Source organism: Micropterus salmoides, unplaced genomic scaffold, assembly GCF_014851395.1.
Source record: "Micropterus salmoides isolate LMB-PRFRI ecotype aquatic unplaced genomic scaffold, ASM1485139v1 Ms_hic_scaffold_12, whole genome shotgun sequence".
NCBI lineage: Eukaryota > Metazoa > Chordata > Actinopteri > Centrarchiformes > Centrarchidae > Micropterus > Micropterus salmoides.
In genome coordinates this window covers 10,294,477-10,562,318 of record NW_024040263.1, presented here as the reverse complement: position 1 = coordinate 10,562,318, position 267,842 = coordinate 10,294,477, and the positions used below count along the sequence as shown (strand labels likewise).

Genomic DNA, 267,842 nt, shown 5'->3' with positions numbered 1-267,842 from the left:
ATCTTTTCAGCTGTGCTTGTATTTGCTGTTGGGCAGTTTAATTCATAACAAAGCATCATCTTTTATAAACTCTTAAATTACTTAATAAAATGATACTATATATATATATGACTTGAGTGAATGGGATTACTGTAAATTTGAGATTACTTTACATTACAATTTGGCAGACAATTTAGTTCTGAAACAAGTTACAATAAGTGCATTCTTGTTCATGCAAGTTCAGCACATGAGACGAGTAGTATTAAATATTGACTCTGACTGTAAATCTTTGGTAAATGTCAGAGCTGTTTCATTCCAAAGGGAGGGAACTATCATGCCCTGCATTAAAGCTGCCGGAAGCCTTGGATGTGTCTGACTGTGATACAGTTAATCCTTAATAGCGGCGCCATCAAAAACGAAGCTTACAGCTGCTGGATTTTATGTAACCATAAGCTCAAAACAGAGTGCAAAGGCCATGGTCTCTGATGCTATGACTTTCTCTGAATATTTCTCAGTGTAACTTTCAGGCAAAGAACATTTATTCAAAGACATCTCTTCATGTTCAGCCAATGTCATTAAATCCAAATTTAAAGGATGTGAGGTTGTATATAATCAATGCACAGTATTTTCATCCTCATATGACCAACTCTGTGATCATTTAACCTTCTCATAAATCATTAACATATGAATCTTTCCCATCTCTGCCATCCATCCACCATAACGTAAACGTGGCATTAAACACACAGTTTCTTGTCAGTTTGTTCATAGAATTAAACAAAGTAAAGAAGCTTTATACTACATGTGTCCTCTGCTCTGTGGTCAGCAACACTTGTTGAACATGAAATAGGCTTCATCTGATTGCAATTAAAATACTTCTGTCAAAAATCAACCACACAACAGAGAAGCTAATGGTGAGGTAATTCATGAGGTCAGTGAAGGCATCTGCCTCATAGAGAAAATAACCAATTAGTATATCTTCCTCCTGCTGGGTACTACTGCCACTTAGCAAAGTGTACCTGCTGTGATTGTTTTTAGGATGTACAATGTGTTGTTTCACGTTCATATTGTCAAGTCTGGCCTTTATAGTTTGGCATCATTCACAATAAAATATTTTCAGAGCACATGGAAGTAGACTGGTAGATTCTTTATGAGTTCATCGGTCAGTCTCTTTAGAGCACACAAACACATACAACACACTGGGAAAAGACCACAAGAAGGTCAGAAAGTATGTTTCCTCTCAGCAAGACCTCATTACCCAGAGACCACTCCATGCCTCAAATGCCACCGTTGTAACCACTTCTACACACACCCTGTCTCCCATACTAAAAAGGTCACAAGCTATGAAGTAACAGCTCATAATATCATTAGCTGCATCAAAATGATTTTTCCTTCTTCACATGCATAATTCAGGCATCATTTAATCACAAGGGAGGCAACAGCGGGGGAGATGAGTGTGTCTCTTGTCTGATCTGTGTGTAATAGGATAACATTTGATCTGTGTAAAGAAAAACAGTGAAACTGACTGACAAGAGAAGCTTATACAGTAGTGCAGTCCAGTCAACAGAGTCCCGTGGAGAAAGGTAAATGAGTAACAGTGTACTTAACATCACCAGTGGTGTAAAAACATAGATAGAAATTTGTTTGAAACTGGATGGCGTTCAGCTGAGCACATACACCTCCACACACGAGGCGGTTGTCACGCTCTGTTACGTACGTGTGACACATCAGAGGCGAAGCCACATTTTTCAAGGCTGTTCCTGAAATTACACACCAGATATGACTATTTAGATTCTGCCCATGTTTTGTGGCCCATCCGCATTACATATTAGTAGTTGTGTCTAAACCAGAAAGACAAAAAAGCACTCCAGGTAAAATCCAACGAAGGTTAAAATGAAGGGCAACTGGACTTGGTTGCTTCTTCAGTTCTGAAGAAGTCCTTTGGATAAGGGACGAAACGTCTTCCAGTAGCTTCAACCAAGTCCAGTTGCCCTTCATTTTAACCTTCGTTGGATAACTATGACCTGGATGACTGAGAATCTTCATAGACACTCCAGGTAAAAGTACAAAAGTATTATCAGCAAAATGCAGGCCACAAAATGTTAAAAGTGTAAAGAAAAAGTACATGTTCCACAGAACATTATTAGGTTTTTCAATTCAGATTCATCAATATCTAAGTAGTATGTCTCTGGTGGACCAGTGGATGCTGCTTTTTTGGGAGGAGTCAGGTCACACGTTAAAGAGTTTGATAATCATTGCTCAAATGTTGAGGTAGGCCTCTTGAACTGTTAGCAACAAAAAGAACATGACAAGACATGTTTTAACAAAACAAGCAACAAAACCTTGGTTGGTTGAATTTTTAGGATATGAGCGATAAATATATTGTGATCCATGAGATAAATTGATTTCAATTATACAGTTTGTAGTGCACAGTCAGTTATAATACCAGGAAATCAGGACTCAACTAACAAAACACATGATAGTTCAGATAGAGGCACAAGAAACATGGTGCATAAATATATATGAAGTCAGTTAAGGCCTCACAAAGTAAATTTTTGTCTCAAAAACTACTACATTTTTGCACCAAAAACAAGTGGAGCTCTGTGTTTTTCTATATGTGCCAGTTTATTTCTCCCTCTTATTCCTCAGAGGCAATCGAAGATGAATTATCTGGAGAATAAATGAGGGCAGAGCAATATGTAAAGGAAGTGTTGCATTACACTACAAATATATTGGCAAGTCTGTTTCTCCACTGTCAGCGCGATAATTCCTCCACTGGGGAAAACTGTGCATTTATTGTCGGGCTTGAGAGCTTTTCTGACATCTTCAGCAAACATAAGGACAAAATGTGTGTGCATACTTGTGTTAGCATTGTGACTATTGTGACAAATACATGTATATAAACACACCATGTGTATGCACAACTTAAAACTTTAAACCACACATTATTTATACCTTTAAATCAGAAGATCAGCGGGAACTGCTGAATGGTCCACAAAAAAAAAACACTGACACAAAACCTATTTTGCATTAAACTGTCAGTGCAAGTGTACAGCTTTGTTATACATTTAATTAAATGTCAACAGGTTAAAATTCAAAAGAGCTGAACAAAGACAGAAGCCTGTCTGTCAACATGAATAGTGCTCTTTCCATTCATTCACAATTCAATTCACTTTGGCAATATAGTTTTAAAGCTTGTTAGGTTGAAATGAACTGAAGGGAAGAGAAATGAAATCCACTGGATTTAATTGAACTGGCAGAGAGAACACGAGGATGATAGACAGAGAGGCAGAGTGAACGAGTGAGAGGAAGCAGCTTATGATCAAGTGACTGATCCGATTACATGTTTAAATGGAGCTTAGGACTTCTCTGGAGAGACAGAGAGAGTGAGAGAAATGGAAGAGGCCCGAAAGGTTATATGGAGGGGAAAGATATAAAAGATGTGAGGTAATCAACATTTTAATATTTAAGAGATTAGTGATACCCAACCTGAGGCTCAGTTTCCCTCTAAAGGGTCACAAGATGCATCCGAGGGGTCCCAAGATGATTAATGGGACAGGCAAGAAGAGGAAACTAAGTTGGTGTATACAAAGTTAAGTTCGTTTTTTCAAACCCGTCTTAAATCTTTATTTTTTATGTGAAAAATTGGATCATTTTGCTTCTGAAATTCTCAAACATTTATTAAAATGACCCAGTCTGAAATGTTTAGAGATCAAAACTTGACACCTGAGGCAAGGGCTCACATGTAGACACTGCTTTATTTTTAAAGGGTCGCAAAGCAAAAAAAGGTTGTGATGAACAGCATTGTATCGTGAAAGCCGAATAAAAGAGAGTAATGTAATGAGACAAGATGAACATGCGTTGATGCCTTTAGACTGTGTTGTGCCAGGTCTGCCTTACCTAGGACATATTTTAATCTAATAGGAATATTTTATGTATATTGTTGTTGTTGTTGTTTTTCCACCTCAAAGTTGCTCTGCAGCCCACAGAATACTTAGAATGACTCATGCTGGTTTGGTAGAAAATAAAAGAGACCGCAAGTTCCTGTTGCATCACAGACTGTCTGACTGCTTGAAATTTGAGCTGAAGAACATAAAGAGGAGGGTCACAGAAAAGAGCAAGAAACACTAGGAAGTAAACTGAAGGTCTGTCTGTGTGGGAACTTGTTTGTGCCTGACTTCATTCATGTCTGTGCAACGTGGCTGAGAAAGTAGCTTGCGTAGTGGCTGTATTGGTTTAACTTGCAGATTGTGTTGCTGTCATGATACGACTTCTCTCAAAGTTCAAAGGTTGCTGATGTTCAGTGAGTGTGGAGCAGGGCTGAGTTTTGACAGTAAGGTAAGACACGCAGTCCCAAACATTGTTTCTTGCATGTATTTTTATGCACATTTTGTTGGTGGAAATTATTTACATCTTAATGTTTTATTCTTTCTCCGCTTATCATGTAACTTCAAAGTGAAAAACAACATTCTGGATGCAGATCGTCAGCTTGTTGTGACTTGTTCATTACTTTATGGGTGTTATTAACTCTAAGGCTGCCTGCTGTTTCTGAGACAGACTTTGAAACTGTGTCCCAGACACATTTCTGAAAAATACTTATATGGATTCTTCCCAAATATGCCTGTTTTGCATGACTGTTTGATGAGAAGGCTTCCTTGTTCTGAATGTCCATAGTGTTTTCTGTTGCATAACTAAAAGAGTTGCGTAGACAAATGAAAGCATTGAACAGAAAGTAATTCCCACACATTGTCAGCACTGAGTTTATCATAAATGCAATGTTCTCAGTAAACATTGTCAAGCACCTATGTTACATTTTCAGTAACATTTTACTTTAAGTCCTTATTTAGCATTTATAAGCAGTATGTAAAAATGTAATTCATTATTTACACTATGATGTGCTTTCAATCAGATGTACTGTTATGTGCTTATTCATGTACAGTATTTGTTAACAATTATATATTTTATATTATTACAGCTGTGTTGTCATTCATAATATGCTTCCACTTGCCCACATGATGTTATATTAACTACATAAATATGTATATCTGCTGAATTCCAACAGAAACTCTCACAATACTAACATATTTTAGGCAATGTGGTATGTTTACCCAGTTAAGAACAAAACAGAATGTAGTAAATATTGAACCACCTTGTTCAACCTTGTTCGCAAGCTAAAACATCATTTGTTTTCCTAACTAAACTGGAACTAATGATAAATTCACAGCTGAATTATAATTTAAATGCAACCACATTTTTCGTAAATAATAAAGTTTGGGCACTAAAAGAAGATTTTTTCCCCCCACATGAATGTAGTCTAGTAACAGTTGGAGGAGTGGTATGTATTTATTTGTCTCATTTTATCAATTTGGAGGCTGAGATGACCAGAGGAATAAAAAAAGACATCATTAAGCAGCAGCTTTAAAAGCAGTTTTGGGGTTTCTTTTTGTTCTCATATTTGCTCACTCACAAATTAGGCTGCAGTAAATGTACAGCCACAAATTAAAGACCTGATAATGTTGTGAATGATAGAAATGTATGAAATATTTTAGGTTTATGGCTTCCACTGGCAAATAAACACTTAAAGTCAAGACAGTTGATGTCTGTGTCTCACCTTGAGTTGCACCACCTAAAAGTCAACAGTTTACAGGAGGTTCAGCAAATAGACACTACAGTTTGTTCAAACAGTGCCTAAATTCTAAGTTGTATTTACATCTCCATGTTTAATTTGAGGTTGACACATCTGGGCTCTCCTGTAACATGACTGGGTCAGTCACTCATTACATTTAATTACTCACTGACTGTCATTCAGCAATGGCTTTACACTTTTCACCCCATTTTCTGACCAAAGGCTAAACCTGATTTCACCATCCAGTCAGAGGTTAATCTCATCAGGCTGGTTGATGTATAAAATGTTCACATTTTAAACAGGTTTTGGAAAACTGAAGAGAAAGAAAGGTAAGACACGCAGCCCTTTCTTACGTTTCTTGCATATATTTTTATGCACATTTTATTGGTGGGAACTATTTACATGTTAATGCTTTATTTGTTCTGTGAATTGTGTATTTCTGTAACTTGAAAGTGAAGAACAACACTCTGGATGCTGCTTGTGATAAATAGGCAATTGTTTTATTACTTTATGGGTTTTATTAAGTCTAAGGCCGCCTGCTGTATCTGAGACAGACTTTGAAACTGTGTCCCAGACACATTCCTGAAAAATACTAATGTTTGTTCTCCCCAGAAGTGCCTGTTTTCATTTTGATGAGGATACACGAAAGTGTGACTGCTTCTGAATGTTTGTTTCACTGCTGACATTGAGTGTTGTCTAATGTATTACCAGAAGAAATGCCTAAAAAAATGAAAGCGTGCAACAAAAAGTAGTTCCTACACATTGCAAGCACACATGTTACATTTTTGGTAACATTTTACTTCAAGTCCCTATTTAGCATTTATAAGCAGTATGTAAAAATGTATAAATTGTTTATAACACACTATAACACATTTGCAATCAGACATACTGTTAAGTGCTTATTCATGTACAGAACTTGTCAACAATTATATGTTTTATAATATTACAACTGCGTTGTCATTCATTATCTGCCTCAGGTTGCCCACAGAAAGAGTTACAGTTGTTGACAACTACATTAATAAATACATATATTGCCCGAATTCCAAAAGAAACTCTCACAATACTAAAAGATTTCGGGCAATGTTTTATGTTTCCCCAGTCAGGAGTAAATATTAAAAATATTAAAATTTGCACTTTAAACCTTTATTTTCCTTTGTCCCCCAAAATCAAATGGTTGAGAATAATTTTGGTCAATTTGATACAAAAAATAGGAAATAAATTTAATATGAATTTAATCTCACTAATTTATGAGTCAATTAAAAATATCATTAGAAATGTCAAATGGGTTTTCCATTTACTGCTTCAATTTAAACACATTTCAATTCAAGAACTATACTGGTTTATTTAGAGGTTAACACATCTGCTGGGATCTCCTTTAATGTGATTAAGACTGGGTCAGTCACTCATTACTTTTAATTACTCACTGACTGTCATTCAGCAGTACTTCTACACTTTTCACAGAATTTTCTGACCAAAGGCTGAACCTGATTCCCCATCCAATCACAGGTTAATCTCGTCTGGCTGGTTTATGTATAACATGTGTGCATTTTTAAACAGGGAGACTTGGCAGACTTCATGAATGTATACCTTGCTGAGAGGTCAGACAGGAATAACTATGGGAAAACGTAAGAAAGGACAACACTACTAACAACCTCTTTTCTCCTAACAGATGGAGCGTGTCACTTTACCGCAAATGTCCCGCATTGCCATTTGTGGTGGCACCCACGGAAATGAGATGTCAGGGGTGTACTTGGTGAGAGAAATGCAGAAACTGAAGGTAGATCAGGCTGGATCTGTTTCTATAACCACAGTCCTATCAAATCCACTGGCTGTGGATGCTTGCAGAAGATACATAGAAACGGATCTCAATCGCTGTTTCACAAATGCTTTGCTGAGGTAAGGCGAAACAAAAGAGTTACTGACCAAAACCTTAACATAGATTGTTTAAAATGTTTATCTGTCATGTAATAGAAAAACAAAACTGCTAGACAAAAGTATGCATTTATGAGAAAACTCTCCATTACATCTTCTGGCTTCCAGTGCCCCCCTAACGGACTCGACACCCTATGAGCTGAGGCGAGCCCAAGAGCTGAACGCTCAGCTTGGGCCCAAAGGAAGCCAAGAGGCTGTGGATGTGCTCTGTGATCTCCACAACACCACTGCCAACATGGGGGTGTGCCTCATCTTTTACTCCTTAGACTGGATCACCCTGCACATTTACAAGTACATACAGGTGGGAGCTTCATGAAGTCATCCTGACAAATATTTTTAGGTGTAAAATTTGACTGTGTGACATGCAGCTTTCTGACTTTGATTGTAATAAAGCCCAAGATTTAATACAACAAATGTAGAGCATAAATGACTGCAACTACGGGTTTCATAATCTTCAACTTGAAATTTGTTTAATTTACATGTAACTTAAAGATTGTCCAAGTTAAAGTGTCTAAAGAATATCGGCTTTTATGTTCATGAAAACATGAGGAGAGACATTACACAGGGTGTACAGTAACTTTGGAGTAATAAATACCAAGGGAAGGTATAAAGGTTTAGGAACCACACTCTCACAAATATGATGAATAGTGTCTGAAATGAGTACCACAGTTTTTTAAAATGTAAGAATACAAGGATAATGAAATAAAGCCCGACCAATAATCGATATTTGAAATGTGATGAGTATATCTGCAGATATCCATTTTGTACATGAACACATAACATGAACAAACATTATTGATAAGGATCCATTAAACTTGTTTTTTAAAGGGATGTGACCAAGTTAAGGTGTTAGAAGGACATTTTGCAGTTAACAAGTCATGCAGCCATGCAAACAGCTCTGTGAAACTGCAGCATGTGGTGGCAGAAAATTGATCTATCCTATTATGTGCTTTCTCTGGCAGTTTACCGTCCACTAGGACATGCAAGGGTTTGTGTGTGTGTGTTTATGAAATGTCTGTCTGTAAAATTGTTATGTCTTATACTTCTCCGTTCCAATGGGAAGTGGAGTTTTCAAGGCCACTGTGTGAGGGAGCAGTCTCCCTGCTTTTAATGTTATGTTTGTCTTCTGCTCGAGGCCAGGTGTCTGAGACTGGTAGATCTCTGGACCAGCTGATTTTAGTTTCATGTACTTCTCTGTTTTTTCTCCTTTGTTTTAATGTCTTGTTGTAATTCATTTATTTGTTAAATTCTCCCCAAGGAAACAGCAGTGGTTTAAGCAAAATGCTGCTTACAATTACAATGCTAACATGCTGATGTTGAGCAGGTGCAATGCTTATCATTCTCATAGAGTTTAGCACTGTAGCATGCTGTCATCTGCTAATTTGCACAAAACAGAAGGTACAGAAGAGAATAGTTTCAGGTATTTATTCATAAATTAAAAGAAATTTAGAAGATTTGACCTGATGGTGACGCTAGATGAGAAGTCAGGGGATGACCGAAGTGATTAGGATTCATCCTCTAGGGACCACAAATGTTTGCACAAAATTCCATGGCAATCCATCCAGTGGCTGTTGAGATATTTTGTTTTGGATTAAACTGAACAAACTATGTTTCGCCTCTTTTCAAGTAATCTTTGTTTAGTGTTTTAAAATGTTCTTCCTGGTACCAGTATTTTATCATTACCTCATTGCATTATGCTGTTTGTACTCCTTGCTATGTAATTGTGGTCTCAGGTCAATAAAAATCTGAATTTATGGTCAAATCACAGGATAAACTGTATTAAAGCTGCAAATAGCTGACCTGTCTGTCTGGGTTTCAGAGCCAGATGACATCTGTGCCTGTGAGAGCAATCCAGATCGATGTACCCATGTCTGAGGCGTATTCCCTGGAGTCAGTGGGCAAACATGGCTTCGGTAAGTGTGTATCCCTCTGTCTGTTTTTGAGTTTTTTCTGAATAATTGAGTTGGTTAAAGTGTAAAATGTTGGAATTGTTTCTCTTCTTCTCTGCAGCGATAGAGATTGGTCCACAACCAACCGGTGTGGTCAGAGCTGATATCTTTAACATGGCGAAAGAGGCAGTGGATCTCACAGTAGAATGGATTCAGGGATTCAATTCTGGTAAGAAACAAACCCTAGTATTTAAAGCATCAGATCACCCAAAAAACAAAAAAAACAAAACATGTTTTCTCACTTAAAGTTTAAGACTTTTGCTGTTCTGGGTCCTAGATTATGGAACAACTAACTTTGCTGAGTGATGTTTCACTGCTCTGATTTGTTCTTATACTAATAGAATAGACACTTTCTTTGCACATTGTTACGCTGGTTTCAAAAGTTTTACTTAAATATAGTTTTACTTAGTTAATTACATATCTATTTCTAGTAATATGTAGCCATGGAGATAGTTGTGATTTTATTTGCCCAGGTTTTGAGATATATGCCCCTGAGTCAACCATCTGCATGGCAAAATATATGATAAAATGTTTTTATAATTTGGGATAGGGTTCAGCTGTCTCACTCACTCTTTAAAATGACTTTACTAACCATGAGCCTCTTTGAGAACACTTGCATTAAAACTCATTACTCACACTGTCATTTGCCAACAGGAAGTACTTTTGAAGGAGGTGAAGTGGAAGTATACACTGTGGCGAAGAGTTTAGACTACCCAAGGGATCCTGCAACCAATGAGATTACTGCTGCCATACACCCCCAGCTGCAGGTACAGGACTGGGACACATTAACCTTCACTTAAAATGGGTTGGGGTTAATAATTTATGTTTTTATTGTAACAATGTGTCAAATGACAATGTGAAAGGGGTTGCTCGTAGTGATTAACCTACAGACTCTTGGCTTTATGGAGCTTTATAATGAGTCTCAGCTCATTTTTTAGTCTTCAAGTCTACAACTTTACTGTCTTTCACCATCAACGCTTGCATAGTGTAATTTTTAGCCTAAGCAGGGAGCTGTTTTCAGCAAAAAAGCTCTAAAAATCCACCGTACCTAAGCGACTGGTGAACATAGTGGAGCATTTAGCAGCCCAAGAGCCAGATATTTCCCTCAGGAGTTGGTGGAGGCCAAAAACTGAGCTAAAAAAACAGTGAGCATTGAACTTGCATTTGCCAGGCCGACAGAAACACAACCCCAAATGAATGCTAAAGTTGCTCTGTAATTGCTGGATGCGTAAATAAGCAACTGTTTGCTTAACAGATTGCTAAAGTATTGCTTTAAACAAAACGCAGCATGCCACACATTTCACTTTACATGTTTGAATCCATAAAGCAAGGGCACTGATTTGGGAAACTATGAGGAACAGTAAATACCAAACTCTTTCATTCTCTGTCTTCCTCCAGGATAATGACTTCAAGCTTCTCAAACCAGGAGACCCCATATTCCTGTCATTTTCTGGGGAGACAGTGAAGCATGAGGGAGAAGAACTCTACCCTATATTTGTAAATGAATGTGCCTACTATGAGAAGAAGATTGCTTTTCATTTAGCCAGGAAGAACACTCTGACCTTCCCGTCCCTAAGTGTGAAGAAGGACTGACAGTACAGACAGAATGAGAGCAAGATATATTGCAAATATTTGAGATTCTAATTACGGGGGGGTGTACACTGCATGTATAATCATGTGGTTAAATCAACTCAAATGAGCAAATGCACAAACATATGCGATGATACATAAATAATAATATATAATAATACTACAGTACTTCTGCATCAGGACTACCTCTGTGAAGCTTAAGAGACTCAGGGATATAATCACAGAGTTGTTTTACTTGACTGAATGATGTTGCACAGGCACTGGAGGTCCAGCAGCCCTCTGTAATGCAAAACACAATGTTTGAATAAATGGAAACATTGATCACTTTGAGCTGTTAGCTGGTGTGTTTTGACTTGACTTGGATCTTTATAATGTCTTAAGATTTTAAAATAACGTAATTCCTGTGGATCTGTAGTTGTCAGTCAAATAAATGTTGTTAAGGCACCCTTTTTGGCAGAGCATGGTGAAAAGATATATTAACTTTTAGTTCGGCATACAGGTAGTTCAAAAATGCAATAGTTGCAACAAAATAGCTTCCTATTGACTTGCAGAGACAATTACAACTGATTCATTACACCTGGTACTCTATACAGACAATACCTTAAACCTTATAAAAAGAAAACTATTATATAAAATGTTTATATTAATTAATAATTACACAATTAGCAATGTAGTTTAAAAAAAGGGTTTACTGTTTTTTTCATTCAAAATAAATGTGGCTATGTTAGCCAGCTACTGGTGTCAGTGTGGTTTAACTGTGTGAATGTGACTTGACTATTCCTGAGCAATTCTACAGCATATAGCTGTATGATGGTTGCCTTTGGGGTGGGAGCAATCCCTAGTTGCTCCACAATGAAATGTAAGTCGCTTAAAAGCGTCAGCTAAATGTAATGGGCAGTGGACAGACACTTGCCTTTGGTGTCAGAGACCCGGGTTCAGTTCCCATCCCACTATGAGCAAGACACTTAACTCATAGTTATCTGCTTAATGAGTGAATGTAAATGTTGCATACTTGCACAGCAGTGCTTTGAGCTAAATGCTAACTTCAGCATGCTAATGTATACTCCCGATGACATATCAGGCAGCTTTAATGTTTAGCGTGCTAACATTTGCTACTTAGCTCTAAACAAAAATTACAACTGATGCTAATGGTAATGTCAGTTGCTTTGCAGGTATTTAGTCATAAACCCCTTGTTTTGCATGTAGCCATGTCCCTAAAAACAGCAACGCATCTTTAAATTCTAATGCAAAGGAACAAACAAAAACACAAAAACTGCTACAGAAGTAGGCAAATGTCAGGTGTATTAATACAGTAACAGGTACAGTGTGCATCAGAATACATAAACATTTCCAAAAGCCAGAGAGTATACACAGACGTGTAACAAAATATTGTGACACAAAAAACATCACAATCTGTATTCTGCTGGTAAGAAATTAATTTTGAAATTTGACACAAAAGGTAACAAAATTCATTCACTTTCCACACAAATTTAAGTGTAAAGATTTAGATCCATGAGAATTTTCACTTGCAAGTGAAGACTTTGCAAACTGAATTGTTATTATACAGTAACACCAGTCTCTTTGAGTCCAACGTATCGCCACAAACATTTCAAAAGGTTTTAATTGATACAAAACCTATTTGGCCGTCAGACCAGTCAGTTCAGTAACTAATGAAACTGAGCTGTAAAAGAACAGGTAACTGACTGCAACCAGGATTAGAAAAACATTTTGAGTTGTGTGAAACTTCACATAACAAATGTAAAATGGCTGTAGCATAATTTGGGTCACAGGTAGAGTGGCATCAAATCAATACAGTTTTTAACATTCAAATGAACTGCATTAATATATATTATACCTATAAACAGGGGTGACAATAGGAGATGAGTGGTTACATTTTTAGTGAGGGACAGTTTGTGACATTTAGTCAACACATAACACAGACTGAAATCAACAATTACCACAGATGATGGAAATGTAAGCTTAAAAAGGCATACACAGAAAGAAAACCAAGCAAAAAATACGCTTGTGTTGTATTCTTCATGCACTAATAGCTAGCTAACCAGGCTTAGATAACTGCAGGTCAGAAATGAGGGAATATATTACTGATTTAAGTGCAAAGTGGTGAGCAGCTTTAGAAGTGATGGCAACCAAAAAGAAGGCAATTTAAGTACAGCACACAAACACAGTTAACACCAGAAATAACAAATCATCCATAGTATCTGGGTGTTCAAATACATGCTTTGGGTGAGATACAGGCTAGAGATGCTAAAAAACAAAAGGTGAAATAACAACTTAAAACCCCTATTTATGAGCACTTATGATGATTAGCTGCAAACTGGTTAAGTTTATTCCTGCCTTCAGGTCTGTTGTTATTGTATTTTTTTCTATTTAAAGACTGTAACAGAGGAAGTGAGATGTTACAACCGATACAGTCACTTTATTCAATTTGCATCCTTTCTTAAAGGACCAGTGTGCAGGATTTAGGGGGCTCTACTGGCAGAAAATCAATATATTATTCATAATTTTTTCCATTTGTGTATAATGACCTCAATCATGTTTTTGGTACATTAGAATGAGCCCTTCGTATCTACAGATGGAGAGGGATCTCTTTGGCGGAGTACGCCATGTTTCTATAGTAGCCCAGAATGGCCTTTCACGTTTTTAACCTGAAGGCACCATAGGTTCTCCTACAGGCTTAGAAGGGGAGGTGTGAAGAGAAGGGTATTCAGCTGATTGATCAATCTAAAATCTCACCACTAAATCCTAGCCACCGGACCTTTTTTTTTTTTCTTTAAGAAAGTCTTCAGACAAGGAGGCCGTTTTAAGGTACGTTGTTGTAGTAATCTCTCTTTAGGCTACTCTGTAAGCTGTCATGCGGGTGTAGTTTTTGTGGTGACTCCTGGCCGCCCACAGGAACAAAGCAGCTGCCATCATCTGCAGAGGGAAGGAGATGAGGGCAAGGTAGAGGGACCAGCCCAGCGAGCCCTCCACCCCATCTGGCGGTGGGGAATACTTGTGGAGCAAATCCAACCCAGCCAGGAAACAGCAGACGGTGCCCAGAGAACACAGACCTGATGAGTACAGGAGAGACGTAAAAGACGGACAACACAAAACAGCAGATCTGAAGCACTGCATTGTGTTTGTGAAGGCAGCAGGATGAGAGAAGTGTGGAGCCAAGAAAATCTAAACTGCAGTTGTTCCACCAGTAGCTGGATGCCCTGACCCCTGATCCACACTGAGTCCAGCTGATTCCATTTTTGTTGAAGATAGATAGATATATACTTTAGCTATCCCGAGGGAAATTCAAGTATCCAGTAGCATATGAAACATACATACATTAAACCTATATTAAAATAACTTATAACACAGAAGCCACAGTAAAACAGTGCAAAAACAGTAAACAGTGCAAATGGAGTACAGATGGAAGTAAAGAGTACAGATTTGTCTATTGTCCTCCCTGCCATGACTAGGAGCTGTTGTACAGTCTGATGGCCAGGGGGGCGAAAGAGTTTTTAAGTCGGTTGGTGGAGCTGGACTGGGACAGCAGTCTGCCACTGAACACACTCCTCTGCCCGATGAAGGTGTTGTGCAGAGGGTGGTGGGCGTGGTCCAGTATGGACAGCAGTTTGTCCAGGGTCCTTCTGTCTGTCACTGTCACTAGAGAGTCCACCACTGAGCCAGCTCTCCTCACCGGTCTGCCCAGTCGACCGGCGTCTCTCTTCTTGCTGCTTCCTCCCCAGCAAACTAAGAGCATAAAAGAGGACACTGGCCACCACAGACTGGTAAAACATCGGCAGCAGTTTTTTGCAGATGTTGAAGGACCCCAGTCTTCTCAGGAAGTACAGACGGCTCTGCCCTTTCCTGTGGAGAGTGTCCATATTTTCTGTCCAGTCCAGCTTGTCATCCAGCTGCAGCCCCAGATATTTGTAAGTCCTGACCACCTCCACAGGTTGGAGATGTGGTTTCTTCCTTCTGAAGTCCACCACCATCTCCTTGGTCTTGGAGGTGTTCAGCTGCAGATGGTTGGTCCTGCACCACCTCACAAAGTCCTCTACCAGGCTCCTGTACCCCTCCACCTGTCCATCCTTGATGCAGCCAACTATCACAGTATCGTCTGAGTATTTCTGCATGTGGCAGAGCCCGGTGTTATACTGGAAGTCAGATGTGTACAAGGGGAAGAGGACGGGAGAGAGAACGGTGTGGTGCTCCGGTGCTGCTGACCACCGTGTCTGACATGTGGCATGGTGAACCTGGGGTCTGAGGACATGTAGCAGCAGCCGTTCAAAGGTCTTCATGATGTGTGATGTCAGTGCTACTGGTCTGCAGTCACCCGGCTCCCTGGGGTGTTTTTTCTTGGGAACCGGGATGAGACATGAAATCTTCCAGAGCACTGGGACCCTCCCCACCTGCAGGTTCAGGTTGAAGACATGCTGGAGTGGCTCCCGCAGTTCAGCAGAACAGGCTTTAAGCATCCTTGGACACACTCTGTCCGGGCCTGCTGCTTTCCTTAGACGGAGCCTCCTCAGCTCTCTGCTCACCTGATCCTTGGTGATGGTGGTGGGGAGGGGTGTTGAACTGTCCATGCGTGTGGAGGGTGGGGTTGGTCTGCAGTCTGAGGTGGTGATGGACATGGTGGTGGCATTGGGGGAGGTGATGGACATGGGGGTGTGAAGTGGGCCATCGCTGGTTGTGGGAGCTGGAGTATCAAACCTGTTAAAAAACAGGTTTAGCTGGTTTGCTCTCCCAGCATCCCCCTCTCCTGCAATACTTCCCTTCTTCTTGCTGCCTGTGATGGTTTTCATGCCATCCCAGACCTCCCTCGTGTTGTTTTGCTGCAGCTTCTGTTCTACCTTCCTTCTGTATTCCTCCTTCGCCTCTCTCAAGTGGACCTTGAGTTCCCCCTGTACGCGAATTCCGAGATTCTGTCCGACTTTTCTGCATCGCAGAATTCATAGGGCCCTATAGTAGGTTAGATAATTGCCAGCGAGACATGTCTTTTAATTTGCTTTTTCAATTGCTGTCATTTTAAAGCCGCTCTGGCTCCGTCTGCTCCTCCAGAACATACTGACGTGAGTCATCTCATAGCTTGTCAGTAACGCTCTCTATGTTTAAAAAAAAAACAAAAAAAACCCCAGATGTCTTTGTAGCCTTTACCAGAGTTTATGTTCATGTTTATACTGCAGTATCGTCAAGGTGTTTCCTATTTGTCCATTTTTTGGGTGTCACAAGTGCAAGTGTCATTAAATCATACAATAGATGAGTAGAAATAAAGAATATATACCTGTCAATATTAACAGCCCTAAATTCAATACTTGCATAGCCCATGGAGCACAAACTACCAAAAACTATCTTCGCGGAGGCGTTAAGAAACGAGGATCATCATCATCATTTTGACTATATGGGAGTGCTCAACATCTGATTTTACATGGAAGTACAGGTTTTCTCCCAATAAGTTAATCCACACACACACACACACACACACACACACACACACACTTCGAAGATCAGTTGACTATAGGCAAGACTTGACAATTCTGATTTGACTATGTAAATCGTTAGTCTGGGACAGCCCTAGTGAGCATTGAAAGCATTATATGTAACATTTGTGCATTAAAATATCTAACAACGACAGGACCTAAATACTTACATTATCCAAAATATTTCCAACAATATTCATATCCAGATAAATCATTATTTTATTTAAGATAATGGTACATTTCATTTGGTCGGTTGTCTATGGCATCATATTACATCTATCTATATATATCCTTCAACACATTACCTCGTCCGCGAACACGATTTCTGCTTCAGTCACATCAGAGATTGTCATCGCCAATGGTGGTTGTTTGACAATAACGACAAAAAACTCTGATGATCCTACACTAGTTCACGATGTCGTCAATGTCTACCTTCTGTTATTTTTTTAATTGGGTAAGATCATTTCCATACCATTTTTCTGTGTTCGGTGGCTGGAAAATGCGAAATATGCATGCATTTCTCTCACCTGCAAGTACATGGAGCACTCCCACAACCAAAGTGGGGGTGAAGCTGCGGCACAGGCAGGCGCAGACCCCAACAAGGCCGCTGAGGAAGACTAAAGCCAGAGACACCAACGGCAGGAGAAACTGGCACCTCCACAAGTCTGAAAAAAGTGAGAACATTACCAAAAAAATTTTTTTTTAAAAACTACGTACAAAAACATTATCTAATGTTCAAAGATGGCAGGTGCATGTTAAGACAGTAAAGGGAGGGGGACTTTTTTAAAAATTTAATTACAGGCCCATGTGATAAAGAAAAACAACTAATGAATCTCCAATTTTACACAATTCAAGTATATGTCCAGGTAATTTGAAGACAGAAAACGTACAGCAACCTACAGAGACAGGGTAGACTCACATGTTCTCAACAGATCTTCTTCACTGTTGTGGTTTCCAGGTGACCTGTATTTTGGAATAAACTGCTGAGGAAGAGTGAAGCTCACACACTGCGTCTCCATCTTTGGATCTAAAGTCAGAATCAGAGAAGCACAAACTCAACCAGTACACAGGATGTGATGCAGGTGTGGGCAGTGTGACGATAATATACAGTCCACCACGAGACGATAAAAATGCATCTGCCATCAGAGATTTTGATATATAATTTATACTGCGGTAGATATCAGTATACCTCATTATCAAGTCTGAATAACATGATATCTACCTGATGGTATGGGATTTAGGATGTGAAATTCATTCAGCATTTGATTAATGCCGCCTGCAGAGAGCTGTATTGTGACAGATGATGACATTTTCTGATCAGGAAGTCTCACCTGGCTCTTTGAACCAGTGCGACTGGCCTGGCACCTGGATGCACCTCCACCACAGTCCCAGGGTGCCGTTCAGGCGGAACATGGTGTCGCTGTAAGTCTTCTCATCAAACTCTCCATTGATGAACTCCTCTTTGAGCTCGGAGGCATTGCTCCCCTTCCCTGGTGTACAGCTGTACTGGTACCAGTGCTGAGTTCCCACAGCCACAGAGAGGTACACTGTGGCCAGCAGGCTCAGCACCGAGCCGATGACCAGAGCTGTGGCATATCGATTGTCTACCATGGTCTAGATTCAGACAGGTCGTTTTGAGCCCGTATTTATGAGGAGAAACTGCTCTTATATAGATAAAAAAAAATACAAATGCGGTTTCTCTGCGTTATGAAGCCTGTGTTGTATGGCTAAAAATGATATTTCCGCTTGGTGTTTAGGCACCACGGCATGTCTGTTAACTCTTGCCAGGTAGTATGACAGTGTCAGAGTAACACAACATTGTACTCTACTCAATCCTATTGCTGCTGTGCTGCATTTTGAGGAACGTCGTAAACACAGAGGCGTTCACAACCTGCCGAAGAATCAAAGATACACACAGGTTAGTGTTTAGCTTAGTCTTAAGTGCAGCATTACATCCTGTTGCTTAACCTAATAGTTAGTAAGCTACAGTAACAACCTCAGTTGTTAGCTAGTTAGGGATGTTGCGTGTAGCTCAACGTTAATTGTTTCAGCTAATAATAACAAAGGAAGCTTCCTGAAGTGAACATCTTATCAGCTAGCTAAAGCTAATCATAGTTAGCTACAGCTGGCTGCATAAGAATCGAAACATTTAAACAACTACTAAACGTTAAATATTTAATTCACGTTTTTATTTACCTCTGCGCAGAACAAAACCTCTAAAAAATTGCGTTATTTCTTTTACCTGTTAAATTTCATGCAGGCCTCCGCGCTCTTCTTCTACGTTTCTAAGAGTTTTCTTCTTCTTTTTAAATTTAACGTCATTTGTCAACCAGCGTGTTAGGCGCACTACCGCCACCTTGTGCTTCAGAGTGTGAACTACTATGTCTATCTAACCTATTGAAGATGGACGGATAAGTTATATAAACATATCAGTATCAGCATGTGTGTCAGCTGATAAGTAATATAATATTGCAGTAGAGACATTTTAAAAACGTTAAACGTTGAAAACACCTGGTTTATGTTTGATGAAAACATAAAAGCTCATAGTCTCATATCTACTGACATGGACAAAGAAGAAAATCCTTAATGTGCCGCATCTTCTTTGTTTTCTATTAATATTTAGCAGATAACTTTATGCCCACTCTGCAAACCAATATCCCTCTAAGATAAAGTTTACGTCAAGAACAATTCATGAAATGCTTGATTTCCAATAAAGGTACTAATAGAGAGCATCTGGACACTGCAGTACACATACCGCTGATTTATTCAAGAAAAATATTGTTAAAAAGAGTTTAGTTCATAGCCATTATTGTAATCTTACCCCCCATTATTCCCATTCATTTTATTTCCAAAGCTGCCACCAAGACACAGTTTAGGCAGAGATTCACATACATTCTCCATCTTTACTACAACAAATTAAATATAGCTTTAATCAGGACAAATCATTTAATCTATGGACATATCAGAAGTCCCACAGTGCACCTGTAGTTGTATGATAATACATATAGTATTTCCCTGATGAGTCTGTGACATAAAAAAATAACACATTCTCTGAAATACAGGCTGCTGTGATGATTTGACAGTGCTTCACTTGGCAATATCCAATTTTTGTGAAGAAAAAAAAAGGTTTTCAATAAAAATGTCATACAGGATCAGCGAGGTAGAGCTGATGTGATGGTTTAATAAAACATAAGGCAAAAAATGTATTTGTACACTTTTCATAAAGACACGTTCAATCATTGATGTCCCAGATTTACCTTCTTTCACACATTACAGCTTTTTAAAATAAAAAAAAAACAACACATCAAGCTCACACAGCATGTGCTCATTTGGGATTTGTTCATCAGCGAGAAGTGCAAATTGATTCCTTTTGCGCAGCAGCGAGTTCCCTTCTTATCACAACAAATCGTCTTTATTGAAGAGTCTCCTGTGCTGTTTGTAGTCAGACAGGACTGTTGCATTCAGGATGTGGGTTGTAGTAAACTCCACACTGCATGGCCCTGAGCTGCAGGGGGCCTCTTCCAGCTCCAGGACAGTCACATTGTTGGGTGCAGCTGTGCTGAGGATGTTGGCCGGGACAAAAAGAGTCAACTGAGGACCTCGGCTCGGCCAGTAACGTCCCAAGTTGAAACCATTAATCCAAACTTGCCCCTGAAAAAAAACAAACATTTAAATTAGTCTACTGTATTTGCATTTCATTTTACAAAAGACATTTAGAAAAACTGGTGTAAACGGGCTAATATTTTCAATTATGACTGGTTGAGTTTTTCATCTGGTCAAACTCCTCAATATCTATATACCTGTAATTTATGCAAACCAAAAAAAAAGGAATTAGGCCTTTAAAAAAAACTCGACACATGACACATTACTTTTTGGGCTGCGACCAACGGTTATTTTCCTTATTTTGTTTATCATATTTTGAAATAGTTGATCAATCATTTAGTCTTTAAAATGTCGGGAAATACTCTAGTGAAAAATGCCCATTACAGGTACTCCTAAATCCATGATGTAGAATACAAATTGCTTGTTTTTATTACCAACCCTCCAAAAAAAAAAGATATATTCAATTTACAAGACTCTACAGCAGAAGACAGCAGAAAATATGTTGACATCTGAGAAGCTGGAACCAGTACCACTGAAATCAGTAAAGATTTCTTTTAGGACAAAATTGCTTCAATTCTAACTACATGTCGTGTCCTGTATGGATGACATGCCTTTCTCCATTTGGGCAGTTTGAGGTAGGTGTCCTGGGGCAGGTCTGGGATACCGTCAGGAATGATGAAACTTCCCTCGTAGAAGGCTGGAAGGGAAAGAGCAGCAGGCTGAGGTGGGTCTGTTGGTTTGGTTTCACTGAGAAGGCCGCGACTGACTGCTTCATCGACACTGAGACTGTACATGGTCCAGCCAAGGAGCGTATCTGTCCCCAGGGTCAAGTTGGACACCAGGCCCTGTGCAGCAAGGACCCCAGACAGGAAGAGCAGAGGGGGAGCATCATGTTGGTAAGTCACCAATCATTTCACACAGGTTGAAATTCCTACCGACATATCTGCTTGATGGAAACTCTAAAGAAGTTAAACTCTAAAGAAGTTAAACTTGTGCATCTGAAATACAGTAAAGCCCCACGATAGTTAGGCAGACATCTACATGTCACAGCACACAAAGTCACTTTAAAATGTAGCTGAAAAAAAACCCCCAACAACCTTAAAGTCATTGATGTCTCTTCCGTAGTTGATTCGGCCCATGCTCTCCACCAGTATGTCCACCTGACTGCCAGCTGTCCCTGTCACGTTGATAGTTAGGGCTTTGTTCCTTTCGAGAATCCCCACAGCCACCTTCAGAAGAAATCAGCATGGCTTTTATGTTGGCAGACTTCCGATTCATATCAGAAATAATCAGAGTTTGCAACATTTTTAACTCAGAATCATTTGTAACATTTCTATATGGATCTATGGATCCATATAGAAATGTTACAGTCAAAATACCAAAACAATACTGTTTTCTACACCTAACTATAAAAACATGCAACTGTAAAAAATACTGCTGCTAATCTAAAAGCTACAGACATATTTGATGGTATCAAATAAATATTTTGAAAGTTTGATGGCAGCTGCACATTTAACTGATCCAGTGGTGAGCAATGATGTTAAACTCTGTGAAATGAGCGTGGAGCATGTGCGTGAATCTGCGTATAATATCTAATAAGAAACAATCAGACTCACCCCGTTCACTGACACATACGCTCTATCATGAACGCCGTTCAGCGGGGACGACAGTGGAGTTGGTGTGCTGCAGTTAACAGGCAGAGTCGTCCTGTAGAGCACAAAACCAAAGGCCTACAGGACCAACAGGGAAGAGATAAATCAACAACTGAAGAAAAGTTAAAAAGCATCATCAATCATATGACAAAATATTGCTGGTGAACTTGTGTGGAGGGGGCAACAATACGTTTTTTACTACATGAAACAGCAAAACATTAAAGGGTACCTGGTTCAGTTCAACGAAAGTCTGAGGATTCAAGCTTTTGATGGGCCCGGAGAAAGACAGTATTTCTAAAGCGTCTAGTACCGTCTGGAGCTGAGGTGACAGAGGGTTACTTTTTTAGTATTTATTCTTCATGTTTTAAATCAGGTGACAAAAAAGTGAGATCTCAAAAAGTAAAGGCTTTAATAACTTAATACAGATATGAATTCATAGAAACACAGTGTCAACATAGTACCTACCTTTTTCATAACAACAGTCCCATAGGAATACTTTGGAGTTGTTGGTGGTATTGGTCCCTCTGGTATCTTATGGTACTGTTGTGAAAAGATACACTAGTTCTTCACTACAGTACACTGTACTGTACATAAGTAAAAAAACAACAACTAATAACACCCCTTACGTTTGCACAGAATACAGCTGAAGTGATTTTTAAAAGCAAAACTAGAGGGCTGCACTGGTGTTCTTACCATTTTGATCACCTCTCGTATAGCAAAGTACTTCTCTGTGAGGTCTCCTGCTTCTGTGAGCGGGGCATCGTAGTCGTAGCTTGTGGGCTGCGGCAAGTATGGTGCATTGGCACCTGAGGTAACAAGAAGAAATTATCGTTGTGCCGATAATTTCGGCCAATATGAGCTAATTGCAGATTTATCTATATTGGTGTTTTTAACAGCCGACAAATGACAATTAAAATAAAGAAACAGAGAGACAGATCCCGGATCCTTCAATCATGTTGTGTTGCATTGTTGGTCCACCAGAAGGCACTCTAAACATAGCAATCATATGACATAATTAACTGTACTTTTGTTCAAAGTACTTTTTATCACAGTAACAATAAAAAAAAAGTTTTATTTTAAGCTGACTTTTGTCATGTTATCTTGGTGAGGTCTCATAACTGCACATAAGAAATGTTAGGGATAATCTTATATGTTGCGTGTTTCTGAAAAGAAGGAAAGAAAAAAAAAAAAAATCGGCCAATATGTTGGAATATTAATTAATTTATTAATAATATATACTCGGTAATCGGTATTGGTCTTAAAAATTCCATTTGGGTCAGGCTCTACTTAAAACGATTATGCCATCTCATTAATCCAGTCTGTCGAAGTGCACTCACCATTCCAGTATCCAAAGTTAGTTCCTCCTATGAACATATACCTGTAAGGAGACAAATGTTGACATAGGCTAAATAAAGCACAAATAATAACTGTAAACTGCATTTATTCTTTCTCTTCAAGAGCATGTATTTGCAGATGTACATTATGTAATTATTAACCCTCAAGCATCTCATTTTTAAGGGGTTCCAAAAACACAAATACATACTACAAAGACAAAACATAACTAGTACACAACGAATACACAGAACAAGTACACAAAAACAGTTGGCTCACTCAGCTACTTCCACCCACACCCCATACCAACAACAATTAGATCACATTCCTGACATTAGCTGATGATGCCGCATCAGTGTGTCTTAACTTGCCCCAGAAATCTGTAGACTCACAGGTTGACATTTGCTCCAGCGGCCAGGATCTCGTTGAGGGACTTGGCCACTCTGGCAGACGACACGACGGAGTGAGGTGACCCCCAGTTGTCCAGCCAGCCAGTGTAAAATTCAGAGTTCACCTGTTAACAGAGGAGGAAAACCCTCTGAGCATCTGAGGGAAAATGTAGTGTGGTTTTAAAATACAAACCGTATCGAGGGAAATACTTGCCAAAGGTCCACTAGGTTCAGCGTGTCTCTGTGCCTCGAAGGCAGCAGTTACATTTCCGCCTAACAGAATTAACAACACAAACATAAGCTCACATGTATTTGTGCGATTTCCTTGTTACTTCTGACTCATCAAAAATGCGTCATTAAAGGCAGAATGAGTAGGATTTTCCTAAAAACAATGTATAGACTCATGCAAAAATAATGCCTTTTAATCATCACCACGCATGGCAGTGTCTGTATCTGCAGACACCCTGCCCTCTGCCTGTATTTTTTTTATTTAGCTGTGTTTGGGATGTTTCTGCATCAAACCCTTTGGGCAGTGTGTGTAGCCCCAGCCAATAACAGCTACAAACACTGAGGTTAACATAGTTAGATTGCTATAAAAAAAAAATCTACTTTTCCATTACAACAAATGTAATGTTCCAATAATAGTGTCTAGCAGCGTACGTCCACACTAAGTCATACTATCAACCAATGCAAATAACTATATGTTTTGAGAAAACCTACAGACCCTCCATGTTGTAGTGCTGAGTTTGAGCCTTTTTATATACAGTCTGTGGTTTGAGCTTAGAATCATTTTCTGTCGAAAACACAAGCCATGGCGGTAGTAAGTTGACTCACTGCTCAACTGCTATTGTCTGTAATGAGCTGGTATACAGTATATCTGACGGTAGCTAACATTACTGTTAACAATGTATTTTTAACGTTCAAGAACTTATACAGCAGTATATACAGCATTGGGCATACGTTTCTGGTGTTGTTGAGCCAGGGAGGAGAGGCCAACTATGAATGTTTTGTTTACAAACTGCAACCAACAAATCCGACTCATTCTGCCTTTAAGTCAATGTGAAGGGAAAAAAACAACCTATCACTTAAATCACAAAATATTAAAGTAAGGTACCTCATATGTAAAGTATCTTAGCAAATGGCTTTTGCAATACAACCGTAACTTCACATAGCAACACATAACTGAACCTTTAGACCCACTATCAATATTTGCTGTAAATTGCAGAACACTGTCTAGCCACCTGACACCTACCTGGCCCAAAGTCAACAGTGGCGTAGAGACCTTGTATTGTGCCACACTTGAGGTAGCCGATCCCAGCTCCATCTGTGGTGAAGAGCACCACCTCCTCTCCCAGGTGAGAGCGGAACAGCGTGGACAGGTGACGCATGTAGTTGTAGTCGCAGGCGAAGTAACTGCCATACTCATTCTCCACCTACCAAACAGAGGCACAACCAGAGATGTTACTTCCTTCGTGAATTAAGTGCTGTAATGACACGTAATACACAGCAACAGAATCAACCACCTGCACAGTGATGATAGGACCTCCATTCTGGTAGAGAAATGGCTTTATCATTGGCAGTAGCTTCCCCATCCACTTATCTACTGCTGCAATGTAATCTGAAATACACAAATTATATTGTTACAACCGTGCCTATATTCAATCATTCATGCTATTTACCTTTGATTCTCACCTGGATCTGAGGACCGCAGCACAATGTCTTTCTTGTTGAGAAGCCAGGCAGGCAGCCCACCCTGGTGGACAGAATAACGCAAACAATGGTTGGTGCAACTTAAATGGCATACTATAAAGAAATGACCACAAGTTTAACTGAATATAAAGTATTTAAAAAGTAGCTGCAAGTTTCTCATCGTCCTTCATGAAGAACAATGATTGCGGTCCACTTTCACTTATCAGTTCTAAAACATTCCAGTAGTGACTAGTTCTCATACTGCAGAACAAATACCAAAACACCCATAGATACAAAACCACTCCTGCAACATAATGTACTCTCATTTCCCCCGAAATATAGCCAAATACATTTCTACCAACCTAAAAGCAGTGTATTTCACCTTATTTTGTCTCAAAACTAATTATTTCTGCATATGAATGAACAACTGAGAGGTAGACTATGCTTAAGTTATGGTTTTAATAATTCTTTCCAATGTGAAAAGTGTCAAGATTTGACTCCACTTTGACTGATGTTAATTAAAGCTGATTTCAGCTGCAGTTCTTTGTGAAGGAGTGAACTACATACTTGTACAGCAATCATCAATTAAACCATGAATCCTTCCAAGTTCACTGAACAGTAAACCTACGACTAATAGTTTGTTCTAGTCTGTAAATAAATTGATCAGATGTTTTCTGTGTATAGTCTTGATCTTCAAAGTAAGTACTACCTATAGCTATCAAATAAATGTAGTAGTTTAAAAGGTACAATATTTCCCTCTTAAATGTGTTTAAGTAGAAGTGATCATCAGCAGGGATCTAAATGCCTTCTCATTATGAGGTCTCTTCATTGTTCTGTAAGGGTAAGTCTGTTTCTGATATGTACTGTAAGCTGACAGTTAAATATTTAAGTAATATTAAGTATTTCCTAATTATCTCTGAATACCCTCAAACTCAAGATGTGTACATCTGCTGACGAACGCACTCACCATGTCCCACTCTGCACATATGTAGGGACCAGGCCGAAGGATGACCAGTAAGCCGATGTCTTGGGCCAGCTTAAGGAAATATTCCACATCCCTTTCTCCGCTAAAATTGTAGAGGCCCGGAGACTCCTCGTGATAGTTCCAGGGGATGTACCTTCAACAAGAATGAAGTGTTAGTTTAATCCAAACACACGACTCAAGTTATTTATGGAAGTTGAATGTTGTGGCTGGCTCATATACACAAGAGACCAGGATAATTCACTCTGTATCGATACTGTTTTACAGGGAGTCCTGGGTGCATAAACAAAAAATAAGACAATTAAAACATCAGACAGTAGCAACAGTTGGTACAATGTGTCCATCAAGTGCACAGTTACTTGAACTATCTCCACTACGCTGTTAGTACCAGAAATTTGAGGAGGTTTGTCACATTATGTGGTCTAATGGCCTGTCTTTAGATGTCCAGCTCTGTTGATCACTTGTTGAACACCGTCTATATGAAACAAGGCTTTTCTTAATCCACTATGAGTAAATGGAGCACAAACATGCAAACGTTTGGAACAGAAATGTGAAGTCAGTTACTTTTTGTTTTGGAGCCAGTGGAGACATGGCAGCCTGTGACCCGAAACAACAAATCAAAGTCAGAGCAAAGCGTGCAGAGAGCGAGACACGAGTCAAACCTACGTCTGGATGGCATTCAGTCCTGCCATGTACATCTTAAGCAGTCGATCCTTCCAGTAGACTCTGGGGACCCTGTTGTAATGGATGCTTCCTGCTATGTAACGAAACTCTTCCCCATCCTTCCGAAAGCAGTCATTCTTGTAATCCACGCTGAATGACGGAGGCGCCCCGAGCTGCAGGTCAACACATCATAATTTGAATCAGAGCTGACTTTATAGGCATCACAGTGATCACCACTTGTAGACAGTTTATACTGCGTTTCAATGTGTGGTTAAAGTTTCATGTTTTCATGGGGCTGGGCTGACATCTCAACTGAGTTTAGACCGTGTCATCCAGAGAGTGCAACCTTGACTTTCTACAAATTGAAGTTTGGCTTCTAGATTAAAACACAAGAATGTATTTGTTTTACTGAACTGAGACAAAAACTGAAATTATGAGCCAAAAGTACCCGATGTATGGCAAATCTGCACATTTACTTAATATACCTTCAAGACTATCAAAAGGTATTAATAACTGCCATTTAGATGTGTGTAAGGTCTATGTACTCAGATATGTGCTAATCAATCTCACAGCAAGTTACAGTCCTTTATGTAGAATTTTGGTGGCAGGGTTTTTCATAAAAGTAGACATATATTGTGTTTCTATCAGCTTAATGTTATTGCAGTAAAGCTGCGGGTACAACTGCTTTAATGTCGAGAATAGAGTATAAAAACGTTTTTAAAATCAAAGGTACTCACTGAATATCCAAACAGCAGCAGCAGTATGCTTCCCACTGCGAGCAGAGACATGATGAGTCCTCACACGAGGCCTGCTGTCCGGTTTTAAGTGCAGAGTCAAATTAATGTACATTTACATCAAGTATTTTCTTGACCAGTCAGCTGCTGTACTTCCTCGAGTCCACCGATATTTTGAACGGGCGGCGTCATGAGTTGAGGAAGTAAAGTCATGTGATGCTGAATTGTTGTGGTGTGAAAACGCTCTTTAACCAGTAGATGGCAGTGGTGCGCGTTTTATTTCAGTGAAATTATGCGCATGGGCATCTAGTTTTAGTAGCGTTTATGAGGGAACCAACGATGCAAACGCAGTGTTACCAAGGATACAAATAAAAATCTGGTCTGAAAAATACAACATAAGAATATATTTACATTTCTTTAAATTAAGAAAAGGAAAAATTATTTCATTTCATCTACTCACTAGCTTGTTTTATTAGGGGAAACACGCAGATGAAATATGTGAAGGACATGAAGTTAATGAATAGATAGTATTTGAAGTGCACTGATGAAAGTGAAAATCCACATTACATTTTAGAGACATTGGATTATTTATCAACTACAAAGCATGAAAGTTATTAGGCATTCCATAGACCATATCAATAATGAACACATTTAATTTTTTGCATGACTACATAATAGGTTACATTGGATCATTAAACAAACAGGAATAGTTTTTCTTCTTTCCTTCTTTTTTTTTTAAAAGTTTATTAAGACATCTGTACAATAATGTATGCTTGTGTGTTTCATAAAAGAAAAATAATACACCTTTTTCACCAATTTGAGTATGAGATTATTTTATTTCAGGTAAAATACTTCTTATTAAAGTGGAGATTGTTCAAATGTTCTTCTTTAATTCAACATATATCATACTCTAAGCCTCATAAACAGAATATATTTTATATATATATATATATATATGGCATATATATATATATATATATATATATATATATATATATATATATATATATATGGCATATATATATATATGGCATATATATATATATATATATATATATATATATGGCGTATATGGCATATATATATATAAAACATGGTAGGCCTAGTAGAACCATATTTTTACATTACGGCCAGATCAATCAAAACTTTTATTACAAACTTAATGTCCAAATCTTACCCACAACAATATAACGCCACTAATCTTAGTTAGTTACTTGTGTTTAATATGGTCTCTTCTATGTGTATTTTCTGCTGTACTGGGCCCCGCTTCAGAAAGTGGGATTAGTGAAAACTCTTAAGTATGTTGGGAAACTCTGGGTTTTCTGTTTCAGAGACTGACATCAAATAACCCCGCCAACTTATGCTGTGAACCTAACCTTCTCGGGAGGAGGGTTACTTCAACGAACTCTTTCCAGTTTCCAGTCTCAGGCTCAGGGTTTGTTAAGCCTGCTTTCTGAAACAGAGCCCTGACCATTGTCGTCACATACTTGGCGTTGAGTTAACTTGAGTTCTCCCTCCAGACCAGCAGGTGGCGGTAATGCGCTCCTCCTTGTTTACCATCCGCCACAGAAGCGGAAATAAAGCAACGTACACATCGCTGGCGGTGATCACACGTGGGTTCACAAGTTTGTAAGAGTAATGTGGTGAAGTCATTTTAATTAGAAATCATGTCGAAGAGGCAGACAGCTATGTCCGAAGAAAAGCCCGGTTCTGAAGTGGGGCACGGGGAGAAGGAGGAGGTCCAGGTTCCGCCGCCGGAGACTAGACGAACCCGTAGCGGCCGCAAAGTGCGCACTCCTGCAGCACTGCTAGACTCTGAAGCCCCGGTGAGGACTCCCAGCCGGAGGACTAGGAGGTCTGTCCTCCAGGAGCTGCCGGCGGTGGAAGCGAAAAACACGGAGGAGGTAACGCGGAGACCCGAAAGTCTGCCCGAGGAGAAGGTCAGTATGTCCGCTGAACCGGAGCCCTGTACCGTTTCAGAGACTGCTGCAGACACAGACGGATCCGACCTTAACGGGAGTGGTGACATTCACCTGTCCGGGCCTGCACCAGTAGAAAGGGGACCCACGAGTACAGAGACCGCCCCAAAGAAGAAGCCTCGTTTGGTTTCGAGTGGAAAACAAAACCCGGTCATACCGCTGGGAAAACCTAAATCTGGGAGAGTGTGGAAGGACCGCAACAAGCAGAGGTGAGGATATCACTGTGGCAGCATGCAGTTTACGAACCTATCTATAATGTAGGCCAAACGTTACTTAAGTACAGTTTTGAGCTGATGTCCTTTTCTTGAATATTCTTTTATTATCTATCACTGTATTGCATTTCAGGGGGACATTTTGTACGTTACCAGTTACCTTTAAGCAGGGGCGTAGGAGCGACTAAACCTGGGCGGGGACGCTGAAATGCTAGGGGGGTTCAGGGGCATGCCCCCCTGATTTTTTATTTTTATTTATTTAAATAAAGCACTTAAATGCTCATTTCTAATTGCTTTTGAAAACAGAATGTACTTATTAGTGTGGCTGAAAGAGGGTATTTGTAGTGACAGAAGATGGAGAAAAACTCGGATAGAGGTCAGAGAGACGGAGTATAATATAACTAGAACAAAACCGACTACATACCATTAAAACCATGGAACAGCTACTAGTTTATTTAGCTAGCCGCAGTACAAATGTATTTAGTTATCCCAATGTTACACTTGTGAGCTGTCTGTGATATTCCCTTTGTCTCACTTGGGCCTGACTCTTCCTGCAACAAATATTTGTGAACACAGAGCTGTCTTCAAAGCAAACTTTTATGACATGCTTTTGGTCTAACAAAGTTTTTTACTATGTGAGTTATAGAATTTACTACGTCTAGTAGCTATCCATACGACTTACAAGCTCGTCCTCCTCAGTTTGTTCTACTACTTCTCCTGTGACCTCTGTCCTCTTCCTCTTTAAATACTGTAGGATGCTCATCTCTGTGTGAACATTTTGACTACTTTTCAATTGTTTATGGACACGTAGCAGTGACACACACCTCAGGACACAAGTTTTTAAAAAAGTGGCCCAGGAGTTTTTCCCTGGTCGGCCCACTCTCCAGACAAAGCATTTGTTGGAGCCTCTGGGTCTTCAGAGACATTTATTCCTGCGTTCCTGAGAATTTTATGCAAGTAGAGTCCATAACTAAATGAGCCTTTAAAATACATTTTCAAAACTAGAAACCCCTCTCTAACTCTCCTAAAGCAATCACTTCAGCTGAGCCCTTGAGTAGATAACTAGGCCTAAACAAGTCATATCATCATCAGTCTTACCATAAACTGGTGCTTTGGACTGTGCTGGCTTTGACTCTGTTCTGCTCTTGTCAGCGCTAGTACTGGTGCAGTAGTGGGTAGAGTACTCAAAATCTTTACTCAAGAAAATGTACAATTACTCCCATAAAAAGTTAGAGCAAAAAATTACAAACCTACTCAAGTAAAACTATAATAATATTATATATACATTATATATATTATATTCATCTGCTGTTCATCAGGTTAGAAACAGCTGCAACATAGTTATTTCTTGGGAATGCAATTTGCTTTGCTGGTTGATTATATATATTTCTGTTTAAAACAATTCATTTCTTTTTTTAAAATCTCCATGAAGATGTTGATAAGATCACTTTAAAATATCACGCTTGCTGCCCAGCCACTATTGTTGGCTGTATCTTTTATTATGGACATGTAGCCAACCAAACCACTTACTTTGCGGTAGCACAGGCAGCCAATACAATCTGATTATTCCTAAAGCATCTAACGATCTAACGCAACACGGAGCAGCGCGTTGTTGAAGCAGGTAAACCTGCATACAAAGTCGTCCTCCTCATGTTACATTATATTAAAATGATTAAAGTGAGCTCAGTGCAGTGAGGTCAACAGATTTCTTCTCAGGGTTGGAATTGAAAAGACTGAATCGGTGCATCCCTAATTTACATGGCACACTTTATAAATGAGAGACACTATTAGAATTAGTCTTGTATTTTGTATTTTAGTCTTGTAGTATTCTATTAACCTGGTATGTGGGATTATGTCTTTTAGGTTCTCAGCAGTGGTGAGAGATAAACAGTTGTGCACTTCTTGGGAAAAGAAGATGGAGGCCAAGCGAGAGAAGGACCTGGTGAAACAGTTTACTTTGCAGCTTAAAGAGGAGAAAGCCAAACAGAAAGAGGTAAGCTAAAATTGTCGATTAATTAAACCTTTAACCTTTAATTTTTTTGCACCTTTTCATTTATTCTGTATTTCTTGGCTTCTTAGGAAAAGAGGAAAAGGAGAGAAGACAACTTGAAACGCCGCGCAGAGAACGAACGCAAATCAGAGATTGTGCAAGTGGTATGTCAACCGTTAAACTGACACCCTAACACCACGCAAACACGCCACTTCCAATTTTGTACAAGTAGTCTACAGAATATGCGAGAATGAATTGTATTACAAGCAGTTCATATTACACTGTGTCTGCAACATAATAACCCAAACCATGAAGGTGTTAACACGAGCTGTAACCCACAGACCTTATTGTACAAAAGTGAAGGTGTAATGCTTTGCAGTTTTTGATACACAATGAGGTCAGAGTGGATCAAAGAAGAACGTTAACAACTGAAAAGCCGTACTGCAGAGCTGATAACTCTTTATTAGGGGTGGGAATCTCTGGGCACAATTCGATCAGAGTGCTGCGATGCGATAATAAAACAATTATTGATGCATCATTGTTTTTCTATACAAGATCTCTGGATAATTACTAAGCATTTGATTTGTGCATTAAAATCCAAAAGAAACATCTCCTAATTAGCTTAAAAGGACTAGCATGCAACCCTAATTTACTTCCTTAACCTCAACTCCATGGTTCTTTATTTCTTTAACAACCAGTTGTTAGACTCCTCTGAACACTGAAATATAATTATCAGGATGTACAGTATTTATACTGGTACATTAATTTTACTTTGTTAAAAGTGACAAATTTAGCAAATGTTACATAATAGCCGAAAAATGTGCTGTACAGGGGAGATGTTAGCTAGCACTAACTGCCATCACTTTTCCAGCAGTTGGGGAAACCAGCAGTTGGGGAAACTACAGACTTTTATTAACTGACACACTGACCAGTGTTTTGTTTGTTTTTTAAAAATAACAATTATTTTAAGTTAGTTTTATAGTGTAAAGACTTTTGTCTGTCGTAATGCCTTAGTGGAACACAGATAATTATATTGAACAGTTTATTTATTGTACGTGTGATTTAAATGTACATACACATGTATTAAATTCCACATATACATAGGGCCTATGTGGAACTTATTTTTCAATAATACGATAATAATAATAATAACAAGATAATTGTTACGTTAAATATCTTCTCTAACACACATTAGATTTGCATTACAGATATGGAGAAAGTTCTGCTTCAGAATTAGATTGCTATTAAAAACAGAGGTAATGAAGTGAAAGGCAGGTGTTAATTAGCAACACAAGCACACAGAATCTTTGTGTTGGTGATTTTACTTTCTGTTCTTAATATTCTCTTGTCTAATTTGTATCACAGATCAGGAACACAGCAAAGATCAAGAGGATGAAGAAAAAACAACTCAGGAAAATTGAGAAGAGAGACACGCTGGCTCTGCTGCAGAAGTCACAGAAGCAGAATGTAAAGGCCAAAGGGCAAAAAAGTAATAAGGTTGACCCAGATTTGACCTAAGACTCAAATAATAAAAAGGCATCAGTTCACTGCTTTGCTTACATGTCTTATGTTTGAGTGTCTGAAATATTACATGTACTTTGGGAGGACTTACATGTGAACCCAATAAAAGCTTTTGAAATAGATGTATTAAGTTATAAATAAATTTACATATAGCCTCTCGTCAGGTCGGCACTGAAGTGATCATCAACAAACGGTTAAGATTCCTTTTTCTTTCTCAAGTAGATCTAAATTGGAACTGGTTACAACCAGTATCTGATGATTTTAAAGCTTACTGTGACTCGCGAAATCTCTTCCAGCTTGTCGATAGTCCAACTAGACCTAATCTGAAATGTCCAGATAAATCATCTCTAATTGATCTTAATCTCATCCTAACCAATGTTCCTTACTCAGCAGCTTCTGTATTTGCAAATGACATTAGTGACCACTGTGTTGCCGTACAAATACAAAAATTCCCTAAACCAAGCCACACATCATTTAGCGTGACAGGAAGCATTTTACAGAACAAGGGTTTATATATATATATGGTATTTTGATTGGGATAAAATCTTATTGCTGATGTTGAAAATGCTTGGAAATTTTTTTTTATTGTTTTAAAGAAATTGTTAACAAGCATGCTCCCCTCAGAAAGTATAGAGTAAAAGGTCGAAACAATGCATGGTTCACTTCAGAGTTAGCCAGTTCTCTTCGTGAGTGCAATAAGGCCTGGGAAAAAGCCAGGAAAACAGGCCTGGATTCTGACTGGCTGCTCTTCAGGAGACTGCAATTCGTGCACAATCGCTATTAGAAAAGCCAAAGCAGACAACTTTCTTATAGAAACGACAAACAATCTAAACAGCCCCTTCAAATTTTGGAAGACGATTAAATCCTTGGCTGGAAATAAAGCTGGCATCGAGCTGCCACCATTCATTCTTAAGGACTCACATAAAATATCTGATAATGCTGAAATGCTTGGCCGTTTTAATGAGCATTTTATTCCCTCTGCTTCCTTGTTTGAATCCCTCAACATTTCACATCAGAATCACCCTAAAGGTCATACTCACGGTCATATTAGAGTGAGTAATTCTTTTAGTTTTAATCCACTTATAGTCACAGGTGCATAAAGCCCTCAAACCTTTAGACATTAGAAAATCATCTGGTCCTGATACCTTGGAGCCTTATTTTCTTGCTCTGCAGAGACACTTTTAATGCGTCGTTAATGGAACGTGAAAGTATTTATTTGCCGGCTTGTTAAAGAGCGACGCAGGCTGCTTTCCAACACGGCTAGCAGTGCCATGGTGTGCGCTTACTGGATTTAAGTTATATTATAAGAACAATAAAGGCTTAAACTGAAAAAGGTGTTTTTCCTGATTTTCTAAATGTTTGCACCCAGCTCACCCAGTGACAATTCTGATTTTATTGCACCACCTTTGACATACAGTATCTTTTTAATCTATCACTGGACACGAATGAAATTCCACTTATATGGAAATTTGCATTTGTTCTTCCTCTGTTAAAAGGGGGAGATTTAAACAATTACAGACCCATCTCGAAATTGTCCGTCCTGGCTAAGGTTATGGATACTCTGGTGAATGAACAATTGAAAGAGTTTCTAACTACTAACAATATATTGTCTCGTTCTCAATCAGGCTTTTGTAAAAAAAACAGCACAACTACAGCAGCCCTGAAAGTAGTAAATGATTTCATTGACTCTTTAGATAAAAAAAAAAACAACATTGTGCAGTTCCCTTCATTGATCTATCTAAGGCTTTTGATACTGTGGATCACGCAATATTTAAACAAAAACATTTCAGTGTCTGATTGTCAGAACAAACAGTCTGCTGGTTTGGAAACTATCTGTCAGGTAGGCGTGCAGGTAGATGGTCTCACTTCCAGCCCTCTTAGTGTATCCAAGGGTGTGCCCCAACATTCTTGATCAAAATGTCTCCAACGCAAATTTTCATTTGATTTTCATTGATGACACTGTGATATACTGCTCTGCATCTACACCAAACCAGGCTCTTTGTCAGCTACAACTTGTTTTTGATACTGTACAACGTACCTTGTTTGATTTAAAACTTGTTTTGAATGATGACAAAACTAAACTTATGTTGTTTTCCAGTGCAAAATCAAAGTCACAGACACTTCTACCCATCACTACTTCTCAGGCCTCCGAGATTGAGTCTGTATCTCAATACAAGTATATCGGTATCCTAATTGATGATTTTCTCTCTTTTAAACCTCACATTCACCAGTTGGTGAAAAAACAGATTTTTAATCTCAATGAGTTTTCTTTCTGGTTAAATAAAGATAAAAAAAAAAAGGTATGCTATAATTGATTAGCCTTTTGCCTGGTAACATTTTCTTATGAGCCTGAATGCCTGAAAAACAGATAAAACCAACTTTTCTTCTCTTACATGATTTTAAATTGAATAAAATTTTACTTTTTAAAGTTCATGAAATTGTCACACTAATTGATGGTTGGGAAAGCAGAACAGATATTAAAAAAATACAATGAAGGTTATTTTATAAATGTAACATAAGCACACCAGAACCTAAGTGCTTTTACATCTTAACAAGAGGTACTGTAAGTATAGTGTCATTTAAATACACTGAAAGGGGTACTTTGCGATTTTAATCCAATACACTTTTTGTTAAATTCAGCGAATATTTCCTCATGGGTAGGTAGCTCTCTGTTTTTCGTGTGCTCTGAAAAATAAATCTGGTTTTCCTACCATGGCAGTGTCCGTTCATGAGTTTGTTGATAAACAGTCTGTTGATAAACAAACTCATGAACACGCATTGTTTATCAATAAACTCTGCAGAATCTAATAGTATCCCTAAATGGGATATCATATAACAAGTAAAACTACCCTTCACTATGTCATCTACACAAAAAACAATTGTAATCACCTCAGTACACTCGCTGCTACAGCTTTACTTGGTCTGCTATGACCAGTGGCTTATGGTTGTGTGAGGGTACGGTGAGCAGGTTGGTGGACCCAAATGCAGGACGCAGAGCGGAGCAGGTACAGTTTAGAAGGAAAACACACACACACACACACACACAGTTAACGAGCTGGGTGGGGATACACAGGTGAGAGACATGAGCATAACTTGAAATTTAGCAAACAGACAGAACCCAAGCATGAGAGACAGGAACAGAACTGAGCAAGTATTAAGTCAGAAACCGAGATAACAGGAACGATCAGACCAGAACCACCACTCAGAACAAGAAGAAGACAGAACCTCATAGACCAACTGCACAAGACACACACACACACGACAAAAAATAAAAACAGTCCAAGACTGAACCAGGGTGGGCAGAGGGAGGACAGGAGAAGGGCCAAAACAAACAAAAACCAGACAGACCAGGGAGCAGACAGGGGGGCCAGACAGGGAATTCCCAGGCGGGCGGCCCGAGGGCAGAGCAGTCTGGTGCTAGCTGGCAGCCTGTTAGCTGGCACCGAGCTACCAGGAGACAGGCCAGTACATCAGGAGATGTGGAGGAGGCCGTAGGAGGGCAACAACCCAGCAGCAGGACCGCTACCTCCACCTTTGTGCAAGGAGGAGCAGGAGGAGCACTGCCAGAGCCCTGCAAAATGACCTCCAGCAGGCCACAAATGTGCATGTGTCTGCTCAAACGGTCAGAAACAGACTCCATGAGGGTGGTATGAGCCCGACGTCCACAGGTGGGGGTTTTCCTTACAGCCCAACACCGTGCAGGACACCAAGATTGGCAAATTTGCCACTGGCACCCTGTGCTCTTCACAGATGAAAGCAGGTTCACACTGAGCATGTGACAGACGTGACAGAGTTTGACATGACCGGTTTGGCGGTGGGTCAGTAATGGTGTGGGGTGGCATTTCTTTCGGGGGCCGCACAGCCCTCCATGTGCTCGCCAGAGGTAGCCTGACTGCCATTAGGTACCGAGATGAGATCCTCAGACCCCTTGTGGGACCATATGCTGGTGCGGTTGGCCCTGGGTTCCTCCTAATGCAAGACAATGCTAGACCTCATGTGGCTGGAGTGTGTCAGCAGTTCCTGCAAGAGGAAGACATTGATGCTATGGACTGGCCCGCCCGTTCCCCAGACCTGAATCCAATTGAGCACATCTGGGACATCATGTCTCGCTCCATCCACCAATGCCACGTTGCACCACAGACTGTCCAGGAGTTGGCGGATGCTTTTAAAAAAATGATTTTTCTATATTTAATAAAAGTTTGTTAATCTGAAACCACTTTACAGTATATAGTAGAACATCATTAGCTTCTCTCATCAAGGAATTGAAGTTTGCATGTGATGTGACATTAGTATCATCTGCGAATAGAATGCAATGCAGATTCAGACATCCAAGCAAGGTCATTTCTATAGATGAGAAACAGAAGTGGCCCGAGAATAGATCCCAGAGGTACACCACAACATAACTTCATTCCCTTGGAATACTGCCATTTATAGATACATATTGCTCTCTATTATTCAAGTAGTCACTAAGCTGATTGATAACAACATCCTGACAACCATAGCGGTAAAGTTTGGAAGTCCGAATTTCATGATCAACTGTATCGAAAGCCTTTGATAAGTCTAAAAATATACCAATTGCAAACATATTGTTGTCCAATGCTGCGTAAATTTTGTCTATAAGTTGTAACAAAGCTATATATGTTGAGTGTTGTCGAAATCCATGTTGATGTTTATACAGGATATTGTTGTCATTCAGGTGTTTTAATATTCTTATATAGCCAATGCTTGAAGTGGGCCGGTATGCACCGGTACGCAAAATGGGTGACCTATCAGATTCTGTGACCCAAATGGGAAGTTAAGCGCCAGAGGCTTTGTTGACAATGTGAAGTGGTTGTAGCTTGGTTGGGTTTAAGCACCAAAAGTACTTGGTTATGGTTAGGAAAACATCGTCATTTGGGTGTAGTCACAGAATCTGATAGGTCACAGATATTGGTGTTACACCGGTATTCTCCTCTGCCCTCTCCATATCAGGTTCTCTGGACGCTACAGGACGGTCACCTGCTCCCATTCTCGTCTGCCTGCTAAACTCTGTCGGCAGAGAGAGACGAGGGACACGAGAGAAGACCAGCTTGGGTGCCTTTCAGCAGCCATGTGCTGAATGTAGCTCGTCAATCTCACTTTTCGTGAAGCGACCAATCACATCCTGGATGGGGCGGGACATTTAAAAATATTGACAGATAGGTTTCATTTACAGTGGGGGTCAGAATCAGAATGTCTCCATCTCTTTTTGAAAGCTTTTGTTAAAAATGAGAAATGCTAAATAACAAATGAAACAACGCACAATAAGAAAACATGTAATGCAATTGAAATATAGAAGAAACATGCATTGTCCAAAAGCTGATTACTGCGTTATATTCCATATCATTTTTTATATTTAGAATTTTCACCTGCCACCTATCGGTCGATAATTATTGAAAAGGCTAGGATCCCCTACCTTAAATAACGGTATAACCTTTCCAATCTTCAGATCTTTTGGGACTACCCTGCTTTTTAAAGAGAGCGAGAGGAGCTATATCGCCCCCAGTCCCTTTACAGCTGCTTTTATCTGGATCAAACAAACGTAATGTGCAAATAAACATCACTTTATGCCTGTGGTAATAGCAAAGGTATGTCTTTGTGATACTTTAACATTTCTTTTAACAGAATAAACACAATTGTGGCCAAATATGTGTTTGTAGTTTATAGCGTAACCAGGCCTGACATTTACATGATAGCCAATCATAGAAGCCTGTTGTTGCAGATGGAATATGTGTTTGGTAGGCGTATGTCCTTGTTTATATTTGGAAAACGGAATGTAGCCTATGATGACTCATGGCTGAGTTATACATAAGGACATGATCTCTTTAGCAAATATTCTTATGACTACATTATTTAAGTTGCTGTGCACCAACCAATCCAGTCCTTTTTACATGTTAAAATAATGGCCAATACAACCCATGTAATGCTTTCCACTTGCCAGAAAGTGATTGCAGCCTCTACTTATTAACTGAAAGGTTATTTCTGCCCTGAAATGACTTCATTATATTCATGAGGGTTATATTTGACAGATTATAATTCACCTAGTACTGTTTACCTCTTAAAATACCTTTAAATGGTCAAAACAACACATAAAATGCAGTATTCTGCTTGCCAGAAAGTGATTGCAGAATCTACTTACTGACTGAAAGGTAGTTTCTGCATCAAAATGACTTGATTTCATTCAGAAGAGTTATATTTGACAGATGACGAAACCGTCCCCCATTTTTATTTCATCTTTAACAACATTATGTTTTTTAATGATAATACTGACCCCCAAACCAAAAATGTCCCCATTTTTCATTTCAGAAATCTGGTCACCTTATTTTTTATTGTTAGTTTCTTTATTCTACAGGAGTTATGGAAACTGGCATTAGTTACTGTTCTTCAATGACCGTGAAGTCACATTACCCTCACCATTAACTGAAATCCTTTTGAAACATAGATGGTTGACTATCACATGACGACATGAATGTACCAGAATCACTGGAGCAGTTGAACTGAATAAAAATGTATTACTGGTGCCGTCACTGGGAGTTTTGTTCTGATCTCCTATACAATACTCATACTGATTGTGACGCATAACTTTATAATGCAGCCCAAATGAATGCAACACGAGACAGGGTTTCAATCAAAAACATTGTACTGTTTGCTCACCCAAAATAGCAGAGTCGATTGGGAGAGTAGATTGTGCACAAACACACCTTGCTTTTTCTTTACCTTTATTTTTTTATTCTATAAACTTTACACAAAACATTCCTTGTTAAGGTAAGGTACTGCCTAAGCAGCCAGTACACAAATAATTCATGATTGTCATGTTCACACTGCTGTCTTTGTGTCACACTGCAAGACAGCTCCTTAACTTCATCCAGAACATGTTTGCTTTAAGTTGCAGCTGAATAATCCAACATCTACAGTTAAACAAAGCAATTTGTTACCCTAAGGTGACCAATGTGGAAGGAATGATGATCCCTCAAACATGTTTAAAGCTGGGTCTCTTTCGCATCATTTTTCATGGCTGTCATTCACCATATAAAGACAGCAACAATCTTAGAGGTTGAGTTCCCCAAAGACAGACAAGAGAAAGCACCATTGACATCACAGCTCAAGGCAGCTACCTATATAAAGAAAACCCGGAGAAGTTTTGTAAGTACAATCTTTTTCTTGTCTTTTAGTGTGTAGAAAAAAGTGCACATGTTTAGTATGTAGTGTATTTTGTGTTTCTGTTTCTTTTTTTTGAAATCTCAAATAGACTTGGTAAATCTTTAAATTGCATGCTAAGTGGAAGGTAGCATTTGTTTGATCAAGTAAAACATAATTTTCATTTTCTTCTTTTAGATGTAAGAGAGATTTAAAATGCTTGTGACAATTCTGATCCAACTCCTGATCGTCGGTGAGTAAAATGTGTTTTTCGTGTGACATTGCTATGAATTTTTAAAAAAATGAAACAGTCCTCTCTTATATTGATGTTTTATTTGTTGATTACTAGCATCAGTAAATGGTGAGGCAGACACAACTGGAGCAGCAATAAACACCACAGCCACGAACACCACAGCCACGAACACCACAGCCACGAACACCACAGCCACGAACACCACAGCCACGACCGTTGCTGCGACCAACACGACAGCGGCGGCAACAAACTTGATAAACACAAACACCACTGCCACTAACACTGCTGCTGCTGCTGAACATCCTGCGATCATGTACACATGCAGTCTGGTTGTGTGTCACTTCAGTGTTGTTCTCTACAAGTTCCTCTTAACAGTCTAACTTGTGATGACTTTATCTATTTTATACAATACAGTGTCATTTATGTTCAACTATATAAATTGATCATCGTTCGTGTTGATAGGTTTAGAAAATCTATGATCCAGTGTGTTAAAATGGTATAATAAAAGTTTGGTGGAATATCTCAGTTTGTGTCTTTTCATTGTTCATTCATCGTTTATTGTCATGAGACATTTTTTTTAAACTTCTCGTGCCCCAGCATATTCTTCATTAAAAGATTTTTCACAAACTTTAACTAAGCTAAACTTGTACCAGTGGGATATTTAGGTTTACAATTTCACTGTTTCTCAAACTAATTTGTATAAAGAAAACAGTCTTAAAAGAAAATATGTTATTTGTCTAATCTATGAAGTAAATAATCTACCTTAATGTGAAGGTCATGGTTTTAAGAAGACAGTAACCGGTGATCAAAGAACTCAACAAAGAGATCAATATTTGTTTGTATTTCAGTCTAAATACAAGAAGCAAAAAAAAAAAAGGATTCTTGAAACAAACCTTAAAAAACACATTTTGGACTTTTTAATATACTGCAAAGTCTCAGTTTTAAATATTTATCTGTCTACAAAACTTATCATCTGAATACTGATATTACACTCCCGCTCAGAAACAAAATTTTCAAATTATGTTTCCTTGTAATGTGTGTTTTGTTAATCAGGCTGTGAGAAATGGCTCAGATTAATGACCTTAAATGTATCCCAGGCGTGTCAACATACATCAGAATTACTTGTTGAGTCTGAACTGCGACTGTTGAGACTTTAAATGCGGCCTCACCCATATTTTAAAAAATGACTTACCACAATGGTTTACAGTTGTTTCTTAATGTGGACAGATGATGACACACATTCTTGATTCAATCAGTCATATGAATTTGTTCTGTACGTGCAAGTTGCTGTTTCCTCAAACACACGCACACACACACACACAGATGAACCGTGTCTACAATACAAATTGGGAACAGTGTGTAATGCCCTTTAGTGGTGTGTGTCACCTTAGTGTTAAGGTGGTTAGGATTTCTTAATGAAAGCTAGTATTTTTAGATGTTGTAATCACTGTGGTGTAAGAATTAGAATATGCAAAGCAGATGAATCACAGTTTATTCAACTACAGAGAATGTGAAGGTACTTCACGCAGTGTTGCATGCTGGGACAGGGGCGCCATGTTTGCAGGTACAAGCTCTGTTTGGCTATTTGCCTGCCAGTTGCGACAATATTTACTTTTCAGGGTGTTTTGGCTAAAATGTTTTTTAAGAGATATGATCTGAAGGACAAGGGAAGAAATGGAGAAGGGAAAAGAAAAAGAGAAAGGACCATTAACAGGAGAAATTGAATGCCACTGCCAAGAAACGAAATTTGGACTAACTAATAACGATAAGCACCTCTGTTTGGAGACTCAGAATCTTTAATGGTCCCTCTTTACTAAAGACAGTTTTGTTTTTGAATGTCCCTACCAGTAAATAATAACACTAATAATAAGAGATGATGTAGGTAGGTAATTATGATTATAATGATCTCGCAGGTGCTCATCATTATGTTGACCTTAATGACTCAGTAGTTACTGAAAATGAACTACAACACACACAAAGTTTTAAATGCAGACATTCACACTTTAACACTACAACATAGCGTAAGATAAGGAAAAGTTTCTATGATATGAAGAATGTGTTGAATATAGGGACAAATAATGAAGATGTTTAATTTAAATATCCAAAATCAAATTTTTTTTTGTGTGATTATTAAATGACAACTCAACCACATTCGTTTTATATACACATGCATCATGTTTATTTTCTTTTCTAAGAAACAATGCAACCTTATATTTTGCATTTTACATTTGTAATTGTGAGGAAAACTCATCTTTTTTGGAGAGGATAGACATCCAACACTGATGTTATGAATCTGTTCTTCATTACATGCAGCAAGAACAGGGCTGCAATATTTATTTCTCTGGTGACAGGAACCTTCTTTCTTCTACAGAATTAAACATAGTATGCCCTAGGTGATCCATACTTGTTTTCACATGAGATGAAACACTCAGAGGTTTTGTATTCCTTTCAGCCTATTTTCTAACATACAGACACATTACACATAGTAAATTTAGCCAAACATAGGTCCCTACACTTATTTATGCTTCATTATGTCAAGGCACAATTTACTTCTAAAGTGTTACAATCATTATACAAAATAATATTTTTCCTACAGTGATTTCATTTGATTAGATGCAATGTGTATACAGTGACAAGCTAAGAAGATTTAAGATGTGGATTACCATTTAGAACAGTACATTTTGACCAAGTTGGCTGTATAACAATCACAGATCAGTCACATGCAGTAGTTTCTTTACACTATAGTATCAGTCAGTATCAGAACAGGCAGTTCCTACCTTTCTCACTTTTGTTCCTATGAAACTGAACAGCTCATACTCAAATGGCCACACTATTTTCTAACTCCATTGGATCCAGGTATGTGTACGGGACGTCCAGACTCTGGTTTCTGACTTTGATGGCTACACTTAACACTTCAAGCTCTTCTTGAAAATCCATTATCAGCTGGCAGGGAATTTTCTCACTGAAATGATCCTCTGGGTAGTGGCCAAGCGGGACCTGATAAGATCAATGAAACATTTAAAAAAAAGATTTAGAAACATCAAACTATTGGCAACATAATGTACACCTGTAGGAAGTGAGCAGGACTTTTTTTTTGTCTCAAGTGGGTATTTTGGCTCATATTGACCTCCCTTACACAACTTGAACTGAAATGTTAGTTTCTGTAGTTTTTTATGAAGTATTTGGCACTTACGAAGTCAGAGGAGTCCTTGCTGAGTAGCCACAAGGTGGCCATTCCCTGAACTGTTGTGTTGATGTCAGGGAATGTCTGCAGCATCGTGGCCTCGCTTGTCGTCCCCTTTGTGGTTGGTGGAGGAAGTTGCAGGGAGATGGGAGTGTTGGGCATCCAGCCACCGTAGTCATACTGCAATTGATGAATGATTGACAGATGAGTGATTAATACTTTTTTAAACCATGCCATGTCAATCTGTTGGTCAGTCGGTCCACTACTTTGGTCAACACTAAAATAGTTCAACATCTATTGGATGTATTTCCATGAAATGTGGATTGGAATAAAAGACATGGCATTGGTCCCCAGATGATCAATCCTAAAGACTTAAGTGACCCCCTGATTTTTCCTCTAGTGCAACCATGTGACTGACATTTGTAGTTCTGAGAGAAATGTCTCAAACTTTCTGCTGGATTGCCCTCACTTTGGTTCAGAAATTCATGTTTGCTGCAGGACGAACTGTAATAACTTTGGGGATCCTCTGACCTTTCATCTAGTGCCATCATCAGATCAAAATGTTTATTTGTAGCAGCATAGCTTTACTGTATGTACTGCTATGCTAATTACCAAATGTTTGCATGCTAACATGGTAAACTAAGATTGTGATCTTAGTAAACATTATACCTGCTAAAAGTCAGTATGTTAGTATCATCATCATGTGTTAGCATTTGTTCCATTTAGCTCAAAGCACCACTGTGCCAAAGTACAGCCTCACAGACCCGCTATCATGGCTGTAGACTAGTACATATTAAGGGGTAAAGGCTTGTTTACAGTACACAAAGTCAGGTGTCACTGGTGTCTCTCCAGTTTGAAGTAAACTGCAAAAATAGCTTTAAAAGTATTCACCTGTCCAGAATTCACAGCAGAGTGCTGTGCTGAGCCAGTGAAGATCACCATGGTGACAAACTTGACCAACTCTGCCACGGAGGTAAATTTCTGTGGAATCCCTGAGAATTAGAGAGAATAAACTGCATTACTTAAAGATATCTAGACATCTTAAAGTTTGACATATGTTTGCATTATGATAATATAATGGCACGTTTATAATCATGAAGATTGAGCTTTTATTTAAAGCTCACCTGTGCATGCTTGGGAAAGGAATCCATATTTAAAAATGTCCAGAATCCACTTCTGCAGTTCGGAGTCTTGCTGGACCTCGGCGTCATTCTTGTAGTAGAAGCTGAGCACTCCCTCCACGAACCTTTGAGAAATTAGGAAAAATTCTATAAAACACACTACAGCAGAAAGACACTCTTTTCTAAGACAATTTAAAGGTCATCTCTTTAGAATGATCAGATCTGTTGTTTCTAAGATTTTGATGCAATATTAGACATAATGGATCATACAAATTTATTAGGATATTATTTTCGGAAGCATGCCTATTTTCTTTCTTGCAGAGCGTGAGATGAGAAGATCACTACAACTCTCATATCTGTGCACTACATATGGAGCTACAGCTGTGTGGCAATTAGCTTAGCTTAGACTGAAAGCAGGGGGAAACTGCAAGCCTGGCTCGCTTCAAAGTTCAAATGTCATCTCTGAATTTTATCAGTACGCATTGTACCTCCTTTGTTTAAGTCATACACAAACAAAAATGTAAAATTGACAAGTTGTGTTTTTTTTAGGCAAACAGTGACTTTCACCCGGTGTCTCATATTTCCCTGGCAACCACATAGTAAATAAATATATTTCTTTCATATTTTGTTTTAAAGTCTTTGTTTTATTTAAGCCCTAAATATTCTCTCAGTCTAATACTGTCCCCTGTGCAATAATACAAAGGATTATATTCGGACATCACCTGTAAAGCTGCAGGACTCAACTACATTGATGATTGCTTTTTGGTAAAACCGACACTTTTAGTGCTGTAGAGTAGTTATGCCCATCCTCTCATTTCACCTAGGTTCTCTATCAAAGTAGTTCAGGCAGGAACATTTAGAACATTTTTATAGCCCACTGCCAGACCATAGTCAATCAAGAACCAGTAGCTAAGGTTTAGATCACCCATTTATCAGTCATCTCTTTAAGGTATTGTTAATCGAACACCTGGGCCACTCGACATTTAAAGAGCAACTCAACAATAAATCAAAGCAGCTAAATTGCAGCAGCACTGCTCTTATCTTTTCTAATAGGGATCAGACCTGCAATGTTATTTGGAAGACAACATTCAGAAGCATGAGTACTTAAAACCTGGCCTTCATTGTGTTAAACAGAGAAGTGTTTCTAATATTTTGTCCACGTCATTTACATCAGTGAGGGTGGACCATTGTTAATAAAATCTCTCAGTTTAACACAATACAACAGGACTACAAATTGCAGCTTCCAAAAATTATTATGGATGCCTCTTCTCAGTTTCAACAAAAACTGAACATTAGGGAGGATTTATTTCAGGGCTTTGACTATGTTAGTTTTAGCTACCTAACCTAAAGTAAGTGATTCTATAGAAATCCAACACCATGATAAATACCATGATACCATGAGAGCAACACAGCAAAAAATGTAACTAACATTAGTTAGGTTGTGGGTTAGCACTGTAATTATAGTTGCTGCTGCCAAGCTAACATGCAGAGAGGACGAGACGGTTACGCAGTCTGCCGGACCATAAGGAGATATTGACAGAATTTGAGCACAATCCGGAGATGGAATAAAATGTACTCTCTAATCCTACATTTATATAATCAAGTTGCTTCCCTATGTAAATGCAATAGACTGGGGGTGCTGTTTCACTCATTGCATTTGTCCACTTTAGAGCAGAGTAAGTCTTTGAAAATGAAATGTCAAATGCTGTTCTCATTTTCATTTTCACATAGTTAGAAAATGGCATTTTAAGTTTAATTTTGACCTAAAAAGACAATGAGAACATAAACATGTAAATACAAAAGACTGGGGGAGCTGTTTTGCTAACTGCATTTAAATAAATTCTACTTTGAAAGCCTTTGAAAATGAAATGTCAAATGCTGTTTCCATTTTCATTTTAATATGGTCCTAGAATGCCCACACAAGTATGTGATAATGAAAATGAACATTCAAAATAACTTTAATTTTTACCTAAATAGTACATACATATGTGGAAAATGAAAATGTCATTGTGGGATTACATTTTCATTTTCAAGTTTGCATGATAATTTGAAATTAGTCCCCTACATGATTCCATACTTCCCTGTGAGGATTGGTGCTCCCTGCTGGAGTAATCTCATTAACACAGATGTGCAGCATTTGTACTCACCAGCTGATCTTCCCTGTAATCTTTACCATCACTTCAGTTGAGGAAATGAGCATGAGCATGTGATTCAGTTCTTTGCTTGGTTTCTAGCATAAAACTACACTAGTTATATTTAATGACTTTTTTCCCTGGATTCTCTGATGTCAGGCCTAACCCTCATCTTAGACACACACTGTGCAAAGCATGTTTATTTCACTTTAGTGTGCTTCATGGCATCTAAATGTCTTCTAACTAAGCCCAACACAGTGTAAGCCTTCATATTGTGCAGCATGGCTACTTCACGTCACTAAAACATCTATGATTTTGCACCAATATAAATATTGTAAAAAAAAATATATATATAAACATAATGCAAAATGGACACTGCGTATAATACCTGTGGATAATATCCCAAAGCTTGAGTCCATCATCCCTGTAATAGAAGTTGGGCACAGCCTCCAGCCCACGCTCAGCAATGTCGTCTGGTATACAGAGGGAGCTGTAGGTCACTGAGGACAGTGATCTCTTCAGGATTGTCATCATACCCTCTCCACCAGAAGCTGCAAACTGGGGAACAGTCAAATATGTAAGTATTATATTACGAGAAAAAAAAACTTTAATTAGGTAATGATCTACTGAGTGTCTTGGTCTATTCGTACCTGTGTAAAAACTCCAGTCTTAGATATTAGAAGAAGTCGAGCCAAGTTGTTGATCTGCAGAGTGTAGCGAGTGTGAGGTATGAGAAGCTGAAGGAAAGAGAGAAATATGTTAGTAACACTATTACTTGTTAACAAAGTCAGAAGTCTAGATGCTTATATATCATTTAGCAGTAGGAAATACTTGCAAATCTATACATATTAAAATATTATGGTTCATAAATTTTGGAAGATTAAAAAAAGTTGTTAAAAGTATCTGGATAATATTGGCAGCTACAGGGCTCATCAGAGAGCCCTGAGTCACCAGGTGGAGTTCTTCTTTATTATGTTATAAGCTGGTAACATAACATAACTGGCATTACGAGCAACTATATACAATATAATCCACACAGTCTACTTAATGTGAGGAATTCCCGACAATGAAAATATGTTTAGTATCCCTCACAGTTACCTTGTACAGTGGATGCACCATGGGCACATTCCGCAGCAGTGACACGGCAAAAACTTCAGCCAGCAGATGAGTGCACAGCAGGTGAACGTTGAGTTGATGCTCACTGAAATCTGCACTTCTCACAAAAATCTTGGCCATCAACCAGTCGTACTCAGAATCAGTAGGAAAAAAGATGGGATTGTCCACTGCTGGAGTCTGCTTCAGCTGCAGGAGAACAAAGGGGGATGTGGTTCATTCAATCCATTCCATTACTAGTCTTACTTGGTCAATAATGTTAAAGAACTTTCTGTAATTGTTGTAAGTTTGCCTATTTACTGCAGGTTTGTTCTGCTTGGCAGGTTTGTCTTTGAAGTTTAATACTCTGTTGGTCCCTGAATGGGGAAATTCCTATTTTCATCAATGCTTGTGTGTCATGTAAATAAGTTAAATAAGTTTGTGTCACACTCAACAGTCAGTCAACTTGGATATGGCTCGGGCGCAGGCAGGAGAGGTATCTACATTATGGTTTGAATGATATGCATCTTAATCAATACTCTAACTTCCAGCTTTACTATTAGCTATATTTGAGTGCTAATCTTACCTGAATAGCAATGGGCATCAGTTTATCATCAGGTGTCTTGTGGAAAAGGACGAGCGGAGCCATCAAGTACTGCTTCTTCCCATTGATGGTGTTTGCTGTCAACCCATCCAAACGCTTGTAGTCACTCAGGAAAATGTTGCCTTTCTGTTTGGAATTTTAGTGAGGATGAGAAATGATTTGCTTTAATTGAGTACAGTATGGTCAACAATATTTTAGATTGGGAGGGACAATACAAGTGCTAGATTGGAACAGTTCGCAAATCGTGGACTCATCTTCAAAATAATGTATTTCGGGAAGAAATTAGTCCCTTCCAAATTTTTGCATTGACCCTTTTTAAGATACCAGGGGCCTAATTTCAGTTAAAAGATCAAACCTTAGACTGTGGTTAGCGCTGCTCTGCAGTCTGTTTCATGTATCAGGTTTCAGCCTACTTCTGGGAACATAAAACGTCCTTAAACTTCAATCACAACGCAAACCAGGCCCAGTTTCAGCTAGGTTGTTCCAATATTACTTTTCTCTGTTTGTGCAGGCAATGTAACAGATGTGTGGGGGGTGGTGTGGGAAGCGACAGATAGATGTAACTGTGCGAACAGTTTTAACTGAGTAAGATAAAAGGTACCGGTTAAAAGAATTTTGGGAAAATCATTACTTTAACTGCATTACATTTGGATACATTCATCACGCTGTTTTTAGTTAGGCTAGCTATTATTTTCTACACATGCCTATACTGTAAGAGGCTGGTGTGCTGATCCCAAATCTGATGTCATTCTGGAAGAAGCGTAGGAATGCCCCGGTGTTCACACCATAATGACAGAGGTGGGACATTTTCATGTCATGATTATTGAAAGCATTTTGAGAATCACATCATATAAGCGTTCTTTGTTAAAATATTTCATTAAGCTTTCAATCTCCTCTTGCACCAAATTTGTGCAAGGACACTGCTAAGAGTAGTACACTAAAGAAACAGGAAATGACATTTAACTGTCGCCAGTGACTTGGGTTCTGTCCAATCACAAACAAGAAGTGTTGCACCACCTTTTCTGTAATCTGAAATGTTTTATGTGAAAGGCCACTGTAATACAGTGCGGATATTCAGTGGACATATAAGTTCAACATGCAATTCTACAGTAAATGTGTCGTGGAACAAAATCAAGACAATTACCTTCATTTCATCTTTCAAGCTACACTGACCACTGGGGAAGACCATGCCATCAGTGACCGGAAAATGATCAGGCAGAGATGTACAACGTCGGATCAGCATGGGGTTGACACCATTCAGATACTGGTAGCCGAAAAAATCATCCTCCTTCCAATGTTCCTTGACATAGTCTGGAAAAAGAAGGAGTTTGAGTTTAGTGATTTTGGACTATGAAAATCTTGCTAGACGGTATTTGCAGTTGGGACATCTCTTGCTGGAGACGCCACTTTTATATTTACAATCAATAAAGAAGTTCAATAAATCAATCAATCAATCTACTGTATACTAGTTGTCTTACCTGCACACTGCTTGTCAAACAGGAAAATGGGAAACAATGCATTTCACAGAATCCAGAGTCACAGACATGAATAGACAATGTTCCTAGTCAAATTCTATTGCCTCTCTAGAGTCTTGAATATATGCAACTAAAATGTTTTCTCAAGAGCAAAGCCTAAAATTAGGAAACTTCTACCTGTTTAGATATGTACACAAAGGACCTTCTGTTCTTTCTGTCCTTTCTCTCGTTTAATGAGCAAAATAGAGGCCAATAGATTTCAGCTTACTTTAGGAAAACAACAGTTTTAATATTGTTATATTGAAATACAGTTGATTATCTGAATGGCCACAGTTGAATGTATATGTACTATCATGCTTATGGTATCAAGTATTCCATAAAACTACCATGATATACAGTACCTGATATGTCAGTCCGTTTGTAGCAGAACACCTGACTGATATCTTGAATATTAGTCCAGTTCTTCTTGCAATTAGCCAGTCCCTTCAGTTGCAGCTCAGTCAGGCTAAAAAAATATATTATCCCTTTAATGGTTTGATAGACAGGTAGGTAAGCAGGTACACAGTTACAAAGATAGATAGACATGTGACAGAATTTGAGGACTTCACCTTGTGAATGCGGTGTAGCGAAATTCTGTAGTCTTGGTGAAGGAGAAGCGGACCTCACAGGGCAGAGAAAGAGGGTTTTCTGCCTTTATGCAGTGAGGTATTCCCTCTACATACACATCCCAGCTAGGAAAAACAGAGAAGACCATTCATGTAATGTACTGCAATTTTATAGTATAATACATTTTAATAAACTCTGGTGGTGGTAAATGTATTATTACATATCTTGAATATATTCAACCAAACATGGAAGAGGTTTGGATGCTGTTAGTTCCTGTCTATAAGCTCTGAACTCTTACCGATAGTCTTGCTCTCGCTGCTTCAGCTCCTGCTGCCGACTGTACCTGCCAAGATGATGGTTGTCTTCAAAGACTGTCAGAGCTTAAAGAAAAAAACACATTAATGTTTAAAATTATTGATATGGTATGCTGGCATGAATTTACTCTTTATAAGCCCTTTTTATAATCTAGCTTTCAGAAGTCTTTTCTGTCTTCTGTGGTCGGTGAACAGCACAAACCTGTTCCCTCTCTGAAACGGTGCACCTTGCTGTCAGAGATCCAGTGGTAGATGGGAAAGTTGTAGGTGTCTCCCTCAGGGGATTTCACTTCCACCTTGGCAGGAAACCATACGTCTTCTGGGAACAACGGGAGAGGCTGTTTGTCTAGCTCTATCAGGACCAGCTTTCCAATGGAGACTGGGCAGGACACTGTAGAACACACCTGGAGTAATGACAGAAATTATTTGAAAACAGTTATACATGATGTGAAGAGAAAGTGTGTTTAATAACCAAGAACTGAGCTGTAGCATCCCAATAACTAGCATACAATTACTCAGGGGCAGCCTTAAGCATCTAGGGGCCTGTTTCAAGAGCTCATGTGCCCCCTCCCCAAAAAGAAAAACATAAAAGAGAAAAGAAATTAGACTATAATTCAGTTTGCATTAATAATGATATATATTCGGACTTCAACTTAAATGCATTATCTGCACATTTTTGCCTAACAAAGGAAACATTTTTGTCGTTACATTTCTGTTTTCTAGACCTTTAAAGGACCAGAAAATAATTGTCACACAAATGCACAACATGACTCTAATCACAAATAACCAGATGTTGGAAAACATTTGTGTACATAAACTTACATAATGTTTATATTTCTTTATAGATGATACCTTTATTCATTTGCTGTATGTTAGAGTATTCTAACATAAAAACGGCTGAGACTGAAAAGTGTGCCAACAGCGCCCTCATGAAAATAACCCATAGTATTACTATTGTATACCATGTTTGTCCTATGGTATGTTTGTAATGTTAGTATTTTTCACCAGTTTTTTCTGTATTGTTATTTTATCATCTATAGTAGCACTATAATATTTCAATACATCTCTAAAGTAGTCTTAAATTATTTTGAATTGGATTGTATTTTATAGTGTTTCTGTAGTTGTTTTTTGAACACACAATAAAACCTACAATGTTATAGTAAATGTATAGTAAAGTAACTTTCTAGAGTGCATCCAAAAACATGTAGAAAACAATAGGCAATGGTTTATGAACACTATAGTATAATAATGCCTTCACGATAAGATCACCATAGCAAACTCAATAGTAGGCCTATTGCTAGTGTCAAAAAACAGAGAATTACTAAAGTAATAGCCTACTGATATCACCATTTTATTGTTATTATTGTTTTTTTTTGTGTTATCTCTATAACAATAGACGCCGGTCTATATATAATGACGTCATACTAGCCTAAATGGTGCGGGATATTCAAATTCATTTGAATTGCCAGAATAACTTATCTAATAGTTATTAACAACAAATTACAACGATTTGATCATGTTTTACACCTCAGCAGACAGCAAACACCAACAAAGGCTAGTGTATGTCCAAGCAGCAGCTACACAGTCAACAAGAGGAACTAATGAGAACTGAAGGAGATGAAGAGGGAGAGAAAGCGCCTGGAAGAGCGAGAGATGTGACCCACGATCAGCTCATCATAGTTTATCACAATGCAGCCGTTTCATAGAGACGAGCATAGGCTATAACGCGGGTCTGTCTGTCGCTTTTCCCGAGACTCCATCCTGCCACACTTCACTGGACTGAAGAGTAGGCTACCATTAGGCATCACGGTCAAAGAGGGATGAGGGAGTTGCTGCACCCCATCTTCCCGTGTCTATGTCGCTTCCTTTTTATATAGGCCTATAGTCTATGGTCACTAGGCCTACACATAGACTGAAATAAATGTTTTATTTCAAAAGTGGGTAAATTATTCAATTCAGTCGGGCCCTTTGGAGTGCGGGGCCTGCTTCAATTGAAACGGTTGAAACAGCCGAGGCTGCCTCTCTAATTAGGCTTAATGCAGAAGGGTGCACAAAATAAAACTGCATGCAATAGCCTACAAATTTTATGAAGCTCATAGGTTGACAGCTCCTATCTTGTTGCTGCACAGTTGGCAAGTGTTCACATCAGCTTATCTAAATTGTTATTCATTGTGTCTATAATCATATAGGCCTATAGGCAAAGTTGAAAAAACATTTAGAAAAGGTTAGACTTACTGCTCCTCCGCCGAAAGATAAATTGTGGTCCATGAGGCACGTGCGTTCGCTCTCCCCATTTTCGCCCACCAGTTTAATAAAGACACTGTTAAAAGTTCTGGCACCGAGGAGATTACCAGTGGATACTGTTACTTCATAATCCACCATTTTTACTCTGGAGAGCAGAAGAATCCTGGTGGGGAGAGTGAAGAACAAATAACCAATTTCAGCATACATTGGGTTTACTGTCACTATATGATGCATTGGCAAAAGGTATAACAACTAATAGCCTAACCTATTAAATTAGCCGTTCTCTGATGAGTCTAACTGAAAGCATTTCATAAAGCATGTCTCTTACCTGTTCACGAGACCAAGAAGTTCCTGTGATGAACTCAGGGTGCGAGCTAGGCAATAATGGCTTTCGTGGGAGCTCACCTTTTTATTTGGAGGTCGGGGAAGGCCGAAACTCGCCAATCCGGCCCTTCCCCCACCATACCCGGATTTGGATCGCAGACTGAGTGGGATTTAGAAAGTTTCTGTTCTTTGAGTTTAAGTGAGTGAAGTTTATGATATTGCTCTGCCATGCTTTTGGTGATGGCAAGAAAACCATTCATGCTGGTATCTTTATTAAAGTCAATTCATTGGGAATAATCCTCATGAATCATAGGCTACATTAATTATAGCCAATTTTATAGCCTATTTTAGGGATGATCCATGAAATCAAGGGCCTATGGCTGAAGGGGCACCCATGAGATTTTAAGTGTCACACTTCATTTGCTGCATTCTGGTGACTTTTTATGCACCAATTTGTACTTCAAGTACTCTGCTACTCTCAACATGAATTTATGGGGAAAAAAGAGTAAATAAGAGTAAAGCACAATTGCATGAATTATATTAAGGATCTAAACATCAGATAATAGACATGGGCAAAGTGTTTGGTCTGTCAAAATAAACTATTTGGTAGGCTGTATTTGGAAGACAGAACCAAAAACCCATTGATAAACTATAGCAAATGAGCTATAGACCACAGAGATCACTATGGTGGATGCATTACTTGTAAAACACAAATAAATGTGTGACCGGTTGGGTTGACAAAAGGGGGTGCATAAACCAAACTCAGGGTTGGCAGCCAACTGCCTCTTCCGGTTGGGTTGGTGGCGGGGGGAACATGGTCAGCAGCTTACTGCCTTGACCGGTTAGGTTGAGAGAGGGTGGGACTTTCTTACTTTCTCTCACAAATTAGTGATTATGTAGCCTAAGGCTTTGAAAACAGAACTTTTACTTAAGCAAATGATCTATAGGCCTACTTTTTCCACCACTGTATGTTATGTATTTCGATTTGGAACACTGAACCATTATTTGAAAGTTTTGGTTGCACATTAGTAGCCCGCAGTTAATTTGAGGGGCTTTGGCAGTGCTCCTCCTGTTCCTCCTTGCACAAAGGAGCAGATACCAGTTCTTCTGCTGGGTTGATGCCCATCTATTCACTATCCAGCTCTCTTCGTGCAAAAGCCTGTCTCTTGATATCTACTCTATGCTCTTGAGACTATGCTGGGAGACACAGCAAACCTTTTTGCATGTATGGATGTGCCCTCCTGGTGGAGCTGGACAACCTGTGCAACCTGAATGGGCTGCAGGTACTGCATCAAGGTAGAGAACAATCAGTATCAGACAAGATAAGGAGAGAGCAATTGTCTGTGGCCACCGCCTGAAAAACCATTCCCTTTTAGGGGGGTTGTCTTGCTGTTGCATCTGCAGTACAGCTGTTGTCCATTTGTTATGCTATAGATGGTAAATGCATGTATTGTATATCATTCAGATATTAATTAATTCACTATTTATTTACATACATCCTCTATGGTGTAGTTGTAGGAGATGGGCTTGGGGAGGGAGGTCTGAGTTGCTGCAGCTGGTTGGGACGTAGTGATGTGCGGATCGATACTAAAGTATTGATATTTCTCATACCAACATTTCCTGCTGTAGGACTGATACTCATAAAAGGATCGATATCTAAACACAGTAATTTGGAGTAAGTGTGTGTTTTATCATAAGTAATTAGACCAGGATGGTCTAATTATAGCTACTCGGTTGATTGGAACTACTTCTCCTTCCTCCTGTCAAAGTCATGCTTGCGCTACAACTCTGTGACAGAGCTTCTTTGAAGTGAGCCTCTGCAGCCCTTTACATTTCCCGTGACTGACTTTGGCTGACTGTACAAGCAGACATGTCTGGCTGTATTTTAGCTGTGAAGGTAATAATAACGCTGTGTGTGATGTGTGTGCAAAGACAGTGAACAACTTTGCTTGCTGGACCCCCTGTGGTTTGCCTACAGGGCTAACAGGTCAGTGGATGATGCAGTGAACTTGGGACTGCATTACATCCTACAACACCTCGACTCTCCAGGGACATATGCTAGGATCCTGTTCGTGGACTTTAGCTCGGCGTTCAACACCATCATCCCGGACATCCTCAGCACCAAACTCACCCAGCTCACTGTGCCAGCCTCCACTTGTCAGTGGATCACAGACTTCCTGACTGACAGGAGTCAGCAGGTGAGACTGGGAAACATCACATCCAGCACCCGGACTATTAGCACCGGCGCCCCCCAGGGGTGTGTGCTTTCCCCCCTGCCCCCCATCACCATACTCAACAGCCCTGTGTCTGCTGTGGAATCCTTCAGGTTTCTGGGATCCACTATTTCCCAGGACCTAAAGTGGGAGCTCAACACTGACACCATCATCAAGAAGGCCCAGCAGAGGATGTACTTCCTGCACCAGCTGAGGAAGCTCAACCTGCATAAGGAGCTGCTGATCGACTTCTACACAGCCAGTCTGTTCTCTGAACATCCATCACTGTCTGGTTTGGATCTGCCACTAAAAAGGACAGGAGAAGACTACAACAGACAATAAGGACTGCAGAAAAGATCATCTTAAGATCTCTCAAGACTTATACTTTTCCAGAGTTAGGCAACGGGCAGGAAACATCACTGCAGATCCATCTCACCCTGGACACAACCTGTTCCAGCTTCTCCACTCTGGTTGGTGCTACAGAGCACTGTACGCCAAAACTAACAGACTTAGGAGCAGTTTCTTCTCACAAGCCATCACTCTGATGAACAGCCTGTTTACTGGCTACCACTTACCATTTATTTATTTATTCATCATTCTCCATTTCAGAGCTGTTCATATTGTTCATATTGTATATTGTATACTAAATCCACCTACCTCAAGCACATAACACCTGCACATAATACTTATTTATCCCAGAATTCTTTGCACTCATCACACTGTGTACATGTATGCTTGTGTATGTGCACCTGTGTATCACATCCACCTCCGACGTGTACATAATAACATTAATGGTATTAATACTTTTCTCCTGCATTCTTTGCACTATTGCCTCAATCTGTCTGTCTGTTTTTGTTTATAGTATGTATATGTGTGTTCTCTATACTGTAGCCTATGTTTGATTTTATTACTGTATTATTGTGTTATTGTATAAGTAAGCACATCGTGAGCATTGTACAATCCAGAGTCAAATTCCTCGTATGTGTACACATACCTGGCAATAAAGCTTATTCTGATTCTAATTTGGCAACACTGCAAACTTCGCTAAACATCTGAGATTAAATCACAATAATATGATGATGTTATAAAGCAGTGGTTCTGAGCAGGAGATTTTTTATTATAATTAAAGAATTAGACAGTACTTTGATGTCTTGTCATTATGCAGCTATTATTTGGAATTGGTAAGCCCTCATAAATACAGAAATGGCAGGGGGGAGGTTACATTAAACTAGAAATAAAATATGTAAAATTATTGGTATCAGTATGGTATCGGCAATTCCAGCCTGGGTATTACTTGGTATTGGATCGTATAGGACTAAAGTGGTATCGCACATGTACCCATGGTAATGCAGCTCATTTGAACCAAAACTGTCCAACCACAAGGTGGTGGTATTACATAATATTTAAAGATGTTTCTGGTTAACTTCACAACTTCCAAACTCTTTAAATTAGGTAAAGGATATTCATAAAACTTCTGAGCACACTTGTGTTCAGTCCATAAGTGAATCTGTACTACAAATAATTTCTGTAACTTGTAGGCTATCTAAAAAAAATATGATTTTGCCTCAAATGTTGTATACATTAAGCATTACATAAGACATTGAATGCGTATGCAAGGAAAAACTCAAATCTTTCCAAAACTTGGAAATTTTATTTACAGTTCAAGTCAGTCACATGCAACATTTTCTTAAAATGAATAAACATGAAATTAGCAAAAACAAGAAAAGGAAAAAAATGCATATTATTTTCTCCCAAAGAGCAATATACAAAAATAGAGCTTACAAATACTGTACAGCAATTGTCTCCAAAAATATTCTGCTGCAGAATTCTTAGTTTTACAAACAATGTCTGTGAGAGTCCACAAACATAATCAGTGTTAACAAAAGTGTGTGTGTGGGAGGGGGGTGCTCTGGTATGCTGGTATAGTTGGGAGGGTTTGTTTGGACAAAGAGGGTTTTTTGTGAGTTGAAAGGGCACTATGAGAGCTACAGAAGAATAAATAACACACAATACAAACAAGAGAGTTCACTTCAGGGAGGCAGTGATAGATTAAACGTCCTAAAATCACCATCTATAGAGAACGTGTGTGTAGGCCTATTTTTGTGTTTTTTAATAAAACTGTAGTTTTGACATTCTGCCAGAACACTGTCTGCCATCAAACATCATGAACTGAAAGGACAATCTGATGGCTTTCTGATGCCATCGTTCAGACTAGGGATGCACCGAATGTTCAGTCACTGAAATTAATCCGTTGAAAATAGCAAAAAAAATAGCAGTTTCAGTGTTTGCCGAAAACGTCAAAAGCCCGAATAAAGTGTCTGAGAAAGACACCAAAATCGCCATTTGCAGACACTGTTCTGCTGAATTGTCTCCTAGCACAATCACTTCATCTGTGGCTGACTTCTTAGAAAAGGCCACAAACGGTCTGACCCGCTTTGAGTGTTTCTGTCACTTGTTTCTGAGAAGGCGATTAAGCTAGGCGCACCTACATTTAGAGTGCACACGTATTACAGCCATTATGGTAAATCCACTGAAACCGGCCAGCGCGAGGTGACCGGCAGGTTAGCGACTTTGTCCTGTCAGTTTCTCTCTTTACAAAGACAAGTGTTGCAGTATGAGAGTCCTACCTGAAGAGAGGCTATGAAGTATTAATGTTGCGCGATACGAGAACCACATACAACATTATTTATCAAATTGGATCGGACTTGCACGAGGATACACACGTGATAACGTCCGTTTTAAAAAAAATAAGGTGTCTATACAGTATGGAAATAAGATTATTTGTATAATATTCACAGAAAATATAAAACATATTGCACGTGTACATTAAACGTAAATGGATACATGTAATTTACTTTACCAGACCCTCTTGGGCCATAGTCTCTCCAAATCCTGTGGGAAACACTGAGTAAAAAGCACATTTTGACTATTTAATTTATGCAATGGTAAAAAAAAAAAAAATAATAATAATAATAAGGGAAAATAAATGGAAACATTGTGAATGTACTTGTTCGGTATCTGGTATTCAGCAATTATTTTCATAATTTTCTGCTTAGGCCAAGAATTTTCATTTCGGTGCATCCCCAATTCAGACACTTTCTACTTCTACTATGTTTGATGCAAAGCGGTGCTCCTGACTGTCATATTCCATCTGATTGTGTCTTGTCTATTAATGGAGATAACTCACAAGCAGCATTGACGTCAATAGTGATTTCAGTGCAGACAAGCAATTAATTACTATATTCATGAGTTCAGTTTCCATTCTTTTTTTGGCCACAATCTGAGAAAGACTCTCACATATCTCTCTGTCTCTCTCTTTTTTTGGTTGGGACTGGATTCATAACAGTTGGCACTTCAGTGGGATTAGGACGGCACACAGGGAGGAAATGGGGAAGTTCAGGTGGAAAGGCTAAAAGTGTTTACAATCAAACACAACACTTAAGATAGCCAAATGGCAGGAAGTGTTTCTATGAAGGAGCATTTTTGGTGCACCCTCTGTTTAAATATACCTCTACTGATACTACTGTCTACATACATTTAACAATGGTGAAATCAGTGGAAACTTGACCATGCAAAATAGCATGCTTTCATATTAAAACTCCTCATATTCTTTGCCATCTCTCGTGAACCTGACATTCCAAGAAAATGCCATTAGCAGGAACAAAGCTTTAAGACTTGTTATTAGCGTTGCACTACAAAATCTGTTGTCTTTTAGGGACTGTAGGAGAAATACTCGCCAATGTATAGTTTACATAGTAAAGTTCTGGGGATAATGGTGTGACGGACAGTGTCCTCTAAACAAAGACTGAGAAGCAAAAAGGTAACAAATACTGTACACCACACAATATACTGAGGAAGGCCCTTATGTTGCTTATTTTCTTTAACATAAAGCCACAAGCTCTTCACTAACAGGCCAGGCAATTAAAATAGTTTGTAAATGAATATACTGTAGAATGAAGACCTTGTGATATTGGCAATTGACACAGCCCTGTTTTGTTGTGTGTAATTGTGGCAGTTTTTGTTCAAATAAGGCTAATGTGGACAATATGTTGATTTTGAGTTTGAGTTGCATTAACATGTTAATAGTTTCTCATCGGTGGTGGCATAGTGGTGCATTGATGCCAGAGGACTGGATCTTGTTAAGGGTAAGGAACAACCAACTAATGTGTTTCGCACAGGAGAGATAAATCCTGCTTATACTCTCATCTAACAGTTGACATTTTCACCTTTCTGCTTTCTCTGACCCAACCACAAAAGGTCATCACTGCAGGGTGTGGGCAGACAATCCACAGGGATGAAACAGTCAAACCACAGAGGTCGGAGTAACAATGCTTTCATGCCATAGGTGGTGAAAAGCATTGTCGTTTTATAAAACCACCCACATGTTGGGAACCTGTGCAACCCCCGTGCAGTGTTTGGTGTTAGAGAATACAGTCTAATTGGGAAAAATGTGTTGTTAAAGGTACAATCAACAGTCTGTCTTGCTATTTTTAAGTATATTCACAAACACATTTGTGAATATACATTTGACATGTTTCTAACCCAATCGGAATTCACAAAATAAGCCTGCTGAGTTGTTTATTTTTCCTTCAGTAATGTTTGTAAACATTAAAGAACATGTAAACAAGTCTTTTACAGCAGCAGAACACATTTCTGATTTTAATGTTGGATTTAATTGTGTCAGTCCTGACAGGTTCCATTTTATAGTTGTTTTTTTTAACAGTGGTACAACTCCTTTGTTGACACTGGGATCATGGATTGTGCCTTTAACAATAGATATCTGAAGAATATGAATTGTCATTTGACAATTCATATCACATGTAAAAGGCAATCTCCAACTTTTCTTAAGGTTATTACTCTGAAGCGCAACTTTTTTGCCACCATTTTAGATCAGCACATTTACACAACAACACATTCACCAAATGCAGCTAAAAGAGGGGTGAGGACAAAAAAAATGTCCACAAAAGCCAGCAGGGCTCAGAGTTACTGTATGTGTGGCACAAAACAAAAAGCACCCTGTACCGTACAGAAAGAGGGAGAGAGGCGAAAGCACCAGAATACTGCAGCCAAAAAGCACAACTACCCTGTATATGTATGTGTGTGTGTGTGTGTGTGTGTATGAATGAAAATGCTGCTTCATTACAACCTGCTGACAACTGGCTCGCTGGCAGTTCGAGCCCCCTCCCTGTGTGTGCATGTGTGTTTTACAAAGCAGTGTGTATCTTGACCAAAAGATATGCTGATGATATGCTGAGGGCAGTAATTCTGATGCAGGTGTCAAATCCGCTAACTCATTCACTCTATGCAGCTGTACCAAGGAATTATAATAAATATAAAAAAATAAATACAGATTATCTATCGGGGTAGAAGCAAAACTAACTGCAACTGCGTTTGCAGCACATTTTAAGTAGGAGCTGAACAGGACAGAAGGCAAAAGCCTGCTTCATCCTGGTCTCTTCCCACATTGAATAATCAACCATTTCTAGCAGGATATGTGATACCAGTAATATATATCAACATGGCTCTTCAACATTTGCTGTTTTGTTTTGTGAAGCAAGCCACTGGAACATTCACACAGCTCAGCTTCAACAAAATGAAATGATGCAGCAGCAGCAGCAGCAGCAGCAGCAGCAGCAGCAGAGCAAAGTAAAACTGGAACATTTTATAGATTTTTGTATAATATTGCCTCATTACTGGTGTTTGTTCTGAAAAAACTGCTCTATAGATAAAGCACCAGGTTATACACACTAATACTGGTTTAGATAGTCACAGTAGTTACTTTGACACTAAAATTTTCTGTTGGAGAGGCCCTGAATTTTTTCTGATAAAGGAAAAAACGGAGTAATGCCGGGGGTGACAGTATATATACCCATGCATGCCTAACAGCACTTGTGTATATAAAGGATGTTACCCGATAAATTCCTTTAATGAATATATAATTTGTTCACTTCATCAGCTTCCTGTATTGAATTGTATATAAAAAAAGATAATAACAACAGTCATATTGTAATGAATGACAAACGTGGGAACAAATTCTATAGGCTTAGTGTGAAAAATCCAGCGTTTTAACACATTCAAACCTTTCACATTTAGTTAGACATGGAGTCTCGAGGTTGCTTTGAGCTTAATTTCTTATGTGTGTGTGTGTGTGTGTGTGCAATTAGAACACAAAGCATTGTCCAAGTTTCCTGACATCTACCAACATAGGTGCTGTTGTCCCTTTGAGATATTTCCTTTTGTCTAAAAATCAAAATTTACTAATTAAAAAAAAAAAAAACATGTGGCCTGGTACTGTACATAGAAATAATAGTTAATGTTAAAATATAAAACATGACCTTGCTACTACGATCACAAGCAATTAAGGTTTGAATTCTTGTAAAGTGCTCGTTAAAAAAAAACAAATTATATTTTAGTGTATTGTAGTTCTTGGCTTTTGTGTTTTTTTTCTCCTCCTGGTCTTTAGCTGGTGTACCCAGAAAAGTGCTTTGGTTGTGAAAAAGTTATCGACCATGTCTTGGCCAAGAAGGAAACTTCTTCTACATTAACTCTTCTTCATCGTCCGCAAAAAGAAAAACATGAGAACAGTTGATCATCAGTCAGAACTGATATCAGGAAATCCTTTTGTGAACTAATGCAAGGATAGGAGACGTGCAGATTCACAGTTTTTTTGTGTGTATCTGCGCAGTAACTCCAGTTTCTCCGGTCTGTCCACAGACTCATACCAAAGTGTACCTGTACAGGTGAGAGTATGAGTGATGGGATGTGTGACTGTGTGTTTCTGTAGTGTACTGTAAGCGAGGCTATGAGTCCGCTACACCAGGTTCTCAATCCCAGGCAGAGGCTGCTGTATTGGCACAGGGGGATCCATGCTGCCAGCCTGCTGGGCGAGCTGCAGGACGGGCATGTTGCACAGCGGGCACACTTTCCTCACCTCCAACCACTTGATGAGGCACCTGAAAGACAGAAAGATCAGTGGGCATATGGGTAAGGAAAGGACAACAGAGATTAGTGAAGGGGTGGAAGAGACATAAAACTCAGGGGCACTTCAATGGCGCAACTTGCCCAGAGGAGTACTTAATCATGGGGTTAGGGGTAGGACTGAACAATTTTGAAAAAATATCTAATTTAAATAATTATTGGTGGGAATAATAATTTTTACATAATTATTCAAATTTTCTTTGAAAAACATATTTATATGATTATGGTGTGATTAGGGTCTATACCAAAACAAATTTTTTTATTCTCTAGAATATGATGTGTAGGCCAGGACATCTCTGCAGCACGACAATATTTAATTTAAAATAATATTTTGACACATATTTTGCCATTAACAAATATTGCACCCCCCAGCGATTTGAAAATTGCAGTAGGCTAATATTGCGATTTCGATTAAATGTTCAGCCCTAGTTAGGAGTAGGCAGCTATTCAGGGTCAGTATGTGGTGGTCATGCACATACCGGTATCACAGCTAAATATGCTCAACTCATACATATTTTTCTTTTTAAAAAAGTGTGACAATCACATTCTACAACCGCACTAATTAAGAGCACAAGGTCAAAAAATTAGGTTATGTAAAACATCATCATCACTGTGAGATTGTTCTCCAGCTTGTGGTGCCAGCACCATCAATCACTGACAAAGAAGCAGAGGCTGTGCAGTTTTATTAAATTCTCTAATACTCCATATTATAGCTGCACCCAACAGTTCACTGATCTAGGAGCAACTTTAACGTAGAGCTGAAACAACCTGTCAATTACACACCCAGCAGGTTAGCTTATTATTTTTTGCAGTGGAAAACGTGTATATAGGTTAAAGTTTTAGACGTCTATTTTACATTAATAAAATCTTCATTTCATATTTTATTAATGCTGTCAAAACCCATTCAGACTATAAGCAGCTAATAATGAACAAGTCACTTTTAAACCTTATTTAGGCCTGTTTGTTTCAGCTGCACCACAGTCATCCTCACTCAGAAATAGTCATATTATCTCCAGTTGATAACGACAATAGGAATGTTCCAATCAGTGCGACTAGCCTACAATATGAAAGATTACTGTTCATTGATCAGTTTTATAGGTTACATATTAAACAGTGATTACTGCAGTAATGTAGCTCACAGTAAGTGTTTTCAGTGCAACTGTCCACAGAGTCGCAGCGTTATACCTAAAGACGGACATAGATTTTATTCTGTGCTGAGGTTAAATCCACGATGTGCGAAGATCTGTCCATACATCGATGACAGATTGATCATAAAGCGGTCATGTTCAAGATCATGTTTGGGTAAAAAACTAATAGCCTATCTAACCGGGATTTTAAAGTTTTTAAAGATGTAAATGCGTTCAGATATGTGCTTTGATGTCAACAGAATGAATGAGGAAATGAAACGGTGTGTCAGACAGCCACCTCAGGCTCCGTGGGAGGGGATGAGTTAGAGAGAAACTGACGGTTTTCCAACTTATCCTGTGAAGGTTCACAGCATCAGTTGCTGGAGTTACTCAGAATTTTCACTAATCACGCTTTCTGAAGCAGGGCCCAGGTTTGGTTCCAGCTTTGACAATGTGAGGATTTGCTGCTTTAGTCTGTTTTATATCATTAACTGAATATCTTTGGGTTTTGGACTGTTGACCAGAAAAAAAGAACTTTGAAGACATCATCTTGTGCCTCTGGGATAATTTCATGGGTGTTTTTCATTATTTTATGATGTTTATAGACTAACTGTAATGCAAAAAACGTAATTAAACACAAGACAGCCAACTTGAGTAGTGGCTTCCAAAAGTGAATTAAATGTACAGGCAAACATCATACATTATCCATGTATTTAACGTTTCTTCCTTTTTTTTTTTGTCAGTTTATTGACCTTTAATTTCCCTGTTTTTGTGTATGAGAAGATTGCATGCTCTTCACTGCTGAATGCTTTTGGTAACCATCAGCTTGGAATGTCTGTTTTCTCTGTAAAACAGCATGTCTTTACTTGCACACACACACTGAACGGAGTGTTTATACAGCGGATTCAGTGACTGCTGCAATTGGAGGGCAAAAAACTAGGTCACGGGAGGTGTCTTGGTGATATAAACAACTCAGTTGAAATGGCCAGGGCGTGGGGGGAGGTGTGGGATAAAGTTGGCTCAAGCGATCCATCATTAGTTCCTCATGTCATAGACACTTGACTTGAGTTTTATGTACAAAAATATATAACTACAAACTTTTTGTCACAAATATGCATTCCATCCATGCAATGACTTTACAATCACTTCCCTTTAGTCTCTTAAAAATTGTGGATCTCTCTGTAAATGTTCTTTAAATTGTATTTGTGAAAATGTATACTTTGTAAGGAAATCTGTATTGATCTGTGTGTCCATGACTGCGTGTGTGTGTGTGTGTGTGTATATCTCAACAAAAACGTTTACTTACTTTCTATGAAAGGCATGTTTGCACGGACAAATCCCCAGCTCATCTTTCTGTTTGAACTCCTCCAAGCACACCGCACATATCTGAAAGGGAGCGGGGGGAATTACTAATCTTTTCTGAGGAAGGCAATTGCAACAATTTGTTAACAAGTTTGTTGGTTGTTCTCTGTTTGGTTCTTTCCTTCTTAATCTGATCTTTGCATTGGTGGTTTGGAGGTCAAGAACTCATGGAAAAAGAAGACTGTGGGTAACATCTGCAAACAACAGAGCTGTAACTGACCAATTATGTTCTGTTATATAACTGTGACTTAACTCACACTGGGGACTTCAGTTCAGTTCACTTGGTGGCCAGAGGACACCTTTTAGCAGCAATGTTTTTTTTCTTTCAACAAAAAAAATGATCATGATGGATGATGGAAATGAAGAACCATCTTTTTTTCAGCTTTTCTTTCTAAAGTAAGAGACTTATAAAGACAGCCACAGCCATATAAGTGGACCCACACCACCGCACCATAGCAAACAAGACAATTGGTGCATTCTGCCTGACTCTGAGTTTCAGTGAGCTCTCAGTCCTGTAACTTTCTGTCAAAATAGATAAAACAGGTTGATACGCAGTGATAACCGTATTATTATTTCCCTAGCTGGTGTCCTTTAAATGGTCACTGAGGCAATCCTGATGGAGTTGTTTGTCTTTTTGTATGTTTGTTATACACACAAGCGCGTGCATGTTCAACAGACATGCCACCAAGAGGTCATGACCTGCCAGCTATATAGAAATTCATAGTGTGTCATACAGCAAACATCAGATCAACAACATCAACAGACCAACAACCAGACAACTGCTTTACCAATACACACCTACATCACCTGAGTGCTATACAAGTTATACTAAGGTGCAGCTCGCCGACACCCAGTTAACTCATGACTGTGACGTTACAACCCAAACTCACGGCCCATCCAGGAGAACCACAAACGCACGTGTATTTACAGCTGAGGACTGCGGCTTACTTTGGCTAGCCTTCTACTCAACAATCAATCATGATTTCAGTTAATTGATAAAGTTGCTGTTACTATTACCTTGTCTGGGTTACCGGGTGCTTTCTGATCAGATGCTGTTGCGGTAACGCGACACAAGTTTCGTTTTACAGTGGACGGACATTAACATTACAAGTGTATCCAGCTGCAGCCCGCAGACCTGACGGAAGTTGAACTTCCAAATATGGTATGTCCCAGAAGACACCGCGCACAAAACGTGATGACCTTAATCTCGGCACACGTACAGTATAGATCCTAATGCAAAGCAACATGACAAAAATTTATGTTCAGAGTATTATGTGGTAAATTTGCTTATTATTTTAACAAAATTTTATTTGCACAAGTCAGCTGGAGCTTGCTGCTAACATTAAGCACTATGTTCACTCAATATCTGACTAAGAGTTAGCTTGCTAGCTCCGGTTATCTCCCCCAGGCCCAGGCACTAGTGATGGTAAAAGTCACTATTTTGAAAGACTCGAGTCACCAAATCACGTTCATTAAAATTAACAAATCTTTTTTTGTGTCATTTCGTTCATTTTAACTAGGCTGGTTATTGCAGCGCTGCAGCCCCCTAGTGGGCGATTTAAAATAAACGGTGCAGTTCTCAAACACAGAAGGCTGCTTTGCTTGCTGTAATTGACAAAGTATAATGCACAAATTCAGCTCTTGATCTTTCTCTATCATGGTTCTATAAAGCCACAACCAAATTCAAACCATGTAAAAACCACAGAAATATGTTGTCAATATTCGATTAAGCCACTACTCCAGCTAAATCCGTCCATTTTCACAATCTTTCCTGAGTATACTACCAGACCAGTCATATATATATAATTATAATTACTATCACTATATCTCTAAAGTGCTCATTCATACAGCAGCCTAACGCCTATCCATGAGTAAAATCTATATGTTAACATCAGATTTACAGGGAATATATTTAAGTAATAAGTTTGACACACTAGATGAATAAAACATACTCTTATTAAAATTTTACAAATTTAATAATAATCTCAAACACTGTTCACCAGTGAGGAGCGGTGAAACAACAGCACGGCTCTCGATAAATAAAAAGTAAAAGTTAAGTTGTGTTCTCTGGTGGACCCGGATCAGCTGTTAACTGTTAACAAACCACAGGGTTAACGCTAACGCTGCGAAGTGGCTGTGTTTTAATGTTTTAATGAGCCGGTCCGTTTGTTTTGGAGAGGAGACGACCTCTGTGGTAATTCAGCTCCCGGTATAACTCTGTCAGGGCTCTGAAGTGGACCCAGAACAACTCTCATCAGCTGTTAGCTGTAAACACTAGCAGGACTAAAGTTACGGTGCGGCTGTGTTAAAACTATAACTTGGCACAACAAACTGCGCTGTAATAATGTTATGCTTCATTAAATGTCACAAAATTATCAAAATAGATATTAGATATATGTCAGTCCAGTGACTGTTACCTGACAACAGACTCTCATTCTCCGGTGCTGGCAGTAAGTCAGCCTGCTGAGTGAAGACAGACTCCGAGGACCCATGTGAGCGGTGAACAATTAGTTAATTCCTGCTCCACAATAGCCGAGATGTCACGTGAAAAATAAACGACTCAAACCCAGAGAACCACAGTTGAAAGTCGTGAACTAATCAAGTCTGTTTCCTGTGCTGATGGAGCCCAGGCAGCTGCTACGAGTGATCGTAAGAGTCCAAGACTATTCACGCATGCGTGAAAATGAACGCATTACTCACTGAGACAACCCGTTCCTCCTGAGTCACATACAAGATTAGGTCAAATGAACGATACGTTTACTGAAAGACACAACACTACCAGTCACACAGACCACTGCAGCCAACATAGCAGATGTGTCCAGCAACAGCTGAACGATACTGTTCGTACCACTGTTATTCTACCCATAAATTCTCAGTAATGTTGTAAAGTTTTAACCTAACTCAAGATACATCTGGCTGGTGATGTAATGTTACAGAATATTCTTGGTTCGTGAAACTTAAAATCACCTTGGAACAAATAAAATATACAACAACAACAGTGGTATGAATTGAAACATTGCCTTATTATTATCATTAGGCTATTATAAATAAATATTTACAGGAATTATAGTATTAATATACTATAATAATAATAATAATAATAATAATAATAATATAGAATTATAGTATAGTAAATATTAATGCATAATGTACACTGATTACTACGTTGACACTTGAGACCTCTTTTTTAACAGCCCTATGCGTGGGCCGAGCAGCCGACATAAACGTCATCACGTTTTGTGCGCAGTAGCTTCTGGGACGAACCATATATGGAACTTCCGTCACGTTTGTCTGCAGGCTACAGCTGGATCCTTCTCTGTAACATTACACCATCGTGCTGTTGTGGTGGGGTAGACCACATAAGTTTCGTTTTACGGCGGACGGACTGTAACATTACAGAGTTGTTGTTTTCTTTTATCTTGAAATAATCCCATACTTTGGACAGTTTCTTCTTTGTCCCTCGCTATTTTCTCTCTCTTCCTCCACGTAGCAAACAGCGCCATAATAATCTGTCCCAGTCATGTTCACACAGGTAAGCGCGATGTGCGACAGCAATAAATATCCGTGCAGCAAAACAGTGTGCTATATAGTTATATGGATTAAACAATGCCTCAATGCAAAGAATTTGCGTCAATGCATTTTAGTAATTGAATTAATCAATTTAATCGATGAATCGTTTTAGCCCTAGATCATTGGTGACCGCTGGCATAAATGGTAAATCAGAACACCAGTTGGTCTGGTATTTACATTCACATCACTGGAGATGCTGCACTTGATCTTCCTGTCACACTTGCACTCCACCTTCCCTATCCTTCACTTTCCAAAAGACAGGCTTTGTAACCATTGAACATTTGCCAGGGCACTCACCTTTATTAGCCTGCTGCCTGACTGGCAACCCAGAGACCATTATGCCTCTCCTTGCAGTGGCTAGGTATTAGTACATTAAGTATACCTAAGCACCTATGTGCTATGAATGCAATGTATATTTTAGGTAATGCAAGGTTGTACCAGATATTTACATAGCTGTTGCCATCAAGACAAGCTGATTCTGTTCAAAACCTAACAATCAGTTCACTGTACAACTCTGTAGTGTGAACCTGTCAGTGAAAAACACTGCTGGATAGTGAAACCACATATAATGAAGGTAGCAGATGGCTGACTACACCCTCTCCAGATTAACATTAGAGTTGCAATGACAACAGTAATGTGAAAAACAGTTTCTCCCCAGGGACTAGAAAGCCTTAGGGAAGTGGACGTTTCAAATTGTGAGAAAATGTACAAAAATCTGTAACAATGATTCAGCATTCCCATCACAAAAAAGAATTCCCATCATCCAACCAGTGGGTAACAATTTCACTTTCATCAAAGAGGGTTTTAATTTGGCACACTGTTTTCTGGCTGTCCTTTAGCCACACAGATTCTCAGGATGGACAAGGAAAGATGAAAAGAACAGCACGGGGGCTCTTAGCTTTCTCTCCTGAGGATTTTTGGACACAGAACAATCATCTGTTAAGATGTCTGCTTTGCTCTCTTTATTTGTGAATAGATCAATGTTTTTATTCTTTTCAGTGGCTTGTCTATGGTGTCACACTCACAGTTGGGATCTGGTACCATTCGCCAACTTCTGACAGAACCTCTTTCTCCCTATTAAGTGAATTAATCTTGTAAGCTTTAGTTACAAATTCCATGCAAAACACTTGGACTTAATTATGTGGAATAACATTACTAGACCACGGATTTTATCAGAGAAAAAAACATTAACCTATGCCTGTCAAAAATGTTACGTAATATCAAATGTTGAGTTGCTCAGAAGACTATAAAAGGTTCAGCGACAGAACAATAACAGATTACTCAGGTAATTACAAATCAACTTAATGCTAGGGCTTTGTAACAAGCTGTGTTTAAAGAAGAATAGGTCTTTTATGTTTTATATACATTATGTAGACATTATGTCAAGTTTAGATTGTGCCATAAGACTCCCTTAGTTCTACAAGAGACAAATTAATGTATGGCACAAAATAAAAATTTGCCAAGATATCCTCTTGTTGTGACATTTACTTAGTCAAAAGAACATGCTCAAAAGCTATTTGTGGCCAGAATATGCACTAGTTAAGCCCTACGTGGGTATTCAGACCAACAATACCTCTTCACTCACTCTGGATCTCGAGTGACGAGGACATGCTGCCTGTTTTCTTTTCATTTTCACCCACTTTCTTGATATGTTTGGCTGCATAAATAAGAAGTAAATCAGTACCAAGTGCTTCTAATTTTCTTGATCTCCATCAGTGAGCATTTTAGCTCCGCACCAGCACCTGTAACAACAATATGCTAACCCACAACTTCGCTAATGTTAGTTACTTTACTTGCTGTGTCATTGTTCGCTCTAAATCGTGGGATTTGTCGTGTTGTTGGATTTCTCCAGAATCGCTTACTCCACCTTTAGGATTAAGGTACAACGTATGAAATCATTACCTTTAGCCTATATAAATTGAAAAATAAAACAACAGAATACAATCCCACCCCTTATTCTTGCGAAACCTAACCTGAAAGTTGGCAGTTAATCTAAAATTCTTTAATGTAATTACTCACTGTGTTGTGAAGTCGCAGCCAGTTTGTTTTCTAATGTAATCACTTCATTACTGAGTATTTCTACTTCGACCACATTTTGATTATTTTCTGAGCTTCCAGATTTGAAACAAATCCCACTGCTAAACTTGCATGTCAGCTCACCTTCAGTCTCTTTCTACTACAGGAAGTTAGTCCTCGTAGCCGATAACAAAATTATTGGCTACCTTAGTAAAACAGACACTAATTACACAGTGTGAGTGCAAATTGAATGAAAGGCACACTAAAATCTCACCCACAGAACCTCACAATCAGTACAGCACTCCAGCCATCCTATAAAACAGTAGGTTTAAATGGGTTATTAGAGTGTCGGGGGAGGTTGTTTGAGCACCCAAAGCACATGCTGACTGTTAACACACATATATGTATGTTGTGTGTAACTGTGGCATACAGCAGCATTACTTTCACACCATATATGACATGAATGCTGTCGATTTATGCTATCAATGTTATTTTTCAAAAACAATGTCAATTCATATTACAAAAAGGATAACTGGAAAGGTTACACATCCAACAGACTAAAAGATGACCAGTACACTGATCCAATATTAGCACTCCTATACTAGATAAAATGCTGAGATTGAATTCATGCAGCTCTGTCTATACTCATGTCTCCAGGGTGATCCTTTGGCGTGGGAGCCTAAAACTGGGTCATCCACCCAGGCTAGTGCATGCGTCTGTGTGTTTGTGTGCGTGTGTGTTTTCTTATTGTCCTTAAACAAATACAGCGTGGTTATTCTGTCAGTCTTCACACACATGACACCTTTTGAAGCTTTCTCTTTTCTAATAACATAAACAATGAAATCCTGAGGCCTGATGAAACAGTGGGAAATTCCAACACTGATGACAAGCAACTGTGTTTAGCCCCGTGTCAAAGCACATGTGAAGATGCTATTGTTAGCATTTCATTTGCACTACAATGTTAAAGGGATAGTGTTCCTGGCTTGGGACTACCAGGCTGCTTTACACACTGACTGCTGCTTGTAATTTTCCAACCAAGCTGAGCGGTCATGCAGCTTTTTGTAATTACGGTAGTGGGAACACTCATGACTTAACCACAAGATGCTAGTTTTCACATGACACTGTGTCAAGACAGATGTCCTGAAAGTCAATTAACAAACATTTTATATGTCATTGTTGTTGCCAAACTAGACCAAACCCAGAAAACTCTCAAAATAAAGAAGCGCACAGGTGTACAGTTGTGCGCAGATAGTCCAAACATTACCACGTGTCCTGATATGTGCAGACATATGCCATATGTTTGCTTCTGATGCACATTACCTAACAGGAGTTTGTACCATTTGGAACCTTTTATTGTCCATCTGGAAGCTGATGTTTATGTTCAAAATGATGGCATGAGCTGCCCTTTCAGCAAGCCCCAAACCATAGCCATTTATCATGGGTTTCCATGTAACTGCACAACCAAGAGGACAGAAGTACAAAAAGGATGACCGATGGAGGACATTGTTGCTCAGGCATTGTTAAAATGAAGTAGCACATAGACTGGTTAGTCCAAATCAGCTGATATAACAGTACAGTGTGTACATTACAGACTGTTCTACACACTAGATAGTCATCGTTTAAGAGAGCAATGTTTGGTGTTAACGTATCATCAACTGCTAACTGAACAAAGATGATCAGTGCTTACCTCATGCAAATTTAGCTCTTTGACTTTTTCCTTCTGAATGACCTGAGAGGCATAGTAAGAGATAAGGATAGATTAGTCACTGTAATACGGTAACAGAAACCAGTTCCTGTGAAAATACAGTTAAAGACTTAACAGCTAATAATGAGTGTGTGATGTAAAATCTACCAAGCAGGCTATAGATGATGTACTATAATATATGGATTACTGGATTCCAGTAAATGCATTTAGCATGTGTGTGTGGGTTTGTGTATGAGTCTACTCTATGAGCTTGGTGGTGTTAAATAGCCCCCAGAAAAGCTGGACGCATGAATGTTTTTAGCCAGCAGGTTGTAAGACACGTAGGGTAGACAAAATCTGCTGTGCCAGTGTGTGTGTGTGTGTGTGTGTGTGTGTGTGTGCATATGCTTAACTTTGACATGTTGGGTGCTTTTGCATGTTGATATTACATAACTGAAAGACATAGGAGTCATGCTTATGCCCTTCATCACTCCCTCTTACTAGCTTTGCAGGCTAAACTCTGCTGACACACTCAGCTAACTGTGAATCTGACTTTTCCAGCTGAGCCACTTTAGGTTGAGTGCAATTCAGAATTTGAGTACACTTGTGCATACCAAAAAAACAGAGGAGTCAGCCAGACATTTAGGGACCAGAGGGGTTCTTCATGATTTTCTCTGAACAAGAACACATCTTCAGACACTTCATTTGTGCTTGACAAAAGGTCCTGTATGATTTTTGACCGCAGGGTGTGTGTGTGTGTGTGTGTGTGTGTGTGTGTGTGAGTGTGTGTCATTGGAGCGCTTACTTGTTTGTATGCATATAGTTCTTTGTGCGCCTGGTGCCGTAACCTGGGGAGACGTAAAGACAAAACATCTTTTTGATTAGTAGGTGACCATCTCCACCTGGCTACGTTAAATAAAGAGACAAAGTATTCATACATCCTGGAAAAAGAGAGAAAAATGACAAACATGGATGTAATATCCTTATTAAATACTTGCCTTCTGACACCAGTCTATTCTAGTGGATCGTTGTGGTACCAAATGGGTGTTAGAATTAAAAAGCAATTCTCAATCCATACAGAATATAATAATAATCTCTCTCTAGATTTTTACAAATGATATATCTCAAAAAGAGACAAAAAAAGGCAGAGCAGTGCAGAGATGATTCTGCCTATGCATTTGTCATGTGAAACAATCATGAGTCTGCTGACTAAACAAATATTAATTGGATTAACCAATTACAGAAAGAAGTGAATATATAAAAATACCTTCCAAAACTCTGTCAAATATTTGTTTTGCTTAGTAACACAATAGTAGTTAAATATTGATAGATATCATTCTGAAAAGGCTTAGGCCTTAGTTTCTTGTTAATGAAAGTAGAATATCAACTCACAATATCACCTAAAATACATTGGATCAGACATTAAAAGCATTACTGTATGTTGATGAGGCGCTCTAAAAGGTCTTGCAAAACTCCAGGTAAAAAGAAGAGCATCCACAGATAGAACCAATGTTTAAGGTTTATATCAAACTCTTGGTTAACTCTTAATAAACATTGCTCTTGTAAATGAGCCAAAACAAACAACTCAGTGAACAAACAGGGAACAGAAAGAGCACTGGATAAGAAGAGAATCTAGGTACTGAGAATGACAATAAAACATGTAGAATAAAAGGGAGGAAAACAAGAGCAAGAGAGATAGGAGAAATTCATAGGTTTGTAAGATTTACCTCCATTACAAGTAACCTTAACCTCTCGCAGCAGAGTGAGAGGGATCTGTAAAACAAGCAGCACAGTCTAGGAGAGAAACTGACATTTTGAAAGAGGTCAGCAGGAAAAGGTGCAGAGACTCCCAAGGGTAGGGGACAACTGATTATGGGTGAGGGGGTTGACTGATGGGGGGTGGCTCAATGGCCCTTAAGTACAATGTCAAAGTGGGCAAGAAGAATAATCGGCTGAAAAAGGAGAATCAGGTGTCCAAATTTCTCTTCTTCTCAAAATTATCATAATTTGACTGCAGTCAATGGGCAACTCAAAATGTGAAATATATGTCTCAGCCATTATTATAGTCAGGAATGTCCAAACGGTTTAATCACTTTACTGAACATTCATGAGCACTACATGTTACAAACCGCAGTGATAACTAACTTGTAGATTGATCTAGGTTTCTTAACATTGCACATTCATAAAACTTATTGCCATGCTTATGAATTTGGCATTGAAGGCCTCCTGTCCTTTACACCCCATGCTTAAGAAATTCCTTTAAGTTTTTGTAATGTGTACTGCATCATATATTTTTCACGTATGTGTGTGTGACTCACTGACAGAGGTGTTTCAGTATTTCCGTGAGAGTCTGTCTTGCATCAAACTCGTGTGAATGTTATTTTGTTATTCTAACATTAATTCCTTTGTCTCTTCATTCACCTGTTAATGTAAAACAAGTGCAATGATGCTTACTGCACAGAAACCACAGGATACCTGCTTAATGCTGAACTATGAGGTTTAACAAAGCAGTGGCCATAACAAATTTGTAAAAGAGGATTTTGTATATTCATCATGCCTTATGGTACATATAATTTAAGTCATTATGGGCCAATCCTTTGGGAGACTGCATCTTTAGACGCCTTTTATGGAGCAAAATCGCTCATTTTGTCTTTAGTGACTAAAGCTGGCAATCTTGATTTTCAGTAGTGAATCATGGTACTGCATCAAAGTCATAAAGTCTCGTTACAGTTAGATGAGGAATTGTAGGAACACAGTTGTAGTTTACCTACTTACCGTTTGCCCTGCAAGATAGGATATGAGAAGGTGGCGAGGTGTGAATTTTGTTGGGAACTGCTGCTTCTCACTGTCTTAGATAAAAAATGTTGGACATTATTTCTGTTCTGTTTGTCGCTGCCAGGAGAAAACCAGCAGCCAGGACAATTTGATCAGACCAGTGGAGTTAAAAAGAGGGTCAATGACTAGTAACCACCTCCACTTTTCCTTTATAGGTAATAATTACTGGATTGGTCTAAATGCTTAATACTAAAGGACCTTTAATAAAATTAATTTTAATGGTTACAAACATGAGATTTTAACATCCAAATGCAAGTTTAATGAAAAGATGTATGACTATAGTGACAACATAAAGGAGGTTTAGTGGCTCTTTGAAGAAAAGGGTCCTAACTAGTGTCTTTGACGCCAAGTGCCATGATCATAATAATAGACAAGCAGCTTTGGATCTCAGCATAATATTACTGTTTTTTCCTGTCAATTCAGATTATAAAGTCACCAATTGTGGTATCATAGCTACCTTCTCCAAACTGTGCTGTTGAAACATATTGACCTTATATGAAATAACTATCAGCAAGACAAATACTAACTCACACATTTCTGAAAAAAAAAAAGAGATATGCTTTTAATACAGCCTCATCAAAAAACCATTGTGACAAGTGCCATACAGTTTGTTGGATAGAAACTACATCATTATTAGATATTTTAAGAAATTGTTTAGAATAGATTACCAGAACCTAACAAATTCAGGGAGCAGACATGTTTAGCACTGACCTTTACTTTTTTCCTACTGGATATAAAGTACCAATTAGTATTAAGACAGTTTGCTAGTCAAAAGAGGTACACATCACGGTCTTGTAAATCAGGCTGCACAGCGCCTTTTCTGAACATTGTAAATTGACTTGTAAATTTTAAATCTGTTTACAAAGTTGAGTGTACAAGAATGGAAAGGAGCAATTTGTTTATCAATTTGAATGTGTAAATGAATTTGTAGCCAGTGTGCCTCAAAACATTTTTCATTACAGAGATAAATTCATATTCGTCCATCCTGGATTTTTTGGAAAGTGCATGAGCAGGGTAATACAGTTAAAATTTTTACCAGATAAATGATTTGTTGCACCCGCTAAATAGAAGATGTTTGCCTAGCCAAAGAAACCCCTGTATGACACTTAATGCCACATACTCGCACAGCAGAGCAACTTCAAACACAATAAAAATTCTAAGAAAAGCCAAATCATAGCAAAAGGGTATATGGATCTTACCTTATTAAGTAGCAACAGAAGAGTAGGCTGAGGATGAAGACAAAGATGGCTGTCCCAAACACCACAATGTAGATATTGAGGGGAAGGTTCTGGAACCCTATATTTGGCATCCTGAAACTGTAGTGCGGGAAATCGGAGCTCATGGATATTCTGTCATGATGAAAGACAAATGACGTACAACACATGAGTAGTTCCCATACATTTCAACACACTCTGTGGACCAATAATGACACAGCAAAACAAAAATTAAAACTGGAAGTGAACTTTCCCTTTGGTGGTCGGGTTTGGATACCAGATCTCTGTTGGCATTATTCTGCTTTTTGGTCTTGACATACTAAACCATGACTTACTTTGTTCCCATTGTTGTGGATTTTAAAGTCTAAAAAAGATCAATGGACATTAGTAACTGTAGGCACAGACAAATAGGCAATTTCCTAGTGGCATTTGAAGAAGAAGTCAAGTCAGTGTGTGTGTGTGTGTGTGTGTGTGTGTGTGTGCAACAGAATGACAGAAAATGTGCTAGGGATATAGATAAATACAGAAACATTATTTGGATCTGAACTGATAATCCTTTCCCCCCCAAAATTACATCCCTGTTCATCCTTTGCTCACAGTGCCTCTAGACTCTAAATCATTTGAATTATTCCATAATGCTCATAAACTCTATTTGGAATATATTTGGGTGGAGGCTTAGTTCCCTCCTGCTGTGGCAGCTGGTGCACCCGTTCTCATATTGGTTAACTGTTTCAAAACAGGTAAAAAGAGTGCTTTGGTCCCCAGAAACACACATTATGAGTAATTCAGTAAAAAATATGCACTTCACCTCACCTACTCCTAACTAATGAGCTATAGGCCATTTTTTACATTTATGACTCAGAGCAAAACCTCAATTTAAATTGAAGTTAAATTTATTTAACCCTAGGGTGTAGGTCAGATGCTCCAACCTCAAAATCTACACTGAAAGCCAACAGCAGGGCAATGGCACAATAATAAATAAAAGGCAACTCCAAAAACATACATTACATTCTCATGTATGTCCTTTTCGGGTAACAGACAGCTAGAGCTTACTACAGTTATTACAGTATCCTAGCACTCTGTTTATATTCCACAATAACAGAGTGGGTTCTTTGTTTTGTTTTTATTAGTTAAAAAATACTTTTATAATACATACTGGTACACAGCCACATGCAGGGGAAAAGGGTTTATAAAGTATATATATTAACATTTATTTGCTCAGATTTTGTGAGAATACCTAAAAAAGTTTCTTTGTAAGAGCCAAGGCACACCAGCAAGGATCCATTGGTCAAGTGGTGTTACTCAAATATACCAAAGGGACATGACCAGACATGTCTATGCCTACTCAGAGAAAAGAAGGAGGGGAGGACAGGAATAACTTTTGCTCATTCTGAAACCCTGTCTTGTGCCCCTCCCCTTCACTCAATAACAAGAGCTTCATTCCTCTGTACTCATGTGGATAGTGGAAAGTTTTTGTAGGTTTGGCTGAGGCCATTAACAAACGTTTCCTGCTTATGATTACACCATATGTGGCTCACAGTGACCCAAAACACCCCCTCAGCATTATACTCAGAAGCATCTATGTGACATTATTCTACCAGTCTTGCTGACAGTGTTCGTTGTAAGACACCTGGCTCATGAGATCAGGGAACAGCGTTGACAGGGTTAGTGACGTTCTTTCCAACATATTTTTGAAAGTCGAAACATTGTGCAAATTGAGAACAGTGTGCTTTAAATGAAAGTAAATCTCTCTGGCATGTTTTGCTGATGCGTGGGCCAAACAACCTTGTCTTAAAAGACAGCATCATCATGTCCATGAGGTTCAAAACGCTGTCTGGGAGAATGCATCCAGCTCTTTAGATAAATCTTTTGATGGGACAAACAGATTAGACAAGGGATGGAACTAGTGAGGGCACTAAAGCTACAAGATAATAGGGCTCCCATGAAAACTTTATTCAACAGCTCCCATGAGGACAGAGAATTGCTGACAGAAGCCACAGGAATGAAATAGTTGTGATTTTAGAGGACACTCGTTTATCACCCACCTCTTGCCCTCAGGACACTGTGGATGTCTAAACCGTGGAGTTGAAATGATAGGAACGCTGAACTCTAATCAAATTAAATGCTCATAAGCTGAGGCATTCTGGATGAAGATGAAATATCACCCCTCAGGCCTGGCAAACTAGGTCCAGGTGCAGTCGTAGTTGGGAATGGTGCATATATCTAAGGCTGAATGATTCATCATTTATTTTGTCCAAACAGTTCGAGCCATTCCAGCTGTTGATTTTGCCAGCTATCTATCTACCTAACTGTTGCAGGCAATTTAATCAGCTGTAGATAAATGATGCAATGACATAATTTCTGTGTGCTGCTTCTCTTGCCCTCTTTCCGTCCAAACACAACCCAGACAGCCTCCCCACTTGCTTCTCTACACACACAAACATGCTGCAGAGCTACAAGCCATTCACACAAACTAACAAGCACCCCTGGAGATAAAATCAAACCAACACACTGGCATTCCATTCTTCACAGTAGGTAATCAACTAATATATTTTGCCATATAAGTCATAAAGTGACTAAATAGAGTGAATACTAAATATTTTAAGCGCCAATAAAATAAAATAATTAATTATTACTAGCCAACTACTTGTTAACATATTGCTAGATTTACTTTAATGCCGACTTTTCTCCAGCTGGTTTAAAAAAGAAGGACCGGGGTTGACTGGTGGTGAACATACACATACCCGAGCGGTGCCTTCATGCTGAATAGCAGAAAAGTCTGTACAGATCTATATCACAAGCCCTTGAGAAGTGACATGGCTTGTCCTTGAGAGCAGTGGGTTGCCTGCTGTTGACTTGCTTGGATCATAGCCCTTCTTTGCCCCGTTCATAAAGGCTCCGTGCCAAACTCCCTGCCCTGCTTCGCTCTCTGACTCCTTTTGGTGTCTCCGTCTAAACCTCTCCCTGCTTATCTGAGCACACAAACATTCTGCGGAGCAAAATGCTTCCCACACACACAAATACCAACAGAGAAATCTGAGACAAACACACTGACAAACCATCCTACATAGTAGATAATTATGTAAGAACAGGGGCCTTTAAGGAGTAGGTGGGAAAGAACTTCTGTCACTTCTGATTTTGAATAGTTATTTGTTAACCCACAGTTTTTAACCTTACAAAATACTGTTTAAAGCCAGCTACGTGGTTTTAAGAAGTCTCAATAAATGTCTTTTTAAACTTTATTCAAATATATACATTTGTATATTTTACTCATTTAGCTGACGCTTTTATCCAAAGCAACTTACATTTGCTATATATATCAGAGGTCGGACGCCTCTGGAGCAACTAGGGGTTAAGTGTCTTGCTCAGGGACACATTGGTGGATGGGTCGCACACACCAAAGGCATGTGTCTTAGCCACTGTACTATCACCACCCCTATTTTCAGGGTCAGTTCCTGTAGCCACCAAGGTTAGCAATTGCTAATTCTTGTGTGTAAAAGCACTGAGATGTGGACATTTTTGTTATCAGATCAATTTTAAACAGTGGGTTATGGCCTTTTTATATACAGTCTATGGTTGTGGCCCCATCAGAGCTGAGAGTTTTCTTCTAGATGTTTACGGTGGTGGTAGACATTATTGATAACAAAGGCAACAGTAAGGAACGTCACAAAAGGCTGAGTAATCCCTTTTTTTCCGTAAAACCAGACATATTTTGTAATCTTGCAAAGCCATTTCCGCTCTAATCCTTCTTGCGATAGAAGAATGCACACACGAATACTGACATTTATTCTTCATGGAAATAGTTTAGATTTCAAAAGCTAGACAATGCTAGCCTAGTTCAGGGCCTCTGAATCCCTGCTCACAACTCCAACTGGTGTTAAGTCAATATAAAGAAAAAACAACTCTTAATTTATTTAATTCTTAGACAGTTGTGAAAAATGTTAAGTAACCTACCTAAAAATGACAAGAGCATAGCAGATATGTTATTGCAATATGCTACTGATTGGTTTGGGGGTTTAGGAAGTGACAGTATATTCAGTGCAGGTTAGTCTTTATGACATATTTAAAAAAAGTCCCTCTTCAAATAAGTCTGCTCTTAGGCTGTCCCCTTCATTCTGTGCAACAGCCCTACAGTATCAAGATTCGCTGACCTACAGGATCTTGGGTTCATCAAGAGATCTAGAAATCCAACCCCTTTGCAGTAAACAACCGCTTGGTTATATAGCGCTCTCCACCACCATCATCATCAAAGACCTTTAGGAAGAGTTCATCAGGTCCACTGAAGCTCACTGACAGACAGTAGTGGCCTTCCAGCTTACTAAGACAATTAGTAGTGGGCTTCAATTTCATTTGTCTCTCATCTGTGTTCCCATGAATTTTGACAAATCTTACAGTCAAATGAAAAAATAAAAACTTACATAGTCTAGGCTTAGCACTTGCCTCCATGATGCTTCCAGCTGCTAAATGGCTTCCTATGCACCAAAAAATATGTTGTTGCCCCTCTCCTGCTGTGAAACCGAAGGGCTAGTGATTTGCATCCACTCTCTCATCCCACCAATTCTGCCACCATCTGCCTCTCTCATTAAGACACTTTCATATAGCCCCACCCGGTTACATAACCAGCAACAAGATCATGCACAGCACATCACATTCATAGGAAACGAACAAATCACTCTCCACATTCATTGTGCACCGTTTCCTGTGGTATGATGGAAGAAATAAGCATTTATACTGTATATAGGAAGGGAAATGAACAACCAATGAGAAACCTAAGAAAGTTAACAGTTAAGCCTTAAAACCCAAATTATGAAAAAAGGTAAAAACATAAATACTTGGGCTGTGACGAGATCTCACGCCATGAGATCTTGCAAGATTAAATTGTGATGAGAATTCTTGTCAGGTAAAAAAAGCTGTCTCACGAGACTCACACAAATTACATATTTCACACGCTGTCAAGCTACACATTTATTTTCTCACGCAGTGAAATGTATAACTGAAAAGATAGACCCGCGGAGCTAATCAACTCCGCCCAGCTGATTGACACAGGCGTAGGTGTACGCTGTGATAGTACAGCTGAAACTGCTCGCGCAGTGAGTCCAGACCTTTTCATATACATTTTGCAACATAAACATCTAAAAACTGAAGCGCTGCCTGCTCTGTTTGGGACAGTGAGCTGCACTGGAAGTTAACGTGTGTGGATTAGTGGTGACATTTCTGCCTGATCAAAAGTGTTTCATTTACTTTCGGTTTCATATGCAACATGCAGTCCCAAACTGCGTCGGTCAAACGGTCTGAAGGGGCTAACGTTACTACCAGTGGATCAAGAACGTAATGCACAGTAGAGCAAAGGGCAGATAGACTTCTCATTAAATGATGACGTTGTTCTGGTAATATTCTGCCTTTTCTCTGGACATGTCAGAGAACACAGATAGCCTATGCGGGAGAGATTCTGAATGTGCAGAATCTTTTGACCATGAGCAGAAAAGCTGCTGAAACACAGGAGTTATTAAAGTCCAGGAGTTTATAACTAAATTAAAATTAAATAATTTATTGTTATGGTGAAAGGTGCCACAGTCACATTTAAAGAGGTTTCTTCCCCAAACAAAGACACAAAGAGGAGGGAAGACTAAATCATGATCAGCAGGGATGATTTTAACACTAGAACCGCCAAGGGGTCAAATTTACCCGCAGCTGTTTTTGTCATTATACATTTTTCCATTGGGTAAAAATCTACTATGAATTTTGGAATTGTTAATAATCATTTTTTGGAATAAATAGCCTACTTTTATTTGGACTTTCAAACTTTTGTAGCTATGTGTTACTCTCTGGATGCCCCATGGAGTCCGAAAAAACAGAACAGCAGAACAGTAAGAACTAGCCAACATTATGAGGCTATTATTACTGCCTATAAAACACTACAACAGTCAGTCTTTGTTTTTAAATTATATGCTGCATTTAAATTCAAGCTGTGTTTAGAATATAACTAGGCTATACCATCTGTAACAGCGGCGAGTGGATGACATCAAAAGAGCCGCCGCGTGTGAACGTGCCCTTCACAGATGCGCAGCGCAAGCGAACTACCTGCACAGTGAAGACAATGAATAAAATTGAATAAACATTCTTTAAATGCCTGAAATGTGGGGATGGTATTTATAGGAAATGCACAGCCAATGTGCTAAATATTTCCCAAAGTTTGTTGGAGCAACATGTAGCAGAAATAACCACAAAATCACGGCCTTTTTATAGCGGATTATAGGTATACAACGAACCTTTCTAGTGTTAAATAAGTTGATCTACAGGAGAAATAGATCTGAAAGCAGCACAGAATGACTGAGAGCTGCACTATAATCTGTTACAGTTAGGTTATAGATTTTGAATTGTCACCTGCCACCGGAATTTTGTGTTTCTCTTTATGTAAATAAAAAAATCACCATAAATTGCTGCAGAAAAATTAATCAGAATGTAGTATATAAAGTGTTTAATGCTCAAAATTTTCATACAATTCAGCTTTAAAGATTTCTTAAAAATAGTGTTAAACTCTCGTCTCGTCTCGATCTCATGAACCCAATCTCGAATCTCGTCTCGTGGTAGGGCTGTTGCGGTGAAGTAATTTCCACCGCGGCAATATGTTTGCAAAGTATGATCGCATTTTTCATCAATGAAGTAATTTGGTGCCATACAGCAGAGTAAGAGTGTCTTTATCTGTCACCTCAATGCACCGCGAGCCACTAACAGCAGCTTTATGGTCTGATTAAGCTAGCTGCTGCGTGCTAGTCAACAACATTGCCAAGCAAACTCCTTTTTGTAGTTTGACCGTGTCTTTTTCAGACGTAGCTATATCATTACCTTCAGGGCATGTCTATCAAGTCAATTTACATACCGCGGTGCACGCCAGTGTTGAGTAGAATGGCTGTCACAACTAACCACTGCGCTGTAGTAATGTTATAACTAAATAATATATATATATTCTATATAGTGCTTACATATCGGCAAGAAAGGTAGCCACACTCACATGAACGCACACAGGGGCATCTTTTAGGCATCACTAAGAACCCTACAAATAATTATCCAGATAATGCACTAATCAGCAGGAAAAAACGATTAAGTCAGTGTGCTTGGGCACGCATCACACATGAAAATCACTCATCCCTTTGAATACACTCTGCTCCTTTGTATTGTGGGTTCACTTAGTGAACTTCGTATAAGCCATTACATGAAACTGAAACTAACATACAAGCTAGATTCTGTTTAGGTCAGGAAGAGTGTCAACTAACAGTATGCTTTTTATTTATATTAACACTAACAAGCATCAAAGTTGCATGTTGTTGAGCATTAGAATGAGAATTACAGAGTCACACTGATCCCTGATCTAACCCTCCAATATAAATATAGTAGTTTCACTATTGCTAATTCCAGACTACAACTGCACTTTTTGAAGGACCATTTCCACTAGGCAAATGAGTCATTACTTATTCTAGTAACAAAGTGTTTTCATTTTGACTTATGCCACGTCAAACAAGTACACAAACAATTATAAAATGCAGAGACGTTACCATTTACTTTTATATGTGATACCGGTTTTGCTGATCAAAAACTGATTCCGGACATAACTTATGAGTAGTTGTGAGTAGTTGGAATAGGTATTTGTAGACCATAGAGAAACAATATGTTGTTTTTGTAACTATTTCACTACTACTGGTTAGCTGGTAACAAGCCAGACTAGAAGAAAAATTCAACCAACCAACCAGCCTTACATAAGGATGGTTTTAACAAAACTGTAACAAACTTGAATGTTATCAGACAACCCAACATCATTCTTAAACATCTGACCAAAGAACCCTTCCTTTCCCGTTCTCTGCCATTACACAACTCATTCATCACACGATGTGATGACTGTAGAGCTTAATCAAACATACAGTAAGCTCTACACCCACTCTCCGCCCAGCAACCTCCCCACTCTTCTCCTATATCCTACTCATAAATCAATAGTGGCTGAACCATTAGCAGACACATCACACGGACAAATCATGACCTTTGGACACACGATATTTCATATATTTGTCATGTCAAAGTCTCAGGCAGCTGCTGAGCAATACTGCCATTAGATTTTTTTTCCAAGGAGAAAGTAGGCAAATGCTTAACCGAAATTTTTAAATTAAATGTACACTTGTCCTTTGTTATTTTCAAAATACATTCTACAAAATAGTGTACTGTATGTTTATTTAATGCAATGAATGGAATGTCTTTTTGTTTTTTAATCTCATCATTATTTACTATAATGTCTAATTTACTATAATCCCCTTTAAAAACAACCTAAACCCTAAAAGCTCCGTTTAGGAGTTTCTTGTGATTAATATCACATTTCCAAATCACTGTCCAAATGAAAGGTGGAAATTTCCACTAGCAGCCACGGCCGGGCCTGTGATTTGCACATCTGAAACTTAATATGCCAAAGGGCAGCAACAAACCCAGGGCCTCAGAGGCAGAGCAAGAGACTCTTCAAAAACTGCTGGCTGTGGTAAGCGAAATGTTCACATTCATATGATACTGGACCTTCACCAGATTTCAGCAGTTTGGATGGGGGAGGTTGTGGGCCACTGGGCATTCACATATCTGGCTGTCCATCCATTCCTAGATAAAATGTTTTATGACAAGAGTGGCTAGTTAAATCGTCCTTTTAGCCAGAGAGAAGACAAAACAGATCAGTTACAAAGCCTCTAAATGCAGGCCTCGGATAAAGCTTTCAGGGAGGGTTTTAGAAAGCTCCTTTCTCTGTTTAAACTGTTAGTTTGATTATGTTACTTCCTGAAAGGAATGAAGATTATGATATTGATGATCACGCACCCCATTTCTTATGAAAGTAGCCAACAGTGTTTCTATTTCAGGCCCAGAAATATGCATTACAGAAAGCTTGTTTTTCCAAAGTTGGGCCAAGTTCTACAGTAAGTAGGTCGCTGTAACTATGACTCCAGTTATGAAGACTTGGGAGGCACAGGACTAGAGTGGAGCTGACAAGGTCAACCTAATGTCGGCTGCTGATGGAATTCCAATTTCTGGATTTACATCTAATGCCCCTCCATTAACTGTACAACGCATGCAGTGTATTCCCAAACCTGCCCCAACATGCATGGTAAATACAGTCAAAACCACATTATGGAGACCAACTTAGTAGTTATCTATGCTAAGCTAATACCGGTATCTGACCAGAAACTAACCCTTGAGACAATATGTACCTACTTCATAAAAATGTTTACTATCCATTAATGTATTGAAATAATTCATATTAATAATAATTAATTCATTATCTATAAATTATATCAAAAGTATTTGCTAAAGCCCATCACAATTTAACTTCAGCCTCACTAACCAAAATATTCAATTTAAAATATTTACTTCATTTGTGAGGCTGTTACGAGACATAGATTTGTATGATTAATCAATTAATTTGACATTTATGATATTATTAATTCATGACATGCATGTGTACTGCCAACAGCTAACTAAATGATGATATAAATAAGGCAAACAGGAAAGTAACAAACATCTTAAAGAGCAACTTCTTGTGTCTATGTGATTAATTGGTACAACATCTTTTGAAATTGGTCAAGTATTGAGCAAGCGAGCTGCAGTTGGAACAGGGCTGCTCCGTAACCCTAGCAGGCAATTGACCTCATCAAAGTACGTCCACTAAAGTGCTTGTTTTTGCCATTGACAGGCTCAGATTATTATTATAGGAGTCTGACAACATTATGGAAAGGATCCCTACAGAGATACCCTTTTGTAAATAGTAAGATCCTTTTTGTTTAACCAGAAACAAAGTCCCTATATCGCTCTCGTCAAAGCCACCAGAGCCCCTTGAGAAAAATTAACTAACTGAAGCAGCAGTGGAACAGCAACTCCCATTTTCTACTAGGTAAAATTACTGTTTGTATCAATGGAGTCTTATGGCTTTGCCCGCATGGCTTAGGTGCAAGCCCTGTTTTTCTGCTGCCGACTGCAGCGCGCTCTCTCAATACTGGACCAATTTCAAAAAATATTGCGCCCACATGGACACATAAACAGGTTGGTAATACCGAAGTAAGCCTTTAACAAACTTTTTATGATTTGACTGGGAAAGAAGAGGGTCACTCATCATCTAAAATCATCCTAATGGAACGAAAATGAAAAAGTTTGTTATGACCTTTTCTATATTTGCTCTTTAAGCTCTCTCTCCTTCCCCTTAAATCCTTCTAGTCCTCAGGGGGCTCTGATAGTAACACAAGCTGACACAAACATGAGGAACTGACACACACAGCTGTCTCATAGCACTCTTGTCTCCCTGTATCCAGTGCCACTTTTTTTCTGAAGGTTGTTGTTTTTTTTTCCTTTCAGAGCTCCACGACACCTCACTAAACTGTCGTCATTTGACTGCCTTAGTTTAACTTTCTCTTCTACCCCATTTGAATGTATTTTTGTGGACTGCTGGTTTATAAGAGTGGTGAGTTTTTTTCATTAAAAAAACCAACCTTTTTTTCAAAACAGTATCACTGAACAAGATGATGTTCAGATCGTAACAAGCCTAATCCTAAGATGCGTCTTTTCACAGCTGCCTACTTCAGAGAAACGGGACCCTTGGTCTGCAAAGTGAAGGGTCACAGACACTATAAATAAAACTTGTAGTCATGTGAGGGTGAGTAAGTCAAGCTGAAACAAAAAAAACATGCTGAACCCAATACAAGTCATGTGAGTTCTTGGGGTTATCGGCTACTGACCTGCAGCAAATCAACAGAAATAAACAGTGTAACAGAGACAAAACAGAACACAGGTGTCAAGTTCACAAACGATAACTAAATATTCTATTGTTTATTTTGTAATGGACACCAACTTTGTATGCCTACTCAATAAACCTATTCAGCTTCAGAGATGCATTACTTTGTACAAGCTAGATGCTATTTGAGATATGTGTTTGGGTTGGCCAAGTGCCTTGTGCTTGAGGCCAAAAGCAGCAACAATTATGAAAATGATTAGTGGATGAAACTAAAGAGTAACACAACAAATTGGAACCTAATATCATAACTACTGATAGACCAATAAATTGGGCAGATATCTGGCATTTTGAGATAATCGGCTTCAGCTGTTATCTGCTCTCATGAGGCTATATGATAGATCATCCTTAATGACAGCAAATCTAATCTAAAATCATTACTGGCTAGCGTTAAATATATATTGTTATACTGTAGAGAGAAATCCAGTTGAATGACATCACTTCTGACAAACTGTACCCCACTCTCCCTTAAACACCAGTCACGTTCTGAAATCTACAGCATAACCCAGTGTATTTTTGTGTTGTTTTGTGTGTGTTTCTGCTTAAAAAATCTAAAACAACACGTTACTGGCTAAAATATTAGACTATAATCTGCATGGAATAATGGAATTACACATGACTTTTCTTTGTTTTGAAATCGGTAACAGCCAACGGCTGCCCTGCTTTCTCAAAATCGGTATCGGCCACTGAAAAACCCATATCGGTTGACCACTAATCAAAACGTTAGCCACTGAAGGCCCATTTATACTCCTGCGTAGGGTCTACGCGCGTACCTACGCCGTAGGCTACGCACGTAGCCATGCATTTATACTTGTGCGTAGGTGTGTCCGTCATTCTGCAATTACACCCCCAAACACTAGTCGGCAGTAGCGCTACAGCATCCACTGTGTTGACTTCTGCCGGCCGAGCAGGCTAACTTCTGGTTTAGCGCTCCGCTAACGTAACGTGCGGCTGGTGTAACCTTTTCAAATGTTACCGACTGAATGGATCACATTCTGATAGTGAAATGAGTCATTTTGCTCGGTCAAATATATTGATTCACTGTGTTACAGCTGCCGTTTTGGCCGCCAGTAAATGTTACACTCTGGTCGGCTCGGAGGCATTGCGAGGCTACCCAGCTGACCAACCACAGAGCTTACGGTCCACGTCGACTCGACGTGCAGTTACATTTTTGAGGAGGTGCGCGTCAGGCGACGGTGTAGCCTATGCATAGTCCCGTAGCCTACGCCATCGATTTGACGCAGAAGTATAAATTGCCCTTAATTGCTCTGCATCAAGATAACAATGAAGGGGGCCACGTTTTGTTCCAACATACTGACTGAAACAGATATTCCAACCTTTGCAATGGACCTGCTGTGTTCTCTGATTATGCAATATAAATACAAATTCAATATACTACCTTTTCCCCGGGCAATCTACTTTTAGTGTTATGCCACTGGGGATAGGGTTGGGCAATCTTCTCAATTTTTATATTGTCTGATCATAGCTACTTGAGATCACCAATTGGCAATCTGATCGCCAGCGGCGGTGTTACATTTCAGCAAGTCACTGAAATGCCAGCATGGCAGAAACAGGCTTATTAGCTTTAAGAGAAACAGGGTTTTTCCTGCATAGAGAAATTTTTGGCGCCCCCTAAAGAGGTTTTAGTGAGCGCCAAAGAAAAATCACCAGTGCCAAAATGATCAGAATGGAAAAAAACACAACCGTTCAAATCCTCTCCGTGTTAGGATTGGTTGTGTGTTCATGTTTTTCCTGTTTAGTCTGTTTTCATAGGTTTGGTTTTGTGTTCTGTAAGCTTTATTTGATCTCGTCATGTTTGGGGTTTTGTAGCTTAATCTAGTCTTTTGTTCATTTGCATGTTTAAGTTTCTTAGTATCTGTCTTGTCGTTTATCATAGTTCTTAGTCCTGCGTTTTAGTTCTTAGTCTTGTGCTTTAGTTCATGTTTAGTGTTTTTCCTGGTCTGTGTACTTCTGTTTTATTATTTGGTCTGTGTCTTATGTCTTAGTCTTATGTCTCCATGTTTTAGTGTAGTCCTGTCTCCTGTTTGGTCCGGTCTCTGTCCATGCCCTGATTTTGCAGTCTTTCTAAGTTTTACTTTGATAGATTTGTCCTCGTGTGTTCCCGAGTACTTTACTTCCTGTTTTATTTTGTAATTTTCTGTGCCTGGTGTTCTTTTGGTCTGGTCTGGTCTAGCTTTGTTCCTGTTGTTGATTACCTGATGTGTTTCAGTTGTGCTTCCCTCCCTGCTTGTTTGCCTGTGTATACATTGTCCTCAGTTGTGTTCAGTGTTTGTGATGTCTTCGTCTGTGTGGAGTGTTCCATCCTGTACCTGCACTTGTGGATTTTTCCATGGTTTGTACCTTTTTCCTTTGTTTTGGATTTTTCCCTGTGGATTATGTTTTTGTTTGGAGTAACTTTTGTTTGGACAGTTGCCACTGAGCTCCCAGTGTAAGCCTACTTTACTCGTTTAATAAATCTTTGTTGGACTGCAATTCCCCCGCCTCTGTCTGCATTTGGGTCCACTCCTTGACAAGTTAATTTGCATAAACAAATTAGTGACTGACCACCATGTAGAGCATTTTCAATAATTTAATGACTGAAAACAACCCACAAAAATTAAACTATTTTCTCCAACTGGAATTACTATTATAGGCTACTAGTGTTAAGCTATAGTAGCCTGTACTATGATCTGAAATTATAATGAATACACAAAAATTAGCACTAATCAAACCTTAACCAGTGGTGTAGGTTAATATCAGAAAATGGTTTTATTTGTGAAACAGGTGAATCTCAACTAATAAACTATCTGTAGGCAGATTATCCAAATAAAGTGTACCCTGTAAATATATCATTATACTAACATTATACTTTCTATTTATATAATGTTATATATTTATTAATACAATAATTTATACTTTTGCACGTCACGCCCCAAACGCATGCGGTGGGGAGGAAGGAGTGCAATCAAGAGCAGCTATTTACAACATGCTAACCTCGACAACCCAGCTGTATTCTAACGTTAACATATCCTTATTAGCTAGGCTCTTTACACATGCTTGCTTATAACTTATTTGAAAGTTGGTCTCGGACAACATTGTGTTAAGAAAATAGATCTTCTCAGAGTTAACTTGAATGCATTAGGTTTTCTACATACAGGTGGCTCCACTTCAATGTGTGTGAGAGAGAGAGAGAGGGAGCGAGCAAGCGGAGGTGCTGAGTCATCTTCTGACAGTGAGTTAGTTATAATCGCCTTAATATCAGCGCATGAAAAACCAATCACTGATCATCCCTTCAATTGTCGATAAGCGATCCAATCACCAATCGGAACAAGCCTAACTGGGAATGAGGCTATATAATACAAATATCAAATGTAGCAAAAATCGCCAAACCAGATTAAGAGTCAAATGTTATAGGGCTGGGCAGTATATTGGTATAGTGAGGTATACCGATTTAATTTCAAAATAGATATGAAATTAGACAATACTGTTTATACCGACTAGCGCTACCAGGGAAAAAATTATCTACTGCGCATGTGTGGAACGTGTCCGCCAAGGTGACTGCTGAAGGTAGTATCAACAGAAGTAGTCCACGTCCGCATCTGTCTGTGTCCGCGTGCGCTCCCGAGTATAATCAAGGCTTCAAATGTTATTCGTTGGCTAACACGTTGGTTTTGTTTTGATAGGCTACGTCGTCAACACCCCTCCTCAACATGCAGCTCAGCTGCTGCTGTGAACGGAGTCGCAGGTACCACTGCCCGGTACCAGCTCGACTCACCTCGACTCACCTTTTTTTGGTTTTCCATTGTGTAAAAGTTATACTTGTACCTGCTACGAGGTACTTTTTTTCGTATCACCTCCGCCTTATGTAAAGACATTCTGAGTAATGTTGAAACGTTTTAACTTAAATCAAGAGACAGCTGTTTGTGGGTCGCTGGTGTGTGTGTGTCTCATTGAACATTACGTTGTGGCATCTGTGTGTGGCGTCGCTATGACCACCAACTACACTGAGGGGTTCCATCTCTGGGTACTATGTGCAATGGAAAACAGAGGATAGCCAAACAGAGTCGAGTTGGGTGGAGGTGAGTTGAGCTGGTACTGGTAATGGAAAAACGGCATAAGAAGCGGGGAACGCTGACGTGTTTGCAGCAGAAGTACGTTAGGTTTGTGAGTGTGAAGAGAACTGAAGGAAGCAAATTCAATAAGTGAGTGATACTTAAGATGTAGAATGAAGTATAATTAAAACGGTGAAATAAGAAACAAGCCAAGTTACTAAAAATAGTAAACCCCCCCAGCCCGCTTAGCAGAAAATATATATACGATATATATTTTATACCGGAATTCTGCCTAACAGTACCGGGATATGACTTTTTGGCCATATCGCCCCCAGCCCTAAATTGTTAACAGGTTTAGCAATATCGGGTGAGGTAGACCATCCTGTCAGCAATTAGGTGCAACTTTCTCTCTTTGATTTGCTTATTTACGGATCTTCAAAAAAACAAAAACTCGCATGCATGTATTCATTACATCACAATCACACACACAATTTACCAATACATTTAGGGATTTCGATTATAATATTTTTACATTAGGTATGTCAAATAACAGGTAACAAAAACCATCTGTTGTTATCTATACTTTGTAATTACTTGTTATTGTGGAAATAAACCTGGGCCACAGCATCATTTTTTACCTTTAAGTTCAGCTGATTATTAGGGGTGGGGGGAAAAAATCGATACAGCATAGTATCACGCTATTTTCCGTGGCAATATCGCATCGTAACACGGACGTCAAGTTTACTTTTTGGTACTATAATAAAAAAATCAAAGTTTTCCTTTGGGGACACAATTTGAAGGTGATAATATTGTATCGTGGGGCCTCTGGTGATTCCCACCCCTACTGATTATGTGCTCTGCTATGGTTAACCTCTGAAAGTTAGGGTTAGTCTGGCCAACTAACTAACTACACAAAAGGTATTTTAGATTATTATTTTATGACTGATTAATTCTGTGTTACCTAAAACAGAATTATCTTAGGTTCTTTCTCCCTCTGACTAATTCTGCATATTTCACCTTCATTTTATGTGAGCACTGCAGGTACTGAAGGAGAATTCTTGATCACCTACGTCTCAAATGCCGCGACAGTCAAGCGTGTATTTTTTAGGCTTAGAAACATGCATTTAGAATGTGTTGGTATGACTCTACATGTTGAAGGAGACATTAGTCTGCCACAAATCTGGTTTGTAATGTGGTATTTCAGTACAGTATTTAACCTCTGTCATCAATGGGTCAATCATTCCTTCCTACATTCAATGAATGTATCAGTTATGCTCATTCCCTCTTCGCTGGAAAATTACACTACTAGGATTACCACATAGACAGTATGACATTATACTGCCACGGACTCGAAGGCTTTGCATGGGGGTGTTCACAAGGTGTTCACCGTCAAAGTCATCTTAGTATAAGATTTCCTTTTAATCACAGGAGTGTGTTTTTTTATATTTGGTAATATTTGCTGTCAACACACACAGCTGAACCCAATTTTCTCAGACCCTTTACATAAGTAATTTAAATACCAAAGCCTTACTGGTACAGAAGCCCAGTGCTGCACCTACATGATCCCTCAACATGTTCTAATGGTATGCTAATGATGATACTCATTAGTGATACTAATGATGTCATTTCAGTTTACTTTGACAAATGTAAATGTAATCAGCCCTAACCTCTAGAGAAGTCACATTATCGATATGCAAATGCTAAATGATTTACTCATATTGCTAGATAGATGGTCCATGCAATACTAGGCAGATCAACAGCTGTGAAAACAGATCCATGATGCTTCTTTGGCAGCACAAAGTAATAAAAGTGTTCTGAATTACTGTGTATACATGTGTTCCCATATTTATTTCTCCAAAGCACTTCAACTGTGAAGTAATATCACTTAATATGTTTGCAGCCTGCTTTGACAAATTTTTGACTGATGTTTTATTTTATTTTAGGTAGGTGGGTGGAGTGTGGACATGAAGTCCAGCCATATGTATGGGGCAGTCAGTGGTATCACTCTCAGTCAGTGCACAGAAAGTTGAGCTTGAACTTTTGGTGCAAGCCACCACCACATACTAAAGTGCAAGACAACAAACCTCCTTTCAACAAGATCACAGATCATAGATTCACCTCAGAGAGCTTTGCACTCTGTACAAATTGATCCTCAGACCACTACAGGTGCTATTAGCGTGACTGGTTTTGGAAAGGACACTGTACATAGTCTCTGGTTACTTGACAGCTGCTTCCACAGCAAGCAGTCACTGTATGAAAATGATTTCTGCCACCATCAGGACTGCATGGCTTAGAAACAACATTCCTTGCATCTCATGCAGCATATTGGAGATCACAAGCACCTATTTTCTACTCCATATGCCAATTTCTTTACAATCAGTGGATGGTGTAACTCATATATAACTTAAACACAGTCATACTTGCACTGCTGCCATCCATACCCGCTCAGGATTAGCGTGTTTTAACTCAGGCATGTTACAGCCCACACAATGGGACCAGTGTTGACGGAAACACAGAGAAAGCCCTACTCTTTCCCTTCCATGCTTTTTCACAAGGATCATCGATGTCTGGCTAATAGTGCTGCTGTGGGTTCAGGTTTAAATCACGGTGGCTGCTGGATCAGTCACTGTTATTAAAAGCACGGACATGATTATGATGAGCGAGATTATAACGGTGATGGGTCTTTATTGAGCCAGTTGACTTTTTGCTAGTCTATGCGCGGTATGAGAGCTAACTTTAATGATTTGACATAACGTTATCTACATCAAGGTAAGCTGGCATCGGAATGGCTTGTCTAAGCTTAATCAATTCTTGGTGTGGTTATTGCTTAACGTTATCTCGCAGGACGGCAGATAACTGGGCGTGGGCTCGCTAGCTAGCAGCTTTTACGGCTAACCTTAGCTCCTGTGACATAGCGTTACTTAACGTTATCCCAGGGCAGTCTACCGTCTAAATTAACTAAAAAACTGTAAAACAGTGTTAAGTCAGTTAAGAAACATTCGCCCAGCCATTAGAAAACCCCGTGTGACATTATATAATGACTCACAGGCTAAAATAGTTTTAAAAAAAAACATACATCTGACTGGTAACGTTACTGAACTCCAAATATGACTGCATCAATGCAAGTTCTGCCTATTTAACGTAACACTTAGTTAACGGCTACCAGCTAAAGATAAGGGTTTTAAAAAGAAAAGCATCCACTCACCCGCAGTTCCCTCAGCCCGAGGAGCAGCGCTAGCTTTGTTCTTCAGTTATGTTATTTCTTCACACACTCGGGGTGCTTGCAGGTTTTTGAAAAGGCGAGCAGACTGAAAGCGAAGACTGTCCTGGCGACCAAAAAGAAACCCAATACCTTATCTTAACACCAACAAAACTCTGCTGCAGCTGCACGGCGACCGCATCACACAGCCTCCACCCGACTGTGATGTTAACGGTTGTGATGACCGGGAGCCTCGCTGGGTGTGTGAGTTGAGGACAGAGGGCAAAAAAACGGCGAGAAATAAAGAAGGTAGCTAACAGTGGTAGATGAAGGTTTGGATAGGGAGGGGGTGCCTCGAGGGGCTTTCGCGTTGTGATTTCCCCCTCCCAAAAAACGTCGTTGGCAACAGGATTCGTGGTTGGCAATCTGCACGTTTCGCACGTAAACGTTTCCTAGACCACTACCACCAGTAAGTTAGCTAGATCCCACCTCCTCCTTGTCGGCTCAGCACACACGGACCGATGCGGGTAACGCCGCTGGAGGTTTTGAGGACAGTGTGTACGAGAGGGGAGTGATGCTGGCCAGAGAGAGAGAGAGAGAGAGAGAGAGAGAGAGAGGAGGGGGGGGATGCTGGAAATAGTCACGTAGCTGATCGCAAGTGATCCTTAAAAATAATGGTTCCATTTAGAACCATTATTGGTTCTTTAATGGAGATGTTTTATTCCCATTCAACAAAAAAACTGCAAAGGACCATAATTACACTTATGTAGCTAGAGGGTGTTTTGCCGTTTTATTATTCCTGAATATACCCTATGTCTTATTTGGAATAGTAACCTAGTAGTAGAAGGTATTATCTACAACATGTAGGCTACCTAAAGTATTAGGAGCACTCATACAGAGTGGTCTCTTTCAGAGTGGTATATTATTTTATAATTCATGTGTATGCATAATGTTATTGTTGTATCTGGTTGAGGTGGAGCTTTTAACTGTTTTATATGCTGTTGTCTAGGCTAACCGATATCATATTGTATTGAACATGGGTTTTGCTTGTAACAATATGCAAAGTAACTATAGCTGTCATAAATAAATGCAGGCACTGAAATGTTGTGGATGAAAGTAGCATAAAATGGAAGCGCTCAATTAAAGTACCTCAGACTTTAGTACAGTATTGAGTAAATGTACTCACTGTTACTTTCCATTTGCTGAAAAAGAAGGGTTAGCACTTTCAAATGCAACACACTTTAATGATATATATGTGGTAACAAATTATCTAATTAATAGTAAATAAATACTTTTCCAATGCTTTATAGGTCATTGAGTCAATAATAAACACAACTGTTGGGTTGCCAGGTTGTGAATGATTTGTGGCTGGTGTCCATCCTTCTCCAGCATGATGCTTTGTCTTTTTAAATAGCATTTGAATTCACTAGGCTTCTGCAGTGGACAGTGGGAAACTTCTATTTATTAACAACTTACCTACATTTACAATCTTGCAGGCTTGATTGATATTTGCTTCTTAGAAAGCGAGAAGCTAGTAACTCTTTGTAATGAGTTGACATCTGACTTAGGAGAGAGTTATAAACTATTATGAGAAAGGATTGACATGAGAAAGTAGCAATATCTATAAAGCATATGAAAGCAAATGATTATAAACCATTAATAAATCCATTACTTACAAAGCATAAACCCTTTAAAGGGTGCCTTACTAGAAAGTGAAAGTGGTATCAAAAAGGGTTGTGATGATATAGAAAATCCATCCAAGTTTAAAACACCTACACATGGTTTTAAGCTCACAATCACACAAATCACAAGGTCGTTTAAGCTCCAAACACAAAAGGATATAGGTTAATTTCTTTACCACAAGGAACCACAACTGGCTCTAAATTGAACCTTTATTTTTAAGGGTAGCTGGTGCAGAAGCAGCAAACAGTGTTTATTCGTGTCTGCGGCTTATGCTGTTGGTCTTTCTCAATGAAGAGGATGATGGTCATCCTTACCTCTTTTAGTAAGGGGTGGAGAAAGCTGTGAAAGAGAGTCACACATTGTGGTAATAACACAAAATTGCCTCATTAAATGTTTTTGGACGTCAGAGCTATTTTTAGGGCTATTTTTAACATGGATTTTGTCAGTTACTGTAGAGGCAGTGTCAGTTTGTTCTGAAACATGTCATATGTGGGGATGGAACAAAGAAAGCCTATATTACAAAGATAAACAACATATGGTCTAATGTAAAAATTATCTGATCTGAGTTTCAGGTGTTTTTTGGTAGGCAGTTCATTTGTGATTTCCCCACTAAGGAACCAGGGCAGACAGTTTGAAGCTGGACATCGTCCTGAATGAGGGAAGTACAATAACTTTAGAAACTGGGGAGAAATATTGATCTTGTCCCAATATCTTCAAGGTCAGATGACTTAATGACTAAATATCAAAATATTCAGAATGTGTAAATTGCAACAACAAAAAAAAGATATTAGCGTTTTCTAAAATCATAATTCCAAACAAAACCTACTACTTCAACAGTACTTCAGGCACCCATTTTTACTTGTTCATTTATTATCTGTTGTACATTACAGTGTCATGCAGCCTATTTTTTTATAAATATCTCTAATAAAAGTTTTTCAGTTTTATAAGTAGCTAATTGTCACATAGAATGAAGTCTTTTGGAGCAGATGCACTATATTGTGGAATTTTCTCACATTACTCTCAGCTACGAGACTACAATCAGCTCTCAATACTATGCAAAGACGCATATATCAGCCAAGATTTTGCCCCTTTTTGCTGGTGAGGTATGAAAAAGTACCCAATTTGTTGCTAGATTGGACTTGTCCAGTGAGTCCAAACATAAATACTGTGGAATAATCTAAATTGCCCATGTAGACTCTTACATGTGCAGTATCACAGATAACCACTAACAGACTGAGAGATGCAAGCTCACCTTTTTCAACAGAGAACAGCACTTATCTGGACCCACACATCACTCTCTAGAAGCAGAATTCCAGCAAAACTGTGCTCGTCTAACAGACATATCTTATCAATAATTCTTAAAGATTTTAACATGAGAGAAGCCTAACTAGACCTAATTACTCTGAATTATATTAGCACTGTATTAGCACTGTTGGAGGAACCCTTGTTATCTGGAGTGGCCATTCATGGGAAATTTTGATAAATTTCTGTAGCATGATAATCAGACTGAATTACGGAAGTGTGGAACCAGGCTAGAATTTCTATACTTCCTTCCCGATCAATTTCACTTGTCTTTTACACCCTCACTGTATCTCTCACATGAAATGCTGGGGTTACAACACATTACTGGTAACCTAACACTTGCTAAAGCTCACTGCCAATCCCCAACATACACACACACACGTTTCAGCACTTCCTCCTAAGAAATATGAATACCGTATCCAGGAAGCCACACTTTGGCCACCCAGCCCGGCACTTCATTTCCTTTGAGACTAGTGGAGGAACATGACCCTTCCCCGATGCACATCGCTATGAGCGCATGTCAATGAGGTGCAAATGACAGGGCTGCATTGTGAGATGGGCACAGAGTGGGAGTGCCATGTGACACTCCTGAATGGGCTGCCGGGGGTTGTCCGGGGGGAAGGATGGCATCATCCACAAAGGCCTATTGAAGGATTGCAGACTAGGTACAAGACTGGCACTGGTCCTCCTTCCCTTCTATGGGATGGCAGGAGGAGGCTGCTGCTTGGTACCAACTGAATAAATGGATTATTCCACAAGAATTGGAGAAAGGAGGTGTATTACCACCATGTTACACTTCCTTCAGTCTGTCGATGACCATTATGTCCACTTCTTCACATACTATACTGTCTTTTGTGATTTACCACTCTGTCTTGTTCGTACAGCCGTAGCTGTTGTGTTTTCAGCTTAATCAAAACATAATAAAATGGCACAAAATGAGACTTGTGGAAACATGATTACATCATTTTTTACCCTGCCATGGGTCAAAGAAACAACTGTTCTTTCTCGGACAAAAACTGTAATTTAATTCAGTTACAAAAAGTAATGGATAGTTGCTTAATCAGAAGAACTGATGGCTAAATAACTAACAACTTACAATAGTTTTCCCTCACTGGGACCAAACATATTCCATAAAGTATAAAGAATAGTTTTGTTAACAGTCACAGTTCTTTGAAGAACAATATTAGATTACCAAAAACATGTGCTATCAGTTCAAAATAATGAATTGCATGACTATGAATGGTGCCAGACCCATGCTGGCTATTAAGTCCAGTTGGGTCCAGAATTTTAAACAAAATGTTGTTACTTACAAAGTTGTGTGGACGGAAATGTCTTGTTGATGTCAGAGGTCAGAGGAGAATGGGCCAACTGGTTCAAGATGACAGAGAGGCAACAGCAACTAAAAAAAACCCGTTGTTACAACAAAGGTATGCAGAATACCATCTCTCAACGCACAACATGTTGAACCTTGAAGCAGATGGGCTACAGCAGCAGAAGACCACACTGGAAACAGGAAACTGAAGCTACAGTTTGCACAGGTTCACCAAAATTGGACAATATATACAGTAATTGGAAAAATGTTGCCTGGTGTGATGAGTCTCAATTTTAGCTGAGACATTCAGAGGGTAGGGTCAGAATTTCACTTACAACTTGAAAGCATAGATCCATCCTGCCTTGTATCAATGGTTCAGGCTGGGGGTGGTGGTTTTAATGGTGTGGGGGATAGTTTCTTGTCACACTTTGGGCCACTTGTACCAGTTGAGCATCATTTAAATGCAACAGCCATGTCAGATAGCTCAAATAATCTCAAACTGGTTTCTTGAACATGACAGTGAGTTCACTGTACTCCAATGGCCTCCAATGGTCACCAAATCTCGGAACAGGAGATTTGCATCGTGGATGTGCAGCCGACAAATCTGCAGCAACCGCGTGATGCTATCATGTCAATATGGACCAAAGTCCCTGAGGAATGTTTCCAACACCTTGTTGAAAGTATGCCACAAAGAATTAAGGCAGTTCTGAAGGCAAAAGGGGGTCCAATCCGGTATTAGCAAGGTGTACCTAATAAAGAGGGCTGTGAGTGTATATAGACACACATGTATAGATACAGACACATAATATAAACATATTCAGTGACATCCTCTTGTTTTTCAGGTGTAAATATGCTGGAGGCCTACAGTATGTTTGTATTAACTAAGCTGTTGGCTTCACAGAACAAACTGTCAAACTTAAAATTGTTCACTTTGTTTCAATTCAGATGTTAAGAATATTTCACAGACCTACTGTGCTGTTTGTCCACAGCGTGTGTGGGGTGTTCAGGAGACAGACACATTAAGTGAAAATGTGAAATGTTTGGCAGGTGCATTTGTGCAAAGACACATCATTGCACTAAAATCAATATGCTACCCTCTGGTGGTGATCATAGAGCATTACATGTTCAGATAATTTGCTTTAAGTCTATGTATAAAATATACACACAATATAGTCAGTTGATATGATACAGGTAAGGCCTGATTAATAGGCAGGAATGACATAAGGCCTAATTAGGTGACTCTGTCTCAGTTGTGTGCAGGGAGGACTGTGATATTTTAAAAAGTTTTATTTTTTGTGGTATATTTCCCACCATATGTGACTTAAAGAGCTGAAAAAAGCTATCAAAATGTAATGCATAAAATATTTCTATAAAAGCACTTATATATACATATACTATACTCCTGGCTGTTTCTATGAATGTCATGGTTGATAGAGGAAATTAGAACAATTATCTGATTTCTTTGCGACTGAATTTGTTGGTTAATGTCCATAATGATCTAATGGTATATGCTGTTTTTGTGTCTGCTTTTATATATGCACACTGCTTTGTTTGCCTTGTGTCACTTTTGTGACTGTGATGGTGCCTCCCCTTCCTTGTACAAACAATAAGTTATTGTACACTTTGTACACCTTTTTATACTGTTTGTATGTTTGTTATGTATTTGTATAATTGTCTATTTAATAAAAGTAGACTGTAGAAGAAAATTTGTGTGGATCAAGTCTTGTGAGCTAAGATGCATGATATTAAGCTACATTACACTGCAGGCCTTAATGCTCAGTTCTGATTTATTGATTTTTTTTTTTGATTGACTGTTCAATTTAAATGTGGCCCATATCAGAGCCCTTTAAAGGGTTCTGGCCCATATTAGACATCAGAAGTGAATAATACCACGTCACACGCAGAACGTTGTCCTACGGAAGTAAACATGGAGGCCAGCGAGGCCAGCGAGGCCAGTGTCTACGGTTTTATTTTAAGTTGATTTCAGGTGGAAGAGAGGGAATTCATGAGCAAATGATAATGAGGAAGAGGAGAAAGAGAGTATTTTTTGGGAAGCAAGTCATTTTCTTCTATTTCCGAATTATGATGACAGTATGTCCAGATTTTAAATTAACCGTCCTGTACCTGATTTGGACCACATATGTAAGTGGCCCAAATCTGAACTGGAAAAGATCAGATTCCACGTAACTTGGGCTGTTCACACTGTCTATTAGATCTGAGTCACATAGGAGCAAAAAATTTAGGTAACTTTTGCCTGCAATCTGAACTTTTTGTCCTGCTTTGGCTGAGGAGTCACGGTGGCCTGTAGAGGGCAGAGTGGTGCTTTTTTTAGGCTACTGTGGAGTCTTTGGAAAAAGTGAGATCTACTCTAGAGAATTTACTGTATTACAGATGTCGTGATTATGTCCCAGCAAGTTAATAGTTGTTTGACACTAAAATGATATGTCAATTTTATTGAGTATGTAGCAATTAAATAACATACAGGTTTAATTTCTATAAAATATAATTTCCTTTTCAGGTGAAAATTTCCTTTACATTACCCTGCAGATATAGTGATGAATTGAGGTTGAATTTCCTTTCATACATTGTGTATCACTGAAACGCCTGTGTTGTGATAACAGAGCATTACTCTAGTTCAGGCAGTACTGCAGTCATGTTTACATCACCTGATCGGTTATCAGCTTTTTCATTCCTGCTTTACTATTAGTGACATCTAGTGGAAACAAATTAATTCTCTTGAGCCAACAGCTATTTCTGACTATCTTAGCAAGAATAACTGAACAGAGGGCAGTGAATAACTCTGGTAGAATCAGAAGAGTGAGTTTATTGAGCGTTTTTCCAGATGTATTACAGTGACATTAATGTACATACAACACGTCATCAACTGCTTTAGCTGTATTTTCTTATTTTATCTGAGTTTTTAAAGATATGTTAAGCCACTGTTTCTAATCATTTTAACAACGATGTTGTATTTATTAATGAACTTTAACAAAGAGTCAACATTCTTTCCACTACAGTTCAACTCCTGCAGCTGTAGTTACAGATCAGCCACAGTTTGTTCAATGTTTACAAACCTGCCAGCTTGGACTGGAAATTAAAGGAACATCTTCCATGCATGTGAGAGAGTCAGCATCTCCTGCAGTCTGTCTGACATTTAGAATCAGCAAGGTTGTGCGGCTGCTGTGTATGTTTTGTAACAGGAGAGAACCACGGTCACATAACTCCTCCAGCTCTCCCACTGAGACACACATAACATTCCCCTGGGATGAGGCGGCGTATCCAGTGACAAACACAGGCGAGATGGAAGAAGAGTGTGTTTGCTGACCTCACATGGAGCAAAGCATGGAGGAGTGTTGCCACAAGCAATGCACTGCAGTAACTAACTAACTATAGTTTGCCAAAAGGATAATTCTTTGCAAAACAATGCTACATTTATTTTAGGAGCCACACTCCTGTCTTTGCAATTTGCTGATTTGTAAAGGACAGTTTATTAAAATTCCTAATTCTGCGCAATGGGATTCCTCTAGAAACATTTTTCATTTGTAATCTTCTGAAACAATATTAGTTTTTAAATGGTCACCTCAGACTTAAAGCCTGAATCAATATTTTTATATTAAAATTAGATCCGATGACCATGTGTAATATAAGGGACTGATTGATGAACCCAAAGAGAATTATCACTTGACTCCAGTTCCCATCTGCCCTTCAGAGCATTTTAGCACACGCCTATTGTTTTGGTTTTGCTTTACTGTTTTGGTTTGCTCTCATCAGCAAAGTTTTTTGTCGGAGCAGGCAGCTGTTTTCAACAACAAAAAAACACTCTGGTAAACCCCACTGCACACAACCTGCCCAGCAGCAAACGCCCCCCAAACAGAGCTAAAATAGTTATTAATGCACCTTTTAAGTTGGTTTGCCAACCGCCAGCTAAACTCTAAAAGAAGAAGAAGAAGAATAGTTATTAAAACATTAATAAATATTGGACTTACATTCATGACTCCAAACAAATCTGAATGAATGTATCTGCTGGATGAGTAAATAAGCTACTGTTAACTAACATGTTTGCCATATCAACTTTGTAAGGTAATAGTAAATATGTGTTTGGCTGGCAGCTTGTTCTGCTACCCCCAAGAAGGCAAAAATGGGATCATAAGTACGTTTTACTGGCCTCTGCTCTGAAACATCCTGCTTCACCAAATCTTTTGTCTGTGTAAATACAGAGAATTTACTGTATTACACATGTCATGATTATGGGGCAGGGGTTGCAAATTAGTTATGGCTAGAAACCTGTATGCATGGCATCTACTATGTATTCTTTATAAAGCAATGTTCTATGCATTTGTCCCTGTCAAATAAACATTAAATAAATAATGTTACAGCAAATTTATAGTTGATGGTTCTAAAATGATATTTTAATTTTACTGGGTAAGTAGCAAATAAATAAAGTATAGGTTTAATTTCTTAAATTATTTCCTTTTCAGGTAAAATTTTCCTTTACCTTACCCTACAGATAGAGTGATGAACTGAGGTTGAATTTCCTGTCATACATTGTGTCATACATCCTGTTTCACCAAATCTCTTGTCTGTGTAAATACTGTTACTAAAAGTTCAGAGGTGTTGTCTCTCATCCCTTTCCTGGACTTCTAAAATTACCTCCACATGTGCACTGGTCCGGTCAGTGGGTTATCTCTCACCTCCCTCTCACCTTCCTGTCCTCACTGTCGGACCACCGGATGAGACACAGCAAAGACAGTCTGAACAATAACATAATTACCATACGTCATGTTTTTGTTCTTCAGGCCAAAGATAAGGCAGGGAGCTATATATATTAACCTGCCCCTCCCTCTTCAATTCCATCTTTGTCTGCTTCCGCCCTCCTAAAATCTCGACATTCATCTTACTGCCTCTTTTTCCTTTGCTGTATCTATTTGAAGTCCTAACTCGTCACACTTTCCTCAGTTAGTTGAGGAAATGAATTAGTGGATGAGACTGAAAGGAAGATATGGAAGAGTTTGTGGCCACATGCTCCCAAGCAGACTTAAATCACAGCAATCATCAGACATTTAAGAGACTACAGTTACAGTTAAATTTCTGTATATGAAACCAAGGAGAAGTCACATTTCTCACATTGCTGGGTTTTTTGTTTTTTTTTTGATATCTTGTATTTGAAAATCAATTACATGATTTTTTTTTTTTTTCAAATGGATTACGACCTTACTCCCTTTAAGACTCCTTTGTGGAGTCATGCTGTTACCATGATGTTGCTGGTCATCGTGTGGAGACTCCAGGAAGTCAATGCACCCAGCCAAGAAATAGTCTGGCACATAACCCGTCCATGTCATTTTGACACTTTGATTTTTGTATGGATCAAACAAACACAATATAATGTGTTAATTAGGGAGCAGAATCAGGCTTACCAGTGTTTGTGCTAAGCTAAGCTAAGCTAACTGACCACTGTGTTTACTGTACAGAGATGATGACTGCGGTATCAATCTTCTGATCTAACTCTCAACAATAAAGTGAAGGAGCAACTTCCTTTAAAGAGGTGGTATTATGCTTTTTGGCTTTTTCCCTCTCGTTTATTGAGTAATATATCTTTTTGTGCATGTAAAAGGTTTGCAAAGTGAAAAAGCCCAAAGTCCAGCCCAAAGGGAGTTCCCATCTCCCACAGAAAGCACTGCTCTGAACTGCTTGAAAACAGCTTGTGTGTAGTCCAGCCCTTCACTTCCTTTACTTGTGATGTCACAATGAAAACGCGTCATAAAGCTTGCCAAGCGGCTAGCGGGGGTCAGACACGCCCTCAAACCAAGCTAGTCTGAGCAGAGGCCCTTTGGCTCGCCTTTGTTTGGTTTTTCCATTGTAGAAATATTGCACCTGTTCTTTTTTTCATATCACCTCCATCAAGGTTCCAAGCGAGCTGAGGGATATTAAAATGTAACGTGAAAACACGACAGACTGCTGATTGGTCAGAGAGAATATTCATTATTCACTGCATCATCATTGCGTGAGCCAGACAGAGGCCAGAAAGTTTTATATTTTACAGTTTTTGTATGGAATTTCATCACTAAATCCACTTCTGGCAAGTTTTGACATGAAATCAGCTCTGTAGATTTCGAATATTGACAGTTTTATGAGAAGTGATGGTGGAATGAAAATGTGCGTGAATATTTCCGGAGTTGAGGAGCTCTGCAAGTGGCTGCGGGGGAAGCCTGAGCCGCAACAACGGCAGAGGAAAACACAGCTGGAAGGTTTTCATACCGCTTATCTGCCTTTACATTCTGAGTAATATTGAAACGTTTTAACCGTAGACTGTATATATTTTAAAAGCTGTGTGGATCGCTGGTGTGTGTGTCGCATTGAACATTACGTCGCAGCAGTTGTGTGTGGCGTTGCTGTGACTACAAGCTACATACTATCTCTGGGTACTATCTGCAATGGAATACGGAGCAGGGCCGAGTAGAGTCGAGTCTATCGATTTGCGCTTTGGTAGCATTTTCGGAAAGGCAGCAGAGATCGTCAGAACACCGGCAACAGTTCAACGTTCCTAGTCCTAATGGTAAAATGTGGAACAACGATGTCCTGTGGTTGTGGAGTAACTTACACCATCTGCTAGGTTACGGTAGCAGTCTGAAGTGGCTTTGATTTGGATCACAATACCTTCTTTTTCTTAGGACCCGCCCTTCTCTGCTTCTGATTGGCTAGTAGTCCTTACCTGGGAACTGCGCATGTGCAACTCCCAACAAGTAAGATGCATCCCTCTGTAGCTCAAGAGCGGAGCGTACAACACATAGGGCGAAAAGAGGAGCTGCAGCAATGTGCAGTATGAGAAAAATATGGTGTTTTTTGAAAATTAAACCATGTAAACCTGTTCTGGTATAAGCCCTAATTAAGATTTTGAACCTGAAAATGAGCATTATACCACCTCTTTAAAGCTTGGCCTTATTTTTTCTCTAATTTGTGAATACATGTGTTTTTCTTTCACTTGAAGAAAAAACAAAAATTTAAGCCTGTAACAGTTTCAAGGTAGTCAGGAGCTCTTTGTTAATTTGGTAAGTTAATTTGGTCGCATGAAACGTTTATGTAGAAGAGGAAGTGCAGAAAGCACACCTCGAGCAATGCCATACATACATATACATGAAACAACAAACATTATGCTCATTGCTGTAAGTTAACATTTTGTTGACTTGGATAAAAATCCAAAAATAATTGGAATGGACCACAGAATTAATTATGCTGAGCAAAACAAACATCCAGACAAACAGATAGCCTAACCACTTTTACACAGACAATGTGAGCAACTTTGAGTCATGGCAATGTATTGGATTGTAAAAATACAAAATAGCATGACAAGTGCAAAAAAGTATCACAGAGAGGTCAGAAAGTTGCTGATACTTGTAAGTTTAATGTTAAATTATGATAAACCATAGTTAAACAAGGTTACATTGAGCTTCATAGTTTACTGCTGCTGCAATGACTTCACAATTATGTCATCAATACATTTCTATGTTTTCTTTTTTAGTTCTGTTTTCATCTACATAGAAAACAGGACAAAGGAACTTGAGAAATTTCTTCTATGTTTATACACTACTCTACTCATTTACTCATCCTTAAAGCAACATTATGCAATAATTGGTATATTTTGCGATTTGATGCCCACAGTTTAAAGGTTCAGTGTGTAAGTTTTAGTGACATCTAGTGGTGAGGGTTGCAAATTGTAACCATCAGCTCTTGGTGTATTCATGTGCTACTTGTATGGTCCCATTCCCGAAGTTGTGAAGTCGTTCTTCGGACTTCAGTGTGTGTTCATGTGCTTAGGTTGGAATGTGGAATCAAAATGGACGCTACTACAAAAATGTGTTGATTAGCATTGTAAGAGCATAAAAACAACACACAGACATTTAGTTCACTCTACAAACCTTTATAACTAACCGTTATAACCATATTACAAATTATGTTTGCAATATATGTATATTAGGGTGCCACTCAATGTAATTGCCAATTCTTTTTTTCAACATTTTCCAGGCACCACCCCCTCATTCTGTTCCTTTTATGATGCATAGTAACTGTGAGAAGTTTCATTCAGATATATTAATATTTACTGGTAGCTCAATGGGCTCAATGTTTTTATATTTACTTTCATTGCGATAAAATGTTATTTAATTCAAAATTTCTCTACCAAAGTAAATTAATCCTTGAGTAAGTATTGTTATAATTTTTTATATCATTTAACTGTTCTTTTCATATTCTGATTTGTGTTATTATTTGGTTTAAATACGATGTAATCAGAATAATATTTTTGGGTTTGCACTATTGCAGCCGTAGTCAGTAGTATCGTTAACTCTGTGCAGGGTTGCGAAAGGGCTGGAGCCAATCCCAGCTGTCATTGGTGAACCCTGGACAGGTTGCCCGTTCATCACAGGGCTAACTCATAGAGACAAACAAGTCATACACACGTTTGCACCTAAGGGCAAAGAGTCACCAATTAACCTATGCATGTCTTTGGACAGTGGGAGGAAGCAGGAGAACATGAAGAGAACCCACACAGACACTGGGAGAACATGCAAACTCCACAAAGAAAGGTCTGGGCCTCGATCCACAGAACCTCTTGCTGTGAGGTGACAGTGCTAACCACTGCACCAGCATGTTGCATCTGTGTGTCATGTTAATCTTAATTATTCTCATTTTTAGCACCACCTACCAGTTATTTTCTGATAGAGTAAAGAAGTACACTTCAAGAGAGGTCACTTAACAAGAGCTTCTTCTGCAGCTGTTGCTTCTATTTGTTGGAGCGCAGTGTGGATGTACACATTTAGTCTCTCAGAGCTTTCCACCGGGCTCAGTGATCTACAGTCTGAACATTTTCCGGTTTCGCCAACCAATTCTGAATGAACTGTCACATATGGTAAATGGGCTGTATTTTGTATAGCACCTTTCTAGTCTTTTCGACCACTCAAAGTGCTTTACACTACATCACATTCACCCACCTATGAGCAGAGACCCAACTGCTCATCAGAAACAGAACTCATTCACACACTGATGGCACAGCCACCAGGAGCAATTTCGGGTTCCCAACCTTCCTTTAAGGGGACGACCAATCTACCCTGAGTCAAAGCCGCCCACTTATGCCACTTCAACACTTCCATAATTAAGGTCTATCTGAAAGTCTATCTGGTTTACATGTGCATGTGTTTCGTCGACTTCATAGAAATCTGCAGCTACTCTGTGAGCTGGAGAGCTAGCCTACAACAAAACACATGTAGCTGTTTTTTAAGCTGCAATACAGTCATTCTCTGGAATATTTAAGTGTTTATTATTAACTTATGAAGTAACTGTTAGCAGCTATGTGTCTTCTTTTTGAGGAGTTTTACATTATTCTAACTTGTGATATTAAAGTTAATATTACATGATAAAATCCGAAAATGTTGAATATTGTAAAACTTTGTGAGTGTTGAGGTACCAGTAAAAATTATTAGAAAACATTCAAATTTTGTCAACTCAGTTTTTGTCACATTATTAACACATTTGGGGGATGGGAAGATGAAAATTAGAAACTTTAATTTTGAGTGGCACCCTAATGTATATGCAATACAGGTGCTGGTCATATAATTAGAATATCATCAAAAATTTGATTTATTTCAGTAATTCCATTCAAAAAGTGAAACTTGGATATTATATTCATTCATTACACACAGACTGATATATTTCAATTGTTTATTTCATTTAATTGTGATGATTAAAACTGACAACTAATGAAAATCCCAAATTCAGTATCTCCGAAAATTTGAATATTACTTAAGACCAATACAAAAAAAGGATTTTTAGGAATGTTGGCCAACTGAAAAGTATGAACATGAAAAGTATGAGCATATACAGCACTCAATACTTAGTTTGGGCTCTTTTTGCCTGAATTACTGCAGCAATGCGGCGTGGCATGGAGTCGATCAGTCTGTGGCACTGCTCAGGTGTTATGAGAGCCCAGGTTGCTCTGATAGTGGCCTTCAGCTCTTCTACATTGTTGGGTCTGGCGTATCGCATCTTCCTCTTCACAATAACCCATAGATTTTCTATAGGGTTAAGGTCAGGCGAGTTTGCTGGCCAATTAAGAATAGGGATACCATGGTCATTAAACCAGGTACTGGTAGCTTTGGCACTGTGTGCAGGTGCCAAGTCCTGTTGGAAAATGAAATCTGCATCTCCATAAAGTTGGTCAGCAGCAGGAAGCATGAAGTGCTCTAAAACTTCCTGGTAGACGGCTGCGTTGACCTTGGACCTCAGAAAACACAGTGGACCAACACCAGCAGATGACATGGCACCCAAACCATCACTGACTGTGGAAACTTTATACTGGACTTCAAGCAACGTGGATTCTGTGCCTCTCCTCTCTTCCTCCAGACTCGAGGACCTTGATTTCCAAAGGAAATGCAAAATTTACTGTCATCAGAGAACATAACTTTGGACCACTCAGCAGCAGTCCAGTCCTTTTTGTCTTTAGCCCAGGCGAGACGGTTCTGACGCTGTCTTGTTCAAGAGTGGCTTGACACAAGGAATGCGACAGCTGAAACCCATGTCTTGCATACGTCTGTGTGTGGTGGTTCTTGGAGCACTGACTCCAGCTGCAGTCCACTCTTTGTGAATCTCCCCCACATTTTTGAATGGGTTTTGTTTCACAATCCTCTCCAGGGTGCGGTTATCCTTATTGCTTGTACACTTTTTTCTACCACATCTTTTCCTTCCCTTCGCCTCTCTATTAATGTGCTTGGACACAGAGCTCTGTGAACAGCCAGCCTCTTTAGCAATGACCTTTTGTGTCTTGCACTCCTTGTGCAAGCTGTCAATGGACAGCTGTCAAGTCAGCAGTCTTCCCCATGATTGTGTAGCCTACAGAACTAGAATAAGAGACCATTTCGCAGGTGTTTTGAGTTAATTAGCTGATTAGAGTGTGGCACCAGGTGTCTTCAATATTGAACCTTTTCACAATATTCTAATTTTCTGAGATACTGATTTTGGGGTTTTCATTAGTTGTCAGTTATAATCATCAAAATTAAAAAGAATGAACACTTGAAATATATCAGTCTGTGTGGAATGAATGTATACATTATACAAGTTTCACTTTTTTAATGGAATTACTGAAATAAATCAACTTTTTGATGATATTCTAATTATATGACCAGCACCTGTATGTGATTTGCACAAATCAACATTCTGTATCCTTCTTTATGTCCCATGTAAATTTTATTGCTCTTCTTGAAATAAAGGTTTAAGGAGTAAAAAAAGATTCTGATTATTCCGACACCACATGAGTGCATCACTCACCCCTCCCTTTCCAAGCGCAGGAGAAGCTATGATGGCCAACACACTAAATAATCTATGTGGGCCTCCACTTGTCCAAATTTCTCTTCTTTTGACTACGACTACTACTACTAACGTTACTTCTTCTTCGTACATATTCAACATAGTGACAAAAAGGTGCTCTGTACAGTAGTTTGTCCATTTTTGCTACTGAAGAAACATCATGACGCCGCAACATGGCGACGTCCATGTAAGGGGACCCGCAGTGTATGTAGATAGAAATGGCTCATTCTAAAGTAATAAAAACATAACGGTTATGTATGGTCTTTATACAAAACTGAAAACTTTGCTAAAACAGCCCAACATTAAGCAACTGCAACACATGACACAGCAAGCCAGCTAATAAGTTTATCCATTCAGCGCTTTTAGCTCACTTCAATGAGTAAAAGCCAGTCCGATATTTACTCTTGTCCAGTCTCTTGCTTGGTCATGCTCTCTTTTTTTCTTCTTTGCTTCCTCAACAACATCTTCTTAGGTCTCTTTGCAGCCTCTGCCATGATATCCATACTGAGAATACAGAGTTAGCTAGCTTGCTGAAGAGTCTTGTTGGTATGTGATATGGTGCCATAGGAATTCCAGTGCTACATAATGTAAAACCAGGTGCTCCAGGCCCTGCGTGGCAACTACAGAGACACCCTATTACAAGTCAGAGTACCATCTAAATGATTACATAATTATTATATAATTTCATGCCGAATTAAAGGTTGATAAATTAACACTCTCAGTTTAATTAGAGAGAGAGAGGAGCACTGGGACATCCTGTTTTTTTCTTTGGAAATGAAAACCTGAAATTGTAATTACTCATTTCTTTTCTACACTGCTCAGCCACGCCTCTACAAGTATCACTGTGTTACTCACGCCAGCTCCTTTCACTAAAACCACAGAGGAGATTTATGTGGGTGCTGTGTGTACGTTTATAATCCCCTAGATTGTAAGCCTTGTTAAATACTTTGAGAAGGTGCAGTAATGTCTCTAAAACCTTAGTAGTACTGCAATGCTGTATTTTAGAATTTTATTTTTATTTCTGATTATTTCTGATAATATGAGGATTTTGCACTGCTTGTTTTTGTCTTACTGTACATTGATTTTGGGAAAGCAGAGGTCTGTAAATCAAATTTTGTAAGAACATCAAGGTGTGGCCAAAATATTTCTTCATACAGGTAATATTGTTCCAGTCAATGTTTGAATTAGCTAAGTGGTATAGTGGGAAAGTCTTATCGGAGAACTAAACAATCTCCTGCACTTGTCTTCTGCTTTTCTCCCCGACATTTTCAATAACTCTATGTTTATTAATTAAAAAACACAGCTTCAATAATTTTAATGTTGCACAGTAGCAGCACAATTAATTCAATTGTGTACTACTAACCACAAGTCGTTTGATCTTCATATGAACATGTTTTTGCCTTATTTACAAAAAAAACAGCATATAAATTTGGAGGAGAATGTTTTATATTACTGTATACACATCGTTACCACTGCACAGCCTTGCGTACGGAAAGCTGCTTTGTCCTTTGGGTAATTCTGTAAGAAAGGCAGCCTACTTGTTAAAATGTGAGATCGAGAGAGACTTTAGACTGGAGGGAGTGCAGGAGGAGGAGGGCAGCATCAGTTTCAGTGAGGAGGGAAGGATTCTGCCAAAACACTTTGTGACAGGGCTCCTTGTTACACTATAACAACAGAAAACTGAGACCTCTGGCCAAGACCTGTTGCGCAACCGGTGGTGTGATAGTGTACACAAAAGGGAGGGAAATAGAGTAAGGGGCAGTAGAGATTAAGGAGAGACGAAAATTATGTACAAAGAGCATATAATTAATTAGCAGCTACATTTTTATGATGACAATGTATGTGTAATGTGAAAACAGTGTGACAGTGTAAAAGGGGTTGCTCGGGGTGATGACCCTTCAGAGAATTATCCCCTTGAATCTGATTTACGAGAGCTTCGAATTTCAGTTCATTGTTTAGCAGTCTGGCCCACAACTTTACTGTTTTGGTTCCCTCTCACAGCTCTTATAACATTGTTTTCTGACACATCAGGCAGCTGTTTTCATCTCTAATAACCCCATTACCTGCTCAGCACCAAACGGTAGACAGACACAGTTAGCAACTAGCTAGTGAACATAGTGGCAGCTAAACAGCCAGATATTCCCCCCAGGAGCTGGTAGAGACCAAAACAAAGCTAAAATGTAGTGATTACTGGCCTGATAATTTATTAATAGGTTCAAACTGCTAGATGTATAAATAAGCAACTGTTTGCTTACAAGTTTGTCTTTATCATCAATTTAAAAGGTGAAATGTCAATGTAGTGTTCACACTTTGTTTTCGCTGCCCAATAGAGGCAAAAAAAATCAGTTTTTGCAGGTTTAACTGTATTTTTTCTGGGGTTACAGTTTACGATAAAAAAGCCCTGTTCACAACCAGCACATCCTCTGTGTAGGCCTACAATATCCCCACTGTGTGGAAGCTGGTCCTGGATGCTATCAGGATTTAGGCAAACGTTATCAGCTATGTCGCTGTGTCCTGTTCTTCATTGGATTTTGGGAATTTGAGCAACCCTAGCGAACATTAACCGTGATATTGTTATGTTTAATGAACACATCATATAGTCCATCCAAATACAAGTTAACTGGGAAAATAAAAAATGTAGCTGGAGACTGAACCAACTCATGACATTAATATTAGCCTACTTAGCTAGCTAGCTACAGCTGATATGGGGCAGGACTGAGCAACGCAATTAGACTTACATTAACGACCTCAAGATTTCTAAAATCCTGCAGCTGAATCCGTGAAGCTCTGTAGTGGATGTTCTTTCCCTCTCTCAGAGGACTTTGAAGTCTGACCAAAGTAGGCCTATGTTACGCTATAACATAAAAACCTGCCATTAATGAGTGCACTGGTTCTTGGTTCTTTGCACCCCCCTCACTGCTTCATGGTGGTGTTGGAGGTAATGAGTCACTCCGTAGTGTTCATGCAGGTTGCTGGTTGCTGGGGAATGGCTCAGGATCATGAAAGGCAGTTGTAGCTAGCTGACTGACTCCCCTCTTCTCTGAGTTCCTGTGCATGCTTCAACTGTCGCATCAATGAAAAGCCACTTTCTTTCCGCCTTTCTGGTGCGTGGCTGTGCAGGAGAGCGAAAGGGAGGTGGGAAAACCATGGACAATACAGTAACCCAGCGCTGGCCAGACTCACAATGTGAGGTCTCTGTGCTCTGGTGGACCAACAAACAGAGAGGCCTTTCTCATGATCCAACTGCTTCACCAATCCCATGCCAGCATTCCTCTGCACTTTAATTATGCAGAAAACACATGCATATTCACGTGCTAATCACATCATCTCGCCTGGGACACCGTGTAAAGTAATTTTGAAATTGAAGGGAACATGTGACCTAAGTGGACCAATACATAGAAAATATGCAAAAAGACTCTTTTGATTGCATAATCCTGTCAATAAAAGACTAAGGCTGTTTATTAAACCAGTGTTAACCTATCTTGTGGGGAACCGCAGGGTGTCCTGCTGTGTCCTTACAATTTTAGCTTCAATAAGCACAGTATGTCTCCATCCCATGTCAAAACATACATCCATCATCAGCCACTTATCCTGTGTACAGTCTGTCTTTTCCATCTTGTCTCAAGGTCTTTTTATGTCATATGTAAAGCACTTTAAATTGCTTCGTTGCTGAAAGGTACTATACAAATAAACTTGCCTTGGCTTGACTGACAAAGCTACAGCATACCAATGAATGTATAATGTGTATAATAATAAAAACTACACCATGAAATACTTTATTGATATAAGTGTTTTTAAGTACAGAGTGTTCTTCCACATAGTTGTGCACAGATTAATGAGGTATTTGTACAAGATACTATAATTTCAGTATAATTACGTTTCTCCATGAAGATAAACCTACTCAGAAGCCTCCAAACTATTTCTTCACTGACAAAGCAAATCTAAACACTAACATGGCCCAAACTATATTTGAATTCCGCTGTGGAAAATAAATATTGTTTAAAAATGAGTCAAACTTTGGATTACACATCTGGAGTTTGAGTGCTAATATGAAAAGACGCCTACTTGAGAAGGTAAAATACATTAAACTGCGATCAATGAAGGTGGTGGAAAAGTCACAAGTGAGGATCTTCTATTTACAAGTTGGCAACTTGCACAAAATCAATAATGTACTGATCAAAAATAATTATCGCTCTGTCCGTCAGAAGCCTCCTGTCCCTTCTGGCTGAAAAATAGTTCATTTTCTAGCAGGCCAATGATGTAATGATGAAATAGGTTGCGTATTCAATTTATGCTGAGTCATTTGCTACTGCATCTTGCAGAGCTTGACTTATATGTAATTCTGGTGGGAAATACATCATCACTGTATTTTATTTTCATTTATCTCAAACTTTTGCTTAAAACAGTTGCTTATATACACATCCAGCAGTTATGAAGCAACATTTTCATTTATTTAGAATTGGATCTCTGGTCACCTGATAAATGTAAGTCCAATATTCACTCTCCTGTTCACTCTGTTTTTGTTCTCTACTCTCTCCCGAGGTAAATATCTGGATTTATAGCTGCTAAATGCTCCACCATGTTCACCAGCTATTGGCCAAATGTGTCTATCTGCGTTTTGGTGCAAGGCAGATAGGTTCAGTGGGTGTTTAGTGCATTTTCTCTGACAACAGCCACCTGCTGTGGCTAAAACAACTGTGAAGGAGGAGGAAACGGTGTGAGAGTTGTGGGCCAAACAGCTAAAACAATGAGCCAAAAGTCCCACTAAAGCTCTATAAAAGCTGTTGGGAGCTGCAGAGTCAGGTGATCATTCTCTGTAGGTTCCTCTTTCACATCGTCACATTGTCATTTGACACATTGTTGTGACAAAAATAGAAATTATAGCCACTTTAACTTTTTGCCTAAAACAGTCAAATTTAAAGATATTGAATATTGAGAAACAAACCCGGGGACAAGCACTCATTGTCCTCAGTGGCTTTACTTGATGGCCAGTGCTATTCTACCTTAATATGGTGTAAAAGCAGTAAGAATATGACATCTCCAAACAAACAGATTTGGTCATAAAGCTACATCACTGGTGTAAAACAGAAATTTATTTTCATATTGCAACACTGTTATTGTGTATTATGGTTTGTGTACATATCTTTAGTTTTCCATAGAAGTGTGTGTTATTTTCTGCTGATTATTCAAATGATTGTCTGACTAACTTCCTTCTTTTAACAAAGGACAGACAGGAAGGAAGGCAACCTGCAAGACGAACTTTAGTAATCATTGGCCTGTTCACACACAAATGCTGATGACATCTGAGAGGTGCACCGCTCCACTGAATCATCTATATGACTTTCTGTTAGTTTACGAGTTTGGACCTTTTTATACAGTCTATGGTTTGGACCAGTAGTCAAAATAGCTGGGGATGGCCTTTTGGAGAAGTTAAAGGATCAACCCACCAAAACAAACAGTGCCTGCTTCCCGGGGATTTCCTGCTGAAATCCACCATCATCAATTTAGAACACTGTCTTGTCATTGAGAAGATACTATACACCTTATTTTTCGTCCAAACACTATCTGAACAATTCTGACTGTGTTGCTAATTGACATAGTTTATTTTAATAGTTTGTTTTTGTGTGGTAGCAGGATGGAGGTGGGGTTGAGGTCGGGTGTGCTCATTTCCTTGTTCCTTATTATTTTGGCAACTTAGTTGATGATGCATTTTATGGCGTAAATATTGTACATTTGCCTCTAACTTTTACTTGAGAACACGAACTTGAGAAAAAATTAAAGACTATTCATTTACACCCTAAATAAATTCTCTTTTTTGCTGCATGAATAATGGGAATGAACAAAAAATCTCTCACTTGACTTTGTTTCATGTGTCTCTTAAGTATATTATCCTATTGATATGTTGTTTACCTTTAGTGACAGCCTTCAGTGCCGCCCCTGGCTTTGACTGCGCCCCTGGTGGTCCCCATGGAGCATCAGAATCGCAAGGACACACACACACACACACACACACACACATACACACACAGGGTGTAGATCAATATCTTATAGCATAATAACAGCTGATCATTTATTTGCTATTATGTGTTATGAATGACAGTATGCAAAGTACAAAGTTAAATATTTTTAAGATTATATGGATTTATATGACAATGACGCTGTTAAAAAACAGTGTGTTTAAATTATAAAATACATAATGTTTTGTCATTTTTTTTAGGTACAGTGTGTGTGTGTGTGTGTGTGTGTGTGTGTGTGTGTGTTACGTAGCTCTATGACAGCAGGCTTACTCAGTGGAGGGCTGGGCTTTGTCGTCAGCACAGCTCATATTTAATTAATGAGGAGGCAGCGGCCACGGAAAAAACTGGCTGCTTCTGGTTTCCAGGCATAAATACAAAGCGGAGCCGGTCTGAGGGAAAAACGGCACAAAGGAAAGCAGAGCACTCTGAGGTTTTAAAGCTGAAGACCAAGAGAGTCAGGTAACCTGCTGCCCTACTAAAACCATATGTTTCAGAATGACTAGCCTATTTCATAGCGGGACGGCGATGGTGAGTGCGGTGATTTAAATGTTAACCAGAAGAACGGGCTGTATCAGATATTACTGCGTGCGAACAGCTTATTTACTGGAGTTGTCAGCCGTGTGAACGACCGTGATACGCTATACTAAATGTCAGTGTTGATAAGACAGACAAACGCTGCACAAAAACAACCCGTGTAACCACACCGCCGGCAGATCAGATATTAGTTACATTGATGGATATTAACGTTATAGGTCACTGTGTGTGTGCCTGCGTGTGTCTAACGGGACGAGCTGCTCTGGATGAAACAAGGTGGATTTATGGTTTTTCGCTTCATGTGTCTGCTTTAAAATGTGTTATAGGTTTTGTCGTGTCTCCACCACATGTTGTCTTTCACAGACTATTAGTCAGAGTAACTCGTTGAAGTTGTTTGCTTTGTTTCAAACTGCTGCCACTTCAGCATCCCAGCTTATACGTGGCAGGAAAGGCTTTTCCTATACAGCTTAGGTTTCCAGCAAGGCAGCATATAGGATGACACAGAGCCGACCACACACTTTGATTTCTCTGTCTTCAGTTAGATTTTTCATACAAAAGTTTTCATTCAGTTTAATTATTTGCATTTTTGTACCACTTTCATATAAGCCACACCTTGTAAAGACGCTGTAACAAATGGATGCATCAATGGTTAATACATAATTTACTAATGCTTTATGGATCAGAGAGAATCTATTAATAAAACATCGAAAAAAGGTTTGGTTAGGTCAAGACAAATTCTTTTAGCTGGTGTTTACCCTTGCTGTTTCACAGGTTTCTCACTTTCTAATAAGCCTGCACATATAAATATTAATAAGTCATTAATGGAGGGGTTTAAATCCATCAAGTCTGTAGATATAAATGTTAACAAGTTGTTAATAAAATAATAGATTTTGGTCCAAGTAAAGATTTTGGTCCAAGTAAAGTGGTCAAAGTGTCCAACCAGGTTTCCAGATCCATAAAGCATTAGTAAATTATTTATTAACTCTTAACTCTTGGTACCCACATTTTGAATTTAAAGGGTTTCAGTTATGTTTTTTATTACAGAAATATATATTTAAAAGTTAAGCCTGCCTGCCGTCATTGAACTGACTTGCGTATATCTTTGGGACTACGACAATCATCTCAGGGCACTCTTTATCTGCACCAGCAGGAACATCCAGCGTGGTGTACAGTAGCACAGCTGTGGAGTGTGTGTGACGCTGTGTATGTGTGTGTTGCCTCAACTCCATCATTCCAGCTTGGGAAAATCAGAGCTGAGAGAGAAGTGTGGAATGTCTGGCCTTTGGCACGAGGCAACCAGACTACGCTGCATCTTTCTTTTTTTTTTGGTTTGTTTTATGTAGGATATAGAAACGTTACCATGTTAATCCTCACATGGGACTGATAAAGGAAATGCAGATTTGAGTGTGGACACAGCTGGAAAGAGTAATGTCCACAATGGAGGGAAAGAGGAAAACAGTAAAGATGAGGGACGGTGGCTCAGACATAGTAATTGAAGATATTCCTGTGCTTTTTAAAGGCCAACGGCAGACGCACTGTACTGTGGACTGCCATTTCTAGGTCAATGGTAGCCCCCCTTCCTCCCTCCCTTCCTCCCTCCCTCTCACTCCACCCCACCCAGAGCTGTCTGTCTACCCAAGGCCACACATTAATCTGCGGCGGTGGTGTAAAGTGTGCATGTGGCGAGTGTATTAACCAGCCGTGCAATTATAAGCAACCACAGGGAGGGATGCGCAATCTGTCAGAGTGGCCAGTGTGTGAAGTGCTCAAATGCTGTCTACAAATTAAATCTGTCATTCATTTAAAATCTGTGTTGCTTACCCATTTAGCTGAGTAAACACTGATGTGAACATCTTTAAAGCTAGACAGTTATCTGACACAAGTCTTCTAACCTCATTTGACTTTTTTTTTATGTACAGTAAAAAGCCTAAACCTGCTCGGTCAGGTCATCCTGTTTCTGGAAGTAGAGCAAGGATTTCTGTTCCAAACTCACCAACTTCCATGGTGAATAGAGAAGGGATATACTACTACTACTTTTAACAAATTAAAAACACATTACAGTGGAGTTTTGATCCCTTTTAAACATCCCGTTTCTCTAAGATTTCTTGTCTGCACGTGTCTTCTGACAATAAATTTCTCCCGCAAAACAGCACAACATTAACAATATAAAAATACTTGCTAATGTGCCACTGATTCAAGTAGTTCCAAATAATGGCTAAAAGGGTTTTATGAGGAAAAGTGTGTGTCAAAAACAGTTGCCCCCTACGAAACATTTTTTACACCTTATGTATTTGCACTTTGTACCTTTATAGTATTTATATACTGGTTTTCTCCATTAGTCACAGGACATTTTCTGACATTTGATCAGAAGTGATTTGCTTGACTGCAGGTTATAAAATCATACTAATAGATGTAAAACCTGCTGCCAGTGTAAATATGTTAATTATATATTTATATTAAGATTCACACATACTGTATGTACTCAAACAAAGACATGCAATAAACCTAAAATCATATGCTCACGGTCCAGGTCGTGGACAGTGACTGGGAAAATGAGCCGTTGTGTTTTGCAAAAGGCAAACAAATTCAACAACAAATACAACATTTTACAGCAAACATAACAACCCCATCTACCTCTGCATCCTCCCTTTGTCACATACTACATGTGTTGTTTGCCACAAAACAGCGTCCCCCTGTGACCCTCATCTCTACCAGCTGCGGAATATGAGGCAGCAGCCAGAGTACTGAAAGTACTGAAAATACCTACTAAAAAGAAATCACAGTTTATAAACCATCTGTTCAACTAATTGCACAACTAGCAGCACAGGAAAGAAAACCTGTAAGCCTACAGATTCAGTTAACATGTATCACCCATCATTCACAGACATCACAGCCTTTTGTTGGAGGTTTGTTTGTGCGACATTGTAAATAATCCCAATTTAACGACCTGTATCATTTTAGGTGATTCTGCTATAAATATTTAATTGTTACAAAAATAAAAAGTTGAACCAACATCACACTTTTTTTTTCTTTGAAGCCCAAGAATGAGTCTATTCATGTTGTTACAGTTCAGGCCAGATTCTGGGAATCCAACTGATGATTAACATCGTAGTTAAACTGTGTTTTTCCTTGTGCAGAGATTTAATGCAAGGCATTCATGGCTGAGATTAGTTTTCGGAGAGAGAGAACTGGAACTGAATCTTGGCTTTTGTTTGGTATTTACAAAGACGTAATTCAGTGTAATTCTGTAGTTTAGCAGCAATGTCTTAGGAACTACAACTGTAGACTTTCCTAGGATTGTGGGATGGATAAATCAATTCACAAACTTTAAAGGGACGAAATAATTAGAATAAAATAATTAGAAAGGAAAGTCTTTAGTTCAGTGAATTAGATACCTGCCAAATCAATAAACCTCATTATATTAATGTACAAATCATAATCATAAATTATAAATATCTAATATTGCCACAAAGCAGTCAGGCTCATTGATTGGCAACACTGCCCACAATGGCCTAATGCACCCATTATATTACGCTGATAGCTAACACAATATTAACAGTATGGCAAAATCTCAGACAGCAGCCTATATATTGTCATATTGCCACTTCTCAAGATCAAAGCCCGTTCAGCAAATCTGTACCATGTCCAACCCACAATCAGGACGAGGGTTATGAAGTCAGATCAGATGTTGTGTGTTGACCCGTGCAGATTATCAGGTTTAACCCACATCTGTGTTGGAGGTCAGCGTTCAAGACAAGACTCTGGTAGACTTTGAAACAGACAGTTATAAAGATTTACAGAAATCCCTGAATGTGTCCTCTTGAGTTTGACACACGTTACCCGCACACATGTTTTCTTGCAGAGCTGGCTGGTCGTTTCCTATCTGACTCTCTCTGTCAGCGCTTGTTGAGCATGTGACCCCTCCAGCTGAGTTGACAAGACTGACAACTTGCTTACAACACAGTTTCTTAAACATCAAAGTTGAAAGTTGAAGATGGCCACCATCCTCTGCGACAGTAATCTGTATTTGGAGTGTACATGTACTTGTCGAGTTCTGGCCAATCAGGGGAAGATTAAAGGATTCATATAATTTAAGATAAACAGACATGGATGATGGTGATGCCATTAAGCAAATCTCATCAGCTATAAAAGAGATCTGTGTAGTCAGCGCTTGATTACTAACGCAAGACAACACAGCTCTAGAATCCAAATTATCTGTGCCTAAATTGTAGGTGTTTCATGTTTGGTCAGTTCAGTCAAATTATTTTTACTTGTCTCTTGTGGTATCTAGTCGTCCCAAGTTTTGAGATATCTTTGAGATTTCTGTCTCCCCCCCAGTACAATGGAGTAATAAGATTGTGGGGTTCACATCTCTGAAATATTGCGTTTAACAATTTTTTAATTTTGTCTTTCCACAAACAGTGCCTGTGTTACTGTGTTAATCCACATACCTCACTGCAACAGTTTTCATAGTTTCAGTAAAAACTGTTTATAGCATTTTCTGTGGATTGTCCAATATGTAAGACAAGTAAGATTGAAACTGTTTCTTAAAGAGCCACCAAAGTCCTGAAATGTATTTTGTTCAATACAGGATAATAACTTGCACAACGTATTACCTTTGATCTGAAACTTGTTCTCACAAGGAGCTTTATATTGACATTATTAATTATCTGTAAAATCATGACAACATATGGCAAACACAGATAAACTGCATCAACAGAAGCAGTGACCAGTAGCTGAAATTATTATGATGACTGGTGATATAGGAGTGCATAGGAAGTAAGTAAGTGTCATATTAGTGTGCACCCTAACCCTAACTGGCATGCAATTATAAATATAAAATATGACACACCCATCTATAAGTGTTTGCAGTCATGCATTAGTAAGTATATTATTTTTCAAAGTTTGTTATGTGTCATTTATAGAACATATAAACTCAAAAAGAGTTTTCTTTCTTACACCCAATCTTATTTCCTGCTGTGTGAGTGTCTGTAGCTTGCTGACGCAGTGTTAAAATGCCATTTTTAACTTGGGCCCTTGTCTCTACTTTGTCCTCAGACTCAATCGAAGAGGAGCTTGGACGGCATGCAAAGTTGTGAAATTTCCTCAGACAGCACTGATGATCCTCTTAGTAGCGGCTTACGCACTCATCGGCAGCCTCGAATAGTAGTGATTGGTGCTGGCTTGGCCGGCCTTGCTGCAACTAAGGTCCTACTGAAAAACGGCTTCACGGATGTCACTGTCCTAGAGGCTTCAGACCACATCGGCGGGAGAGTTCACAGTGTTCAGCACGGTGAGAGGATGCGTTTCTGTTTACCTCAGATTTTGTGTTAAACTTATATATAAATAACACCTAAACTGCATTTCTTTAGCTCTGTACCCATACCATAATCTAATGTAATCTAAACACTGAAACTGTGCCCTTTTTAGCAGCATCACTGAAACCAAATAATAACATGTAATCACACGCTAACTGTGTAAAATCTACAGTATATACCCTAAGTGCAACATGTACAGGTACAATACAACTGTCTGTGCATGCATTGCTCATTTTGCTGAATTTACATGCATTTAAGTTAAAGCATGAAGTGCTGAAACCCATTCCCAGTAGACCTAGTGCACTGAAAATAATGTTTCCTCTGCCTTTTGATTTTTTTCTAAAAATACAGCAATTTCATGGATTATTATATTATAGATTTGCCTCTTTTACCACTCCACATCAAAATGTCTAAATTCTATTTCATAGCTATGAGCATTACTTATGTAGTGGTAGATAGACCAGAGACTTCACATGAACAAGTACCAATTCATTTGTACTTTAACATGAACAAGTAACATAATTTACCAGTTAATGTAACACAAAACAACTGGTTGAAATATTTTTTCAAATTCATAAATTTACATTGCACTGAGCAATTGAGCAATTCTTCCCAGTAACAAGTTCACGTTTTGCTCAGCTAGGTCCATACAAAGCACCGCTGATATATGATAAATATGATATATAATAACAAATTATTTCCCAATACAAGTTGGGGTAACATTACATTTAAGAGCCGTGCTGCAGAACCAGTATTATAATCTACATATTTTATAATCTTACATATCAAAGTACAGTTTTTACACTTGTCTAAGGTCACATTAACTTTGATTAGTAAGCACTGTTCATATTTGCTTGGAAAACACTCCAGTTTGCCAGCCATACATTAACACAATCAACATTGTTTCCCTGAATAACCTGTATGAATCCACTTATCGGATGCGTGTCTAGTTCCAAGAGAAATATCTCACTTGATCTGCTTGAGTGAGGTGTGTTTCCCCAACAAATTCCACTGAACTGCAGGAAGTTGCCTCTTTCAACTGGCAAGAACAAACAAGTAGGGAGCAGCATTTGCTTGTGGCGTTGATATTGTACGCACATAAAAGAGGTCACGTGTGGTATGTCAGGCACACGCATAATTGTATCTGTTATGTAAATACCTATTTATGCTTGGACGTTATGTAATGATAAAAGCATTTAGTCAATGCTGCATTAGCCTGCCTTTATTACATAAATTAATATAAAACATGGACAGTGTCAGATGCCATCATCCTCAGGAAAAATGTTAAATTAATGGAACTCCGATGGGCTTCTGCAATTGCAGTATGTTAATTGAATTGACCTCCTTCTTGAACTGCCCAATTATTAAGTGTGATTGTGGCTTAAGAAAGCAGACTTATATACAGTTTCATTCAAAGCCATGAAGGAGATGTTATGTTCAAAGATATTATTTTTTCTTCAACTCACAATGATCTGTGTTGCTTATTATTTTGTAGGAAAAGCAACTTTGGAGCTTGGAGCCACCTGGATCCATGGTGCCAATGGGAACCCAGTGTACCACCTGGCAGAGGACAACGGGCTGCTGGAGCACACCACGGATGGGGAAAGGAGCGTGGGACGCATCAGCCTGTACACCAAAAACGGTGTGGCTCATTACCAGACCAACATCGGGAAGAGGATCCCCAAGGACCTGGTGGAGGAGTTCAGTGACCTGTACAATGAGGTGGGGGGACACATGCACATAGATACACACATGAATTCACACTTAAATGCACAAATGGATGAAATTTTCCAAATCAAAATATGTATTTAAACCATAGTGCTGACCCCTTAACAAATTAATGCTCTGCAGCCAAACATCATTCAAACCAATAAAACTTTATTTCAAATTCCAGTGGAGATCCCAAATTTTCCACTTTTTGTTGGGTTAATGTGTATAAAATTATGCACAAAGACATGTTTCCGATTGACGCAGCTATAAAGACATGGAGACTTGACTGTGAATATTACACACTGTGAACATCACTCAGCTTTAATAAAGAATTGGAACAGCCTGATTGAGGATATATAAGATACTGTCAGACAGTGTAGATTCAAATGATTTTAAGAACCTCAAAGCTACTGAAGGGTAAATAAAAGGGGAGACAGATGTGACATTCCCTCTGTTCCATACACCATACCACAGTATTACATATAACTTCAGCCATCTTTAGGTGAACCAGTAAAATGCCCACCAAAGCTTTAAATTTAACAAACAATGGCCATTTTTGTTAGTCCAGTTCTCTGCTCTCTGCGCTGTAGCAGCCTCTTAGGCTGTTAGAGCTTGATTATTATACTGTAAGTAGGTCACGTCTGGAAAAGCAGTTACAGAGGGAAGGTATAGAACACACAGAAGACATTTTGTTTTCATTAACCCTTGGACATCTGTGTTTTCTGCATAACCGCCTTGGGTCCACATGTTGTCTCCTTTGGATAAAGTTTCTTAATGGAATTTCATAACCCAAACCATAACACTTTTAGACACTGTGCCGGTTTAAGCATCCTAGAATTGACATATTCTTGCTCGTGCTACATTTAGCAGCCCTGTATAGCCACCCCAGCCACCTTGCCCACCTGCCTCTAGTTTTCTTTCATCCAGTTTTCTTTCTTCATCATGCTTTGCTTTGATTGTTGTATAGACTGTGAAGCTCTCTGAGACAAATTTGCTACTTTGGAAATAAGATTGACTTGACTAGACATGTAAAGCCTCCAAGCTGGCGTCGACAGGGAGTGTTTTTTATGAAGATGACTCAGTATGCTCTGGGTTCTATTCTTTATGGTCTTAAAGGAGTATGTCAGCACTTGAAAGATGGCATTTTCATAAAACTGGGCTGTCTATACAGTAGAAAGATGCAAATATTTTTGAAATCTGTCAAAAGAAAGCCTACAACTACCAGAATGCACTCCCAAACTTCCCCAACTCCTATAAACAGCTGGTCAGAGCTACAAACATTAGTCTATGTTTTCACACTGTAAAGTTACCGTGCTAGTAACAAAACACTGTCACACTTACTAGATGCTCAAAGACGTGTGTTTCACTCCGCTGGCTTTGGTTGTTGTTTTTTTCCAATTTATTTTCGGTATCCTGAAATATGTTTCAAGCTCTCCCCTGTCCATATGTGGCCCAAAGCTTTGGTGTAATTATGTTTCCATTGGTGCAAATTCACCTGCACATGTAAATACTGTTTCATCTCGTGTCGTGCACAGACCTGGCACGTCGCACATATTTGTTGTTGATTGTTGATCTTTGTTGTTGTATATTTTTATGTTGTCAGTTTATATATTTATATGTACACAATATTCTCTTCCGTTGCGTTACTTCTGCACGGCACAGACCCATAATAATGCACATGTATCTGTAACATTGTTCTTCCATTCCATATTTATATATTTCTACATTTATTTATGTTGACTGTATGTTTGTCTACGTGTAGCACCTTAACACCAAAGCAAATTCCTCGTATGTGTAAAACACTACTTGGCAATAAAGCTCCTTCTGATCTGATTCTGATTCTGAATCATAGCAGCACCACCAGTTGTCGTTGGCACAGGGCAGCTCTGTGACGTTATCCTCACTGGCTGTGGTGGCCTCCTCCTCCCCCATACGCCGCAATTCCTCCGGACTGTATTCTGTCTCAAGAAGCTCTGAAAGTCTGATTCCAGCATTACACTATTAAAATCGTTTTCTTCCATATCTACTGGAACATTTTGCCAGTGGTTGTTCTTGCCAGTTGATTTTGAACAGTAAGTTTTGATTTTGGAGCAGCGAGGAGCTGCCCTTCTTCTGACTGTCTGTAGAGGCGGGCAAACAAAAAAGGCAGAAGTACAATTTGAAATTCAAACAAAGTCTGCCAGATGACGGCAAATGAGTGGGGTGCTCTGGGTGCAGGCAACATGGAGGGAAGTTAACCATTGTTCATTTACATATACTGCCTACATTGTAACGATACAAAGCTGGTTGAAAAACACCAAAGTTTCCCTTTAATCTTCTTGTTGAGGGAGGTGAGGGCAGAAGCACACTGCAACTGTTATTATGTGTACACATAACAATTATTAAAATTTTCTATTAATCTTTACATCATCTGATTTTTAGATACATCTTTAGGTCTATAAAATGTCAGAGAATAAAATACCTGTCAGAATTTCCCAAAACCGAAGTTAACAAATTCAGATTGCGACTTTTGTCCGACCAACAGCCCAAAACCAAAACATATACAGTTCTTTATTAGAGAAGACCAAGAAAACCAGAAAATATTCACGATTCTGACAATCATCTATTGTCAATGTTTCAGTACTACAGCAACAAGATACAATCTCCAACACAAAGTCAACATAAAGGTTGTTTTATTATCAAGGGTTATAATGTCTAAACATAAACATGTGTTGCTCCACTTTGCCAAAAATGGCGCTCAAACTGAAAACATTCAGAACTTGTTCTGCATTACATTTACATTAAGCTGACTCTTTTATCCAAAGCGACTTACAATTGCTATGTATATCAGAGGTCGCCCGCCTCTGGAGGAACTAGGGGTTAAGTGTCTTGCTCAGGGACACAATGGTAGACAATGTGTCACAGTGGGGAGTCTCCCACACCAAAGGCATGCATCTTATCCACTGCCCTATCACCACCACCCCATGTGTTGCAAGTCATGGACTTAATTAAAGTAATCACAGTCCAGATTCACACAGTTAAGGTTTATACATGTTCCTACATCCCTGCTGTTGTTTTGACCTGGCACTTTGTAGGAAATTATCACCTTTTAATGTCATGAAAAGACAACGTTACATAAACATAACACAGCATTTCTTCTTAGTCTCTTTTCCTACTGTTGTCTTTCTGTTTTCTTTTCTTTAACAATGTGCTGCTCTTGTAGCGGCTGGCAGCATTTCTTTTTAATGTTCTGTGACTTGTGCCTCCTGTAGGGTTTCTCCATTATGCCGCAGTTTCCATTTGAAACAATCAAGTACTGATCTGATTTGCCTTAAACTGAACTGAACTGGTTTCTTTTCCTTCCCTCTTCACCCCCCTCCTCTCTTTTCTTGACATCCTTCCTCATTCTCCTTCCTCTTGATTGCCTTCTGTCTTTCGCCTTTCGCTCTCCTTTAGGTGTACGAGCTGACTCAGGAGTTCTTCCAGAATGGGAAACCAGTTTGTGCTGAGAGCCAGAACAGCGTTGGCGTCTTTACACGGGATGTGGTGCGCAAGAAGATCATGTTGGATCCTGAAGATTCTGAGAGCACCAAGAAGCTCAAACTGTCCATGCTTCAACAATACCTCAAGGTGGGTGTCCATGTCCACCTGTGAGTGACACTGTGGCAACATATCAGTTCCCTTTTCATTTTCCCTCTAAAATTACACAATTACTTTGTGAATTTGGAGGCGCTTTATAACCATACTGTTAGGACTGATTCACTGCTGGTGTTGTGCTGAGGCCCTGAGCTCATACAGACTGATAATCAGTGAAATGCATTCATGAATCATCAAGTCAGAAATGTGAAAACGTAGTTTTTAAACCTACAAATGGAATGAGATAGCAGATATTGGCCTAATCTGTCTGCCTGCTGGCACTGATAGCTAAGGGTTAATTAGACACTAATTAGCTTTTAATTACAAAAGGATTGCTTTGATAATTAGATAGTAATTATGAGGTTTTATTTACTTCCTCCTTTAATCCATGTAGCTTGCCAATGACAAATAATTAGCCTGGGGCTTTTGTTATTTCAAGCAGTGTTGTTTTTTAATGTTTATTCACTAAAGCACAGTTGAGAGTTGTGGTTTACTCAGATCTCTTTCCTGTTTTAACAGCAATACTTTTACTCTGAGAGCCTGAATACAATATGAAATAATCTTGTTTATATTATGAGCAATGATAGAAAAACATGCAGGCTTTATTCAGATTAGGAAGGAAACATCTTGACTCTGTTTACTATTTTCTTAATGAATGCTTTAGTCTATAAAATGTATTCAGATCACTTGTTTTGTCCAACCATCCATAATGAAATCATATTAACATTATAATGTTTGGCTTGTTTGCTTGATAAACAATTAATATGAACAGTGGAAAATTTTGGGGAAATCCGCTTTTTTTAGATGAGAATATTGATACCACTGTCATGTGTAAATAATATTAAGCTAGAGCCTGCAGTCTATTAGCTTAGCACAAAGACTGGAAACAGGGGGAAACAGCTAGCCTGGCTCTGTCTGACGGTAACAAAATTGGCCTACCAGCACCTCTAAAGCTCACTGATTAGCACGTTATGTCTGTTCTATTTAATCCGTACAAATACTGAAGTGCAAAAACAACCATGTGCCGTTATGTTCTGGACTATTACTTGGCTGATAGCAGTAATTTCCTGGAATCTGGCAAATGCTCAGAGCCAGAAAGTGAATAATCATATTTCCCAAAATGTCAAAGTATTGCTTTAATGATTAATCTGTAATGTTGATATCAATTAATTTTCTTTTGATCCGGCTAATTAATTGTGAGAGGGTATAAACACAATGTACAGAGTTTGACCTTTAACATCGGAGGCTATGTTTTTTTTCTCGTCTTTTGTCTATTTGTCTGTAGATAGAGCTAAAACTGCTGCTCCTCATGATTATTAGGCTTGAAAACACCTTATTTGAATCTTTGGCTCGCAGGCATTTATCACTAGCCATTTAATACAGTATATTCATGTGAGTTTGATATTAGTGTATATTTATTTGAGCTCTCCTCCATACGCTCTCGCCCACACACATAGACACAGGAAACAGAACATGTTGTGAAATGCAGTAGTGATAAGTCACCTTAACTACCACGGAACCTTTACCAGCATGGTGGTCACTATTTAAGGCAGAAACAGTAACGTATTTTTGCTTTGCAATAACACACTACCAGTAGTTGTTCTCTAAATAAACACATGTTCCTACAGTGTGACTTCAGTAGGTGTAGGGAGTTTTAAAATGCCCGTTGGCAAAAGTGATCCAAAAAAAATCGACTTTGGGTCTAATTTAAGATGTGTGCTCTCGTTAATAAGGCAGCAGGTAATGTGGCTGCAGGTATTGCAGTGGAAATGTAACTGACTGTTCTCCTGTTTCAGGTGGAGAGTTGTGAAAGCAGCTCTCCCAGTATGGATGAGGTGTCTCTGAGTGAGTTTGGCGAGTGGACGGAGATCCCTGGTGCACATTATGTCATTCCTGAAGGTTTCATGAAGATCATCGAGGTCCTGGCCCAGGACATCCCCTCCCACACCATCTGCCTTAGCAAACCGGTCCGCTGCATCCACTGGAACTACTCAGCCCAGCATCGGGAGGTGATCGCCAAGAGCAGCGACAACAACCATAATGAAAACAACCACAGCTGCCAACCTCACGAGGGTCACCCCATTTACATGGAGTGTGAGGACGAGGAGTGGATCACAGCAGACCACGTGATCGTGACAGCTTCTCTAGGCGTCCTCAAGCACAACCATGAGGCCATGTTCTCCCCCTCTCTGCCAGAGGACAAAGTGCTCGCCATCGAGAAGCTGGGCATCAGCACCACTGATAAGATATTCTTAGAGTTTGAGGAGCCCTTCTGGAGCCCGGAGTGCAACAGCATTCAGTTTGTGTGGGAGGACGAGGCCCAGCTAGAGCAGCTGGTCTACCCTGAGGAGCTGTGGTACAAGAAGATCTGCAGCTTTGACGTCCTCTACCCGCCCGAGCGCTATGGCTACATGCTGAGTGGCTGGATCTGTGGGCAGGAGGCGCTGTACATGGAGCGCTGCGATGACGAAACAGTGGCTGAGACTTGCACTGAGTTGCTGAGACGTTTTACAGGTCAGGACAAGCACACACAAGGATATCTGAGCATTGCGGGCAAATGCTACCAACCATACATCCTGTTTACACCATAGAGGCTTGTGTGGGTTATCTAAGTTGATTTCTCCACAGGGTACCATTATTTTGTGTCTCATTTATTCCCACTTTCAGATATTTCACTTCTCTGACTGTTGTATTGAATCATTTATCCAACCAAAAAGATCTCTTAATGAATATTAATTATAAAAGACACTGCTTTAAATAATTCTGATGTCTGTTGATTTTTATGACAAAAGACAAGATAAAAGACAAGATCCACTTGTGTCTTCCTACTCTATTCTTGTTAAGCTTTCACTAAGAATCAATAATCTAAATCTAACACTATAGCCTTGGAAGGCCAAGACAGAGCCTTCCAGCTCAATGACTCATAAAAACCATAACTGGGATCATTGCGTCTCAAATAAAGGAAACGGCATTAGACTCAGCGGTGACGTCAGTAGCTTTTTGCATGACAAAATGGTTTACAGACAAAACAGCTGAATGACTCAGGTGTGTGTTTTTGTGTCCTAGAAAGCAGGAGCTACCACGGTGCTGCTCCTCACCTCCACAAAAGAACAACACACTGAGCAGAGGGATTGATCAAAGATTACTTACTCTAACTGACATTTAACACCCCCCCCCCCTTTCTTGTGACACACAGATGACATGGGTGCTATATTTTCTCTGAGGCTAATTCACTTCTTGTGCAACAGGGAAGTTTTCCCTGGAACTAAAGAAGACATAGATGTTTCAAGGTGATTGCAACATGATATGTAAAAGGGTTTCATCACATCACTGTAGGTTGACTCATTGTTTGTGGTTTGGCAACAGATTAGGAGTGTGACTCAGACTATTACCCGGTAAAGTGATTGCCTCTGTGAGTGCAGAATCTTTGACTTCACGATGAGGTCAGTGGACTTCCTTGCTAGATAAAGACTGTACATCACACAGAGAAACTACACACACACACACACACACACACACACTTTGCTCATTTAGGTCAGTGTGGTTTAATCTCCTCGGCTGTTGCTTAATTACATATAGACTCACTGGTGCCTCTCTGCTAACAGAGGAGCACGAGTTGATTAGTGTGGGCAGATTGGACATCCCAGTAAAAAGCCTCAATTCACAGCCGCCGCATTCTTAGTTTGAACTGGTTTGACTCGGGGTCGCTGTTAAGTTTCTCCCTCTACTGTCTGTGCTGAGTCCCTCTCTGTCTGCCTGTCCACAGGGAACCCTGACATTCCAAAGCCCTGGCGTGTCCTGCGCTCCTCGTGGGGCAGTAACCCCTTCATGCGAGGCTCCTACTCCTTCACCAGGGTGGGCTCCAGCGGTGGGGACTGTGAGAGGCTGGCCATGCCGCTGCCTTACGCCAACAGCACTAAGGCTCCGGTAAGGCAACCACAAGACAACACGGGGTGGACACAATAATAAAAACACCTCTACCATATAATCCAATTCAATAGCCCTGACAATAATTACTTTAGAGTGTTAAGACTGTGTCAAAAAGGTATCACCTCACCTCACCTATATAGTGATTGCTAGGCCAAAGTTAGTAGTGTTGGTACCACATTATTTAGTTGCCTGTTTTTGCTATATTGTCCACCACACTGTAAGGTGTATAGCATAGTTAATATGCGAACACTGTGAGCTGTTAGTATCAGATAGTAGAAATAAATTGTATTGTAACTGAAAGTCAGTCACCAAAAAGGTTGTGTAACGCAAAATTTTGCACAGCTGTAATTTCTTAGGAGGTTTTCTGGAAAGAAAATGCAATATGGTGCAAATTTTAGGGAAAATTAAGGCAAAGTTCTGGGACAGTAATTTGACAGTTGAGTGGGGAGCTTATAACTAGTTCATCTAGTTCAGTATTGATTCATTATTAATTTATTACTAGAAACTTTAGTGCCAGTACATGTTGAATTGTATGATTGCCTGTAGACAAAATTCACATTGTTGCATGTTCAGCTGATCTGTGTAGTGGTAGTGACTAAAAGTTTAAGTTAAGGTAGCAGTTAATTGAAAGCTCTTTTATAAAGACAGGAATCTCAAGTGTCTCTCTGTCTGTTTGTATTTCGAGAATGTCAGGAACCGTTGATCCAATCTACTTCAAAACGTGGCGGGTGTGTTGCTGCGGATCCAAGGAAGTGCAGTGTCGCGTTTGAACCAAACTTCTATAAATATAGTCAAGTGCACAGCGGAGCAACTGTGGGGAATGCTCACTCGGGTGGGGATTATGCTGCTCCAATGTGGTAGTGAATTGTTGAAACGGAGTTATTGTCATTGTGTTGTAAGAGTTTTATGTTAAGTTCTAAGAAGGCTATCTAGCAGAATAATATATAGAATATCTAGAGTAATTGTTGCTGTCTTGACTGAGATTATTTCAGCACCAGCTGCTATTAAGTATGTTTTATTTATTTATGTGGGCCGCCTATTGCCGACCACTGCTGTAGGTGAAACCAATGTGAGATGCACATTTTGAGCAAAAAGCACAGGGAGGCGTCACATCGGCCCCTGAGGGTACTGCACTAGTTAAATAATTAGAGGTTTACCGATACTGTCTCCATATCCTCCATAATTAGTACCAAATTACACAGTTCTTTCTAGAAACCTTACTATTAATTCACAGTAATGCATCGATTCCTTTGTAGGAAATTAAAGTATACTAAGGGCCCCTTTCATTCATTGAACTCTGAATGTTGAAGAACAATTTACATGCAGATCAAATACATGTGGTATCAGGGGGGTTATGAGGCCTGATTGCTGGCCAGCAGTCTAGACCATGAAACCTGATGCTTTCTGGGTGAAGGGGGGGGGGGGGGGGGGGTTGTGTGCTTACTTGACACTGCTGAAGGAACAGCATGACCCCTCCGCTGAAGTCCTTCAACACTGTCAAACTGAAATGTTAAGCCCTCAGGAAAGTTACAGTAGCCTCCTACATGAAGAGCCCCTAGTGGGTGCGGGATTATATCTATGTTCCCAGGGTCCTGTGTTCCCAGGGCCCTAACCCCCTGACCCCCTAAACCTAACCCTACAACTGGGGAACATAGGACCCTGGGAACATAGAATAAGCCTGTAGGGGCCGCACGTGTGGCGACCGGCAGCACAGTAGATGATGCTGAATAAAGTCCTATTGAATCACTCTTTCCACTATGTCCTGTTTTTTGCTGTTGTCCATCAGGTGTTTTGTTTGTTTTTGTATGACCCTGGCTGCAAACCAGTTTCTCTGTAAGGTACAATAAAGAAGCTTTGAACTAACTAGGGAATCAGTGATGGAAACATAAAGCAGTGTTGCTTCCAAAAGTATGTCAAGATGACATTGGCGGATCTTGTTTTGAATCTGGTTTTCTCCTCTAAAATCTTTTCTCCTTTCCTCTCTACTCATTTTCCCCTTGCTCCCACCCTCCCTCCACCATTCTCAGCCTCTACAGGTCCTTTTTGCGGGAGAGGCCACCCACAGAAAATACTATTCCACTACCCATGGTGCTTTGCTGTCAGGACAGAGAGAGGCCACTCGCCTAATAGAGATGTACCAGGACTTGCACAGAGCTGAAACCACAAAGCCTAATATGTAAAAAAAAAACACACACACACACACACACACAAAAAACGAACCTCCAACTAGTGAAAAAAATACAAAACTGATGAGTTTTAAGATTTTTATCTTGATGATTAATTTATACTTAAAAGCATAGCTTGGGCATTATTACATTGATAACAAATGAGTATTGTTTCTATTGTACTGTAGATTTGAATCATGCTAAATTTTATTTGAGATGTACTGTTCAGAAGTTGCCAATGGTGCTGTCATTTCTTGTCTTTATCATTCTGTCATTCTGTTTTTGTTTTTCTAATCAGTAATTTAATGTTTATAATAACAGCATCTGTAATTTAATTTGTTTTTGTAAGTGCCTTCTGTACGTACGTTTATGTTATTTCAAAAATAATGGAAGTACTAAATAAAATTTGAGAAGGTTTTAACAAAATAAAAGTTCTATCATCATCCAACACAACCAGTTTTGTCTTTTAATTCATTAGAATATTAAAACACACTAGTGATATCTCCTCTTAATCATCTTCTGTCCTAATGAATATTTTAATGTACAACCACAGGCAAGGGCTGTTTCCATACTATCAACATTTTGGTATCCTTTTGAATTTATGAGAGAAAAGCAGAAAGTGAGTGCACATGGAAAGAAAAGAAAAGGCTCTAAAAGCCATGTGCCAAAGTGACAGATGGTGTTAGAACAGGCCTCAACCCAATCCTCGCTTCTGTTGGACAGCAGTGTTAATCCGCTTCTATAGTGGCAAACACGATCAGAGGCTGAAAAGAACTGGGATGATGCTGTATTTTTTATGTTCATACTAGTTTCCTCATATAAGGGGCGATAAAGTAGGACATTAATACGTTTTTTGTTTGTTTTGTTTTTTACATGTTCTTAGTGCAGAAGCCAAAACAAGTTCATGCCCCCCACCACAGCAAAAGTAGATTTAATTTTTATCTGTCATTAACAATACAGGTGAAATAAACAAGATTCAGGTTAGCAAAATAGTCTTGCTTGCATCAGTGCACTTTCGTTTGTTTTTGCCACTGTGAATCATATTCATGCAACTTTAGGTCCTCTCAACATCCACGACCCCCCCGAAGTGGCTTCATGCCCCCCAGGTTGGGAGCCACTGTCTTGGTGACTAGACTATATTTGTCATGTGCCGGTGGCAAAATAATAATAATAATAATAATAATAACTTTGATTTTTATAGCGCCTTTCACAATGAAAAACAAAATTTTCTTCAAATCTCCTACATTTTCCTACATTTACCATTTAAAATTAGAATATTTTGGTTTCTCTGTAGAGTCCCTCTCACTTGACTAGTCAAACAAAAAAAGGGATACTTATTATTAAGTCGTGCAACAGACAGCTCTTTGAAAAAGATTTTAAACATTTTTTAAGTATCAGTAAATGAATGCAGAAGAAGCTGAGATATCCTGGGTTCTAGCCCCCAATAGGTCTGGTAAATGCCCATGTCTTTCAAACTCCACACCCATGTCTGTACAGTTAAATGCATTAGTCTCAATAAAAGTATTTCTTTATTATTTAAAAGATCTTTTTCAGTCCACATCTACACTAATTCTACAAGTATATCAAGCACAATAAATAGACCATAAAGATGTGACTTTTTCATGTGCAAGACATTTACAGCAACAACAACTCGTTCCAACGTGTGTCTGTTGGAGCTGCACAAAGGCTTTTAATTTTGTCTGCTTGATAGTCTACATTGAGGTCCATAAGTGTTGGCCCTGAGAGCTCAACACACTGCAACTTAAATTCATAAAACATCATCACCTATTGGACAACCCGCGCAGCATTTACAAAAAATGCAGAAGCACTGCAAGTAGCGCAGACGACTATGGATACTTTTTCTAAAGGAAAGGTGATGAACACACTTGCTGTTGTGGTTTGTGACTCATCAGGCCATGGCTCATAAAGTTATTGATGTCACCTATCCATCAGTGGTGTTGGATAATGAACTAAATTGTAGGGATTTTTTGTGAGACAACAAGCTCCCAGTCGTCCCAGGCTATTTCAACTATGTTTTTTAATAAAATAACATAAGTTGGAAAAAAACTCTACCAGTCTAGTTAGATTTTTTCAACCTGTTTCTAACAGGAATCACCAAGTGAAGACTTGAAATTCAAAGAAGCAGAAGATGAATTTAAAAAAAAATTAACAATACAGTTATTAAAATATTTGAGCAAAGGATTCCTCTTTTACGTCTGTTAAGATTTAGGTGCTCTCTGGAGCCTTGATGTGGCAAAACTTTGGTTATCCACAGTAAGATGTAACTGGAGCTTCATCTGCATCTGACACCTCACAGTGTGAAGGGCACAGAAACAGCCGAGCCTGCCAACAATCTTCATCCCATAGCCAATCAGAGCTCGAGTTACATTTCATGGCAGATTTGCCACAACATGGTTTAGCGCTTTACTCCCTGAGCTCTGAGAGAAGACATGTACACAGCTGTGTCTCATTAAGACAGGACAGAATTAATAATTAATAGCTTAATTTGTCACTGTAGCTACTAGAGAAAAACACAGTGCTGATATATCACCGCCCTATAATTATTATGGGTAACATATTAGACATAGATTAAAATTCCAGCAGACACACAGCATTAGCATCCATTTCAGGTCAAGTTTTACTTCTACTTATTAAGGACATGTTTGTATTCTTTACCAGGTAGAACTTCTTTTGCTAAGAACATCTGCCTGAAGCTGCTGCAGAAAATGAGGTTGTAAAGTATTTGTGAGGCATAAAACCAAAACAATGAGCAGCAAGAGGGATTATTGTGGATTGTGATTGTGTGTATAAGGCTTTACAACTGAAACCCTGTTTTCTGTGGGCAGTGTACTCACCCTCCTCCTTCATTCAGACAGTTGGAAAGCAGAGAGGGAAACACAGGGACAGCGTTCTGGCAGGAGGCCTGGTCCAGCAGGGGAACACGAGAGGCTGCAGAGGATTTAACCCTTCAACTATAGCTATCACCAGAAGATAAAGTCATCTTTTGTTTGCCCGTTATGGTGAAACAGAGAGATCATTACATAGTGAAATGTTTTACTAGATGTATTTTCAAAAAGGTAATGCTGCTTTCAGGTGTTTTCTTGTCAATTTATGAAGTTACAGATGAGTTTACCAAGACATTGCACTCAAACAACTCATAACCAGTGGTAAACTTGTACAAATTCCATTATACAGTTTACAAGCCACATTTGATAACATATGCTTATTTTGTTTTTATGTAAAGCGCTTTGAACTGCTATTGTATGAGATAGTGCTATACAAATATTTATTGAATTATATGCCTTTTATGATAAACTAATCCTTAATAATTCTTTGTTTACACATGATCATGAATTGTATTAATTAATTTTAAAAACATTAGAAGTAGTTATTGTGCCATTTGTAAATAATTTATTATTAGACATTGACATATCATTTAAAATTACTTACTCATTACTTTTGCTACTGTTTGTAGATTATTATTTAATTGCAATTTTTTGGTTCCCCCAAATTAAGCAAATATACTAAGAAACAAAACTACTTTCACTTACCTGTAGTGTAATCTCTTTTAAGGACTATGTTTTTGATATAAAGTAGTTCCAATAATAACAATAATGTGATGGTTGAAGAAGGTCATAAGGTAAGGGCGTATCGGACTTTGTGGGGCTTGTGGCTTGTAAATACAACTCAAGTTCCTTGTTATTTCCAGAAGACATGAAGCCATGCACATTACCCCGAACATGTTTCCCACAACAAACCACCCACACCTACATGTCCCACAGAAAACAGGTCAAGGCTGTGTCACCTTGCCTGCTTGTTGGTTTTGCATCACCGTATTATGTCAGCGCTGCATCCGCCATTACTGTACTGTTCTTCCCTCTCAGGTGAGGATGAACACTCAATGCTGCCCTCGCAGACAAATATCAACAAACAGGATGCTGAGAAATGACCAATGTACTCAGGGTGTGACGCTGACTAACAGAGAAGTTAGGATTTCAGTAACTTTGGAATATAGGTTCACACTATTTCTGCTTGGTATGTATTTAAGTGTGCATACCAATTATATATATAAAAATATTAAACCATTATTTATAGATTTATTTCAACAGTATACAACATGCTGTTAAAGCGGCATTAATATTTCTTTGGCCACTATGGGGCAGAGCAACTTCAAAACAAGATACAGGTCCACAGGGCCTTTCTCATTTCCTAAATTTGTGTCTCCTCGCCTCCTCGCTCCTCCAGGTGCATTTCAGGAATTGACATGTCCTTCAAGATGGTGCGTTGAGATCGATTTCCAGGTCACAGCCTCGAGGATCTAGGCGGCGAGGAGGCACATATTTGGGAAATGAGAAAGGCCCAGACATACAGTGTGTGTTATTATGGCAACAAATCTGCCATATTAGTGTTTCTAGTCACCTGATCAATGCATTTCCTGCTTTCCTTTTACTTCTCCAGCTCCTACAAAGAAAACCTCAGTCTTTAATTGCTACAGCATATTTTTTGAGCTTGTTCACGAGCTTCTGTAGTTGCTTTGATGTTAGCCGTTTTGTGCTAAGCAGCTACCATACAGTGAGTTACCGCAGACCTTTTTCATGGCAGCCATCTTGCCATCATAGCAGGGAAAGGACCTGTGCTCAAGTCAAAATGGCAAGACAGGTCAAAATGTCTGATGGGAGCAAAAAGAGACTAAAGGTTGTTGGTTCTGCTGCAGAGTTGGGTAATAATTTGTTGCTCCAGGTGACACAGTCTGTGCTTCAATATACCTGTATACAGTCTATAGTTCCAACTGCAGGATACAGGCTTAATCAAAGGCATGCCAAAATTACAAAGAGATGTTTTCTCATGTAACTACAGTATAATGGTATCTGTCATACTGTATGTGGTATATAGTATCGGTCTTATTTGCCAAGGTTTCGAGACATCAGATTTCGGCTGAATTAATTTTCATTTGTGGTGCTTACAGCATTCAAAGCTTTATTTCATTCAACTTCATGTCATAAGCTTTAATGTGTAATGCTTTCTTTCTTGATTGCCTATGTGATTTTGTTTTGGCCTTCTTGCACCTTAGCATTGTGTTGTGAGTGCAGAGGTTTTCTCAGAAGGAGCTACATTGAAAAACTATATTTAAAGAAATTCATCATCACTACTTTCAGGACACCATGTCATAGCTCTGGATAGGAGTTCTTGAAACGAAGAATAAATTCATTTGACCCTTTAATCGCAATCTACAATTTCCTTTCAAATCCTTTTAAAAAGCAGGGGAAAGTATGAGCAAATACAATTTAAAGCAGTTTTATTGATGACAACAAATGAGTGAAAATGAGTAAAACATTTCCATCTATTGCAGTCATCGCAGAAGGCTGATCGTCTTTTGGAAACGTTTTTTTTTTCCAGCAACAGAATCCTTTTTGTCGTTTAGCAACATAGATGAAGTTCATGAATAAATTGACATACCTGTCGATGGCATTCAAAGATTAAGTAGTACAAAGACAAACTGCACACTTAACTGCCCAGGTAAGTGTTGAGGTAATGTGTAAAATACTATTCAGATGAATGGGCAGAGTACAATCAGAGTACATGAACACTCACTGTTTTTCAATTGCACAGTATGATACATGGGTGTAACTGCAATAGAGGAGGAGTAAGACTCGATTCTGAATATTAAATAATGAAATTAACATATGAATGAAGAAGCACCTTGGTTTATAAGTGATGCTTCAGTAATAATCAATTCAATAAATCTTCAATAAATAAATTAGATATGATTCTGTTTTATATGTGGAGGCCTAAAGTTATTCTGGCCCCTCTAATCTGCCGTTTCAGAGCGTACAGCCTCTGCAACATCTTCAGCAGGTCCATTTTTCACAATAAAGCAAATGTACTGTTGCTATGAGCATGAAATCTATAGTATAACGCAAAGTTAAAACAAAGACAGTAACACATACAAAGGTGAGCGTAAGGTCATATTGGCAATGAACCGAAAAAGCACTTAACTGTTGGTGAATCGGTATCAATCTTTAGCTTCCCAACCAATGAAATATGAGCTACGGTGTAAGAGAAAAGACGCTGCTCAGTCATAGAAGTTCATATGTAATTGCTGTGTTTCCAAAATCTTCTTTCCATGAAACCGAACATGTAAGAAACAGTTGGCTTCTTACCACAGAAACAGAAAACGCCGCCAGGCATCCTGCCGACAGAAACCAGTGTCGTTTCTGACTAAACTGACCGACGACGGACCAATAAAAGTGTTCAGGAGAAAAAGTGCATCACATTTTGTCAAATACTGAGAAATAGCTGAACATTAGAAACAACACTCTTATAATAAACATCTGAAATATCTTCTTTTTTTTTTCTCACTAGTGCAACAACAGACTGGATCAAATAAAATGAAACGTTATTAACCTGCAGGCAATCAAAGCTCTTAAAACATCTAATAGATTTCACAGTAGCAGAACAGTTAAGAAGGCAACTTAATGATTGATGCTTGAACACAAACATGCCAACATTATACACATCGCTCTTTTTTTTATAGAAATAAATAGCTGAATTATCATCTTTATCCTCTTCTTAAATAATTTCCATCTCTATATGACTCTGATGCACATTTAATATAAAGTATCTAATACACAACTGCAATTTCAACACTACTGTTATACATAATATAATTCTCTATCTTTCATTCAACTTTGGAGAGAAAAGGCTTACAGAATGTAACCTGTAAACTTTCACTTTTTCCACTCATAAGTATAACCTTAATATTATAACATCAAATGTTGGTCCTTTTTTTTTTTTCTTGTTTTTGATTTTTTTTTTATACAAACATTATGTACAGAGTAGCTGATAGTGAAGGCAGGATTGTCTAAAACTCAAAATCATTAAGTGCTGTTGTGTTTTCTCTATTGTGTCAGCAAAGTTATACATCTTTCCCACAAACATCGTTCCCTCAATGAAACCGAGTGGACAATCAGTACCAGTGTATGCAGTACTGGAAGAACATGAAGAAATGCCACACCCACAGCTGTTCTCACATATTGACCTGGAACATCATCACTACAATATGCAGCTACACAAGTCCTCATAAACATTTTTGACTATGAATCAGAGACCGAAAATAACAGCTCACAGCTTTCCTCGTCAGTTTTTTTCCCCCACATGCCACACACGTCTGCTTGGCATTCCAGGGACCCTTCACCTTGCTCTGTTGCACACTCCGCCCATGGATGTGATGGTGTGTTGTGACAGGGCTAGTTGCCTTGTGCTGAATGAGGTGTGCCAGGTAAAATGAACAGGCGTGTCTTAAGGGAAGGGACAGGACGTTCTGCCTGATGTGTGAATCATTTCTCAACCTGTTTCGAAAGGGTGTGCGCAAAGTCAAAGTGATTGTAAGCGTCTTAGGCAAGCTCTGTTTAAAAGGGTACTCCAGCGGTGATTGTGTATTGCACTTTCAAAATGTTTGGGGACTCGCAAGAGACTGATGCAGCAAATCCTGACTTTTGGTCCCTAGTTTGGGTCAAGCTCCTATCCTTCTCATTTCTATAGACCCTCTTTGCATTGTAAATGCATCTTTCCACACATTTTTATCTACATGCCCTCCGATTTGAATGAAGGTTTCTGTATTCCGAGATAAGCATTATGAGGGCTACTTACTCAGACATGCCAAAGCTCCTCCAGAGCCGCAGCAGACAGTATACAGCCGTTTTCACAGGCTGGGCTGAGTAGTACTCCTCATGAAATATAAACTGATCTTGATGTGTAAAACTGTTGGAACCCCCTTTACGTGCAACACAGGGGAGTGCACGCTAAGTGTCCCCACAGTAAGTATCGCTACTCATACTGCTTGAAAATGTCTGCAACATAGCCATGCATTGCAACAAATCAAATTTGTAAATTTGTAAGTGATACCAATGACCAAAACGGCAAAGGTGACACATGTTCTGCCCTGCAAAGAGTACAAAGTGGATTATCACACCAGCTGTCCGTTGGCTGTGTAGGTGCTTGGAAAAACCAGCAGAGGGAGCCAGAGGCTGCCAGCTGAAAAATATAAATAAGGATTGTTCAGGGCCTCAGCCATGACAAGCACTATTAATAGGAATGGCACTATTTAGTATGAGAAAGTATGAAACTCACATGATATATAAACACTAACATCTATCGTATATACCTGGAGACCATGTTTGATATGACACACAACACCCTTATGTTCAGTAAGAACTGTTTACACTCAATGAAACGTAAGCTAGTTTTGAGTAAACATCTTCCTTACATGGTCCCTCTTCCCTCATTAATGGCACATTGGAGAAAAATGCTCACTGGAATGAGGACAAACACTGTTACAAATGGCACTAGGTTTTGAGAGAAATGCATTATGAATCATCTTCCAGCCTTGTGAGTGAGTAGAATCAGATACTGCATCCTGTTCTCGCTTATGAACAGGTCTAGAGATACTATAACCATCACAACACTGAGTCCAGGTTTGGGACATGATGCTGTTCATGTGAGGAAGCAGAGGATGGTAGAGGAGGCTAAATGCATCTCTGCCATGCAGCCAGAAGACTGTCAAGGTCTGTGTGTTACAGGGAGTGCTGTCCTTGTGCTCTCTCTGTTGTGCCTGGAGCTGGTGCAGCATGTTTCTGTTGTGGGTGGAAGCAGTAAGTGTTGAAGGTTGTCTGTTGTCCAGTTTAAACACACATTAGTGCAGGGCAGGCAGGATGAAAGCCATTTAATTCATTCCTGGACTGTATGCATTCGCACATCCGCTCACACGCAAACAAAAAAGCTGCTGTCGCAAGACTTTTAACCTTGTACGTCTGTAGAAAGTATGAATGCTTGAAAATGTGCTCCTGCCCACGAGCTGTTGGTACTGAAGGTAGTCTCAAGTATATGTCAAGCATTGTGTGGATGCAGACAGTTAAATACAGCGCTGTCACCTGGCTCCAGGCGTTTCAAGAAAGGGATCTGGCTCTGTGCAGTGACACGATCCATTTTTATGGTGAAAGCAAAACACGACTGAGAAAGAGGAATCTGACAGTTTTGTTGGGTTATTTGAGCCTGTAAAGTTTAAGACAGGACCTTAGTTTGATATATAGTGCCATTGTTAGTCCAAATATGCCTCCTGACTGGGTTTCAGTCATAACCGGCATGAAGGAGATTTTGATGGACCCTTACTGAATAGTGAATGAGTTTTTCTGTTTGATTTTTGTACTGGTGGAGGATGCACATTGAGCCTCGGCCCTGGTTCATCCAGGTTCATGGCGTTCTTCTGTTGTTTCTGTCGGTGCTGCAGACGTATTAAACCCCATGGAGTGGGCTCAAAACAGCTGGGTCTTTTTGATTGACTGGAGCCAAGTTTGCGCTTCTTCAAGACTCGAAGCATCTGCACAAAAGACGTTAGCAGAGGCTGTCTGCTTTCACATGGAGGATTTTGGAGAAGCCAGGTCTCTTCTTCAGAGCCTGAAAGAAAAAAGGGAGGAAGGGCCATCAGAATAATTTTCTCAAAGGTGTCCTCTGGATGACTTTTTTCTAAATATCTGATGCTTTCATGCCTTTATGTTTTCTGACATTAGCAGTGTGTACAATAACTGATGTCTGATAAAAAGCTATAAAAAAAACTGTAAAGCACTGAAGTACAGCAGGTTAAGGATGACGGTCTTGCTTCAGAAGCGCCACCTCTACTCACTTCAAAAAAACGGATGATTAAACACGAGAGGATCACTTAAACAGGGAGGGACAAAAATAAATCATTGCTGTTTGCAGCTTTTGGAGAGGTTACCTAACTGCTGTGAGCAACCCCACCATCTTGAGTGTAATATCAAAGAAGAACACACTGCAAACTGACTCATAAAAACAAAACATAAATAAAGACCTGGGATTTCGCAGCTTTTACATCTCTGTTTGTGTGTGGTCAGCTATAAGAATGACCCGAGCCTCTCACAATAAGCCTCTGAGTGAGTTAACACCAGCGCATCCACAACCAAACCATCACTGGGACTTCAAGGGTTGAGTCATGGTTTAAATGTTGTGTAGCTGTGACAAAAATAGATACATCTGATCCTCTGTACAACAACTGGCAAAGCAGTTAGTCATGAGCATACAATGGTGCAAAACGCCAAGGACATGTTGGCTGAAAAAGAAACTAACACAAGAGAGTGCAGACCTACATTAACAAAGCTAATCTCCCCTTTAGCCATTACATTCACAAAGTCAGCACTGCACTATGGCAGTAGTTACAGTAATACTACTAATATAATACAGGGCATATGTTCCCTGTCTTCATTATTTCTGTGAGTTGTAATGTATGGTTCATCAGCTGACATGTATGTTAAACTGAAACAGTGGTGTGCTGCAGGTGCTGTATTTTTGATATGAGACACAGAGGTGCTTTTACCTGCAGCTTGTTAACCATCTCATCAAACAATTTTCTAGCTTCAGGGCTGTTGGGGTCCTCAAAGTAGTCTTCTATGCCAATCTGAACCACAATGGACTTCAGGTTGCGGCAAACGCCTACACGAGTGGAAGGAGGATTTAGGCGGCATTAATTATCATATGTATTTTTGTTTTTTTGCATTCTCATAATAAATTTGTACTTACAGCTATGAAAAGTAAATGCACTGTAGTTTTCCATGATATTCTTGAAATAGGAAAGAGGAGGCAGACCACAAGGGACTGTGACAGCAAAATAGTGCAAAGAAATCTTGTGCTGCTGATTTAGCATTCAGCATTTTTCTTACAGTTATAGGTGCCTAAATGTAATCCTAACTTGCATTGTTTTAGAAGCCGACCCAACACCATAACCTAAAACACTATGCAAAATATTTGTATTACCTGATTTTACTAATAACCATAACAAAGAAACCTGTAGGATGAATCAAGGCGTAGCTCTCATTAGGCTATCACACAAATAACACATGAGATTAGACTGTACAGTGCATTTTATATTAAGTTAGAGGGACACTATTACAGTTAACTGTTATATGTGCATTCACAAAAGGTTTTTGGGCAGAAGGCCTACAGTAGTTAGTACAGCAGTATCCAAACTCACTGTTGAAGTGGAGCAAGGCTTTGGGGGTGACTGGCGTGGAGCTGAGCACCAGCATCTCCAGACCTTTCAAGCCCTCTCTGCAAACCTCTGCTGCCACCTCCTGGTTGATCTCGCTCACATGATCCAACTCCAGCACCTGCAGGCGCATGCAGTTCCTCGCTGGTGGTCGTGGGGTTGTGAATGGATGTAAGGAAATACAGAGGTGGGGAAGATAAGTGGGGGGAGTGTCAAGAGAATAACAGCAAAGGTTACAGTAGCACATAAAGTAAAGCCTCGTTTAAGGTCTCAATCAATATTGCTTAAAATGCACACTGTTAGAAAGACAATGTCAATAGATTGAGCAGATACTGGTTAAATATATTATCTGTGCATTCCTAGTCTTCTCACATGACAATAATATTGTTTAAACCTCTTACCATAATTGTTACATCTGTCCCCTTAGTCATGATTTAAAAAGTACGGTGATTATATTTGAATACTGAAACATAAACATCATGAATAATGTATTTCTGTGCTGTAGATTTAACCACTGAAAGGAAATAAATTAAACATAGAATAGTTGTTTTACAGGCAATGTTTACCTAGAGAGGCCAGCCCCTGAATGCCACATCCAGCTCCGCCTACACCAAGAGCACGGAGGTGTGGCCAACATCTTCCAATCGTCTGCAGGCATCGGTTACTGAAACGAGCAGGTTGTTGACTAAAAGAGACAAAATATGATTCCATGATCATTTATTTAATAATCCAAAAACCTTGCTATCATGACAGAAAGCATATTTCGTATTTATCAAAAGTTACAAAGGTACAGTATATTTCTGTCTATTACCATGGGTGTAGTGGCGCCACCTGTAGGGAGATGATGTCTCTACAGCCTGCTCCGAGGGCCCAGATCACCTCCTGGCCAACTGGATCTGTTGCGCTTCTAGAACACAAGTATTGAAAATTTTCTTTATATTACACAGCATAAAACTGAATGCTGTCTTATGGGCTTATTAAAGCAAAGTCAGTGGGGGTAAAACTGAAATATTTTTGCATGATGCAGGGGACAGGGTGCATATTTACAAGAGAGACAGGAACTGGGTGTACTTGGCTACCTGTAGGTTACAGCCTGCAGAGCTCGGCAGTAGCAGCTTGCCAGCCAGAGGGAGCGATCGGTCAGCAGGTTGGGGCAGTGTGAAATCTTCAGTATCAGCAGGTTACTTCCTGTGGCCTTTAACAACGCCTCCAGACCTTCCTCCAGACAGCCACTTAGATGGAAACGTAAGGGAAGGTCAACAAAAAAAGATTGACAGAGACAGAGCAGAGGAGGTGATTTTCCTGGCCTTCACAGCAGCACTTCTACCATTTATAGCACCTACCAAATGTTCCTGCAATGTTTGCAGCAATTTATTCATGAAACAGCAATTTAAGAGCAGCTTTAGGCTGTAATGTGCTCTGTCTCATTTATCTAAGCAACTTTACTTTTTCAACTCATATCAAAACATCTGCATTCAATCACTTATGTTCCCTTTGCTGGCTTCCTCTCATCAATCACTGTTTGACGAGTCATTCAGGATTTCACTCAGTTCAACAGTCTTCAAAGCAATGTGCTTAGAGAAGCCAACATAATACACAATGTAGTAATAATAACCCCAGTGGAAAAAAGTGACTTTTTTAGAAATTGTGTGCAGCTGTAACTTCCTCCGCATACCTGTGTGTCTGTTTCTGCTCAGTGTGTGTCTCACCGTGTGCTTTTAAGGTAGTCCTCCTTGGTTTCCTTCTTGCCCCGCTGTCTTGGTTTGAGGTTTTGCAGGATGAGGGAGTGTGTCTGAGTGCACCACTGAGACAATATGCTCAGGAACTTAGAGAGAAGCATAGAGAAGAACATGGGAGTGAAAATCTTCATAATAAACAGCAAAGAAGACACAGCCAAATGCACCACATGCTACTGCTTTGATAATGCCACTGACTATTGACTGCATACAGTATCTAAATGGTCACTATGCACCTTGGAAGAAATGCGGGCGTTCTCCAGCAGCACTCTGGTCCACACAGCTGGGTGACGAGCCACAAACTTCCAGTCACGGCAGACCTCAGCAGCTCTCAGCAGCGTTTTTGTATCCAGGTAGGTGAAGATGCAGAAGAGAGCAGCACGCATCTTCAGGATCTCTGGACTGATCACCTCGTTGGATTTGGACGGGCTCTTTTCATGGCGGCATGGCTTGTTGTAGACCCCATCAGACCGACCTATGGGAAGAAAAACACAATGTGAGTTGATCTAAGTTAAAACAAAGGATCCCAGCATTTAATTTGGACTTTCAGGTTTCAAGGATTTATTACAGGATATATTCTCTGCTGTACCATGAGTGCAAGTTCTTTCTTAAAATCATCAAAATGGCAGATAAGACAAGAATCCAATATTGAACACATTCAAATCCATGTAACTTTTCCTACCACTAGCAGTGCTCCTGTATAGTTTTATTGTCCCACACGCAGAACAGAGACTGGTAAAAGGTTAACACAATGAAAAATTAAAGGCTGGACACATGAATATTATAAAGTTTAAATCCTTATTTCTGGCTTCAACCAGACAGACAAATTCAGTCTTCACTTGGTCCAATATGTAAACATGTTACTTCTGTGAGAAACCCAAGTGTCATTCCAGCCTCAATTATGAATTTCATTTCAATGTCATCCAATCTTGCTTCTACCATCTCTGGAAATTTGTTGCATTTCATTCAGTTTTGAGTTTTAACCCCTTGCCACCTGAATTTATTTACAATTATATAAGAAATGTATTATTTTTGTTTTCATTTGCTTTCAAGCTGATGCTAAATTAAGTGGAGTTTGTTCATTTGTTTATAGAACACAGAAAAGAATTCAGGTATGATGCAAATTAGCAACAACAGGCACCAACGAGAAACCAGTGCTTGCAAAAGGTTCCTCGGTACATATCGAATATGCACAAACAGGCATTGAGGGAATCCATATTTTACGTCGACTCATTACTTTTAGCGCTTCTTGAGTCAGAAATATGTTGCAGTTTCCGGAGCTAGGTGTAAGACTAAAGGGGGTGAGATCTGTGTATATTTATATTGTTTATATTTGGTATTTTACCAGTCCTTTTTCCTAATTTTGTTCTTGCTATTTCCCTGTTTGCTCTATTGTTCTTATTATTTTTTTCTATCGTTTTATGTTGCTTTTAGTAAAACACTTGATTTGAAAACACACCATTATCATTATCCATCCATCCATCCATCCATCTATCATCAACCGCTTATCCTGCGTACAGGGTCGCGGGGGGCTGGAGCCAGTCCATCGCAGGGCCATTATCATTATATAAGTAGTAAACATACATTTAAAACAAGACCAAATTAATTTAACTTCAAGCTTTATTTTACTTCTGTATCTGTGGACAAAACCGTTTAAAAGCGGTAGAAATGTATTCTGTCACATGGTGGCGCTAACCTTCAACAAGACACTAAATGAGATTACATAATTTTTTTTTCTTCTTTTCATCTTTTCATGCTCTCTGTTGCTATCTATTGGCTGATACCATGTGTCCAATCCAAGCCCGTCTAATTCCTCCCAGCAAGATTGCTCCTAGATGACTCATTTCATCTTTGGCCTTGGAAGGCGTCTGCTTGAAACCATCAGGGCTATGAACCATTACTTACACTCTCACTCTCTCTCTTCCTCGGTCTCTCTCTCTCTTACACACACGCGCACACACACACACACACACACGCCGCCTACGCTCAAGACTGCCAAATGAACTAAAAAAGCCAAGCTGTGTGTTACATACTGAGAAAAAACTGTGTGCATAGAGATGCATACCATCTGATAAAACCTGGCAGACTCTCCCAATAAGAAGAACTACGTCAGAGCAGAGGAATGCCAGTAACGTGGTGAGTGTTACGTGAGAAAAACCTTTGAGTTAATGGGACAGTCATAGCAGTTCATGCGAATTTGTCATAGGGCTCTGGCCCAGTTTTGCTCCTTCCCAGACTGCCTCAGTCCACCTGGTATTTAGAAGAAACCCGACAGCAGGTGGAGAAAAATGGAGGGCAGCAGCAGTGAGTTTAAGGATCTTGGCAGGGTAGGAAGTTAACAGAGAGATGTACAATCTGTGGTGGATCTGAAGAAATGTGCAGGCATGACTGGCGGTCTGATTTGGCTCACTCGAACCAGAGCTTAGTATGAGACAAGGAACTGAGATGATACAACAGGCAAACAGCGCTCTCGCAAATACAGACATGCTGAATGTCTACCAAAGACACAGACGCACAAAGAGAAGTGTATAGCAACTACAGCAATGTATGACTTGGTTACTCATCATCTATAACAGACATTCTGGTGGTAAACAAAATTGTATAAACCCCTCATGTCAGTAGACTTTAATACAAATTTTATTCTCCTTTTTTGTGTAAAAATATGGTTCTAATGTATTTCTTTGCCTGACAGAAATCACTTTAAATTACCTCTTAGTTTGAAATATGCTACACATACTTTTTGTCAATGCAGTGCTTGACATATAAAATATTTTTTCAGTTTTTTGATTGATGCACCTGCAATTTGGCCACATACAGTATAATTTTGGCGTCTTTGGAGCCCTGTTATTTGTCTCACGCTGCTTTAAAAATAACATATCAGAGTGCTTTTGTATAGCTCACAATGCAACTAATTGGCATTTTAACTAGACAAGTTAAGTCAAGTCAAGTTCATTTATAAAAGCCAAAATGACAAGTTTGTCTCTATCCTTAGACCCATGCTGTGGATAAGACAAACTTCCAAAGAACATTTGTGGCAGTACTTCAGAGTTGAAGTAATTTTTCATAAAGTGTTCACACTGTTGTGTCTACACACAGCAGCAGATATGAGGCATCATTTCTCCATGTTTACCATATATGCTCATGGCTGATCCACATTCACTTTGTAGAATGAGCTTTGGTCACTGATACAGCTCCAGCAACATTACAGCGGCTGCTACTCAGCCTGACCTAGATCCACATCAGTGACTGCTCTCACGGGAGTCATTTTAAGGCCTTTTATTCTGTGAATCCTGGTTCCCATGTGTCTGAGCCTCTGGCTGAAATGTTAGATTGGAGAGAGTTTGTGACAGTGTGTACATTTCTAACGGGTCTGAACAGTTTCCCAGAGAGCCGTTACCTGTGTTAGGGCGATATCCTGCCCTGCCGTGGTGAGGATAAGGAGCGGCAGATTGCTGGACTTCAGCCACAGCTCTCCTCTCTTGTTCCCACATCTCCATCTCAGACTCGGTGGTCCGGGAGCCTACGTCTGACACGTCCCCTTCCTCACCTTCAGTGCTGTTCCTGTAAGGCCGCCGCTGCCAGTTCTGGATAGCCTGTTTACGAAGACCCCAGTTCCTTGATCCGCCAACGCCACATCCAGGGGACCGCTCGTAACCCCCCTCACCCATTCGACACTGCATGTGATAGTACTGAGCCTCGGGACACTCCTCCATGGGATGCATCTCAACGCTGTCACTGTCGTAACCTCCAGAGCCCTGTGAGACAGACTTGATCCGTCCTGATGCTCTGCAGGAAAACAGAAGGAAGTGTACTATAAATGATGAGGAGAGATGCAGAGAGTTAGATAAGAAGATATATACAACTCTCATGTCTGTTTGTTAAATATGAAACTAGAGCTGTTTAGCTTAGCACAAAGACCAGAAACAGGGGGGAAACGCCGAACCTGGCTCTGTCCAAAGGTAACAAAATTTGTCATTTAAAATGACAGATTGTGGTTTTACCAGGGGTTATGTAATGGCCAAGCAACCAGCAACCAGCAAACAAAATATAACATGTTAATTAGTATGCTGTAAAGGCAAGGAAAATGTATTAGTAAAGCACCTTTCAAAAACAAGGTAATTCAACGTGTCTTACATAAAACATAAAAGGCATTAAGACAAGATATAAAAGAAACACAAGCCAATATAAAAATGGAATATGGAATGGAAATGAAATAAAACAGAAGATAAAAATGAGCTAAAATAGAATAAAACAGATTTTACAGGAGAATAAAAGTTACAGTGCAGTGGAATATATGAATGGTGGAATATATCAGTGACAAACAGAAAAGTCATGAGCCCTGTTTTGAAAGAACTTAGAGTTAGAGCAGACTTCACGTTTTCTGGGAGTTTTTTCCAGATATATGGTGAATAAATACTAATGCTGGTAGGTACTATACGACTGAAGTAACAGCTGTATTTCAGAGGATTTGTAGTAGATAAGGGCAGCTTTGTACTTATGTACTGCTACAGTACTTAAAATAACCTCCCAACTAATACATATAATGAGCAGTTACAGATATCAGCCTCTGAAAAAGTAGGCCATATTTCTTTCTTTTCTCCATTACATCTTCAGCACTCCCTCCTCTGTCCTTCAGCACAATATTAAGAGTGGAAACATCTGCATATATCATTTTAGGAGTAAAAATGAAATACGATACTGCAGGTATCGCTTAACAGTACTTGCAGTACCAGAAACAGCTTACCGCTTATCTGTACTTGCAAGAGAAAAGGATGCACAGAAGATGAGATGTGTGTAATGCAACATACTGTATGAATTGAGATTATGTAAAACCAAAACAGTGCTATGTATTTTTTATTTCAACAGTCTAAACTGGGTCAGTGAAAAACTGGGGTTCATTACAGCCTAATTAGCTGGCTGTAAATCAGTAACCTGATAAAAACTGCTATAATGTTTTGTCAACAATAAATCAACAGCAAGACATAATCTGCAAAACGTAATGATATGAGGTGATCACAATCATGCAAAGCAGTTGCTTATTAATGAGTTCAGCATGTGTATCCAGAATGCAAAGCAGCACCAGAGAATAAATATCTCTGTATATATAAAACTCAATAACCAGTAGAAGAAACACAGTCCCTCCTGTGTCATGTCACTGCGTGACACCAATATGAGGAGGTGGCTTTACACTTTAAAGAAGTTAAATTTGAACTATGAAAGAATCAGTGATAAATTAAATTTACATTAGAATATTTCTATGTTGTTTTGAATTGAATCAGAGCACAGGAGCCCAAACAAAACTGATTTAGCAACTTTAAGAGGACACCTCTGAAATATTTCCATGCAAAAACTGTTTCCATTACTATATATAAAACATATAATATATATAATTAAAGAAATAGAAAATTTAAAAAAGAGCAAACTACCAGAGGCATTTTGGTATAAAATTGACACACGTAGACTGTTACATAAATATCTGGTGAGGTCCAAAACAATAAATCCCCAAGCTCTTGCACATGTCATATTATTAACTTTTACTATATCTAGTGGCAAAACCATCTTGATCCCTGATAGAGAGCTATTAAAAACCAGAAGACAGAAGGCTTAGAGGCTTGTCGTTGGGCTACTATGTGTATTTGTGTGTCGTGCCATCAATGATTCAATGGGGAAGGCCTGACAAGTTCTGCGTGACATCACGTCAGGCAACACATTCACATACCAACTGGGGATGACAGTTGTGTTAGTCAGTTAGTATTATGGCACAGCCATTGTGTCTGAAATCTCCAGCAGAGACCTAGAAATACTTCAGTCACACCTCATGCAGAGAGACGTCCAGCCTGCTCTGTGCTGCTTCTTACTGAATCAGAGTCTGACTGAAAATGGGATCTACTCCATCCAGTACTACATATTATATATGAATATCGTAATGTGGCTGCCTCAGTGTGAAACAACATGGAAGAGGAGGAGACACTCTATTCTCCATATTATACAAACTAAATGCAGTAAATATCTCCTAGTGTCAGTGCTGTAGGGCTGCAACTAATGTTATTTTTATTTTTTTTTTTACATATGTTCAGACTAAAAATATCATAAAATAGTGAAAAATGACCATCACAAGTCCTCTGAGCCCATGGTAACATCTTCAAGTTGATTGTTTTGTCTATCCAACAGTTAATAAGAAAAATATATTCAATTTACAAGGATATCAAACTGAGAAAAGTAGCAAATCCTCAGATTTTAGTGCCTGCAAATCTTTGGCACTTTTGTTTAATAAAAAACTTTAGAAATAATTAATTATCGATTATGAAAATAGTTGATAGTGATTATTAAAAAAATCAACCAATCAGTAGATTTATCTAGTAATAATTGTTTTAGCATAACGTATTGTATAATTTCTGTAGAGATCTCTGGATCTGTAACTTAAACAAATGAGGGAAAGACAAAATAAAACAAAGCGCCACAACTCAAACGGGTTGTAACCATGTGACTTCCACTGTTTTCACTGGGTTTTTTGGAGCTACTGTAACCAAAGGCCCAAAGGCCAGGGGCAGTGAGCGCAGTAGATGGTGGTTAAAAGCTCTGAGACTAAAGGCTCTGTTGTTTTTCCACATAACTGACAAATTATGTTTCACTACACCAGCTCTCACAAGGTAAGAAAAATGAGGTGTATGAAATGAATTTGACAACAAAGAGCCACACAATCTCCAGCTGGACCAGAAAACCTTCTTTCTTTCCAAATAAATAAACAGACCGACACATAGACAGACAGAAGTCTTCCTGAAAAAGTTAAATAATTCCTATTGAACCACATGTAATATGGTAATTATGTGCTCATATAATCCTCTCTTTACTTCTGGATGAAGTGTACCAGTAAGTGAGAGTCCACACTTGTGGTACTGTGGTGGTGTACGTTACATTTCAGAGGTGTGAAATCTGAAATTCTGTAAATGTGGAACAGGACAGCATGCTGACTTACCCTGTGCTGGGCGAGGAACGTCTTTCTGACACTTGGTACATGCCTCTTGTGCTCCCAGAGAGGCTGGAGTTTCTCTGGAAAGACACAAACATGTAGACTGAAGCGTTGTTTGCAAAATTACTCTGTACCCTGAAGCTTCCCTTAGCTGCCCTTAGCTCAGATGTTATGTGGTTATGTGTGAGTTCAGTATTCCTACGTGAGCTCCTGAAGAGTGGATGACAGGCTTGATACTCTACTGTACTATAAGTTTGTTCAACAAATTGTCCATGTATTGTCCATAAAGACAATACACTCAGAACTACAGCAAGAGATATGCAGTATTTCATTTAAAAGCAGTTGTAACACTAAGTTAGTACTGCTATAAAAATGAAATGGGTACAGGAGGCTGCTTAACAAATCCCCACTGAAATGACAATAAAATCAAATAGCAAATCAAAAAGCCGCCTATTTTTCTGTTATCATGAGAAGCTTCTTTATGTGTTTTTCAAATAAACAGTCACAGCTCAGATGTTTAACAAAAACTAAAACTGAAATGAACAACACAAGTGATCTTCAAATGAAAGATATTTTCTGGATGGTTTGGTAATACAGTTTGATCTCTCATCAGCTTACAGACTTGAGCATGTACATTATGACGGGTGACAGTATCGGACATAAATCAAGGACATCATGGACAAATATTTACCTAGCACAAGAATAAATGATGATCAGTCATAGATATCAAATAGGCAAGAAGAAGCCTGTTAAGATTATTTTGCCCAGAGGAACAAGAAAAGCTCAAGAAGTGAACGTAAAATGGAAAGGGTTCAGTCTCTAGGGAGCATTTATGTAACAAGTAAATTTCATGTTTATTTAATTGTGATATTTTTTTTTTTTTAGGGACTAAAGCGTTGTTTAACAATGACAGTTTTGACCTGGTGTTGAACTGTTGGCCTTATAAATCATCATCTGTGACCATAAATAACCACAACCAATTTCATAGAAATCCTGTCATTACACATCACTATCTTGTGTCCAACGTTGTCCAAAACGTGGCGGTACAGGAAGAGCCTGGAGTCAAATGGAAAGGGTTCACCCAGTATGGAGCAGGAATATGTTAAATAAAACTAATGCCAAACTCACATTGAGTTTTTATATGTATTTTAATATGTGGAAAAAACTTCCCGGCAATCTGGCCAGTACCTGACCGAATAACATTTCTATCCCTAAGCCCTCACTCTAACAACACAAACGCCTTTAGCATCTTCACTACTACCTAAAATATTTGGTTGTGCCTCTGATAGCAGGTGAGGAGTGTAAAGTGTATTTCGTTGTGGGTATGCAGCCTGACTCCCACTCACTCTATTTGCCTGAGAGCAAAATCCTCCTAGTCACTCTTTCATACACCGCTTAAAGCTGCCTGTGCATTGAAGTATGCCGTGTGTAGCGTTTATATGTGTGTGTATGTCCGTGTGTGTGTGTGTGTGTGTGCGAAGTAGTGCCAGGTGGAACTTTGTGTACCAGACAGTCGACGTGCTACAGAGGGAAAATGTGCACCAACACAGACACTGTCACTCCCTTTCTCTCTCTCGCTCCCTCTTTCTTTCTTTTTTTTCTCTACTTCTACTCACACAGCTTGTTTCTGGCTTAGTGCCGGTGAAAATGGACCATGGAGAAAACAGGTTCTCATTCCTGGCAAGCATGCAGCAAATGCAGAACAGTGACAGACTCTCAGAAATGGACGGATAAAAAGGTAACATGGTGACCTAAGTTTGGCCTTCAGCTCGGGTTTTTCTTTATTTCTAACGTTTGTCGTCTCTCCCTTAAAAAGGCCAAACGTTTATGAAACGCTTGAATTAAAGCTATCTTCCCCTTGCGCTTCCTGTGAAGAATTGCATTTGATTCAGCTTGAATTGACAGAGAGAACAGGAAACAAGTCACCCATCCCCTCTCTCACTGTCAGTCCTAAAATACCTCTGTGGCTCTAAAAGCTGTCTCCTAGGAGATAAGGGCGACCTCGCTGATCCAGCGACAGAGAGATTGAGAGAGAGATTGTGAGATCTCAGGGCTTCCCTTGACAGTGTCACAAGGTGCCAACCAGTCTGTGACTCCACACTTGTACTTGTCATGATGATTATGCACAGTCCTACAACAGTGTAAGAGCACACAGACATGAAACTGGCAGATGTTTAAATCCAAAGAGAGGGCGTCTAAATTTAGGCAGCATGTTTCAGGACAATCACAGGTCAAACGGCTCTCTAATATAGCTCAAGAAAGAGGAACAAGTACATCTATGATTTTTTGTCAACACTTAATGTAATTCTCTGCACTGTATGACTATTCAAGGTGAGTGAGCCAAGGATGCTGACAACATCTTTGCGCTCAGTGATCCGAAGAGAAGACATTTACTGAGAATCTCTCAAACAACAAGCACGAACGAAACTAGCTAGTTTCTCACAGGCGGATCTGTGCCACGTTACATCTGATTCAAAATCATGTTGGATCCTTCAGCAAGAGCAGGAACTGGTTTCCATGGCAGCACACACATCTGTGCAATGAAATAGGGTCGCCTCTCTTTCAGGTGTTGGATAATAATTTGAATAAGTGACATTTTTAAGAACAGAGAGTGTCTGCTTTTACATTTTTGTCATTGTTGTAATAAGGCAAAGCAGAGAGGGTGGGAGGACAATTGAAGCTACAGAGAGCCTGGGGACAAAGAGCTGATCTCCAGTTTCCGGAGCATGAGGCAGCTTTGTTATGCGAGTACACTCTCTGGTCGACTGCTGCAGAGCTTTCCGCTGTTTTGATGCTGAATGCAAATCAGACAGGGATCAAGCCTCCAGTTTCACTTTCAAAGTCCTAACTTTATGATCTACGGTGGGTGAGCATCACTTTATTATAAACCAAAATGCTGTAGAGATATATCCACAACATGGCCAAAAGTATGTAAACACCCCAGTCCACATCTGTTTATGTACTTTTGGTCAGGGGCTGTTTTTAGGGGTTGGGCTAGGCTCCTTAGTTCCAATTAAGGGAAATGTTTAACCCTACTTTGATATCTTACTTAGACAACAGTGTGCTTTTAACTTTGTAGCCAACAGTTTGGTGAAGGCCCCTCCCTGTTTAAACATGACAGCGTTTTTGTGCACAAAGCCAGGTCCATGAAAAATTTGAAGTTGACTGGCTTGCAAAGAGCACTGACCTCAACCCCATCAGCACCTTTGGGATGCAACTGAAACTGCAAGCCATCTAAGCAAACACCATCAACGCACCAATCTCACTCAAGCTCTCATGGCAGAATAGGAGCAGATTCCTGCCGCCAAATTCCAAAATCTATTTTAAAAGCCTCGCCAGATGAGCTAAAGCTGTTATAGCAGCCATGTTTTTGCATAGAGATGTTTAACATCACATACTTTTTTTTTTCAGCCTGCAGGTCTAACAACACAGTTATAAACAAACAGGATATAAACAAAACCTAAATGCTTTAGAGAAAATAAACCCACGTACAATCATTTAAGCAGGCATGTCATGTCCACACCTTGTAATGGGTCTTTGTTTAATTTCAGATTATAAAAGAACATTTCTGCAAGATTTAATTAAAGTCTTGCTAATACAGTAAACTAATGACTGATTCCTGAAACAGGAGGCACAACAAATGAGCTAAATGACTTCGAGCACACGTTCAATACATTTGCATGCTCTCTCTCTCTCTCTCTCTCTCTCTCTCTCGTGATCTTCTGTTCTACTAACAAACCCCGAGCTTGTAGGTTTAAATTAAAATCTCAGCTCAAATGAAACAAACGCCAAAAATCCCATTTAATTTTTCTTCTCCAATCATCCAGAATCCTCTCGTCTTGCATGAGTTCAGATTTAATTTCACCTGCTGATGTACAATATGACAGGGGAAATGGGAAAAGGCCTGGACAGTTATTGCAGTTAAGCTCCGGAAAGAAGAGTAGATTTGTTGTCTCGGGCATCTTAAAGTCTATTATAGGTTTATGGTGCTTTACAGGGACATTACTCAGTATAATCAATGCACATGCACTATTCAACAGCAAAAAAAAAAAAACACTCATCAATCAAGGACAATCAGAAAGATGGAAATAGCACTCTTGAATTGTGTTCTTGGGTGGTAAAACTAACAACTCTAAATATTTATAAAAGAATCACTGTTATGAAGTAATATTGAGTTATTGTGATAAACTACACCTTGTAGTATTTTTTTATGACAATTAAAATGTGCCACAAAATAATATCTGAAACAGCTCATATGATTCGAAAAGCTTTTCATATAACGCTTTCTGTGTTATCATGCAGTTCAACACAATCAGGATCACTTCAGCTTTTTAAAACTATTTGTATGTTAGCAGCTGTCATTATGTACGGCTGAAAAATTCCTAGATTATGTTTCATTGCCCTGACAGTCTGAAAACAAGAAATGTCTTGCATATGATCAATACAGTCAAGTCAAATCAGACAAGATACACAACATTTGCAGTGTGCTCTGATGCAACAGGAGATACAAGTGACGTGTGTATTCTCACCTGGCGTCCATTGCCCTTTGAGGCCTGGAGGCTGCAGCGTCCCAGGCTGCCGTTCGGTGTGGTGCCACAGCTGCTGATGATTTGCAGCTGTTTTTCAGCGCGGTCAGCCCGGTCCAGCAGCTCCTCAATGAACTGCTGCAGCCGAACCTTGGCGTTGGCTTCACGTGCCGCCGTCTCCTGAAGGAACTGGTCAATCTGGGCGACTTCCCTGAAGGCAACGTAAATATTAATGGGACATTCTTTAAACTCTGCGGTATACTTATTTGTGAACCTGCCTCATCAGGCGCCAAACTACAGATTTGTTGAACCTTGCTTATGTCAAAAACTTACATGTGCAGCTTAGACTGTTTTATATTAAAAAAACATTCATTTTGTGACTGCAGGACACTTTTTTCCTCCCATTTAAAATAAAAAAAAAACCTCTCTCACTCCAGCTGCCATCCTGCCCTTTTTGCATGAATAGTACGCACACCGAGGGTTGGTGACAGAGATAAATACACTACACAGACACAAGGGGAGGGAGAGAGAGGGAGAGAAGAGGAATCGAGGGTCAGAGAGCCGCAGGATATTTATACAACCGCAGGCACAGCGGGGCCAAGTTCCCATCATTTTAGGGGACAGTGTGTTACTCAGATACAGACAAACAAACCAGGAATTCAGACAGTGTTAGTAGTCTGCAGCCTGCTTGGCACACTGTATATTTCTAGCGTGCAGTGATTTTGTTCTGTGTCATCTCATCTGAAATGGTCTGGTGATAACAAATTCCTAAACGTTCAGATATGATTAGTCACATCATATTAACTCAATAGGTTTAAGCCTGGATTATGAATTATATAAACAGCCCCATAATGTCCAGTACAACTGTGCGGTCTCTGCGTTGACGTGAACTGGCCTTGACTTGGTATATGTCCAAATCAGCGACAAGGAACAACTTAAACCAAAAAATAATGTGAATGGAAAATGTTATTGTTTACCTTAGTGACAGCTGCCACAATGAAAAAACACAAAAATCCGCAGACATGCAGATAAACTTCACCTGACTAAAGCCACCTCTGTCCTTAAAAGATTTTTTGGCCACTTGGGGGGAAGCAGAAACAAGTTGTGAACACAACAGTGGCATACATTATCATCACCTTTTGATAGGGTGAACTTGTTACCAAACACATTTTTATCCACCTATTTACACATTCATCAGTTACAGAGGAACATGAGTTGTATTTCTGGCTATCTGGCAAATGTAAGTCCAATATTTACCCTTTTTTAGCTCTGTTTTGGGTCTCTACCAACCCTTGAGGGAAATTTCTGGCCTTTTAGCCACTGAAAGCTCGTTTTTGTCCACCAGCTCATCACTAACTTTGTCTGTCCGCTGGGTAGTGTACAGTGGGGTTTTACAGCGTCTTTGCTGAAAACAGCTGCCTGCGGCGGCTGAAAACAATGCTATGAGAACGGTAAGAGTGATGCTGGTTGTGTCTTTGATTAATCCATGAATCATTTAGTCAGTCAGAAAATAGTGCCCATCATTTTCTCAGAGCCCCAGATGATGTCTTCAGTACCTTGTTTGGTCCTTGACAAAGCCTAAGGAATCGTTAAAAGGTTCAGACTGTCACACAGATTTTATGTCCCCATTCCCTAATGGGGACATAAAATCTGTGTACCTCCAGTTTAAATAGGTTTGAAAGTCATGAAAGAAACCAAGCTGCTCATCCGGGTGGATACTTTTACTTCCAAATAATGTCAAACATCCACTACTACTAACCATAATACAATACAGAATCCATCCAAAAAACAGTAACAGCCCTCACAGTGAATTTTCTTGAAATGGGGCCATTCTGAGATAAAAATAGTTTGGCGCCTGGCACAGTTACCTTTTTTTATCCTCAGACAAAGACTACAAAAATATGGCTCCAACAATAGTCTAGGTGTTTGACCGTAGGGGAAAATGAAAACACATGTGAGTCAGTAAATGATACCAAAATTAAGTGGCCATAACTTCTCTTCCTCTCATCTGTGATCAATCCGGTTTAGAGTTTGTCTCTTGGTAATTGCTCATCATGTGAGATAACATGGTTTTTATCTACTTTGGGTCACATACAGCCTAACTGGATGTTAAGTGATTGAAAGCGGCCTATTAATGTACACTGTCTCCACTACTGGAGATGACACACTTGCTGTGGGAATTTACAGAGAACACACAAAGAATGTGTGTGTTTGTGTATGAGACATAAACTGTCGCAGCTCCAAGCTCTTTCATCCATCAAACTATAAATTCTCCTCTCTACTTCTGGAAAAAAGGAAACGGGAATTTCAAAATCCAGCCAACACATCAGAAAGATTGTAACAGGGATTTCTCAAGGACAAACTGAAGATACAGACAGGAGGCAGGGTCTGGTTTCAACCACATGAAGGGACATGGTGGGCTTTATCAATTAAGGGTATTAAAGCCAAAACAAACTTGCGTCCTCATTAACTACCGACAAAAATATTTCACTCTTTAGCAGCTTAATGCTCCACTATGTTTACCAGCTAGTAGCTATGCTGTTCTGGGTAGGAAATTTTCAGAGCTTTATCGCTGAAAGCAGATGCCTGTTTCTGTAAAGTTGTACATTAAAGTTGCGTGTTAGCAGGGCCTGCAACTTACTTTACTGTATGATGCTAACATGCTTGTCACACTATAGATTTCTTACTTTATTGATGCTTTAATCGATGCTTGTATGTTCCTCAAATGTAGGTCGATTTGGCTAAAAGTGTCTGCCAAATGAGTAAATGTAATGTAAATGTAAACTGCAGATTTGAGTGATGATTGTGGGTTCTTCACTTTCACATAATACACATTCATTTGATACATTGTTGACATAAAACATATTTATCAGCGCAGCTTTAATAACTCATCATTATCTACTTTACACTTAACATCTTTACCTCTTATCACAATCTCGTCATTTAAAAAAAGTCCTTTGAAATATGTTCTGTCCTTTCAATTTGTGTTTCAATGTTTCTATGCCATATTTCCTGTTTATTCTAATTCAATATGTATGTAAAGCACTTTGAATTCCCCTGGTGAGTGAAATGTGCTACACAAATAAACTTTCCTTGCCTAAAGGAAGGGGAAGAATGAAAAATGTAGGACTACACACTGATAAAAATATTACAAGCTTTGCGCAATATAAACACAAGATTAGCTTTCACAAATCTACATGGAGAATTCAAGTCAGTATCAAAACTGACACAGGACTGCAGGGATTCTTCACACTATCCAATCACAGGCACTTTTTGGTGAACTGCTGTAGTGATGAGGCTTGTGTGATCAAGCAAGGCAAAATAACATGCAATAGCAAACTGCCTCAGCAGATTATAATATTTATTCATCCTACTGTGTATCATGCCTCTTAGTACATCCCGTCTCATTTTGATTTAAATTGATTGGAGCTGTACCTAATGTGAAGTATGATTAAGCAGCCTGAAGGGAAGGTTTTGCTCTCATTATTCAACTTATATAATATACGGAGAACAATGACTGAGCAATGTTTTTAGTTCAGCCTCCAGTATAACAACATACAACCGTCTCACAACTGTACTGAGTAGCTGAGCTAGTTTTGTATGTATCGTGCATTAGGTCATTTGTGTTTTGGCATCCAAATTGTAATTTGTCTTATTAATTATTCAACTGCATTAGATATTTGTTGTTACAGGAGACAGATCCACCAATCCCATAAGGAGGAAACAGTTGGAAGCAACACAGGAAAGCCTTTCCCTCTCTTTCTTAGTGTAAGGAAGACATGCACAGATGCACCACACCACCTGAGAGCCTAACCACTCATCCTTATGGAGAAGGAAGAGAATCAGCAATTTAATTGAAAGACCGACATAGATGTTGGAGAGTGGTGATGGTGTTTTGGGGGAAGGGGGAGAGATTCACCAGATCCCAGGAGACGTGGAAGGAGAAGCCAGAAACGAACAGGACTGAAGCTGATAAAACCCCACGAAGAGGAGGGAATGGGCACAAAGACTGTGAGGAAAAAACACTGCAGAGGCTAAAGCAAACGACGGCAAACAGAAATCTGCAGTCATGTGGAAGCCGAATGCACAGGAGGTTTGACAGAGGAGAGGAGAGAGAAATGAGATGTGGCTGCTTCCTGCTGTCAATCTTAATTTCAACACACACACACACACAGATGTACACACACCTCTCACAGCGTGACTCACTCTAACACCTCAGAAATAAAGCCTCAAGGTGACAAATATGCCCCCGTGTTTATCCGGACGCTGGGGGAGCTAGAAAGGGCAGACCGCCATCTTTTCTGCGTGATGAACATGCAGTTTGTTAGTCTGGGGCATGATTCAGAGAAAATGACTTAGCGGTGGTTCCACGCTGGTTCGACACTGTCCGCATAACGCCATGGCATGTTCGTGGGTGAAGGGATAGCACATATTTGTGACCTTCGTGCTCACAGCTTGCTGACGGTGCCACAGAGTTTTGCCTCCTCTCTATCTTAGTTTCCATCTCACACCCACACCCACACACTGAACACCCAGGGACAGACTTTATAATACACACATACACTAGGAAATGGACCAGCATAAAACAGTATAAAACTTAAAATCATAGTTTCGTCATTTTGGGGAATATGTTTCTTTGCTCTTTTGCAGAGAGTTAGATAAGAAGATTGATACCACCCTCATATCTGTACGGTAAATGTGAAGCTGAAGCAAGTAGCCAGGTTAGCTTAACCTGGCTCTGTCCAAAGGTAACAAAAATACACACACCAACACCTATAAAGCGCACCAATTAACACATATCTTGTTTGTTTAATACATACAACTTGGTGGACTTTATAAATAAACCACAGCAGATGCAGTGTTTAGCCATTAATTCATTGCAGGTATGAAATGTTTATTATATAACTCAACAGCTCACAAGTAAGCAGCCAATTAATAACCATTACTTTGCACTTTGTCATCTTAGACTCACAAGGTTTTTGCAGGTTATTAAAGATTCTATTTATATTTAATGATCATAATTGCACCACTGATCTTACAACATACCATGTATATCTTACCACACTGTATTAAGGTCAAGGGGTCAAATACATTTAATTGTGTTGAGTAACCTCATAATGTCCGAACTGTTCATTGTGATTAAATTTTCTTAAAACTGTACAGGCAATTTTTCATGAACAATTACATAAATGACAAAAACTATTAACTCAATATCAACTTGTATTGGAAAAAATCTTAATGAATATGTCATTATCAGATTTTAAAGTCTCAAATATCAATCCCACAATGTCAGTCTCTAGAGAGACCGGTAGAGACCAAAAACACAGCTAAAAGAGAGTGAACATTGGACATTCATCAGACAACCAGAATCATGACTCCAAATGATAACTGATGGATGTTTAAATAAGAATAGTGGGCAACAAATATGTGTTTTGCAGGTTGACATATTGCAATTATGTCAATCTATCCTAAAGACCTACTACTGCACAACCCACCACCTCCCGTTAATCACCATTACCTCCAGGATGTTCAGGAGTTTCCATCATCCACCTGCTGGCGTCACTTTGGGATCCTGTCTTTTCTCTTCTCTTCATATTGTTACACATTTCCAAATGATCTGTCTTTATTTAATTAAATATTTCATACAAGAGTAAAGCACTGACTCAAACAATGTACCAGACTAAATCCTAAAATGAACACGCTACAGTTGAGACACAATCAATACCACTCATTTAAAAGAATATGGTTACAGTGCCTTCATGCTAGTTTTACCACATATTGAAACCGTCAAACAACAAACACTGGTCCTGCTATCTCTTCCTTTCACCCATGAGAGAGGAAGAAAAGGGCTTGTTAGCCTGATACGCATTTAAAATCCGATGCCTTCTTGTCCCTTTAAGCTCTTGGAAATAAAAAAAGCAGAAATTATTCTTACTTAGTCCAGTCTTCAAAATTTCGGCCTTGAGAGCTAAAGATAAAAAAATGTATCAAACGAATGAAAATGGGCTTTGAAGACCTCAATAAATGTCTACTGCTACGGCATGCACTCAAAAGAAATACTGAATAGCAAAGCCAACCACGTTTAATTTCCCTACCACTTAACAGCCATAACAAATAGTCTATAGCAAAGACATCCAGCTGTTACAGACATGATTAATACGGAACGATCTTCAGAGGGATTCTGTCTAAATGTTAATTACAATCACTGGTCAGCCTCTTTTCACAGTTGTCATCATCTCTGTGCCATTAATTCAAAATTGTGCCTCATTAATATTTAAGAGCAGAGATGATTGACTGAAAGGCCTGCATGAGGAAGACGAGGCTGTCGTATGAATACGGTCTTTCTCTCCTGTAACAAAGGACAGCTGCGCATGTGTCGTTCTCTTTTGACGGCTGGATCAAATAGGTTGTTTTTATTTAGACAGATTCAGTAGGCTACATTGTGTTATTATGTCATAATGTCACACATTTGTATGCATTACACACAAACACACAAAGAGAAAGGCAGCATGAGGAGCTGTGTAAAGAGTATGGCTACATGAGAGTGGATGTGACACGGACAAGGATGAAAGGGTGAGAGAAAAGGAATGATGAAAGAGACGCAAGAGGACGTGCTGTTTTCAAAGCCTCTCAGACAAAAAAAAAGCATGACTGGTTTCCCGAGAAATCACTAATCCAGGTCTTGGCTCTGATCAATCAGGGGAAAGTAAATACTTTATTGTGGCTCGACCAGTACTCCCAAAATCTTAACTCCTGTTGAAAATGGCAGATGGCTGAGTCACCCAGAGACACAAAAGCAAGGTGATGATGTAGAACAGTGGTCGGCATTAGGTGGCCCGCGGGCCAAAGCTGGCCAGCAATAATATCTGGCCTTTGGCCAGATTACTTTTATAGTGGCAAAAAGAAAATATTATAGTGGCTGGTGCTGAAACGATGATCTCAGTCATGACAGCAAAAGTTACTCATAATCACTTCCTCTTAAGTGACTGTGCCAAGAAAATAAAAGCGCGAGAGTGTCTTAGCAGCAGTACTTTATGTTGTGTTTAATTGAGAGCTTTTACTTTGAAAAGTTCTGAAGGAAATTTAAAGAGTCTCTAGCTTGATTGACACACCTCTGAAAAAGCCAACAGAAAACATGAGATCAGATTACCCTGAATGAGAAACTCCTCTGCCTTGAGAACAAGTGGGGACTGAACACAGAACCCTTAAAACAGGAGTACTGTGTGCTACTGACTGAGCTAAACAGGCACACAATAAATGGCAGATTATAAATAAAAACTGACTATGTTCTGGCCCGCCATCTAATGACTTAAAAAAAATGCCAGTCTTATTTGCCAACCCCTGATGTAGAGCATTTCACTGTGTACAACAGAAGTTGAGTCATTATGGAAGAATAGGCCTGCTGAAAAACAGCTGCCAGATTTCAAAAGCAGAGAATGAATCTGTCCTCAAATGCTTGTTTGCAATGATGAGGGCCATGCTTTGTACTTGTGGATGCAATAATTTTCTGAAAAATAGAAAAGCAACAGGAACAAAACTGGAACAAAAATACCAAATATATGTATGGAAATTCTTATTTGTCCGACCAATATGGTATATTCAGTTTACAGTGATATAAAACTGAAAAAAGCAGTAGATCTTCACATTTTAGAATCTGGAACCAGAGAATTTGGGTCAATTTAGTTTAATTACTCATCAATCGATATCAAAATTGTTGCTGATTAATTGTCTGAACATCAAATAATAGATGAACCGACATTTCAATCAAACAATTAAACATTTCATCTCTAGTGTAGGACCGGCGACCTGTCCAGGGTGTACCCCACCTTTCGCCCGATGTCAGCTCGCCCCCCGCGACCCTGTACGCAGGATAAGCGGTTGAAGATGGATGAATCTCTAGTGTAGGTTTTTGCAAGGGATACAGGCATTTTAACATATACACACCAGCAGCACTCATTCAGCTCTATGACAGCTTGACAGCTCAAACAAGAGGGAGGAGAATCATGACAGCATTGTCTCAATATCAGGTTTTCACACACATACTGACACTAAACCCCAGTACATCCTCCAAGCGTCTTACACTCCTATAATCAGAGTCCATCTGCTAACAGTGTAACACACAGAGTGGTTACTTCAACCTTTTGCATCAGTCTTAACAAAATGAGAAAGAACAGACTGGATGCAACATACTTCCTGTTTCCTTTTTGTTCAAAGCGCCTCATCCAGCCTAAAGGACACACATCAGATTCTTCTATCTAATGATAGACATGAACAGCCCTCTGCTCATAAATCCTGCTCTAACTCTGCTGGATCATCCATACAATATAGGTTATCTCATATCATGCGGAACCCTTTCTTGTTATAAGCCACTTCATATCGCTGCTGGAAATCTGAATGCAGCGTCTACGTGCGCACGTTTGGTATACATAGAGCATAATTCTCTCTGAGCTGGCCTTATTTGCCAAAATAGAACTAAATGCAGACATTCAGTCCTAGCAAACAAAAACATAGTACATGTCAAGTAATTAATTGTGTAAAATCTGTAAAATGCATTCTGTGCATGCATTTGTCAAGTGTGTGGTGTCTGCGTTGCAATGTTTTTCTGTCATCTAAATAATTCAGTGGCTTACATGACATCGGTTCCTCCAGAGTTTGGACAAATATTACTATATTGTCTGGTGCTTTGACACATTTTGAGATACACTGCCTTTTAACATTTATATTAAAACACAGACCCTTGTTTACATCCTTCCTTGTATGTAGTATTAGCATGCAAGTCTTGGCATGCTAATACTACATGTCCCTCTCTCTGGGACACGGTTATTAATGAGGCGAGTTCTCTTCCTGCTCTGACAGCTTCACTTTTGCATTCAAGATTGCTGATCAGTGGAAAAACAAGGTTGATTTTTTTTAGAAAGAGAGACCAAGTGATAGCAAATAGACTCCTCCACTTTCTGCAGTGCTTTTAGAGTTCTCAGCTATCTTATTCTGCACAGGGAACTTTTACCTTATCATAGCTGGTTATAGGAATAAATCAGGCCTTAGGGTTGAGGACTACTGCAGCAACTGAGAGTGTGTGCGTGTGTGTGTGTGTGTGTGTGTGTGTGTGTGTGTGTGTCTGTGTGTGTGTGATGAATATGATATGAAAACCTGACAGTTGTCTCTGTACTGCTCTCCTCCCTCTTCTATACAGAGATCTTAAATCTAGTACAAACTGCAACACTGCAACGTTTAGTACTTCCGTAGTTTGCAGCACTAATTTCAATACAAGACAATCTGACACGACGATGCCAAAACGTACAGCTACAGTAATTACCATAATAATCACCTTTCTAACACAATCTCAACAAAAATGCACCACCATAAGCGTGACAAAGGAGGTATTTGCTGTAGGGCGGCGCTTACAATTATTTAAATTATCTATTACTTTGCCGACTAATTTCTCAGTCAATTGTTTGGGCTATAAAATGTTAGAAAATAGAGAAAAATATCCATTCCATTTTGACAGACATTTTGCCTTTAACAAATATTACACCTCCTGCGATTTGAAACTTGCAGTAGGCCTAATTGTGATTTCGATAAGAGTTTGATTAATTGTTCAGCCTTATCCTAAACTGAAAGGTGATGTCTTCAAAAATGTGCAAAAGAGGAGTACAGCATGTGGTGTTTTGATTTAGTAAAACAAAAAAAACGACCAGTTTTGACCTTGGCAAGTCTTCTTCAGAGTTTCAAATCAATACACAATGCCTGGCCAATACAGACCCTTTTCTACATTCATTCTGGGGTATGTCATAATTGAGTAATCGGGACACCAGGTGGGAGATAATGAGAGTCATTTAGAGATAACCAGAGATATTGTCCATTTCATTGCTCGGACAAATCAATGATTAAATGTGCCAACATTATCTCCAGTTAACCAAAGATAAAACTGAAATGACTGTCTTTGGACCCAAAGAAGGATCAAAAGTCAGTTCTCAGCTTCAATTACTAACCTTAAAGACCACAAACCAGGCCAGAAATTAAGTCATGGACCCAGAACAAAATTTTAACATCCACATTAAAGCTGGGGTAAGCAATTTATATCAGAAGCATTTTTTGTTATATTTGTTGAAATTCTCTTTACACCATGACAGCAATCAATAAATCAAATGCTCTGGCGTGAAAATGAAAAACATGCAGTATCTGTGGTCTGTGAGGATCAATAAGGACTGTAATAAGCACTGCCAATTCATTCGGTCTGAATGAAATGGTGGGGTGGGATTTTTCTGTTGGATACTTTCAAAATCTAACTGTCTCTCGCTAGTTTCTCCAACGTTACCCACCCTAGCTTCAAGAAAATTTTGAAATCTGCTTACTACCACCTTAAGAATTAAGGGTCTTATGTCTCAGTAGTATTTGAAAAAAAAAACTGTACATTCGTTTATCTTCAGCGGGCTTGACTACTGTAATGCTGTCTTTACACGTCTCTCCAAAAAGTCGGTAAGTCAGCTGCAGCTGATTGAGAAATGCAGCTGCTAGAGCTCCCACTAAGAACAGGAGAGAGCATAACATCACTGCAGTTCTCAGATCTCTTCACTGGCTTTCTGTTTGACAAAGAACTGATCAGAATAAGAAATACTTTACAATATACAGTCCCATCCGAAAGTATTGGAACGGTAAGGCAAATTCCTTTGTTTTTGTTGTTCAGTGAAGACATTCAGGTTTAAGATCAAAAGATGAGTTTGAGACAAGAGTTCAGAATTTCAGCTTTTATTTCCTGGTATTCACATCTAGATGTGTTAAACAACTCAGGGCATATCACCATTTGTATTAGACCACAGTATTCTTAGGTGAGAAAAAGTAATGGAACAAATAATCTTAAAGTAAATAACATTTAATATTTGGTGGCATAACCCTTGCTTTCAATAACTGCTTCAAGCCTTTGACCCATCAACATCACCAAACTGCTGCATTCCTCATTTGTGATGCTATTCCAGGCTTTTACCGCAGCTTCTTTCAGTTCATGTTTGTTTCGGGGTGTTTCTCCCTTCAGTCTCCTCTTAAGGAGGTGAAATGCAGCTCTATTGGGTTAAGGTCAGCTGATTGACTTGGCCAGACTAAAACCTTCCACTTTTCCCCCTGATGAAGTCCTTTGTTTTGTTGGCAGTGTGCTTTGGGTCATTGTCCTGCTGCATGATAAACTTCCTCCTGATTAGTTTCAATGCATTTCACAGTAAATTGGCAGACAAAATGTTTCTGTACACTTCTGAATTCATTCTGCTGCTACCATCATCAGTTACATCATCAATAAATATTAATGAGTCTGTTCCAGAAGCAGCCATGCACGCCCAACCCATGACATTACCTCCACCATGCTTCACAGATGAGCTTGTATGCTTCGGATCATAAACAGTTCCTTTCTTTCTCCACACTTTGGCCTTTACATCACTTTGCTAGAGATTAATCTTGGTCTCAAGATTGTGTTCCAGAACTTTTGCGGCTCATCTCTGTACTACTTTGTAAATTTCAATCTGGCCTTGCGATTCTTCCTGCTGATGAGTGGTTTGCATCTTGTGGTGTGGCCTCTATGTTTCTGCTCTCTGAGTCTTCTTCCAACAGTGGATTGTGATACCTTCACCCCTGCACTGTGGAGGTCGTTGGTGATGTTACTTACTGATTTTCTTCACATCTCTAACGATATTTCTGTCATCAACTACTGTTGTTTTCCTTGGCCGACCTGTTCGACGTCTATTGCTCAGTACACCAGTAGTTTCTTTCTTTTTCAGGACCAAAAAAAATTCCAAATTGTTGTGCTTGCTATGCCCAATGTTTGTCCAATGGCTCTGATCGATTTTCCTTCTTTTCTCAGCTTGACAATGGCTTGCTTTTCTCCCATACAGCTCTCTGGTCTTCATGTTGGTTCATCCTCTTTAACAGGAAATGCCGTCTTTATAGGTTTGAACCAAGGATGAAAACTTAGACTAGTCATGCAGAGCTATTTAATGTTTGGACAATCAACCTAAAAGGCAACACCTGAGCAACAAGAAACATCTGTCAGTCACGTGTTCCAATAGTTTTGCTCACTTGAAAAATGGGTGGGTTCAAACAAAGGGTGGTATGTCCTGAGTTGTTTAACACATCTAGATGTGAATACCAGGAAATGAGAGCTGAAATTCTGAACGCTTGTCTCATACTCTTCTTTTGATCTTGAACCCAAATGTCTTCAGTGAACAACAAAAACAAAGGAATTTGCCTTAACGTTCCAATACTTTTGGAGGGGACTGTATATTGTAAAATACTAATGGTCGGTTGGTTTATAAAGCCCTGAATAGTACATGGCTAAAATACATCATTGATCTACTGCTCCGTTATGAAACATCCAGACCTCTCAGGTCTGCTTTCTGTCCCCAGAGTTAAAACTAAACATGGAGAAGCAGCATTCAGTTTTTATGCACCACATATCCGGAACAAAGTGTCCTCCAACTTCCAGTTCTTTTAAATCAAGATACATCTGTTTGCCACTGCATTTATTAAGTTAAATATGGAACTATTTACATCTTGCACTGTAATTTTTATACTGTTTAATCTTTCTTATGTTGTTGAATGGTGCTATATATATAAATGTGCCTAGCCTTCTGTGTGCGTTGCATGTATAAACAGTACCTGAAAATGTAGTATAATGGTGTCCTGTATGATGTTTATTAATGTTCCCTTCTCTTCTTATCATTGCTCTGTATGCTTAGAAAATCCCAAAAACTTTGTAATTTTAATCTTTCTGTCTAGGGACTACAGATGAAAACAGCCGCTTGGCTAACTTTATTAAAGTACACTGCTACTGTTAAACAAACCAGTCAATAAATCAAGTCTTAAACAATCATTGCTGCTGTGTGCCTCCTTAATGATGTCTTCAAATGACCTGACTGACAGTCCGAAAACAAAAGATATTTTTCCCACAAAATCACACAAAACAAAGAAAGGCGGTTTCCTATTTTTGCTTAAAAATGTCTGACTAATTAATAATTAAAACAGTTACCAAATAATATATTTTTATTTTTTATATATTATATTTTTTAGCAGTAACTTATTTCAGGGCTTGGGTATTGGACAATTGCTGCTGGACTGCAAATACTACACAGGTCTAAATGATACAGTATCAACCCTCTCATCGCATGCAGTACATCTCATCCAGACTGTTCCCACGAGAAGAGAAACAATTGAGTATTAAAGGAACAGCGGCTTATAATCTGGCTGCCACTGGAGCGTACAGCATTATGCCCTCCTGCAGGAGCACTCAGCGAGGCCAGCCATCCTTTCCATGCATGAAACGGATCACAAACTGAACTGCAATAATAAATGATACGGACATGATGAAAGTTAATTAGAATTAGCTATTTAAAATTATCTAGTGGAACAATAATAATACAGTTGGCATATTAGTGATTGTAATAATTTAACAGCAACTAAATAAACCTTGCCGTATGTCATTAAACAGTCATTAATGGCTGGAAAGATTATGACAGTATTCGACATATTTCTGTAGCAGACACAAAATGAGGCTGTTCTTCACGCTAAAATGATGGAGATAACCATCCCACCATTTTTCATTTCTCCTCAGGCTCCAGTTTCTGCTGATTACAGCTGCTCTCATTTATTCCAGATGCTATTAAACCACTTAACAGCCAAGCTTGAGGGACTGTTATTCATTCAGTTTTGACTGCAACAGTGTGGTGTGATGTTAATCATTACATAATTTCAGTGACTGATCCAGAGCATGCAGTGTGTTTTTGTTTGTATTGTTGTTTGTGAATGAGATTATGATGAATACTAAGCTGAAGTGTACCTGAGGCGCTCAGTATGCTGTTGTACAATTATTTACAGTGTAGTGCACTGCTAACAGCAGACGACAGTTCGTAGGAGTTCCATCTGTCTGCATAGCAACTTGAGGTGACTTTGCATTTGACACCACTGATACAACAACATTTCTCCTTGAAGGACTTTCACAGACTCTCCAAAGTCACTCATGAGTATAAATGGGGATTTTTTTTTCAATCAGCTGAGTGTATAAGGTTCTTAGGCAGCCATGTTTGAGCCAATAAGCTGCTCCGTGTCTGTTAACTACTGCTTAGTCATCAACCCTGCTGAACATTCACCGACTGTGATGCTCTTTTTCCACCTCAGACCTACTCTATGTTTTAGAGACTGAATGAGCTTACTGTTTGACTGCCAGCTTCTCCTCAGAGAGACAGAAAAGGTGTGTGTGTGTGTGTGTGTGTGTGTGGATCTGCATTACTATATTTGTGAGGTCCAAAAAACTGGAATTCCACTATACATGAGGGGTCCGACTGCTTTGTGGGGACCAAAATGCTGTTTTTAAAGTTTAAAGGGCTACAGTAAAGTTAGATATAGAATTACGTTAGTGTGTGTGTGTGTGTGTGTGTGAGAGAGAGAGAGAGAGAGAGAGAGAGAGAGAGAGAGAGAGAGAGAGAGAGAGAGAGAGAATGAGACTAGGCTTCTGGCATAACAAGGAAGCGGTCACACAGTCCAGGCAGGGACTATGACCTTCCAAGTCTGATGCTGCCAGATTTGGGAAACATTACCACAGCTACTGTAACCTTTAAAACAGAGGGGCGGGACGACATAGAAGAAAAGCACACTTGTCTTCTGCCCATCCAACCGAATGAAACACTGTTTTGTATCATGGTATCACAAGATCAGCAAAGTCAACTTTTTCAACAAAACTGTCTTTGTCATAAAAAATTTAATAATTTCTAATGTTATAGACACAGGTATTAATGACCCAGATGTCTGTTTATTGTAATTTACAGCAGCACTGCACATCATCTCATGTGCACTGAAACACAATAGACAATTGTAGTGCTAACACAACTAAATAGATCAACTAATCGATTAGACAACAATTTTGACAAAAGATTACTCTTTTAAGCCTTGTATCTTAACATGTCTGCTTGATAAAATCTGATGCCTTTTTTCTGTTTTAAAAGATTGGAAATAGAAAATCTTGAGGTTTTAGAGTGCTGGTCAGACAAAACAAGGCCTTTACTGTGAGGAACACTACATTGGTGAAGCGGCAAGGACCCTGGCCAGGAGACTGAAGGCTGGAAACATGAAGTTTCTGTGAAAACTAGACCAGAACCAAACATCGACTGGGGGTCACAGCTATAGACCAGGCGTCAGGCGTCAGTCGTCGGTGGACAACCAGAGAAAGATCAGAAGGACATTCACATCCACTGCTAAAGACATTCTTGAACAGAGACAGGGGTTAGAATCTTTCGCTATACACGGAATGACCACCTGTTTGAAGTTTCATATTTAGATCACAAACCATCTGCAACCAACTGAGCAACTTCATCAACAGGTGAAGGCCATGAGATGTCGATTAAGGTAATGATTGTTATTTGCAGCCATACATTAATTAATGGCAGAAGGGCACATTTACATAAACACACGCACACATACAGTGCAGTGATATGTGCAGTCTGTGTTTGTGATGAGATTAGAGGCCTTGGAAAGCGCCTTTCTGTCTCTGACCTACTGTCACTTGACATGCGGGCCTGATAAAGAAACTGAAGAGACATGATAAAAACCAAGAGGAAGATAGAAAGACGAGGCTGGCTGTCCTTTCAGAACAAGACACAGTACAGATACCAGATGACTTTAATGTGAGCCGTGAATGACACTGTAACAAAGAAAAAGGCTGCAAACAAAGGAAAAAGCTTGTTTTTGTGATTGCAGAGGCAATGAAAGGACTACACCTCAATCTATGCAAGTGGATACAAACAACTTTAAAAAAAAAACTATTCTAAAATCTCCGCTTGACATGTTTACTGGGCTTTCTGAGAACAAAGTCAGATGCTTCAACTAACTATGATCTTGTACTGAACACAAAATAACCACTCTTTCGCATTCTTCTGTTTCCAGAGACCCATTAGATTGTTATTGTGCCTCATTATTCTCTTTTGTAAACACGACTCTTTGACATTGGTAGAACCTTTTTATGGAAATTCAATGTCATGCATCTTTAAAAACCACCATCAGTGAAAGAGGAAAAAGGCAAACTGTTTTGTAAAATCTTCATAAAATCATCAGTAAAAGAAAATTATGCATTGCTTCTAGCCAGTCAAACTGAAAATAGCAGTGATGTTTGGAGCACACAATAAATTATTCCAGGATTAATTTCAATAAAAGCTTTGAACATCAGAAAAATAAAGCCTGACCACTCTTTGTGCCATGCTGTGGGAGAGCTCTATATCATCCTCCTCAGATTCAGAGCCAGCAATACCTTGAATCACCACACTGTGATTTATATCCAAAACACCTCCTATTTACAGCAGCCGTGCTTTTAACTAGTTCATGAAGCAGCTCCTTTACGGAGGGACTGGCCTGAGAGAAAGGCAGGCGGTGTGGTGGGGGGGGGCACATTGGGGATTGGGACGTGATAGCAACTACACATCTCTGTTGCTGCTGGAGAACAGATGCTGACCACATCTGGAGGGTGGATGCAACTGAGAATTAAACCATCACAGAGTGGCAGAGGTAAAGGAGAGGAGGACAGTGTGTGAGTGTTTGCATACATGACAATGTGTTTTATAAGAGGAAGAGAAAGGCATACTGACAAGCAATCTGTATTGAGGTCAAGGGGGGAGAAATTGGTATTCTTGGTATAAAAAAAGAGAGATGGACAGACCGATCCACCAACAAACGGACATCACCGTCAACAGAAGTGAGATAGTATGTGAGTTTTCATTTTTATTTTTTGGATGCACAAAATTTGGGCCACAACTAAGGAGTGTTTTCGTTATCGAAATCCCAAAGGTATTTACTGTCATAGAACACAAAAAAACCCTGCAGATATTGGCATTTTTGCTTGATAATTGACCTAAACCAGTAATCTTTTATGAAAATTGTCTTAATTTCCTCAGGTAAGCACACCAACAGGCCTGCCACTGTTCAAAGCCCACACTAATATAAGATGACAAGATACAATATATCACTTACTGTTGTTTGTGATTGAGCTCCTCCTCCTTGTTCACCAGGTCCTGTTTGAGGTTAGCTAGCATTTCCACAGAGACGTCCACCTGCCGGGAGAGCTCGGAGGCCTTATCCTCCAGGTCTTGTTTCTCCTGACTCAGCCGCTCACTCTCCTGCTTGGCCCGGTCCAGCTCAGAGCTCTTCCTCTCCAGCTCTGCCTGTAGACGACCTACGCGGGCCGCTATTTTCTGCTCCACCTACAAGACAAGAGGCACTTGAGCTACCTAATGTCCCACCATAATCGTCACATTGTATGAAACATAACTAATTATGCAATTATGGTAATTAAATCTGCAAGTGAATTCAGCTAAATCAGAGGATGCTAAAATGGCAGGGACAATATATAGTCCCTGTACTAAAAGTGCTCAAATTATAAAACAGATTGTTTTTTGTCCAAAAATGTTACGTCTTAGTATGAAAGTCATGTCTCGTCTAACCTAGAAACACTGAAAAGATTTCAATCAACTGAACACAGTTATTAAAGTCTTAATTTCTTCATTCCTGGGATAATGTTATTCACTATACTCATTCTGGTCAGCAAAGAACTTCCTGATCACAATTAAGCGGCTGCTAAGCTGCTTTTTTTCCCATTTTAGCTACTCTCCATTGGTTACTGATCAAATCTAGGACTGATTTTTAAGTGCAACAGACTTGGTGCATGACAAACTCATTCATTTTCTCTCTGTTGCTCAGGAAGAGTGCTGCTGGTAGCATAACATCCAACCTACAGACAAAGGGCGATGAGTATTTCCCTTCAGGGCCACTGGACAGCGCAATAACCGACCTGCGGAAATCAAACTGGCAACAAGGAGCAGGATACATAGTGTTACGATCTTGGAGTGCTACCTAAGCCGGACACCCATTTGACGTTGGTGGACCGAAGCTATATTGCAACAGTTTTTCCTTCTCCATAATATTTTGTTGCATTACAACTTCCAGGCATTTGTGGCAGGACTGACCACACTGCTGCTTAATAGTGCTCCAATCACTCTGTATTTTTTGCATTGATTTTAAAGGTAATCACCAGTACTTCATTTGGCGTTGAGCACGCAGCCTTTAATTTACAGCTGCATGACCTGAACTATTTCTCCTACACCACAGCGAAGTTATCTCTCAGGTGAGAAACTATGTTCTATATTCTTCTCTTGAAGAAACTGTAACAGTAGTTTGTGTCCTCTTGCCTGTACATATTAGCTATATGTTAATAAATTTGCTTATGTCTGTTTAGCTTGTTATCTTTATTTAGCTGCATGTCTGCATAATGATCCTATTTACCTCTTCAGACAGCTTCTCCAGCCTTTCATCCAACTCCAGCCGTTCAAACGCCCGCGCCTTCAGCCTGGCCAGGCCTTCCTCATAGGCTGCCTCCACTGCACTGGCCGCTACATTAGCTGCCACTGCTACAGCTGTGCTGGGGTTTCCATGGGGACCCGGGTCTGCGGATGTCATCGCTTTCTTCATGAAAATCTCCCCCAGGGGAAATTCCACATTGGGAATATACCTGGCGGCAGTGTTGGAGTTAGCAGGGGTCAAACTAAGGTCGTCCGCACAAGGAAGCTCACGGCAAGGGAATCGCCGCTCCTTTAAAGCTGAAGGCCGCAGGGGCTCGAAGGGGTCGTTATTGTTGGCAGGTGTGAGAAGAGCTCCCTCAGCCACTAGGGGCAGCAGAGCAGCGGCGTCACATACACTGTTGGATTTGGAGAGTACGTAGAGGGTCTCGTACGTGTGATTGTACTCCAGGTGGGCACGTAAGGATGACAGGCTTCGAAAGCGCTTGTGCTCCCCGCAGCGAGGACAGCGGTATGGCAGGTCCAGAGAGGCCATTCCGTGCAGTAACTGCCGGAGGAGAGGGGGCGCTCACGCAGCACAACGGAGGCGCCAGTATGGGGGCACAGAGGTCACGCACCTGACAGATCCTCTCATGGTGAAAACAGGGTGGCTACAGCAAATCAGGGGGAGGAAGAGAGATCCCATGTGCAATGGTGGCGCCCAGCTCAGTCACACAACCACACATAGTGGCAACATTCAACTGGTCTTTTCACTTCATCTTCCAGGGTTCCCCTGTCAGAGGTTCTGGAAACAGAGCAAGAAAATACAATAATTTTGTAATAACATCAGATAAGAATCAAATTAATAAAAAAAAATCAACCATAAGAAAATTGGCGACAGAAAGTTGATGACAAAGGCTAATGCCAGTGCAACTGCAAAACAAAATACTGGGGAAGATTTCTGTGCTTCATAGCCCTTTTGTACAAATATATCAGCACTGTCTTGCAACAAGGCACAGAAAATCTTCTCCTACAATTGCTGATTGAATTGTAATAAAAAGTTGTTAAAAAAAAAACTAAAAAGTGATATTAAGTAAATTCAAAATCACAAAATCAATCAATGACAAACGTGTATATACAACTCGGGGCTGGTTACATTTGCACATGTCATCCAACAATTAAGAAAAATCTTTCATAAAGGTCATTAACTGCATGATATTAGCATTTTGACGCATTTTTGTAAAATGTGATTATTGGCAGCCCATCCATCTCTCAGTATTTTCTACTCCAGCTGTCTGGACACAGTAGACACGCCGCCTTAGTAATATTGATCTGGAAGTTTAGCGGTCAAGAAACATGAAACCTGTATTTCACTATGGGTTGAAAAGCAAACTCCTGCACTCGTACCCTGAAATACTCAGAGGGATACTGGGGAAAGAGTCGGGGAATAGGAAATGGCTCCATTATTGAAAGTGCTTGTTAGCGCCAACATCCTCATCTGGTCTGAAGTCTACGAGGTCAGCTGGACAAAACTCTTTAGTCTTTTATGAGAAGATCTAGTAACTCATACAAGAAACTCCACTATCTTTTATGAGATGTGTGCTCTTTATCTTTATCCTTTATCCATTTGTCTCTGCAGTTTCTTGTAAGCTTTTAATGCTGCCATATATTTTTAATAGTACCACAGAAAGAAAAGATGAGTCAATTATATTCATACCAAAAATTAAATAAAGACAAACAAAGCATGAGATTCAACTATTTCCCTTGGACACATTTCTGATAATAATGAAGCTTTTCAATAATTTAATTTGTCATTTCCATCTGCTACTTAGATGGCGACCAGAGTCGAGCATCTGCAAGAACACTGCATCTCTCTGTTAATTCCCCCTGCATCAGGTCCTCTAATTATAGTTCATTTCTCTTCACTGATTTTGATGAACACAGAGGCTTTTAGAGATACTTTTGTAACAATTTAAAGTTTTTCAACAATTCTGAATCTTAGGTCTTCTGTGAGCTCTTTTGTTCGAGGCATGGTTCACATCAACCAACGCTTCATAAAAATAGCTAAATTAATATTGGTGTGTGTGTTTTTTATATGGCAGGGCAGCTCTACCCAACACCTCTGAATTCGTCTTATTGATTGGACTCCAGGTTGGCTGTATTTTTGAACATTGAACATACCTCATCCAACAAATGACAACATAACTGTAATTTCCCTTATTTTTTTAAAGATCAGCAACTCAATGGGTGTATTAAAGCCTTGAACTTGGATTGGTGTACAGCACCACATGGTCTTTATATCAAGTGTACCCCATGTAGTAGAGTGGGACCATTTGGACTCACCAATCCAAGACAGAAGAACAGACTCTCTCTCAGAACTTTCTACAGCAGCTAATGAGAGAAGCAGTGGGCAAAGACATTGGCAGTGTAATTACAAATGAGAGATGCAGGCTGTTCTTCACAGAGGGCTTATACACTGGAAATCCCCAGAAATCACCAAGACCGTTATTAGAAGTCTGGTGAGGCTGGAACGGGGAGTGTACTGGCAAGCCGTGCCCACTTATTAAGGAAGGAGGATCTCACAGACACAGTCAATACACTGCAGGCAGCAGGCATTCCCATCTGCTTAAAATTACAAAGTGAGGTTTTCAACCAGGCAGGAAATGGAAGGAAGTGAGGCTGTTTGGTAGCCACATGTCACATCCTGCCAATGGAGCTGAGCTGAGACATCACGGAGGACTGCCTTTAATGTTTTATTATGATTAGTAGTGGATAGTGGATATGTGTTTAACACATAAGATACACAGGTAGCCATAGCCTCCAGCTTCCCCCACTTCTACAAGCACCAAAGAAAGCCAGGAGATTTCATCTTAGTCAGGCACAAACACACTGAAAGTACAGCATCCTACATCTGCTGCATCTAAAGCATTTAGGGCTCATCGTTTTGGAGTTTACATCTTCTGTATTTATTTTTAAATATTGTACGATCACATTACAAAAATACCAGACCGAAGCAGCTCTCATGTTTATTTCTCATATTGTCAGTTTACTTTCAGTTATAGGCAACATATTCTGAGTGGTCATCACCATAAGAGGAACCTGTAAACTGCAGTGAACAATTCTTTGATCCATTGGAGCATTCACACCAAAAAAGATGAATATCTGCACACTGTCAGCACTTAGTTTATTGGAAATATACTGATTCAGTCATGGACCTTCGTCAGGTATCAGATTCACACGAAGAACTACAGCTGCAACTAACAATTATTTCCATTATTGATCAATCTGGTGATTATTTTTTGATTAATCGATTATTTGTTTGCTCTATGACTACAAAAAAGCCAATAAGCACAGCTTTGCAGAGTCCAAGGTGACATCTTCAAATGTCTTGTTCTGTCTGACCGAAAGTCCAAAATATAAATCAAATATTAAAATAGTTTTCAATTTATTGATTGTAATACAATACACTCACAGTTTGCTTGTTCTCCGTTTTGTGTGTGCTCTAATTCCTACACTGCCCTGGCTCTGTAAATGGAAAACAAAGAAAGTGGTGCGTGTGTGTGTGTGTGTGTGTGTGTGTGTGTGTGTGTGTGGACCTTACATTGTTCCAGCCAATCAGCAACACGTGGCGTTAGTGCTCGTGCACAGAGGGCAGTGGGAGAGAGAGTTCTATACATTGGAACATTCGAACATGTTGGACTCCAGGCACTGTGAAGAAGGAGAGATGGCCAAGAAAAAGCCAAAGAGGAAAAGGTCTTAAGAGTATAAACAGAGGCAAGGGTGAAAACTTTTCAACATTGAAGGAACCTCAGAGATTTGAAATTTTGGGGTGCAGAGCTTCTGAGGGAGCACTGAAAGGAGGGGTGTATTTGTTTGGCAGTTGAGTTCAAATATCAACAATCCTGCAGAATGACTTACTCTCCCTTTAATTGATTTATCACTTCAGGTCTACTATGAACCAACAACATCTTTATACTTGGGCGATTGGCTGCAACAACCAATCAAAAGGGGAGGCAATTCACAAACATCTGAGATAATTACAGAATCAACAATAAAAACATCCATAAAATGAGACATAATATTATATGATGCTAATAGGGTTTTTTTAATATGAGATGGGAACTGCAAAATGTTTGCACAGGGGTCAGAGGGTGGGAGATCAGTCCTATTCTCATATACAACATTAGACAACACTTATGTGGTTCGATATGTGGGGACAAAAATGTGACTGACACTTGACTTGAAACCAGTCTATTCTTTTTCTGTAAATCATCAGTAACAACCAAAAGGTAAAGGTGCTTTATTTGTCACATACACAAAAACTATCAGTCTTACTAATGCCAGCTGCCCCCCCCCCCCCCCCCGCATCCATGATACAGTGGGCTGTGTAACTCATAACACTGAACAGACATACAAGAGGTCCTTTAAGTAAAGGCAGTTTACTCATTCACTGATCAGAAGCACATCTGCCACAATCCCAAGGCCACATTTTGTGTTGTGGCACTATTTTAAGATACATGCACAGAGTGGCTGCGTAATAATGATTCTACAGAGCAGCCATCTGGTGCTATGGCATAATATCACAGAGGCTGGTATTGTATTTAGCATTTAATTACAGTATTTAAACACATTTACTTTAAATGTGTATAAGTATTGATGCTAAACACTAGGTTAACCTTTTTAAAGCACTTTTAATGGATGGTATATTCACTGTGCTTAGTTGCCTCTAACTTAAGACCAGGACTGATGGGAATACACAGTCATTAGTAAAGATCCAAATACTGTTACTGCTATATACATACCTTGACTGACATGACAGGTCATTAAAATATCTCCCTAATTGGATGTCTTATTTCTGTCTCTTGAGTAACCCTAATGCACAGACTCTTAATGGAAAGCTACTTTTTGAAGGGTCTTTGCTGGGAAACCGTAATAATCTCATTTTCATCATCTGTCAATCCCATGATGGTCAAACAAGGCATTAAAGTCCGTCCAACATGAAGCAGAACATGGGCTCCAATTAGACCACGGTTCTTAACAATAAGGTCAAGACTGAGAATGAAGGATATTGCTGTTTACATCAGGGCAGTGACCTGAAGTTGAGGGGCTGATCTACAGAGCTTGCCAAGTCCCACCGGCCATTTCTATTGCACAGAAAAAAGGTTTGTGAACCTAAAGTCAAGAGGGAACAGGTGAATATCCTCAAATAGAGAGAATATAAAAGTGATGATAAAGTGAAAGTGAGTGGAGAGGCAGACAGGCAGGGGAGCAGAGATTTAGGTGTGAGGAAGAGTTTTACAAAGTGTAAAGAAGTAATCGATAGCCAAGAGAGCATAGCCACTGTAAAATAAGTTTAAATTATGTGAGCTAACAGGCAGCAGTGCTCCCCAAACTACTAATTAGGAGATAGGTTGTATTTTGCAGTTCAAGAGTAGGACAGGAAAATAATACAATGTTATTGTTTATTAAAGGCACCCTGTGGGGTTTTTGACCACTAGAAGCGGTGTGATGATCTTCAGTTAGTTGCAGTAACACGCCAAGAAGTGTATAAGCAGACATGAATGTAAACAATAAATGTTTCTTTTTTTTTTCACCTCCAGAAATGTTTATGAGGAAGGAAATGCATTCAACAGCTTTATTAGGCCCCAAGGAAACACACAATGCGTTTTAGTGAGTAACACTGAACGTACACCTTGAACTTTCAGTGCAATTGTATTGTGATGGCATGCTCATATCATGCTACAATTTTACAAACTCTTAAAGTCTAAATAAACAATTCCAAGTAAATTGTCACTTGAAGGTAATAAAATGAGCTACAGAGGTCAATCAGTTTCATTGTTTTGATTCTTTAGATGTGATTTTTCATTATATTTTAACATTGAAAATGAGAAATATATATTGTAAAGAGCTGCAGAATAATAAGCATGATATAAATGCAGTCCATTTACCATTTGATTACATCCATCGCCCAGCCATAATCAAGAAAGCACTAAATAATAGGTGTATATACCGTCCATATACCTTATATTATTACTATGATGTTTGTGTTTAGGTCCTGCAACAGCGTTCAGAGAAGTGTACAGACACACATTGTACTAAGTCTAACCGTGTCCCCATATCTTTTCATTTTAAGCACTACAGGTATGGGGTCACTAGCTAACAGTGTGCGTACACAGCAGTATTTAAGCAGTTTTAATTAGGAGTTATGGGATGCTGCATTGCAGCTCTGCATGCAAACCCCCTGATTGTATTGCTTTGCTGTGTCCAGCACAGCAACATTTTATTTACTGAAGAGCAGAAAACACCAGTAACATCTGTTTCAAACCACAAACTTTGCAGATCCATGCTGCTAGACATTATAATCTACATTCAATGCAAGCTTAGCCACCCTAGCGGGTGATCCCTCTCTGACTACCTACCCAAGGTCATTCTCTTTTTAAGTCTCTTTATACTCAGTAGAGTCTTCTTCTTAAAGATTTTTTTCTCACACCATACATGGTCAAAAAGTAAAGTGCAGCTCCCTGTGTTCTATGTAATATTAATTCCTGATTTACTAGATCAAAGTAGGCTTTTCATTCTCTGTAATATCCTTTGATACGTACTTGTCCAAAAAGGTAGATTAAGTAGATTAACTTGGACGCCAATGCTCTGCACAGCTGTTAACACTATAAACAAGATAGAAAATTAAAAACCTCTTTGGTTTGTGTTATACATCTGTTTGTTCCTCAAGTGACTGTAAATACAGATGGTTTCACCTTGTTTTCACAGACCACAGGTTAATGAATGGAAGGAGATGATTGCTGAAAATATTCAAGATGAGTTTGGCATTACTTGAACCAGCCCATCACCGTCACAGATGTAAGAGACCCAATGTGACTGTTGTCTAAATAAGACCAGTGTCAGCTCCAGCCCAGAACTTGAGTTGCACTTGAATTAGCTGATTAGCTGCTACATTCATGCTTCACAATGAGTCAATGGCTTATTCACAGCTGACAGCAAACACTCAGTCATATCCATGTAGGTATCAGAATCAGAATCAGGAGCTTTCTTGCCAAGAAGTGTTTTACACATACGAGGAATTTGCTTTGGTGATAAGGTGCTACACGCAGACAAACATACAGTTGACATAAATAAATGTAGAAAAATATAAATATCTATCTATCTAACTATTTGCAGAGAAAGAACAATTTGACACATATTTACATGTGCAGCACTCTGGTTTGTGTTGTACAGACGTATTGCAACCGATATACAAGTATATGTAAATGCTCCGTATTTGTCTAGCACCTTTCTAGTCTTTTCGACCACTCAAAGCGCTTTTACACTACATTGCATTCACCATTCACACACATTCATACACTGAGCCTAAGTGCTCAAACAGAAACTAACATTCACACACATTCATACACTGAGCCTAAGTGCTCAAACAGAAACTAACATCCACACACATTCATACACTGGTGGAACAGCCCAAGGACACGTCGACATGCAGCCTGGAGGAGCTGGGGATTGAACTGCTGACCTTCCGATTAACGGGCTACCTCCTGAGCCACAGCCGCCCCTATATATACACGAGTATACAGGTATACAAGTATGCAGGCGACACTTAAGCTAATACTAACTACATACTCAATTTTCCAGTTTTTGCCCTTATTCCAAAAAGACAATATTCTTAGCTAAGTAACTAACTAAGCTGTTCACATGGTTAATGAAAATGAATATTCCACTAATATTTCCATTCACATGCAAACATGCATACTCTTAGTGTAATGACGTACGTCCTACAGCTACAACCTATGGAGGAATTTCCCTCCTTCCAGTCTGTTAATCAGGTTGTTCGTCTTTCAAAATGTTTAAAAGCAGGTATGTTTCCCCATTCAGTAAGACACCAGCTTTGTCTCTCTACCTCAGCCTTGCAAACTGTGGGCTAGCTGATTTGTTTACAACGCACAGAGCTGACTGTAAACATGCAAGAGGCCATGTGTTGCAAACTGCAGTAAAACCCAAAGTTATACACATATTCCGAATTTCCTGTATAAATGCTAAAAGAATGTTGCTAAAATGCGAATAATATCGGCATATCCCAAATGTCTAAATCAGCAAAGGCTATATTCGGAATTAGGGCTAACTTGGAATTTCCACATTGAATATGCTGTATACATAGCGCATCAAATTCTGAATATTATGGTATTCAGAATAATCTTGGAAAACTAGTGTGTATGTAAACTTAGTCACTGTTTGCTGCCACCGCTCCCTCCACAGTCCCAGCTTCCTCCTTATGTGCTATATTTTTGGTATTTAATGTCCATTTATGAGATTAATTCTCCCAGCAGAATCCTCTTGCTTATCGGATTCTTTTCCGCCAAATCTAACTGTATAACCACTTTTTGTAAACATTTTGTAAAAATCAACGAGTTCCTTGACATTGATTTCTGACTTTAACGTCACCAGGATCAGCTGACATTACCAGAGGCATAAAGCCACAATAACCCACTTATAATAATAACTAATTCAAACTCCTTAAATTATCTGTGTGAAGATACTGTGGCCCATGCTGCAGTCATTGCTACAGAATTCTTAAACTCTGCACCATGTGCATAAAACATCAGCTGGCCCTCAGGCTACACTAATGACGTGACTATAAAAAGTTCAGCTCATAAGGATGAACACCAACTGATCAAATTGGTATGAATTAATTCATAAATAATAAAAGTCACCACCTACAAGCGCAAAATGTCACTCAGCTTTCCACAATTCACCACACCGGCTCTGGAGCTCTACGTCATAGCTAGGTGAGATTTAATTCCTGTGTGCCTGTCCTCTCTGATAAAGATTTGTTTTGCTAGGAGATGTAAGGAGCAGAGTGAGTCAAGGTGTATCACAGCAACCATGCCAGTGCTGCGGCATAGCAGTTAGCAGTATGATACTGTACATAATACTGGAGGTGCCTGTATGAGAGGATCAGCCTACACCTCAACAATGGAGCTGTTTTCACTGCTGGTATTTTTCATGTGTAAGATGTGCTCCTCCCACTCTCACAGTAAATGCCATAAAAGAGTGTGCTCTGCATTCACACAATATGATAGCAGCAATGTAAAATGTGCGCTAAACTCTGCAAGCGATGATAACGCTTTTGACGTGTTCCCCTGGACAGGCCAGATTACAATATATATAGACTCCTTTTTAAACTGAACGATAGGCTTAAAAAAAGCTCCTAATGCCTTCTTGGCTCCTATATGAGCATGTCGAATTGTGTTAGTCCTGAGTAAGCCATGGGACTCCTGTGACAGGACAATCTCACAACCTGGGGCTCTTTACCTCACAGCAAAGGGCAAACCTAAAAACTAACATTAAAAAAGATTCAGCACACTTCAGTTGTTATAAAGAGAGACATACTTCTGAAGAGGGCCAGTTTAAAACATTTCATCATTCATGTGACAGTATTACCAGAATACTACGACATCTGCATTTAGATATAGCTATTAGATGTAGAAGAAAAATAATCAACAACTATATCATTTTACCATCTAAGAATCAGAATTCTGTAGCAGATTTTGCTTTGTTGTCATTTACAAAGCTTTGACCTGATATCAAGACTTTGGGAAGAGCCTTTTGTTTACATTAGCATTAGCTTTGTACTCTAAGTTTATCGTGATATATTTGCCAAACTCATCAGTTTGTCCTCATGCTTTATATCTTTTCCGCTGAACATGTTGTTAGAAAAGCGTTCTGACCATGGACCACAGAATGCATCTAAAGCAGGGGAGTGGCATAATTTCAAGGCATGTGGATATGTCAGAGGGAGTGGGTGACATGACCAGTATCGTTTGGATCATTTAAAGTACAAGTTCTGAGAAAGAATACAGATACAATTCCGGCTTTTATTCATAAAAATATTCTATCAGAGTCCAAAGTTTACCCAGGCTGCAGCCACTCCGGCCTACCCCCTTCCAGAGTCTGTGGTTCTGATAAAGCGTCCAAAAAATTCACCTGTGTTTGGCATTCTTTCATTATATTTATTATCTTCATAACTCCTCTCTCACTCCTGTCAAGCTCAAGAGGTTCTTTGACTATTCTCAGTCTTGTAGGCTTGCCATCTTTTAACAAAAGATTCTGTGACACTGGTGTTCCTGGCAGCCTAGCAGCACTGTAACTTAGCTTAACATTATTTGGAGACACTTTCCCCTCATTTCCACTCTTTAGGACTTCACATGAGCTAAAATGTAATGTAATCTATTGCACTTTTTTTTTTGTTGCATGCCTAACCTTAGCAGACACAATGTGGACACTTGCTTGCAAACCCACTGTACACTACCTGCTCTGCACCAAATGGCAAGACAGACAAAGTTAGCAATTAGCTCGTGAACATAGCTAAAGAGCCAGATATTTTCCTCAGTAGTTGGTAGAGACCAAAAACAGAGCTAAAAGAAAGTCACAATTGGACTAACATTCACCAGGTGGCCGGAAACACTTCCAAATGAATGATAATGTGGCTCTGTAACTTCTGGATGTGTAAAAGCAACTGTTTGCTAACAAGTTCACCATATTAACTTAGACGCTGATAATATGTCAATGTTGTGTTCACAACTTGTATTCACTGCCCCCAAGTGGCCAAAAAAGAATGTGTTATTGCAGGTTTAAGTAAAATCAGTATCAGTAAAACTGATCTTATGATTATTGTCACAAGTATGGCACAGTAGTTTCCAGAAAATCATTGGATTGAGTATGGTAACTGTTAAAAATTGTTGATGAATAATTGTTGATAACTATCTGTCATTTAGCCATTAATACCCGGACGAAGGAAGACATCACGTAAATGCTTGTTCATATTTTATGACACAGCAACACTGAAGCAACATTAACATTCAGTTGCCACTGTGAGACTGAACACAAAAACAAAGCTAAAGCAGCACAGCTCTCACTGCAGTGACACAGAATGAGCATCATTATAGGAGCTCAGGTTGGGATGAGGCTGGTATAGTGAATGAGATAGACTATCACACGTGTAGGCTGATGGACAGACTCATTTCCCGGCTCACCACTGTCTACTATTGATCCAAACAGCTGTTAGCTATAGTTAATAGTTGTCCTCCAGTATACATAAATCCATAATACAGCTTCCTGCTGTTATCACCACGTATGTTGGCAAGCACATACACTTCATGTCCTTACGTTACACATGTGTGACCTCCATCAAGAAGTGCTACAGTTTCTTATTCATTCAGAGCCGGATAGATGCTGTACTATCTTAGTATCTCATATAATCTTACACGAGTAAGATTTGTATATATGTATATTAAGCCCCCTGTGCCAGCCAAAACAAGACAGGGGACGTATCTTCTATAGAGGACGTCTGTGGGAGGTGATGCATAAAATGGCCTCTGTGATTTGTGGCCGCATTTCAACTGTCTCTGAGGTCCTCTTATACTCATTAATCCTGAGCCTGTGTTGGTATGATATTCAAGTTGCTGGTAGAGGAGTGAGAAAGTCAGTGCAGATTAAATATTTCCTATTTCAACTGGGCTGATTTATGGTGCTCTGACAAGTATGGGTGACTTCAAATGAGAGAGGATTTAATAAAGTTTGATAGCGAATCAATCATAAGGCATACGCCTTTATTTGATGGTTTGAAAACCTTACAATACCAAACAATAAAGACAAATTAGTAAATACTGCACGAGTGCAATTTATCCATTAGTGTCAGTATTTTTCCACATTCAGTCTTAGGCTGTCATGAGCTGTCAAGGCCAGAATCATGTGCCTGATCCTTGATCTGTAAGCGACGGTTGGATGAGCACCATTTTACAGGCAGCTACAACAATAACAAACCGGGCCGGAGATGCCTGAGCCAGCTGTTCATGGGCATAAACACAGTCTGATTATAACAGAAGATAATACCATGACGGAGTCGTAAATTAATGACTAGCTAAAGGAAAAACGCTCTGATCACAAGAGAATGGACACTTACGGCTTGAAACTAGATACTGACGAAATAACAAGTTTCAAATTAGGCACAAAACTGAAAACAAAGAAAAACTCCAAACATTCTCTGGTTTCACCTTCTCCAGTGTGAGGATTTGCTGCTTCTCTCAGTTTTATATCTAAATAGCTTTGAAGTTTGGACTGTTGGTCAGACAAAACAAGACATTAAATACAGAATGATGAGCAAGAAAATAACCAGCAGATTAATCGGTAAAGAAAATAATTGTCAGTTGCAGCCTTATATTCTTTTTGTCAACAAATCCAATAAAAATACCAAAATTGCTTATTCTCCTAATAATACCACATTGTATCCAAAGCTTCCATCCATCCCATCCATCGTCAACCGCTTATCCTGTGTACAGGGTCACGTGGGGCTGGAGCCAATCCCAGCTGACATTGGCGAAAGATGGGGTACACCCTGGACAGGTCGCCAGTCCATCGCAGGGCTGTATCCAAAACTTGATTAAGTTTTTTCCTCTGTGCCAAAGACTAGCTATTTTTGAAAATTACTGAGCCTTTTTTATGAAACTTTACATTCGTGACACTTTGTCTTAAAGACAATTTTCAGCAGGAGTGAATGAGTTTGGCGAGAGACAGGATGGGTAAGTCGGATGTGTGAATTTTAGTGTGTTAGCTTGTACACATGAACTGACAGGTAGATCTAGATCTGCATCTCTGTCTGATCTGTGAACCTCACATCCGGAGAGGTAAATGTCAACCAGTCAGTTGATGGATGGAGGGATGGATAGATGGATGGATAAAAGGTGAGTGTAAGAAAGTAGCAGAAAAAATACACTACGTGCCAACCATACACTGTATAAAAGGTGCCAACAGACACTTTGGAATCAACAGAAATGTAAAGAAAACTTCCCTTACTGTCCAAAAATGGAACAAATACAATATTGTAAACACAGATTAATATGTTTTCTAACAACGGAGGATTTCTATCTACTGTGGGATCATGGGTAATGATTATGGGATTCAATGTAACAGTTCTAAGAGCTGCGCACACACCAACTGAATGAAAACACACTTACACAAAGAACATAACCACACACACACACACACACACACACACACACACACACACAATCGAGTAAAATATTCTGCATCAGTGAGACTGCTGAACACTGCAGGTTTACCATCACGTCTTGAAACTGTGAATGACAAAGCCATGGGGGTCTACACACAGGCACTTAGCATGTATATGCATGTTGTATGCCTAAACTGCGGCAGTGCAGATCCAGAACACGACTCTGTCTTGAATAAGAGAGCAGCCAATCATTTATTAGCTGAGTTATCTTATGACAGATTAATCTAATCTACAAAAAAAACACCAAGCATGTTTATTTTCTGCTTCTACTCTTGTAGCTATTCCTCCTCTTTTCAGCATGACTGCTCCAACTTTTGTCACATCTGATTTCTACAAACACTAAGTTAAAGCCAACTGACTTTCAGATTTCTCATGCACTGTAGTCACATGACAGTTTCCCAAACTCCAGCAGCCCTGGCTGTTTGTCACTTCAGCAGTGCGTGCTGCCTGAAGAGCAGGGGCACACACTGAGTCTGAGGCTTCCCATGGGAATATTATTATTAGAGTGTGAATATTACAGTCATGATTTCCTTAGACACTTTCCTCTTGAATCCAAGTGTGCTCAGAGGACTATTAAAGACCTCAAATGTGCATGAACACAACACCGTCTGTGAACACAACTGCAAGAAGAATAAACTCATATTTATTATACTAAAATTCATATTCATACACCACAACGACCAGGTTACAGCTGTGTGTCTATATAAGCTGACACATTTAACTTGTAACAGAGCCCATTTCAATAGCGTATCTCTAAATACAGCAATTCCAGGTACAATTCTCACACATCCAGGCCAAACAGGCCGGTTAAAGTCTCCAGTCTGAAAAGCTGATTCAAGCTCTCGATTGACAACCAGTTTAAGAGTAGCCTAAACATTGGCAGATTTGGCGCTAAAAAAAAAAACATTGATCCTCATATCTGCACTGCACATGGATCAATCGCAAGCAGCACATCATGTGGGTGTGGACGAGCGGCATCACCAAATGTCATCACGAGCAATGAACGCCGCCGTAATGACTTAAATGCACTAACAAGCCTGGAGTCAGGTTAATTCACACCGATGCTGATAGCAGCAGTTGTGCCCTCTCGGAGGAAAGGGCGACAGCCTTGCATGCACACGATTTTCTCCTGTTTCCACAGCAGCGCTGGCTCATCGCTGGGCTGGTCTCCCGACGTTGCGTAAATTTGTTGCACATGAGCAGCGGCGTCAATAAAGCGATTATTGTAAACACACACACACACACACACACACACACACACACCGACACAAATGTGATCGGGAGAGGTGGTTAATATGAAAGAAATGTACATTTCACTCACCTCGCAATCTTCTCCCCATTTTTTTCCGCTCCAGCCTTTCACTGACGTCACGCAGCCCCTCTCTGCAGCAGAGAGCAGCAGGCCTGCAGAGGACGACCAGGGAGGAGAGAGAGAGAGAGAGAGAGAGAGAGAGAGAGAGAGAACGCTTGAACAGATGCAGAAACATGAATGCAAAAACTCAGTCCTTCCCATCTTCTGATTAAGGAGAAGATACCTGAGAGTGAGGCTGTGGGTGTGGAGATACGTGACAGACAGTAGATAGGATAGGATAGGACAGGCAGAGAGCATATCCCATTCATCCAGCTCAGCATTACAAGCTGTTAAGACAATTTGGTCCTGCCAGTTGCTGCTTTGCTTTGTGAATCAATTGACATCAAGTAAATTGGAGGATTGTGAGACATCATCCATGTGCCATAGATTTTACTATTTAGCATCATGTCAGTCATTCAACCAATATGTTCCCCAGCCAGTATTGATACAAAAGGAGACATGAGGACTCATGCAATTCATGGACCCCCAGCTGGTTTTGTTCCTCAGCACCTCAGAAAAATACAAGGTAGTTCGAAGATAAATTTTGCTCTAAGAGTTTTTTGATCCACTTAAAATTTGTTTAGACGGATCAGACACATCACAACAAGACTGCCTATAGCTAAAACGTAGTGTAGCCCAATACTAGCACATGCAAAGAAGGGTTTTCAAGTCAGCAAACTAAATCAGTTGCTATCTATCTATAGTTTTCCAAACAGTAGTTACCATAAGCTCCTGGTCATACCAGAACAAGATGGATGTAGCAGCAAAATTCCTGACTGTAGTGAATTTAGCAAGCATATTTTATTTCTCTTGAAATAAACTTCAATTTGTAAGAATTTCTTTTTATAATGTTGTCTTTCAAAAGTTACATAGTCTCACTTTAACATGAGCTGTAAAAAATATAATATTGTCCAATACAATAGACCTGTAATAGATTGGTTGGTCACTGAGCTCTGTAAAACTGGGATGTCTGTCACTATTTTCCTACCATGTAATAGATCAAATAATAAATGGCTTAATCAAGAAAATAATGGACAGTCGACAATGAACATAATTGTTAGTTTTAGCCTTAGTTGTCAGAGAGGTTTTGCACAAGTACTCTGTATTGATTTTTTATTGTATTTGCTAATTCTGGGGTTTGCATCCTGCAGCTCTAATTAAAGGCTGATTTATTTTGAGTAAATGTTTGCATTTGACTGATTAGACCAAAAACACTGATTTGGAATTGCATATTTCTCCAAAGGAAATGTATCTCTTAGTTATTGGAGAAGGCTTAGAAACAGGATTTAGTAATAGTAGATATACTCTGTTGTACAATCTAGAAGTACTAGTTGTAGTAGGGGAGACCGGGTATGGTTGTAACACTTTTTGTTTCAGTAACTATAACTCACTGAATTTATTAGCTAGAGTTCTCAAATTTTTATACAAAGTACCCACATTTGTTCACTACAAATGGCACCAATTCACTCCTCTACAAGAATATCACAGACCTCGTGAGTTGATGTCAAATGCATTGTGTTCCCTTGTTGGGGTAAGTTGCTGGGGTAAGTTGCAACAATCACACAAAAGAATCAAAAATACATGCCACAATATATGATAAGCTTTCAAAACAGGTCTTGTCTGATGACTCACATGCATGAACAGTATGTAAATTTATCTATAGAACAAACTTACTTAAAAGTATACTTATATATACTAAATCCTACTAAAATGTTCCTAATTAAAGAACATATCTGTACATCCTTAGGTCTAACTAAAAATAGGTGTGTGTGTGTTTGTGTGTGTGTGTAAATTCTTATTCAGAGTCACAGTCAGTGCTTGAAGTGGGCCAGTATTCATCGGTACGTATACCAGCACTTCTATATTTTACTCTTTGGCGTACCGGGACTTTTTATTGCGCACAGGCACTTCTCACAAGCTGCCCATACACTTTTCTACCCTCTCCACCGGCGGAGACCGAGTATGGAAAAGGCTGCGTGACGATACACATGCCAACATGTGTTCAACATGTGAATGGGGAGTACTGGTGACAGTGCTGACAAATTAATGCTGGTAACCCTGGTTGCCGGTTTGCTGGGCCCAGACTGCATAGGGCACTCTGTAAAATATTAAAATCAAAGAAAGTCCCTAGTTTTATGTATAGAGGATGGTTGCAACACTTTTTTAAGAAGTGTTACAACCCACCCCACCCCTGTCAGCCTTTAGCTAGCTGTATTACCATAGTGGCTTGAAATTAGAAAGGAAAAAATGCATCACATGTTGCCTGAGAAACTATATTTCAATCTAATATAAGTCAAACAATTCTATCTGCAATAGTATAGATACTAAACAAAAAATAGTCTTGGTCAAAAAAATTTACTTTCTTATCTCAAAATCAGTTTTTTCTCTATATATTCTGAATGCACCTCTTTCCAGACTTGATAACCACCACACTTGATCTGGGAGGAAGTAGGTAAATACTGAAATGATCACCTAACTCCTATCTTATCTCTATTTGGTGGAATTGGTGTTGTTACAACTCTCTCCATGTTACAACCATACCCGGTCTCCCCTAATGGAAATTGCAAAACACTTGTCAGATATGGTGTCAGCATTGTGCTGTTTTTTTCTTTGTGGGTCCTTGACACCACAAGGTTTGAGAACAATGTGGATTGTACACTAATCACGTGTTAAGTTACCCTATGGTGACGGAAAAAAGAAGAAAATAGAAACAAGACTACACAACTATAAATCTGCTCCGAAAAAAATTTCTTCATTCTCCAACTTATGCTTTGGTCCCATTCGTCACAGCATTTTCTGTACCAGTGATTATAAATAGCTGTGTATTTACAGCAACTAGTATTTGTCTTTATCATCTACTTTATAGCATTTATCACTGTAAATTGCATTCCTGTGCTACAACTGTATGATGGGAGGTTTATCCTTGATTTTGACCAAAAGGTTCTCCTACAATTCAATTCAATTCGATTTTGTTTATATAACGCCAATACTTAACAAAAGGTATCTCACTGCACTTTTCATATAGAGCGGATCTATACCATACTCGTTGTAATATTCTTAACAATTCCCATCATGACCAAGTGCTTGTCAACACAGGCAAGGAAAAACTCAGTTTTAAGGAGGAAGAAACCTTTAACAGAACCGTGAGTCAGAATGGACGGCTGGTTAGGGTCCACACAGAAATACAAAAACAGGAAAAGCGGTAGTGGTACAGACAGAAAATGAATGATGGTACTAACAATGGTAATAATAATAATGATAATAATAATTGGATTAATAAGAATAAATGTAGCAGCGGGAGGCGAGCAGGAACATGGGGGCAGCAGGAAGCCTGCAACCACAGATCCAGACTCCGCAGCTCCAGAGTCAGAAACACCTGCAGAAAGCGATAGAAGGAGAGAGGAGAGGGACGAAAAAGCACAAAACTATAAGAAAGGGAAGAAATCTAGTTAGTAATGTGCATTAATGGGATATGATTGCATACAGATGGAGAGGAGGAGGAGAGAAGAGCTCAGTGCATCATGCGACGTACCCCGGAAGTCTAGGCCTATAGCAGCACACTTAAGGGATGGTTCAGGGCTCACTTGAGTCAGCCATAAATATGAGCTTTATCAAAGAGGAAAGTCTTATTCCTTACTCTTAAATGTGGAGATGGTGTCTGTCTCCAAAATCCAAACTGGGACCTGATTCCAGAGGCCTGGATGTCGCTGAAGTGATGCCACATTTAAAATAGGAACACAGTCAAAGCAATTATTTTTAAGGTTGTGAATTCCTAAATCTCATCAATCTGTGTTTCCTTTGTCAGATTGGGCTCCCGTTTTTAAACACATCATCAGAAAAGGATAAACATTGGTCCACTCAGATAACATACGGTATTTGAATGAGCATGTAAGGTGCAGGAGTTTGAAGATTTGCAACACCTACACTTTTGGATTATGGCTAAAGGAAGTCATTACACCTCAACTTCTGCATGTTTATATGTTGTATTGATGTTTGTTAAAATCATTTGAGATGGAAGATGCTAAATGCCTCTAGATGGCAAAATGTTCAGCTGTAACACGATCCAGCTGGAGACAGCAAAGTGAATGTACAGTATAAGGTTTGATTTTATAATGAATTGATTTTATTTGAATTTCCAAAGAAAGTTTGTGCGTGTGTGTGTGTGTATGTGTGTGTGTGTGTGTGTGTGTGTCTGTGTGTGTGTGTGTGTGTGTGTGTGTGTGTGTGTGTGTGTGTGTGTGTGTGTGTGTGTGTGTGTGTGTGTGTGTGTGTGTGTGTGTGTGTGTGTGTATGTGTGTGTTTGAGAGAGAAGGAGAGAGAGAGAGAGATGGAGGAGTTGCAGGATCCCCACAAATCCCATTTAGGAGCTCAAGCACCACTTACTGGTCAAAGATTAGAAGTACACCACATACAGACAGCCATTTGAACCCAATTTAGCAACTGAAATATATTAGTTGACACTTGCCATATGATATGATATGTATGACTCAGAGATGATTGAACTGGGTATTTCAGCTCTCTGTAAAGTCTTTTGTGCATGTAATGAACTGAAATGATATAAAATACAGTATATGTCACACAACTCCCCATTATATTATCATAAATTAGAATGACCTAAAAAAAACCTCTTTGCATCATTACCACTGCAACACCTCACATAATTACAGATTTTAACATAAATCATATCATCAATACAAATACACATGAAGTACAGGTTGCCACCTGTAACAACACACACTAACACGTTGATATTATGGTGTTCTACATCAGGATTACAAATGAACTGATAAAATCCATTTGTCAGTTTTTTGGATGTAGTCTAAAAATGTTATTCCACAGTCTAAAAGTGACTTAATAGCTTAATTTTGAAATTGCAATTAAAAAGTCTAACCCTTTTTGTCTGAGGGTTTCTGAGAACTAATGTAGTCCACTCAACTGTAGATTATTCTGAGCAAGTACACAGAACATTAAGGTGTCAAATGGGCCATAATTCATCACACTGCTGTGACTGTCAAATTATTCATGCCAAATGTCAACATTTTCCTCACTCATTCTCTCAGTAGAACTTAGTAGGAGATCTATGATACAGCTCTTTATGGCCAATGAGTTTTCATTTTAAAGCTTTTTTTATTGTGGTAAATACAATTCTATGGTCATGTAGTTAATAGCAAGCTGGTGTTCATCAGAGGGAATGTTTTTCGGTAAAATTACACAGGAAACACATCCACAGATCTGACACTGTTCTAGCTGCTCATTCCCTCCTTACCTGAACTGTTCACTTGAAGATTATAAAAAGCCTGAAAGACTGATTATAAAAAGCCTGAAAGATACTATATATATATATATATAGTACTATATATATATATATATATATATATATATATATATATATATATATATAGTAGATGTATTTGTCAGTCTTTCAGGCTTTTTATAATCTTCAAGTGAGCAGTTCAGGTAAGGAGGGAATGAGCAGCTGCTGGTCAACACAGCTGACGTGTTTGCATAAGTTTTGAATACCTCAATAACCTTTGTTTAGCAAACATGCAAGGCGAATACAGCACATACTAACAATAATTTTAATATAATTTAATTAACAATGATTAAGCGGACATGGTTTATTAAATATTTATGTGCTTTGTCTTTATAGTACACCAGTTGTCACCAAATCAATACCTGACAACAGCAGGCACAAGACAATAAGACAATCACAGATGCATCTTTCTAATTTATACAGCTTTACTGTCTGCAATATCCTTGAGATTGTCATGCTGACACCTTCAGGCTGTTTCTAAAAAATATATAACCCCTTTCATAATTAAAAAAAAGTAAAAACCCAAACCTGTTACATCAATCTCTACCCCTCTACGCCCTCTACATGCTGCACTCATCCAGTCATGACAGGGAAAGACTGACACACAAAAGCTTAAAAACTCTCTCCCTCAGGAGATTTTGATAGGATGAATATGATGCTGGGCCGTTTTCTCATTCTCACGTCAAAAACCGTGGCAAATTTAGACCGAACACCTTTATCCATCCCTTCTTATTCATATTTATGAGGAGAGACTGACAAACTCATTGTGTGGTAATTACAGTGTGGTGAACCTTCATTGTCTTTAGACTGGTAGAGACTGAGACATGCTGTGCTTTGGCTTGCTGCACTAATGCAAACCTCTTCCATGTAGATATTATTAGTCACTGTTTGCTTAGCAACCACAACACATGTCTGACATTTTTGTACAATGAAAATGTTTTGCCCAGAGTTTATTTTATTTTGGCTGCAAGGATTTTAAAAAATGGCAAAAAGGAGAAGAACATTGAAACAACAATGTCTGTTTTTATTGGCCTTTATAATCAAAATGTATGACGTTCAACATTACGTACGTTAGAGTTATTTAACAGTTATATTCTTAAATGATGTCAACGTCATATGTGAAATCAATGGAAGAAACAGATATCTATAAACAACTCTGGTGATCACATGTTTAATTCATCAAAAGGAATTAACTATAATTTTGTTTATTGGGACAATAGTTCCCCCCGAAGATAGTTATTATTATATTCTCAAAGTAAATGAGCCCGTCTATCTAAACTTGAGATCAGTTTAATTCAATAGGTCATGTTAGACTAAATAGCCCACTCTTAAACACATCAATGAGCCTTGGCTGTAGGATGTAGCAGCAACAATATGTCAAGGAAAAAGAGAGAGAAAGCAGTTAACGATTTGAACAGCAGAGGGCACCAGTAATATGCAAGGACTGACTGATGCACATTATGACAGTTACAGAGAGAAATATTATAGTTCTTTTTAGTCATTAGAACAAGATCAAATGAAATATCAGAAATGTATATAACTGTTTGTGCAGACATTGTCTTTATGGATGATTGTTGCCTTAGTGTCAGCCTGTTGTCTGTATTTTTCTCATTTCCAAAACCACACATGGATAATGCTCAAAAACGATTAGCTGTACAGTGCAATATGTATATAGGTGTTGACTGCCATCAAATCTTTTGTAAACATTGTAGAGTAATTTCGCAAAGCCATATGCTCACTGATAAGGGACCACACACAGTGCAAAATGATCCTTTGCAAAATCCTCAGAAGGATGAGGAATTCTTGCTAGTAAGTCAAATGGGCTTTGGCCGTCTGTTAACACAACAGAACAACATACAAGCCTGTGGGAGCTCAGCCAACATCAATATAAGTGTCAATTTTACTCATTAACGGGACAAAATGAGATGAAACTCAGGGCTAACCGCTTGAAAATCATTATCACATTCACTGCACAACAATACAACTCAGCTGTAAGTGTACAGTTATTATCAAGCAGTCCAGCTATGAAAATCAGTGTGTGCACAGACACTCTGGGGCGAGAGGCCAAATAACGTGTAAATATAAAACATTTGGAAATCACTTGAAAATGTATTCAAGTAATTTTGGCAAAAAGTGCTACTATTATTTACAGTTGGCGCTTAACACAATTATCAGTATTCTGGAGAAATGTTATATTGACAAAGCAAGAATTATTATCTAATTTCTCCACTTATACAAATGTATGTTTGAATTTTCTTTTCAATGGTGTGGTTTGGTCCAAGAGCTGTTAAATGTTTTCTAAGTGTTGCAGACACTGCCAGCTTTCATTTTCACTAAAATCTGAAAACTGGAAATAGATGTATTGTTGGCAGACTGTTCAAATCTATTTGTCAGATAAAAATGCAATACACAACCAAACACGAGAAAATCAAAAAAGTTTACAATGTGTAGTTCTGTGATTTGTTCATTAAATAGCCAGAAAATGCATACTGATACACCTACAAAACTACCCCTTTTAATAGACATATAAAAATGCATGCAATGAATGCGGTACTCAACATTTTAGACATCTTACATTCAACCTACTAATATCATTTCTGCAGGATATCCAACAATTGTTGCATAGTTTTTTATGGAAACCTTTATTTATTTATTATAAATAAAGATGAAAAATTAAAACTCGGGCCATAAAGAAAGGTGTAAAAGAACCAAAACCAGACAAAGTGTTTATCACCTTTCCAGGACTTTAACATTAGCAGAGAATAAAAGAATCAAGCTGTTTAAAATCCATTTCACATTACAGTGTTTTGTCAGAAAAACAGGATAAATTAAAAATGATTTTTCACTTGTGTGAACTGCCACAATATTGTCATTTTAATTAGTGCAATGTACAACTCTGTACAGGAAGGAGTAGGCTATATCGATATTAATCCTGAAAACTGAGATATAATAATGGGCAGAGGCTTTTATGTTGCAGACAGCTCAGTTTATGTATAGTTATTGTTGAAAGGATTTCTCAATGGAAACTGATCTTGCTGACTGCAAACACATTAATGTCCCAATATAGTAATACATGGGTCTTATAGCAAAACCCCATGTATCACAATGACAATGATTATCCAGATCTCTGCATTCTTAGCTTGAGCCATGGATGTTGCCATAGTAACACGAGTATGTCTTATCAAGTACGGCCCTTGTGATTTTTCACAGCAACTTATTTAGGCTGTTCACTGTAGGTATGACAACAGGCTATTGAGATGTTGCATTCATTTCCATGTTAATGGAGTTAACAGCCATTGTATGTTAGCTTAACCTTTGATCTTGCCTTGTCAAATTGTTGTCAGCTAATATTAAATTAGGCTAGTAATAGAGGCTTTTTATGTAAATGGTGCAAAATGCTTCAAAACTATAAATAGGTATTATTCAGCTGAGAACTAATATGATGATCTCTGCAATATCAAAACATGTTTGGTGCACTTTAATTATCAGATTGTGAAAAGCCATTTATGACACAGGTATGTAGGATACAGTAATGTTAATTTTATTCATCCTAATCACAGTATATTTTGGATTTAATTCTATGATGGCGCAGCATGCATAAAGTACATTTCTGCTGCTTTGACACTGAAGAAGCTGAAACATTAGAGGTCATGATTCCACATAATTTTCACCAAATCCTATGTAAATATGAGTGAAACCAGTCTGGAGAAACACTTTAATCTCTGCAGCATTTTGCTTGCATAGCATAACCACAAAGTGCAGATTTTATTTGAACTTTGTAGTCACTTTGTAGCTCCAACTCGTCACACACTTGCGCTTCCTCCCTCGATGAAAATAATGAGGCTGTTTGATGTGAGACCACTATGGTCCGTAATGAGAGGAGTAGACTGTTCAGGACACATGAAAGCTCTTCAGTCCATTTGGACCATGAGCGGCCATTACAGCGCGGGACCGAGACACCATGGAGGTCTGCTGACTTTATGAAGGGGTACAGGATTTAATGATGGATGCAACAGCTAAATCGGTCACCCTTTTAACTTCTCGTGGAAGGAGGGAGAAAATATTTCAGAGGTGTTAAACACAGGGAGACCTTCAACATTCAAGGGCATAGTGAATGGGCCATATGAATAGAAACATGGTCACATTAAAAATGACTGTGTACCACACAGGTGCTGTAGGAGATCACAAATGAAGAGAATCTGCTACATAAATTAAAGTCCTTGATTGTAACAGCTCTACGACTGTTTAAGTGATTGTTCAACTTCAATCATACTTCTGTATTCGTTCATAATGATAATTTCTTTGAGGGTTGTTCTTTGTCAGAAAAAAATACTGCTTTCGCAACCCGCAAAGTGATGAGTCCATAAATTATCTTTTTCTCGTCCAGAGGCAGGAAGCAGCACATCTAGGCTGCCTCTCATCATATCAATCTATCTTCCTCCTTCACAAGACGCCACTGTCAGTGGTGCCAGAAGAGACACAAACACCGAGAGTGGATGAGTAGGAGGAAGGAGAAGCTGATGGTGATGGAAGGATCAGCATCTCTTCACTTATCTGCAGGACGATAGAGGAAGAGCCCCCAGCTGAGGTGGGGTTAATATTTCTCCAGCCCAAAGTTCTGGGGAGCATTGTGATTTGTCACCTCAGTGGTGCCAAGAATCTAGTTAATGGTTAGACAAAGCATCCTGCCACTGGACACCATTTTGGGTCCATAACAAAGGAAAGCCTGCCTCAGCCACAGAGCACTGTGGATGACCGGGGGCCCTGTCACTATCTGTCTCCCCAAAGATGGCAGTTCCTGATTAGTTAATAGTTAACGGACATGTGGATGCATCAATCCTGAGGAGTGACAAGGAGTATAAATGCACAAATACACAGACGGTGGGAGCCCAATGCTGATGCTGTAAACATATCTTGTTAACAGGAAGCGGACCCTATGCCGCCACAGCATTGAGTGACAGGATCACAGATGACTAACAACAACAGAGCAGACTCTTTTCCCTCTTCTGTTTCCTCACTAAGCATTTGTGCTGCAAATTTTTCAAAGCTGAATGTAACATTATTCTCTTTATTCATTCTGTGCAGGAAACTTGATTTAGAAAAATGGAAATTAAATGATTTGTACCTTTGACAGAAAGTATCAATTTATGCCGTAATGCCTGGATTGCAGGATTTTGACTTTATTTATAAATAACTTTATGTGTTGTATTTTATACATTTTTGCAGTGTTTTATATGCTCATCTACTGTGCTACAGCATAAATCACACATTTAAGGCGCTCAATTTCTTCATTTTCAGCCATAACGTTCTTTCCAAGGCTACAAAAGCAATTAAAATAACTACAACCTAAATCACATTGTTAATTCACATGCTGATTGCTTACAACACAAGACAAGAGACTTTGGGCCTGCAGTGAGAGAAAGCATTTTGATTTTTAAATGTGTACTGCTGATGTGACTCATACATATGAAAGGCCCCATTTAAAGCGCCAAGAATCACAGGAGGGGGACAAAACATGTCTCTTTAGGTTTCCAACACTCTACAGGTTTGAGATCAGAGACAGCTTCTGTCTGATATATGGCTGGGGCTTTTAGACTTGGGCTTTTAGGCTTGGGAAACATACTGTACTGTATACACCCCTGTGTGACCCCAGCATGGCTCCTATACACTCAGACAGGGGGAGACGTCACTCTCTATGCTCTCCCCCTCCTGTGAAAGTGACGTCCATCACCAGCTAAAAGCCACTGGGAGGGCAGATCTGGCCATTATGCACTACTGAGAGGGAACAGTGAAGAATAAGGAGGGGACTGTGTGATGCTACAGCTTGGCTATGCTGCTAACCAGAGGGGGATGAAAGCAGAGAGTACAAGCAGGCAGTGGCGGAAGAACTATTAAAGTCCTGTAGTACAAAAGTAACATCAGCAAAATACACTTCAAGTATCAAAAGGAAAAGGCCCCTGTCAGACTATTGTAATTATATATTAAATGATTATTATTTCAGATGCATAAACACATATGTTTTAATGCTGTAGCAGTAAATGGAAATACTCAATGAATTACATGTATCTCAAAATACTATTGTACTTGAGTAAATGAGGGAAATATTGTGCTCTTTACTCCACTACATTTATCTGACAGCTATAGTTACTAGCCACAGTGCAGACTCTTTATTATCCAATTGGGAAAACATTGCCAGAGCTATTAAGCTGCAGAATAAATAATAAATACAAAGACTGGAGGCTGACAAAATAATAGAATACAATACAACAGAATAAAATAGAATAAAGCAGAACTGTACAAAATGTGATTGATTAAAACGGAATAGAAGATAACAGAATCTAATAGAATGGGACAGAATACAGCAGAACTGAGTAGATTAAACCAGAATGAAAAATAACACAACAGCACAAAGACAAACAGAATTTAATAGAAGAGCTCTCCTAATGTTAAAATAAACAAAAAAATACACTTAAACACAAAGTAAGTGATCTTAAACCTTTATAAAGAACCACAGTCTGATTCCATCTATATGATTTAGGTCATTCAAATAAAAATTATAAATATTGAGGCTCTGTGGTCTCTGTTATTCTTTACTAATGGCTCCAGTCCCCAGATATCAGAATTCAGCTGGCATTAAAACAACTGTTGCGGCAGAGAAAGCAAAGCTGCTAATGCTGAAGTAGCTACATTTTGCATACATTTCATGGAGATCCGAAGAGCGATGCTTGATTTGGATGGTTAATTTAGATGCAGAATACATACTGTAGTTGGCGTTGAGGCTGGTGTGCACATGCAAATCATCGCCCTGCTTGACGGGAGGGTGCACTGTATGAGCTGAGCATGTTCAGCCCACTCATTTTTATACTACTAGTCTTTATGTCCCAGCCCAGCCTCCTCTCCCAGTCTCTGATTCCATCTTGGCAATGACAGACATCCATATACAAACACACACACACACACACACACACACACACACACACACACACACACACACACACACACACACACACACGTACTAATACACTTCACATACACTCTCAATTGGCCTCCCTCACTCACTTCTTTCTCTCACTGAAACACACATGCGCACAGATTCCCTCAGACTTCGACACGTTCTCCTTGCTTCTCTATGGGTGAGCCATCATTATCTAGAGAGAGTGCCAGTGTTTGGCCACAGTATGCCTCCTTCCCAGCGTTGAACTGAACAGCCGAGACATGGGCTGCTGGTAGTGACACAGCTGTCACAGACATGCCTCATTACTGCTGTTGCAAATGTCAAAGCACTAAAGTAATCACTCACAGCTCTACTGGACACATGGTCATACCGTAATTTATTTTATGGGAAAAGGGGTTAACAGTTGTGTGTGTGTATGGTGATGTTATATGGAAGAGTGGATTTTACACATTTCTTTTATTTGAAATACTTTGCGAGATGGCTGCATGCTAATGTGACAGCAGGTTTCTAGATATTTGCAGCAAGTAATAGCATGATGGGCATTTTTTTTTTTTGCACAAGCACAAACTTCCTTCAGAGTCATTACTGTCAATCCAGGATGCTTCCAGCTATGTTCCTCTCATGGAGTTTATCATATATTTGCACCCGAGGCGTATTTCCCCTGCAAACGTCAAAGTATTTGTGCTGGGTATTTCATTGTAAAAAGGTTATTCAGCTTTGTTCCACCAACAAAGTGATGAGAGCATAGGTGTTTTATTTATATATATCATGAGTGATTTGACTGATCATTCACTGTTAGAGGAAGCTGGAGTACTCTGCCACCGGCTGATCGGGTTAATGGTTTACATTTCATCCTGTTGTCACTACAAGCTGCTGTCACAGCCGTCCAAACTACCATGGACCACAGTCAGTGTGGTATTGTTATGGATTGTTATATAAGTTGCCTTGTAGTGTTAGTTATTTTAAGTCTCTGATATTTGAAAAGTATAAAGAAAAATGGTCAGAAGAAATGTTAAGCAAGCCAAAACTGAGAGCATATTGTGTTACTAAGCACACTTACCATCCAGAGCAATGTGTCAGCTCTTTTTGTGCTTGGGTAAGATCAGTGATGTATGTACTGTAAGTATATATGTGATATAATGTGTTGTGGTTTTTCTTGTTCCCTCTCGGAATGCATTATAAGTAGTGTCTTGTAAGTCCATGTGGGCTGGGAACCTTTAGGTGTATACCACTTGAATAATAAATATCCATTCATTCATATTCATTCATTTGTTATGGAAGGAGGGGGAGAGAAGCTAATCAGGTCTGTTTTCAGAACATGAGCAAGTTGTCTTGATGGAAGACGTATGATGGTATTTCCTTTTTTCCTTGAAATTCTAGAGGCTCAATTTGTCTTTAATACATTTATATTAAACCTGAAAATAATTGATTCTTTCTGGGTGAACTTGGAGGTGGCTGAAACAAGCTGTGAACACAACACAAACATATTATCACCTTATAAACAGCTGTTTATTTACACATCCAGCAGATAAGGTGCAAAATTAGCATTCATTTGTAGTTGTGTTTCTGGCCACCTGATGAATGCAAATCCAAAATTCACCGTCCTTTCAGTTCTGTTTTCAGTCTTCACCAGCTTCTGCTCTTTAGCTGCTAAATGCTCCACTGTCTTCACCAGCTAGTTGATAACTTTGTCTGTCCACTGCTGGCGGACAGTCTACAGTGAGCTGTGAAAACAGCTGTCTGTTGCAGCTGAATACTACACTATGAGAGCAGTAAACAGTGAACCAAAGCATTAAAGTTGTGGTTCGTAAAAACCTAAACAATGAGCTGAAAGATGCTAAAATACTCCACAGAGCTGAGCGGAACTACAGAATGAGGTAATAATATTTGTTGGGTTTGTCACTACATGAGTCTCCTTTCACATGAAACAATCTTATTCCTTAATCTTCAAAGTTTGAACCTTGTTCTTGTTCTTTATTGTCTGCCTGTTCACTTCCCGTGTTGTCGGAAAGGTTTCAGAGACAAAGAGCGTCCCCGTAACCAGGAGACATTGCAGATAGTCATTTATTGTTAATATAAAAATACTGATTATAGCAGTTTTAAATTATTTATGTTCATGTTATGCTGTTAAGATAAATGGTACCCGTTCCTATACTTACCTCAAGAAACAAGTATCCAACACACCGGGATTTCAGACCAACAGGTTAAAAAGAAATGAGTAGGGTTACAAAGCTGTTTCTATGGACTGAAAAGAATATTTCCATTGACCAGATTCCAGATTCCTGTGTTGTAAGGACTCAACCCTGAAATGTTCCAAGGGCAGCTGTGAATGTTCCTTGGTGTGTGAATGCATGTTCACCGCTTTGCATTACCATAAAGTGCAACATATACTGCAAGTCCTTTGAGGTAGTTACCATAGAGATGTTATGCCCAGGATAAATGTGGTAGACTGGAGTCCTTGATCCTGGAGCTAACTTCTAGTTTATGAAGGAGCAAGGGAAAAGTTCTTCACTCAGTTTTGTGCTTCGCCTGATCAGTAATACAAATGAAGAATTTGGGAGCCAGAACAATGGAAAGAATTAGGCACTTAAAAATGTTTGCATAACGAGCTCCTTCTCACCGTAATGGTTCTCTTCTTTTTAATCACCTGCACTCTCCAGACCACCTACACCCTTCTTCATGATCAGATACAGGACCGACAGGCTGATGTATGATCCGAGGAATTAATCTGCTAAGCCTGATTGCCATTACCGCCATGCGATTATGCACCTTGATTACTGAGCCCACCCCAAGGACCATGACGTGCCCTGTTGCACATTTTAAAGGTGCGCATAAAATTATGTGGTGATTACCCCACAATAGATCAATCCACAAGCGAATGAGACTGTGTGGCCATATAGACCGTCTCAAGTAGGACTGTGATTATTAATAGGTACTTGAGGTGACCTGATACCTGACGCTTGAGCAACTGAAACTGCCTCAGATCCTTCATATAAGCAAATAAATTCATTTTCATACATTTTGAAAGTCATTATTGGATTATTGTTGTAGAGGTAGAATTGTTTGGAGTTCAAGCATGGATAAAAGGGATGTTGGGCTCTTCAGAGACGACTGGGGCTGCACTTGTCCCTCTTAAGACAAACTTCAGGCGTCTAATGGCAGAACACATGTGGATGGGCTTGACACTGAGGAGGGTGGCACGGTCCACTTATCAGTCTGTATACTGGTAACACACATCTATTGGAGATCAGTTTTTGCTTGTGTATGATGCAAAAGAAATTGAAAAATATATTTTTGTGTGCCAATCAGAAGAAAGAGAAAGCTTGTGCTTACAAGTAATGAACATGTAAGTACATATCATTCTGCAGTGACACTTATCCTCAGAATTTGGGCCCATCTAATCCTTCACTGTCAATTTTAAGGATTTTTTCATTTAATCCTGAGCCAAAGTACTCATTTGGTAGAGCAGATAAATAGTCCCACTGACTTATCCAGAAGCAATCCTACATCAAGCGATTAATTGGATGAGACAATGAAGAAGTGAAATCACATCTGGTGACATATGGACTATGTTAGTCACACCGAGACATTACCTTGGATAACCCCCCACCCCTCCTTGTGCAGCAGTCCTAATGTTAACATATTTGCATTAGTAATATCCTGGCAAGGATTTAATGGACTACCATTCACAGCAGAGGTCCATGTTCTGAGAAAGCATGGTTCTCAGTGGCGGTCATGTGCCCTCCCCGCACAATTACTTAATGGCTTCAGCAATTACGCACATCTACAGGAGTAAAAAAAAACATAAATGTCAGTCAGTTGAAAAGAATTGATTTATGTCTTTTGTCTGTATCAAAGCACAAGCTAGGAAGGTTTTTGACATTGTAAACGTATTTGATAAAGACAACACAGCTGAAACCGTACGCACATGCTGTAGATATATCAAGGGCCATTTACAGTATGCAAATGTGAATTTGAGCTTCCAAATGCACAAATGCAGAAATTCCATCACTGGCCAGAGTTCAATAACTCTTCAGTCTTCAAGTGTCTGGATAATGGTCACTGTGACTGCACATCACTGCAATTCAAAACCTCAACTATCCATCGCTGGACAATGTTTGCCACTAAAACAACATGGATGAGGGAGTGTGTGTTGATGCTAGTTGGGCCCTGTGCTATTGTAAGTAGTCATGAGTGATGGACAGGAGAGGATGGGTACATACTATTCACAGTGCTCCATGTGGCAGCTTGCATTTTCACACTGGTACAGTATGTTTGTCAGCTACAGACAACGCAGGCACTTACGCACTGTCGTGGGCAAGCAAAGTAGTGTTCTGCCAGCCGACTGCGTCACGGGCACATGCATGTCCTACGTACCGTGGAGTCCCTGATAATACATGCCTGCATGGCTTGCAATGACAGATTGTAAGATCTTGGCATCCTAGAAAGATGCACAGGACATCTTGAAATCCTATTTTAAGTATGGACACAGCAGTCTTCTCCCCAAAATCTCTACCATGCACACTTTGCACCTTAAACAAGTCGCATTTGCTTACCTTAGACATTACTTGTACTATGCTCAAAGTGTTGGGAATTGTACCACTCCACATGGAAATGCAGTGGTATTCTGTTCTTGATACTGCTTTGAAAAAAATGCCCCCCCTATTACAAAAAAAGCAGTAGCTTGCACCATTGTTTTTCTTTATCTCTATTTTTACAGCCACAGAGACCATTTACTGCATTTACAGGAATGCACAGGCAGTTTTGACAAGAGGAGACTTCAGTACCACCATTCTTTGAGAGGAAAAATACATGATAATAGACCATAATCGACTTCAGCAATAGAGTGGAAATTAATATTCTTTTATTGCAAAAATGGATGAGTGAATGAACAAAGGAATGAATGAACTGAGAGCATCAGATCATGTCATTGACATGGCAAGAAAATGTCCTGTGTAACAGGTTTCCCGTAGAGATTACCACAGTGTCCATGATGTTCCTCTCTACATTTACAATATGAGAAAATCAATCTCTGAAGTCCGGGGGATTCAGAATCACGGCGCTGAGTAACAGTGTATTCACTTTAGAGTATTTGTGTCAAAAGCTTTGTGAGTCACAGGGCAGAACTGTGATGTCTTATGCTAGGGCTACAACGTGGTGCTGTTATAATGTATATTTTAAGAAGACATACACTCATCTGAATGCTCTGATGGGTGGTCCCAACACTGTATGAAACAGTTTGGGCAGAGTAAGAAGGAGAAAATAGTCACTGTGATCAGTCTAAACCATGCACAAGAAACTTGCTGCTTCCAGAAAATGTTTATTTTGTTCATAAACTTTTCATAAAAATAACAACATCAATATTAATTTAAAGTATTGTAGAAACTGTATATGTACAAAATCTTTACTTGAACAGTTAATATAACTTAAGGCGAGTTAAATAACTTTTTTGCAGAACCCGGTTGGTGACAATTTCACCAAACTCTCAACATTGTTTGGTTGGTGATGGGTTTTTTTTGTTTGTTTTTTTGTTTTTTGCTAAAGTGAACATTTCAGCATACAGTATCTCCAGCAAAAGATACCAGAAGTCAAAACCCTTTCATCACCAAGGTAAAGTCCACAGAAACTCGCAGCAATGTGTGCTACCTGATTACTCAAAAGCAATGTTTATATGATTTGCTAGTCATGTCTAGCTTGATTAAACATACTTCTGTACATACCATAAAATCATTTTTGTTGAAAAGCCGTACCACAACTAGTTAACATACTGGTCCCTTTTAAATGTAGATCAGCTGTTCAAATAAATAACTCTAATCATACCAACAATGGGATGAAGTGCGAAAATGTTTCTGATATCAAATTGTAACATTTAAAATATTGTGTTACTAAACAATAGCCCTCAAAAACCAAGACATTATTAATGATTTAGAATACATTTCACCTTGATAAATGACGTTCAATTGTGATTAATGTAAAATATACAGTTAGCTATAAAAATACAAAGAAGTACAGTAATACAAATATATTTATTTCCCATTTATGATATATCTTTCACAATTGTAATAATCCAAACAATTGTAACACAATACAAAGATCAATGACAAATAAACACTGACAACCAAATGATAAGAAGTTAAACAAACACTAAATTTGATCAAAGATGGACACATTTATGGTCAAAGCCATAAATGTGTTAGCCTACATTCATGTCAATAACCCTCACTATGGAGTGAAGGAGTACCTTGACAGTGGTTGATATTCCAGTTAAAGGAAAGAAACACTGACATAAACATGCATTTTAAGAAACATAGTCCAAACCATTGCTCTAAGAATGCTAAAAGCAGAAAATAAGAATCTTAAATGGAGATATTAATAATCTGTAAGTGCAATCCATCCAGGCTTGGAGGCGATGGAGGTTGGAGCTGTCCAGATGAAGAGGTGCTGAACAGCAGTCATGCAATGCCGCAGCAGAGAGGTTTGGCTCTACTGACAGTAACAGCAACAAGTCACTGTTGATCTGTTTACCGACTTTTACAACTTATGCATCTTTGCATAAAGTCAGCAGCATCAGCAGCAGGCAATAAGGCCGAAGCAGACCTCTTTATCCCTTTCTGCTCCTAAAAATTGTAATATTCGCAAAACCTCTTGCGTCAGGCATTGGCTTACAGTCAACCCAACTCAGACATCAACTTGTAGTCAGCTGGCTTATCTTCCAAGACGGAAAGATCCTAATATTGTATGTGTGGGCAAAGCCTTGCCTTCAAATTCCCTCGGGAAGAGTGAATGGCCATGCGCCGGTGGTCACCTGTGGCTTTATTTCCATTTTCTCCTTCTGTTTCAGGTGTACGCGTCCGTGCCGTTTCCTCTCGTCGCTCCGGGCGAACCGTTTGCCGCAGACATCGCAGGAAAACGGCTTCTCCCCGGTGTGAGTCCTGGTGTGGGTGGTAAGGTGATCGCTACGGCTGAAACTGCGCAAACAGATGCGGCACTGGAAAGGTTTGTGGCCCGTGTGGATGCGGATGTGCCGGTTGAGCTCATCCGAGCGAGAGAAACGCCGGTCGCAGCTCTCCATGGGGCAGGCGAAGGGTTTCTCTTTGGCTGGGCCGTGAGAGGCGGCGGGGCTCTTTCTGGCCCTTGGGGGCTTCGTCGCACGGGTGGTGTAACTTTGGGCAAAAGAATCTGGCAACAAGGAAGAGTACAGGATGGAGTCTATGGTGCTCGGTAAAGCTGGTGACGTGTATAAAGAATCACACTGATTGGATGACTGTGGAGGTTCGGGGAAGGGTTTCAGGTTAGAGGAGAGGCCCATCGGAGGTGGTGGGAGGTAATTATTGTACAGGGGGCTGGAGTAGCTCTGAGAACAAGTGTCAGAGAAACACGGTTCCTGTTTGATACCTCCCTCCACTTTAAACTCCATCTCTGGGTTGGGACAGATTGGGGGAAACGTGTCTAAAAGTTCCTTAACATCCATTTGCTGGTCAGGGGGGAAATCACTTGACATGGGGAAGGTTTCTGTCTGGAAACTCGACTCCAAACAGTCAGATTTATTAAATGCCCCCCACTCATAGCAGCTGCTTTCAAACTCATTCTTGACCACAACAGGGAAGGAAGCGGCCTCTGACTTTGGTTCACCCTTCTTCTGGTTCGGGGCTCGGGAAGAGCCGAAGCTTAGCTGGGAAGTGGACGGGTCTTGGGCCTGGCTGCCAGCCTGATCATCAGCATACCTCGGGCACGTCTCGTCTGGAGAGTATACAGGGGGGGAAGGTCCGGAGCAGGTGTAGGATTGCCTTTTGACGCCGGGGTCTCCAAAATTGCCATTGCTGCTGTCCATCGGCGCAGGCGATGGATAAGTTCCTCGACTGCTGCCGCTCTGTTGCACTTCTGAAAGTGGCAGTGTAGATATGCCCACGATCTCAGTGATCATATTGAGAAGTGTTTCGGTGCTGCACGGCGCTCCCTGAGATGCCTCAACATAGAAACTGCCAGAGTAGGCGAGCGAGGAGGGGGTGTAGGTGTCTTTTGGGCACTCGCATGGGTTAAAAGCAAATTCCGAGTTGGAAGCTTCGGTTTTGAGGGTTGCAGGGGCTCCTTCTGTTAAATTAGAATAAGAGAAAACTTTGTCACCGCGAGTGTTTTGAGAATAAGTGCAAAATAAACGAGGAGGAAAAACAGCGTTACATAAACACATGCGTATTTTGGCACAGGAATGCCTTGATAAGATACCTCGATATACACGACTGCACGTTTGGAGTTATCTATTTCTCTGTGGTGCTCACATTTAACACATTTAAATTCTCATGCATGCACATTTTAATCGACTGTGCAAAGATGCGAACTCACCGTGGCCGAACTGGGCAGGTACCCCCCGCTCTGCATCGACGTACACCTCCTGGTTGTCCTTCCGCACGCTGTTTTCCATTCCCAGGGAAGAACTGCTGCAATTCTCAAACTGAGGGTAAAAAGAATCTTTCGCATTCAAATCCATATTGTTCAACATAATGATGCACTTAGAAGTCCGTCTCTCCCAGGGAAAAAGGTAAAAGGGGAAAACTGTAAAACAAATTATGCAGATGACTGTTTTCTTTCAACCCCCCTTTTGATGGTTTTCAACAAATGATCCAAAGACGTCTGTGTCAAAAGGTGTAAAAAGCAATTAAAGGTATTCCTTTTCGTCTCCGCTCCTCGGTAGGTATTTGCTTGCCGTGGATTTCACATCAGCGACTTCCCCTCTCTCTCCTTATATACACTTTGGCAGCTCCCTCGGCCCTCCTCCCCATTCATCAGCTCCAGTGAGAGGATTCCCCGCTGCGTGTAAACTTCATGCCCATATATGGACAGAGGATGTGACGGAGTCCCCACCCCCCTTCTCTTTCTAATCCTCCCTCCTCCCATACTGGAGAGATGGAGTCTGACGTTGCAACAAGTGGCGACCAGTGTTGGTGGTAAAATGTTGTAATGATGGCATTTCTTTCCACAGTAACGATTTATCAGTTCAATTAAAATACAATTAAAGCAAAGCCAGACTTAAAATACTGTTGTGGTATCACCCTCCAGCACACACTGGAGGTAATATTTCTCAAACAGCGACGGTACCTCCACCATCCGCCGATTAGTTTTGACCATCCTCTCAGGGTATAAGCGATAACACATGGTAGAAAAGAGGACACCCGCGCTGTTTAACTGACATTCACTGGTGGGATATTCCAGTTTTTCCATGTGACAGACATACTCTTAGGGAGTCTTAAGTACTACAGTGCTGAAGTAGGGAAATTAGAAATTAAATATGTTTTATGTTTAAGAGGGAAAATGCAATTGTACAGATAGGACTAGTGTAATTTTAACATATTTCAGGATATAGCTTACCATACATGCATGCAGGCCTACTGTATAATTTATACAGTATTTGAATATAAATAAACACTAGTTAGCTTTATTCTAATATAAGAATATAAAAATAGAAGAACCAGCAGTGAGTTTAACTCATTTCTACGCCAGACTGCATGGCCTAGATGTTTTCTAGCAGTTCAGATGAACAACTCCTCCCGGCAGTCAACTGCTTAGATTTACTTTCACAAATCCACAGCCTCTCGTGTGGTCCCTGGAAATTGCGGTCGCTTACACCATCAGGGCGAATAACTGCAAAGCCCAGTCTAAACGAACCCTTGGCCTTTAAAAGCATTGAAGGGAGTCAATAACACCCCTGAGGTGTTCAGTGGTTGAACCCAACTGTTCACATGACATTTCAACCCCCAAAGCATTTTTTCTGTTTATCTGTTGCTGGGTGCCCTCCGTGGTCACACTTCCTATTACAAAAAGTCGATACTCTTTCATAGTCGTTGCAGTCTGCAGCAGACCTCTGGCACCGGTTGGAGGTTCAGGACCATGGATAGCGACGGTGCGGCATTCAGCCATGTGATCACACATGGACCAGCAGCACACACTTTACTTTTCACTGTACACTCAATGGATCCTGTGGTTCTTTATTCGTGGGAATGGCAAATTGTTTTTGCATATCACCCCAAAGGACTATGGGGAATTCTAAGTCACTACTATCACAATGATTTTGCATTTATTATATGGTGCAATTCTTTCTACAGTAAAAGTCATCAACAGAATCGTAATGATCCTCCTGATAGGCTACAATGAGCAGAGGTTTAAGCAGTATATTATTATACTATAACTAGCAATATGCAAAGGCAATCAACACATTTATCGGATGATATGAGTCCAATATGTTTTATTCCTTTGTAATAAAGATTCAAGCCACAGACATCGCCCCTAAAATCTACATTTTAGTGGTGATGTACACTTTTTTGCCACTTGTTGCTTCTATTCCACTACATTTCAGAGGGCAATATTGTACATTTTACTACATTTATTTGACAGCTTCAGTAAATATTTAATTTTGCACTCAGATTTGATCAGCTTGTATAATATGCAGGATCGTTATAGTTTTAAACCTATATAAAGCTGTTAAATTAGCTCCAACTTGACCAACTACAACATTAAAGTGCTGCTTAGATGAATAACACTGACAGGAGTAGTTTTACTTTACTATTTTTTGGTACCCTCACAAAGAGTCACAAGATTGTTGGGGTAAAACAGTTTCGAAATACTGTTAATGAGAAAGATGTCTAAGAAAAGAATATTTTAAAAAATATATACACGATTTTCTTTTGGTAAAATGTTGCTTTTGAAAATGTCTTACCACAACAATCTTGTGACCCTTTGTGAGGCCTTTATTGACAACAACCTGTGACAAGGGGTCACAAGTTCACATGGCTGGACACAAGCAAGAATGTTTGAAACCACTGCTGTATAAGATAAGTGGACCAAGGTTATATCAGAAAATCATACCTTCACACCATTAAATACTGCATTTTACCAATAACCACAGGATTTTTCTTTTACTGCAATGAATGGGCTCCTGTGAGCTCAGGGCTCAGGTTATTCCAATTGTATCCAAGTGTGCTCTGTTATGGACAAATTTAACTGAAGATAAGAAAGCTTGTGGGCAACATGGAATAAAATATATTGTGTCTAGTGCAGCTCAAATGCAACAAGACTATTAGACATAATACACAGCCTGCTTATACTAGACTGCTCGGATTTATGTTATCTCCTTCAATACTGAACGGTGGAAAATGTATCAAAGGATCTCGGAGTCGCTGCCCTGTCATCTTTTTAAGGTAGTGTATGATAATAGCGTATAAGCTCTTTCGTTGCAGCAGTGACATTCTCCTGAACAAATCGTTTTCACCTTAGATGTGCACTCTAATTCTAGGCACAGAGATGTTTAGCTTTGAGGAACTGCCTCCAAGTAATCCAGAGTCTATTAAAACCAATCTGATCACACAGAGTTCAGATCACGGGATGCTGTTATGATAACTGCAGTGTGGCTAACCTCTCTCCTCCATAAAATGCCACAGCACGGGGACTAAGTAATGGATTTATGTAATGTTAGCACTTACTGACATTATAGCGCAGGGGTAACTGCATACCTGTGAAAGTTAAATGAAAGCCTTTGCTTTATTCCCTTGCATCTTAGCACTGTGAGACAAAATGCGCCTGTTTCTTAGGGAACGGTGTGGTAGGTTGAGAAAGAAAATAGAGCAACACAATGCTTCCATGTTTTAACAAGAATATTGACTTCAGAAGAGTTCAAAGTACTGGCTATGGAAAGAAGATGAAACATTGCTTTAATGAAAAGATATCCTGGCACTTCTACTGAATGGATCATTTCAGTAAAGCACAAGTGGAACATGCTTAAATATAGTCTTGACCTAAAATAGGTTCTGTGTTTGTTTTTTAAAATTCAGCAAAAGAATAAAATTGTCTGTCTACGTAAGGTAACAAATTAAATCCATATTTCTAGCTACATATTATATTACTTAGGTATTTTATTAACAGAGTGCTACCAGAATCCTAATAGGAACTTCCAAATAAATTGCCCATGTGCATATGGCACTACTACGAATTTAATGCATATACATATTAATGCATATTTAAAAAGATCAAGAGTCTACAGCCATTCTAGTGGAACTGTGAAGCTAAATGTTAGCATCAGCATCCTGACATGCTCACACTGACCTGCTAATGTTAAGCAGGTATAATGTTTATACCTTATTTATACCACGGAGTTTAGCATATTAGCATGCAAACATTTGGTAAGTACAGTTGATGGGAATGTCATTAGTACTGGACAAAGTGAAATGTTGACCTGACAGTTGTCAAGATATAAGGCCAAACCAATATCCCAGTCCAGACTGATCAAAGTGGTGGAACAACCAACTGACACACTGACATTGCCATCCCTAGAGTCACGCTGCTAGCATGGCTAAAAATGCTCCTGTTCAGCAAAAATACAGCTCATCTTACATAAAACAACAGTATTTTGCACAGTACAATAGTTTTGTCTCTACATGCTCAAACAGAACAATGTTCAGTCTCTGTTGATTAAATTGTTGATGACATTACTCCAGCTTCATCGATTGTGTGTGTAATGGCAAATATTGCTTTCAGAAGTGAAGTGAAAGTGTTGTGCCCCAGGGAAAGGTAAATACTTCTCTTCATCCTGTACATGTAACCCCCTGGCTATTTTCAGGTTCTCTCCTGGACAGGGCGTGGGAGTTGTGCTTGCAGGTGGGTGCCTGATAGAGTTGAAGAGGCAGTGAGGAGTGACTGCCCTCTGAGATCACTGCCTGCAAGATGAAGGATGGGGTGGACAGTAATGTCTGTTCTATAGTTTCTTATTTTAACTTTTAATATTATTCTTCTGACAACCCTAAACTCATCTAATCCAGTAATATGGCCAAACACAGTTGTCTCTCTCTGTATTGAGCATTTATGAAACATATTCACAGACAACATATAAAACATTAGCTTTTACAACACATTGTTTTAGACAAAATCTACAAGCTGTGGCATGTTGTTGATTTTGCTAAACTGTGCAGCAGTCAAGCTATTGATAAAAACTAAAGGCCCATAAATGGATCATATTACATCTAATTTGGGTTCTGTCCATGATAGTTTTAGAATTGAGATTTTCAACTGGACAGAGACCAGCATCACTGTTATCATTGATTATTCTTATCATCATATATACATATATATATACTGAAATGATCCATCTATATATCCATCTATATATATATATATAAGGACTGAGAAATATATATATATATATTTCTCAGTCCTTCATCGACAATAACCATTTTAAACCCAGACTAACTGAAGACCAAAAAAGTTTAAGTGAATTTAATTACTACTTGACAGCATTAAAGACAACCATTCTGACTTACAAGTTTTACTTCAAAATGGAATATATCTCACTTGATGTACAGTAGCTCCTCAAAGTCTCAATGCCTTGGCATTCTGTCAACCAACTATGCAACCCACACTGTTTGAGAGTAAATAATAGAAGAACCTGATCCATACCAGGAAATCCACTGAGATGCAGAGGCTGCCATTGCTGTTTGATATAAAAAAGCACTTAAAACCTAGCATGATCCGGAGAGGTTATACAGGAAAAACTGTACTGGATCGACAAGACAAATGCAAAAAGCCAGAGAAAAAAAGGTAGGCAACAGCTTTGCCTGCATCCATATAGTCATGAAATGCATACAGTACACACATTTACATTCAGCCTCAAGTGCTGTGTTGTACTTTTGACTAATGCCTTTTTAAGTTTGTGGATGTAAGGCAGATTTCATGGAGCAATCCTACAAAAGCCAGGGTTGCACAACAGCTGGAGAAATTCATCTACCTCCCCCAAATCACATTCTGACATGTCTCACAGACAAATCTCCCCCCAAGGCGTTAGATGAGGGAACATCTTCAATCTAAACCTGGATACAATAGGGCCTGTAAGACACCGCAAAAATGGATTGGGAGTGCTAAAACCACAGAAACCTCTGCCGGAAACACGACTTTCTATAAATACAAGATACTCGCCTCAGCTGCCAAGTTCGTTATTTTCTCTCCCTCTCTTTCTCTTTCTCTCTCTCACTCTGTCATGTCGGGCTCTGCATAGTTATATATATACTGCATCATCATTCAAACATTGGACAATTGATAGAAAAATAGCACAAATAAGAAAAATAAAAGCAGCGGAAGCGTGGTTCTTCTTTTGAAGGAACATCTCTCTCCTGCTCTTCCTCTGAGAGTGGGAGTGGGTTAGGGAAGCCCGGTACCAGGCCCCGATGCTGCTGCTGCTGTTGGTGTGGCAGGTTTCCCGTGCGATCCAAAAATACTTTCGCACTCGCCCACTTTGGTCCCCAGCTGCCTGTACTCTTTGGTTCTACAACAAGGATGGGTGAGAATCATATTCAGCTCTCCAATCGTGATTGCGGAATGCCCCTGTGTTTCTTTAACCATGCCCCCAGACTCCTCCACACGCATTGCACTCACATGGCTCCCACCTTGCCCTCTTCTCTGCTGGATCCATGCTCGCAGCACTCTGACAGTCCAATTCTTGGGCCTGATCCAGATACTGTACCTGCTGTTACCTAACTGCATGGACATTTTCAAGAGAAAACCATGAAATAGAACAGTGTATTTTCCTATTTTCTTGACTTCACTGATTCAAAAATGTTTGAATCGAACTAAAGAATGCCTTCACTCCCAGATAACTGATAGTATGTTGATAACAATAAATAGAGTGCAATAAATATGTAATTTCACACTAAATGCAATTTTTTTGCTTCACCACATACGCCAGCAATTCCCTTAAACTGAAGCTCAATAACATCTACTGCACGAAATCATTATCCTGCAACATGGGACTAATTGCATGTACTTCTGACCAATCCATTGACACCACAAGGTGTATGAACAGATATAAATGTTAATCATTAGGAAACATTGTTTCTATCACTGCTTTTTTGATGGACATAACAGTCAATATAGGGGCATGCAATGCAAACAGATTCCAACAAATAGCTAACAGCAGACGTGAGGAAACAGATGAAGAATGTTAAGAGCTTGCAGCTAACAAAAGTAACTATGGAAACGGCCAGCTCTACATTGCACTAGCTTCCACAGCTCTCTCCAGAAATAAAAACTGTTGGGCTAAGAGCGAATCAGGTAAAGACAAAAGATCCCGGGTGAACCTATTTATAGTGGGCCTTACATAACATACATAGACCTATGTTGGCTGAGGCAAGTTTGGTGCTCAACAGCAAGCTTCTGGGGGGCAAAAGCAGGGTACAATGAGCTAGAGATGCTGGATTCTGCAGGGTATTTTACAGACAAACATTAAGTATAAACAGCAATTAGGCCAGTGTGGACGATGATGCTGATGGCAACTGAATTAAAGAGAAGAAGGAAGGCTTGCTGTTTTGATGTCAGGGAGAACAGACACTGTTAACACGGTCCTGGGAGGGCAGTGATGTCAAAGCCGGAGTTCCACGAACAACATTAACATGCGGTAAACTGACAGAAATTGACACAGTAAACAGTTCATCACAATGAGGCCTGAGGAATGCACAGGGAAACAAAAGCACACGTCACAAGAAGCAGAAGTTCATAGCCAGTTTGCCCGAAAGGCCTTGTTTATTTGTATGGGAGCGAAAAAAGTTATGTCAGTACGCACACACTCATACATTTGTGGCCTCAGGAAAAAACGTCTAATATCTCCAGTGAGATGATATGAACATACGAGCCCACATACGCACGGAAAACCTGTGTGAGAGCCACTGCAATGCAGGAGCAGTGATCATGTAGAAATACTGCCTGCCACCATATCTTAAATCCAAATTGAGCCATTAGCATAATTATCCACTTATACTGCTTTAATTCTAAGTAGCTCTCCATTGTAAGTAAAATGATAGCTAAGCTGTATTCAAAAACCTCTTTTCCACTCACAAATGCCTTATTAATTAGCTCCCTCTAGCATAAATTCCCAGTAATTACATTCAATACAGAAGTCAGTGCTACAAGGGGGATATTTCCAGCAACTATTAGACAACTTTATAATTACTCTGCAGATGTAGCATGATTTCCAGCATAAAAATATTCTCTTTCAACATTTAGTAGCAGCCATTTGGATACCATGTTCACTCCATGCTCACTGCACTCCTCGGACAATTCATTGTTAGTCGGCAATCACAAAATATTCGCTATATAGACGCTCTGACATGGTTGGGATGATATGCAAATGAACACTCCCTGACTCATCTGTTTATTATGCAGTCACATTAGTTAGCTCCGATGCTGTTTGGCTATTATCCCATCTCACTGTGAAAAAAGGGTCTTGGGTGAGGGGGATGGATTGCGCAGTGAGTGCTTTAGTCACACAGATTGTCCGCACTCTTCAAAGAAATAAATGCATTTTCGACTGTGGTCGTATTGAAGGGATGAGGAATCCATTTCCTCTGAGAGAAACAGTGAAAGGCAGAGGATATGGCTCATCTGTGTCCAAATCCCTTGATACCGTGCTTTGCGTTAACAGGTCAAGGGGTCAAATGATGAGCTTGTGTCTCCCACGACTGAGCCCGAAGGCAATCATTGCGCATTGATACATCATACGCTAGTTTTTTGAGATCTAAACTCACAAACGATTCAGACAACTAAACATTTCCCAATGTTGAAAAAAAAAATGCTAAAAGATTCATTTTTTAACCTTATTCAACATGCACACAGGTACTTAATTATAGTGTCTATTTGTATTGCTCTTAATAGACAGTATCTACCATTTTAATGAGAAGAAAAACTGAGGGACATGCTGTAGCTTCTAATAAATGTGGTGAAACTAACAATCTGTGGCTTCACAGACTATCTGCTGTTCTGCTAACTGATAGAGGCACTATTTTTAGCCGCGCAACCTTAATGCACCATGCTGCCTTCAACTATACAACTGCACATCTAGCCCATTCAAAGGATTCATAAAAGTATAGAGGTTGAAACCCAGTGGTCATGCACACAGACTAAGAGCCCGTATCAGCGCTCTCTGTACCATTTTTTTTTTTGGTGTCAAAGCATTAATAAGAACATTGCCTCCGTTTGCCCCTGTGTGTGAATGTATGCCAGCATATGTCAATAAGTAAGAAGAGTTCGCCACCTATGTGCTCTCTACGGCTTTTGATTTTAGCTAATTAAGCACCTAGCCCTCACAGCAACTGCGCTCCATGGAAACCATGCAAAAAAGCAGACGTCAGCTAGAGGCCTTCAAATGTGCCATCTGACAAAAGAAAGAGGACGGGGCTGCTGTACTTAAGGTCACAGTCTGTTGAAGCTACTTTCTGCTTTGACTGACAAAGGTTTGCTGACATCTCTGCTAAAGAGTTATTAACTTGAAGCTGAAGAAAAAGACCTTGTAATTTCAATACTTTACTTGTAAAACAGGGTCAGTTTATGTCAATAAACAATAATTGGAACTGCAGGAAGGTATGATTTTGGGCTACTTAGTAACACTGCAAGCAGATCAATCAAATCCCTGCTGTTAAGGATGTACACTGAGAATTAAATACCCTGGACAATACACTGTACTGTCTAATATTCATTAAATATTACAGCTCTTAGAGCTTATTTGTATTTTGGGGGATAATATTCACTCCTAGGCATTATTGGGACTACTGGAAAGATTTGAAAAATACAAGAAAAGGAGTCATGGTGGGTTTTCATCTACTGGCAATAAGAGCAACTTTACCAATGTAAGATTACACGTTATATCCAAGATATAAAATGTGCACACATTCAAAAACCATGCATGCATCCTGCTGTGACATTTATCATGTGGAGTAACACCAACATTTCCAAAAAAGTACAGTATGACAAAAATTATTTAAACTGTTTATTGTTTCTAACAAAACAAAACCATTGTCACAGTCACTGTTGAATTCCCTGCCAGTCAAACCACGGGCTGTGTATATAAAAATGTGGCTGCTTTTAGAAGCAGTAATTTTTCAATGTTGAGCAAGACTCTGTAGAACTTTTTCTGAAAGACTTGATCAAACAATTAAATATCAAAATCACCCATTAAGACAGAGAGCTAAGGACATACGATTAAAGAGAAATGGCACAATCAAGAATAATGGCATTTGTCAAGTGAATACAGAACTTGTTCATTTATGCACCGATTTCCCAGATGGAAACTTGAGATAAATCTGAGACGTTCTTCATATACGACATCACTCGTAAAGTGTGTAAGCATGAACGCAGAGAGATGAAGCAGCATATTAAAGAAAAACACTGTAATCACCTGTCTTGATTTTCCATATTAAAGCAATGAAGTTGTGCGTGTCTGTAGTTGTGAGGGCTGAGTTCATTAAGTGTTTCCTAAATGCATCTTAAGTACACATAACTGAAGCACTAGACAGTGCTTGGCTCCCCATACAGCAGGTTAGCTGCACTTACACTTGAAGGTACCCTTCAGAGAGCAACTGTGTGAAACCTGTTATTTTAATTAAAGGTGAAATGTGATCATAAATACCTATTTTTCAGAAGGATCTTGCAATTACAGTTTTTCAGTGGCTAGTAGAGTTTCATCGACCAGACAAGACATATTATTTTATCTTAACACCTGATCATGTAGTTGTCTCAACCACATCCAGATAAATGAAAGCCATTATCTTAGAAAAGATGAGATGAAATCTACAGTATCAGTACTGTTCAGCCATCATTAATACTGTCAGGGATGACCAGCCAGTGAAGGGGTGGCTTCCTTGGCCCCTGCCAGTGCTGTCATTGTACTGTTCCCAGATATACCCTGTTTCAACATACTGTCTATAAACATTATTGATGATGTTAGTCCTGAGTTCCTCATAAAGAGCAGCTGCCTTCTCTTGGTATGGTCCTTCTGTGTTGCTATAGTGGTGGAGGGCTCTGACTGCCAAGTAGTTGATGTTAATCCATATCGGTCCCCTCCAGTAGGGTGCATCGTGTTCTGTGTTTCGCTTCATATACAGCGGATCAGCCTTAGAGAGTGAACGCAGGCCGTACGGTGTCCACAGCTTATTGGAGTCTCTCATGTCACGGAAGATATGTTCTAGTTTGGGAGAGTCCGGTGTGAGAATGTGAAGTAAGAAAGGGAACAAGCTAACATAACCCAAAGCATTAACATACTGCAGCTTGGGGGCCCGGCGGACTGAGCGCACAAGGCGAGCCACAGGGAACTGGTGACGAGGTTGTCCGGGGGGCACGTACACCTTCTCCTGCTGCAGGGACACAGCCTGGGTGTGGTTGCCAAAGTCACTGAAAGCATGAAGTTGTTCTGACCAGTGGAGCTCATTCAGCAGGTTGTTGTCTGTGAGCACTTGGTGGGAGAGTTCATAGTCCTGATGGGGCTCACCTAGAAGCCGGGCTATACTTGCCATAATGCCTGAGGCCAAGGCCATCCAGCAGTGTAAATCCACATGGCGCTCATCTGCTGATGGGTGTGAGGCCCGAGGGTAGTCATCTAGCCCAGAAGTCAAGGTCTTGGGATTAAGGAAAAGATTAGTGTCCTTGTCACGTCCGCGCCAGCGGTAAGAGTTTGCTAGGGGCCCTGTCTGTGTGGTGTTGTACCATTCAAACCAGGTTTTCAGTCTGGGGAAGAGCCGTCGGAGAAAAGGCAAGGTCAGTTGATAGGCCACTTTCTCTGGATTTGAAGAGAGCTGTTCAATAAGTTCCTGAAGAGCTAAGAAAAGGGTAGGTGGGTTGGCATTCTCATTATGCTGAACTACAAACTCAGCTGGGACTTTACTGCGAGCCTCGTCTCCCAGGATCTGCTCACGGGGGATCCAGCCCTCCATATTGATCAGGTCTACCCAGTGGGCAATCGCCTCCCTTGTCACATGGGGATCCCACTTGCTCAGCAGCAGCTGGTGAAAGCCTTCATCCCAAAGGAATCCTCTGGGAAAGAAAGAGCGTGACGGTACGGCTGTGAATAAAGCACCTTCAGGGTACAGGAGCGGGTATTCATTATACACTGACTGTACCACTGACTGGCCATAGAAGTAACCCATTCCACCCAACATGTTGCTGAGCGCTGCCTTGCCAAACTTAATATGTGCTTGGCTAAAACCTTTGCTCTCAAGCCCAAAATTCTTCTCAAACTTTGCATCAAACTCCGTTTTCCTCTTCTCCAGCTCCTGAGTCATGACGGGGCCCACGAGTTGGTTGGGACGGTTGTGGAAGCTCCCAGACTCAAACAGAACTTCAATCTGGAATGGCGTCTGGACGGTCACCTGGTGAACCACAAAGTCGCTGTCTTTCCTTGTGTCAGCGGGTTTCTGATGGTTTTGGTGGGGGGGGGGCTTGTAGGTGTCTACAGCTATATAATGCCTCTTCTCGCCAGAGGGAGAGCTGTAGACAAACCTGCGGTTCAGACTGTGCTTCACAATGTCAGTCAGCTTCTCCAAGCCAGGAGAGACAGTCTGAAGATAGTTGTAACTGAAAAGACAAGAAACTATTAGTTGTTTTCAAAATTGATGAAATCAAAGCAGCCACAAAAACCTTTAAAGTAGTTTATAGTCACTCACAGACAAACAAGTGATATCAACTGCACTAACAATGTTTGTGAAGCCTTTGCCTACTGTGGCATAACCTTGAGCGTGGTATAAGCCTTTGCAGGGGGTGGTAATGGCACAATGGATAAGACTATGCCTTTGGTGTGAGAGACCCGGGTTCAATCCCCCACTGTGACCCATCCACCATTGAGTCCCTGAGCAAGACACTTAACCCCTAGGTGCTTGCATGTAACCTCTGACATATATAGCAATTGTAAGTCACTTTGGATGAAAGCTAAATGAATAAACGTAAATGCAGTATTGTACTGGTGCCTCAGAGGTTAAGCGACTGGTCACAGTAAAATCAAACTTTAAGCTAAAACTTACACTACATGATTCATCTTCCCACAAGAAATCATAATTTAAACAATTCTCATAATTTCTATCAGTGCATACTGTACCTTTCTATTTTGCTAAGCTGGTCCTCTCTGGCCCTCATGAAATTGTGAAATCGTTTTGCTCTCTGTTAGTGTTGCTAGCAGACAGTCCTGATCCACTCAATACAAAAAATACTGATGGTTCTTTCTGAAGGCGGATGAACACCTTCAATAAACGACAGCTGTGTCTTTTCAGGAAAAGACTGTAACCCTTATGGCCTGCTTTTCTTTGGCTTTTCAAATGGTATATGTAGTATACATCCTGCTATAATATATATCACAACATTTAGAAAATGTTCTAATTTGTTTTTTTGGATTTACAAATTGATGAAACAAAGGCTGAAAATCCTGCTTTTGCTGCCATCTAGTGGTTGGACTTCCTTTTGAGAGGTGCAACAGACTTCAAACTTCATCATTCGAATAATGCTTTTCTACTATAAAAGATATGGTGATTCATCACACACATTGCTACGCATGGATTTTTTTACTCATATACGGTTTAAATGGCCACTGTTCATCACTGTTATATGACGATGTCTTCTCACCTTTCTATGGATGTAAATCTACGTACATATGCCTCGTTTACCCTCACTGACTGATAACTGAACTAACTGGGTTATAACTGCAAAATAAAACTATATTCTTTTCATTTAAAATATTATTTGGTTAAAGTATTATGGGTCAGCTGTTGTAAGCAATTCCTAGATTCCCTCCAGCTTCCTTGTCCATTCACTCCTGTATTCCTGCATTTACCTGGCATATTTAGCACTGGACAATTCCCCGGTCACTGGCTTTCGGAAGGTGATCTTGAAGTTTCCAAGTTCTTCTGAGAAACCAGTGATGGATGCGAGACGGTTTCTCTCCTCAACGTGAGCCTCCAGTGAGCCCTGTGTATCTGCTGCTGCGTAAATCATCAAGGAGATGACTGGAGCTTGAGGGGCAGAGCTCTGGTGGGTAAAGAAAAAAAAAAACATTTTTAAATCCGCAGCATACAGTTATTAAAAAACATATGTGTTCGGCTGATGTGAGGGAACAGCTGCACATAAGGCTGAACAAAGAGTATTCACATGCTGTTTGGCAGTGATCCTCCACGTCCAATCTCCTCCGTGATCCCCTCCCATCCTCTTGACAAACTCCGTGGTGAGTGTGAAATCGTTGTCTCGGATTTCCTGGACGCCAAAGGTGATCCCATCATGCATCAGCCAGCCATAGCTTTGCAAACGATCCCCTTGTTCACAAGTGTGCCTCAGGTTTACATCCATGTCAGAAAACTGACGCATCCACATCATGCCTGGGGAGATAAAACAATCAAAGTAAATACAATTGGTTGTGAAGCACAAAAGGATGCACAAATGAATTATTTGGAAAATAATAACTAGTTTCACATAGGTCCCCAAACTCACTGGCTACATGCACCATGTTACCAGCCAACTGTGTTTTGAGAACAGCAGTGCTTAATCATCTGTTACACAATATTGGAAAATGTAGTCCACTTTCAGCTGTCAACTAATCAACAATATTGGTCATCCAAATTGGCTGACAGGGTAAATAGTCCTAGAAACTGTGGCCAGAATTTACTTGAATTTGACAAGTGCCTGGGCTTGTTTCCCACCCTGTCCCTGATTTTGTGCAAGTAAACATTGAAGATTTGATTAATATAACAAAGAAAATATTTTGTCAACGCAAAAGATTAAATATTATATTATATATTCACCCTAAATCTAACCTATGACTCAATGTTTTTTTATGGCGCCGCTATTCCATAAAATGGAAATGTATATACGTTTTCTCCAAATCTAGCCTGATATATTTTGTATCTTTAGAAATTTTAGAACCTCTACTAGAATTTGAAATAAAACTGTGTATTGCATAGAGTCAGAGGGATGGAAGAGGGAAAATAAATATTTTTTATAGTTTTATTATTTTAAACACAATAGTGTTAATCTGAGTGAACACTGCTCCTCAACCTACTTTGTCATCATAGCCAACAACAAAATATGGACACATTACCATATTAACTACTGTATATCAAGGACACAGTCATATAGTGTACTGTGGTTTGGATTTTTCCCTTTAACTGTTCTGTAACAAATTTATATAGCAGCTTCAGCTTGACTCTGGAGGTGTCTGCCTACCTGTCACAATTGACCTGGGACTCCTGGTTTTCATGCCAAAATATACCTGAGGCCTGTATGAGCCCCAGAACCTCTCCGGGGAAACCTTGGCACTGCTACTATTGGCATCCAGGACAGGAGGTGACGGATGTAGGGTCACCACCCGTTTGGCAAGGCTGGACCGCATGTAGAGGGCATAGAAAAACCAAACCAGGCTGAATATGCAAAGGCCAATGGAGATGTTGATAAAGACTTTGCCAATATCAACTTTCTTTTTCTTTTCTTTGCGGTGAAATGCAGCAGGCTTCTCATCTTTCCTTGGAGGGGGAGCAGCTTCACCAGTCACCACCCTCTTCCTCTGCCTGCCCATCCTACCCTTCTGAAGCTGGAGAAAAGAGGAGGAGGAGGGAGGACAAAATGTTGATTTACAGTCTAATTCTGTGTTAATATCAAGGAAACTGAATGTCTGTTTCAGTGCTTTCTTCTGTACTTATCAACCAACCATTTTATAAATCTGCACCTGTTCTGTGCATGCAAGTGTACAACAACATACAGTATAAATTTACAAGTCATTAAAATCTTGTAACTACAGTGTAGGAGCCAATCATTATTTAACCCTAGCTATCCCATACGTACACAGTAACCTTCAGTTCAAGTGAATTGACTGAACTGCAAACAGCTCTCATTTCATTCCCATAGAAATTTTAAAGCTTTATTAACTGATGTTTTGTTAAGATTCTTGCAATCATTTGTATGAAAACTTGTCACTTGCTTATTGGTTGTCTTGCATACACTACTCAGTTGAAATGTACATGTAGCTGCCAATTTATTAGGCCAAACTAGTGCATGTAGTTTTTGTTGAAAGGTGTTGACTCACCTTAACGGTTATTTTGGAGTCAGTCTGTGTGTCTGCGTGTTGCAGTTCAACTGTATTGCAATTTACTGAGAATATATCTGAATATTTAGTCCATCATAAATGACATAAATGGAGTGGACAAAATATAAGAAACACCTCCCAGTGGAACCACAACACAAACTACAGACTGCAAAATGACCATGGGATGGAATCAACGCCTCTCCAAAACAGTTTCAGCAAAATCTGAACATTATAACTTTCATTATGGTAGGATTTCTTGCAGCACTGCTTTATTATTAAAAAGCATTAACGTTAGTTTTAGCTAACATTGTGTATATAACGTTACACTCACAAAGGAGTTTATTTCTCCATTAACCAAAGCAGCAGCCAATACTATTATTACTAGAGTATATACACAGTAGAGAATCTGGCCATAATTACAGTAAGTTAACATCTCAGACAGAAATTGTCCTTAGGAGCCTTCTGTAACGTAACGATTACTTCACGTCATCTCAGGCTAAAAAAGGCGGTCTAAGTTAACGTTAGCTTCCAGGTTGTATGATGGCAGGAAAGTCGTTTTACGGCGCCGACCGCTTTATAAATTAAACTCGGCTTCTACACAAAGTGTCTCTAATTCAGCAAGTGACCACCGACACATGTTTTAACCTAACGTTATGGTTTCAACCCACAAGACATTCAGCTGGAGACTCGCCCGTACGCGCTGCCTGCAGACAGCACGCTACTCGCTAGTAGTATCGTAATGCTAACGTCAGTTTAAGCGAAACATGACCGGCAGCCGCGATAAAATATGGCTTTTATTGATCGGCAGCTTATAAAATACGGAGTCAGTTAGAACTTAGAGCTTAATATTCATTGAGCAAATGGTTACCGACCTGTCAAAATACCAGGGTCTCAGCTGCTCATTATCCGTTGCTAGCTTACTAGCCACTTCCTTGTTACTACTCGTTTGTACTGACGTGTACTCCGCTCCCTAGTGTATCTGTGACGTCATCGTTTACCTCGCTCATCATACTACTAAACGGCACACATATACTAATGACATGAATTTAAATAAAAAATAAAAAGCATATGTGTCATCGTAGAGGGGAAATATGCAATTTTATTGAAATATATAATGTTAACTTCTTGTGTACGGGAGTGTGTTGTGAACAGTACAAACATGACTGTAGGAATACAAAACATTGTTATGACAATATAACCTCTATTCCACAGTGGACAGCTGCATGCATGAATGTCCTGTGAATTACACCATCAATTTCCAAGTAAGAGCCATTTAACATAGTTTCCCTCAACAACTTATTTACACTGTAGGCATAATAAAGCTGTGCTATGAAGACACATAGCCAGACATATTTGATGTATTGTAAATGGGCTCATGAGCCAGAGCCTTGGGGGAGGGAAAAAAAATAAAAAATCTCAACCTTTGGCCTCAAACTGCTTCTCAATTACAGGTTTAAGTTCACAATTGTACACCTGCTCTGACCGTTGGTCATAGAGAAAGAGTGGAAATGAGACAAACTGACAAGAGAAGGTATAGATGAAACACAAGGTTGAAAATTACATTAAGGATCACAACTGATGACTGATCAACAAATGTGATGGATGTATCCTGGTCACTGCTGGCATGAACAAAAATAAATAAATACAAAAACTCCATTTTGTTGCTTTTTAATGAATGAAATATATTTCTTAGCCACATCTTTAAAACTTTGGTCAACATGTGAAACAGTTACAGACAGCGGCAGTCAATCTGAATATGATTAACATATCTTCTAAAACAAACAAAAAAAAGCTGGGGTTGCCATTTCACAGACACAAACAGATTCAGAATTTAAAGACAATTTCTAGATTAATCCTGCTCTGTATAGAAGGTGTGGCATCATATTGTAAGATTGCCTGTCCAGAATCCACTGCTGACCATGTGAGCTGCAGATTGATTCATTGTAAGAAAAGTGAAGAGTGCTCAAAATATTGCTGTTTATTTAATTTTTTTTTTTAAGAAACATTAACCCCAATTTATTCTTATTTTTCAAAAAGGGCTTTCGAAGTATATTTGCCCTAATGCTAGTTTCAAATAAACTCCCAACCAGTGCCCAACACTTTTTGCTTTGCCTGCTGTGCATTAACTAGTGAACATTTGGCCTAAGAGACCGAGATGCAAAAAAACAAAATGAACACCTGTTCATAAAAATCATAGATCAACTTGAACCAGAAGGTACAAATCATGTTGTCCTTAAAATAATTTGTGGCAGGGAATTTTTTTTTAAATCTTTGTTGAGCTAAATTACAAAGTGTTCACTGACTGTACATTATGCTCTGTCTTTTAAGTGCTTTTTTTCATTTATAGCACATTACAGGAAAGAAAAAAAATACACAAATGGCAACAGGTGAAGCAAAGCAAGAAACAAAACCAAACTAATTCATCTCCACCACTCCCCAGCCTGTCCCCCATGTCTATCTGCCGCTCTGACTTTTATTATCATTATTATTAGGAACAGGTACAGAGACTGAGGCAAGATGGGCGCATTAACCACAGAAATAAACAATATTGTTACAAAAAAAAAAAAAAAAAAAAGAGTCAAAAACAGTGATTAACAAGATGAAGGGAACTGAACGCCCAGGCCACTTTTCAGTCTACTTTCACCGAACGTCAACGCTGGTTTGTGTAATGACAACATTATAAGAAGAGGAACAAGCAAACTTTAGACTGCCAGCATTCTCAGGTTTCAGGGAAAACATGCTGCAGCGGAAACCAGGTGTGAGAACCTGTAGACACCCCTTCTCCTGCCGCTGCTGCTCTTCCTCTTCTTCTTGTAGATCAGTTCTTGATCACTCCTCCATCTCCTTCGCTTACAAAACGCTTCCGCCCTCTGGTGGAGGAAGTAGAGTTTGAGAGACATGTTGCACCTTACAATGTTAAAAAAAAGGTTACAGCTGGTTATATTTAAATTTTTTTCTTATTCTCAACAAATCCTGTGAAAATAATAAAAACCAAACACAAATTTTTCCAAATAAAAAGTATTATCTGTGTACTCAAAGCCTGATATTGCTTATTTTTTCTGTGCCATTGAGATCCACCGTTGTATTGATAACACATCAGTAAGCCACACCATTGCACTGGGTGACATTATCCTTCATTACAACAAACACAGGCGCTGTAATTTATTTTAAGTCAATACCACATAAGACAGTCCTATTGCAGTTAATACTTGCTAGTGCCCTGAAGCTGAAAATAGTCCCCAAAATTCACGGTTTACTCAGATTTAAGTAATGCTTGCTACCTTTATTAAAAACTATATATTTGTGATGCCTTTTTAAAGATTTAAATCTTAAGCAGGAACAAGTGGGCTTGTGGCCGAGAGCCACAGACATGTTAGGGAAGTCAGAAAGTAGTGAGAGAGACACTTGACACACATCGTTGGTTTCGGTCTTTTCATGGGATTTGCTGTTAATATGAAGAACATTTTAAAATTAGTTGAATTGCTAATTACTGGCCAACTAACCTGGAGGGACAGGCATCCCTCAGTTGTTTGGTGATGACAGACTCCTGGTAGCAGAGGTCCACAAAGGTCTCCATGATAGAGTGGGCATGCGGAACATCAAGGTTGATTTCAGGGAGCTCATCATAAACACGCTGGAAACCCTACATGGAAAACAGCGTATTTTTGTATAAAATGCAGCTTTTGTTAAAATCATGATTTTCCACAGAGAAAGATCTTGGCTAAAAACTAGCACATTAAAAAAAAGGCACTGACCCTGTTCATCTGATCCACAGTGATGAGGCCCGTTTTCCAGAAGGACTGCAGCAGCTTAATCATCATATGACTGGCTGTGTCTCCTGTTGACTCCAGCACCATCACTATAGCCTGAAAAATAATATAACATGTAATATGTGCAAGAAAGATAAGTGTGCTACTATCATCTAATGTCTATCATCCAAGTAAAAGTAAAAAAGTGAAAGATCAGCAGAATCAATAAGTGATTATCAAAAACAATCTTTTCAGACATGTATAAGCTGCATATTTCACCACATGGTGACAGTGTTTACCATTTCTGTTTTATACATAAGAGAAGAAGGTGCAGATGCAGAACACTTGCAGATTATAAAAAAAGTTTCTTATTTGAATTTGTGGTTATTTGTAGATGACAAAAATCTGACAAGACAAATGGCAGACAAGGCTGAGCTGGGTGAATACTTTGAGAATGTGCTGCACATGTAGAACAAACAGCAGCAGGCTACGTAATTGTACACTGTGTACACAACCGAAGCCAAAGAAAAGAACAACCCAATCGCACATTTGTGAACGATTGATCATAACTAGTTTTTATTTACAAAAAAGAGACAACACAGAGGTACATTTAATGTTCTTTACTTAAATAAGAACCATCACAAACACCCTGTGCCTATTAATCACTGATGAGTTACATTTTTATGGAGGATAGAGAGTTCATTTTTATGCAACTCAATCCAAAATGGACTGAGCTGTTAATACATGTAGTGCAAATGAGAGAACATCTCTGCCAGACACACACTGTCCTTGGCAGAAAACAGAAATGACCAGTTTTCCTCTGCAGTTCACTTGACTAGGCACCAGGGAGATAAAATAAAATTGGGAAGAAAAAAACAAAAAGGTTCACTGTGTTTTAACCAGCACCTTTTTGTCATAATGTGGGGAGAACATGAAGGAATATGACAAAGTTCTGATTAAATGTTGAACATTATCTCTGCAAATGATTTATACTTGAGATACTGGGTCATGCTTCACTTTTATGAATAACCCTGTGTTTTATATGCTGTTACAGTTTGTTTTATGTTTCACATTTTGTTTCTGCATGTCAGTGTTTTACATTGATTTGAATCTACGTGCTTTTGTTTGTTTTCTCTGTGAATGTGCAGGAAAGTGTGTTATGTGTAGGCTGTTTTCTGAGAGAATAAAGCCAAACTAAACGAAGGCTGACATAAAGTCTTTAATTACCTCATAGACCAGCTCATGGTGGAAGTGTGGGACTTCCAGGTCCCGCAGACAGCGCTCTGCCTCCGTCACGTCTCCTGATACCAGGAACTCCTTAAGCAGGAGGTTCATCTGGAACAAGGAGACACACAATTCAACATTAGCTTTTGTCGTAGTTGTTGAGCTTTCTGTGCGGAATCGGCATCAAATACAGCTGGAATGGAGTATGACCTGTAAATACTCACGGTTCTGCACTCAAATGCAATTTCTTTATATACGGTTTTGTGTGAGAACACTACAGGATGGACAGACAGACAGACATTAAATCTTTGTCTTGCGATTAAATAGACAAAATCAGAGTGACAGTGACGATTATGGTATGACTATTGACAGAATATTGTGGAAATGTAAATGATGCTTAATTGTCCATGTTTAAGTAAGATAATTTTATTTATTTTATTTGCTCCAACACACCTTGGATATTGCAAATTTACAGTGACTGTAAAACCTCAATAATAGGTTTGTTTGACTGAACACAGACAGAGCTGAACAGAGAGCTCAATAATCCCTGACAATACCCGTCTCTAAAAAGTATTTCATCAAGCCACTATAGATAGAGATTTACTCCAGCAATAACCTGACTTCTACGGGAAATGAAACTTGACACACATGTCTGATATACCTGACGAACCAGTAAGAAAAACAACCTTTCTTCCAGTTTGGATCTGTGTGTGAATCTTTCAGTCTCCGCTTCATTTGTCAGTATTGCTTATTAGTTACAACAGGCTCACTGCTAAGTTTCGCATGCACCAACCACTTTGCTTAACATTTATTTATGGAACAATTAGTCATACCACTTGAGATTTCAGAGAAGCTTTATTGATGCAACAAGTTCAAAACCCTCAAAGCTCAACCTTGTGAGTTAATTTTGGGCCTAATGGGCTGAGCTGGGGGGAAAGTGTGGTCATCTCAGCTGGAAAAAACACAATGGGACGAAATGTAATGTGGACAGGCAGCACAGTGACAGAGGAGAGGACTGAGAAATTAAAAAGATTAGAAGAGGCTGCAAGTAAGAGCGCAACAACTGAGTGAACAAGACAGAGTATGAGAGCAGCAAGTGAAAAGAAGCCTTGTGCCTCCTGCAGCCCAGCACGTTCCCCCTGAGGCTGCACACAGCCAGGCAGGAAATCAAAACTGGACAGGGGAGCCCGAAGGTCTGAGGGCTACTGAGGCTTACACAATACTGTATGACTGAGAACACACTGACCGAGCACTCTCCCCATTTCTAGATGGCCACAAAATCCCCTGAAATGTTGCATAACTTCCAATTTACAAGATGTGCACTTCAAACTCTCACACTATCCACGCCCACATTAGCATGAAAAATTGCAGAAAATCCAGATCATGAAACAATAATTTAATACAAAGACAGAGAGCATGTGGGGTGCAGGTGCGTCCATGAACAGCATGCGCGCGTGGAGTCTGTACTTCTGTTAAAGGCAAGGGTGTGTATCTGAGTTAGCCCCTCCTGCATTTTTGCAATTCCCACTTCTCAAGGGAGGAAAGTGCTCTGCTGACACAGCTACACAGCAGAGGGCTGGCCTGTGGCTCTGTACCCAACATGCATTTCTGCCTTCTGTTTATGTTGCATAATGTCAAAGAGCTTGGAAATAGTAAACAATCTGAATTCAGGTGTTTGGGATTATTTACTGAATTATTTTGCATATGAAAACCAGCAAGTGACTTGTCAGTTAGGTTTTCAAATGTGCAGTATCCTCCCTGTTTGGCCTGAGCTTACCTCTTTGACGAGAAGTTTGACAGGTCTCAGGCCTCCACCCACACCCCACACATTATCTAGACGAACCATCTCCCTCTTCATGGTCAGCAGCACCGCGGCACGATCTAAAGCCACTCTAGAAAAACAAAACAAAAACCAAAATATGATTGTTTTTGCACAGAAATGTGCATACAGCATGCGCATTAAGCCTGGTTTGGCTAGAGTGAGCATGGAAGTGCAAAATGACAAAGATGACATCATAACAGATGTTTTACTCTATTTAAACATTATCTGATAAACACACTGTACTACAGGAGAGGATGACTGTTCCTCTTAAAAAAACAAAATTAGAATCTTTTTGCAACACTTCCAAGGAGGAAAAACAAAGAGCGTTTCGGTTGCATCTGTAATCAACTTTCTGTTTATGTTATCGTAAATGTAACTTGACAAATTCACCTTAAAAAGAACCCTAAAGGGGCTTGAGAAATCTTGCAGCTGTTGCATTTAAGGTCGATTCTTTGAAGAAGTTACTGTTTCTGCATTTTAACTTTGCTTGTCTTGGCTCACCTGGCATGCTCACAGTCCACTTTGCCCTTGTAGCAGTCCAGGAAAGACATGGGGAGGATGTGGTCCGCTATGGCTCTGGCTATAAACTGGCCTAACATCTAAGAGACATCAGACGTAATTTATTACAAGTGTAATCATAGTTTCAGTAAATAACAACAACAACAACAACAACAACGTGACGAGCATTTTTTCCTGAATCAAGCATTGAAGTCTGATCCCCGCAACTAAAGGGCCATATTTTCTTTGAACAATTACAGAATCAATTTGACACAGCTGCTCCTTTAAATTCAAGCTATTAGGTCCATTAAACTTTGTGACAGTTACAACAGACACTCGACAAAGATTGTTATTAATATGCAAGTGATATTTTGGCTCTTGATGAACATCACAACTATGAACACACAATCTTGATTTGTGTAAGGTATAAAAATGGGTGTAAAGACAAGTACCGAAAACACAGCCTAATGTCTGATTTGGTGGCACGAGTGTTGTGTGTAATACCAGTCAGTACCTCATGAAGTTTGTGTGCACAAAAAAAAAAATTAATGCATGTTGTGTCATTTCTTATCTTTTAGTGTGTTAGTAGTGCGTCTCCACCCTCTAATTTGCACACAACACAAAGTCTCAAACGAAAATCTGTGCCCCTGACTGATATTCTCCCCTCTGCATATAAAAAGGTCTACCTGAGGAGCCTCGGGTGTGTCCAGAATAAGGTCTGGCAGCTCTTTGAGGATCTTGTCGAAGGCGCGGGCCATGTCACTTTGTGACAGCAGCTTGCCCGACAGATCAGACAGCAGGCGGGAGGTCAGCTCTCTGTGACTGGCCTTACCTTCAAGAGACAGGGACACAGCCAGGGAGGAGAACTCATACTTGTGTGGGCCCAAGTTGAGTCCCTTCAGCAACATCTAATGGGAGGGAGGACAAAGAATAAAATCCTAAATCAGTGTGCATTGTTAACTGTATAATATATGGAGTTTACAGAATGATGTCTCTAACCAGTACTGCTACTGATCTAACGATATGTGCATACAAGCGCTCCATCACTTGGTTCATCCATCCATGGATTTATTCTCTAAACATACTAATTCCTGGTGGGCAAGCATTGAGTCAAGAGAAAATGAAACACTTTGTTTGAAATCATTTACCTGGACCTCTTTTGTGTCTCCATGTTCAAAGTACTCCTGTACAATTGGGTTGACCATTTTTTCCAGTTCCTTCTCATCTACCTCGGGCACAACTGTTGCATAAACTGTGTCCCCCTATGCAAGAACAAACACATAATCAAGTGGGGTTTTGCTATATCCAAACTACATCCAGTTTCTAACATTTCACATCTTTATCTCAGCACTGTACATTGAAATTTAAGCACTATGACCTGTTTCAATGATCAATATAGATTTTTTTGTCATACTGCACATTGCTGCAGCTCCTTTTTTCACCCGGTGTGTTGAACACTTTGTTTTAGCTATGGAGTGATGCATGCTTCTACAAGGTCTTTGTTGGGATTTGCACATGCGCAGTTCCTAGTTAAGGACTACTAGCCAATCAGAAGCAGAGCAGGGCGGGTCCTGAAAAGCCGGTAAACACTGCTTCGCTTCACCTGTAGCCTATATGTTCCCCTTACCAGTTTAGCAACATGGACTGGAGCAAGAGTTTCAGAGTGGTGAGTTATTAATCTGTAACAAATGTATCTTTCATCCATAAAGTTATAACAGTGTACTGTCTCTACATCACAGTAACAACTTTATGTGGGAGAGCGGGGTTCGAATCCCACTACGACCAATGTGTCCCTGAGCAAGACCCTTATGGTGCTTTCAGACCAAAAGCGAAGCTAGCGTTTGGGGCGGTGAGTGTACATACAAAGTCAATGTAAAGACGCGTAGAGCCGCGATTTCCTGTTTGGTGGCGTGAAGCGAGGCAAAGGGGGTGGTGCCAGCAATTTGTTGGCGAAGCGAAGGCAACACAAAGGTATTGTTGAATATTTTCATCTCAAGCGAGAAATTTGCATGACGCCGAGTCGCGATAGACTATCTGTGTTGAGATTGTCGGTACGTCACCAACAGCTTGGAGCGTTGTGTGGAGAGGGCAAGGCAGAGCGGGCGATTGAAAATCTGCAGGCCGGGTGAGAGCTGCCCGTGGTCGGACTGGATTATGCGGGAGGAGCTCGGAGTAAACTGCTTTTATTAGCTTTTTACTGTAGTTTTTAGGATTACAACGTTGATTTATCTTCACTCGAGCTTCTCAGCAGCTAGATTCCGTGCACATCCAGTTCCAGTGTTGTTGTTGTTGTTAGCGTTGTTTGGCACCACTTCATATTTATATAAAAACGGGACAAAACTGGACAATGCCGGGAGATAAGAAAGCGAGGAGGTTGAACTACCTGGTCAGTTCGGAAAACGTGTATGTAACTTTATTCCAGCTATTGTTGTACTTTACTGTGACCAAGTTAGCATAGCCCTGATCGATCCGAACTCCATTCAGAAAAACAAACATTTTAGAAGTTTAGAAGTCCTGCTGTCTTGCTGACAGACCTGACAAAGCATGAATTCATATATTTAACAAATCTGCATCATATTGTAGTTACTTCGGCATCAGTTTGATCTGTTTATTGCTATTTAATCACAGCAAAATGTTTAATGTTAAATTTGTGTTTGGCCTGAATGCACAGTTAACCCCTCATTGCTCCAGAGGTATGCGACCTCTGACATATATGGCAATAGTAAGTCAGCTGAAATGAATGTAATGTCCACTGAGGGTAGCTAGTGTTTGGAAGGGAGAGGAGAGGCAGCATGCGGACATCTTGTCACTGCTCAGTGTGTTTTTCCACTGGTGTTTTTGAGGGCGTGTCTGACTAGCCGCTAGGCCAGCATATGACGCCTGTTTTTCTTGTGACGTCTCAAGAAAGCGGAAGAAAAGGCTGGACTACAATGGAACTGTTTTCAGGCTGTTCAGAGCAGTGTTTTCTGTGGAAGTTGAGAACTCCCTTTGGGCTTGACTTGGCTTTTTCACTTTGCAAACATGCAAAAATAAAATAAAATTAAATTAAATTAAAAAAAGATATAAACTCACAAGGGAAAAAGCAAAAAAGCATAATATGACCTCTTTAAAGTCATGTGCAATACAGGTATGAAAAGTTATAATGTGGCATAATAAGTACTTGAAGATTCACGTTATTTGTCCGTGTGCTTTGTTTCAACGCTTGCATCAGTTAATGCCAAGATGCCGGTCAAAACCGGTCCAACTAACTTTTCAGGTGAGGTTTTGTTTGTTTGAGAACAGCAGATGCCGATACAACAATAATCTTCGCACAGAGTGAATATATTATTAACCTATAAACCTACAAACTATAAACTTTTACTGGCTTTTTTAAGAGAAAAACTGGCTTCCATATAAATGGAACAAATAATTACTCAATCATCTTGACCTTTTCTGAAGCCCAAGTATACAACAGGATAAAGAAGGATTGTAGCCAAAAGTCCAAAACAGTGATTCACTTTCCTGTTTCCTGCTCATGTTGCATGAAGAGACTGTTGACTGCAGAAGGTAGGAGGGAACCAAAACAATCATTTATGGCCAAGTATAAGCAAAAGAAGGAACATGTATTTTCTGCAGAAGCTTCTTTATTTTTGTCTCAACATGAAGGCCACTGATACTTGTCTTGACCAATGACTGATCAAAGGGGGCATTCTCAAGCATGTTATAGTTGCCTTTACAGGGCTCTTGAAATCAGTTTTACAATCAGTCTGATTCAAAGGGCACTGTCTGCACATGCCCTGTGGATTTTCCTGTACAGCGCTTTCCAGTCCCCTCTAAACAAACCAACATCTTTCCAATACGCTCCTACAACTTTCAAGGCCAAATCACACTGGCTTTTCTGAGCCACTCTTAAATCGTTAAACTTCTCACGACAGCTGCTCCATTTCCCACTCTGCATTCAGTCAGCGTGACCACAGCAGGAGACAAACAAACTTGGCCATCTCATCGTGCAGAGCATTTGCTTGATAACGGGGGTCAAAGTTCGAAAATTCTTTTGATTGTGATGTGACAGGGCCATCTGGATGAAAAGATCATGCGAGTGTTTTAAAATGAGTTTTGGCCAAATCAAGTGGACTTTCTGATATAAAAACAGACTAGCATTTCCCAATAGATTAATGACCCCAGTATAAGTTACAAAAAAATTTTCTTTGATCATTTGCCATCCAAGCTATAACAATTCATCACAAGAGACACATTGTGCAATTCATTAGTGATGCAAGAGTGCATATGCTTGTTGTCTGAGCGTGGACAATCATTATCTTGTTCACAGAGCAAAGCCTCTTTTATATTCAGTGTTTTTCAGCAGCAGCCCTTCAACATCAGCACGTTTGCTTGACACAAGAAATAAAAAAAATAAATAAAAAAAAAAGGCGTCATCCTGTACGCACAGCTTTGATCAGTGGGCCTCTTTGGAACAAAGAGCTGCTCCACACAACAGGTCAGACCAACAACAACTGTGATAAACTAACCTCTGCTGGTGACGTTCTTTCATCAGTGGCAAAAACAGTTCAGAGCATGTGTGTACAGACTGCTGATGCTCAGGTAATGCAGACGTTTAGAAAATAAAAAAGGATCAACTTCCACAGTGTAAAAAAAAAAAAAAAAAAAAAAAAAAAAAAACAGAGAGAAAACATCCCTTTAGAGTTCAAATGATGAATCGATTAGCAGGTCGACAGAAAATTTATCACCTGTTAATCAATCAACAGCAACTATTTTGACAAACTGTTCATCTTTCAAGCTGGGGAAGTCAATTTATTGCAGCATTGTTATATTTGTTGAAATTCTCTTTACACGACGACAGCAATCAATAAATCAAATGCTCTGGCCGTCGCATGACTATAATAAGTACGGCCAATTATTTAATTCAGCTGGCCTACCTGTCTACCTACCTACCTGCACGCACTCTGTCCGTGCAGTCATTTGGGTGGATGCCTGAAGGGAAGGGGTGGGATTTTCTTTAGTTGGATACTTACAAAATCTCACTGTCTCTTGCTCTCTCCAACATTGCCTTCCCCAACTTTAAGTATTTTTAAGTCAAATTTGGGCTTTTAACTGTGGGCTGGAAACATGTGGCATATGGTTTCTTGCAACTAGATGTTTTAAATTATAGTGTAGTGTATCTTTAATTGATAAAAAAAACAAGTACATCAGTATTAAATTTGCTCACTCAGCATAGTTATCATGTTCAATGTAAATTTTGTACGACTAAAACACAAACCGGGGCATCAAGGTGGACCCCAGTCTTTCTTCCAGTCTTTCCTTTTCCTGTCACTTTGCTATTGCAATCTGTCTACCTTTTTCAGATAAATATGCATATTAAATCAATGAACAGTTCAACATCCAGAGACAAGTCTGTTAGTGATAGGCCAAAAGCTGGCATTTTGAGCCCTCACGAGGCCTGCATAATCCAATGTATTTTTCTATTAATATAAATTCCATCTAAAAGAACATTACTGGCTAAGATAACCATGTGTACGAGACCGTACTCTGCATGGAATAATAGAATTATACATGACTTTTGATATTGGCATTATATATCGGCCATAGGCTGCCCTGTTATCTCTATCGTCCATTAAAAAAAACTCATATCAGTCGACCACTAAAGTCAGCTGTACTCACTCACCTGAGCAGATTCATCATAGTTGGGGTCCCGAACATCAGGCTCCTCATCTTCATAAACCATCCCAGCAGCTCCCCAAACTCCTTTGCCACCTGCCCCACCTGCACACAACCAACAGACAAACCATAAAAGGTGTACAATTATGTGCAAAAGCTACCACCACAAAACACATTTTGTGCCGTTAATGAAAAGCACTGCATGCAGCACATTTCCAGACAAACTAACAGTTCAACAACGAATGTGTCTACCAGTGCAATCTGCCAGTTGAGGTGATCCGTCAGCTGTTTATTTACATCGAAACCCTGTATGTTCATTGTTAACTGGTCATCAAGAAAAGAGGAATACCATGTCTAAACCAAGTGCTCCGGTACAAAGCTGAACTTTCTCGGGCAAGAGAAAATGTTCCTCTCTGCCTCAAAGCAGCAGCCAGGCATAGTGCCTGTGGCTGCTCCCCTTCTCTGTTTACGTAAAACGTTTTGTGGCAGCTTCTAGCACACACCAGCGTAGCAGTTTACCTTTTTTTGGCAGGCCTCTGCCTTTTCCCGTCCTGGATTTGCGGTCATTGGTGTTGACTTTGCCCTTTGGACTGTTTGGGTCAGTTCCTGCCATATCTCCTGACTCAGAGAAGGACTCGCTGGTGGAGTTGCGAGATGAGGACTTGCGCAGGCGACGCTTGGCTTTGGCTTTGAGCCGGGCCTCGTGGAGTGCCTTCTCCTGAGGTGTCCAGTTACCGTTCACCTCCGCTTCATTCAGCACGTCTTCGTCACCGCTGTACGGATGGTTAGCCTCTGCCAGGTTGTGGTCAAAAGAGAACATCCCTGTGGTCAGAAATCAGAACAGTTGATGGCCATTAATGATACAGTTTTGCCACAATAAGACAACAACAAATATTGCTTTTTGTCAAAGGATTTTTGTAAAATCCTGTGCGAGTCACTGGAGAGTACAAGTAAACTGTATGGTACAAGAGTAAGTGGACATAACAGCTTTCCTCCTTCAACATGACAATTCCACCATGCACAATGAGAGCTGCACACAGAAATGTTTCTGGTGTAGAAGAACATGACTGGCTAGTCATAATATGTGAATCTCTAACAGAGATAAGCTCATTTCTGTATCCAAACTAATATTACTACAACTACTAATGAATAGCTGATTTCAGAGAAACGGCACTTTTACAACTGCAGTAAAAAAATAAAATAAATAAACTTACTGGCGCAGCTATGAACATAAACTGAGGCTGCAAACTAAACAAGGTTCATATTGTAAGTTTCTGCCACGGATTAATTCGTTGGTCAGTGAAAACACATGAAAATGTTCTGCATATTATTACTGTACATGAGGAAATGGGACTCCAGGATTTGACTAACGTGAGAGACACTACGTAGTTTAACCTGCCGATATTGGTCGTCTTAAGATTCATCTGCACTGCAAAGCACTGCAGATTATCTCGGGTGTGGTCAGCAAACTGCATGAACACCTTTACACTACAGCAACACCGGCTCAGGGGAGTGTGAAAACAATGATTTCTAACTGCGTGTGCGACAGCCACCTCCATACGTGGCACAAGCCAAAGGTCACATAACACCCACAACATAACATGAGAAGATGGCAGCACAAATTCACACATAGATTCTTATGACACTCACCAGCTCTATCAGCATGCATAAGGTGGGTCAAAGTGTCAAGCAACTTAATATACTACTCTCCTGTGGGTGTAAAGAAACTGCCGTATTTATAAAAAAATAAAAATAAAAATACTCTGGCAAGGTTGTGTCTTCTATGTTTGGAGGGAGACAACAACAAGTGGGACTGGAGTGCTCCTGCAGGCGAGGGTGGGCACAAAGGGGAACACATGCTGGAGAAATGCTGACACCCGATTTTTCTTCATCCTCTCGCGATCTGTCCGCAGCTGCTGGAGTGAACCTGACTACATATGGCATGGTTGGGGACATGACTGGTCACATGACAGGGCTGTAGGGGAGAAGGAAAGCAGGAGGAGGAGGAATGTCTGTGGGGGTAATGAATACTTAAATGTCGTTATGCATGGCCCCAAATGGCAGTTTGAGGAGTTAAGGCACTCTAGATTACAGGACATGTAGAAAACACAGAGAGGGGGAGGGGGAAATGTCCAAGTCATAACAGCAGCAGCCTGCATGCTGCAAAAGTAGCCAACTACAGCAATTATACTTCTGGTGCAGGGAAAACATGCAGCCTACTTTAACAACAAGGTATTCAAGAGCTCTAAAAAGTTTGATTTTTGTAGAGATTAGTCAGCTCAGATGGGTAAATAATAAATGAAAAGGAAGCACCTTTGAGAAGAGGAAGATACCTCCCTGAATTAACCTGTTGCGTTAAAAGCAGCACCACACCCTTGGGCTTAGAAATCTGTAAACAGATGACCATGTGTCATCTTCTCCTGCTCCTCCTCTTCCTTCCCACATGTAGGCCATAGGACCTGCGCCAACGCAGTAAATTAGGAACTAACCAATGGTGGTGTGCCAAATACACGAAAGGCCAACTGGAATAGAGCAGGGGAAAAAATGGGAAGGCAGAGAAAGTAAGAGCCGTTTGCCAAGACAAGACTTTCAAAACAAGCTAAACAAAAATTGCAGCCAAGCCTTTTTCAACACGACAGAGATTGTGCATCTCTGTAATGCAGGGCCTGTCTGCAACTACTAAAGAAGTTTTAAGGTTTACTCTACAAAAGGTAGGTATGTGTGTCACTGTCAGAGCCCTGCACAAAAAAGCTGCAGCAACAAACTCCCCCTGCTAGCTTTAACCCTGCACGCCTACCGGAGCACAACAATATGAACAAACACTGCCATGATGGTTTTCAAAACCGCCCCCACAGTTAAAAACACACAGCCAGATGCAGGCCAACAATGGCCCCCTGCCCTGCACGCTGTGGGGGAGCTTTCCACAGCCAGCAAGCCTGAGGAGCAACGTTTAGTTTCAGGTATCCACACAGTAGCAGTGTTTATGACTGAGAAGGTGGTCAGCGGAGAAGAGTTCTCACATTCCTCCCAAGGGACAGACCTACATTTCCATGACTGTAAATGTACATGCAACTGTAGCTATGCAGTATTAGAGTTAGGGTTCACCTTTGGGAGAATATGTCAAATGCTGCAACATTTTGATAGCACCCCCCACTCAAAAACACTTATTTGTACTTCGCTGGCAAGTGCAAAATGATGTAAGTGCAGTAGGGTTGGGCCGATAGACAATGCCATCATCCACTGGCGATGGCTGACAGACATCGCCACGCTGAGCTGGCATCGTGATTGTAAAACCCCGCACCCCCCAGCAAAAAATAATCTCAAATTTTCACATTATACCACCCTGTGAAAGCAGGTTTTAATGACCACGAATATTCTTATTATGGTTTTTGCCTCGGAATTCTCTTCTCCCCATACTCTGACACACTCACCTCAGGTAAACACCCCTTTGCACATGCGACATCACAACTGTGTCCACAGAGTAGATGTCGTTTGACCCATATTAAGCTAGGTAATGTTTTGTGTGAAATAAAACAAAAAAACTAAAGAAATTCTTATTCAAAACATGTGGTGTGGCTTTAAAGAAAGCAACACATCATGTGAAATATTGAAAAAAATCCCTGTGCATCTTAGGAAATACTTACTGCCAGTAACTTACGTACTATGTTAACATTTAATGACATTTGGTGTCAACTGTTTATAGCAAGAAGGCAGCACAGACCAACAGATTTGTCTGTTTGCACGCAAGGACTGGGACAGACGCAGTACATTAAAGAACAGCTTTATGTAGTTTCAATATTTGCTTGTGATGCCTTTATATACTTCATTCCTCTCACTTTAATATGCGAATTAAATAAAAAGGTTGACTGGGTCAAATCTGCTAAAAAGATTTCTCTGTCAACCCATGCATTCAAAACATGAGCAAAAACATGTGTGATGTCCTCTAGGCTCAAACAAGCATCTGCACAATGATATAGGGGGACAAAAAGAAAAAAAAGCCTTACCACCTCCTGTGGCGATTATCTTTCAGAGGAGAAGAGGGTGTGGATGTCCCAGAGGTTTAACGGTCACTTCATGAAAGGAGACTCATGCGGAATTTGACTTAAAAGCACGCCTCAGACACATCGCCTAAACTTCATGTGCATATGGTGACTTGTGTTTAAATATACAACAGTAAAAACGAAAGCTGAGGAACTGGCCACACAAGCTCCACAAATAATAAGTACTAGGGTGCCCACGTGTGAAGCACTATTATGTCTCTTGTTTTATTAATGCAGAGAGAGGAGATGTAACAACTTCATTTACTAGAGACTTGTGCAATTTTGATGACTGCGCCTCTTGTAACAGCTGCAGAGCAACAACACAGATAAAGTGCATACAAAAGATTAGAGCTACTCAGATAAGCAGTTAAGAGTCTGATAACGTGTTTTCTCGTTTTTAATAATCACCTCCACTGATGCACTGTAAAGCACTGCTTTGCACGCGTGGTTGGTTCAGTTTCCAAACTTATGAACTAATGCAAACGGATGGAGTGTGTATTGCAAACATGTTTTTATGAATGTATGTGGGTAGGGCGAGTGCGGGGAGGGGGGGGGGGGGGGGGTAACAAAAGAAGAGAGGGCAAGAACATAACATAATGTGTACTCAGCAGGCCACGAAGAGATCTGGCTTGACATTTAAGGCAGTTGTATTTCTCCAAGGAGTTCTCACAGGTGGGTGCTCTACACAGGCTTTCATTCGGCACCTATAGCGTGTTTTCCGCAGCACAGACCTGCTCTGTGTTCCTCCATAAACTTGCCCACGTCAAACTGATCATTTGTGCTGAAACATTCATTGATAAGTCACTTATTCCACTGACATAAAATGAATCACGTCTCATTTTCAGAACCAATTCCTCATTTTGTCCAAATACCACAAATGCATCCTCCCTTTTTAAAACACATCAGACAACAACAAGTTGAGTTATTTTTTCAGGAATTTTCTTCTAATGGCAAAAGAAAGTATTATAGTCCCATGGACAAAGCTGCATCATGGCAAAACTTCATAACTTTAAATACTCATGGAGACATGGGCGCTACTTGCACAGGCTACTGTATGCCAGAACCATGTACCTACCTGTCAGGTGTTTTGTTGTGCATGGAGATGTAATAAAAGTAAATATTAACAGCACAAACAAACAAACCTGACATGCCAGCAAATTCCATCTTCTAGTTGAGATGCAGCGCGAGAGCTCATAAGCTGGTAACTGGCCTGTGTTGAGATTACTTTGTACACTTCTATTTCCTTCCTGCCAGTCAGACAAGCAATTTTAAGACATTTTATGCTCAGGTGATTTGGCTGATAAATTAATAATAAAATGTAATAACTGGTTATGACCCAGTAACAGGGAGGTTGGATAAAAATTGTGTGCTACACCATGCAAGTTTCACATAGTCCCCATACTGTTGTGCATCCATACTCAGCATCCTGAATGACCCACAGGAGTTTGTTTCCCCCTTTTTGTCCAGCACAGACAATAGAGTCTTTGACCGTGTGTGTGTCCAACTCATCAACAGAGGCTGCTCAATCAAGCATGGCTAGATCTTCCTTGACCAAAAAAAAGGCCAGTCAAGTTCATGTAGAAAAGCTCATCTGTGCACTGAGTCACCTGCTGTTTTTGCACACATACACACACACACACACAACCATAACACTAGTAATACCATGTGGTGTCTCCCATGCACTGATATACCTCTGTGTATCTGTGTGTGTTTTCAGGCAAATACAAATCAAGGTGTTAATGTTTGCGGTTAAATGCCTACAACACATGCGCAATCTCAGTTTTGTCCTGGACTGGTTACAGTGCCAGCAGCACATTTCTACTACTTATGTAACCTTTAAATACACAACAACGCAGAGATGGTGTAATGCTTTCCTATTGGCCCTTATAGCAGGCTATACATGTCGACGTCATCGCCAGGCTGAGAAAGGAAAGCAGGGAACCCAATGTGCTGGGCTACAAGCTCAAGTATCAATCAAAAAAGCCACTGTGCAATGATTAAAATCGTTCAAAACACTGCTACGCATTGACGACGCGTGCATGATAGAGACATAAGTTGAACATCTTTGATAGTTCAAATTTGCATTTCTCAACGATTAAACAGACAACCGCTGTGTTTTGCAAGCATTTGCTTATCACAAAAGATAATTTCATGCAGGAAAGGGGCGTGTAACAGTATCTGCACTGCTTCTGAATAACGGTTAAGATACCCCAGGCTGCCACACAAAGTGTTGACAATCAAGTATTAGCTTGGCGATTGAGGAACCAGAACATCCTGTATTGATGTGTCCAAGAAAACTAAAAAAAAAAAAAAAAAATCAGGAACCAAAAGTGCTCAGTGTTATTTATGCATGTAAACATCGGGAAAAAAAGGCAAAGAAAAGGTATGTGTATAAGAAAGAAAAAAATCCCTCAGCAGCCGCGCTTGCGTGTGTATGCCATGGATGTATTAAGAGTGTGTGCAAACAACGACTTGTCAAAGCGGAAGTAAGCGTTGTGGCCTCGTCCAATCAGAAACGCGAAAGGGTTAAATGCAAGAGCAGCAACAACAAAAACACCGTTTGAAAGCTCCTATAAGGCTTAACAAATGCAAATGGAGTTCGGTTATAACTGCAGCATTTTTAGTGCAAAGCTCCGTCCGTGTGCAGTGGTTGTTACACCAGCGTTAGGTGTGTGTGTGTGTGTGTGTGTGTGTGTGTGTGTGTGTGTCTGGTTTTAACAGAGCACATGGTGGAGCATGACTAGCGCTGCAGCCCATCCCATGCCTGGACAATGGATCAAGGAGAGCACGCCTGAAGGCCCGGCGGTAGCTCCCTGACACTTTGCACAGACCTAGGCTACATAAAGCAAAGCTGAATTCATCCACTCACCGTCGGCTTCTGGAGCGTTGGACCACGTATCCACTTCAGTCGCCATGACGCTCAAATGCTCGATTTAAAAAAATCCTGCACTCGTACTGTCGAGCAAGCTGCAACAAATTCCCACAAAACTGCTAGCCAGACGTCGGCACAACAAGCTGTTTAGTTTAAAAAAGTGTTTTGACAAGTGGCACGTGATGTAGAGAGAAAATCGGGAGTCCTGGCCTTCTTTTTTTCGTGCTACACGGTGTCAGCCGAAGACAACACACAAAAAAATATGAAATTGAATCACAAAAAGGCCAGAAATGCTACAGAGTGAAGGGGGTGAAGCGCAAAGGTTTCGCGCTCTTCTCAGCGTTTACGGCTGGGAAGAGTTCAATAACAAACGCTTAAGGGGGGCGAGAGTGAACTAGTCGGAGTGCATTTCAAACAAACAGCCTGGAAGATAAACAAAGTCTGTTTTTAACTTTGCAGGATCGAGCCGAGCAGAATCACGTGGGCAAAACTCGGATGGGGAGTGGTCAGTAGAGGGGGTGGGTGCTGGTCCACTCTGACCAATCACAGCAGGGGAAAAAAGCTGTCTACCGTAAGATCTAGAATATGCTATATGAAAAAAATGTTATGTAGTTGATTTTACTAATTTCTTTAGATCAAATTGTGTCAAGGACAGGTGGCTGCTGAATGAATGGAAAACTGAGTATTTACTTCAATCCATCATTCTGGGCTTTTCTGCAGTTTCTCATCAACACTGGACCTGTGTGCTCTGTTGGCCTTAATCAATACTACACCTTTGTGGATTTTATATATGACAGTGAATAATTTATGTGTGATCTTAGTGGCCTAAGGGTTTGCCATATCCCTAGTTTGTATCTACACTGAACAAAATTATAAACGCAGCACTTTTGTTTTTGCCCCCATTCATCATGAGCTGAATTCAAAGATCTAAGACTTTCTCTATGTACACTAAAGGCCTACTTCTCTCAAATACTGTTCACAAATCTGTCTGTTAGTGAGCACTTCTCCTTTGCCGAGATAATCCAGACAGCATGGGTACTGCACAGGTGTGTTCACTGTATTGGGGGAGGTCCGGAAACCAGTCAGTATCTGGTGTGACCACCATTTGCCTCACGCAATGCAACACATCTCCTTCACATAGAGTTGATCAGGTTGTTCATTGTGGCCTGTGGAATCATGGTCCACTCCTCTTCAGTGGCTGTGCGAAGTTGCAGTCAGGTTGAGACCCCGACGAGGACGACGAGCATGCAGATGAGCTTCCCTGAGACAGTTCCTGACGGTTCTCTGGTTATGCAAACCGATTATTGCAGCAGCTGTACCAGTGGCTGGTCTCAGATAATCTTTGGAGGTGAAGATGCTGGATTTGGAGGTTCTGGGCTGGTGTGCACCTAAGGCACATCTGTGCATTACCCATGCTGTCTGATCGGCATCTTGATATGCCACACCTGTGAGGTGGATTATCTTGGCGAAGGAGAAGTTCTCACTAACACAGATTTTGATAGATTTGTCAACCGTATTTGAGAGAAATAGGCGTTTTGTGTACATAGAGAAAGTCTTAGATCTTTCAGTTCAGCTCATGATGAATGGGAGCAAAAAACAAAGTGTTGCGTTTATAATTTCATTCAGTGTAGTTTCTGTATGTTGTTACAAGTAAATCCCCATCTCTCTGTCTCATTTCCAGTCAGCTCACTATGGTCACTAATAAAGGATAACATGGCCCAAAAATAAAAATAAAATAAAATAAAATAAAAGAAGGGTAAAAAAAAAATAAATAAAACATTTTACTTAATTTCAAGGGAGACATGAAAAAACCTTCAATCCACTGTGAAGTATTTTTATCATCCAAATTCACACCACCAGATGGTGCTGAGACAGCAGTGTAAGCTATCTCTTGACTCAAATGGCTGCAAAATATTTGACACTCACACTTCAATGTTGCCATACTATCCATGTTTTTACACTATTTGCTGGATTGTTTTATCCCTTCAACAGGAACTACTGGTTCTTCTTTCCATCTCCTTCAAAATACAAAGTCTTGGCACACATTAACATATCAGGTTTGTCATAGTTGAGTGAGGGGAACAATGCCAACTGACAGGTCTTGTCAAAGCATATGGCAGTGGTTGATTTTATTATACAAGCATGTATTACAACTACAGGCCGTCAATTTTCTCATATTGCATGTTGTGATTCTCACTGCTGATACAAAGATTTCACACTAATTTCTCTTGTGGTTTTCTCTTGAGAAGAAGACGCTTTCAGATACCTGGTGATTCATTCTGAGTCACAGTGACAGCTACTCATGAGTGGGTGTTTTTTTAGCTCATTCCCTGCTTAAATACATTTGTGCACATGCTGTATTTCAAAGCAGACTATTGTGTGTAAACCAGGCAATTCAACTATAGATGTGTATAATGTTTACAAAAGTACACACGTGTATTTAGTAGCACTTGTTAGCATTTATTTTGACACAAAATCCACAGTTGTTGAATAAAGTAACGCAGTCTGTGTCCAGCTTGGTAGAATCCCAATGAGCATCAATGAATAAAAAAACTCAAATGGAAGAAACCTAAATACAACCCCACCTTCTGGAAAAAGCACCAGGATCTGTGCAACAAAACAAATATTTAAAAATGTGAGGGCATCTCATTGTTTGGATTTTTACATCGGAGTATGCATCACAAACCTCTATGCTATACACCAAGATCAACTTGATATTCATGATGACATAAAAATGTTTGGATATTTATATAGACAAATATCATGTTAACAAATACCAATAACAATCAAGTTTGGCCTCATAATAAGTAACACCACAACAGCACGGCTGACAATAACTCTCTCACACATGCGCACAACACACTGAAAAGAGCTGCAGGTAGAATTGCACAAGGATACCCTCAAAGAACACCACATTTTGTAGTAATATTAATCTGAACTATTCCACATACAATCACATACAGATACTTCTATAAATCCTGCTGCCTCGAAGCTGCAGGAGTAAAAGCAGAATACTTTGTTTCAAACAGTCTCGGGTTATCCTGAATCAGCAGGGTTTCTGATGTTTTGGTTTTTTTCCTGGCAAATGAGTTCAGCCGTATCAATGTGGGCTCTGTGTTGTTGTTTTTTTCAATTCTTCAATTATTGGCATTACAAAATAAAGTCAGTACAAATATAGAGTAAATACTATCTTGATAAGGAGAAGTAAACAGTCCTTTGCAGTCAAAACTCAGCGAGGTAACAGTCTTATATCAGGCCTTGGCCTTCTGTGGCAATGAGGGTAGAGTTTGGGCATTTTGTCTGTACATACTAGCTGCTGACAAGGCAAAAGAAAAAACTGGTTCTATATACACTAAACTCAGATCAGTTTGGCTTTAATGTAAAATCAGAGTTGGGGTCAAACTAGCCCCTGTCCTGGCCTCTTGCGTGTTACCATTACATGCATGATTCACTTAGCTAAACATATTATTTTCTGAAAAAGAAAACACTTTCAAAATCCTCAAGGATTATCCTAACTGTGTAGATATTTGGCCCGCTGTATGATATGTGTATATTTCCTTTTTTCAACATTAAACATCATGAATACAACTATGTCCAACCTAAAACATACTACAAATTCTTAAAGACCAGATTCAGAATAACTATATAGATTTTCAAACAAAACCACAAAATATTCTAAAAGTAAGGACAACCAATTTGAGTACTATGTGCTGTCTAATACTGGAGAAATCAGAATAAATGATGATTGAATAATCAATCTTGCCTTCTTTTCCAGGCTTGTGAGATAAAGTTAGTACATTTAAACACGTCAAAACAGCCATTCCAGTGTTTTTATTATTTGCATACCAGAACCATTTTATGGAAAATTGATAATCAGAAATCCTCATAGTATGCACAATACAAAATAAAACGGGACTCACTTCCCCCAAAATCACACAGCTCAGGTTTTCCTCCCGAATATTAGGACATATGTTATTCCAAGCTACCAGAAACTTGAGAAATGGCTTAAAAATCTTTTACATTACGCAGCGGAAGGATGTCGTCGCCCCTCAATTGGACGGAAGAGTCTTTGAGGAATCTAAAAGTACCTTTAGAACAACGTGTTGTGTGGTTCGTTTGGGTTTTTCTCAAAGATCATCATCAGGTATTTATTTTTCAGAAACAGGGATGCTGAGCTCTGTGACCTCAACATAATGGTAATACATGAGAGGCACAAACTGGGGCTAAGGTAAAAACCAGATAATCTGAGTTTGCACTTGGGAGAAACCTTCAAGCAAAGGCATTTCAAATGCAGTGTTAAGTGTTATGTACAATCAAGGGCCTCTGCCCAGCACAGCTCACGGATCAGATATAAAGAGGTAAAATGTCTTTTTCACAACAGTTAATTTCCTATCAACCAGCATTAACTAGAGTAAGGAAAAAGTGTGAATACTATTGCTAAATACTATTTTTACAAGTCTCACATATGTACTGTGTATATTTTATAAAGAGACTGCTAAGCACTGATAGAAAATGTTTGGACCATTTGATGTACGACTATACACAATTTACAGAAATCACACGCACTCACATAGCAGCAGTAAACAAAAGAATGCCTAACAGAAAGTCTATTTTCATCTAGGCACCATATAATTTCATAAACATACATCAGCTAGAACTAATAACAAAATAACAACTGTCCATTATTTAGCCAAAAAAATGTACAGTAGCCAAAAGGCTTTTATATTGATATGTTCAGAGGATGAACGGTGAGTTGAAAGCTTTGCCTTCAGGCATTAGACAATAAAGTCGGCTTTGCACGGAGCTAAGGACACAACAAAGTGCCCTCTAGTCAATTAACTATAGAGACATCAGTCTTATAATAATTACAGCAAGACAAACATGTACAAAAATGTGATTTGAGACATTCTTTCTTTCTATATCTTGTTCTATGCTTCAGCACATTATGTACTCACAATTAATTACAAGAGAGTACATGTGTGCTTTCCCACTACTAACACCAGGATCAACTTGACACAATCCTAGGAAGTACAGAGCGTCAATCAAGGGTATCAACCTCTAGTGACAGACACTGTCTAACTGGATGTCAACTGACAAATTATTTTACATACAAAAAACGGCTCAAGCAAAATTCATTTAGAGAAAAGCAGTCCAACCCTCAGAAGTGACTACACGTTTAGCCACAGCAATAATAAAAGAGGCATTATTCTGACTCTGACTCTAAACCCTCACTTCCTATAGTTACACCTCTGATATATATTCTGATATTTCCCAAGCATTACTTGACTCAGGCAGACATTACACTGGGCACTTCATTTCAAAGTGTCATCTCAAAGCCCACACCTGGCAGACTGTATTGCCTTGATGCCCTTTTGGACACTTTTCCAGAGGTTTTCAGTCAAGCATCATGCTATAAAAAGATCCTCATAAACAATTTAAGTATATATATTTTTGTTGCGATGCATAACCTTTTACATTCATTATCAGTGATGAGAACAGGCCTAAAGTTTCTGCCTTGTAAAAGCTCAACAGTCCGTCCATGGAGGAATCAGATATCCATTGCCTTGCAAAAATGGTCACGACCAACCAGGAACATGTTCAAACACGTTAAATCCAACGTCAGTAAATTAAACAGTATAATCATGTAACAGTCCAAAACATATAATCATAATACCATTGTAAAGCTTTGTCACCCACACATTTTAAAATCAATGTTTGCATCCCCTTTTCCTTTAGGGAGCAAGCTAAGAGACAAAGTATAAAACACACACTTACTGAATCAGTCATAATAGTTGCCTTCACTCATTATTTCCTCTGACAAACAGGGGGAAGTAGGCTGGTGAAACCAAACACTTCACCCCACAAAAAAAAGATCACATATGATTCATATGTTCTATGATTGTGGTCCTTTTCAAAAGTTAGAAAGTAAATTAAATAAATTAAGATCATATAAAGTGATCCAGACACAATTTGTTAAAGCTGTCTTTTGGACATTAATTGTTCAGTGATCTCAATTCATATACTCCTAGAATATGTATATATTTCAATTCAAGAAGACGTCGTTCCATTTTTTTAGACGGTGATTGAGCTGCCTGGGATGATTTGAGTAATATGCTATATCAGGCAGTGGTTCCCACCCATTTTGCTGCGTGATCTCTTACAATGAAAGAATATTTTTTTGCGACCCTCTCATACATTGCATATGTCAAGACGTTGTGAGCAGTCCCACCAAGGATTGATTTTCGCTTCTCGAGTTAAAACTATCCATAATTTCACATAAAAAGCAAAGATTAGGGAGTCATCAGAAAATTAGCATAGACTTAATTTAACAGGATGATGTTTCTCTTCTTTCTTATACTGTTAATCATCACATGTTCCCTTTATTTTATCTTGTGAACCCTTGGTGGGGTCCCGATCCCCAGGTTGGGAACCACTGACTATTAGGGATTTTATTTCAAAGAGCTAAAATAGCATGTTAGCAAGTAAACGGCAGAGGGATAAGGGATGTTGACACAGAGCCATTAGTAAAATGGATTTGGTTAGCATGTTGGGACATTGAGACAGAGAAAGAGCAATTCATTTTCACATCACTTTGGAGAAAAAGATATGCCTTTTCCCAAACCACAAATGAATTAACTACAAAATAGGACTTTGAGGTGTCGGCTTCTCTCATTTGAAATAGAATACAGAGAAAACAAGAGGATCCATTGCTCATCCTGTCCCTCTGCTTGCAACCATTACAGTAAGACTTTTCTTCGGTGATTCAACTTTTTACCTACTAGTCTTGATCTATGAGGACGCCATCAAGCATCAACATCTCACTTTATCCACTCGTCTTACTACATCTCACTGGCTGTCTGCTTATGAGGACTCCACAAGGATGATGGCCTCGCCTGTCTTCTGGGTAATACTGGAGGATGAGGAGACGTCGCCCAGCCGTGGTGAGTGAACAGTGGCCTTCGCTCGGCCGGGACAGTCCACGCTGTCATGCAGCACGTCTGCCCTCTCCCCTTCCTTCACAGCCTCTCTCCCCCCTTTACCAAAATGCCCCATCTGCAGTTCCTCTTCCTCTTGCTCCCCTCTCTTCATGTGGCAGCGACATACCTCGATGCCCGAGTCACCCGTTAGCCGTCGATGCCGGAAATGATCCTCCTCCTCGTCTTCCTCCTCCTCCTCCTCCTCCTCCTCCTCTTCTTTTTCTTGCTTTTGCTCCTCTTTGTTGTTGCAATGTGTGACATTTGAGGAGAAGAGAGCCTGTTTAGGGGGAGACAGAGTGGTTCTGGGGGTTGGACCACAAGGCGAGGCCTCTTCTTCTTTCTGAACAGCCACAGCTCCAAGTGGGTCTGAGAGGACGAGAGGACGGACTTGACCGGGAGGAAAGGAAGATAACAGAATGAGGGGAGAAAGTGGGAGGCGAGAAGGGTGTGAAGAGTGAGAGTGTAAAGGAAGAGAGAGTGGTGGATCCGGAGGTGAGACTCTTTCACTGCCGTCATACCCGTACAAAGACGGTCCTCGTCTTTGTACGGGTATGACATCTGGAGTGACCGCAGGTATGACATCAGGCGGAATTTGTGATGGAGGTGGCGGGGAAGGCGTCGGTGTGAAGTAGGCCCCAACCCTTGGCATGACAGCACAGTCGGCCCCTGCTTCACTGGGTGTGGAGATGTGGCTGCTGTCATACGTCTCGTCCGTCACCTGGACAGAGAAGGAGGTGCTGGAGGGGGAGGTGAGGGAGCACGACTCGCAGGAGCAGCTGGTGTAGTTGTCAGAGCTCTGGGAAGAAGTCAGGCCAATGGTACCAGGGCCGGGGCCCAGATAGGGAGGGCACGGGTGACGGTGGTGGTGATGATGGGGGTAAGAGGAGCTAGGACCCCCCATGGCACCTCCCTGCAGGGCGAAGATGGAGCTGTACGGTGGAGGAGGGGTGCTGGGCTGCGCCGCCACCTCCTCATAGGAGGGCAACTTGAAGGAAGCCAGAAAGCCTTTGACAAAAGGAATTTCGCAAATCAGCTCATATGTGGAGTCTGCTAGTGACTTGTTATGGGATAAAATTGAAATCCAGTATTCTATATTTTTCTTATTGTAAATAAATCACATTAAAAGACCAAAATTAACAATGAATTCAACATACTAACAAGTAAAGCCTGATATAGCCTGTCCGCTGTGCTATAGACCTCCTCTGTTCAAAAACCATGAGCCACACCACTGCACTGCCACATGTTATTACAATTACCATGGACATTGTAGTTTATTTTGGGCCAATAGTCCCCAACAAATGCAATATATACTATTTGTTTGAGTAAAGTTTGTTAAAAACTACAGTGCCCAGCTGTTCTATGAATTTAGCCTTTTTTGAAATTGAAACTATGTATTTGTGATCTGTTCTGAAAGATTTACTGTACGTCCTAAGTAAGAACCAATGAGTTTGGGGACATAGACAGTCTGAAAGTACTGGGAGATGGGCAAACACACTGGTTTTGATCTTTTTAAATACTGAAGTTACCAGGACAAAAACTGGTAAAACAAAGAGTCACAATTTTTATTCAGTTAAAGTTAGAACCTTTTAATTGACAATTAGAGAAATAGGGTCAGTGTTGCATCTGAAATCTCAACTTTTCTTTGCAACATGGATGTTGCATTATTTTAGTGTTTCAGTGTCTACTCACTACTTGAATCTGCTCACCTTGCTTTTCTCTTTTTTCCAGTTCTCTTTTCACACATGCACACACCTATACCTCTGGTCTCCTACTGCAAACACACGCTTGCCCCACCTCTTTCTGTTTCTCTTTCTCTGTATGTATATATCAAACCTATGTGGTACCAAATGACATCTGCATTGGTGTGTTCACTGTTCACTGTTGCTTTACCTAGTACATGCTTTATATTGCTTTTATTCTGTTTTATATTCACTGTTAGTGTGTTTAAATTCTGTTTCCTCAGAAGAACAGCAGTTCTGGAAAATTTCAAGACATAAAACACTATTTTTAACTGTATTCAAGACTCAAGCATGACTTTCAGCATTCTCAGACTCTGTAGCTCCCCTGACAGTAAATGCACACAAATCTACAAAAAAAATGAAATAAAATACTACAACAAACGTACTGAGGTCCAGCATTGAGGAAGGGTAGTTGCAGGCTCCGTTATAGGCGATCAGATTGATCTCCCTCTGTCTCTGCTGCTGTTGGATCCTCAGCTTTGCCCGGCGGTGGCGGTAAGCACAGAAACAGCTGAAGAGGATCAGCACCGTCCACAGCAGCCAGAACCCTGCAGACAACAGGAAATTAACTCAACATGACTCTAACATTCAACATTATGAAAACCAACATTAGAGTTCCCCTTTGACGGAACTCGAACTGCGTCGGTGACGACACTATGGGAACGCCTCTGGGCGTGGCAGGGCTGAACTATGAATGAAACTACTCCAATCCTATTGGTGTTACTAGAACGGAAGTGTGTGACGGCGTAACCGGAGGGGGGTATATAAGCACACCGGCACATCAGATTCTTTCTATTCAGCTGGCACTCTGGCTATGTTTGGAAGCGCCATCATCCTACCTGAAGTCGAGACGAAGCAGCAGATCATGTCGAAGCGATTCTGACAGTGTGTCTTTCCCTGTCAGCGCTTCATCACGGAAGGTGATACCCATGGGATGTGCGTCTCATGCCTGGGGATGTCGCACGCCCAGGCAGGTCTTGAGGGGGCTGCTTGCGACCATTGCGAGGCCCTGCCCCTGAGGGTGCTGAGGTCTCGAGCGGCTCTCTTTCTAGAGGATGGTCGGATGCACTCCGCCCGTGGCACAGGCCCCGCGGTCGCTGAGGCGTCGCGGCGGCTCCGATCCTGGGGATCGCAATGCGAGATCGCCGAGATCACCCCCGCGTCGGCCCTTACCATTTTTTCCGGAGAACAAACCCTTCTCTGCACGGCTGTCTACGTCCCCCCCCGGCTTGACTACGGCAACGTGAGGCCTACACGGCAGCGGGTCGAGCTGGTGCTAGCCTGCACTCGCTGGCTGTCTTGCAGGCATACCAGGCCGATCTCCTTCGGGACTGTGACGTAGGGGGAGGTCCCTCTGAGGAGGACCTGACTGAGCTCCGTAGAGCGACGGACTCTCCGTGTGACCAAGGAAACGGCCCGTTCCATCAGCCGATCCATGGCGGCTTTGGTGGCTACGGAGCGCCATCTGTGGCTCAACCTCTCGGGCATCCAGGGGAAGGAGAGGGCTTTTCTCCTGAATGCGCCCCTCTCGCCTACTGGCCTGTTTGGCGAAGCAGTGGATGCTGTCGTCAACAGGTTCCAGCACGCCAAAACTCAGGGGGAGGCGTTTGAGCGATATCTCCCCTGCCGGTCAGAAGAGGTCCTGAGACTTCAAGAGAGGTCGATCGAGATCCCCTCTCTCATGGTGGCTCCAGCTACAGGCGTTGTTTCCCCCACCGCTTCAGCGCTCGGGACGCCACCAGCAGGCCCTCACCGGTCTGCCCGCCCGGGCACAGTAGTAGATGGCTACAGGCTGCAGTTCCGGGTTCGCCCCCCCAGATTCTGCGGGATGGTCGGGACTGCAGTACACGCAGAAAAGAGCCAGGTATTGGGACAGGAAGTCCGCTCTCTGCTAAGGAAAGGGGCCATAGAACTCATTTCCCCGCCAGTCAGAGAAGCCGGCTTCTACAGCCGATACTTCCTGGTTCCCAAGAAGGACGGAGGATTGCGTCCAATTTTGGATCTGCGGTCCCTGAACCAATCTCTGAGGAGATTTAGGTTCAGGATGCTTATCATCCCTGCTATAATCAGTCACATCCAATCCGAGGATTGGTTTGTCACAATCGATCTGCAAGACGCTTATTTCCATATCCCCAATCCGTCCCTCTCACAGGAAGTTCCTGAGGTTCGCTTTCGGGGGCACGGTTTACCAGTATCGGGTTCTTCCGTTCGGCCTAGCACTCTCTCCCCGCACGTTCACCAAATGCATGGATGCAGCTCTGGCCCCGTTGAGGCTTCAGGGCATCCGCATACTGAACTACATCAACGACTGGCTCGTCTGGTTTGGGATATTTTGTCCCATTACAAATCAATAATGTTTCACATCACTGCTGTCCATTTTCCAAAGCATACAGTCAGATTCTAGACCTATTTTCTAGCGTTGTTTCATTTAATTTATTTATGTAGGAGGTAATTCATTACAGCAAAGTATTAGCTAGTTCTGTTTTTTGCAATTAGTGCAGCATATTGTAAAAAAACATACTCTTCCAGTTCGCATATTCAAGGAAAGCTCATGAATGCAGTGGTTTGTATTAGCCTACAGCTGTAGGACAGGTGGATAAATCCTTTGATGTCAACATAAGGATTTACTTAACTCTTAACTTTAGTAAATGCCCAATGTTATATGATCTAACCTGATCTGAAGAAAAATGTGAAGTTTTAGATGTCATTTCAAAGTTATTTTATAAGATCTAACAAGCAGATCCAACTAGATAGCCTAAAACAGTTGTTGTGCTTCCAAGTGTTTATTTAAATCTTTGACCATGACAGTATTTTGGTTTTGAGTTTAGTTTGAGTTTTTGAGTTAAAAGTGAAGAAATGACACAACAACAACGAAAGGTAAATGTGCAGGGAGGTTTAAGTCCAAAAAGGGCTTATCCTCAGGTCACAGTCTAAAGTGGAGAAAAAGTCAGTCAGTGAACTCACACCAGAGCTCGTAATAGTAGGTACAGCATCCTGTCTCTCCGCAGCAGTGCCCTGTTTCACACAGGTAACCCGGATTGTTGTTTACCCCGGGACAGTACTTGGAGCTGACAATAGGTCGGCTACCAGAACCCCCATGATGCTTCACCACCTAGAGGACAAAACACAGCATCATATATCACCATAGGGAAAATAACTGTATATAATTGTATTCTTATTCAGAGTCACAGTCAGTGCTTGAAGTGGGCCGGTATTCACTGGAACGTATACCAGCACTTCTATATTTTACTCTTTGGCGTACCGGGACTTTTTATTGCGCACACACTTCTCCACCGGCGGAGACCGAGTACGGAGTGACCATACATACGCATACATGTGTACAACATGTGAATGGGGAGTACTGGTCACAGTGCTGACAAATTAATGCTGGTAACCCTGGAGTGCGGGTTTGGTGGGCCCAGACTGCATAGGGCAATCTGCAATAGTATAGATACTAAACAAAAAATAGTCTTGGTCAAAAACCAATCTCTATATATTCTGAATGCATACCTCTTTACCTCTTTCCAGGCTTGATAAGCACCATGCTTGATTGGGGGGGAAGTAGGTAAATACTGAAATGATCACTTAACTCCTATCTTATTTCTACTTGGTGGAACTCTCCCCATTTTACAACCATTCCCGGTCTCCCCTACTAAAACAGTAAAGTGGTGGGCCATAAAATCAAACGATGAGCTGAAAGATGCTAAAAGGCTTCGCAGTGGGTGATAATTCTCTCTGGGTTCCTCGTTATGAGTGACCCCTTTCACATTACACATTGTTGTTACTATAAAAGCATTGATTAGTGCAGCTTTAAGATTATTTTGTAAGATGACAGCATGCCTATTGGCAGCTACAGGTTAAGGTTAAATTTCAAAATTTCACACCCTATTTACTGTGCGCATGTCAGCCTCCTGAGAAACGGCCACCTAAAATGAGAAATGAAAGGACCTCTGAATTTTAAGAGTTACATCTGAATCATTAGCAAGTCGGTGTGAAGGAGAGAAACAAGTGCACAACAACTAAACCCAGACATCAAATGTTAAATGTTTGACACTTTATAAAAAGTTGAGATGAGCACTTCAGCAAAAAAATAAACGCAATAATAATGCAGTGAAACGTTGCTAAATCTGTTATGTTCATAGTTACGACACAAAAATGCCAACAAATAACTATGCATTGCCATAGCAACCACTGTGGTTACGCTTGGAGGCCTTTTCTACTCACATGGACAATGATTTGTATTATCGAGTGGTATGAAATGTTTAGTGGTGGTTGAAGGTCAAGCTACCTACCGTAGCAGATTCTGTCCCGTCCAGCCCCTGCAGGGACACGGTCATCTGGTAAGACAAAGAGGTACAATGGTTAAGATGGAGCAGTAGCGAGAGAGAGTAATGATACGATATAATGACAATGATAAACTGACAGTAGGTCGGCTACCAGAAACCCCATAATGCTTCACCACCTAGAGCACAAAACACAGCATTCGACTACGTAAATCCTTAGTCAGGGACAGCCTTAGCATCATATATCACCATAGGGAAAATAACTGTATGAAGGGGTTCCAATCTACCCCATTACACAACCATGAATAGTGGCCTCCACCAACTCCTGGGGGAAATTTCTGGCTCTTTAACTGGTAAATGCTCACCTATGTTCACTAGTTAGTTTCTAAATGTGTATGTCTGTTGTTTGGTGATGTGCAGGTTGTGTACAGTGGGTTTATTAGAGTTTTTTGTTGAGCAAATCTTCCTGCTGCGGCTATAAACAGAGTTGATATGAGCCTGAAACTGTAGTAAAACAGTAAAGTGGTGGGCCATAAAATCAAACGATGAGCTGAAAGATGCTAAAAGGCTTCGCAGTGGGTGATAATTCTCTCTGGGTTCCTCGTTATGAGTGACCCCTTTCACATTACACATTGTTGTTACTATAAAAGCATTGATTAGTGCAGCTTTAAGATTATTTTGTAAGATGACAGCATGCCTATTGGCAGCTACAGGTTAAGGTTAAATTTCGAAATTTCACACCCTATTTACTGTGCGCATGTCAGCCTCCTGAGAAACGGCCACCTAAAATGAGAAATGAAAGGACCTCTGAATTTTAAGAGTTACATCTGAATCATTAGCAAGTCGGTGTGAAGGAGAGAAACAAGTGCACAACTAAACCCAGACATCAAATGTTAAATGTTTGACACTTCATAAAAAGTCGAGATGAGCTCAAGCACTTCAGCAAAAACATAAACGCAATAATAATACAGTGAAAGGTTACAAAATCTGTTATGTACATAGTTACGACACATGAGACTGAAAAGTGCCAACAAATAATTATGCATTGCCATAGCAACCACTGTGGTTACGCTTGGAGGCCTTTTCTACTCACATGGACAATGATTTGTATTATCGAGTGGTATGAAATGTTTAGTGGTGGTTGAAGGTCGAGCTACCTACCGTAGCAGATTCTGTCCCGTCCAGCCCCTGCAGGGACATGGTCATCTGGTAAGACAAAGAGGTATGGTTAAGATGGAGCAGTAGCGAGAGAGAGAGTAATGATACGATATAAATGGCAATGATAAACAAAAGATCTGCACTACATGTTTTAAGGGCTCATGCTTCACAAAAAAACAAATTACACTGTTGTTATTCTAGTAATCAAGCATGTCAAGAAAAGGCCACTACAGGCCTATTTTCCAGACTGGCCTACACTCCTGGCTATTCAAGGAGATGGAAAGGTCAATGGGTTTTTAACAAAACCCATTTCTCCTCTGTGGGCCGAGATAGCAGACAAAAGGCACCAATTCCCGGACACACTCTTAATACCTTGTGTGCTCTCTCCCTTTCTATTTCCTCATATCTTTCAAAAACGCATGCATGCAAAAGGTACCTCTCTAAAACTGTGGTGAATTAAAACAGTCAAGGGTTGAAACTACAAATTATCATTACTGATTTGTCTGCTGATTATTATTATTTTTTGGTTAACACTTCTGTTTAGTCTACAAAATGTCAGAAAAATAGAGAAGAACGTCCATCATGCATTTCTAAAGCTCAAGGTGACATGTTCAAATTCCTTCTTTTGTCAGAGCAACACTCTAAAACCCAAAGAGCCTTATTTTACAATGACTAAAAAAAACAAACAGAAAGTTCTAACATTTGAGAAGCTGGAATCAGCAAATGTTAAGCATTTTTCCTTGATAAATGAATGCATTGATGAATCAGCTATTGAAATTAATTATTTTTCTGTTGATCTGCTAATTGACAAAGCACTCTAACACTAAAGCAGTCACATTTTAAAAGACTATCACTTTCCTCATAAGATTTTAATTGTAACATCTCAGCAGGTAAACCTACAACCATCACACAGGCTGACCTACCTACCTACCGTATGAGGATGGATCCTAGGACATAGGCACTATTAGTGAATGAGAATATAATGATTTGTGTCCAAATATTATCTGCAGTGGAAATGAATACTATATGTGCTATTATGCTACCCAAATGCTGTAAAGGTGCAGATTTAAAATTCTCTGTGTCACTCATGCCTCTGCAAATGTCATTCAGGTCCTCAGTGAGTAAAAGGAAAAAATGCCTGCATGTGTGCTGTGGGACGTGGGGCCACTGTCAACAACAATGTGGAGACACTGGGGGCTCACTGCCTTGTTGCACACCCGACCTTAAGCCATGTAAATGAGACCTCTTTTGTTAACAACTGGCTGCTGGTTATGTACTCGGGATTGGGAACAACGTTGGCCCTAGACAGCATTGTGTGTATGTACATGTCAGCGCCTGCACAGCCATGTACAAGTTCAGAATTAAAACTACTGTCTATTTACAAAGTGCAAAATGAGTGAGCCAAAATTCAAGAAGCAGCTAACACCACACACCGCCCCAAGGGTGTACAAATGACAATAGTAGCTATTACTTAGTCTAGAGACCTTCATATGTACTGTAGAATATCATATACAACTGTGCATACTATACACTTCTTCAACACCTGATGCATGCGGGGATTTTATATTGCATAACAAAACATTATAAGAGCAATGTCTAACCATGGACATACAGGCAGAGCATGAGACAGATAACTCCAAACACCAAACATGTATCAGGCTGCATGCAGCACTGTATTGCCATGGACACATGATCTTCACAGGCAGTGCTATTATATGGCTAGAAACTAGCACTGATACAATAATTAATAATCAAATCTTGTTGTAAAAGCCAGACAAAAACTTTTAAACTGGCAAAATTCTGATTTCAAGATTCAAGACAATGTTATTTGCTATTTGTTATTTTTCATCTACTTGGCTATTACTACTTCGAGATAAATAAGAAATCCTGCAAACTGTGTTTGTTTCTGATTTGTGCATACCACTAAATATTGTGCAACACTACCCCACATATAAGTCATGCTGCATATCCAACTGTCAAATATAACCACAGGTGGTTAATAAGTAAGCTTCTATACCGTTGTGAAAGTCAGAGTCGAGTGGGGAAATTTACTGGCGTCAGTGATGTCAAGCTGAGTTCCTGTGGTAAGCCAGCCACATGGCACTGAGTACACGCAGACTTCCCCAGAGACCACAGACTAGCCACAAATTATTTCCACCCCTGGGGTTCCGGAGTTCTCCATAGCATCGCCACACACACACACGCACACACACACACACATAAACACACACACTCACGCACCGACATTACATCCATCCTAGATGACATGACACCTGTGACATGTCACTTTGTGTGTGTCTGACTGTGGGTCATGGATGGTTCGAGCCTTTCTCTTCAACCTGAAAACCCATAAATAAACAAGTAAAGACAAAATCAAGTGGAGGCTGACTGTGGAAGGCAGCAGGATGTAAGACAACCATCAAAATTCTGTAAGCCGCCACAACAATACCACTGAGTCAAATATATTTCAGCTAGTGCTTCAGTTGGCAACCATAAATTGAGAACATACACACAAAACGTGTCACTGTGTAATGTAGACAACAAGACCATGACCAATGATGTTAAATTGTAAAACTGACATGATTATTGGTTAAGATGTGATTATGGTGAGGATCAAGACATATCAAGACATATAAAGACAGACACTCATCTTATATGACGACATGGACCAAGTTCTTCAAACAAACAAATGCCAAGAAACTGACACACTCTTAGACCAAAACAACATATAGTAGGGAAAAAAACTCAAGTTACACACTGTCCTTTTTTTCTTTCTTGATGAAAAAGTATACGTACATTGTAAATCTGGTTCAACCTCCTTTAGAAATTCTGTACTTAATTATGGTTTAATTCTCCCCACAAGACTTTCACCTTTTAGTGTCAGGGGTCTTGTGGTCAATGTTATTTTACATGTCACGATGAATGGCTGAACATAGATGAACGTTTCTTTATGTAAGAAAATTATGTTTTCATTGTGGTATTATAAATGCAGCTGTATAGGCTGAAATAAATTCATACAACAACAGACTTGAAACAAGGAAACGGCAGTGTCAGCAGTATGGCATTCCTCTACTGGACAAGCAACTGTAAATTAGATGTATAAGGCTATAATGGTCTAGCAGTAAAAGGTCTAATAAACTCTAATTTATCCAAGCGTGATTAAAACGTCACAACTGCAAAAATTATAGTTAAATAATAGGTGCATTAGGTTTTCCCAGCTACTTTGCTTGAAGCAAGACATCCATTCAAATATATTTGCAGTTTCAGCAACACAAGTCAACAAGTCACAAACTACTACTAAAATCAATAATATATAACTTACTGCATAACATTCCTTTAGTATTCCAAGAGAAAGTTGACTGTATTTCTGTGGTAGCTCACTCAATTTAGAATTTGAGTTTATTGACCTTGCAGTAAATTTTAAAACATTTGTAAAAAATATCCCCATAATATTCCAGACATTTTGTTGTGCATCAGAAGTCCCACATATCTAATTATTATGTTTTTGCATTGACTAAAGCATCGCAGTCAGCCTTTCCACTGACCACAAATCCAACAAAAACCCATACCTGACTTGACTTTCCTGGACACACAAACCACTTGCTGCAGTGGTGCAAAAATGCACACACTGTCTCCAGAAATATGTCAAAAGGTGCAACGACTCATGATAAAGAAATGTAAAGACAGATGAGTACAGAACAAGTTGAGGCCACTGTTTGTCAACAACACAGGCAGAGGGAAGCGTGTTGCTCTGCAGAATGAAGCCCAGCTGTTGACAGCAGTGTTTGTATCAAAGGAAAGCTGTGCAGTGCATTACCTCCTCAGCCTTCAGCCCGAGGCAGAATGTCAGCGTTTTCTCTGGATCCATGGCGAGAGCTGAGTACCAAGCTAAACAGAGAAAATATAGATGCAGATGTGGGATGTTATTCTGCTAAGCCCCCATCACCGCTGTCCCACTCCACAGACACGGCGGCCTCCCCATCCGCCATAGCCCGGACTGACGGACGGAAGGATGCCCCTCCCAGATTCTGCGTACACCGGGGTACCAGGGCCTGACTCCCGGTGTATTCTATGGAAGGCGCCTCGCAATTTCACAGTGCAGACGTTTGTGTCGTCGACTGTTATTTCCTGTAGTGAGAAAAAGATGTTTCACTCTTTGTTTTCGCTGAGAGGGTCGGAGCTGTGCATGATGTCATGCTTCTCCAGCCCCCAAAGTACTTGTATGGGAGAGCTGCGGCTTTGATTGGCCGGAGCTCCCAGCAACAGCCGCACAGAGGCTGCCTCAACTGGGCTTTGACTCACACACTGTTGCTTTATTAACTACTAGTAAGAAACCACATGTGTGATGTTGTAATTGTGGTGGAACAGAACCATGATATTTAACCAAGCTAAACAGCCAGTTTTGCTCAGTGATAAGCCAGCCATGGGCTTCTACAATATAGCTACTCTAAAACTATTATTCAAATATTAGGCTAATTATCCCAGGCCTACTTAAATCTTTTAGTTCAGTTGTCCCCTGAAGCCCCTTACCCTTACTTACTCTTCCCCTTACCATCACAGGGCTGTGTGCATGACCATGATTGTATGCATGTCGGCCAGTTAACTCTTCCTGCCAGCACATCGGCCTAACCCTAACCTTCCTGTGTTGCAATGGAGAAATGAAAATGCTCAAATATATCGTTTTGGGAGTCATTAAAACACTCATATAGGACGTTTTGCAGACATCATCTATCGACCTATTCTGCCGTTTCTGTGTGAGAAAATGTTGTCTATAAAGGTTTCCTTGCTATGGAGTCAGGTCTGTCGTTGTCTGTGAAGATTCTCAGTCATCTAGATCATAGTTATCCACTGAAGGTTAAAATCAAAAACAATTAGACTGGTTGACTATACTTGAAGATGTTTTGCCTCTAATCTGATGGGCTTCTTCAGTTCTGACTGACTGGTAGGGAATACCAGCCATTTTACCTTTGTGGGGTCATTATCAAGGTGACACCACTTGGTTCACTGGGCCTCCTGTCACAACAGCTCTGTGGACAGTAACATCAAGTTCACATGTCAGCAACAACATCTTGGCCTTCGTGGACCGTGCTGCACACATTAAAGAGGACAAGTGCCTGCAAATTAATCTCACCACCTTCAGGAGCATAAGCCAGGGGTAATCAGAACCCCCCACCCCTGAGCTGACAACATACCAACATGTGCCCAAGCCCATGAGAAGGAGCATAAGCACCCAAAGGAGCCACATAAAGCTTGTGGATACCAAAAACAGCTACAAGATCCAGGAAGAACACTGACAATACAAGTAATAAGGAAAAGAAGAGTAAACGCAACAACATCTTGATTCCATAAGACAGAAACTGAACTGCCCAAACGCAACACAAGAAAAGTAATCTGTTGTACTCTGTCCAATGCAGTGAGGAATGCAGTGATCTGTATATTCGGAAAGGAAATGCGTGGCTCAACGCAGAGGGTCAACACAGTTTACCTACATTTGAAGGTCAAGGGACATTCTTTCGATGACAACCATGTACATATTTTGGACAGGGAGGCCATTTACAACAGAATAGAGAGACCATCGCTAAACAGAGGAGGAGCCAACAACTTATTCCCCACTTACAATGCTGTCTTTTCATCTCTTACCAGGATATTGAACATTTGGCCTCATGTGGCAATGCCAACGACGGTCGTTCAGACTTAGCCTCACGTGACTCCAACAACCACAATGACTGTCGTCACAACAGCCAGGAGCACTAACAATTCAAGCATTAGCCTATCCATCACCTTCATAATGATCCAACGGAGGATAAATCTGTTCCCCACCAGTAAGTCAGACCTGAAGAAGCACATCAAATGAGAGGCGAAACGTCTTTAAGTATCTTCAACCAGTCCAGTGCCCTTGATTTTAACCTTCCCTGGTCAGTCCTTGGTCCTTGTTGGGAGCCTCAAGAGTTTGCTTCCTTGCCTGTCTACAAAATGTGCCTCTTTTTATGTTGGCCTGGTGTATTTTAAGCACATTGTTGAAAACATATAGCAGGCTATGTTGTCAATCGTGTACACTGTACAGGACATTTGACATAGCAATTCTGACAAAAAATGTTGTAGGTTATACTCTAAAGTTTAAAACATAGGCATATTTCCTTTGGATTGCAGTCCTTTTAAGCTGAAAACATCTCAGTGAAGACAAAAACCATTCCTGACCCAATACTACAAACATTCTGTTGCTTGAACAAAAATATGCTGTATGTTATTTTTTGTTTGATTTTGTCCTTTCTAACCCACCATGTGTTAATTATTATTTTTTATTTACAACTAGTTTACTTGGCAAAATAAAACTGAAATAAAATCAAGAACTCTATTTCAATTATTATATTATATATACTTTTCTTTCTTTTGATGGCAGGAGAGGAAGTGGTTTGAGAAGATGGTCTGCAGTCATGTTACAATACTGAGTGTCACATGTCTTGATCCACATGATCTGGTCTCCTCCACTAGGAGACAAACACTGGTTCTAACCTGCCATGGTAAACACAAATCACAAGAGGGCAGCAGACTACCAGCTTTTGAGTCAATTTCTGCATGCAAACTCTGTGGTAGGATGTATGTATGACCTGTAGCAGAAAAATAAGTCTTGGCTAACAGTTGCAGTAGTATTGTTACAGTTATGTAATGCTAATGAAACTGCACTTTATTTGACTTCACTTATTCGCTCTCTCTCACTGTGTGTGTGTGAGCCCCTTGACACAAAAGAGAACAAGGAAACAAGGAAAGGAAACTCTGAAGTATTTACACCGCCCCGCCTATTGTTTTCCCCATATCTTTTATACCTGTGGCTGAAATCCCTCACAGTGAAATACATGTTTGAGCACTTGCACTCCAATTTTGTTTGTTCATTTCAGTTTAAAC

General features: G+C 39.7%; 12 protein-coding genes across 20 annotated transcripts; 3 read left to right on the top strand and 9 right to left on the bottom strand.

The window, feature by feature from the left end:
* The first annotated feature begins 4,116 nt into the window (after positions 1-4,116).
* LOC119898960 (N-acyl-aromatic-L-amino acid amidohydrolase (carboxylate-forming) B-like) lies at positions 4,117-11,403 on the top strand. Of its 2 annotated transcripts, none has more exons than XM_038713305.1 (7): positions 4,117-4,314; positions 7,272-7,498; positions 7,643-7,835; positions 9,354-9,447; positions 9,545-9,652; positions 10,138-10,250; positions 10,882-11,403. In XM_038713305.1, exons 1-7 carry the CDS (start codon positions 4,273-4,275, stop codon positions 11,074-11,076), a joined length of 972 nt encoding a protein of 323 aa, XP_038569233.1. In that variant the 5' UTR covers positions 4,117-4,272; the 3' UTR covers positions 11,077-11,403. The 2 variants fall into 2 exon arrangements, with proteins under 2 accessions (XP_038569233.1, XP_038569234.1); XM_038713306.1 differs by having other exon boundaries at positions 4,291-4,309.
* Positions 11,404-12,357: 954 nt separating this feature from the next.
* cldnd1b (claudin domain containing 1b) lies at positions 12,358-18,918 on the bottom strand. The gene is made up of 5 exons (XM_038713307.1): positions 18,793-18,918; positions 17,882-18,441; positions 17,470-17,577; positions 17,078-17,215; positions 12,358-14,144 (listed from the first exon to the last, which is right to left on the bottom strand). The coding sequence occupies exons 2-5, from the start codon at positions 18,159-18,161 to the stop codon at positions 13,924-13,926; spliced, it is 747 nt and encodes a 248-aa protein (XP_038569235.1). The 5' UTR covers positions 18,162-18,441; positions 18,793-18,918; the 3' UTR covers positions 12,358-13,923.
* A 378-nt stretch (positions 18,919-19,296) lies between these two features.
* Positions 19,297-27,787, bottom strand: glb1 (galactosidase, beta 1). The gene is made up of 16 exons (XM_038713303.1): positions 27,598-27,787; positions 26,864-27,033; positions 26,183-26,333; positions 25,219-25,279; positions 25,050-25,144; positions 24,779-24,959; positions 23,741-23,799; positions 23,530-23,651; positions 23,143-23,183; positions 22,499-22,611; positions 22,271-22,345; positions 22,035-22,124; positions 21,770-21,883; positions 21,251-21,382; positions 20,765-20,998; positions 19,297-20,201 (listed from the first exon to the last, which is right to left on the bottom strand). The coding sequence occupies exons 1-16, from the start codon at positions 27,646-27,648 to the stop codon at positions 19,947-19,949; spliced, it is 1,944 nt and encodes a 647-aa protein (XP_038569231.1). The 5' UTR covers positions 27,649-27,787; the 3' UTR covers positions 19,297-19,946.
* A 1,360-nt stretch (positions 27,788-29,147) lies between these two features.
* ccdc86 (coiled-coil domain containing 86) lies at positions 29,148-33,418 on the top strand. Its single transcript, XM_038713304.1, has 4 exons — positions 29,148-29,782; positions 31,649-31,778; positions 31,865-31,939; positions 33,141-33,418. Exons 1-4 carry the CDS (start codon positions 29,262-29,264, stop codon positions 33,291-33,293), a joined length of 879 nt encoding a protein of 292 aa, XP_038569232.1. The 5' UTR covers positions 29,148-29,261; the 3' UTR covers positions 33,294-33,418.
* Positions 33,419-42,883: 9,465 nt separating this feature from the next.
* LOC119898956 (arachidonate 12-lipoxygenase, 12R-type-like) lies at positions 42,884-53,636 on the bottom strand. The gene is made up of 14 exons (XM_038713302.1): positions 53,468-53,636; positions 51,435-51,636; positions 51,217-51,298; positions 50,921-51,043; positions 50,714-50,817; positions 49,982-50,148; positions 48,820-48,963; positions 48,240-48,443; positions 47,792-47,878; positions 47,530-47,699; positions 45,013-45,134; positions 44,780-44,880; positions 43,898-44,068; positions 42,884-43,701 (listed from the first exon to the last, which is right to left on the bottom strand). Exons 1-14 carry the CDS (start codon positions 53,612-53,614, stop codon positions 43,522-43,524), a joined length of 2,004 nt encoding a protein of 667 aa, XP_038569230.1. The 5' UTR covers positions 53,615-53,636; the 3' UTR covers positions 42,884-43,521.
* Positions 53,637-60,720: 7,084 nt separating this feature from the next.
* On the bottom strand, positions 60,721-95,433 carry rnf24 (ring finger protein 24). 5 transcript variants are annotated; one of them, XM_038713297.1, is made up of 6 exons: positions 94,861-95,425; positions 76,785-76,934; positions 73,556-73,598; positions 72,754-72,795; positions 65,425-65,504; positions 60,721-62,966 (listed from the first exon to the last, which is right to left on the bottom strand). In XM_038713297.1, exons 2-6 carry the CDS (start codon positions 76,925-76,927, stop codon positions 62,825-62,827), a joined length of 450 nt encoding a protein of 149 aa, XP_038569225.1. In that variant the 5' UTR covers positions 76,928-76,934; positions 94,861-95,425; the 3' UTR covers positions 60,721-62,824. The 5 variants fall into 5 exon arrangements, with proteins under 5 accessions (XP_038569225.1, XP_038569226.1, XP_038569228.1 ...); XM_038713298.1 differs by lacking the exon at positions 94,861-95,425 and adding an exon at positions 75,526-75,599 and having other exon boundaries at positions 73,556-74,523; positions 76,785-76,923; XM_038713300.1 differs by lacking the exon at positions 94,861-95,425 and adding an exon at positions 75,526-75,595 and having other exon boundaries at positions 73,556-74,523; positions 76,785-76,922.
* A 21,391-nt stretch (positions 95,434-116,824) lies between these two features.
* On the top strand, positions 116,825-134,242 carry smox (spermine oxidase). 2 transcript variants are annotated; one of them, XM_038713295.1, is made up of 7 exons: positions 116,825-116,976; positions 122,110-122,344; positions 123,865-124,091; positions 127,515-127,688; positions 129,491-130,208; positions 131,461-131,621; positions 133,652-134,242. In XM_038713295.1, the coding sequence occupies exons 2-7, from the start codon at positions 122,137-122,139 to the stop codon at positions 133,802-133,804; spliced, it is 1,641 nt and encodes a 546-aa protein (XP_038569223.1). In that variant the 5' UTR covers positions 116,825-116,976; positions 122,110-122,136; the 3' UTR covers positions 133,805-134,242. The 2 variants fall into 2 exon arrangements, with proteins under 2 accessions (XP_038569223.1, XP_038569224.1); XM_038713296.1 differs by lacking the exons at positions 131,461-131,621; positions 133,652-134,242 and adding an exon at positions 130,891-131,453.
* A 4,826-nt stretch (positions 134,243-139,068) lies between these two features.
* fbxo41 (F-box protein 41) lies at positions 139,069-190,905 on the bottom strand. 2 transcript variants are annotated; one of them, XM_038713293.1, is made up of 15 exons: positions 190,770-190,850; positions 179,975-180,081; positions 176,381-177,178; positions 175,073-175,302; positions 158,081-158,288; positions 153,558-153,631; positions 149,979-150,367; positions 146,818-147,056; positions 146,555-146,670; positions 145,925-146,077; positions 145,657-145,752; positions 145,412-145,530; positions 144,831-144,989; positions 144,177-144,292; positions 139,069-143,242 (listed from the first exon to the last, which is right to left on the bottom strand). In XM_038713293.1, the coding sequence occupies exons 3-15, from the start codon at positions 176,927-176,929 to the stop codon at positions 143,180-143,182; spliced, it is 2,511 nt and encodes an 836-aa protein (XP_038569221.1). In that variant the 5' UTR covers positions 176,930-177,178; positions 179,975-180,081; positions 190,770-190,850; the 3' UTR covers positions 139,069-143,179. The 2 variants fall into 2 exon arrangements, with proteins under 2 accessions (XP_038569221.1, XP_038569222.1); XM_038713294.1 differs by lacking the exon at positions 179,975-180,081 and having other exon boundaries at positions 190,770-190,905.
* A 17,005-nt stretch (positions 190,906-207,910) lies between these two features.
* LOC119898951 (early growth response protein 1-B) lies at positions 207,911-211,766 on the bottom strand. The gene is made up of 2 exons (XM_038713292.1): positions 211,409-211,766; positions 207,911-211,159 (listed from the first exon to the last, which is right to left on the bottom strand). The coding sequence occupies exons 1-2, from the start codon at positions 211,563-211,565 to the stop codon at positions 209,829-209,831; spliced, it is 1,488 nt and encodes a 495-aa protein (XP_038569220.1). The 5' UTR covers positions 211,566-211,766; the 3' UTR covers positions 207,911-209,828.
* A 9,521-nt stretch (positions 211,767-221,287) lies between these two features.
* mogs (mannosyl-oligosaccharide glucosidase) lies at positions 221,288-227,879 on the bottom strand. Its single transcript, XM_038713291.1, has 5 exons — positions 227,795-227,879; positions 226,067-226,430; positions 224,999-225,222; positions 224,685-224,878; positions 221,288-223,438 (listed from the first exon to the last, which is right to left on the bottom strand). Exons 2-5 carry the CDS (start codon positions 226,413-226,415, stop codon positions 221,668-221,670), a joined length of 2,538 nt encoding a protein of 845 aa, XP_038569219.1. The 5' UTR covers positions 226,416-226,430; positions 227,795-227,879; the 3' UTR covers positions 221,288-221,667.
* A 695-nt stretch (positions 227,880-228,574) lies between these two features.
* pdcd4a (programmed cell death 4a) lies at positions 228,575-247,226 on the bottom strand. The gene is made up of 11 exons (XM_038713290.1): positions 246,780-247,226; positions 240,390-240,692; positions 239,878-239,975; positions 235,364-235,477; positions 234,902-235,123; positions 234,219-234,316; positions 233,673-233,787; positions 231,899-232,006; positions 230,678-230,788; positions 230,426-230,565; positions 228,575-229,792 (listed from the first exon to the last, which is right to left on the bottom strand). Exons 1-11 carry the CDS (start codon positions 246,823-246,825, stop codon positions 229,741-229,743), a joined length of 1,407 nt encoding a protein of 468 aa, XP_038569218.1. The 5' UTR covers positions 246,826-247,226; the 3' UTR covers positions 228,575-229,740.
* A 1,995-nt stretch (positions 247,227-249,221) lies between these two features.
* Positions 249,222-265,179, bottom strand: LOC119898948 (proline-, glutamic acid- and leucine-rich protein 1-like). 2 transcript variants are annotated; one of them, XM_038713288.1, is made up of 6 exons: positions 264,757-265,177; positions 260,943-260,987; positions 259,791-259,835; positions 258,463-258,610; positions 255,885-256,046; positions 249,222-254,764 (listed from the first exon to the last, which is right to left on the bottom strand). In XM_038713288.1, exons 1-6 carry the CDS (start codon positions 264,805-264,807, stop codon positions 253,644-253,646), a joined length of 1,572 nt encoding a protein of 523 aa, XP_038569216.1. In that variant the 5' UTR covers positions 264,808-265,177; the 3' UTR covers positions 249,222-253,643. The 2 variants fall into 2 exon arrangements, with proteins under 2 accessions (XP_038569216.1, XP_038569217.1); XM_038713289.1 differs by lacking the exon at positions 259,791-259,835 and having other exon boundaries at positions 264,757-265,179.
* Between the last annotated feature and the right edge of the window lie 2,663 nt (positions 265,180-267,842).

Coding starts and splice junctions, on each gene's coding strand:
- LOC119898960 (XM_038713305.1), top strand. CDS start 4,273: ATGTTCAGTGAGTGTGGAGCAGGGCTGAGTTTTGACAGTAAG. Junction 7,499..7,642: donor TTCACAAATGCTTTGCTGAG/GTAAGGCGAAAC, acceptor TCTGGCTTCCAG/TGCCCCCCTAACGGACTCGA. Junction 10,251..10,881: donor CCATACACCCCCAGCTGCAG/GTACAGGACTGG, acceptor GTCTTCCTCCAG/GATAATGACTTCAAGCTTCT.
- cldnd1b (XM_038713307.1), bottom strand. CDS start 18,161: ATGGTAGACAATCGATATGCCACAGCTCTGGTCATCGGCTCGGTGCTG. Junction 17,578..17,881: donor GCACTGGTTCAAAGAGCCAG/GTGAGACTTCCT, acceptor TTCTGACTTTAG/ATCCAAAGATGGAGACGCAG. Junction 14,145..17,077: donor AGTGCTCCATGTACTTGCAG/GTGAGAGAAATG, acceptor TGTACTCATCAG/GTCTGTGTTCTCTGGGCACC.
- glb1 (XM_038713303.1), bottom strand. CDS start 27,648: ATGTCTCTGCTCGCAGTGGGAAGCATACTGCTGCTGCTGTTTGGATAT. Junction 25,280..26,182: donor TATGTGCAGAGTGGGACATG/GTGAGTGCGTTC, acceptor TCTGTCCACCAG/GGTGGGCTGCCTGCCTGGCT. Junction 23,184..23,529: donor GCTGGAGCAAATGTCAACCT/GTGAGTCTACAG, acceptor GTCTCCTTACAG/GTATATGTTCATAGGAGGAA.
- ccdc86 (XM_038713304.1), top strand. CDS start 29,262: ATGTCGAAGAGGCAGACAGCTATGTCCGAAGAAAAGCCCGGTTCTGAA. Junction 31,779..31,864: donor AGAAAGCCAAACAGAAAGAG/GTAAGCTAAAAT, acceptor TTGGCTTCTTAG/GAAAAGAGGAAAAGGAGAGA. Junction 31,940..33,140: donor AATCAGAGATTGTGCAAGTG/GTATGTCAACCG, acceptor TTTGTATCACAG/ATCAGGAACACAGCAAAGAT.
- LOC119898956 (XM_038713302.1), bottom strand. CDS start 53,614: ATGGTGGATTATGAAGTAACAGTATCCACTGGTAATCTCCTCGGTGCC. Junction 48,444..48,819: donor TGATGCCCATTGCTATTCAG/GTAAGATTAGCA, acceptor GTTCTCCTGCAG/CTGAAGCAGACTCCAGCAGT. Junction 43,702..43,897: donor GCAAGGACTCCTCTGACTTC/GTAAGTGCCAAA, acceptor TGATCTTATCAG/GTCCCGCTTGGCCACTACCC.
- rnf24 (XM_038713297.1), bottom strand. CDS start 76,927: ATGAGCTCCGATTTCCCGCACTACAGTTTCAGGATGCCAAATATAGGG. Junction 65,505..72,753: donor AAGAGCTAAATTTGCATGAG/GTAAGCACTGAT, acceptor GCTCCCTTTCAG/ATATGTGCGGTGTGCTTGGA. Junction 62,967..65,424: donor AAACATGCCTTTCATAGAAA/GTAAGTAAACGT, acceptor TCTGTCTTTCAG/GTGCCTCATCAAGTGGTTGG.
- smox (XM_038713295.1), top strand. CDS start 122,137: ATGCAAAGTTGTGAAATTTCCTCAGACAGCACTGATGATCCTCTTAGT. Junction 124,092..127,514: donor TCAGTGACCTGTACAATGAG/GTGGGGGGACAC, acceptor GCTCTCCTTTAG/GTGTACGAGCTGACTCAGGA. Junction 127,689..129,490: donor TGCTTCAACAATACCTCAAG/GTGGGTGTCCAT, acceptor CTCCTGTTTCAG/GTGGAGAGTTGTGAAAGCAG.
- fbxo41 (XM_038713294.1), bottom strand. CDS start 176,929: ATGGCCTCTCTGGACCTGCCATACCGCTGTCCTCGCTGCGGGGAGCAC. Junction 150,368..153,557: donor CGTTCCTCGCCCAGCACAGG/GTAAGTCAGCAT, acceptor GTTTTCCTGCAG/AGCATCAGGACGGATCAAGT. Junction 145,753..145,924: donor CTGCAGGCTGTAACCTACAG/GTAGCCAAGTAC, acceptor CTTGTGTTCTAG/AAGCGCAACAGATCCAGTTG.
- LOC119898951 (XM_038713292.1), bottom strand. CDS start 211,565: ATGTTGAACAATATGGATTTGAATGCGAAAGATTCTTTTTACCCTCAG. Junction 211,160..211,408: donor ACCTGCCCAGTTCGGCCACG/GTGAGTTCGCAT, acceptor CTAATTTAACAG/AAGGAGCCCCTGCAACCCTC.
- mogs (XM_038713291.1), bottom strand. CDS start 226,415: ATGGGCAGGCAGAGGAAGAGGGTGGTGACTGGTGAAGCTGCTCCCCCT. Junction 225,223..226,066: donor TCCCAGGTCAATTGTGACAG/GTAGGCAGACAC, acceptor TTATCTCCCCAG/GCATGATGTGGATGCGTCAG. Junction 224,879..224,998: donor GGATCACTGCCAAACAGCAT/GTGAATACTCTT, acceptor TTTACCCACCAG/AGCTCTGCCCCTCAAGCTCC.
- pdcd4a (XM_038713290.1), bottom strand. CDS start 246,825: ATGGCGACTGAAGTGGATACGTGGTCCAACGCTCCAGAAGCCGACG. Junction 240,693..246,779: donor CAACGCTCCAGAAGCCGACG/GTGAGTGGATGA, acceptor TTCTGACCACAG/GGATGTTCTCTTTTGACCAC. Junction 232,007..233,672: donor TCAAACTTCTCGTCAAAGAG/GTAAGCTCAGGC, acceptor TCCTTGTTCCAG/ATGAACCTCCTGCTTAAGGA.
- LOC119898948 (XM_038713288.1), bottom strand. CDS start 264,807: ATGGATCCAGAGAAAACGCTGACATTCTGCCTCGGGCTGAAGGCTGAG. Junction 258,611..259,790: donor ACGGGACAGAATCTGCTACG/GTAGGTAGCTTG, acceptor TTTGTCCTCTAG/GTGGTGAAGCATCATGGGGG. Junction 254,765..255,884: donor TTCCTCAATGCTGGACCTCA/GTACGTTTGTTG, acceptor CTTTTGTCAAAG/GCTTTCTGGCTTCCTTCAAG.